The 249,618-nt window shown below is 31.0% G+C and overlaps 3 protein-coding genes across 3 annotated transcripts; all 3 read right to left on the reverse strand.

Moving 5' to 3' along the window:
• Window positions 1-4,215: 4,215 nt before the first annotated feature.
• On the reverse strand, window positions 4,216-11,856 carry LOC6053529. The gene is made up of 2 exons (XM_001869559.2): window positions 10,721-11,856; window positions 4,216-4,905 (listed from the first exon to the last, which is right to left on the reverse strand). Exons 1-2 carry the CDS (start codon window positions 11,843-11,845, stop codon window positions 4,216-4,218), a joined length of 1,815 nt encoding a protein of 604 aa, XP_001869594.2. The 5' UTR covers window positions 11,846-11,856.
• A 21,988-nt stretch (window positions 11,857-33,844) lies between these two features.
• LOC6052346 (frequenin-1) lies at window positions 33,845-204,259 on the reverse strand. The gene is made up of 8 exons (XM_038266745.1): window positions 203,258-204,259; window positions 154,583-154,858; window positions 67,346-67,370; window positions 67,176-67,224; window positions 53,620-53,709; window positions 41,543-41,621; window positions 40,853-40,941; window positions 33,845-35,339 (listed from the first exon to the last, which is right to left on the reverse strand). The coding sequence occupies exons 2-8, from the start codon at window positions 154,644-154,646 to the stop codon at window positions 35,172-35,174; spliced, it is 564 nt and encodes a 187-aa protein (XP_038122673.1). The 5' UTR covers window positions 154,647-154,858; window positions 203,258-204,259; the 3' UTR covers window positions 33,845-35,171.
• On the reverse strand, window positions 199,747-201,457 carry LOC6053751. The gene is made up of 2 exons (XM_038266490.1): window positions 200,527-201,457; window positions 199,747-200,469 (listed from the first exon to the last, which is right to left on the reverse strand). The coding sequence occupies exons 1-2, from the start codon at window positions 201,439-201,441 to the stop codon at window positions 199,747-199,749; spliced, it is 1,638 nt and encodes a 545-aa protein (XP_038122418.1). The 5' UTR covers window positions 201,442-201,457.
• Window positions 204,260-249,618: the final 45,359 nt, after the last annotated feature.

Here is a 249,618-nt window from a genome sequence, read left to right on the forward strand (position 1 = left end):
CACACACACTCTCTTTTTTGATAAAACAAAAACATGCGCGCAAGCTTTAAACATGACAGTGTGTTAAATGCTCTCAAATATGGAATTTGAAATTGTTTGAAACAGGAGAAAAAAAGGCAAATAAACAATTAGAAAAAGCAACAACAATTGAAACAATATGAACAACTGAAGTAATGTAATAAAAAGAAAAACACACAAACAAAAAGAAAACAAAAAAACAAAACAAAACAGAGAAGAAGAGTCAAATAAATAATATTGCCTTCAAGTATTGTAAAAAAATAACTCAACCGTGACTTGTTTGTTTCATGAAAGAAATGCACTTAGAAATTTTAACAGTACGGACGTCAAATTTTATGCAAATGTGGCTGCGGCTGAGGATGCGGAATAGTGGGAATAATTAATTGAGTGGCATGAAAATATTAAAATTGTGAATTGTGTATGAGCAATCATTAAAATTTTAGAAAAAATTACTAAACATTTTTTTTAAAATGAATGTCAATAGTAAAATAAAAATGATTAAATATTTCAAAATCAAGAAATTACACACTAACCTGATGAAAAAAATCTTTGACGGTGCACATTAACCAAAGCTTTCGCAACCAGATTTATGTTACAAACATTTTTTTTGATTTTAAGATTTTTTTTTAAATTAAAAAAAATAATCATTTTAATCTTTAAATTTTATTTTTTAATACTAATTTATTCTTTAAAACAAATTTTATTCTTTTAGGAATTTTTGTTTTTTTTAGATTTTTGATCAATTTTAAATTTATCAAACCATAATTTTTTTTTAAATTTTTGTATGTGTTTAAAATTTTTGATGTCTTGAATTTAAAATGTTTAAAACCTACATTTTTTTAATTTTGGATTTTTTTAGATATCATCAACTTGAACTAATAATTTTTGAAACCTTGATTTTTTTTAATTTTGTGTTTTTTTAGGATTTTTAAGCCCTGATTTTGTTTAAATAATAAAATTTATTTATTTTAATCATGAAATATTTATTTTTTGTGAAGTTTTGAATTTTTGTTTTATTTTTAAAAGTTTAGATTTGTGATATCTTGAAATTTTAATTTTTGAAGAATTGATTATTTTTAATTTTAGATTTTTTCAAGATTTATGATGCCTTGAATTTAAATTTTTGAGCCCAAATAAAAAAATCAAGGTTTTAAATATTTTAAATTCATATGAATTATATGAAATTAAAAAAAAAACATGAAAAAGTTTCTAAAATTTTATTTTTTTTAAAATCATTAATCAAGCCTTGAATTTACATTTTTGAAACCAAGAAATTTATGTTTTTTTTTTGAAAAATTAATGAAATTCATATATTTTTTAAATTTAAAAATTCAATATTTTAATCTTGAACATTTGGTTTTTTTTTTAAATTTTGATATCTTGAATTTAAAACTTTTGAAACAGTGATTTTTTAAATTTTAGATATTTTACAGATTTTTTATGCCTTGAATTTAAATTTTCAAACCGAAAATTAAATTAGTCTTGCAAACAATTTCATTAATTAAAAAAAAATCAAAAAAATCAAGGCATCATAAAACTAAACAAAATATCAAAAAATTGAATGTCTTAAAAATTTTAATTCAAGGCATTTTTAAAATGCTTAAAATTTAGATCTTTTCAAATTCTCGACTTTTCGATAAACTCAAAAAATAGGCATTTCTTATCTAAATAATGATTTCAAACAAAAAACTCTTTATAAAAAAGTTAATATCAACCACCGAAAAAAAATCTAAACAAATTTAAAAAAAAATCACTCTATTCACAATTTTCGTAAAAAGAAACTCAACAACAAACTCCTAAAAAATACTTTTAAATTGATTTAGATTCAGAACAGAAACATAAACACTTAATAGTCTTTGAAACAAATTCCGAGAACTTTAAAATACTTATAATTTCAATGTTAATTTTTAAAACTGGCAAACATATAGTTTTTGATTCTTCATTTCAACTGGAAATGGCAAAACGTTAAAGATAGGTGAATATAACTTTTTTGATTTTTTTAAATTTAAGATCAAAGAGCGCATTAAACATGATTTCAAAAAATTGTATCCAGATGTCAGTATTAAACTGTTTTAATTTTTTTCTATGAAAAATTAAGTTTGATAAGGTTCCATGTTTTACAACTTACTTCATGTGAAATGTTCGATGAGATAAATTCTTTAAACATATTTGCCATAACTTAAATCAAAATTTCTTTCATTTACTTTTTTTATTTTTCAATATTTTTAAATGTTTACAAAACGTAAAAAAGTTTTTCAATTTTTTCATTCAGAACGAACAACGATTGGATTTTATACGAGATTTAGGTTTTCCGAAAACTGAAAATCTAGCCTAATCTATAGTAATTTACCCATACTCATAAAAAAAGTTCAAGATAAACATTTGGAAAAAACTATTTGAAATGACTTAATGAACATTTTCCACCAAAAAAAAAACCATTGCCAAACTCTAGTTGGAATCTTTTTTCAATTATTCAATCAATATTAAAATAAAATCATAACTTTACGCTGGCAATAATCGTTAAAATTAGGTTCTATTTTTTATTTATTAAGTTTGATGCTGTTTTTAGTTATTTATTTTAAATAAATTGATTTTGTTTGATTAACAAAAATTAGTAAAAATCTAATGATTCATAAAAAATATTATGAAAATCTGTGTCAAATGCATTCAATATTTTTTAGGATTTTCAATGTCTTAAATGGCGTTTTAATTCTGAAATAGATTGAAATTGTGAAAGGAACCTTAAACTTTAAGTAAGTTACTGAAGCAAATTGAGTGAATTTAATTTGAAAATTGTGCAAAATATGACAAAATTATTCAAGAGTTAGAAAATAATTTTCAATCAAGTTTGCTTGGAATTCCCGAATTTTTGACAAAAAAAATCACAAATTCCAGACTTTTTCCCGATTTTTTGCGGATTTTGGTGAATTTCGGGGACTTTCCCGATTTCCCGATTTTGAGTGGCCACCCTGCCAATTACGACAGAATGGTACACCTAAGTAAAATGCACCAAAACCTTACAAAAACCGGAAAATTTATGAAGCCAGTGTAGTAGGTTTATGCTTTAGAATGTTCCCTTCAATGTTTTATACTTGGATGATAAAAAAGACGACTTAAAACTATGTTCGAAGCACTTTTTTCCACTAACTTTCCAGGGTGCGAGGCAGAACGATAACCTTTCTAACATAGTGTCCATGAAGTTTGATCACTTTTATAAAAATAGTTAAAATAGTCACTTAACAAAACAAAGATTTTTAAAAATAGTGTAAATATGTCGAAATAAGATATTGTTTTTACAAATAAGCATCAAACATCAAAACAATTAAAAAATCAAGTATTGTTGCATTAAACGTGATTTTGAAGCTACCAGAAGTGAAATAATCCATTTAATTTAAATTTCATAACATTTGATTGTTTTTATAGGGCAACAAAAGGGTGGCCAATTCTGCCCCAAGGGGATTTTTTTAACACTTCCACCCCCAAGCCCCTAAATGATTTGAAGGTTCCGTTGTTGTTTCTTTACCTTGATAATAACTCCTGGTAATCTTCTAACTTTTCAGAAAGCTTAAAATTAGACAACATTTGCGTAGTTTGTCAATAAATTTACATTTTTGCTCAAAATTCGAAAAATACAGTAAATTAAAACATCGCTTTCGGTGTGGTGATGTAATTTGACATCTTTTATAAAACCCCTGCCTTTTAGTTTGTCTAAATCCATTCTAAAGCCTAATTCCAAGGGTGACCCATTCTGCCCCTAATAATGATATTTACACCAAATACCTAATAAGGGCCAATAAGCAGCTCCAAGGGAAAGGGGTCAAGACAGCTTTACAAACAGCACAACAAAGGAGAGGGAGAGATTTCTTGGGGCTTTTCTTCACCCTTTCTGGCTTGCTTACTCTGCTGCTGTTGCCCATTTGATGTTTTCTTGACCGATTCCTTCCGAAGTGCGTATACCGCTTAAAGACAAAGCTCAATCTGCCCTATGTTTGGATTTTTTTTGCTCACCGGAAGAAAACAAGTTTTAATTTTTTGTTTTATTTTATGGTTATTTATTTATTGTTCAGAGTATTTCAATTATTTTGAAAAGAAAATTCTAATTTCAATCTCATTTCATCAAGTATGACGATCTTCTTCATTTTTTCGCGTCCTTTGCGCCTCAAACTTAACTGTAATAGAAACAAATAGAAAGGATAATCAACCCAACATCTGCTCCAGCGCTTCCTTCGAAATGTTGACACAGTCAACCACCTCCACCACCTCCAACTCCTCATAGTAATTCCACAGATATTCCATAAACTGATCCGTCAGCCCGGCGCAACCAACAACGCGAATCTCCTGCAGCTCCCTCACGTACTGACAAATCGCCAGCGTCACTTCATCGTCCACCCCCGCCATGTCCTTCAGGAAGAGCCGCGTCAACCGGGGACACAGCGTAAACAGCATAATCAGCGAATCCTTCGACAGGTCACACCCGGCGAGGCGCAACGTGGCCAGCTGGCCCAGATAGTCCGGGAAGTACTCGCTGCCGGCGTTCCGCACCTTAATCCCAACCAGCGACAGATGCGCGAGCTTCTTGAGCTGCGTTACGAGCGGGACAAACAGGTCGGACCAGCTGTCGACGGTGCAGTCGGTGAGGGCGACCGAGCGCAGGTTCGGGAAGTGCGTGAACCAGTGGCGCTGTTCGACGCCGCGAAGGCTCAGCGATTCCAGGTTCGGGTGTTTGAGGTTGCCGAAGCCGACGGCGGGGAAGGCGCTGCGGAGGGAGAGCGTGCGCAGCTCGGGCATCGACTTGAGGAAGGACAGATCGTCGGGGGAGTCGCTCGAGGAGAGGGTGACGTCCAGGTACTTGAGCTTGCACAGGTTGGCGCCGATGGTGGTGAGGACCTGAATTGGAGATTTTTGTTAAGTACATGGTGTCGATTCAAATCCCAATAGAAAATTCCCTGACTTTCCGTGACCACTCCTGACGAACAATTTTTTTTTCAATATTCAATATTTGAAAAATATGATTGGTATCGTTTTTATACAATGAATATTTATTTAAATTTATAACTATGTATTTATTTTGTCAATCTATTTTGGAGCATAAATAAATTTTCCATCCGCGATTAAAAATGTTGTCATCTCCCAAAAAATATTAGCAATTAAATGAGTTTTTTTTTCAAAAATGGTAATTTCAGATGAACAAATACATAACTTTTTATCCAACTACAATTTGTTAACCTACCACAAATAAAAACAGTAATATTTTTTTAATGATAAAAAAAATTCAAGCCGTGACAAACTTTTCAAATATTGTCCTGAAAAAAAAAAATAAACAGCACTTCTAAAAATATTAGAAATTCTAAAGTTCTGAAACTTAAAAATTCTTCCAGTCTCAAATTTTAAAATCTTTTAGTTATAAAATTCTTGCTGATTGATTTTTAAGTTATTAACTTTCTAAATTCAAAAATCCATCAATTCTAAAAACTTTAAATTCTAAAATTGCTAATTTCATTAATTCAGCAATTCAAAAATCCCTAAATTTTTTTCTCGAATATTGAAATTTTGTTTCCTTTACCTGCCAAATTCATTGTTAGAATATCCAATAACATCTACATGAATTATAGTGTAAACCATAGTTGAAAGGAACTCCAAAACTCTATTAGGTTATAAGAAACACGAAATTGTAAATTGATTATTTACTAATAAACACTAATTGAATTGAATATTGAAATTCTTTTTTATTTTTTTTTGAAAATAAAAAATTTAAAAAATTCTAAAAAAACCCTTAAATTCTAAAATTTGAAAATTTCTTGAAATTCTAAAATTGTAAAATTGTAGAGTTGTAAAATTGGAAATTTGCAAAATTATAAATTGTAAAATTTAAAAATAACAAAATTGTCAAATTTAAAAATTTTAAAGTTCATCAATTCTGAAATTCTTAAACTTCAAAATTCGGAAATTGTTCATTTCTAAAAGCCTAAATACTAAAAAAAGTTTAAATTCTTTCTAATTTTTTTTTAATTATTTTTTTTTTTTGCGGATCGAGGTGGGATAGCCAGGATCAAGTCAGTCCAAGTCCGGTTGTGTAAAGGAACGGTAATGGTCGTGTCAATCACATGCGGATCGCTCGCACTCCATGGGAGCGGGGATTGAGGACATGATTGGGTAGGTTAAAATGAGATTGTGTTTGTGAGAGTATGTAATCGTGTAATGATGTAAATAAGCTAAATCGAAACTTCGTGCTCAATCGCCGCCCCCAATGTTCATTAAAAACCCCGTTCGCACGAGCTTCCCAAAATCAGCGCTATAGGTTTCAACTGTCGAGACTGTTAAACCCCACAGAACAGACTCCAAGGAACCCTAGCGAACGGAGTACACTATCCACGCACAAATGGACCTTTACTAACCGATCATTAAACCATCCCAACAAACGCAAAATTATCAAAATGAATTTATATGTTGAGGTTTACAATCAATCAACGAAAGTAATTAATTCCCAGAAGCAAAGAAAACAAAAGAAAACAATGTTTAACAGCTCGTCTTGTCACGTCCGTCATAAGTCTTGTTTGCTGAAAGTTTAAATGGTTAGTGTTGTAGTTAATCGTATTCAACATGACCATAATAGGCAGGCCTGTAATACGATTACCTTACTGATTTACTTAGCTTTTAAGAGGACGACCCCGCAACCGCCGTCAGATGTCCTAGAACACCTTCGCCAGTAGATGTCGGAATTGGTCAGTAACGAGTTTGACCTGGTCATCCTTTGACCAGCTCCGCTGATGAGGCTGGGTACCTGCAAATATTAAGCAAAGGTGGCGGCAGTATCTTTTTTCTCCTAATTTCTAAGGAACGAAGAACTCATTAGGAAGAAATAAACCCTACAAAATTTGATTTAATCTTCTCTAAATAATAATAAAAATAAAACTGAAGCTCTTGGTCAAAATAAGTGTGCCTAAACCTAAATGCACTTCTAAAATTCTAAATGGTCTAGCTTAATTCCGCTTAACACCTATCATTTCTAAATTGTCTGTTGAACAAGCAAAAGGCTTAGGTAACAACAGAAAGTTTTTTTTAAACCTATTATATAAAGTTATGTGGAGATAACAAACAGATAAATATTGTAATGTTGAAAATAATTATCCTAAATACTCTAAACATTGATTTCAAAATTGTATGGCAAACAGTAATTTAGACCCTACAATGCCTAGAAGAGGCCTCGGTTTCTGTTGTTGTGAGTAGACGCTGGTTTCAGAGTTCATTTTTCAATTTAAAAGGGGTGGGAGACGACTAATTTGCTTCATGAACTCCTAATCGACCCTGAGATCACCTCTTGTGTTTGTCCACTGATCGCTCCTAGCTAGGTGTTACCTAGACACAGTGTTAGAGGCCCGCTTCGCATGGCAAAAATGTTGGCTGGGGGGAGGGTGATATTATCCAATGAATTTTATTTTTAAGCCAACATTGCTAACGGCGTTGAGATCTCTACTCATGCCCAGGGTTTTTTAATTCAAAATTTGAAAGCTTTTTTTTCTAAATTCTGAAATTCCAAAATTGAAAAAAATTCTAAAATTCTAAAATTCTAAGATTCTAAAATTCTAAAATTCAAAAATTCTAAAATTCTAAAATTCTAAAATTCTAAGATTCTAAAATTCTAAAATTCTAAAATTCCAAAATTCTAAAATTCTAAAATTCTAAAATTCTAAAATTTTAAGATTCTAAAATTCTAAAATTCCAAAATTCTAAAATTCTAAAATTCTAAAATTCTAAAATTCTAAAATTCTAAAATTCTAAAATTCTAAAATTCTAAAATTCTAAAATTCTAAAATTCTAAAATTCTAAAATTCTAAAATTCTAAAATTCTAAAATTCTAAAATTCTAAAATTCTAAAATTCTAAAATTGTAAAATTGTAAAACTTAAAATTGTAAAATTGTAAAATTGTAAAATTGTAAAATTGTAAAATTGTAAAATTGTAAAATTGTAAAATTGTAAAATTGTAAAATTGTAAAATTATAAAATTGTAAAATTGTAAAATTGTAAAATTGTAAAATTGTAAAATTGTAAAATTGTAAAATTGTAAAATTGTAAAATTGTAAAATTGTAAAATTGTAAAATTCTAAAGTTCTAAAGTTCTAAAATTCTAAAATTCTAAAATTCTAAAATTCTAAAATTCTAAAATTCTAAAATTCTAAAATTCTAAAATTCTAAAATTCTAAAATTCTAAAATTCTAAAATTCTAAAATTCTAAAATTCTAAAATTTAAAAAATTCAAAAATTCTAAAATTTTAAAATTCTAAAATTCTAAAATTCTAAAATTCTAAAATTCAAAAATTAAAAAATTCTAAAATTCTAAAATTCTAAAATTCTAAAATTCCAAAATTCTAAAATTTTAGAAATTCTGTAAAATTGTAAAATTCTTAAATTTCTAAAGCTCTAAATTTCTAAAATATTTAAATTCTAAAATGAAGATAAAATTAAAAAATTTCCTAAATTCTAAAATAAGTAACTTCCTAATTACCCTTTCCGTTGCATAGAATTATAAAATTCTAAAACTTTTAAATTATAAAATTCTCAACTTCTAAAATTATATAATTTCAAATCCCTAATATTAATATTAATTGTAAAATTATAAACTTCTGAAATTCTTAAATTAAAAAAAAACAATAATTCTAAGAAAAATTAAATTCTTAAATTCTAAAGCTCTAAAATTCTGAAATATAAAAACAAAATTCTTAAGTTTTATGTTTTAAAATACAAAAATTCTTAAATTTGAAAATTTCTTAAATTTTCAAAAATTCAAAAAAAAAAATTTAGAAATTCAAAAATTTCAAAAAACTTTTTAATTCAAAAATTCACAAATTCGAAAATTCTTAAAAATTAAAATTAATGTTTTTTTTTAAGATCCTAAACTCTTAAATTCTTTAATTCTTAAATTCTTGAGTGCCGCCAGAAAATCAGATATTTTTGGACTCATTTTTTGGGTTAAAGTTTTGAGATTATTTTCCTTGATTTTAGAATATTTATTTTTCGATTTTTCAAAATTTAAAAGATATAGAAAAAAAAGAAAACAATCAAAAACTCAAAAATTCAAAAATTTCAAAATTAAAAAATCGAAAAAAAAATCTAAAGTTCTAAAATTCTCAAGTACTTAAATTTTAGTGTTCTAAAAATTTGTTTTTTTTTTAATTTCAAGATTCTCAATTCTAAAATTTTGATGTTTTAAAATTCCAAAAATTAAAAATCAAAAAGATCTGAATTATGAAATTCTTAAATTGTTAAATTCGAGAATTTTAAAATTCTAGAATTTCAATTCTTAAATTCTTCAGTTCTCACTAAATTCTAAAATTCTAAAACAAATATAGAAATTCGAAAATTCAAAAATACTAAAATTCTAAAACAAATATAGAAATTCCAAAATTTAAAAATTCCAGCATTTCGAAATCCAAAATTCGAACTAGGACCTATCAACAAGAAAACTCTAGAATTGCAAAATAAAAAAAAATTAAATTGTTATGTACTCAATTCTAAAATTCTTCAGTTCTAAAATTCCAAAAATAAAAAAATAAAAAAATCTGTATTCAAAAATTCTAAAATTCGAGAATTCTAAAATTTCTAAAATTCAAAAATCCCTAAAATTCAAAAAGTCTTGATTGTAAAATTCCAAATATCAAAAATTCAAAAATTTTAGGATTAAGATTTTAAGAAATTCTAAAATATTCTAAATTTTAAAATTGTTAAATCTTTTAATTGATAAATTATCGAATTATTAAGTTAAAAAAATACTAAAATTCTAGAATTTTTAGATTTTAACATTCTAAAATTGGGAAATTGTAAAATTGGAAATTTGACAAATTATAAATTGTAAAATTTAAAAATAACAAAATTGTAAAAATTAAAAAATTTAAAATTCGCCAATTCTGAAATTCTTAAACTTCAAAATTCTAAAATTCTTAAACTTCAAAACTGTTTAGTTCTTAATTGATAAATTATCGAATTATTAAGTTAGAAACTTGTTCCTTGATTTTTAATGATTTGTACCAATTTATTAGAATTATTGACCGGCAGCAAATATTTGAATATTTAATGTTCTAATTATTTCAAATTTAAACTATATTGTGGGATTAAATCCCAAAACATTTTTTTTCTATAGGGACCATCCATAAACCACGTGGACACTTTTCTGGAAATCTCGAACCCCCATCGTGGACAATTGTCCATACAAAAAACACTTTTTGTATGGAGCGTGGACAATCGCCATACCCCCTAAAATGTCCACGTGGTTTATGGATGGTCCCATATCTTTGGACTCTAGATTGTTTAAATATAGAATTGTTTAGCTTCAATTATTTTATGCTTCATTTTGTGTGTTTAGGTTTCTTTTGTAAAGTTTTTATGTTTTGAATTTTGTTATTTAACTTTTTATTTTTTTTTTGTATATTTGTATCTTTATTTTTTTTTAATTTTTGATTTTTCTTCTGATTTCCCAATTTTAACTAAATTTCTGATTTTTTCTGTTTTAACCCTTTCGGGCCTGATTTTATCCGAAAAAGCTTTGATATTTGGGTCATATATGACCCATCAGGCCTGAAAGGCTTAAAATATGAAGGTTTTCATTTTAATGAACTGACTTTTCCAGGTCAAATAAAATTTCCCGACAATTCCTAGTTTTCCCTGGCTATTCCAAAAATCGATGATAGTAAATCCAACGTGGCTCACCTTATCCGCCACCCGGCTCGTCGGCGTCATCAAACCTTCAACGGTCGGAAAGGTCTCGCACAGCCGGGCGAGGCGCATTTCGTCGAGTGCCCCCGAAACGACCTTCACCCGTCGCAGCTGCATCCCGATGGCCTCGCTGATCCGGTCCCACAGCTCACCCGGTTCGCCGGCCAGCTCCAGCTCCTCGAGCGTGTTCTGGGCGGCCCAGATGAAGCGGATCGCGGCCACCACGAACTCGTCGTTCCGGTTTTCACCGGGCAGTTTGAGCGTCTTCAGCAGGGGACAGATTTGCTTGAAAATGTCCAGGATCTCGACGTGGCGGATGTTGGCCAGGGTCAGATGTTCCAGGTACTGCAGGGTGAAGGTGACCTCCGGGAGGGTGCGGAAGAAGAGGCTTTCGCCGCAGGTCAGCGAGAGCCGTTTGAGGGCCGGAGTGGCCTTGAGCATTTCCAGCAGCATGTCGATTGAGACCTTGCAGTCGATTAGGGTGAGCGTGTGCAGGTTCTGGCCAATCGATGGCCACCAGGTGGCGGCTCCGACGATGGTCAGCTCCCGGAAGGCGGCCCGGGTGTGTCGCAGCTTGGTCGAACTCGTCAGCGTTTGGATCGGAGCGCAGTTGTTGGTCAGTACGGTCCCGCGGGGGAAGGTCAGCACCATCTTGTCCACCAGGGTCGGGCTGTGGCCGATGATCTGGTTCCAGCGGCGACAAACCAGCCGGGCGTTGGCAAGCTGCGTTGCCGTAAGCTTCTGGAAGATGTTGGTCCAAACCTTGGGCGGAAACTTTGCCGGGCCAGCAGCAGCAGCATCCCTGACGACCGAATCGTACGCCGGAGGAGCATTATTCGACTGCTCGTTGCTCGTTCCGGCAAATCCGGCATCGAGCTTCGCCTCCAGCCGTTCCAACCGATCCAGCAGATCCTCCAGCCGGAGCTCGCCGGAAGCGGACGGACCCTGTTCTACCGACCGGCAGATAACGCAGTAGCCAGTATCGTTGAAGTGAGCCACTTTGCGCATGCAGCGCTTGTGGTAACCTCTTCCGCAACCGTCAGCGCAGAATACCTTTAACCCACCACGTCTTCCGCGACGCTCATCCTTGTCACCGCAAACGGTGCACTTAGAGGCCATTTTGGAGAGCTTTAGTTTTTATCACTCTCGAAAAAAAGAAAAACGCGAAAAAGATCGCAACAATCCGGAACAGATACGTAAACACGAGTGCGCTGTCAAACTTGGAATAAACAAACGGATTGCGTCGTCATGGAAACAAGTAAAGAGCAGGAAAAGAGAGGAAGAGACGAGAGAGAGAGAAAAAAAAGACGCGAGAGCAAGCGCAAGAGCAAGTTTGAGAGAGAGCGTACTCGTCTTTGTACGCGAGAGAAGAGATAAAGCGCGCAATATAATATCATGCGGAATCTCGTGCGTAACGCCTGCAGAAACACGTGGTCGTGTTGCACACAGAAAAAAAAAAACTATTTTTGCACGAATCTCGGGCCACAAAACACAGTTGTTTCGGGCTTAGTCTTTGTTTTCAAATCCAGAGTTTTTTTTTGAAAAGGTCCTATAACCTATTGTCTTTCATATGTTTATAGGACCTAATCAAAAAAATGTCGAGAAATTGTCAATACATTTTTATACACTGAAAATAGGACGTTTAGTTGTTGAGTTGAGTTTTTTTGGTGAAACTTATCTAAAATAAATTTTATCGTTTTTTCATATCCAGCCGTTCGAATGGTGAACGCCCGAAATGTCAAAATCACGCAGTGATACCAACATTACGAAAAAAGTGTGCCATGGCATGACAGCCGCATTTTTTTTCTAATGTTGGTGCTACTGCGCGATTTTGACATTTCGGACGTTCAACATTCGAACGCCATCTTCGCTTAAAAACCTGGATTTTAATGGCTGTACGGGCTGTACCAAGGGCTGTACTTTGGCTGTACTTCAGGAATAAATGTGATGTTTTCTAAGTCTCACCCAAACAACCCACCATTTTCTAATGTCGATATCTCATCAACTAATGGTCCGATTTATAAAAAAACGGACCATTAGTAGCTGAGATATCGACATTAGAAAATGGTGGGCTGTTTGGGTGAGACTTAGAAAACATCAATTTTCCTGTTTTTAAACCTTTGCATGGCAATATCTCAGCAACTAGGGTCGTATCAACAAATTTTCAAAAATATTTATTTCAAAGGTGGGCGAACATGGGAACTAATTATAAAAAATGAATAACTGCGACTATTTTGATAAAAGTTACCTAAAAATTACTATAACTTGGAAACGGTGCACTTAATCAAAATTTCACTGAAGTACTTTTTGATTGCCAATTTGATTTTACAATGCGACCAATATTTGGATTTTTTGAAAAAAAATTGTTTTGATTCAAAAAATCATAACTCGGTCAAAGATTTTTTGCCCATTCTGGAAATTTCTGCAAAGTTGGCATTTGATGTCCCCTAAAACATATAAGAAAATAAAAAAATTAAAAATCAAGTTTTTGTGAAAAAAAGTGAAATTAAAAATCACCAAAATTTGCTTTCCGTGTATATTTTTTTGCAGTGTAGTCCATATCCATACCTACAACTTTGCCTTAGTGTCTTGGGCAAAATAAAAAAAAATCCTTCAAAAGATACAGATATTTGAATTTTCATGTATCATTTTTGTATGGACAGCTGCCAAATTTGTATGGAAAATAATATGGATAAACTAATGATGCAAAATGGCTTCTTTGGGCATACCGAAGGCACAAAAAAAGTTTCAGCTGGATTAAAAAGTACAAAAATTAAAATAAAAGATAAAAGACAGATTCCGTAGAGAACTGCTCTATTATAGACACATTTTTTGTTAAGAAATTTGTCTTTTTGACCTGTCATGAGTCATGACCAAGCTTGACCATCTCTTAGTATTTTTTTTCCAAAAAAATAAGAGGATTGGGTTCTAAAATTAAGGGGTTACATACATGTAAATCGACAAAAATGTGAGAAGTTGGATTGGGCACATACATAAACTTTTCTTAAATTATGTTTGAAGTGCATTAAAATACATATTTTCAACCATTATCATAATAAATTTGAAGATATTTGGTTGTATCATTGCCGAGATATAGCCATTTTAAATTAGCAGTTTTAAAAATCGGGTGCCACGATATCTCCACACTGCTTTGACCAAATCGGCTCAAAATTTTGGTGAAGCCTCGTTAAACCAGTCCTGTGTGCATGACGAAGCCCGATTTTCAAAAAGTTTGTTTGAAAAAAAGATAAAAATATTTTTATGTTTTTCATATGAAAAATCGCCAGTTTTAGATTTTTGTATTTTTTAAAAAAGCAAAATTTCAAAATCGGGCTTCGTCATGCACACGGAATATGTCTTGGAAGTCTTCACCCCAAATTTCAGCCAATTTGGTCCATCCCATCTCGAGATATCGTGGCACCCGTAAATCAACTCGGTGTTCAGAGAAAAACTCTCACAAAGTTCGACAGTTCGCTTTGCGCATGGCAAAATTTTGAACGTAAATCGTCTTTTACTCAGTTTAATCATGAAATATCTTCATTAAACTTTCAGGAGTGATTGAAAATCATCTTTTTAGTGGATTTATAAAATTTTCTGAAATATGAAGTTTTTGATTTTCTACAGGTATGTAACCCCTTAAGCATTATTTTTTGATATTATTGTTCACAACGATAAAGCTTATTTTTTAGAGTGCAATGACCTTTCGTACAACCGCAAAGGATATAAAATTGATTTTTAACGGTGCACATCAACCAGAGCTTTTGCACCCAAATTTTTGTTACAGACATTTTAGTATCTTCAAAACTACGAGTACTATCGAAATATTTTTATATTCATCCCCTAAAGTACTGTCCACAAAGTAATTTACAACAAAGTTTGACTAACTTTATAATCCCGTTGTTGCAGGATTGGGTCCGTAAGTTTGACAATTTTGGAATAAGAAGACAACAACTTCCTTCGTTGCTGTGCACCCTTAATTATTTTTTTTTTAAATTAACGTCACGGCCCTTCTTGACAGAAAAGGTTCTACTTGACAGCTCGTTCCAAGGAGACCATAGTTGATTCATCGAAAAAATGTTGTCTTGGTCAATACGAAGAATTTTATGTTAAGTCTGGAAAATCGATTCCCACTGTCGGTTTTTAAAAATTATGACGTTTAAACCACTTGAAAAAAAAAAAACAGTTTTAGTAAATGATTTTTGTATTTTTTTAAAGAGTGGCGTCCTGCATTTTTCGTGAGTATTTTTGTCACATCTGAGACTACTTCCTCAAAAATTTTGAACGAAAAAAATCGTGACATCACCTTTAAGGTTAACTTTTAAACCTAAAAGTTGAAAAATCTCATTGAAGTGGCGTGTATTTTTCTTTCAGTGTATTTTTCGTAAGTTTGTCTTTGGCCACTTTTTGATACGATGCAAAGGCTTCGAGATACAGTAATTTTTAAATTACAAAATACTACAAACATTCAAATAACTTGCACCGTTCTCAAATGTATTTTTTGAGGGCAATTGGCTCCATAAACACACTTAAGGTCAAAGCGGAAAGACTCCCAGAAAGTTTTAGTCAAATAAAAAAAAATACAAAAAATGAAATGTCATCAAATCTGGAGATTTTGTGGAGAATTGCTAAGTTACGGTTTTTTCACAGATTTTTCTTTCTTTTTTTAAAATTCAATTATTTTGATTAAACTTTCTTATAATAATAACATTCTTTTACATATCAAGTGGTCAGTCTTAATGCTCATTTAAAAAAAAAGTAAAAAAAACATTATCCAGATGTTTCAGCATGGAGGGCGTTACGAATAGTAACGGCGTTACGCACGCTTTATCTGTCAAAATCACTCGGTGCTACCAACATTAAAAACAAAGTGTGTTTTATAATGTTGGCACCACTATGCGAGTTTGACATTTCTGGCGTTCGTAACGTCGTCCATGCTTAATAATCTGGATACATTTGTGCTTTACAATCAGAATGTCCATTAGGGTGACAAAAAGAAGAAAATTTTGGAAAACTCAGGCACGGATACTTATGGTACGTTCGTTTGATGGCTAGTTCGGCACTGAGTGCCGCACTCAGAGCTGTCAAAGTGTTTCTTTGAAGAAACTCGCGCTAGTTCCGCACGAGTTTCGCCGCCATCTTGGAACTGAAACTCTAGTGCCGCACTCGATATTTTTTCAGTTTCATGCGAGTTCCATGCACACTGAAAAAGAATGTTCGTTTGAACCAAAACTGGCACCGACGAGTGCGGCACTCAGTGCCACACTGGCTGTTCAAACGAACGTACCATTATTGTTGCCTAAGGAGTGTCCGACAGGGACACTTCTGCGTGCGGTTAAGGTTGAACAAAGCACGTTTACAAAACCTTCAAATTTATAACTTATTCAAACTCTTTATAATCATTTTCGTGTGCGACCCTTGCTGAAAAAAGATGAATGAACGGACGTATATGTCGGGATGAAACCATTTTTTTCTTCAAAATATTAAAAGGGTAACTCAGTGATGAGGCCACGCGTGGTCCACCCCGGTTAGGGGGATCATAAAAGTGAATGAATTGGTCTCTCCTTTACCTGTGTGTGTATGTCCAGGGGCGGAAGAAGGATGGCCCTCAGTGGCAGTGCAATTTCATTACGCGATTCATCTCGCTCGACGTTCGTTTTAGTCTATTTTGGGCCCCAGAGGAACCGGAACCTCGACGGAGCACCAGGTTGGAGTAATAACGTTTTTCATGGCTCTTAAAGTTCTTAATCAGATGGCGCAATTTGGGTTCATTTGAGCGTGATGTGAAGGTGCTTCTTTTAGTGGAGTTTTGCTGTTTGAGAGACAAAATCTTGAAAATAAACGTGTTATTTAATTATTTAATTTAATTATAAAATTTAATTTTGAGTAATTTTATTAGTAACATATAATTTTATGTAAAATTACAAAAAGATGTTACTTTTACCAGTTTTTTGTTTTAATTTGCTCTTTCGAAAATTCGATTCGAAAAAAAAAATGGTTGAATCATAGTTTGGAATGCAACAAAAATTACTTTATTTTTTTATTTTGATAGATCAAATATTTGTCAAAATAAAAATCTTAAATTTTTATATCAAGCCCCTTCAAGAGGCGGAGTTTGAAGGTGGTAAATTTATATTTTTGAACAAAAAGAAGACTCTTTGTACAAAAGAAAATTATATCACATGATTTCATCCCAATTTTTTTGTCTCACGAATACTCCTTTTTTGCTCCAAATTTTCCTTCCCACTAGAACCGAACTAAGAAAAAAAAACGGGTCAAAAGTTGAGTTTCAAGCAAGGGACCAAAAAAAAAAAAAAAAAGACTGAAAATAAATTACGCCAGCAGCACAAAGTAAAGATGTCACGTTCTTATCCCGCCCACACATTTTTCAACCTGGCGCTGCGAACCTCCTGGACCATCATCATCAGCAGGCTGCATCATCACCGGGGTCATCTGGGGCAGAAAGGGTGGGAATGGAAGAATTTTACCAAGGTAGTTGGAGAAAGGTGGGAATAGTTTTTTTTTTGTTAAAAACTCCCTATTTTAATTAAATGATCAACTTAGCAAGAATTAATAACTTGAAAATCAATTTTAAATTATTCCTACCTTTTCCCCTATAACAACCTTGGCCGTATGACAAGGAGGCTGTGACACCTGACCAACTGACCAACCAACGGAGTTTGGATCTCTTCGGGAATGCGATGGGAACACGTGCACCGTACTAAAGCATGACTCTCTAAGGTGGGCGAGGGGATGATTATTTGTTCACTTCCGGGCAAACATTCATTCATTCATTCATTCAGCCATTCGTTCGCTTGGTTTGTGAAAAATAGAGCATGATGACGGCTGATGGTGATGTAAGTCGTTATTTTTGTTTGATTTTACACCGGAAGTATTTCGGACTGAACTTTAAAACTGGGAATGGGGAGAGCTTCAAGAGTTGATTTAAAATTGAGTTTATTTGTTGGTAGTAGGGAAAAGCGTTAAGGCGACACAGTTTATTATGAAGTTATAAACAGTTGACAGAAACAGTAAACCAGTATACTAAAATATCATGCGTCTTCACTGAAATAATGCTGATTTAAGAGATTTGATGGAGACGCATGATACTTGATAGTTGTTCGTTCAGTACTAATTGGAATCGGTTTATATTTTTTTAATAAAACTTGCGCTAGTGTCATTCAAAACAAAGTAATTATGTAATTTTCACATTTTTGAAGCATTCTCAAATAACTGTTCCACAGTTGAAGAAGTGGAAAAGAATGTGAATACAGTGCCATCCCATTTTTAACATTTAATTTCTGCTTGCCAAACAGCAACTTTAATAATTTAACTTTTCATTGTTGTGTAATGTTTTAGATTAGTTCCAATCAACAATTTAGAAGCAAAATGAAGTAAGTCGCATTCATCAGTCATTTTTGACGAGCGGAAATGTGTCAAAAAGTCGTGTTGTTAAAAACGGGGTGGCGTTATAATTTCTAACATTTTAACCTATTTTCAACCACCAATAGTCTATTTTAGTTCCAAAAACTGGTAAAGTCGATTTAAAACTGTTTAAAATACAGTGTATAACGCCTACTTATGTATTTCAAATCGAGTAAATCAAGGAGTGAAGACTTAAAAACCATTTATCGAATTTCGAATTTCGGAACCACAGATCTGTTGAAGACTTTTAAGAAAAAAATGTTCATAATTTGATTGATATTTTGCCTCATTTTGTGATACATTTTGATCAGAAATTTCAAAAATTAGACTTGAAATGTGGCTTTTAATTTTTTTTCTCAGCCTACAATTGGGTCCTAAAATGAAGCTTAGATTGCTGATATTATTGTTTACAGCGATAAAGCTTATTTTTCTAAGTACAATGACCCTTTGTACGTCCACAAAGAGTTTGAAATTGATTTTTAAATCAATTTTGAAAAATTTACCTCGCGGTCCTTTTTGACAGAAAAGCTCCTACTTGACAGCTCGTTCCAAGGGGACCATAGTTGATCCATCGAAAAAATGTTGTCTTGTCAAAAAAATGTTTTTATGAAAATGAAAAAAAGTGATCAGAAATGGTTTTTAATCGTGTTTTTTACCGTTGTACATAAAAATGGACATAGGGCTTTAGTACCCAATTTTCTTCAAAATGAGTTTAGGATCTTCTGGAATCTCTTAAAAATTTCTAAATCTTTCAATCAACAATTTGATGGTTAATTTGAATGCTAGGAAATTCACCACGGCAAATTTGAATTCACCACAGCTCGTTTATACGTGTTTGACAGTTTTAAAATGGAGGATTTTGAAAAATTAGGGTGGTGCCAAAAAAGAGGGGCTGGTCATATTTGGATGAAAATTTGAATTCTTGCTTGTTTTTATGCCATCAACAGCCCCTCGGAATTTCAGCTTGATCAGAAAAAGTTGATTCCATGTACTGATACGGTTGAGGTTAAATGGCCCACATTCATCCAACTAAAGTAAAATTATATCGAACAATTGAGTACTTAAGCTCAATTTTTATGTACAACGGTAAAAAACACAATTAAAAACAATTTCTGATCACTTTTTTCATTTTAATGCAAAAAAAATTGACAAGACAACCTTTTTTCGATGGATCAACTATGGTCCCCTTGGAACGAGCTGTCAAGTAGGACCTTTTCTGACAAGAAGGACCGCGAGTTTATTTTTTCAAAAATGATTTAAAAATCCATTTTAAACTCTTTGTGGTCGTACAAAGGGTCATTGTACTCAGAAAAATAAGTTTTATCGCTGTAAACAATAATATCAGCAATCTAAGCTTCATTTCAGGACCCAATTGGGTCCTAAAATTAATCTTAAATTTGTGATACTATTGTTTACAACTATTAAGCTATTTATTCTGAGTACAATGACCCTTTGAACGACCGCAAAGGATTTACAATGTATTTTTAATTCAATTTAAAAAAATTAACTTCACGGCCCTTCTTGACAGAAAAGGTCTTACTTGACAGCTCGTTCCAAGGGGACCATAGTTGATCCATCGAAAAAAATGTTGTCTTGTCATTTTTTGCATTTAAATGAAAAAAAAGATCAGAAATGGTTTCTAATCGTGTTTTTTACCGTTGTACATAAAAATTGGCATATGGCTTAAGTATTGCAACTTTTCAAAGAAAAAAAAAAACAATGCATTTCGCTGAATGATGAAAAGTAAAATTAAGAACGGTCGTACAAGGTATGATTTGCAACTTGAATTGTGAAGCACTAAGCGTTTCCACAATTTAGGTGAACAGTTGAACAATTTAATGGAGACACATGGTGTTTCAAAATGGTACTGCAGCATTAAATTACCACATGACGGTGGAAATTTCCTTGTCCCGAAACATATTTTGGACCCTTCTTTAAACATTTTGATTTAAAATCTATTGAATCATTGCAAAATTATATTATATACAGTCAAAATAAATATAGAAATACATTACTAAGAGTTTCTTGAATAATTTATCCCGGGCAGACGGTAATAACAAAATTCATGCCATTTCAATAACAATTATTGTTAAAATAACAGAAAGCGATATGGCATCTTCATGAAAAATAATGTTTTTGCATAAGAATTTAATAACAGTTTATGTTATCATAACAAAATTTGTTATTGGTCTGGTATTGGTTGAAAGCCAAAACAACTTTGGAATAACATTTTTTGTTATGGAAGAATACCTCCAACTGTTATTGGGATGATCGGATTAGTTGTTAAAATAACAAAAAATAATAACAAAGATTTGTTCGAAGAATAACTTAAAATGTTATTAGTATGTTATTACAATAACAATCCAATAACAAAAAATCATAACGACGAATAACAAATCTTGTTATAAATAACATAAAATGTTATTGGCCTAGTATTTTCAAATATCAAAAAATGTTATTCTAAAGTTATTTCCGTCTGCTCGGGATTCAATATAAAGTTAACCAAAAAAATGCAAAAATAATCCACCTATTAATCTCAAATGAATGATAACAAATCAACCCCATTGTTTGATGCTTTCTGAGCACTTGGTTTTGTTCTTTTGACAGTTGTCATTTGTTTCCATTAGTGAGTTGGGATTCGCAAATTCGAATGCAGTTACTTTCAAATCAGCAAAATCACTCTGTGCATTTTTATAAAACCGTATTGTCAAACCGATTTCTATAGATCGTAGTAGATTTTCTTGAAATAATTCGATCTGTCAAAAATCCATCAAAGCATTGATTACACAAAAAACTGTGGTAGAAAAGTGTCCACTGCGATTTACCGCGATCAATTTTTGACTGTTCGACGCCAACGAATTATTTCAAGAAGATCTACCGCGGTGGATCAAAATCTGTTTAACAATATTAATTTCATATAACAGAAAATTCACTTTTTTCCCTTTCAAGATGATTTTCAATCACTCCTGAAAGTTTCATGAAGATATTTTGAGACTGAACTGAGTAAGAGACGATTTGAGTTCACAACTTTGCCATGCGCAAAGCGAACTGTCAAACTTTGTGAACGTTTTTCTCTAAACACCGAGTTGATTTACGGGTGCCACGATGTCTCGAGATGGGATGGACCAAATTGGCTGAAATTTGGGGTGAAGACTCCCAAGACGTATCCCGTGTGCACGACGAAGCCCGATTTTAAGATTACGATTTAAAAAAAAAAATACCAAAAATCAAAAACTGACGATTTTTTACATGAAAAACATATTTTTTAAAATTAATCAAGTTTTTGAAAATCGGCCTTCGTCATGCACACAGGACCGGTTTAACGAGTCTTCACCAAAATTTTGAGCCGATTTGGTCAAGGCAGTGTTGAGATATCGTTGCACCCGTTTTTTTAAACTGCTACCTTAAAATAGCTATAGCTCGGCAATCATACAATCAAATGTCCTCAAATTTGTTTTGTTAATAGATGAAAATGTATATTTTAATGCCCTGCAAAAAGATTAAAAACAAGTTTAAAAGTGTACCTATACCAACCTCTGACATTTTCAACGATTTACATGTATGTAACTTAAAGGTTGTTTTCGGAAAAGCAAAAAATGCTGCCAAGGATTTTGCCCTTTGAAAATTAATTTTGTAATTTTGATAAAATGTGATATTAGAAATTGAAAGTTTATGGTACTATTTATGTTTCTATTTCTTTATTCAAATTTGAGTTCAATGACTTCAAATTAGTTAAATTTGAGTGGTTGATTGCCTGTTTCATTAAAAAATACATATTTTCAATAGTTTAGTGCCACCATGTTGGCCGCCATCTTGCATTATGCTTTTGACTTTAATGTTGCATTTTTGGATAGCAATAATTGAGATCAATAGGCACCTCTGAAAAATACAACAAAAAATTGATTCGTTTTTTTTTGCGAGGACTTCGAATAATCGAGTCTAGACTGTTTAAGATTTTGTTAGTTTTATATGGAGATTTGTATGGACAAATAAATGTCACAAAGTACCTAGCTTCTTAATTCACAGCTCTTCCTAAAATTCAAATATATAACCTAAAAAGAAAATTGCTGAATGGTGACTTGCACCCTAACCAGTGAATTACCAAGCATCTCCTCCGTTTAGTTAAACAGTTATTTGATTTTATGGGGACGCATGGTACTTCTATGTTTTAATGCTTACAGCAAACATTCAAATTTTTATCATGTATTTTTTTTTACTTTTCAGCTATGGTTTTCAATAACCTTCCACGACCTCGAATCTAATCAAAGCAGTCCAGCTGAAACTGACAGTAATTATCCGTTCTAACCTACCCGATCAAACACTACTTCGAATTTCCACCCCCCGTCGCTACGTCACACTGACAGTTGGTGTACGCAAGCCGTCGCCGCCACCAAGGCCTACCCCGATGAAGGAAAAAGAAATTATTAATGAGCGAGCCCGTCGTCGCCGTCGTTACTTACTGCGTTACTCAGCGCTGAAAAAGCCTCGACCAAGAACAAAAACGGGGAAATTCATTGAGCGAAAAAATCTAGTTCAAGGTCGCATTTCTTTTTTGCTCTGCTTTGGTTGCGAAAGGCCATAGACAAATGGACGTAAAATTTCTCAAGTTTTTTTGTTTGACAGTTCCAAAACACTGAAACAAATTGAAACGTCATTTTTACGTCAGTTTGTCTACGATTTGAAAACTTCTACTGAAATGAATTTTTTGCTAGAAAGGCAAAAACGAAAAACGCAAAAAAGAGTCAAGCAGTTGCAAGAAAGTTTTAAACAAAAGAGCAAGCGAAACAAGCAGCGGGCAGATTTTCAAAATGTTTGCTTATATTTTTTGTTTTGTTTTGTTAATCTTCGTTAGGCCTCAATAAAAGCAGTTACTTATACTTGTGTGTGTGATGTGTCGTTTCGTGTTGTGTGAGTGTGTCAATTTGTGTATTTGTGTGTTTGTGTTAATGTTAATTCTCTTTCGCTAAAATCTAGAAACAGTGAAAGTTGATTTTTTTTTGTTGGAGGAATATGATTGTAACTATGCAGTAATAATAAGATTTTTTCTGTTAGTAGTAAATAACAAGCGGACCAATGAGTGTGTGTGAAAAATGCTTTTTTAAGCAAGCATTTTTTATTTTAATGTTTTGCGCAAATTTGCAGCAATAATGACCAATATCGAGTGGTAGTAATAACTTTTTTTTATTTGTTTACTTTTTTCTGTAGATTCTTTTTTATTTAATCATGTAACTTGTCACTTGCGTTTGTTTTGCTTTGTTTTCAAATATTTCTTCACTTCATTGTATCACGTTAGCTACTTCAATATATATACTTTTTTTTGGGATTTTTGTTTTGTTTTGTTTAGGGTTGCGTTTTTACTTCACTTTTGTGGATTTTTTTCTTCTTTAAAGAGCTGATGAGAATTTCGAGAGAATTGTTTCGATTGGTTTTGTAATTTTACACACACATAGAGATTTTTTGCTTTGTTTTGTTTTGGTTGAGAACAATTCTGATGTTTAATTAATGTTTTTTTGTTTGCTTCAATAGGGTTCATTATGTTTGTTTTCTTATGCTTTCCTTGCGTAAAAATCAAAGTAGTCTAAATCTGACGACAACAACTTTGTTTTTTTCATGGCCTGCTGAGGGGCGGTGGTTGAAATTGAGCTTTTCTTCTTCTTTTAACTTGTTTTTTCTTCTGCTGGATGGCTGTGGTAAAATGGCGTCGAGGGGTTCGTAAAATTTTCAAGTGCAAAAAAAGCGAAATTTCCGCCGAATAAAAAAACGAAACCGGAAAGGAGTTTTTAATGGGTTTAACTAATGGGTACCCCCTCCTCCCCTCAAGAAAGGTGGCAACGAGGGTGGAAATAATGAAAGAAACTTGTATGAAAAAGGGGAGGGTTAAGGGGAGGGAGTCAACGTGACGGTGCATAATTGCATTTCCCTGTACTTGCTGGGAAGTTGAGCAATTGATTGTGAGTGTAAGTGTACGTGCGGTGAAAGTTCATTAAAAAGGGGGTGCACTTTTATGTTTTATTTATTTTGAGAAGGTGAGCTGAAGTTGCTCTTTTAGAAAAAGTTCAAGGTAGAAAAAATGAGGGAGCAACAAGTTCAAGGACGATTTTTTTGTTGGAATATGTTGGGTTTAATTTTCAATGGAACTCAAACTGAACATTTTTTTTTAATAATAAAAGGTGAAAAGTATAGAATAAACATTGAAAAATGAGGAAATTAACAGGGAGATTCCTCACACTGTTCTTCTTTCTTCGCTCAATTTCGTACTAGAACAGAAATTTTAATTGAAAATTTTGTGTATTTTGTTTTCAGTCAATATTCTAAAAAGGTGCTAAAATTTCGATGTTTCACATTAATTATCAAAGGTTTGCATAATGCTCAAATTTTAATTTTTTTAATGTTCAAATTTTCGTGACGCAGCATTTGGTTCAAAATTGCACTACATTAGAGGTTTAGGAGTAAAATACTAAAAATTTCATTACAATTGAGATTGTGTTAACATTTCACAGAATTTCGTATTTTTTAGAAAATACCCAAATTTTCATAATTTAATTTAAATTCGAACAAAATTCCATTTTTTTAGAAAATGCCTAAATTTTTAAAATGTTATCGTACCGTAAACTGGGGTCAATCGGGACACATGGGGCGAATTGGGACAGCAGTTTTAACCATGTTGGAGCACAATATTTTGATTTTTCTGGTTGGTTTCGGTTAGAACAGAATCAGGCCAACAAAATGTGTACATCCATTTCCAAATTTATAAGCTTCAAGTGCTCTAAAAAGGGCTGTCCCTATTCAGACTGTAGTCCCGATTCACCCCAGATTACGGTATAAAATTTGTACAACATTATAGTTTTAAAAGTAAAATTAAAAAAAATCTAATATTTTTTTTCAAAACACTTAAAAATTTGTAATTTAAAATATGGGTACTAAACGATGCAAAATTTAAATACAAACTTCACTGAAATAGAGTTTTCAGTGTAAATATTAATATTTCTCATAATTCCCAATTTTTTTCAAAACTATTCAATTTATTATAATTTGAAATATGAGTGTCAAACGTTGCTAAATTTGGTTAAAAATTGCACTTCATTCGAGTTTTTAGAGTAAATTACTAAAATTTTCATTTATTTCACTTTTTTCTCTAAAATACTTATTTTTTTTATTGTTTGAAATATGTGTATCAAACGATGCAAAATTTGATTATAAATTGCACTACATTAGATTTCTCAGAGTGAAATTCAATTTTTTTTATAAAATTCTGTATTTTTAGAAAAATTCTTAGATTTTAGTAATTTGGAATAGGGCTATCAAACGATGCAAAATTTGGTTAATAATTGCCCTTCAATGGATTTTTAAGAGTAAAATACAAAAAAAAAAAAAACTCAAAATTGCGTATTTTTATGAAAATACACAAATTTTAATTATTTGAAATCTTGATATCAAACGAAATACTACATTAGATTTTTAAGAGTAAAATATTAAAATTTTCATAAAATTCTATATTAAAAAAATAATTTTAATTTTTTATTTTAAGGATTTGAAATAGGGATATCAAATGATGCAAAATTTGGTTAAAAAATTTAAGAATAAAGTACATAAAATTTCGCTAAAAATCTGTTTTTTAAATACTCAAATTTTAATTATTTAAAATCGTGGTATCAAACGATGCATAATTTGGTTGAAAATTGCACTACATTAGAGTTTTGAGAATAATATACTAAAATATTCACAGAATTCAGCGTTTCTTTAAAATACTAAATTTTTCATAATTTCTTTAATTGAAAGTTGCACTACAATAGCGTTTTAAGAGTAAAATACGTTACATTTTTCTTTTTTACAAAAATCTACATTTTTTGAAAATCTTAAAAATTTTAATGCGATGCAAAATTCGAATAAAAAGCTATCACTGCAATCAGTGTTAAATATTAAAATTTCACAGAATGCCGTATTTTTTCTCAAAAATACTAAAAATGTTGTACGAATGTTCACTAGATTAGAAATTTTCATTGAAAATTCTAAAATTTTGTAAATGTTTCACTAGTTAACAATTTTTCAGTTAATATTTAAAAATGTTTACAAATTTCGATTATTTTTGGCAAAAATTTCACATCATCTAAATTTTTTAAAAGCTCAAATTTTAATTTTAATTACGTTCAAATTTTCGTAATGCAACATTTGGTTCGAAATTGCACTTGATTAGGGGTTTTTGAACAAAACATTAAAAAAATCACTACAACAGAGTTTGTAATACTAAAATCTCACAGAATTCGGTATATAAAAAATACCCAAATTTTTACAATTTAAAATAAATATGAACAGAATTCTGCATTTTTTGAAAAAAAAATTATATAAAGTCATTGTTTACATTTTCAACTACATTAGAGTTGCAAGAGAAAAATAAATAAAAATAACTTTTTTTTTTAAACACTAGAACAATTGTGATTTAAAATATTTGAATAAAAACTTGCAATAGAGTTTTCAGTATAAAATATTAATATTTGTCAGAATTTCTCGATTTCTCTCGAATTTTTCTCGAAAATACTCAAAATTTTATTATAGAAAATATGGGTACAAGAAAAATGCAAAATTTGGTTAACTTCATCCGAGTTTCTAGAATAAAGTACCAACAATTTTCACAAAATTCCGTACTTTCTTTTAAATACTTAAATAACATTATTTAAAATACGGGTACGTATCAAACGATTCAACACATAAGAGTTTTTAGAGAAAAATAGTAAATTGTCATAAAATTCTGAATTTTGATGAAAATCATCAAATTTTATTCATTTGAAATCATGATATCAAACTCAAAATCTAGAGCAGAAAATATAAAAAAAGGCAAAAAATATAAAAAGTGTAAAAACATGAAACTTGCAAATTCAAATTTTAAAAATAAAACAAGAAAAATATAAAACAAGAGAAGTAAAGTTTTTCCTAGAACAAAAGATTCTCAACTAGTGATCGCGGAAAAATATTTTTTTTTCGAAAAATAAATTTGGGCAGTAGAGGGTTGAATAAAAATTCAAAAATCACTTTGCACCAGATGGCTCTGTAAACGAGCCCACCGCACAGGCAAGGTTGTTAACGATAAAATTATCGAAGTTCGATAACGATAACGATAGTTCTATTGTTATCGTCGAGACGATAAAGATAATCTATCGTTATCGTTATTCCGATAATTCTATCGGCGATAATTTTATCGATGATAACAGATTATTTCTAAAATTTACTAAAACCAACCAAATTATGTTGAATTTCAAGTTTCCTCTTAGTAAATATTTTTTTGATTATTTGGTAAATTTCAAAGTAAAAAAACGAAAAAAAAATCACAAAATACCGTATTTTTTGAAAGTACTCAAATTTTTATAATTTGTAATATGGGTATCAAACGATTCAAAATTTTGCATCTATTTCAACTGTTTTAGAGTTTTTTGATTGAAATACTCAAATTTTCACAAAATACCGTATTTTCTCGAAAATACTCAAGTTTTTATAATTCGCAATGTGGGCGTCAAACGATTAGAAACTTATAATGTATTTTAACTGTTTCAGAGATTTTTTTTTATTGAAATACTAAAATTTTCACAAAATACCGTATTTTCTCGAAAATACTAAAATTTTTAGAATTCGCAATATGAGCTGAGCTGAGCTGTGGTAAATTCAGTACGGCCGTGGCGAGTTTCTGATTGTTTAATTTGGCCGTTAATATGTTGGTTGATGAATTTCGAATAAGTTTCACGTCTTTTTGTCTGTGGAATTGTTTTCTAACCTTGGAAATATTGCGTAATATTAAAAAATAATTGAAATTATTACGTCATCCAGAAAATATGACGTGATTCGGAAGAGACGACAAGTTTTGATTCTCCTCTTTTTTGAGAGGACAAGGGAAATTCTCCACGGTATCGCTAAGTATGTTTTGAGGTTTTGTGAAATATTATTTTCGCCCCGTCAATTCCTATTTAAATGTTTCCTGTTTTTGAGCCGCAGTGTTCGCCACACTGTCCAAACTCTTCAGCGGTGGAGGACATAGCGCCACCAGAGTGGGAGCCAAATTGATTGAAAAATATTTATTGCCGCGGCATTACACTTTCCGCCAGCAGTTTTTACTCCTATTCCCGCGAGGGGAAAAGAAGCGCAAAGAAGTTAAACCCCTTTTCTTACAAAAGCGAGCAAAAAAAAGTGCTTGAAAAACAAACCAATTTATCTGGAGCAGAACTCTCGAAGCGTAGCTTCGCCGTTTGCGCCATCGATAAATGAATAAAATTCCTTACCCGGAGTTGCAGTCAGCTTGCTTCAAGATCCATAGAACGAGGTGGAAATAAATTACGAAATTTAATACCAAATCGACTGCCTAGACGACGACTTCGTCGTCGCCGTCGCCTGCTGCGATAAACTGTGTCTCCTTTTAATCCGACGTCATCGACGCCATCACAGACAAACAGTATGGAATTTCGTTTAAATTTAATTAAAAAACAATTTTTAACGGTCAACTTGAAAATTCAGAAACTCACCACGGACCGTTTCGAATTTACCACAGCTTGCTTACTTGCGTTTGACAGTTAAATTTCAACGATTAACGTCTACTTCTCTGTGACGCCATCTTCGTTGCCACCAACTGTCAGTTTTGCGACTGTTTGGGTGCGGAAATGAAAGCCCCAGTTGACTTTGGGATTCAGTGGACGCAGCCATCTTTAACGTGATAAAAGATTCATTTTCTCGTTATCGGTTTTGTTGGTGACGGGAATTTTTAATGCACTTTTCTCGCACCCCTTTCTTTCTAGTTGGTCAAGTTGGCCATGACAGGAGGGAGGGGTAGGACGGTCGTAAAATTTGTGGGCCCTTTTAAATGTTAAAAGGGGGTAATAAAAGCGCTTCCCTTGTGGTGGCGGTGGCAACCCTGGTGTCCGGACACGCATAAGCTCACACACACACAGATTGGCCATAAAAATTTGCATTTGTAATTAACGCCCCCACGTCACCAAAACCCTTAAAAGTGGTGGGGTTGAACTATCAGGTCGTTAAATTTGCACCAGGGGTGGGACACTTAATAAATAACATTTAGAGAAAAATTCATTTAAATTGAAATCAAATTTATTGACAAAAAAAATTAAAGAAAAAAAAAACAAAAAAAATAATTTGAAGTGTCCTACCCCTTTCAAGAGGGGAAGAGGGGTAGGACACTAGAAAAATAAAAGCTCTGTCACAAAAAAATAAACTCTTTGTGGGTTTGCTTTTAATGGTAGGGGGTGCGCGTTTGTTGTTCAAAGTGTGTGCGGTCAGTTTGGTCAACCCTCCCCCTTTCCTTCTTGGGGACACTCTCTTAAATTGAAGAACCGCAAAACGGAGCAGGCCATGGGAATTTTTGTTGTGGTTTCTGTTATGGGTCCAGTTGAGGTTAGGAATGGGTTTTGGAGGGAAAGTGGCGCGTGCAACAGTTTACTTTGATGGTTATTGAGGGCACGATGAGTGGTGATGAGTCGTGAAAAAATTGGGGTCTCCCTGGGTAATTGATCTTGATAACGGGTGTTGAGTTGAGCTGACGAATCGCTTAATACTTGGAAGTTTGACAGGTGGTGACGGGGGGCTGGCAAATGGGTTGGCCATTTCACAGCTTAAAAAAATCTGAATTTTTTTTAATTTTCCAGACTCGATTATCCGAAGGCCTTAGAAAAATTTCACTTCGGGTAATCGAACCAAGAAAAAAAAAATTTTCACTGTCTTATTTTTGATTGTTGAGCTTTGGCATAACCTTTAAACTACTCTAATGGATTAAGAACTTTCAAAATCCAAGATGGCGGTCATGAAATATTGAAAAAATACATTTTTCAATTTAATACGCAACCAACCATTCAAATTTAACTAAAATGGGGTCGCAGAACTCGAATTTGATGTTAAAAGTGAGAAAACAAAAAAATACTTTTATTAAATCAAGACTAACATTTCAAAGGGGCGTAATATTTAATGTTTGGCCCATTTGAAATGTTAGTCTTGATTTGAAAATTTTGGAAATATTGTTTTTGAAAAGATCGGAAAATTTCACGAATGTTTCATATTTTTACATCGGAATATTAGTTGCTGAGATATCGACATTAGAAAATGGTGGATTGTTCGGATGAGACTTAGAAAAATGTGCGCTAATTTAAAAAAAAAAATGAATAACTGCGACTATTTAGAAAAAATGTTACCTTAAAAATGGCTATAACTTTAAAATGGTTTAATTAATCAAAATTTTACGACCAATATTTCGATTTTTTGAAAAAATCAATATTGATTCAAAAAATCATAACACGGTCAAAGATTTTTTTCCCATTCTGGAAATTTTTGAAAATTTGGCATTTGATGTCCTCTAAAACATATCAAAAAATGAAAAAAAAATAAAATAAAAAAAGTGTTTTTTGCAAATCTAGATTTAGTGACTAAAAGTGAAATTAAAAATCACAAAAAAAAAAATTACCTTGTATCATTTTTTTCAGTGTAGTCCATATCCATACCTACAAATTTGCCGAAGACATCAAATCGATTGAAAAATTCCTTCAAAAGATACAGATTTTTGAATTTTCATAAATCATTTTTGTATGGACAGCTGCCAAATTTGTATGGAAAATTATATGAACGAACTAATGACGCAAAATGGCTTCTTTGGACATACCGAAGGCATCAAAAAAGTTTCAGCCGGATTAAAAAATAAAATTAAAAAAAAGATTGATTTCGTAGAGAATTGCTCATTAAAATCATTTTACCGTAGTTTATGGGTCATACTTCAACGATCAAAAAATGAGACAATAAAAACATTTTTTTCGTGATTCGATTATCCGAAGTGAAAATTTCGAAAATTACGGAATTCTGGTAAATTTAAATGTATACTACAATTTCTATATTTTAAAACATAAATGATAAACAATTGATGAAATTTTTAAGGTATTTTTACTTCATTTGAGTTTGTTTTGTGAAAAATATTCAAATATTTACAAAAAACGTATTTTAAAAAAAATAGTGAAATTTTTGAAAATAATAAAAAAATAGTATTTACCAAAAATACGGAATTTTGTGCAATTCTCTAATTTTGTGCAAACTCTAATCTAGTGCAATTTTTAACCAAATTTTGCATCGTTTGATATCCATATTTCAAACCTTAAAAAAATGCAAGTTTTTAAAACAAACGGAATTTTATGAAAATTTTAGTATTTTACTATAAAAATTCTAACGTAGTGATATCCATATTTCATTTTTTTAAAGTATTTTCAAAATAAATTCAGAATTTTGTGCAAACCTTTGTATTTTACTCCAAAAACTCTAATGAAGTGCCATTTTGGACCAAACTTTTAAATAATGAAAAAATGAATAATTTTAGTGTTTGAAGAAAACGGAATTCTTTGAAAATTTCAGCATTTTATTCTTGAAAGGACTTTACTGCCCCTGATCGCATAAATGTCCCATATGCATTTTCATCGTTTTTGAGTTAATGATGCAGTTTGGTTCAACATCGTGTGCTCTTTCAAAAGAGCCTATAACATCCAGTACTTTGTTCTGGAAATCAGGAGGAAATCCAGTTTTTTTGTGAAAAATTAACACGTAGCCTTATGTGTGGGACAAACTTGAATTGCGTTTTTCTCAGCTTGCTGTTTTTGCATATGGGACATTTATGCGAACATGGGCAGTTTATTTAAAAAAAATTGTGAAAATTTTAGTATTTTACTCTTGAAACAAAAATGTTTTGCAACTTTTAAACAATGTCAATATGAAATTTGATTTTTTTTTCAAATATGGAATTATGGGTAGATTTATGTATTTTGCTCTTATAACTCTAATGTAGTTATGTATATGTATTCGAAAAAATACGGAATTCTGTGAAATTTTAATATACAATTTTTATATTTTGAAACATGGGTTGATAACATTTTTAAAACTATTTTTACTACATTAGAGTTTTTTGTGAAGAATACTTAAATATTTAAAAAAAAACGTACTTTTAAACAAAATTTAGTGCAGAATACGCAAATTTAATCAAATTTAATTAAATTTGCCTGCCACGAACACTCAAAGCGTGTTCTAGCGTGTTGCTCGTATTGACTCAGAGCAAGGGTGAGATGTAGGTGTAAGGGCAGTGCGTGTTCGTCGGGAACCTGGTGCATAGGATCGGTCAAGGCCCGTTCTTACACTGAAAATTGCGAATTGCGTATACGCGAATTGCGTATACGCAAAATTGTAAAAATACCAAATGTTGTGAAATGTTTGAGTCTTCTGATACCCATATTGAAAATTACACAAATATGAGTATTTTCCAAAAATTAGGCATTTTGAGAAAATTTAAGGTATTTTACTCTTAAAACTGAATGAAGTACAATTTGAAATCAAAATTTGCATCGTTTGATACCCATTTTTCAAATTATAAAAATCTTAATATTTTTGGAAAAAAATACGGAATATTGTGAAATTTTAATTTTTAACTTTGAAAGCATGCATGAAAAAATATTAAAAATTAAAAATATACTGATTTCAAACGCAAAACGAAAACCAAAATTTGAAATAACCTTAAATCCATCGATACTTGAAAAAGAATTTCAAATAATTGCTTTTCCCCTAAACCACTCTCACCTTCCTCCACCGGTAATGGAAAATAAAATCGAAAAATTCCTTCCCATTGACCACAAGGACCGTGATTTAGTGTTTTGCTGCTGCTCCTCTTTAACAAAGCGGACAAACCAAGTCCCGATTTTTTTTTTCTGCCTCCGTTGACCAAAAGAAGAGCAAGAAGTGAAAGAAAATCTTGATAAGAGGGGAAAAAATAGATTGAATGTTTGCGGCATACTTTTCTTTCCATTCTTTAGTCTGTTTTTTTCCAAGTTTGCCCAAGAGTTATCTATTATATCGTTGATAGTTTGATTTACTCCCCGCGCGGCTCTTCTGCCGGGTCCTGATCAAGAGATGCCATTTGTGTGTGTTTGTGGCAAAAAAGCAGTAGGCCACGATGACAATGAGGTTGAAATTTGAGTGGAAATTGAAAAAAAGTCGGCGGAAATTTCGCTTGCAGTTGGAGGTTTGTTTGAGCGCGCGCTGTCAAAGTGACAGCTGTGTCAGGGTGACGTTTACGCTTTTGTTTACCTTCTCTCCAGACAAGACGGAATCTGAGCTTCTGTTTTTGTTTGTTGTTTTGACTAAATGTTATGTTATTTTCCTCTGTCTATTTCTTCCAGTGTATAAAAATAACCATTTGTGTTTTGCTTTTCAAATTTCCACCACGTGACAGCGCAACAATAACTTTTACTAAACTATGTTTTTTTCGTACTTTTTACTGTTCAATTTCTCTGATGGGTTGGATTACCATGATTGCAGTGTGTCATAACCTTACTTACCGCCTTTCTGCCACTTTTTTTCGTTTAATTAATTTGTTTAATGTTCACTAAACACTGACTTTTTTAAACGTTCTGTTTTTGTTTTGTTTTTTTTTTTTTGGTGTTCGCTTGATACATTCGCCCCTTTCACGCGCTCACAGCTTGCTTGATTTACACGCTAAAACGTCAAACGTTGCTTTTGTTTATGCTATTTGTTATGTTGTTTTCATTATTGCTTCAAGTCGCGCTCAACTGTCACTGTCGGCCGCCTGCTGTGATCGCGCGCGTTTCGTTTGTTTTGATTTTCAGTTTTTTTTTTCGTCTGCCCTTCGCGTTCCCACTTTTTTTTATTAGAACAAGATTTTTTTCATTGTTTAGTAATGTTTTGCTTTAATTTTTTTTTCAATAACAACAATAGAATTAGCGTTAATATCAATATTGTTTGTTGCTCTGCGAGGCACCCGCTTGCGGGTGCGCAGTTCTTGTTAAAATTTGATAACAAATTGCTATTTTTACATGCTGTGCTGTCACTTTGTTTACCTTTTTTTTTGCGCTGCGCTTTCGTCGACGAAATATAAACACTAGTTTTATCTCCTTACTTTGACTTGTTTTTGGCATTTTTTCAAATTTACACACTTACGAATAAACTGGTTTTTGAGTACGAATGCGAATGTTTAAATCTTTTGTTTACCTTTTTGCCGATGTTTTGTTTTGTTTTTTTCCTGGTGGTGGTGGTGTGACTGATCGTTTCCTCTCGTTCCGAGTTGTAAATAGTGTTTGCTTTGTTTCTCTGTAAACGGTAAAGATTAGAGTTTGTTGTTTTTTCCAAGGTGAGAATTTCTTTCAGTGTGTAATTTGACAGTTGCGGATCAAGGTGTGATGGTTGTGGTAGGTGTACGTCATTCCAGCTCGGCGATGTCGTCTTGCTTGGGCAAAACAAGTTGCAAAATCGGTTCTTTTGCTCTTTTTAAAAACATTTTTTTATCTGAGATTTGCGTAAACTTGCATGTGTGTGTTTGTGTGTGTTAGCTTGCTATGTTTGAGTTACAATTGGGGTTTACCTTAAGTATTTGAATATTTTGTTTACTTTATTAGAAGAAGCTGTCGTTCAGTGTGTGTGTTTGTTTTGTTGTTAAATAGATGTATTACTTTAAGTTGATAAATGCTATTCGATTGTTTAGTTCTTTCCGCGCTCCACTTCGCCTCCCATGTTTCCCCTCAAACTTTGTTTTTGTGTGTGTATTTGTGTTCGCATTAAGTCACTTTCACCTTAACTATATAGAAACAGTCAAAAATTGAGGTTAATTTCTCCCGTTTAGCTTAAACCAACAAAACACGATTGTTAAAAAAAGATCACGCGCTCCGATTGTTTTCAGTTTTGTTTGTTTGTTGTTGTTGCTTGTGCAGTTCAATGTTTGTTTGTGCAAAAAGGTGTGTGTCAAAACGTAGCCGTCAAAGCGATTGTCGCATTAAAAAACGTAACGTCGTTGGCGAATCGTCCCTTTTCGAACCGATAACGGAAAAACCGGCAAAAAACAAAGCATGCGTCGACGCCATCTTCGTTCGTTCGAGCTGTCAAAAAAGCGCCCCCTCATCTAGTAGGCGTTGCCCGGGGTCCGCCGGATCTCGATGTTGTGCTGTTCGTCGTACTGGTACGAGCGCTGCGGGGGCGACCCGTCCCGCGGGTCTTCCTGCGGTTAATCGCCCCCTAAACTGAGCGCCTGCACGATGCGGGGGTCGGCCTTGCTGCCCTCGCGGAACTCCTCGAGCGTGAGCCGGTCGTCGTGGTTCTTGTCCATCTGGTCGAAGATCTTGTCGACGCGCTTCTGCGGCGTGTTCTCGTCCTCGGTTTGCGGCTGCTGGCCCTGGTTTTTTGAGGGAGGAGAAGAAAAGACGATTAAATGTCATGGAGGTGGCGTGGCGATTTGTTTCAGTGTTGCACTGAATGCGGACGTCAGATTGACAGCTGTCAGTGCAACACATTTCGACAATAATTGACAACAATTCGAATTGAATTCCGTTTCAGAATTCGAATTGGGTTGACTAGGAAAGAGTGAAGTTAAGTTTACAGAAGCAACGTTACTATTTGTTTCCGTTCATATTTTGACGTTTGGACCACATTTTTATTAATGTTTTTTTTTTTTTTTTAAACAAAGTTGGAGATCCGGGTCGGGTTCCAAATTAAATTCGGAGCCGCTGAATCAGAGCCGGAACTGGAAAACACCGAATCCGAATCGCTTGTTATTATTATTTTGGCGATTTCTTTGAGGGTTTCGCTGATTTTAGACGTCAACTTTGACAGCTGTCAGTTCGACAATGCTTTTCAATGCAGATTCAGGGCAGTTGAGTCAAAAATGAAGCTGGAGTTGGGGGAATCGGATCTTTTTCGAGAGCTGGAGTCGGAGCAAGAAAGCCTTATAGCTCAAAAATGCTAAATTTTCAACAGGCTTATAAAGTTTAAGAAAGGAACGCGACGATTTGTTTCAGTACCTTTTTGACGTTTAATTGTCTACACGGTTATTTATTTAACAATACTTATTTCAAAAATATTCCTTTCGAATTCTCCATATCGAACCTAGACAAAAATGAGTTTTGGGTAAGCTGCGCACAAGCTTGATTTTTTTTTAAATCTGGATTTTAGATGAATTTGGCACAACATTCAATCAAAACTAAGGGAAAAGAAAAGTTGACAACCTCATGTCTGAAATGGTGCGACTTCCCAGTCACAACATTCATCCAAAACTAAGGATAAAGGAACTTAAGTCTGAAATGTAGCAAATCTGGGTAAAATTAATTCTGAACTGATGTGTTTACGATGAACGTGTACAGTAGAGTGTAACAAAAATGACTTTTTGGCGGGCATTCAAGGGTTTGTTCCGGTGGACATACTAATCCCAAATTCAAAATATGAGCTTGATTGGACGTAACAGGAATTTTAAATGTCGGGGCCGATTTTTTGAAAAAAAAGCCAAACTTTGAAGGTCTGTACCGAGCTCCAAGGTGCTCCAAATTTCAATGTTATATATACCAAAAGATGCGCAAGGATCTGGTCTACACGCCAATGATGTTGAAAATAAACGCTTCAGTGGCCAAAATGCCTCAAAAACATCCTAGTGTATAGCTGACATGCTATATTGCCACTATTAAATTGCCTATCAATGTTACTCAATTTAGTTACATGCTGATTTCAAATAAGTCCAGGGTGATCAATCAAATCCCATATTCAAATTCCAGACTTTTTCCTGACTTTTCCATAAACTCTTAAAATATGCATTCCATATCCTAATAATGATTTTAAACAAAAAACTCTTAATAAAAAAAGTTAATATCAACCATCGGAAAAATCCTGACAAATTTAAAAAAATCAAACTATTTACAATTTTCGTAAAAAAGAAACTCAACAACAAACTTCTAAAAATACTTTCAAAATGATAGCACTCATTTTTTTTTATTCAGAGTAAAACATAAACAAATAATAGTCTTTGAAAAACAACCGAAAACTTAAAAATAATTATAATTTCGATGTCAATTTTTTTAAACTGGCAAACGTATAGTTTTTGATACTCCATTTCAACTGAAAATGGCAAAAAGTGAAAGGTAACTGAACATATTATTTTATTCTTATTTTTATTTAAAATCAAAGAGCGCCTAAAATATGATTTCAAGAAATTTTGAAAAATATCTAGGAAACCGCTTCAAAAAAAATTAAGTGCCCTTCTAAATTTTGTAAATATTGATATTGATTTTTTTAATCAATGCTGATGTATCCAGTTGTCAGTATTTAACTGTTTTAATTTTTTTCAATGAAACATTCAGATTGATAAGATTCCATGTTTTACAACTTACTTTATGTGAAATGTTCGAAGAGACAAATTCTTTAAACAGATTTGCAATAACTTAAATCAAAATTTCTTTAATTTACTTTTTCGGTTTTTCAATATTTTTTTCAAGTTTACAAAACGTAAAAACGATTTGATTTTTTTTCAGAACGTACAACGATTGGATTTAATACGATATTTAAGTTTTCCGAAAACTGAAAATCTAGCTCAATCTGTAGTAATTTACCCATACTCACAAAAAAGTTCAAGATAAACATTTGAAATGACTTAATGAATATTTCCACCTAAAAAAACCATTGCCAAACTCTAGTTTGAATCTTTTTTCAAATATTCAATCAATATTAAAAAAAAATACGTTTCGTTGACCATACTCGCTAAAATTTGATTCTATTTTTCTATTAGTATTTTTTTTATTAACATTGTTGTTGTTTTTAACTATTTTTTTTTTGTTTATAAATAGATTTTGTTTGATAAACAAAAATTAGTAATAATCTGTTGATTCTAGGTTGATTCATAAAAAACATGTAATGAAAATCTGTGACAACACAGCAAAAAATCCGATGGTAAAATCGCATGCAAAAGCATGCACATCACCTTCGTCAAAATAAACACTTAATATTACACACTGCATGTACAATTTTTCTACTCACAAAAAAAAGTTGCAACCGACGGGATTCAAACCCAGCACCAACAGTAAGGGCTGGCGCCTTAGCCCGCTCGGCTATCAGACCGATGAAGAATTGAAAGGATAAACGCATATATGAGCTTGACATTTCGGTCAAGTAGGTTTCCCAAACTGATGGGCTGCATATTTCAGGGTGTAATATTATATAGAATTTCATAAAATAATGCAACATTTATTTTACACCCAGGCCTTTTACACGCAGCTGGATTACTACTTTATTTGCTGTGAAATGAATTCAATATTTATCAAGATTTTCAATATCTTAAATGGCCTATTCATTCTGAAATAGATTGAAATTGTGAAAGGAACTTTAAACTTGCCTGAAGAAAAATTGAGTGAATTTAATTTGAAAATTGTACAAAATATGACAAAATTTTTAAAGAGTTAGAAAATAATTTTCAAACAAGTATGCTTGGAATTCCCGACTTTTCCCGACTTTTTGACAAAAAATCACAAATTTCATACTTTTTCACGATTTTTTGTGGATTTTCGCAAATTCCCGACTCTTTCCCGACTTGAGTGGCCACCCTGAATAAGTCGTATCGGTGTTCTTATCATTCAGCTTTCTTCAAACCGAACTTCAATAATTCTGAGTGAAACTCACCCAGAAATGACTGAAAAGAAACCACCTTTTCAAAATTTGAGTGGAAATGCACTCAACCCCCGGCGGTTGATCACTTTTTGGTTTGACACTTTTTTAGTTTGTGCCCTATTGTTGGTCAAAGTTAAACTTAAATGTTTACGAACTGTCACTTTTTACACGGCGCTCACGCCAGGGATGCCACATTTGAAAATTTTCGAGCACAGGCTCAATGCTCAAACGTATTGTTTTGCCATGTTATTCGATGATTTTTAATTAATTAAATTTCTCACGAAAAAGATAACAATGTTTTGCTTCTTTTGCCAAAAACAGATTTGTAAAATATTTGTTTGCCATCAAGTTAAACTCATTTGCGTTTTTGTGATGTGCCCGAAAATCTTCAAAATCTGGCATGCCTGGCTCACGCACACTATCTAACAAACGTTTGGTAGTGTGTGTGAACTCTGTGTAAAAGGGATGTCAAAAGTGAAAAATTTGACCATTTTCCTTACTAATTTACATACCTTACGTCTAGATAGTCGATTGACAGCTCAATTCTTCCCTTCTAATCTAATTATGATCATTTTTCATGATATTCAACCCATTTACTAGGGATGTCACTTAACTGACAGTTAGCCATAGCACGTGGGTTCGTCGCCTACTGTCCGCACAAGTCTATTTTAAACAAATGTTTTGAAATAACACACATGATAAGCATGACCATGGCCAATATGACAAAGAACTTTGCAAAAAATCGCTTAAAAATAAGTCAATTTTATTGATAATGATTCAGATGAAATCAAAAATTAATTGTATTAATTTATTCGTTCAATTAATCTTCAAGTTCCGTACCAAAAACCATAAAGTTTGATATACATATTGCTCAAACTCGCGTGGTTCGGCATTTGTCCACCCATTATAACATTCGTGAGGCAGCGGCCTCTCCGGATTGTGGCCAAGCTTGTCACAATGGCCATTATCATGACCAGTTTCAAAAATCATTACCTTTGATACCCATATTGCCCCAAATCGTATGGTTCGGTAAATACCCACCCGGGAGAAATCAACGTGCGTGTGTTTGTGTGTGTGAGCAATAAAATTCACAAGACGGACCTTTGATAAAAATCTGATGGACACTAAATCCTCCAGAGGCTATCTGTTCGTTTATATAATTGGCACGGAACGTTGCAGCTTCCATGCAACAGAAAACTGTTGCGTTGCAGTCGTCATCTCTGCTAGGGACGTAACATTCGACTACCTAGGATGTCACGTCTAGGGATGGTAACGCTGGTAACCTTTGTCAATAAAGGCCTTTGTCAATATCCTTATAAACCATTCAACATTTTTTGTTTTACAACTTTTTATTATGCACTTTTAGGACCAATTCACTTTATTAACAGTACTTAACAAAATGTCACCTACCGAATAGGTAATGACAACAAGCACCGCAAGTGTTCCCTCCATCTCGACCGCCACCGCCTCGTCCGTTCGCTCCACGACCGCATCCTCCGTTGCGTCGGTTCGACTTTTTTCAAGGCAGCGACGGAGCGTCGGCTACCGGTTTCCGCCAAGTAGTTTTTTTGCTCGGCGCAGACGACGGCTTTTCGCTGTCTTAAATTGAGACCTGTCGGAGCGGCCGGGTTGTTGCCAGGAACGGCTGGGTTGCCACCACCTGCCTGGATATCGCCATCTGCCGGAACGGCCGGGAACGTCCTGGATCTTGCTTGGAACGGCCGGGTTGCCACCACCTGCCGAGATGTCGCCATCTACTGGAACGGCCGGGTTGTCGCCAGGAACGGCCGGGTTTCCGTACCTGCCGAGTTGTCGCCACCTGCTGGAACGTCCTGGTTCTCGCTAGGAACGGCCGAGTTGCCGCCATCCTCGGCAAAAAGAGCTACCGGCACGCGATATTGCGAGTTGTGTCCACTTTATCCGCTGATAGAGCCCTATCGGCATCATTGGTGCCAATCGATCGGCCCCGTTGGAATTCGCATACGGCACCGGAAATGTGCTTCCCAATGAACGCATCAGAAGCCGTTCGTTTGAGTTCATGCCGATTAAATACAGGATCCGAAATGTGACATACACCTGGTAAACTCCATAATAAACACCAAGAAAACGTCTTGTCCCTCCATGTTTCCGCTTCTACTCGCCTACTCGATGCTGTAATCTCCGTGGCAAACAAACAGCTTTCGCCGTAGAGCTGTAAAAATAATTCCATTTCCAGATAGTAGGTCCCCCCCAAACCTCTTTCGTTCTCCAATTGATACTTACCACCATCTGATAGATGGCATCAACGATGTTGTACATTTCGTCTCTCGTTATGAAACCGTCATTGTCAACGTCGTATAATCGGAACGCCCCTGTCGAAGAGATGGGAGAAAGAAAAGAAAACAAACATTCGATAAGTTGAATTGAAATAAGAGGCTAAACGAAAAAATAAATGTTAAAAATAATCCCACCAGCAGTCGGTTTGATTTGATTCCATTTGATTTGATCCCCCTTGAAGGCAAACGGGATCAAGTTCACAGACAAGTTGGTTGAATTTTGAGTTAAAAACAAGTTTTTTTTGGCTAGCTGTCATTTATGCACGCTGAATTAAAGTAACCCAAAAATATCATAACATTTTAAAAAATCATTGAACTCAAGTCTGCGACATAGCATGCGTTACCGCAAACCACACAAACCGCAAAACGAAAATGGCTGACTGTCACTGAATCAGTTCTGGGGAATTCCATTAAAATTCCTCCCCAGCTATGGAAAATCCGTTCGATTCAGAGATCATTCAACTGACGGCGCTGCGCGCCGGGGGTTCACGTCATCAAAAATTGCTGATAAATTATGAAATCGAAAATCCCTCCCGGTGAACGTCGTCTCGTGCTGAAGGTTAGAGGGACACATTTTGACACGGTGCACAGTAAAAAAATTGTTTGACAGAAATCAAAAAGAAATTTTAGTACTTACAGTGTAACTTCTCGTCCAGATTTCCCCTCGAGGTGATCGATAACGCTCTGATGAACTCCTCAAACTCGATTGAGCCGTCCTGTTTTGAAGACAAAATAGTATAAGATTTTTAGTGTGACCTGTCAAATTCAAATTTACAGTTTATTCCAGGAAATCGAAAACTCCAAATTTCAATCTTAAAGTTAATACTCTTGATCCCGGTCCTAATCCCCATCCCAAAACAAAAACAAAATCCCAGCGGATTATTTACGGCCGCAAATAAAACCCAACGACGGTTTCAAGTTTTCCCATTTATCGTGTAAACTAAAAGCAGGTCGTCGTGGTGTTGTCCAGTAGGCCATGTCTACTGCGAAACTGAACAGCCGATGGCCACGCGTCGTTGCACGTGGAAATTCACGGAATTCACGCTTCACTGCTGGTAGGTTCTGATTCCATGGCTTGCTTATCTTTTGCACCTGGGAGGGGTGAGTGGAATTGTTGGATTAAAAGGGCCTAACAAAAAATTAAAAAAAACTAAAATAAAAAAAAAAAAAACTAAAAAACTAAAAAATTGCAAAAATTACAAAAATTACAAAAATTACAAAAATTACAAAAATTACAAAATTACAAAATTACAAAATTACAAAATTACAAAAATTACAAAATTACAAAAATTACAAAATTACAAAATTACAAAATTACAAAATTACAAAATTACAAAAATTACAAAAATTACAAAAATTACAAAAATTACAAAAATTACAAAAATTACAAAAATTACAAAAATTACAAAAATTACAAAAATTACAAAAATTACAAAAATTACAAAAATTACAAAAATTACAACAATTACAAAAATTACAATAAAAAGACTAAAAAGACGAAAAAGAAAAAAAAACACACACACAAAATACACAAAAAAACACGAAAAAACAAAACAAACACGATAAAAGCGCAAAAAAATAAAATTATAAATTTAAAAACACAACAAAGACGCTGAACATATAAAAAACACAAAAAAACATACACACATAAACAAAAAAAACACATTAAAAAAAACACAATTAAAAAAATACAAAAACTCAAAAAACAAATACTTAAAAAAAACAAAAAACCTCAAATAAAAAACCCCAAAATACACAAAAAACGGAAAAAAGCAAAAAAAAAAACACAAAATCACACGAAAAAAGAAACACGAAAAAACACAAAACAACAACAAAATAAAAAAAGACGCTAAAAACACAAAAAAAAATCACAAAAAAAAAACACAAAAAACACACAAAAAAAACCAAAACACGTTTAAAAAACGCACAAAACATTGAAAAAAAAACGAAAAACACAAAAAATGCAAATAAAACCCCAAAAATATAAAAAAACTTAACGACGTGAAAGTTCAGTTTCGAATAAAACTAAAACAATTCAGAAATGAGTCTATTTGGATAGTTGTGTAGATTCTAACAAGTGACAGCTGCTTGTTTACAAATGAAAAACAATGCACGCTTACATAGAAAGACTCAATTTCATGTTGAAGTAAAGATTTCTTTTTTTTCGTTGAATGTGAATCGTATGTAGAAATAACTCAGTTTTGAGTTCAAACTTGTTTTTGCTGCATGGGCTACTCAAATTTTGACAGTTTTAAGTCAAATAGCCCCTTTAGACTAGCTTAAAAAGCACGACTCCATAAGAAAATCACATTTTACTCAACACTAGCCAAGATGTCTAGTGTGGCGTGAAATTTCCCCCTGCCATTTTCCTCTTCCTCCAAGAGGAACATTTCACCAATGGATTCGGCCCATTAGGTTGCTCAGCGCCACGAGTCTCTTTTCCGTTTGCGCAAAAAAAAAAAGTTGATGTTCCTTGATGTCCGCATTTCGCTCCTCAGTCCTCCGGAATCTTTATTTTATTATCTCGCCAACATTTGCCAGTTTCGCCTTCCACGGTCATAAAACTTTATTTGAATAACGCGCCCAAGCACCCACGCGCGCTTCTTTGCATACATTTGGGCTGATGTTGCCATATTTTTTTTTTGCAAGGGGCCAAAGATGTATCTAGGATTGAGTCACAGGTGAGTAGATTTCGAACTTACCCAAAATTGAGTAGGTGCGTCAAATGTCAGATTTTGGGTAACGTCACCCAAATTTTTGATAAATATTTAGTTTTCGATTGATTCTGAGCAAAATTCACCCAAATCTGACAGTTGCCACTTTTACTCATTTTTGGGTAGGTTCGATTTTGATAAAATTAAGCTCAAACTAATCTCTGCTTGTCTGTGACAGTAAATAAAGCTGCGTGGGTGAAAAATTGGTCCCCTAATAAATCTGCGAAAGTACCCACCACCGCTGGGTTCTCCGAGGACCAGGTCTTTTAGTTTTGAGCCAGGAGAAAAAAGAAGCTACGCCAAGCCCGGAAGGTAACCCCGGCAGATAAGCGGGACAGGTGGATGTAAACATTTTAGGGGGATAATTTAGTGGAATGTTGCTCCAGGTGGAACACGATTATTAGCTGGCGTTGGATTTCAAGGCTTTTTTCCCAAGAAATTTTGCTTAACTTCTGTTAAGCGTGCGGTTTGACACTTGAAGTGTCAAACGTACACGAATAAACAAATTCAACAGGAAATCCAATTTAACCCAACAAATAAATTTGAAAGAAAAAGGTCACAAAATTACATCCTGGAACCCAAGAAATCGTAAATTTACACGGCTCACTGCAATTAAGTCCGACCGAGGGGTTCACCCATAAAACATTGACTTTACGTGTCATCGGTGAAGGCACCCACGCGCTTCGTGGTACCATAAAAGTGGGTGCAATTTCCCAGGAAGTTCCATTTGCCACACTTTCACCCCTTTTCTTTTTTCGCTACCCAAAGAAAAGCCTTTTCCATCAACTCGTTCTATTTCCTTGAAGTCCGTTACAAAATGGCGTCCCGCACTGCCGGCCTGCGCGCATATAAATTGTTAATTAGCATAATTACTCATTTTCACACGAAGCTCAGAAAGGGGCAAAAAAAAAAAGAAGTCGAAACACAACCTTCCAGACATCCAAGATGGCGCTGCTGCTGGCTGTGAGGAGAAACAAATGTCACTTGCGAAGCAGGCCGTCCCATTAATTGTGTGCGCGCTCTTGGGGTGTCGGGGAGAGCTGGCCTACTGTGCGATGATGGATGTTCATTGGCTTCGGTTGCCATTATGGTGGCGAAGTGAGAGGGGAGGTTTCTCCGCGCTATAAAAAAGTGACGTGGCATACTTTGTTTGATGGGGAAAACGTCAAAAAAGAAAATGTGACCTTGTTTGGAGGTTAGTTCTGGAATATCTGTACGATATCCTTATTAGAGATCCTAAATAGGGAGACTGGTCGAAGTGAATTTGACGTACCCAAACAGACACGAGTTTGACGTATCCAAACGAGCATTTGCCTTTACGCCCAGCAAAACTTATCAGTGTTGCCAAGCTCAAAACATACGTTGCCAGATCGATTTAGCCAGCTTAGACCAGTCTCCCTATTTAGGGTCTCTAATCCTTATGGTGACATCTAGCGGTCAATGACTGAACACGCACGTTCAAAATCACTCAATTTGCGTCAAGACAGAACCTACTCAAAAATGATTAAATAAGGCAACTGTCAGATCTGAGTAAATTTCACTCAGGATTTAACGGCAATTGGGTCCGAAAATTAAGCATTAATTTTGCCTAACTTATTTTTCTCAGTAAGGTCCTACTTGGCAGCTCGTTCCAAGGTGACCATAGTTGATCCATCGAAAATATGTTGTCTTGTCATTTTTTTTTTGCAATAAAGTAAAAAAAAGTGATCAGATACGGTTGATAATTGTGTTTTAGGATCCTATTTAGTAAAATTCTCTCAAATCTTAGTGAAATTAACCTAAATTTGACAGATTAACATTTACTCATTTCTGACAGATACTGAGTGATAATAAATGAGGGTGTACACGCTCATATAAAATTACTCACCTCTGGGTTACTTTCACTCATAATTCGTCAAAAACAAGCTTTACTAAATTTTACTCAATTTTGAATTAAACTCTTCCAAGCTTGAGTCGTCTCAGATTCAATAGTTTTTAATAAAATTTAGGGTAAAATTCATTAAAATTTCAGTTAAATCTTCAAAAATCATGTTTGTGTTTTTTTTGAGAATTTTTACTCATTTACAGATTTATTTTTCCCAAGTTTATCAATACTAGCTGAATTTAGAAATATTGAATCAATGGAATTAGGAAATTTAAACCTCTACAACCCAACCCCGCCTCTGGACGGGCTTCGATTTAAAAAATCGCCAAAAATCCATTTTTCAACCAATTTTTGATCATCAAAAAGCATTGGAAAAAAGAACTTTTTTTTTTGTGACTTTACCAATGTTTTTAAAAATGTAATTTTTTTAGGGGTCAACTTTGGCTGTGTTTTTTACTAACATTTCCTATATTTTAAGTAAAAAGAAGTATGCAGTATTTTTTCTAGTGCCCCAGACTTATGCCTCTACGCATTTATTTACATTTTAAATGATAATGGTTCCATTTTATAGCAGAAAATGTGAAAAACATGCAAAAAATTGAAAAAGTTACTGTAAAAACATGTAAAAATTAGATAGGCAAAATGTAATGATAGGAGGTGGTAGAGAAGGCCAAATACTACCAAAAACAAACATAAACTAAACAAGATAAATGAAAATTAAAGTACTAAAAATTAAACAAGAAAAACGTAAAACAAGAGAAGTAAAGTTTTTCGTAGAACAAATGTTGCACAAAATGACCTCCTGAACACGGGAAAAATAAAAATTTTCGAAAAAAAAATTTGGGCAGTAGAGGGTTAAAGGCTTGTGTAAGTTGAATCGTTTGAATGAGTGGTTTTTTTTAATTATGTTTAGCTGAGTAATTCTCCACCAAAGCTGGAAACGATTTTAATTATATTTAATTGCTTTGGTTCAAGCTTTGGGCGGTCTTTCCCTATGAGACCATAAAAGCCATTTTTGCATTCGTTGCATACAATTTTGGCAGCTGTGACAGCAAAAATGAACTTTTGAAGAAATTTTCTGATTGATTTTTTGTCTTCAGCAAAGTTGTTGGTATTGATTTTTATTTAGACTATTTAGAAAAAAATACGTACACGGAAAGTTTTTTTTTCGATTTTTATATTAACTTTTTTTACAAAATTTAATTTTTCCAAAATCTGTAAATTTGTCAATCTAAAACATACATACAACATATCATAAAACATCATTATTGTTTTGTGGAAAAAAAATAATTTTCAAAACCGGCAAAACTTTTTTCCATGTACCTATTTTTCTACATGGAGAAAAAAGAGTTCCCAAAATCGTGAACAATACATTTTTTCATGAACGCTTGTTCGCGGTTTTGGGAACTCTTTTTTCTCCGTGTGAATAGTCCTCATAAATACCTACAACTTTGCCAAAGACACCAAATCGATCAGAAAATTTCTTCAAAAGTTTCAGATGTTCGCATATAAAAAATAAAAATGTTCGAAATTGTTCGAATTGAATTTCAATTGAATGTTTAAAAATGTCCTCGGTCATTTTTTGGAAACTTTCTATAATTTATTTTTTTAATTTGAGATGAAATTAATGCTAATAGAAGTTTTGTTTTGACCATTTTTTTAAAGAATTAATTAAAATTTGAAAGAAATTTAACCAACGCAGCAATGAAGTTCTAAACCTATTTTTTGCGCAAATTGTTGAGAATATTCATAAAAAATTAAAAGGATTTCAACTCAAATTCAAGTGATTTTGACCCAGATTTGTAAAGGATTTTTTGAAAACATTTTTTTTATTTTGAAATTTGATGAAATTTTAGAGAGTTGTCTTTCAATCTTCATACTTGAGTTTGGGTTGCTTGCATTGAATTGAATATTAAATATGTTTTTTCCGTGAATTTCTGTCAAAAAACATAGAAATGAGTTGTTATTTTTTTGTTTTTTTTTTTAAATTTATTTTTGAGAAAAGTAATAAAATCATATTCAAAAACAGCGATTCAACGTCAAAACAGCAGGATCCTAATCAAAATTGCTCCGATTAGGCTCAAATTTGGCTTGGGAGTTCCTTGGTCAAGATAATTACACCCATATTGTTTTTTGCTCGGCAATTACGGTGATTCTTTCCGAATTAGGGTGTTCCAAAAATTGAGTTTTTTTGTATTAAAAACAAAAAAGAGCTGTTATTATTATCAAAATTTAAGAACCGGAAGTGAAATTGAGTCAAATAACCATGGAATTTTAGAATCTTCTCAAACATGAGCTTTTAATGTTTAGTCTTCTATATTTTTTTAAAGAAATTCGCTCTTTTTTAATTTTTAATGGACTTGAGAGATTTTAAAATTTGGTTTAAAAAACAATTGAATGAAGTAAAATCTAAAGTTAAGCAAAGTTCATCCAGACTTCAGCAACATTCATCTATCTAAACTCATTTTTGAGTTTGATCGCTTGTTGCAAAAACTAGGTAAAACAACAAAATCTACTCAGAAATGGGTTCTAAGTGTTTTATTTTTATGAATATTTTGAGAATGTTTACTAATATGTAGATAGCTGGAGATTAGTGTAAATTCTTCCAAAACTGATGCCAAGTTTAGAAATTGTCCAAAAAATTAGTGAAAAGAAAACTTCAAGCAGCTATTTCTGAGTAGGTAGAGTTGTCACTTTGAAATGAATAATTTTCAAACATTTGCCATCAAAACAAAATCTAAACCTCATTCGAAATCACTTAGTTTTCGCCAAAACCACTTTCGTCAAACTCAGCAATGAGTAAATGATACAAATGTGAGATTTTGGGTAAATTTCCCTCGGATTCAACGAAAAAAGTGAGTAATTTTTACCCAATTGCGAGTAATTCACCCAAATAAGACAGTTTTCCTACTTAGTAATTCCTAAAAATTTTTGGTTTTGACGTAAACGGAGTGAATTTAAACAACCGCACGTGCCAACCGTCAATAAATCAGCGTCAGCAATTAGCGGCGAGTATGTGTCAAAACAAATTTGTTTACTCGCGCTTGTTTACGTGTGTCATTTTTTGCTCCCCAAAAATTCCAAGCAATGACATGCACACGCGATTTTCTGGCAACACAATGCAAATGGGCCAAAAATGAGGTGTAAACAAAGAGACTATTTTGCTCACGTCAGTTGATGTTTGGACCTTTTGCAATGTTTCGCTAGATTTCCACAAAAAGTGCAGCGCGCACAGAGTGTGCCATGAAAATCGCGTTCGGTCACGCGAATTAAAGAGTTTTGTTTTGTTTTGGCAGTGTTGCGTGCCGAAAGGATTTGACAACTTATTGTTTTCACTTGTTGTTTGGTTAAACAGGTCGTCAAATTTTATTGCCGAATTGATTTCGATTTTTCTCCACATTTTGTTTGCGGCGGACAAATCGAACGAAAGAAAGGTCGTTTCGAACACGCGATCAGGGCGTGATTGAAAATTGAATTATGAGAGTTGTTTGTTTTCATTTAGCAAACACGATAGTCAGGTTTGACAGCTTTAATTGTTATTTTTTAATGTGGGTTAAAATTTACGACATTTTGACATTCGAACTGTCAGCCTACACGATTATGCGGGGTAACTCAAAACGTATTTTTCAGTTACCTTTGTGACATAACGCTGTCATGGCCAACTAACAAGCCAACTTTTAACAAGCTTTGGGCTGGGAATCGAACAACCGAAAAACATCATCAATCGGCTCAGCAAAATTGGCCAATTTTCCAATTTTCTTCCAACGTCGGCGAATCGACTTTTTTTTTCTTTCAGCGCCGTTTTCAGTGAGGAAAACTTCGTGACTGTAAATCAGATTAAGATCTCCCTTATGGTGTGTCGGTTGAACGACGGAGGAAAAAATAAAAAAAGAAAACTGGAGGTCATAAAATCGCGTGCCGCCACGATTTTCTCAAATACCAGCCCACCTTAAGCAACAGGCGGAAATTTCGTGCTCAGAGGATTGGTGGAAACATTTTTGGTGAGAGGAGAGTGGGTTGAAGGGGGTGAAGAACAACCCAAATTGGGGTTGAAAATTGCATTTATGTTTCCATTTTTCAAAGGGAGTGAACCCTTGAGAGTGGAACGATTTTGCCCTTTGATTTATGTCGAAAATATTTGAAATAAAAAAAAACTTCAAGTAATTTAATTTTACCCACAATATTCAAGTTTGGTTGAAAATGTAAAATAAACTGAAAAAATCAAACTTTGTTTCAGACGCCAAATTGAAAACAAGCGGTGGAAATGCCCTAAATGTCTTTTTTGAGAATAGAACTGTCAAACTACACACTTATGTTGGAATATGTATTAAGATATCATTTGAGCTTTAACTTAAGTTCTTCCGTTTACAAATTTACACAATTTTTTACAAAAAAAAAATACTTATTAAGGGCATTTCCACCGGATATCCTAAACATCTTTATTTTCATGTTTTATGTGCCGGTGGAAATGCCCTACACGGAGAAAAAAGAGTTCCCAAAATCGTGAACAAGCGTTCATGAAAATGGGAACCACGAACAAAGTGTTCAAATTCCATGGTACGTTTTTGAAAATCGTACCATGACATTTGAACACTTTGTTCGTGGTTCTCAATTTCATGAACGCTTGTTCACGATTTTGGGAACTCTTTTTTCTCCGTGTAACAAAGTTGTTTTCATTCAATTCTTTACCATCAAATCCGCCATACAAGGGTTATCATCCGATTGCGTGGGGAAAGAAATTGAAAAGCCCCTCTCGAATGCCACCGCGCGCTTCAAAAAAAAATGGGCGAGTGGGTGGAGATGCCCTAAGGCAAGGTTTGTTTTCAATATGCCGCACGAAATGTTGTGGGGAGAGTTTTGTGAAAGTATTTCTGATAAAAAAAAAATGAAAAGAAAAGAAACAACTCGCCAACTCAGCAACTTGTTGTGCCGTGTGTTGCCTATTACCAGGCGAAATTGATTGTCCACCGTTCCCCCGTATGAATAAAGCGACTACTTGCAAGAGGGGCGATTTAGTTTGGTGGGAAATTTCACAGAAGGTTTGTCGCGTTTGAAGAATTGTATGACTGGGATTGGGGCTGGTGGGAGAAACATGGAAGGATTTTCCTTTTGAAAATAAGATTTGTTTAACAAATTGATTTAAATTTGTTTCACTGTAGCTATAAATTAGATTTAAGAAATATATTCTATTTTATGTTGTCCTTTGTCCTTTGTCCTTTGTCCTTTTCCATTTTTCCTTTGTCCTTTGTCCTTTGTCCTTTGTCCTTTGTCCTTTGTCCTTTGTCCTTTGTCCTTTGTCCTTTGTCCTTTGTCCTTTGTCCTTTGTCCTTTGTCCTTTGTCCTTTGTCCTTTGTCCTTTGTCCTTTGTCCTTTGTCCTTTGTCCTTTGTCCTTTGTTCGTTGTTTTTGGTCTTTTGTCCATTGGTTTAGCTACACTTTAATTCCAAAAACCTTACTTTTATTAAGACTTTTTTGTATTTTTGAATTTTTTGTAATTTTTGTAATTTTTGTAATTTTTGTAATTTTTGTAATTTTTGTAATTTTTGTAATTTTTGTAATTTTTGTAATTTTTGTAATTTTTGTAATTTTTGTAATTTTTGTAATTTTTGTAATTTTTGTAATTTTTGTAATTTTGTAATTTTGTAATTTTGTATTTTTGTAATTTTTGTAATTTTGTAATTTTGTAATTTTGTAATTTTGTAATTTTTGTATTTTTGTAATTTTGTAATTTTTGTAATTTTGTAATTTTGTAATTTTGTAATTTTGTAATTTTGTAATTTTTGTAATTTTTGTAATTTTGTAATTTTGTAATTTTGTAATTTTGTAATTTTGTAATTTTGTAATTTTGTAATTTTGTATTTTTATAATTTTGTAATTTTTGTATTTTTGTATTTTTGTAATTTTTGTAATTTTGTAATTTTGTAATTTTGTATTTTTGTAATTTTGTAATTTTGTAATTTTGTAATTTTGTAATTTTTGTAATTTTGTAATTTTGTATTTTTGTAATTTTGTAATTTTGTAATTTTTGTAATTTTTGTATTTTTGTAATTTTGTAATTTTGTAATTTTGTAATTTTGTAATTTTGTAATTTTGTAATTTTGTAATTTTGTAATTTTTGTAATTTTTGTAATTTTTGTAATTTTGTAATTTTGTAATTTTGTAATTTTGTAATTTTTGTAATTTTGTAATTTTGTAATTTTTGTAATTTTTGTAATTTTTGTAATTTTGTAATTTTTGTAATTTTGTAATTTTGTATTTTTGTAATTTTGTAATTTTGTAATTTTTGTATTTTTGTAATTTTGTAATTTTTGTAATTTTGTAATTTTGTAATTTTGTATTTTTTGTATTTTTGTAATTTTGTAATTTTGTAATTTTGTAATTTTTGTAATTTTGTAATTTTGTAATTTTGTAATTTTTGTAATTTTGTAATTTTGTAATTTTGTAATTTTGTATTTTGTATTTTTGTAATTTTGTAATTTTGTAATTTTTGTAATTTTTGTAATTTTGTAATTTTGTAATTTTGTAATTTTTGTAATTTTGTAATTTTGTAATTTTGTAATTTTGTAATTTTTGTAATTTTTGTAATTTTGTAATTTTTGTAATTTTGTAATTTTGTAATTTTGTAATTTTTGTAATTTTGTAATTTTTGTAATTTTGTAATTTTGTAATTTTGTAATTTTGTATTTTTGTAATTTTTGTAATTTTTGTATTTTTGTAATTTTGTAATTTTTGTAATTTTGTAATTTTGTAATTTTTGTAATTTTGTAATTTTGTAATTTTGTAATTTTGTAATTTTGTAATTTTGTAATTTTGTAATTTTGTAATTTTGTAATTTTGTAATTTTTGTATTTTTGTAATTTTGTAATTTTGTATTTTTGTAATTTTGTAATTTTGTAATTTTGTAATTTTGTAATTTTGTAATTTTTGTAATTTTGTGATTTTGTAATTTTTGTAATTTTGTAATTTTGTAATTTTTGTAATTTTGTAATTTTGTAATTTTGTAATTTTTGTAATTTTGTAATTTTGTAATTTTGTAATTTTGTAATTTTTGTAATTTTTGTAATTTTGTAATTTTTGTAATTTTGTAATTTTTGTAATTTTTGTAATTTTGTAATTTTTGTAATTTTGTAATTTTTGTAATTTTGTAATTTTTGTAATTTTTGTAATTTTTGTAATTTTTGTAATTTTGTAAATTTTGTAATTTTGTAATTTTTGTAATTTTTGTAATTTTGTAATTTTTGTAATTTTTGTAATTTTGTAATTTTGTAATTTTTGTAATTTTGTAATTTTGTAATTTTGTAATTTTGTAATTTTGTAATTTTGTAATTTTGTAATTTTGTAATTTTTGTATTTTTGTAATTTTTGTAATTTTATAATTTTGTAATTTTGTAATTTTTGTAATTTTTGTAATTTTGTAATTTTGTAATTTTGTAATTTTGTAATTTTGTAATTTTGTAATTTTGTAATTTTGTAATTTTGTAATTTTGTAATTTTTGTAATTTTGTAATTTTTGTAATTTTGTAATTTTGTATTTTTGTAATTTTGTAATTTTGTATTTTTGTAATTTTGTAATTTTTGTAATTTTTGTAATTTTTGTAATTTTTGTAATTTTTGTAATTTTTGTAATTTTTGTAATTTTTGTAATTTTTGTAATTTTTGTAATTTTTGTAATTTTTGTAATTTTTGTAATTTTTGTAATTTTTGTAATTTTTGTAATTTTTGTTTTTTTTGTCTGTTTAATTTTTTTTGTCAATTTTATATTTTTTGTCAAATTCGTAAAATCAGAAATGTTTGATTTTTTAAATGTTACATATTTTTACAAATTTCAACAAATTTTTAATATTTGTAATTTTTTTTTGTCTTACTTTTGTCCTTTTATATTCTTTTGTCATTTTCGTTAATTTGGACAACTTTTACCTTTGACATGTTTGTCAAATTGGTCAGTTTGGTAAATTTGGACTATTTGGTAAATTTGGTCGATTTTGGAATTATTTTTAATGTCAATTTTGTAAATTCTGCAAATTCTGTAAATATCGTAAACCTGGAAATTGCTCTTCTAGATAGAGATTTGAAGGTTTATTCAAATTGAAGGTCCCATTTCCTGGAATAATCTGCACGCTAAATCCCGCATACTTACATTATTCTCATCAAACACCCGAAACACCAGCGAGGCAAACTTGCTGGGATCACCTTGCGGGAAGAACTGCTTGTAGATTTTGATGAAACCCTGCGAAAGAAATGCAAATTAGTAGAGCAGATTTTTGTTAGGGGGAAATTTCTTTCCATTTCCCGGAGGGAAAATTTCGCCAGTGCTGCCAGTCTACTTGGATTAGGGTGAAAAACAGTGTTGCCAACTATGCGATGAAAAATTCATGAGAAACGTCATGACTTCGCTTCGTCGACCCCGCGGTGCATACACTCTTAATTATTAATCCTAACGAGTTGCCGGCGCGCGTAACTTTTTCATGAGTCGTCACTTTTTGTTGCCCATTTTCGCCGCATGTTGACAAAATGAAATGAGTAGCGCGCCATCTTGGCAGCCACTTTGCTTCGCTATTTTGCACTTGCACTGGCTTCGTCATCTAGTTTGAAACATTTACTCAATCTAATTAACCGTCAAAGTTGCCGCCGTTCATTCTGCCGCTTTAGCTGTCATAAGCGCGCCTAATGACAGCTCTTGTCAGGCGTGGACATAGTAGGCCATTTCCCGGAAAATTTACGGTGGGAAGGCGAAACTTTGTGATTGAAGTTTTTTTTTTGCGAACAACGGGAAAAGTCACTTTGGTGATATTTTTTGAGCGAAAAGAAGAAAAAAACAAAGATGAATGAAGTCAATGAAGGTTGCGGCAAAAAGAGAGAAGAAAAAGTGCTGACACTTTGCAATTCTAAAACTTTTGTATTTTTGGTTCCCTTGATTGAGGGCGATTTCGTGGCCGGACAGTAATCGGCCAAAGTAGGGCTTTGAGTGGAAAAGTTTCGCTTTGGGCCCATAGAATAAGGTTCAAGACGCGACACTTTAGGGGGGGGGAAATTTAAATATTGTCAAAAATATTTAAAATCCAACAAAATTGTCAAAATTGTCAAAATTGTCAAAATTGTCAAAATTGTCAAAATTGTCAAAATTGTCAAAATTGTCAAAATTGTCAAAATTGTCAAAATTGTCAAAATTGTCAAAATTGTCAAAATTGTCAAAATTGTCAAAATTGTCAAAATTGTCAAAATTGTCAAAATTGTCAAAATTGTCAAAATTGTCAAAATTGTCAAAATTGTCAAAATTGTCAAAATTGTCAAAATTGTCAAAATTGTCAAAATTGTCAAAATTGTCAAAATTGTCAAAATTGTCAAAATTGTCAAAATTGTCAAAATTGCCAAAATTGTCAAAATTGTCAAAATTGTCAAAATTGTCAAAATTGTCAAAATTGACAAAATTGTCAAAATTGTCAAAATTGTCAAAATTGTCAAAATTGTCAAAATTGTCAAAATTGTCAAAATTGTCAAAATTGTCAAAATTGTCAAAATTGTCAAAATTGTCAAAATTGTCAAAATTGTCAAAATTGTCAAAATTGTCAAAATTGTCAAAATTGACAAAATTGTCAAAATTGTCAAAATTGTCAAAATTGTCAAAATTGTCAAAATTGTCAAAATTGTCAAAATTGACAAAATTGTCAAAATTGTCAAAATTGTCAAAATTGTCAAAATTGTCAAAATTGTCAAAATTGTCAAAATTGTCAAAATTGTCAAAATTGTCAAAATTGTCAAAATTGTCAAAATTGTCAAAATTGTCAAAATTGTCAAAATTGTCAAAATTGTCAAAATTGTCAAAATTGTCAAAATTGTCAAAATTGTTAAAATTGTCAAAATTGTCAAAATTGACAAAATTGTCAAAATTGTCAAAATTGTCAAAATTGTCAAAATTGTCAAAATTGTCAAAATTGTCAAAATTGTCAAAATTGTCAAAATTGTCAAAATTGACAAAATTGTCAAAATTGTCAAAATTGTCAAAATTGTCAAAATTGTCAAAATTGTCAAAATTGTCAAAATTGTCAAAATTGTCAAAATTGTCAAAATTGTCAAAATTGTCAAAATTGTCAAAATTGTCAAAATTGTCAAAATTGTCAAAATTGTCAAAATTGTCAAAATTGTCAAAATTGTCAAAATTGTCAAAATTGACAAAATTGTCAAAATTGTCAAAATTGTCACAATTGTCAAAATTGTCCTAATTGTCAAAAATGTCCAAATTTTCAATATTGACTAAATTGATAAAATTTACAAATTTTGCCATAATTTGACAAATTGATTAATTTTTATCTGAATTAGGGCATTTCCACTGGGCGACAAAAATCGATCAAAATAGCAACCCAAATAGAAAATCAACAAATTTGTTCCCAAGCAAATCGAGGGTATCAATTTCAGTGGGAATCCCCCCAAAATTTCTAATTTCAGCTGTGGTTTATCGAGTGCCATTTACTCTAGAGCTGTAAAACTATTCGCAAATCACCACCGGAGAGCCGGACCCGTAAGTGGCCCCCTCCACTCGAACCGAAACAAATGATAAATGTCACTCCAAGTGGTCCCTCGTTGAACAAAGAGGCGTTCCGACCCCCGCAGCCAATTCGCAGCCAATTCATCCCATCCGCATCCAAAGCGGAGAGATGACTCCAATAATAGAGCAATCAGGCCGAAATGCGATATTGCGCAAATACCCGAGATATAAATGACGCTCCCCTCGTCGTCGGAACAATGGCCGCCGGACCGGACGCACCGGCACAATGACCGACGATAGGCCCATTTATGAATATAACCGGCGCTGAATGGTCTCAGTAATAATTTATGTAGGACTTCCTGACTGGACCGAAATGAGTTATCACTTTCCTTTCGGTGGACCCCTCGTCGTCGTCGACGACGAGCTGTCAACGCGTCTTTGACATCTAATCCTTCGCTCGCGGTAATTCGATCATAAATATTAAACGCATATTCCACCCTCCACTAGTAAGTGATACGCCCGAAAAAAAAGTCAACAAATCGGCTTACCCCTCGTGACACTTGACGGATCAGAATATATTCCCAGCGCAAGTAGCGAAGTAGGCGGCGGCGACTTCGATGACAATGCAGACTTGGTCGCCGCCATCTTTTTTTCTGTCATCCGCAACAAAGCCTCGGCAAGTTGTTTATTCGGCATAATTCATTCTCATGGGAGGAGCGGCGTTATGTGGACCAAGAATGCAGATTTATGACCCCTTGGCGTTACGTCCAACGGGAGTGGGGGAAAGTTGTTTTGCATTCACTTACCCCTCGGTTCGGCTGTCAAAAGGGGGTGGAGGGCGTAAATCTTTTGCTTGTTTGAACGACGGATTATGGAGATTGTGTCGCGCCAAGGAGCCGCAAAGTACTTTCGCTCTCGAGACCAGGGATTAAATGGTGAAGGCGAAAGTTGTTTAGTGAATGCAGGAGGAAGGAACTGGGCTGGAATGTTGCCAAAAGTGGTTTGATTTAATGCAGGGGGATCGTAGCAGGCGGTGGAATTTTGAGTTGTGAGCAATTTTCCTACTTTTATAACTTTTTATCATAAACTGTTTGTTTTACTTTTTTTTCTGAATTTGAAAATTTTGACAATTTTAAAAATTTGACAATTTTGAAAATTTTGACAATTTTGATAATTTTGACAATTTTGACAATTTTGACAATTTTGACAATTTTGACAATTTTGACAATTTTGACAATTTTGACAATTTTGACAATTTTGTCAATTTTGACAATTTTGACAATTTTGACAATTTTGACAATTTTGACAATTTTGACAATTTTGACAATTTTGACAATTTTGACAATTTTGACAATTTTGACAATTTTGACAATTTTGACAATTTTGACAATTTTGACAATTTTGACAATTTTGACAATTTTGACAATTTTGACAATTTTGACAATTTTGACAATTTTGACAATTTTGACAATTTTGACAATTTTGACAATTTTGACAATTTTGACAAATTTGACAAATTTGACAATTTTGACAATTTTGACAATTTTGACAATTTTGACAATTTTGACAATTTTGACAAATTTGACAAATTTGACAATTTTGACAATTTTGAGGTTTTTACGGTAGACCTTTCTTATGTACGTTTAATTTCTTTTTACGTACCTAAAACGATCTCAATATTGCCTTGCTCGATTTGTTTAAAAATCAAAACAATCAGTTCAAAAATGGCCTCCTGCGTTACTTGTGGCCTGTTCCCAGCTCCGCTGGACACCATCCAGCAAATGGCCACCAAACTCACCTCCATCGAAGACACCCTGCGCAACCTAACCTCAATCTTACTCGCCAACAGTTGGGCCAGCTCCTCGAAAGGTTCATCCTCCGCGACCCTAAAAGCCCCGCGAACCAGTTTCGAGTGGTCACTTTCGTCGGAGGACAGCTCCACCGCGGAACTTCCGGTCAAGCTTTGGGAGCGAATATTCCTCCAACTGAACGCGCGTCAACTGTCAAATGTACGTCAAGCTTGTCGCAGCTGGAAGCGCATCGTCGATGGCAACCCGGCGCTGGTGGAGAAGTTTGAGGTTAGGTTTCCCGAAAACCTGGTGATGGATCGGGAATTTCATCCCGGAGGGTTACTTCCGGTTTGCGGGGCCACCCTGAAGAGGGCACGTATCATTTCGGTGGAAACGTGGTGGACGTCGTTTGGAGTGAATTTGCGGCGGTTGAAGTTGGGCGAATGTGAGGTTTCGCTGGCAACACTGGTCGGGATGCTTGGGGGGACGCCTAGTCTTGAAGTTTTGGAGTTGATTCAGGTGGGGTGTTCCGGGATTTGTAACAGGGTGGAGAACTTCCGGTTGGCGAAGCTGGAACAGCTGACGATTGAGGGGTTAGAGGGTGGAGTTGGATTGCTGAACGTTTTTGGGCAGGTTTGCACGGGGTTGAAGGAGGTTAGGCTGCGTGTGGAGTTGACGGAAGTTCAGAGTGAGCGACGGGTTATCCGGTTTCTGCAATCGGTCCGGAACACGTTGGAGGACGTGGAGGTTTTTGCTACCTCGAAAATACTGTACGAGTTGACAGCCTTGAAGCAAATTCGACTGAAAAGAGCGGCGTTCATCGGCTTTTGGATTGACGAAAAAGAGCTGATGGAATTAAGCCGAAAGCAGGCAACACTGGAGGAGCTGGAAATCCCAGAAGTCGTCACAACCGTTGAGGTAAGTCGAACTAAACAAACTATCAAAAATGTCAACTCTAATCTCAAGCTTTCACTTTTTCAGACCTTAAACGAAATCGGCACCAACCTCCCCTTCCTGAAACGCCTAGCTGTCAAAATTGACAGCGAAAACGCAGTGTTGCCAACCTTCCTCACCAACATGCCCCATCTAACCGACCTTGCCATCAGTGGCGTTTACGCCACTCACCTCAACCTAACCGCGCACGGTTCCGCCAACCTGACGGAGCTGAAGCTGTCAAACGTGCGCGTGACGTGTTGCAGCTTGCAGCGTTTCTGCGCGGCGTCCGCGAACGTTCGCGCGCTGGAACTAAAGTGCTGCGCCTTCGAGAGTTGGTCGGAGATTTTCGGCGCCGTCGCGCCGTGCCGGAAGCTGGAGCGGCTGCAGCTGGACCGGATTCGGGTGAACCGGAGCGATGACTTTTTGGTGACGTATTTTGACAGCTTGCGCTGCCTTGAGTTGAGCGACTGCCAGCTGTCAAAGGAAATGCTGACAGCGCTGTTTGGGCTGTGTCTGCAGCTGGAGGAAGTTTATCTGTGGCGCATGGCCAACTTTGACGACGAAGTGATGCTGAGGATGTGTCAAAAGCTGAAACGGTTGAAGAAACTGACGTTTAACGACTGTTTGTTTGGGGACGACTTTACCGACTGCATCGTCAACCATTGTCAACAGTTGGAGGAGCTGAGCGTTCTGTTCTGTGACAAGCTGTCAAATCGGTCGGAAGCCCTGCTCCGAACCACGAGGAACATTCGCTTGAGGTTGAAATAAATCAAGCTGTCAGCCAAGTGTCAAACGGAAGCGTGTAAGCTCACGCCCAATCAAAATGTATTCAAACACTAGTTTCCTACCCCCTCCCTCGAAATCCGGAGCATTCGCTTGAGGATGAATCGACGAAGACGAAGAGTGGGATTTGTGTCTTTATCATGATTCGACAAGTTTCCCAATTCACTGGTGGTGGCAGCAGCAGGATAAATCAAAGTTTGACTTTCGGCACTTGCTCCTTATCGGGTGCGATTTTGATCGGGGAAATTACCATAAATTTTACATGCAATTGAGAAGTTTGACTTCCAATCGATAAGATTGGTTGAAAGACAATAGCTTTAGGTTGGCAACACTGTTTAGGTTACATGACTTTAAATAAAAAGCTAAATCTAAGTCAACGTGTACCTCATTTACTGTCAAAATCAAGGGGGGTAGGACAGTGAAATCTGTAATTATCGTCTAAATGTCAAACTCATTACACGATTGCCGTTAATTACCGCGCAAACTCTATTTTTAAACTTGAACCGAGGGGGAATAATTATCGCCCAACCACAATCTAAGGTTAGCCAAGGTAAGTAACTCAAGGTGGGAACGTCTAATTGATCAGATAATTACTTCCCGTCTTGGTTGCCTTGAGGCGTGTGGCCACGTTAAATCGTCCTTCCAGGAATCTTCCCGGCTGGCAGGTGCCGATGAGCTGATAAGCGGTGTGACCGGTTGAGCTCCGATGATAAATTGCCTTCCGGGAGATCCCTCCCAGGGAAAGGTGATTGATTTGGTGGACCCTCCGGAGCGCACGGACAAAGGTGATTTGTTATCGGAAGTGTGTTGACACTACAGATTTTTGTTCGGGGTTGTGACGGGCTTTGGCAGCGTTGACAAGGGGTTTGACAGCAAGGATTCGTCGGTTGAAACATAGATTTATTGAGAACAAAAAAAAAAAAATAAAAAAATATTAATTTTTTAAAAATACTTAAAATTCTTAAAATTCTTAAAATTCTTAAAATTCTTAAAATTCTTAAAATTCTTAAAATTCTTAAAATTCTTAAAATTCTTAAAATTCTTAAAATTCTTAAAATTCTTAAAATTCTTAAAATTCTTAAAATTCTTAAAATTCTTAAAATTCTTAAAATTCTTAAAATTCTTAAAATTCTTAAAATTCTTAAAATTCTTAAAATTCTTAAAATTCTTAAAATTCTTAAAATTCTTAAAATTCTTAAAATTCTTAAAATTCTTAAAATTCTTAAAATTCTTAAAATTCTTAAAATTCTTAAAATTCTTAAAATTCTTAAAATTCTTAAAATTCTTAAAATTCTTAAAATTCTTAAAATTCTTAAAATTCTTAAAATTCTTAAAATTCTTAAAATTCTTAAAATTCTTAAAATTCTTAAAATTCTTAAAATTCTTAAAATTCTTAAAATTCTTAAAATTCTTAAAATTCTTAAAATTCTTAAAATTCTTAAAATTCTTAAAATTCTTAAAATTCTTAAAATTCTTAAAATTCTTAAAATTCTTAAAATTCTTAAAATTCTTAAAATTCTTAAAATTCTTAAAATTCTTAAAATTCTTAAAATTCTTAAAATTCTTAAAATTCTTAAAATTCTTAAAATTCTTAAAATTCTTAAAATTCTTAAAATTCTTAAAATTCTTAAAATTCTTAAAATTCTTAAAATTCTTAAAATTCTTAAAATTCTTAAAATTCTTAAAATTCTTAAAATTCTTAAAATTCTTAAAATTCTTAAAATTCTTAAAATTCTTAAAATTCTTAAAATTCTTAAAATTCTTAAAATTCTTAAAATTCTTAAAATTCTTAAAATTCTTAAAATTCTTAAAATTCTTAAAATTCTTAAAATTCTTAAAATTCTTAAAATTCTTAAAATTCTTAAAATTCTTAAAATTCTTAAAATTCTTAAAATTCTTAAAATTCTTAAAATTCTTAAAATTCTTAAAATTCTTAAAATTCTTAAAATTCTTAAAATTCTTAAAATTCTTAAAATTCTTAAAATTCTTAAAATTCTTAAAATTCTTAAAATTCTTAAAATTCTTAAAATTCTTAAAATTCTTAAAATTCTTAAAATTCTTAAAATTCTTAAAATTCTTAAAATTCTTAAAATTCTTAAAATTCTTAAAATTCTTAAAATTCTTAAAATTCTTAAAATTCTTAAAATTCTTAAAATTCTTAAAATTCTTAAAATTCTTAAAATTCTTAAAATTCTTAAAATTCTTAAAATTCTTAAAATTCTTAAAATTCTTAAAATTCTTAAAATTCTTAAAATTCTTAAAATTCTTAAAATTCTTAAAATTCTTAAAATTCTTAAAATTCTTAAAATTCTTAAAATTCTTAAAATTCTTAAAATTCTTAAAATTCTTAAAATTCTTAAAATTCTTAAAATTCTTAAAATTCTTAAAATTCTTAAAATTCTTAAAATTCTTAAAATTCTTAAAATTCTTAAAATTCTTAAAATTCTTAAAATTCTTAAAATTCTTAAAATTCTTAAAATTCTTAAAATTCTTAAAATTCTTAAAATTCTTAAAATTCTTAAAATTCTTAAAATTCTTAAAATTCTTAAAATTCTTAAAATTCTTAAAATTCTTAAAATTCTTAAAATTCTTAAAATTCTTAAAATTCTTAAAATTCTTAAAATTCTTAAAATTCTTAAAATTCTTAAAATTCTTAAAATTCTTAAAATTCTTAAAATTCTTAAAATTCTTAAAATTCTTAAAATTCTTAAAATTCTTAAAATTCTTAAAATTCTTAAAATTCTTAAAATTCTTAAAATTCTTAAAATTCTTAAAATTCTTAAAATTCTTAAAATTCTTAAAATTCTTAAAATTCTTAAAATTCTTAAAATTCTTAAAATTCTTAAAATTCTTAAAATTCTTAAAATTCTTAAAATTCTTAAAATTCTTAAAATTCTTAAAATTCTTAAAATTCTTAAAATTCTTAAAATTCTTAAAATTCTTAAAATTCTTAAAATTCTTAAAATTCTTAAAATTCTTAAAATTCTTAAAATTCTTAAAATTCTTAAAATTCTTAAAATTCTTAAAATTCTTAAAATTCTTAAAATTCTTAAAATTCTTAAAATTCTTAAAATTCTTAAAATTCTTAAAATTCTTAAAATTCTTAAAATTCTTAAAATTCTTAAAATTCTTAAAATTCTTAAAATTCTTAAAATTCTTAAAATTCTTAAAATTCTTAAAATTCTTAAAATTCTTAAAATTCTTAAAATTCTTAAAATTCTTAAAATTCTTAAAATTCTTAAAATTCTTAAAATTCTTAAAATTCTTAAAATTCTTAAAATTCTTAAAATTCTTAAAATTCTTAAAATTCTTAAAATTCTTAAAATTCTTAAAATTCTTAAAATTCTTAAAATTCTTAAAATTCTTAAAATTCTTAAAATTCTTAAAATTCTTAAAATTCTTAAAATTCTTAAAATTCTTAAAATTCTTAAAATTCTTAAAATTCTTAAAATTCTTAAAATTCTTAAAATTCTTAAAATTCTTAAAATTCTTAAAATTCTTAAAATTCTTAAAATTCTTAAAATTCTTAAAATTCTTAAAATTCTTAAAATTCTTAAAATTCTTAAAATTCTTAAAATTCTTAAAATTCTTAAAATTCTTAAAATTCTTAAAATTCTTAAAATTCTTAAAATTCTTAAAATTCTTAAAATTCTTAAAATTCTTAAAATTCTTAAAATTCTTAAAATTCTTAAAATTCTTAAAATTCTTAAAATTCTTAAAATTCTTAAAATTCTTAAAATTCTTAAAATTCTTAAAATTCTTAAAATTCTTAAAATTCTTAAAATTCTTAAAATTCTTAAAATTCTTAAAATTCTTAAAATTCTTAAAATTCTTAAAATTCTTAAAATTCTTAAAATTCTTAAAATTCTTAAAATTCTTAAAATTCTTAAAATTCTTAAAATTCTTAAAATTCTTAAAATTCTTAAAATTCTTAAAATTCTTAAAATTCTTAAAATTCTTAAAATTCTTAAAATTCTTAAAATTCTTAAAATTCTTAAAATTCTTAAAATTCTTAAAATTCTTAAAATTCTTAAAATTCTTAAAATTCTTAAAATTCTTAAAATTCTTAAAATTCTTAAAATTCTTAAAATTCTTAAAATTCTTAAAATTCTTAAAATTCTTAAAATTCTTAAAATTCTTAAAATTCTTAAAATTCTTAAAATTCTTAAAATTCTTAAAATTCTTAAAATTCTTAAAATTCTTAAAATTCTTAAAATTCTTAAAATTCTTAAAATTCTTAAAATTCTTAAAATTCTTAAAATTCTTAAAATTCTTAAAATTCTTAAAATTCTTAAAATTCTTAAAATTCTTAAAATTCTTAAAATTCTTAAAATTCTTAAAATTCTTAAAATTCTTAAAATTCTTAAAATTCTTAAAATTCTTAAAATTCTTAAAATTCTTAAAATTCTTAAAATTCTTAAAATTCTTAAAATTCTTAAAATTCTTAAAATTCTTAAAATTCTTAAAATTCTTAAAATTCTTAAAATTCTTAAAATTCTTAAAATTCTTAAAATTCTTAAAATTCTTAAAATTCTTAAAATTCTTAAAATTCTTAAAATTCTTAAAATTCTTAAAATTCTTAAAATTCTTAAAATTCTTAAAATTCTTAAAATTCTTAAAATTCTTAAAATTCTTAAAATTCTTAAAATTCTTAAAATTCTTAAAATTCTTAAAATTCTTAAAATTCTTAAAATTCTTAAAATTCTTAAAATTCTTAAAATTCTTAAAATTCTTAAAATTCTTAAAATTCTTAAAATTCTTAAAATTCTTAAAATTCTTAAAATTCTTAAAATTCTTAAAATTCTTAAAATTCTTAAAATTCTTAAAATTCTTAAAATTCTTAAAATTCTTAAAATTCTTAAAATTCTTAAAATTCTTAAAATTCTTAAAATTCTTAAAATTCTTAAAATTCTTAAAATTCTTAAAATTCTTAAAATTCTTAAAATTCTTAAAATTCTTAAAATTCTTAAAATTCTTAAAATTCTTAAAATTCTTAAAATTCTTAAAATTCTTAAAATTCTTAAAATTCTTAAAATTCTTAAAATTCTTAAAATTCTTAAAATTCTTAAAATTCTTAAAATTCTTAAAATTCTTAAAATTCTTAAAATTCTTAAAATTCTTAAAATTCTTAAAATTCTTAAAATTCTTAAAATTCTTAAAATTCTTAAAATTCTTAAAATTCTTAAAATTCTTAAAATTCTTAAAATTCTTAAAATTCTTAAAATTCTTAAAATTCTTAAAATTCTTAAAATTCTTAAAATTCTTAAAATTCTTAAAATTCTTAAAATTCTTAAAATTCTTAAAATTCTTAAAATTCTTAAAATTCTTAAAATTCTTAAAATTCTTAAAATTCTTAAAATTCTTAAAATTCTTAAAATTCTTAAAATTCTTAAAATTCTTAAAATTCTTAAAATTCTTAAAATTCTTAAAATTCTTAAAATTCTTAAAATTCTTAAAATTCTTAAAATTCTTAAAATTCTTAAAATTCTTAAAATTCTTAAAATTCTTAAAATTCTTAAAATTCTTAAAATTCTTAAAATTCTTAAAATTCTTAAAATTCTTAAAATTCTTAAAATTCTTAAAATTCTTAAAATTCTTAAAATTCTTAAAATTCTTAAAATTCTTAAAATTCTTAAAATTCTTAAAATTCTTAAAATTCTTAAAATTCTTAAAATTCTTAAAATTCTTAAAATTCTTAAAATTCTTAAAATTCTTAAAATTCTTAAAATTCTTAAAATTCTTAAAATTCTTAAAATTCTTAAAATTCTTAAAATTCTTAAAATTCTTAAAATTCTTAAAATTCTTAAAATTCTTAAAATTCTTAAAATTCTTAAAATTCTTAAAATTCTTAAAATTCTTAAAATTCTTAAAATTCTTAAAATTCTTAAAATTCTTAAAATTCTTAAAATTCTTAAAATTCTTAAAATTCTTAAAATTCTTAAAATTCTTAAAATTCTTAAAATTCTTAAAATTCTTAAAATTCTTAAAATTCTTAAAATTCTTAAAATTCTTAAAATTCTTAAAATTCTTAAAATTCTTAAAATTCTTAAAATTCTTAAAATTCTTAAAATTCTTAAAATTCTTAAAATTCTTAAAATTCTTAAAATTCTTAAAATTCTTAAAATTCTTAAAATTCTTAAAATTCTTAAAATTCTTAAAATTCTTAAAATTCTTAAAATTCTTAAAATTCTTAAAATTCTTAAAATTCTTAAAATTCTTAAAATTCTTAAAATTCTTAAAATTCTTAAAATTCTTAAAATTCTTAAAATTCTTAAAATTCTTAAAATTCTTAAAATTCTTAAAATTCTTAAAATTCTTAAAATTCTTAAAATTCTTAAAATTCTTAAAATTCTTAAAATTCTTAAAATTCTTAAAATTCTTAAAATTCTTAAAATTCTTAAAATTCTTAAAATTCTTAAAATTCTTAAAATTCTTAAAATTCTTAAAATTCTTAAAATTCTTAAAATTCTTAAAATTCTTAAAATTCTTAAAATTCTTAAAATTCTAAAAATTCTTAAAATTCTTAAAATTCTTAAAATTCTTAATATTCTTAAAATTCTTAAAATTCTTAAAATTCTTAAAATTCTTAAAATTCTTAAAATTCTTAAAATTCTTAAAATTCTTAAAATTCTTAAAATTCTTAAAATTCTTAAAATTCTTAAAATTCTTAAAATTCTTAAAATTCTTAAAATTCTTAAAATTCTTAAAATTCTTAAAATTCTTAAAATTCTTAAAATTCTTAAAATTCTTAAAATTCTTAAAATTCTTAAAATTCTTAAAATTCTTAAAATTCTTAAAATTCTTAAAATTCTTAAAATTCTTAAAATTCTTAAAATTCTTAAAATTCTTAAAATTCTTAAAATTCTTAAAATTCTTAAAATTCTTAAAATTCTTAAAATTCTTAAAATTCTTAAAATTCTTAAAATTCTTAAAATTCTTAAAATTCTTAAAATTCTTAAAATTCTTAAAATTCTTAAAATTCTTAAAATTCTTAAAATTCTTAAAATTCTTAAAATTCTTAAAATTCTTAAAATTCTTAAAATTCTTAAAATTCTTAAAATTCTTAAAATTCTTAAAATTCTTAAAATTCTTAAAATTCTTAAAATTCTTAAAATTCTTAAAATTCTTAAAATTCTTAAAATTCTTAAAATTCTTAAAATTCTTAAAATTCTTAAAATTCTTAAAATTCTTAAAATTCTTAAAATTCTTAAAATTCTTAAAATTCTTAAAATTCTTAAAATTCTTAAAATTCTTAAAATTCTTAAAATTCTTAAAATTCTTAAAATTCTTAAAATTCTTAAAATTCTTAAAATTCTTAAAATTCTTAAAATTCTTAAAATTCTTAAAATTCTTAAAATTCTTAAAATTCTTAAAATTCTTAAAATTCTTAAAATTCTTAAAATTCTTAAAATTCTTAAAATTCTTAAAATTCTTAAAATTCTTAAAATTCTTAAAATTCTTAAAATTCTTAAAATTCTTAAAATTCTTAATTTTTTTTTTTGAAATTCTCAAGAATTTTGAAATTCTTAAAATTCTTATTTTGATTTTTCGTTGACACTTTTTCCAGTGAAATTTCTGTAGAACAAAAGTTTTTGTCAAGAAGTGACCGCGTCAAGATCGTTTCGAAAGGGGTGGGACTAATCCAAGCAGACTGGGTCGCTGTCAGAAATAGATTGTTTTGGGCAAAATTAATCCGCTTACCTGCTCTGTCAGCAGCCCGTTGGGACAGTCTTTCAGGAACCCTTTGTGCCTGCCAAGTTGGTGGGTTCAAACCAGCAAGAATAAGATGAAAGTAAAAAGGTGGGAAATTAATCAATTTCGATGTCGGCGTCGCATGACTGAACGCGCCGCCCGGAAACGCTCCTACTTACCATTGTCGAATTTCCTTTTCTGTGACTGAAACGAGAGAGAGAGAGAGGAAACAAAACAAAAAAGTTAGTAATGGTCGCTTCAGGAAGTGAATCGCGAATAAGTTCGAAATTGTTTCCCGAACTGTCAATATACTGGCGCGCTCGGAGAGTGAATTAAATCGCTGACGTAACCATCAAAGCAGGCGTCCGCGGACCTGCGGTCCGCTGGGATCACTCTTTCTAATCAACTTCCGGGACCACGACAGGGAAAATGTTTCGCGATCATCCGGTTGCGAGGGGACGTCCAGAAATGACGTTACGAAATAAAAAAAAGTTGGTTTGACAGCTGTCAAAGTGACATTTAGTCGCGAAAAAAAAGAATTCGTTACGTAATTTCTGAATGCGCCCAAAACGCGCAGCAATCTCCGATTGCAAATATTTTTCGAGGTTAGGAAGAGCAAACCAATATTGCAGCATCCCCGCACGAGTCAATCAAAGTAAGCTTTGACAGGAGGTAGGGGGCGAGGGGTGCGTTATGTGGTACACGGTTCGTTTAGTGCTCCAAAGCCAAAGCAAAAAAAAGATGGCGAACGCAAATTGGATGGTTCTCGTTGAATTGGAAAATGGACCCACGCCAAATGGATTTGTGATGTCAATTTTTGGGGGTTGCGGGTTGTTGGATTTTCCAATAGATTACATTAGCGATGGATTAGTTTTTCCAAAAATTGCGGTTTTGATGACATTACGTCGCGGTTGACAATGGGATCCATGGCCTGCTAGGTTAGGTTATCAACGCAACACAAACAACAACAACAATACACAATCCGGATTTGCATTCCCCCCCCCTGCATGACAATCCGGAAAAGTACTCTGTTGAATGGTGCCATACTTTATTCAAATTGGCAAAGCTTAAGGGAGCACACCCCGACAAACCCTGTTGCCAGCAACTTTTCCGTGCTGCCAGCAGCTGCTGTCGTCCAGAGGGGAGGCAAGTCGTAATAACTGAGTAAACAGAAAGTGTAAACATACTGTAAACACCATAAATAAAAGCCATTCCCGGTGGGATTTGTTTAGCGTGTGCACACGCTAAATCGCAACAGTTTGACAGCTGTTGCTGGAGCGAAAACGAAAAAGCGGTTTTAATTGTTTGGCCAGCTTCGAGCAATCATAAATTTTCCAAAAAACTGGCAAATAAACGGAACCATTTATCAAAGCGCGGACACTAGATTAACTGTTTCTGGCAGCAGTGCTGCCAGCGGGCGAATTTATTATTTATCTAATGAATACCGGCCTTTAAAGGCGAGAGCTTTCAGAAAGCAGCTCTAAATTATTCAACGAATGCCGCAAGACGCATTTGCGTGTACCATTCTTGGAGAGAGAGAGAGGGGCCTTTTGTGTGCGAAAATGGATCACAAGTTTAAGTTTGTTTCCAAAGAAGGAGAGTGGGGTCCGCAAACGCATGAATATTTAATTGCTTTTCACTAAACTTAAATGGATTTCGTGGAAGAAAGCTCCATCGGCAAATCATTTTTGCAGCTGTCAAAGTACCATCAGCATGCCCAGCTGGTCAAGAAAGTTAAGAGGCAGTATTTGTAGATTTTGCTCGGTTTGTTCTAGAGGTCGTATCGAGGTGCTCCGATTTGGATGAAACTTTCAGGGTTTGTTTGTCTATACATGAGATGAACTCATGCCAAATATGAGCCCTCTACGACAAAGGGAAGTGGGGTAAAACGGGCATTGAAGTTTGAGGTCCAAAAAACATGAAAAATCTTAAAATTGCTCGCATTTCCGTAAAACTTCATCAATTCCAACTCTCTTAGATGCATTCGAATGGTCTTTTGAAGCCCTTTAAAATGTGCTATAGACATCCAGGATTGGTTTGACTTTTTCTCATAGCTTTTGCAAATTACTGTTAAAAATGGATTTTTTTAAAACCTTAAAAATGGATTTTTTTAAAACCTTAATAACTTTTTGCAACAGCCTCAAACACCCATACTCCCATAGGTCAAAAGTTAGGGAATTTCATGGACTATAAGCCTACGGTATTAACTTTTTGGCCAATCGCAGTTTTTCTCATAGTTTTACGATTTTTCTATAACAAACATTTTACAACGTTAGTTTTTGTCCTGTAGGCCGTCATAGCGGCACTTTTTGGTCTCAATTTTGTCATATTCGGAATCCTCGGACAATTTCACGTAAGTTTGAAGTATTGAAATTGTTAATTTGATTGGAAAAAATGCCATTTAGAATGAATTAAAATATTTTTTAACATTTTGTCGGATTAGGGGTAAAACAAGTTTTCGCCTACTTGATACAGCATTTGACGTATTGAACACAGGGTATGAAAAATCTAACTTTTTTTTCATAAATGTTTTATTTAATTTTTTTCTTATTCAAATTCATAACTCCAACATCTCAATCTAATGTAAAATTTCCTGAGGATTCCGAATATGACAAAATTGAGACCAAAAAGTGCCGCTATGACGGCCTACAGGACAAAAACTAACGTTGTAAAATGTTTGTTATAGAAAAATCGTAAAACTATGAGAAAAACTGCGATTGGCCAAAAAGTTAATACCGTAGGCTTATAGTCCATGAAATTCCCTAACTTTTGACCTATGGGAGTATGGGTGTTTGAGGCTGTTGCAAAAGTTATTAAGGTTTTAAAAATCCATTTTTAACAGTAATTTGCAAAAGCTATGAGAAAAGTCAAACCAATCCTGGATGTCTATAGCACATTTTAAAGGGCTTCAAAGACCATTCGAATGCATCTAAGAGTTGGAATTGATGAAGTTTTACGGAAATGCGAGCAATTTTAAGATTTTTCATGTTTTTTGGACCTCAAACTTCAATGCCCGTTTTACCCCACTTCCCTTTGTCGTAGAGGGCTCATATTTGGCATGAGTTCATCTCATGTATAGACAAACAAACCCTGAAAGTTTCATCCAAATCGGAGCACCTCGATACGACCTGTTTCACATCGGTGAAAAACTCGCTCTTAAGGAGTTTTAAAAATTACGTCATTTATGGATTGTCCACATGTAGAACAACCCACTGAGAATTTTGGCTCGAGCCTCGACTCGATTCAGGCTCGATCTTGAGCCAGATCGACTCGAGGCTCGAGCCAAAACTCTCAGTGGGAATATTGTGCAGCTTTCTGCAAAGTACTCAATTTTGAGTAGTCATGAGCTGTGGGGGATGAACTGAAAATTTGTTTATCGATTCCATGAGTCCAAATTTCACTTTTTGGTGTAAATTGAGATAATATTACATCAATAGATTTTGTGTCCGAAAAAATGTGAAAACTTACATTTTATATGTGTAATTTTACATATAATTCACAAAACTGAAGGTAAATTTAGGTCATATTCAACCATCAATTTTTTTCTACCTTTCAAATGGTTTTTTTTAAATAGTCTCATTTTTCAATAATAATCTAAATCCTTGGATTTTTTTTTGAGTAACATCACAATATTTTCTCATTTCTTCGTAATTTTCTTATGGTTTTACGCCAATGCTTTGTAATCAATTAAACCAGGAAAGGTAGTAAAAAAAGAATAGGTTGACCTTGTTTCAAAGTCCTTCTTCAAGCTTATTACTTGAAAAAAAAAGCAAACAAAAAAGTGTTTTTACAATTAAAAAATAAATATGTTCAAAAGAGTATATTGATGAGAATTTAGAAAGTTCCTCGAAAAAGAATGAAATTTTTTTTACATTTTTTCAAATTTAATTTTTGTAATTTTTGTAATTTTTGTAATTTTTGTAATTTTTGTAATTTTTGTAATTTTTGTAATTTTTGTAATTTTTGTAATTTTTGTAATTTTTGTAATTTTTGTAATTTTTGTAATTTTTGTAATTTTTGTAATTTTTGTAATTTTTGTAATTTTTGTAATTTTTGTAATTTTTGTAATTTTGTAATTTTGTAATTTTTGTAATTTTTTAATTTTGTAATTTTGTAATTTTGTAATTTTGTAATTTTGTAATTTTTGTATTTTTGTATTTTTGTAATTTTTGTAATTTTGTAATTTTTGTAATTTTGTAATTTTGTAATTTTGTAATTTTTGTAATTTTGTAATTTTGTAATTTTGTAATTTTGTAATTTTGTAATTTTGTAATTTTGTAATTTTTGTAATTTTTGTAATTTTGTAATTTTGTAATTTTGTAATTTTGTAATTTTGTAATTTTTGTAATTTTGTAATTTTTGTAATTTTGTAATTTTGTAATTTTGTAATTTTGTAATTTTGTAATTTTTGTAATTTTGTAATTTTTGTAATTTTGTAATTTTGTAATTTTTGTAATTTTGTAATTTTGTAATTTTTGTAATTTTGTAATTTTGTAATTTTGTAATTTTGTAATTTTGTAATTTTGTAATTTTGTAATTTTGTAATTTTGTAATTTTGTAATTTTTGTAATTTTGTAATTTTTGTAATTTTTGTAATTTTGTAATTTTGTAATTTTTGTAATTTTTGTAATTTTTGTAATTTTGTAATTTTTGTAATTTTGTAATTTTGTAATTTTTGTATTTTTAATTTTTGTAATTTTGTAATTTTGTAATTTTGTAATTTTGTAATTTTTGTAATTTTGTAATTTTTGTAATTTTGTAATTTTGTAATTTTGTAATTTTGTAATTTTGTAATTTTTGTAATTTTGTAATTTTGTAATTTTGTAATTTTATAATTTTTGTGATTTTGTAATTTTGTAATTTTGTAATTTTGTAATTTTGTAATTTTGTAATTTTGTAGTTTTGTAATTTTGTAATTTTTGTAATTTTGTATTTTGTATTTTTGTAATTTTGTAATTTTGTAATTTTTGTAATTTTGTAATTTTGTAATTTTGTAATTTTGTAATTTTGTAATTTTGTAATTTTTGTAATTTTGTATTTTTGTAATTTTGTAATTTTGTATTTTTGTATTTTTTGTAATTTTGTAATTTTGTAATTTTTGTAATTTTGTAATTTTGTAATTTTTGTAATTTTGTAATTTTGTAATTTTGTAATTTTTGTAATTTTGTAATTTTGTAATTTTGTAATTTTGTAATTTTGTAATTTTGTAATTTTGTAATTTTTGTAATTTTGTAATTTTTGTAATTTTGTAATTTTTGTAATTTTGTAATTTTGTAATTTTTGTAATTTTGTAATTTTGTAATTTTTGTAATTTTGTAATTTTGTAATTTTGTAATTTTGTAATTTTGTAATTTTTGTAATTTTGTAATTTTTGTAATTTTGTAATTTTGTAATTTTGTAATTTTGTAATTTTGTAATTTTGTAATTTTGTAATTTTGTAATTTTTGTAATTTTGTAATTTTTGTATTTTTTTAATTTTTGTAATTTTGTAATTTTGTAATTTTGTAATTTTGTAATTTTGTAATTTTTGTAATTTTGTAATTTTGTAATTTTTGTAATTTTGTAATTTTTGTAATTTTGTAATTTTGTAATTTTTGTAATTTTGTAATTTTTGTAATTTTGTAATTTTGTAATTTTGTAATTTTTGTAATTTTGTAATTTTTGTAATTTTTGTAATTTTGTAATTTTGTAATTTTTGTAATTTTGTAATTTTGTAATTTTGTAATTTTTGTAATTTTGTAATTTTGTAATTTTTGTAATTTTTGTAATTTTGTAATTTTGTAATTTTGTAATTTTTGTAATTTTTGTAATTTTGTAATTTTGTAATTTTGTAATTTTTGTAATTTTGTAATTTTTAATTTTTGTAATTTTGTAATTTTGTAATTTTTGTAATTTTTTAATTTTTGTATTTTTTAATTTTTTAATTTTGTAATTTTGTAATTTTTGTAATTTTTGTTATTTTGTAATTTTTGTAATTTTGTAATTTTGTAATTTTGTAATTTTTGTAATTTTTGTAATTTTTGTGTAATTTTGTAATTCTTGTAATTTTGTAATTTTGTAATTTTGTAATTTTGTAATTTTTGTAATTTTGTAATTTTTGTAATTTTGTAATTTTGTAATTTTTGTAATTTTTGTAATTTTGTAATTTTGTAATTTTTGTAATTTTGTAATTTTGTAATTTTGTAATTTTGTAATTTTTGTAATTTTGTCATTTTGTAATTTTTGTAATTTTTGTAATTTTTGTTTTTTGTAATTTTTGTAATTTTTGTAATTTTTGTAATTTTGTAATTTTTGTAATTTTGTAATTTTGTAATTTTTGTAATTTTTGTAATTTTGTAATTTTGTAATTTTTGTAATTTTGTAATTTTTGTAATTTTGTAATTTTGTAATTTTGTAATTTTGTAATTTTGTAATTTTGTAATTTTGTAATTTTTGTAATTTTGTAATTTTGTAATTTTGTAATTTTTGTAATTTTTGTAATTTTTGTAATTTTTGTAATTTTTGTAATTTTTGTAATTTTTGTAATTTTTGTAATTTTTGTAATTTTTGTAATTTTTGTAATTTTTGTAATTTTTGTAATTTTAATAATTTTTGTAATTTATGTAATTTTTGTATTTTTTTTAATTTTTGTAATTTTTGTAATGTTTGGGCTTGTGTTTTTTTTTTTGCTTTTTCAAACTTTATTTCAGAAAATAGATTTTATTTTTATCACAATTTAAGTCGTTATGACAAATTAGAAAATCCTCCATAGTTTTTTTTTATAAAGATAACATTTTTATAAATTTGATAAAAGTAAATCTTCTTGAGGTATTTTTTCTAAAAATTTACAAAAAGGGCTTATAAATTTTTTAACCTTTGTGGAAAGTTCAACGTGATTTGATGGGTTTTTTTAAATTAGAAACAGAAGGACTGATCAACAAAAACCAAAAGAGAAAATTGCAGTTTATTTTGTGATCTATTGTGAAAATTATAAAATTAATCATTCTAGAGTTATCGCCATTCGCAAGGCATTTTTTAAGAAGTTCTATTGGTTGGTTTAAAGCCATGGTAAACAAATGTTATTAAACATAATTTAATTATTTAGAAAAAATAAAAAAATCCTCAGAATCCCCATTTTTGAACATAGATGGACATAATCTTTTAAATTTTAATAGAAATAATTTCTTGATTTGAAAAGGATATTTTTTTTAAAGATATGTAAAATAGTGTCTATTTTTGAGAAAATATTAAAGTGTTTTTAAAAACAACGCTCTTGATTAAAATTTCATAAAAGGGTTTTTGATGACAAATTCAATTTAACATGTCTACATAAATTATTGAAAAAAGTAAAAAAAAGATAATATCAAAAAAATATATATCTAAATAAAAATGCCTTTTAAATTCAACTTGTTTAACTTTACGGAATGAACTTTTTTTCATGAGCGTCCGGAAAAAGTGATCAAAACTGAGCAAATTTCTCGCCGAAGCTGTCAACGTTACACGCTCAACGAAAGTTAAGTAATTAAAAATTATTTCAAGACTTTCCCTGCAATTCCCTTTGAGGCACAGACCAAGCAAACAAGTGGCTTCCCGGATTGCACAACTTCCGTTTCCAACTTTTCCGACTGCATCAATTATTTTTAGTACCACTCCTAACCTGTCGTTACTGCCTTGAAAAGTGTGAAATTCCCACCAAGGCGAGGCGCTCAAAGCAATCCATGACTAACTTTTCCCACCAGGGGAAAAAAAGCAACCTTGGAGTAACATTTCAAAAAGGCTTACTTCAAAGAACCTCGCCGAAAGTAGACTCTGAGCGTCCCTTTCAAATTGTTGTTTACATTCACCGCGCGTCAACCACGGGACGGCAAAGTTTGCAAATCCACCTGGGGGACGGAACTAAGGGGAGGGGGGGGTCCTACCCCTTCCCTCCTCTGCTCGATTAGGAAGCGATTTGCGAGAAAGTGATGTATTAAAAACATGGTCGGCGGCGCGGCGAAGGTGGGATTAAAAAGTTACACTTACTGCTGCTGCTTGCAGCGCAAGGTGGTGCAATAAAGGTGGGATTAAGGGGGAGCTGCCAAAGTTGTTCGCACCTTTTTTGCGCCACCTTGGATGTTGCGCAAACTGCAGTTAATCAAACTTACCCACACAGTAATAATAAAAAAGCAACTTTAAGAGCCCTACAACGTTATCAAGGTTAAGATGGTGGCCAACGCCACCAAAGCAAGAAGCTATTGCTTTGACAGATCATGAAAAATTCATGACTGTCAAGTACACCACAGCGCAGCGGTGGCGTCGTCTACCCGAAATATAAAAAAAACATAAAAAAAGATCACGAAGCGATGCTTTTGCCAACTAAAACAAGAGCCAAGTGCTTGCGCACGTACACGTGTGTGTGTGTGTGTGTGTGTGTGTATGTGACCGCAAGTCAAGGAGCACTAGACTGGAAATGTATGAACAGGAAGACACTCAAGGAAAAGGTTTTCTTCTTTTTTCGTTTTGTTTTTTTTTTGTTAGGAGTAATGTGTCCCCATTTATTTAACGGCATCTCCCTCCCACCGCTCCAGGGCATGTTATATTAATTTAATTTTGCTGGGATGCTCGTTTTTATGCAAATTTGGGTTCGCCCAGATTCCAGGTGTCATATCATGCACGAGCGAGCGAGCGACCCCTCTGGAACATGCACTCGGTTATTGTCAACTTAAGTGGGAAGGGAGAATGTTTAGGGAACTTTAAATTTAGTGCAAAATAAAAATCTCGGAAGGTGGCATAACTTGCTTAGTTTGAGTGTGTAAATTTAGCTCAGTGTGTCTTGTTTTGTTCAGCGCTGTCAGTTGATCAAAACAATGCAAAAGAGCACGCAGATCCGAAATCACTTAGATTTTGTGGAAACTGAATTGTTGTTTTGTTGTTTATTTTACGTGGCTTCAACCTATACATGGTCATTCGTCAACAATGACACCTGCATTGTTTATGTTTTCGTTTTACTGTCACTGTTTTGATTGACACTGATTCAAACACCGTTTAACTTGCAATGCTGGTTCAATATCAATGTAAGCTTCAGTAAAAGTTGGTCTAAGCCCAGTGAAAAAACATTGACCGGTGGTTTCGCGATGTAAACAAAGAGCTGTCAAAATTTGGGCGGAGTTGTTATTACTTATTTTTTGATTGGGTTGTTTTTCACTGAGAATACTGATAAAAATCACCCAAATATGGTGCAACTCACTCACTCACTCAGATATGAATGAATTAAAAACCTTTTAAAACTCATTTCTATGCCGACTAAGTTTTGTGAATTCTGAGTGAATATAACTCTGAAATAAGTTAAATAAAATTAGCGTGTAGAAAGTCTTATCCAGCATAAAATGTGACATTTAGCTCAAACATTGTTTGTAATCCCGTAGCAACTTTTCAAAATGGCATAATCTTGAATGTCCTTGAATCCCACCTGCTCTGAGCTATTCTCAACGAAATCGGATTTTTTGTTTAATTTTTATTTTATTTATTTTTTTAATCCGGCTGAAACTATTTTGGTGCCTTCGGTATGCCCAAAGAAGCCATTTTGCATCATTAGTTTGTCCATGAAATTTTCCATACAAATTTGGCAGCTGTCCATACAAAAATTATATATGAAAATTCAAAAATCTGTATCTTTTGAAGGAATTTTGTGTTTGTTTTGGTGTCTTGGGCAAAGTTGTAGGTATGAATAAGGACTACACTGAAAAAAAATTACACACTGCGAAATTTTTTTGTATGATTTTTATTTTCACTTTTTGTCATTAAAACTTGATTTGAAAAAATGCACTATTTCTATTTTTTTAAATTTTCTGATATGCCATCAAATGCCAACTTTTCAGAAATTTTAAGAATATGCAAAAAAAAAATTGACCAAGTTATGAATTTATAAAAATACAAAAATACAAAAATACAAAAATACAAAAATACAAAAATACAAAAATACAAAAATACAAAAATACAAAAATACAAAAATACAAAAATACAAAAATACAAAAATACAAAAATACAAAAATACAAAAATACAAAAATACAAAATACAAATACAAAAATAAAAAAATACAAAATACAAAATACAAAATACAAAATACAAATACAAAAATGACACAAATACAAAAATACAAAATACAAAAATACAAAATACAAAATACAAAATACAAAAATAAAAAAATACAAAATACAAAATACAAAATACAAAAAATACAAAATACAAAATACAAAAATACAAAATACAAAATACAAAAATAAAAAATACAAAAATACAAATACAAAATGAAAATACAAAAAATACAAAATACAAAAAATACAAAAATACAAAATACAAAATACAAAAATACAAAAATAAAATACAAAATACAAAATACAAAAATACAAAATACAAAATACAAAAAATACAAAAATAAATACAAAAATACAAAAATACAAAAATACAAATGACAAAATACAAAAATACAAAATACAAAAATACAAATATACAAATACAAAAATACAAAAATACAAAAATACAAAAATACAAAATACAAAATACAAAATACAAACAAATACAAAATACAAAATACAAATACAAAAATAAAAATACAAAAATACAAAATGAAATACAAAATACAAAATACATACAAAAATACAAAATACAAATACAAAATACAAAAATACAAAAATAAAAAATGTAAAATACAAAAAATATGAAATACAAAATACAAATACAAAAAAAAAAAATACAAAAATACAAAATACAAAATACAAAAATACAAAAATACAAAAATAAAAATAAAAAATACAAAAATACAAAATACAAGTACAAAAATAAAAAATACAAGTACAAAAATGAAATACAAAAATACAAAAATACAAAAATACAAAATACAAAAATACAAAATACAAAAATACAAAAAAAATGAAAATACAAAATACAAAAAACAAAATACAAAAATACAAAATACAAAAATACAAAAATACAAATACAAATACAAAAATAAAAATACAAAATAAAAACTACAAAAATACAAAATACAAAATACAAACAAAATACAAAATACAAAATACAAAAATACAAAAATACAAAAATACAAATACAAAAAATAAATACATACAAAAAATACAAAATACAATACAAAATACAAAATACAAAATACAAAATACAAAAATACAAACAAAAATACAAATACAAAATACAATACAAAATACAAAATACAAAATGCAAAACAAAAATACAAAGTACAAAAATACAAAAATACAAAATACAAAATACAAAAATAAAATACAAAAATACAAAATACAAAAATACAAAAATACAAAAATACAAAAATACAAAAATACAAAAATACAAAAATACAAAATACAAAAATACAAAAATACAAAAATACAAAATACAAAAATACAAAAATACAAAATACAAAATACAAAAATACAAAAATACAAAAATACAAAAATACAAAAATACAAAAATACAAAAATACAAAAATACAAAAATACAAAAATACAAAAATACAAAAATACAAAAATACAAAAATACAAAAATACAAAAATACAAAAATACAATCTGTATCTTTGGAAGGAATTTTCTGATCGGCTCGGTGTCTTCAGCAAAGTTGTAGGTTTTGATGACTTTTCTGAAAAATAGCTTTGAAAATATTATTTTGAATAAAAATTTCGATTTCATAAATTCATATTTTTTAATGTTTCCCCCTAGATTTTTTTTTAATTGTGGAATCAAGACTAACATTTCATAAAGTTCAAAACTTCAATAATAAGCGATTTTTAAATGTTAGAGTTGCAAACCCAAATCGAATTGCACAGTAAAGTAAAAGTAAATTTTAACAAAAGCAACATTAGCAATAGAAAATATATTTTTTTATTTAAATTTTGATTAAAGTTTTGTTCAAACAGCTTGAGCATTTTAAGGGAAGAAAGTGCAACCTAATACCATAATTACACGCCTTACACAACACTCACCCACGTACCAATCCCCGGAAATGACAGAGTTGCATAATGATTGCCAATATTGAGCCGGAAAACAACCATCATTCCTGGGCTTAATGGCAGAATAGTCTCCCCTTCCTTCCTTCACAACCACTTTCCCCATCTGTCTTTTTCCTCCTACAAGAAACCACAAACCTGTGCCCCTCAATTGCTAAAGACACTTGTCCACAGACAAATGGAACGTGCCAAGCTTGAAATGTTTAAGTTTTACCCAATTTGTTGTCGTTTTTCGTAAGCGTGCAGCGCTGTCAGTTTATTTCAACAGCAATTTTTCGAAAGGGCGTAACTTTCGATTGGAACAAAATTTTAATTCTCAAGCTGGTATTACTCTACGGGAAGCCTTGATTGCAATTTTGCCATTCCACCTGTTTTGACATACACTGTGTTTTGGCAAGTTTGTTTTGAAATGACTGTTAAATTTTTAAATTAAAGTTTCATCGCCACTTGTCCGTGGTACAATCCTACCTTCTTGAAATTGTCAAGAGCCGCACTCCAACACGAGACAACAAACTCCTGTGGTTTTGCGCCAGCACTGTTTGTGACAGTGCGGAAAACGGTGGAGGGATTTATGGAAGAGCCCTCCTGTTCACAGATCTGTGTGTGTGTGGTGACAAAATGTCGTTGTTCGTTTTATCTCTTGTCTTGAGGTGAACCCCTCTAGGTTAGGTTGGTTATCCTAACCTAGGTCCTGGTCAGAACCATCACCAACCAACAAGCCAGAAAGGTGGGTGTCGTGTCCTCTTTAAGCGAGAAGAGAGTGTGCAAGGGGAAAGTGCTTTCGTTACGGTCATAAATTTGAAACGAGCTCATCTTTCTTCCGGCTTTGACGTCTTAAAGGCGAACTCGAGGGGAAGAGGAGGGGCGGAAAGGCATCATCAACAGAAGGTGTGATGAATTTATTTAATTTGCGATTAAAATTATGGTACGGGAAAGGGGCAAAAAGTTGCACAATCTGTGTGTTTCACCCCCCTGGTAGGAATTTATCGCACCATCTAGTGGCGGAAACCGCAACGATAGCTGTCAGAGCAAGCCATCTAAGCAATCGTCTCACGTGTGTCAATCTGGGTAGGTCATGAAACGTGGCTGTAAATTGTGCAGGAGATAAACATTGCGGGACAAGCTTAACTGTTCAACTGTTTGGTCTTCATCAAGGTGGTATTCCACTGCGGGAAGCTTTGTTTACAAAATTATCAACATGTCACTCACTTTTGACAGTTTCCGTAATTGTAAAAAAAAAAGTCTAGTGCAAGCTTTGCTAACAAACTTTCCCACAGTGGAATACCTTCTTCAATGAAACTTTTTCAAAAAGCTTTCTAGTCAGAAATTTACCAACACATTCAAAGTTTGTTTACATGGCAGCTGGACGTTTGTTTGCATCAGATTTCCTATCTCTTTCTAGCAAAAGTTATTTGTCAGGTAACTTCTAGCTTTTTTTGTCTGACCGCCCGAATTGAAATTCAATCTGAAACCAATCAAAAACTAAATCTGTCAATCTCAATCTCAAAATTACCAGAAATTAATATAAACATTAGTACTATTCCTCAAACGTGTATTTTGACAGTAGCCGTCTGATAGCAGTGTTGCCAGTTTTCTTTTTTTAAAGATTATTTTCCCACACTTTCATCTAAATTTACTCAGCGATAAAAATCTATAAATTAAAAAAAAAACTACAAAAATTACAAAAATTACAAAAATTACAAAAATTACAAAAATTACAAAAATTACAAAAATTACAAAAATTACAAAAATTACAAAAATTACAAAATTACAAAAATTACAAAAATTACAAAATTACAAAATTACAAAAATTACAAAAATTACAAAATTACAAAATTACAAAAATTACAAAATTACAAAAATTACAAAATTACAAAATTACAAAATTACAAAATTACAAAATTACAAAATTACAAAATTACAAAATTACAAAATTACAAAATTACAAAATTACAAAAATTACAAAATTACAAAATTACAAAATTACAAAAATTACAAAAATTACAAAATTACAAAAATTACAAAATTACAAAATTACAAAATTACAAAATTACAAAAATTACAAAAATTACAAAAATTACAAAATTACAAAAATTACAAAATTACAAAATTACAAAATTACAAAAATTACAAAATTACAAAATTACAAAATTACAAAATTACAAAATTACAAAAATTACAAAAATTACAAAAATTACAAAATTACAAAATTACAAAAATTACAAAATTACAAAATTACAAAATTACAAAAATTACAAAAATTACAAAAATTACAAAATTACAAAAATTACAAAATTACAAAATTACAAAATTACAAAATTACAAAATTACAAAATTACAAAATTACAAAATTACAAAAATTACAAAAATTACAAAATTACAAAATTACAAAAATTACAAAATTACAAAATTACAAAAATTACAAAAATTACAAAATTACAAAATTACAAAATTACAAAATTACAAAATTACAAAAATTACAAAAATTACAAAAATTACAAAAATTACAAAAATTACAAAAATTACAAAAATTACAAAAATTACAAAAATTACAAAAATTACAAAAATTACAAAAATTACAAAAATTACAAAAATTACAAAAATTACAGAAATTACAAAAATTACAAAAATTACAAAAATTACAAAAATTACAAAAATTACAAAAATATGGGCTTGTGGGGTTAAATTGAGGACTTGGGGGATTGATTTTTGGGCCTGTGGGTTGAATTGTAGGCTTGTGGGTTGATCTGCGGGCTATTGATATTGACTTGAGCGTGTGGGATTGATTTCTGTGTTTGTGGGAATGACTTGCGGACTTGTGGGGTGACTTGTAATCTGATTGTTTACCTACGTTCAAGGTTGGAAAAATAAACATTACACGTTTCATAAGAATTTTACTGCAAATTAATTTAATTAAAACATTTTGACGGAAAAAAATCAATACATACAGTGTTGCCAGTGCTTCAAATTTCCAGCAAAAAAAGGAGATAATCTCTCAGTGCATCTCTGCAGGGCTCCGTCCGGCAAAGAACCCGGAAAACCCAAAATCTCCAACTAGATTATGGTTGAGAAATGTGGAATGTGCACAGTTTACTTTCCTCTTTTTCCCCGGCGAATATTTTTATGTTATTTTTGACCACAAAAATCAACACAGACTTGCACCGAAAAGTAACGTCTGCTCGCCACAGTCAGTGGCCGGGGAACATTCCACCGGCGTGATATTTATGATATATGGCTCGTAGAAAAGTGGATACTTGGAAGCGGTTTCCTCTTTCCAGCTTTTTTGTGTGTGCAAGTTTACCCCTCGGATATAATCCATTCGTTCCGCAAAAAATGCAACTTCCGGCGCTGCCGGGAATTTGCTGGGTTTTGGTCGAAATTCCAGGAAGAAAATACTTTCCAATTAAATTTTAACGTGGTATTTACAGCCGGAAATTACTTGGTTTGGGATTTGGAAACGTCAGATTGCCTTAAAATAGCATTTGGGTAATATTTCTCACAAAATCGGTAGTTGAAAATAAGCGTGTGAACGTCAAACGTCAAATGCTCATCTGGGTTATACGTCAAACGAACACGCTAATCCTAAGTTGACGTTTACCCGCTTATTTCCAGTTACCGACTTCGTGGAAAATATTACCCAAGTGTAATTTTAGCAAAACAATTAAATTTGTCCAATGTCAAAGTGTAAACAAAGAGTGTCCTGCTCGTTCCTAATGTAAACATCACCAGATGTGAGCAAGAGAGATTCGTTGTTTACATTTCGATATTCACCCGTTTACATTGTTTTGCTTGAATTATGACTGTTTGACGTTTACACGCGTATTTTGAGCAACCGAATTTGAGAGAAATATTACCCAAAATTTGAATTGAAGTTCGCCTAGAAGTCGCACTTTTTCTCCCTCAAGATTTGTTTACATTCGATCAGTCAGTGCTGCCAACCGTGCCAAAGCCAAACGCCAAACAGAACCACTTGCACAAAAGCTTATTTTCCTCGCACTTTCACCGACCGGAATCGGAAAATTCAATATCATCAAAATTCTAGCTTCCCGGTGAGCGCGGGAAATTCCTCCAACCGGAATAAAAGGAAAAAAAAGTAAGAGAAAGCCTTCCCTCTTTACGTCATTTGCGGTGTAAATTTTTCTTCTGAAAGTAAAATTTTTTCTGAAGGGAGCGCATTTTGTTTGGATTTCTTTGCCTTTTCATCGCGGTGAAAAGTTTCGCGCGCGGTTTTGCAAAGAGCCGGAACCTTCTTTTCATATTCACACGACGGGTCGGGTCGACGGGGGTTGGTCATTTTTTATTAAACACATTTGTGAAACTACCTTTGGGAGGGATGGTTTGGGTTTATTTGTGGAAAATTGAGGGCTGCTGATTTTTTGCAGAATTTAATTAAATTTTAGACAGACCTCTTGATTTTTTTTTTAATATTGAAAATCTGAAAAATCTGATAATTCTGGCAGCACTGACGTTTTTCAAGTTGAAATTCACGTTTGTTTACAATTTGTCTTTGTCCCATTAAAATTGTTTTTCTTAAATTCGGTACTGTCGTGACTAAGCGGATCGAATTGTTTTCAACCAAGCTGTCAAAAATACACGCTTGCAAAAATTTACCCATTAATGGGTTAAACTTCTTGTTGGACATGCTCAGCCATCGCCTTAATTACCAACCACTTAAGAATTAGTGCCCCAATTTCAATTAAAAGTGCCATTTTAACATCATAAAACAGGTGCTTTCTTCAAGACACTCCCCAATTTCCAAAGAAAATTATCTATTATCATAATCATCGCCATCATCGCCGCGCAGGTATCGCAGCAAGCCACGCCACGTGGAATGGGCACGTAGGGAGCATCTGTCAAAATGAAGTGCCTCTCTTTTACTCCAGCTCTTTTCGAACTCAGGTGTCAGAGTTGGGTAAATTAATTCCAAAGTACCACACCATCGTCGTCTGGCAGCACTGCTGTCATTTAGGCGGCTAACGATAATTGGGTCGTCTACCCTAACCTCACTTCTTCTTTCTGAGCGGTTGAAAGCGGAGAAGTGTGCGATCCAATTTCACTCTGACTGGAGTTCTTTGTTATTGTTTTCTCTCTTTCGTGACACTGTATCGCAGCAAGCCAATCGTGACGTTACTTTTGGCGAGGAGGTGGGCACGGACGTTTGCTGTTTATCGAAGGATGTCATGACGTGAGCGGACTGCACAAACTTGTTGCAGAACTGCCAACTGGTGGGATTTCGAGAGGCAAACAGCATGCTGCGTTAGGGGCGATAACGGAGCAAATTTCGATTTCGTGTTTACTAATCGGCACTGGTCGCACGCTGGGTGGAGCTTGAAGGAAAGATAAGCATACTCGAGCTGTCAAAATTGCGAGTGAAATTGAAGTTGGCACTGAAATGAAATTGAAATTCAATCTGAAACTCAACAAAAAAACTCAATCTGTCAATCTCAATCTCAAAATTACCAGAAATTTATCTAAACATAAGCATTATTCCTCAACCGTGTATTTTGACAGTAGCCATCTGATAGCAGTGTTGCCAGTTTTCTTGAATTTGTTAAATAAGATTATTTTAGATTAGATTACTAAATTTATTCGGAAATAAATATTTATGTTAATGTCAGAATTGCGTACATTTTACTCAAAATTCGTTCTGATTAAAATTCATTTAAAAATCAAATGAACTAAAACCTATTTCTGGGTAATTTGTTCAAAAAAAAATCAAAAAAGCTTACAAAAATTACAAAAATTACAAAAATTACAAAAATTACAAAAATTACAAAAATTACAAAAATTACAAAAATTACAAAAATTACAAAAATTACAAAAATTACAAAAATTACAAAATTACAAAATTACAAAATTACAAAATTACAAAAGTACAAAAATTACAAAATTACAAAAATTACAAAATTACAAAATTACAAAATTACAAAAATTACAAAAATTACAAAAATTACAAAATTACAAAATTACAAAATTACAAAATTACAAAAATTACAAAAATTACAAAAATACAAAAATTACAAAAATTACAAAAATTACAAAATTACAAAATCTACAAAATTACAAAATTACAAAAATTACAAAATTACAAAATTACAAAATTACAAAAATTACAAAATTACAAAATTACAAAAATTACAAAATTACAAAATTACAAAATTACAAAATTACAAAATTACAAAAATTACAAAATTACAAAATTACAAAATTACAAAATTACAAAAATTACAAAAATTACAAAATTACAAAAATTACAAAATTACAAAATTACAAAATTACAAAATTACAAAAATTACAAAATTACAAAAATTACAAAATTACAAAATTACAAAATTACAAAATTACAAAAATTACAAAATTACAAAATTACAAAATTACAAAAATTACAAAAATTACAAAATTACAAAAATTACAAAATTACAAAATTACAAAATTACAAAAATTACAAAATTACAAAAATTACAAAATTACAAAATTACAAAATTACAAAATTACAAAAATACAAAATTACAAAAATTACAAAATTACAAAATTACAAAAATTACAAAATTACAAAATTACAAAAATTACAAAATTACAAAAATTACAAAAATTACAAAAATTACAAAATTATAAAAATTACAAAATTACAAAATTATAAAATTACAAAATTACAAAATTACAAAATTACAAAATTACAAAAATTACAAAATTACAAAAATTACAAAATTACAAAATTACTAAAATTACTAAAATTACTAAAATTACAAAATTACAAAAATTACAAAATTACAAAAATTACAAAAATTACAAAATTACAAAATTACAAAAATTACAAAAATTACAAAATTACAAAAATTACAAAAATTACAAAATTACAAAAATTACAAAATTACAAAATTACAAAAATTACAAAAATTACAAAAATTACAAAATTACAAAAATTACAAAATTACAAAATTACAAAAATTACAAAAATTACAAAAATTACAAAAATTACAAAAATTACAAAAATTACTTAAATTACAAAAAATACTAAAATTACTAAAATTACAAAAATTACAAAAATTACAAGAATTACAAAAATTACAAAAATTACAAAAATTACAAAAATTACAAAAATAAAAAAAATTACAAAAATTACAATAATTACAAAAATTACAAAAATTAGAAAAATTACAAAAATTACAAAAATTACAAAAATTACAAAAATTACAAAAATTACAAAAATTACAAAAATTACAAAAATTACAAAAATTACAAAAATTACAAAAATTACAAAAATTACAAAATTTACAAAATTTACAAAATTTACAAAATTTACAAAATTTACAAAATTTACAAAATTTACAAAATTTACAAAATTTACAAAATTTACAAAATTTACATAATTTGCAAAATTTACAAAATTTACAAAATTTACAAAATTTAAAAAAATTACAAAATTTAAAAAATTTACAAAAATGCAAAAATTATAAAATTACAAAAATTATAAAAATAACACAAAAAGAAGATAAAGAGGATATCGTTATAAACAAAAGATCAAACATGATAAAAATTCAAATTTGGGTAAATTTTACCCAACATTTATTGACCTCAATTTGACACTTCCAAATGAAGACATTTTTGGATACTCAAATTTTTATCAAAATCTAAGTTTGATTATTTTTGAATTAAAATGTATTTTCAAAACGTGAAAACTGAACATACAGCAGTGCTGCCAGTTTAACTGTTTCACTTTAAAAAGTGGTTCTTTTTTCAAACTCAAAACAATAATAAAGCTTTTCCGTAACCGATTACGAAACCGGACCCAGCTGGCAATGTGGAGCAAATCCGACTGTATGTACTTTATCGGCGGAACGTGTGTCCATTACGGTGAGCCGTTAGCGAAGGTGAATTGGGTGCAACATTTGAAGGTAGAATAAAAAAAAAGTCGGTACAGAAATGGACTCACTCTCCGCTTTATTTTTTTTATTTATTCCGGAAAAAAACGATTCAGAAAAAAACACAAATCCACCCCGCCCGAGGTGAATGGAAATCTAGGTAGCCATGGATAGAGCTGTCAAAAGCCCGAGCGAAAAAAAAAATGGCGAAATCTCGCAACATGGCTGCCATTGTGCAAATGGCTTTTGCATTCACACACAACCAAGCAAACCATGATACTGCACGTAACGTAACCCAGCAGCATCAGGTGTACACGGTAAATGGGAATCCCGTATCTCGCTGCGAGTTGTGTATTTATTTCGCATTGCACGAGGAGTTCTCGACGGTCCGCCGGAGACAAAGTTGTTTACCACTAGTGGCTGTCATTTTTTAGTGGGAGAGAGAGATGGGAAACGCTAAATATGACTAGGAAAGTGGGTAGCTTTTCAAAAATTTAAATTTCAATTTCTATACAAACGTGGGAACGCGGGTGCCCATCCAAGTAAGCCAAGTCACGTGGCGCGGCAGGGTTGCCAGATTGCAGCAAATTCCCACAAGGGGAAAGCGATGCAAAATCTGGCAACCCTGCTTCTTCTGCTTGGGTTGCTTTTGGAATTGCAAGAAGGTGCATCATGGCACTACTGCTCCGTCTGATAAGCCATTCATGTCGTGAAATCACATTTGGGGGCACTGCGCTGAAAGGAAACGGAACGCGCTATTGACACCAATTCTGGGCTGGCGGACTTTGAAAGGGACATAACAGTTTGAGTGGGTTAAGAAATTGAAATTGTACGATTTTTTTTTTAACCAACATTAAAGTATTTTTTGGATTTTTTAATTGTAATAAAACTTAAAGTTGGCAACACTGTAATTTTCATTTGCTTCAAAACAAAATTGATTTATTATTATTCAGCTGTCATAATGTTCATGCGCCCTTTTCTAATGTTGCTCTAGAATTAAAGCATGCCTGTAATTAGATCACAAAATTAACTCAAAATTAATTTAAATAGTCCGTGCTGGCAACACTGCTCAAAAATGCCATCCAAAAGAAGATGAATCGCTTTCCGACGATGAAAGGTAAATAAATTTTCCAACTTGGAAAGCATTTTCCAATTTTCCACACCACAAAATTCCTCAACTGACTCAAAATCCCCCTTCTTCATCCAACGAGAAACATTTCAGCTAATTAATTCTCTCAAAGTGACAGTCCCCAACCGTGGCAGACTCAGTGCTTCTTGCCTCAATTCATCATCTTGGGCTGCTTCATTTTGCGTGTAAAAGTCTTACGTTACAATGTTTTAAGTATTGTGCGATTCTTTTGCGTTGCGTCAACCGTAAGGAACAACCGGAAAGACGGCTTCTTTCCGTTTCCGGAGCGAGTTTTTGCCAACCAGGATAATGATAATCGTCATTTTTGTAGTCTTCTTTTGAAGGGGGGGAAAAGTTTAAGCTGGCGAAATTCGAAAGGCTTCTTCTGGATTCAGTTTTAGCGTGTATACACTGTGAGAAAAAGTTGCTCAAAGCAATTTTTTTATTCTTAAAAAAATAGTTTATGGACAGTTCAAAATTACCAACCCAAATTTAGCGTGTAAACTGCGATCAAGAATTCCTCAAGCCTGTCAAGTTTCTGCCTCCCGCAAGCAATGCCGACTTGGATTTCAAAAACATGAAACTCTGGCCAATCTGGCGGGGCTCAAAAACTGTGGGCGAGTTTTTCACTTTTAATTATATTTATTTTTCATCATCCGCAGCAGTCGGCCTCGCGGAAACAAGTAGTTTTTTCAAGCTGGAAGGGTTGCCAGAAGGTTGGAAACAAGACGGAGAAGGGTTGGCAAAATTTACGACTGTAATTTTCCGCGATAATGCCGAAAGGGGAGAGAGAGCTAGGGAGGATGAATGTACTCCGAAGTTTGTGATTAAATTTAATTGGCTGGAAGCCACTGCGCTGATGATTGAGGGCTTGCCAGTGTTGCCAGTTTTTGATATTCCAACATTTGTGCATTGAAAATAATCGATTTTATGTTTTTTGTATTTTTGTATTTTTGTATTTTTGTATTTTTGTATTTTTGTATTTTTGTATTTTTGTATTTTTGTATTTTTGTATTTTTGTATTTTTGTATTTTTGTATTTTTGTATTTTTGTATTTTTGTATTTTTGTATTTTTTATTTTTGTATTTTTGTATTTTTGTATTTTTGTATTTTTGTATTTTTGTATTTTTGTATTTTTGTATTTTTGTATTTTTGTATTTTTGTATTTTTGTATTTTTGTATTTTTGTATTTTTGTATTTTTGTATTTTTGTATTTTTGTATTTTTGTATTTTGTATTTTTGTATTTTTGTATTTTTGTATTTTGTATTTTTGTATTTTTGTATTTTTGTATTTTTGTATTTTTGTATTTTTGTATTTTTGTATTTTTGTATTTTTTTTGTATTTTGTATTTTTGTATTTTTGTATTTTGTATTTTTATTTTTGTATTTTGTATATTTTTGTATTTTGTATTTTTGTATTTTTGTATTTTTGTATTTTGTATTTTGTATTTTGTATTTTGTATTTTGTATTTTTGTATTTTTGTATTTTGTATTTTTGTATTTTTGTATTTTTATTTTGTATTTTTGTATCTTTGTATCTTTGTATCTTTGTATTTTTGTATTTTTGTATTTTTGTATTTTTGTATTTTGTATTTTTGTATTTTTGTATTTTTGTATTTTTTATTTTTGTATTTTTGTATTTTTGTATTTTTGTATTTTTGTATTTTTGTATTTTTGTATTTTTGTATTTTTGTATTTTTGTATTTTTGTATTTTTGTATTTTTGTATTTTTGTATTTTTGTATTTTTGTAGTTTTGTATTTTTGTATTTTTGTATTTTTGTATTTTTGTATTTTTGTATTTTTGTATTTTTGTATTTTTGTATTTTTGTATTTTTGTATTTTTGGATCTTTGTATTTTTTTTTTGTATTTTTGTATATTTGCTAAATCGATTGGTAATTTTTTTGAATAGATTTCTTCTGGATCAATCTTCATTTGTAAGCCTTAAGCAGTGCTGCCAGTTTCCATAATCGTCTTTAATATTCATCGAAAACTATAAAAGCAGCGCAAAAATCTCAATTTAAGCGATTTCCAATCACTATACCAATTTACTCGTCCTTCTTTCAGTGGCTCAGACTTCCTCCATTCCACAACATTGGCCACGTTCCAGCATTCTAGCGGTGTCGACGACGACCAGCTGGCAACAAAACCAACCGTTCCTGGCTGCATTCGACATCAATCGAATTGGGCTCATAAATTTTTCAAGAGCCCTTCTCTTCGCGTCAAAAAAACAACACGACCACTCTCGATATCTGGTCGAGATTTGCCCGCGCGGAAATCGTCGGACTGATTCTGACAGGTTCCGGCAGTGCTGCCAGCGCGGCGGCCGTCCAAAATTAATTATTCATAAACATTTTATAAGACACTCGCGATGATGGTGGTCGTAAAGCACGGTAATGGAAATTGACGCCGATCAAAGCAGCCTTCGGGCAAATTGATTCCGTGCGCCGCCATCTTGGAATTTTAAAAACTTTGTTTGCTATCGCAAACTTTATCGCGAACACGGCTTTTGAGTGGTGCAAACGTGATTTTCTGGGCATTTACCGGCGACGATAAAAATTTAAGTAAGCCTCTTAAGTGAAGTGGCCCCCTTAAAAGTAAGACAAGATGGCCGCTGCACCTTTTCGAAACTGATCGTTATTGCAGCTGTCAAAGTTACACACTTAAATGGGGAACGACGAAGCATCAGCGAATTTTATCCTATCGAATGCTTTCAAATTAAAAAGTTTCCCGTTCGAGGGCTTGTTTTCATGAGCTCCATCAATTAATGTAATTGAGTTGTTTGCTTCGACCCGGTGGCGCGCCCAAAGTGGTGTAAAATCGGGAAGGCGCTTACGTCACACGTACACGCTAAATCAGAGCAGTCTGGGTTGGAACAATTATATATCAACAGGGGTGGAGACGACAAAGTTTTCTAATTTTGCAACATGTTACCCACACCCAAACACACACTCTCACTAGATTTGGCATGTAAGACGTTCACTTGCACCTTAAGTTGTTAAGGGGAAAAGAGTCTTAAGGAATACTTTTGTTTAGGAATGTGAGAGAGAGTGAGAGAAAAGTTTTTTAAGTGGTTGACCACACTTTCGAGACGACAATGTGACAGTTGGACGCTTCGTTTTGGTTTAGCGTGTACAGCAAATTGTTTCTTTGTTGTGACAATGGCATTCCGACGATTGCTTTGATTGTTTTGATGAAAGGGAGGGTCGTAAAATTGTTGCCAACTTTGATGGATTTAAACTTCATTTGCAAGGATTGCTTTGTTTGTTTTTGGATGGAAATTTTTTTTCCTTGATTATTCGGTTACTCACTGTTTGAAAGTTTCAACTGGATTTGGAGTTAACTCACCTGAAAAAGAAAAGAAAATATGACACATTTAGTTGTTTTGTTACAAAAATTACCGTGAAAATTGACAGTTCATGATCACTAAATTGTCAAAATTGTCAAAATTGTCAAAATTGTCAAAATTGTCAAAATTGTCAAAATTGTCAAAATTGTCAAAATTGTCAAAATTGTCAAAATTGTCAAAATTGTCAAAATTGTCAAAATTTGTCAAAATTGTCAAAATTGTCAAAATTGTCAAAATTGTCAAAATTGTCAAAATTGTCAAAATTGTCAAAATTGTCAAAATTGTCAAAATTGTCAAAATTGTCAAAATTGTCAAAATTGTCAAAATTGTCAAAATTGTCAAAATTGTCAAAATTGTCAAAATTGTCAAAATTGTCAAAATTGTCAAAATTGTCAAAATTGTCAAAATTGTCAAAATTGTCAAAATTGTCAAAATTGTCAAAATTGTCAAAATTGTCAAAATTGTCAAAATTGTCAAAATTGTCAAAATTGTCAAAATTGTCAAAATTGTCAAAATTGTCAAAATTGTCAAAATTGTCAAAATTGTCAAAATTGTCAAAATTGTCAAAATTGTCAAAATTGTCAAAATTGTCAAAATTGTCAAAATTGTCAAAATTGTCAAAATTGTCAAAATTGTCAAAATTGTCAAAATTGTCAAAATTGTCAAAATTGTCAAAATTGTCAAAATTGTCAAAATTGTCAAAATTGTAAAAATTGTCAAAATTGTCAAAATTGTCAAAATTGTCAAAATTGTCAAAATTGTCAAAATTGTCAAAATTGTCAAAATTGTCAAAATTGTCAAAATTGTCAAAATTGTCAAAATTGTCAAAATTGTCAAAATTGTCAAAATTGTCAAAATTGTCAAAATTGTCAAAATTGTCAAAATTGTCAAAATTGTCAAAATTGTCAAAATTGTCAAAATTGTCAAAATTGTCAAAATTGTCAAAATTGTCAAAATTGTCAAAATTGTCAAAATTGTCAAAATTGTCAAAATTGTCAAAATTGTCAAAATTGTCAAAATTGTCAAAATTGTCAAAATTGTCAAAATTGTCAAAATTGTCAAAATTGTCAAAATTGTCAAAATTGTCAAAATTGTCAAAATTGTCAAAATTGTCAAAATTGTCAAAATTGTCAAAATTGTCAAAATTGTCAAAATTGTCAAAATTGTCAAAATTGTCAAAATTGTCAAAATTGTCAAAATTGTCAAAATTGTCAAAATTGTCAAAATTGTCAAAATTGTCAAAATTGTCAAAATTGTCAAAATTGTCAAAATTGTCAAAATTGTCAAAATTGTCAAAATTGTCAAAATTGTCAAAATTGTCAAAATTGTCAAAATTGTCAAAATTGTCAAAATTGTCAAAATTGTCAAAATTGTCAAAATTGTCAAAATTGTCAAAATTGTCAAAATTGTCAAAATTGTCAAAATTGTCAAAACAAATATTTTGGACAAACAAATGATATCCGTCAAATCAGTGTGTACACAAAGAATAGAGTTTAGTCAAATTTGTATTTGTTGTAATTTTCACCCTTTTGAAATCAGACAAAGCCCGTGTCCTTTTCCGTCACAATCCGATTCCGACAAGACAAATCAAAGGGGGCTATGATTTAATTACTTCCGCGCCATCGATCAGAGAAAATGAGTTACTCCCACTGATTCCCTCCGTGCCTCTTTTTCCACTTTTCCCTCAGAACGAAAAACAACACATCAATCGCCTACACACTCCTATAATGAATTGGGCAAGTTTCCGGTCTGGAGGCTTTTGTTGAAGGGGGTAGGAAAATCGATTTCCCGACAGAGGGCGCATTTCTGGCTGTTTGTCTGACCATGGTCATTACATTGAAAGCCCCCCAACGAGATAAGAATTGAGGTCGTGTTGGGTTAGAATTACGAGTTTACTGCGGAAGGAGGGGAAAATTATTGTGATTTTATCGATAAATTATGGTGATGAAAGCGATGGTGACGTCGGCTGCTGTCAGATTTGTGACAAATGTGTTGAGTGGTATCATGAAAATTACCGTCATTTTTCTCTCAGTGTCCGCATTAATTTCTTCCATTGAACCGGAAAAGAAGATTTGATCTAATTTGGAACGCTTTGCGTGACCGGTTGGTCACGGTTTGCTCGAGAGAAATTGAGAGACCCCTCGTAACAACAAAAAAACATGCATCAAAACGATTTCAAAGAGGAAAAATCGAAGTGTAAACAAACGTCAGTTGACGTTTACAGTGACGAGTGACAGGTCTTCAATATAACTCTATGGAAGAGTTCTGTCAACAAAAACGGAAACAAAACGAAGTAATCAGCAAGCAAAACAAATGGGGGGAAAAAGTCCACGCCAACTAAGTTTATCCAGTCCGGCGGAAACAAAATGGACAGATATTGGAAAGAAACGGATTTGATTAGGCGGGGCCTACTGCGATTTGGTTCACTGACAGCGCAATTGGACAGTTGATTAGCAAAGTTGGGCGCACTGCCCACCGAATGGAATACTAATCAGTTATTCAAGCTAAACAATTCAAACGGGTCAATGACGAAATGTAAACAAACGCATTCTGCTTACGTCAGTTTTGACAGTTCAAAGCACGGAAAGCACTCAACCACGTAAGCTGCATTCTTAACCTCAATTTCCGTCATAATTGTCGCGTAAAAAACTTTAAGCATAACTTTCGCCACTTCCTTTGTCTTTTCCAACCTCCTCCAACAAGTTCTAGGAACCCATTTTTACGGCAACCCGGCAATTCCAGCTATTTTATGCCAACAGTTGACAGGGACCCGCCGCCGGAAGATTCGTCGTGTTCATGCTGGAAACTTGTATCGTAAAACTCCCGAGCTTGCTAGTTTGCGAAAACAAAGATGGCGCCCGCAATGCACTTTAGTCGTAGTTGGCTGTGACAGCTCGCACAGCGAGTTTTTCTACTTTGTTGAGTTGAAATTCTGCACTAAATTCACGAATTTTAATGGATTATGAAGTCGTGGGAATGCCCTGCGGTAAATTGCTCATCTGTCAAACGAAGGGGGGTCCAACGAAGGCGACGCTCAGTAATGCTTTCGAGATGGTTTCTTTTCAAATGCGAGAATCCCACGCTGCAAAAGATCGGCAAATAAATTCCGCATGTATTATGGATGAGATGTGTACCTTTTTGCCGCTCCTCTTGAGCGCATTGACAACAACAACAACAACAACAAAATCCCACCGCAAAATCCAGCACTGAAAGAGCAATCTTTATCCGGGAAGTACAGCGCCCAACAAACCGTAAATATCGTCATTTGCGAGGATATTGTGTGCAGCCCCCAACCCAGCAACAACAATAACAAAAGGAGGAAAAAACGTAAATAAATCCAGTCAATTGAATTGGATTGAGAGAGCGCCCCTCGGTCGAGCAAACGTCAATACATATTTTATACTGCCATTTTTTCCTTTTTCGATTTTATTTTTTACGACCACATTACGACAACCAAGAGCAAATCAAAGTTGGCGGCGTGGGATGAATCCCTGCGCCTCCTTGGCGCTTCCAAATTGATACGTCAACTTTGACAGGTCGTCGCTGTCAAGTGCCAGGGCGAACAAAACTCGGGTTAACCCGACCACGAGTCCGGAAAGTGGTTCGTTACGGTAATCAAATTATCTCGATTTCACTTTGTGTGTGTGTGGGTGTTTCTGTTTTGACATACGGAACACGTGCCGCCGCTGTCATTGAGATGAGCCCCAACCTTCTTGAACCGTAAACTCAATTAATTAAGCCTTTTTTCCTGAAGTGGGGAAGGATGGGAAGCAACTAAACGCACCGCAAAGTTGAGCCCGAAAGGCACAGATTGAGTTTGGGCCCTTTTTTATTGAGCTCGTTATGGCCGAGATGATGGTTAAGATGGTTTGTTTAGGATTAAGGGAGCTTAAGATTAGGTAATCTTATTTTTTGAGATTTTTCTGCTTTGATACGTTGATAACGCACCGCTTAATAACTGTCAAAATTGCAAACATAACAAAAAAAATTTTAGAAACTTTGTTTGAAACTCTAAAATTCAATTCCCTTTTGAAAATTTTGACAATTTTGACAATTTTGACAATTTTGACAAATTTTACAATTTTGACAATTTTGACAATTTTGACAATTTTGACAATTTTGACAATTTTGACAATTTTGACAATTTTGACAATTTTGACAATTTTGACAATTTTGACAATTTTGACAATTTTGACAATTTTGACAATTTTGTAAATTTTGTAAATTTTGTAAATTTTGTAAATTTTGTAAATTTTGTAAATTTTGTAAATTTTGTAAATTTTGTAAATTTTGTAAATTTTGTAAATTTTGTAAATTTTGTAAATTTTGTAAATTTTGTAAATTTTGTAAATTTTGTAAATTTTGTAAATTTTGTAAATTTTGTAAATTTTGTAAATTTTGTAAATTTTGTAAATTTTGTAAATTTTGTAAATTTTGTAAATTTTGTAAATTTTGTAAATTTTGTAAATTTTGTAAATTTTGTAAATTTTGTAAATTTTGTAAATTTTGTAAATTTTGTAAATTTTGTAAATTTTGTAAATTTTGTAAATTTTGTAAATTTTGTAAATTTTGTAAATTTTGTAAATTTTGTAAATTTTGTAAATTTTGTAAATTTTGTAAATTTTATAAATTTTGTAAATTTTGTAAATTTTGTAAATTTTGTAAATTTTGTAAATTTTGTAAATTTTGTAAATTTTGTAAATTTTGTAAATTTTGTAAATTTTGTAAATTTTGTAAATTTTGTAAATTTTGTAAATTTTGTAAATTTTGTAAATTTTGTAAATTTTGTAAATTTTGTAAATTTTGTAAATTTTGTAAATTTTGTAAATTTTGTAAATTTTGTAAATTTTGTAAATTTTGTAAATTTTGTAAATTTTGTAAATTTTGTAAATTTTGTAAATTTTGTAAATTTTGTAAATTTTGTAAATTTTGTAAATTTTGTAAATTTTGTAAATTTTGTAAATTTTGTAAATTTTGTAAATTTTGTAAATTTTGTAAATTTTGTAAATTTTGTAAATTTTGTAAATTTTGTAAATTTTGTAAATTTTGTAAATTTTGTAAATTTTGTAAATTTTGTAAATTTTGTAAATTTTGTAAATTTTGTAAATTTTGTAAATTTTGTAAATTTTGTAAATTTTGTAAATTTTGTAAATTTTGTAAATTTTGTAAATTTTGTAAATTTTGTAAATTTTGTAAATTTTGTAAATTTTGTAAATTTTGTAAATTTTGTAAATTTTGTAAATTTTGTAAATTTTGTAAATTTTGTAAATTTTGTAAATTTTGTAAATTTTGTAAATTTTGTAAATTTTGTAAATTTTGTAAATTTTGTAAATTTTGTAAATTTTGTAAATTTTGTAAATTTTGTAAATTTTGTAAATTTTGTAAATTTTGTAAATTTTGTAAATTTTGTAAATTTTGTAAATTTTGTAAATTTTGTAAATTTTGTAAATTTTGTAAATTTTGTAAATTTTGTAAATTTTGTAAATTTTGTAAATTTTGTAAATTTTGTAAATTTTGTAAATTTTGTAAATTTTGTAAATTTTGTAAATTTTGTAAATTTTGTAAATTTTATAAATTTTGTAAATTTTGTAAATTTTGTAAATTTTGTAAATTTTGTAAATTTTGTAAATTTTGTAAATTTTGTAAATTTTGTAAATTTTGTAAATTTTGTAAATTTTGTAAATTTTGTAAATTTTGTAAATTTTGTAAATTTTGTAAATTTTGTAAATTTTGTAAATTTTGTAAATTTTGTAAATTTTGTAAATTTTGTAAATTTTGTAAATTTTGTAAATTTTGTAAATTTTGTAAATTTTGTAAATTTTGTAAATTTTGTAAATTTTGTAAATTTTGTAAATTTTGTAAATTTTGTAAATTTTGTAAATTTTGTAAATTTTGTAAATTTTGTAAATTTTGTAAATTTTGTAAATTTTGTAAATTTTGTAAATTTTGTAAATTTTATAAATTTTGTAAATTTTGTAAATTTTGTAAATTTTGTAAATTTTGTAAATTTTGTAAATTTTGTAAATTTTGTAAATTTTGTAAATTTTGTAAATTTTGTAAATTTTGTAAATTTTGTAAATTTTGTAAATTTTGTAAATTTTGTAAATTTTGTAAATTTTGTAAATTTTGTAAATTTTGTAAATTTTGTAAATTTTGTAAATTTTGTAAATTTTGTAAATTTTGTAAATTTTGTAAATTTTGTAAATTTTGTAAATTTTGTAAATTTTGTAAATTTTGTAAATTTTGTAAATTTTGTAAATTTTGTAAATTTTGTAAATTTTGTAAATTTTGTAAATTTTGTAAATTTTGTAAATTTTGTAAATTTTGTAAATTTTGTAAATTTTGTAAATTTTGTAAATTTTGTAAATTTTTTTTTTATCTCCTCAATTCGATGAAAAGCTAGCCACCCCTTCAGCAGTGTTGCCAGTCGCACAAAACATCATCATTCTGCGCTCTGTCATTGGAAGTAAATCTCGTCATCCCGCAGAAAAGCAACCCAAAATTGAAAGCTTCTTCACTTCAGTTTCACACAAAGCCACAAGCGCCATAAATCAATCGATTTGTTTTGGGTAGCGTCATGGCATGCCACGACCTCCAAACAGAGTCCTCCATAGCCAGTAATGGAATGTCAGTTTGTCTTCCGCGGGTCTTTACAAAACACCAAAAAAGTGATTAACGTCAACGCCTACTGCAAAAAAATGAAGATGGCGTCAGCTGTCACCTTGCCGATTTCCACGCGAGCACTCTAAATGGAAATGCCACAGATTTCGCAGTGTGACAGCTGTCAAAAGAGCGTAAGCCGCAAGGTGACAAAAAACACCATGCTTACTGTTGTGACATTTGGAGCACGTACCAAGTTGGAATTGCTTTAATCTTGAGCAGACGCACGTGCGGCACGTACGCGTGAATGTGTCACCAAGTGACACCTACTGGTGCGGGATGTGAGCAGTGCTGGAAGCCGCTCGATAATCGGATGATAATCGGTTTACCGGGGTTGGTTTTTTTTCTGCTGTTGTTGACAGAACAGAGTGGACCGGTTGAGTGTGGTTAATCCGATCGGAAATTGAAAGCTCTTTATTTACACTGATAACATTGTGGCAACACAAAAAAAAACATTTAGGAAAAAAAGCTGAAGTTATTTGTATCGAATGAGCGTGTAAAGTTTGAATTGCTGCCAACCCTGCCACGGCTGACAGCTCACACGCTCACCACGAACCAGCGATCTTCGTTTAAAATTAAGTCATCCAACAAGTTGTCAACGGAATCACTTCCAAGCAATTAATCATCACAAACTGACCGCAGCGAACGCGAGATAAGCTCCGAGACAGTCAACCCTTTTTTCCTCCTGCGCAGTGGTGACGACAAAAGCCCTTCAAATTGAATTGGACATTTCAAGCATAACAATGCAAACGGGCTAAAGACGAAATGTAAACAAAGAATGAAATCTGCTTGTTCCAAATGTAAACATCAACTGACAAATCTTTGTTTACACTTCGCCTTTGGCCCATTTACATTGTTCTGCTTGACCTTTACTCCTCAATGGATAATTCAAGCTGGCAGCCCTGCCGGCGGCCAGCATCAATTGCCACAAATTGGCTTTCTCCGTCAGCTTTTCCCGTTTTCTCCACGCACACCCAAAGAGAGAATTCCGATATTCCTGTCCGAGTTGGTTTAACCGCCCGAAACGGGGCGGACCAATAAGCACAACAATTACGGTGCAATCAATCTTGCGCCAATAAACATATTCTTTAAGGAGAAAACCCGTGGCCAACTGCGATAAGGCGGCGGCCATGACAGTTTCGGTTTGCTGCAATCTGAACTGACAGCGAGTCGTTTTGAGGGAGGAGAAGGAGAAAGAAGAGGATGGGGAACTTGAAGCAATTCTCAATGGAGGGTAACGAGTTGGAACCGGGGAAAATGACAGAAGAGAAAAGCGTGTAACGATCATAAAGTAGGGAAAGTGCATTTTCAACTCTTTTTCCAGAGTTGAAACATTTTTCAGCGAAGGAAGTGGCTTCAAGCGACCCACTTAAATGAATAATTTTGACATATTTTTTCCGAATTTGTAAATTTTTAAATTTTGATATTTTTTACAATTCTGACAATCTTGACATTTTATTAATTTTTTTACAAATTCGTCAATTTTGACTATTTTTTATTTTTTTACATTTTGACAATTTTGACAATGTTGACAATTTTGATACTTTGGACAATTTTGACAATTTTGACACTTTTGACAATTTGGACAATTTTGACAATTTTGACAATTTTGACATTTTTGACATTTTTGACATTTTTGACAATTTTGACAAAATTGACAATTTTGACAATTTTGACAATTTTGTCAATTTTGACAATTTTGACAATTTTGACAATTTTGACATTTTTAACAATTTTGACAATTTTGACAATTTTGACAATTTTGACAATTTTGACAATTTTGACAATTTTGACAATTTTGACAATTTTGACAATTTTGACAATATTGACAATTATGACAATTTTGACAATTTTGACAATTTTGACAATTTTGACAATTTTGACAATTTTGACAATTTTAACAATTTTGACAATTTTGACAATTTTGACAATTTTGACAATTTTGACAATTTTGACAATTTTGACAATTTTGACAATTTTGACAATTTTGACAATTTTGACAATTTAGACAATTTTGACAATTTTGACAATTTTGACAATTTTGACAATTTTGACAATTTTGACAATTTTGACAATTTTGACAATTGAATTTAATTGATTTTTTTTAAGAATTTTAAGAATTTTAAGAATTTTAAGAATTTTAAGAATTTTAAGAATTTTAAGAATTTTAAGAATTTTAAGAATTTTAAGAATTTTAAGAATTTTAAGAATTTTAAGAATTTTAAGAATTTTAAGAATTTTAAAATTTTAAGAATTTTAAAATTTTAAGAATTTTAAGAATTTTAAAATTTTAAAATTTTAAAATTTTAAGAATTTTAAAATTTTAAAATTTTAAAATTTTAAAATTTTAAAATTTTAAGAATTTTAAGAATTTTAAAATTTTAAAATTTTAAAATTTTAAAATTTTAAGAATTTTAAGAATTTTAAAATTTTAAGAATTTTAAAATTTTAGAATTTTAAAATTTTAAAATTTTAAAATTTTAAGAATTTTAAGAATTTTAAGAATTTTAAGAATTTTAAATTTTAAAATTTTAAATTTTAAGAATTTTAAAATTTTAAAATTTTAAAATTTTAAAATTTTAAGAATTTTAAAATTTTAAGAATTTTAAAATTTTAAGAATTTTAAAATTTTAAGAATTTTAAGAATTTTAAAATTTTAAAATTTTAAGAATTTTAAGAATTTTAAAATTTTAAAATTTTAAAATTTTAAAATTTTAAGAATTTTAAGAATTTTAAGAATTTTAAAATTTTAAAATTTTAAAATTTTAAGAATTTTAAAATTTTAAGAATTTTAAGAATTTTAAAATTTTAAAATTTTAAATTTTAAAATTTTAAAATTTTAGAATTTTAAGAATTTTAAAATTTTAAAATTTTAAAATTTTAAAATTTTAAAATTTTAAATTTTAAGAATTTTAAAATTTTAAATTTTAAAATTTTAAATTTTAAGAATTTTAAAATTTTAAAATTTTAGAATTTTAAGAATTTTTAAATTTTAAAATTTTAAATTTTAAAATTTTAAGAATTTTAAAATTTTAAGAATTTTAAGAATTTTAAAATTTTAAAATTTTAAAATTTTAAGAATTTTAAAATTTTAAAATTTTAAGAATTTTAAAATTTTAAGAATTTTAAAATTTTAAGAATTTTAAAATTTTAAAATTTTAAGAATTTTAAAATTTTAAAATTTTAAAATTTTAAAATTTTAAAATTTTAAGAATTTTAAAATTTTAAAATTTTAAGAATTTTAAAATTTTAAGAATTTTAAAATTTTAAAATTTCAAGAATTTTAAAATTTTAAAATTTTAAGAATTTTAAGAATTTTAAAATTTTAAAATTTTAAAAATTTTAAGAATTTTAAAATTTTAAAATTTTAAAATTTTAAGAATTTTAAGAATTTTAAGAATTTTAAAATTTTAAAATTTTAAAATTTTAAAATTTTAAAATTTTAAGAATTTTAAAATTTTAAGAATTTTAAAATTTTAAAATTTTAAATTTTAAGAATTTTAAAATTTTAAAATTTTAAAATTTTAAAATTTTAAAATTTTAAAATTTTAAGAATTTTAAAATTTTAAGAATTTTAAAATTTTAAAATTTTAAAATTTTAAGAATTTTAAGAATTTTAAGAATTTTAAATTTTAAAATTGTAAAATTGTAAAATTTTAAGAATTTTAAAATTTTAAGAATTTTAAGAATTTTAAAATTTTAAGAATTTTAAAATTTTAAGAATTTTAAGAATTTTAAGAATTTTAAAATTTTAAAATTTTAAAATTTTAAAATTTTAAAATTTTAAAATTTTAAGAATTTTAAGAATTTTAAGAATTTTAAGAATTTTAAAATTTTAAGAATTTTAAAATTTTAAGAATTTTAAGAATTTTAAAATTTTAAAATTTTAAGAATTTTAAAATTTTAAAATTTTAAAATTTTAAGAATTTTAAGAATTTTAAGAATTTTAAAATTTTAAGAATTTTAAAATTTTAAAATTTTAAAATTTTAAGAATTTTAAAATTTTAAAATTTTAAAATTTTAAGAATTTTAAGAATTTTAAGAATTTTAAAATTTTAAAATTTTAAGAATTTTAAAATTTTAAAATTTTAAAATTTTAAAAATTTTAAGAATTTTAAATTTTAAAATTTTAAAATTTTAAGAATTTTAAGAATTTTAAGAATTTTAAGAATTTTAAGAATTTTAAAATTTTAAGAATTTTAAGAATTTTAAGAATTTTAAAATTTTAAAATTTTAAGAATTTTAAAATTTTAAATTTTAAGAATTTTAAAATTTTAAATTTTAAAATTTTAAGAATTTTAAGAATTTTAAAATTTTAAAATTTTAAGAATTTTAAAATTTTAAAATTTTAAAATTTTAAGAATTTTAAAATTTTAAGAATTTTAAGAATTTTAAAATTTTAAAATTTTAAGAATTTTAAGAATTTTAAGAATTTTAAAATTTTAAAATTTTAAGAATTTTAAATTTTAAGAATTTTAAGAATTTTAAAATTTTAAGAATTTTAAATTTTAAGAATTTTAAAATTTTAAGAATTTTAAAATTTTAAAATTTTAAAATTTTAAGAATTTTAAGAATTTTAAAATTTTAAAATTTTAAGAATTTTAAAATTTTAAGAATTTTAAAATTTTAAGAATTTTAAAATTTTAAGAATTTTAAGAATTTTAAGAATTTTAAGAATTTTAAGAATTTTAAGAATTTTAAAATTTTAAAATTTTAAGAATTTTAAGAATTTTAAGAATTTTAAAATTTTAAGAATTTTAAGAATTTTAAAATTTTAAAATTTTAAGAATTTTAAAATTTTAAGAATTTTAAAATTTTAAAATTTTAAAATTTTAAAATTTTAAGAATTTTAAGAATTTTAAAATTTTAAGAATTTTAAGAATTTTAAAATTTTAAAATTTTAAAATTTTAAGAATTTTAAAATTTTAAGAATTTTAAAATTTTAAAATTTTAAAATTTTAAAATTTTAAAATTTTAAAATTTTAAAATTTTAAAATTTTAAAATTTTAAAATTTCAAGAATTTTAAAATTTTAAAATTTTAAGAATTTTAAAATTTTAAGAATTTTAAATTTTAAAATTTTAAAATTTTAAAATTTTAAGAATTTTAAAATTTTAAAATTTTAAAATTTTAAGAATTTTAAGAATTTTAAAATTTTAAGAATTTTAAAATTTTAAGAATTTTAAAATTTTAAGAATTTTAAAATTTTAAGAATTTTAAGAATTTTAAGAATTTTAAAATTTTAAAATTTTAAGAATTTTAAAATTTTAAGAATTTTAAAATTTTAAGAATTTTAAGATTTTAAGAATTTTAAGAATTTTAAAATTTTAAAATTTTAAAATTTTAAGAATTTTAAAATTTTAAAATTTTAAAATTTTAAGAATTTTAAGAATTTTAAAATTTTAAGAATTTTAAGAATTTTAAAATTTTAAAATTTTAAAATTTTAAGAATTTTAAAATTTTAAGAATTTTAAGAATTTTAAAATTTTAAAATTTTAAAATTTTAAAATTTTAAGAATTTTAAGAATTTTAAAATTTTAAAATTTTAAAATTTTAAAATTTTAAAATTTTAAAATTTTAAAATTTTAAGAATTTTAAGAATTTTAAGAATTTTAAAATTTTAAAATTTTAAGAATTTTAAGAATTTTAAGAGTTTTAATAATTTTAAGAATTTTAAAATTTTAAGAATTTTAAAATTTTAAGAATTTTAAGAATTTTAAGAATTTTAAGAATTTTAAGAATTTTAAGAATTTTAAGAATTTTAAGAATTTTAAGAATATTAAAAATTTTAAGAATTTTAAGAATTTTAAGAATTTTAAGAATTTTAAGCATTTTAAGCATTTTAAGAATTTTAAGAATTTTAAGAATTTTAAGAATTTTAAGAATTTTAAGAATTTTAAGAATTTTAAGAATTTTAAGAATTTTAAGAATTTTAAGAATTTTAAGAATTTTAAGAATTTTAAGAATTTTAAGAATATTAAAAATTTTAAGAATTTTAAGAATTTTAAGAATTTTAAGCATTTTAAGCATTTTAAGAATTTATAAACAATTTTTGATATCTCTGGACCGCAAAGTGTCCCAACCTCGGTCCCACATCGAACGTATCTTCATCGGTGCTGCAGCCAGTCGTCCGGACTGCCACCGTCCGGAACGAACACCCTGGAGCTGACAGCGAAGACGGCGGCGGAGTGCAACGAAAAAGGAGCTTCGCTTGTTAAAGTATCCCTAACAATGATTTATTTCGGCTGAATTGCAGTTTTACGTCTGCGTTTGTCATGTTTATGATTTCTGCAGTGCTTTTCGGGGTGATGGTGGAGAAGGAAGAGGAAGAACTGCTGCAGCTGACAGTTTATCGTTTTTAAAAGTCACGACCTCTTGAAAGCGAGTTTGTCACACTTGCGCCAACTGTCCAACTTTTTCGGGGGGTGCGCTAGCGCGCAGCGCTGAGAAATGGGTAAAAATTAAGCTGTTCCCACGGTGACGCTTGACAGCTGCGCTGTCGGATCGTTTGTCATCATGGCATGCTGGGTGGACCGGACGAAATCCCACAGGTTATTTAAAAAGTAATCAAAATGGTGAAAATCTCTCGCCGGTCTCGTGTTCGGTTTGGTTGCGGTAGTTTTGCCTGGTCGCCAATTGGCAACTCACGGGACAAAACTTTCCTGGCGCCACTCCGTCCGGTTTGATGGTCGGTCTCTACGTCTCTATGTCATTTTTCACTGGTGGGAGTGTTTTTCCATGGCTGACAGGGTTGGGAGTTCCAGCCGTCAAGTAAAACTGACAACTAAATTTGAGATGATTTACGACATTTATTTTTATTGATGAAAAGATGAAAAAGTTATTTAAAGTTGCTTTTGAGTAATTCCAATTCTCAGTGCATTGTTTACCTGTCATTCGCAACCTACACGGTTAACCTCCTTTAGTCAAGCAGCTTTAAGAATTGGGTAAAAAGCAACGCGTAACATGCTTTACGACTCCAAGTCGCAAGCGAGCAGTCTGACGTTTCGTGTCCATTTGCAAGATTAAATTTGGCCTCCTTCGATCCTCCGTTAACGAGTTATCGCTCATTAGATTCTACTGAAGAGGGTTGATTTCCGTTTACGGCCTACTACATTGGCTCACGGAATCGTTTTACAGCGCCATTTTCTCCTCTATAGGTTATGGACCACTAAAAATCGCTTCCCAAAAACTATTTCTGGTCAGTTTTACGACCCTCCTGAAGCGCTGCTCCTTTGCATAATAATTTGATGACGTCGAAACCTTAGAAGGTGGCAACTGTGGCAGAAATTTTCAAGTACTTCCAGCTTCCAGATTAAATTTTCTGAACTATTACAGTGCAAAAGCGGATTAGAGACCCCGACCCCAAAATGACCAAAGTTTTACAGCTGGCAGCGGTGATAATGACTCTCGGAGCAGATTATCACCGATGGCCGCAAGATGGCTTCCAAATCGAGTCCCTCCCACTCCCACAGCTCGGAAAAGTGGACTCTCAACTAAGCTAAATTTATAGTTTTCCGGCGTGCTCACACGCGAGGAGTAACGTGCCGAAGTTTCACCTCCCTTGGTGATGGGACCGCCGAGATGCGGACATGTGAAAATGCGAGTTGGAGCGCTTTTTTTTGCGTTGAAACGTCAGGAAGTTGCCAATGTTTCAATTTGACGCGAACGAAAAAAAAAAAGCGAGGTAGGCCTTGTGAATTCGTAATAACGCGTAATGGACGGCAATAAAAGTAATAGACACGGTAAAGAGGGGCTGAGATTTTTGGCGGAGTTGGAGACGTGACGCGAAAATAATAAAATACAGAACAAAAAAATAAAGATGGCGGCGGACGTGCTCGAAATGTTGATGATTTTGGCCGAAATAATCAACTTGACGATGACGGGGGCGTTCGTGTGTGATGCCACATTAAGGAATCGAACTGTTTCACGCAATAAAATGGAGGGAATTACTGGGAAAAGGAGCGTTCCTTGGGGTTTGAATGGTCATTGGCCCTTTGCGAAGTTCCGCCATAGAATATTATTCCAGATTGTCAGAAGCTTAACAATTTGGCTTCATTTTTTTAAATTTTGACAATGTTGACAAATTGACAATTTTGACAATTTTGATAATTTTGTCAATCTTGTAAATTTTAACAATTTTGACAATTTTGACAGTTTTGACAATTTTGACACTTTTGACAATTTTGACAATTTTGGCAATTTTGACAATTTTGACAATTTTGACAATTTTGACAATTTTGACAATTTTGACAATTTTGACAATTTTGACAATTTTGACAATTTTGACAATTTTGACAATTTTGACAATTTTGACAATTTTGACAATTTTGACAATTTTGACAATTTTGACAATTTTGACAATTTTGACAATTTTGACAATTTTGACAATTTTGACAATTTTGACAATTTTGACAATTTTGACAATTTTGACAATTTTGACAATTTTTGTCAATTTTGACAATTTTGACAATTTTGACAATTTTGACAATTTTGACAATTTTGACAATTTCGACAATTTTGACAATTTTGACAATTTCGACAATTTTGACAATTTTGACAATTTTGACAATTTTGACAATTTTGACAATTTTGACAATTTTGATAATTTTGACAATTTTGACAATTTTGACAATTTTGTCAATTTTGACAATTTTGACAATTTTGACAATTTTGACAATTTTGACAATTTTGACAATTTTGACAATTTTGACAATTTTGACAATTTTGACAATTTTGACAATTTTGACAATTTTGACAATTTTGACAATTTTGACAATTTTGACAATTTTGACAATTTTGTCAATTTTGTCAATTTTGAAAATTTTGACAATTTTGACAATTTTGTCAATTTTGTCAATTTTGTCAATTTTGACAATTTTGACAATTTGATAATTTTGGCAATTTTGACAATTTTGACAATTTTGACAATTTTGACAATTTTGACAATTTTGACAATTTTGACAATTTTGACAATTTTGACAATTTTGCCAATTTTGCCAATTTTGCCAATTTTGCCAATTTTGCCAATTTTGCCAATTTTGCCAATTTTGCCAATTTTGCCAATTTTGCCAATTTTGCCAATTTTGCCAATTTTGCCAATTTTGACAATTTTGACAATTTTGACAATTTTGACAATTTTGACAATTTTGACAATTTTGACAATTTTGACAATTTTGACAATTTTGACAATTTTGACAATTTTGACAATTTTGACAATTTTGACAATTTTGACAATTTTGACAATTTTGACAATTTTGACAATTTTGACAATTTTGACAATTTTGACAATTTTGACAATTTTGACAATTTTGACAATTTTGACAATTTTGACAATTTTGACAATTTTGACAATTTTGTAAAAAAAAACTTAAGGCGGTTATGTTGAAGACATGACTAATGGGAAAAGCTGCTGTGCTCAGAAAATTAATAACAATTTTCCAAAAAAGCCTTAGGTTTGCCTGTTTTGAACGACCCCCTTAGCATATAGTAAGCAGGTAAAGTAGGTGAAAGTTTTGAAGAATCATTTGAATAGGTAAGACAATCTAGTTGGACTACTTTTGTTGATGCTTTAAAAGTACCAATCGATGCAGATATATTAAAGTGTCATGTTAAGCGATACAAGCAGTATCGAATAACTATATAAAGTGTACATTTGACAAGTGTAAACAACAACAAACAAACCAAGAATGTCGCCAACTTGGATTGACTCCGTTCCACCAATCACTCTCGCGGATCTTCTGAACCAGATAAACGAACTGTCCGCCAAGCTGCAGGACCTTCCGGACCGGCTCAACCGATTAGAGCAACTGGTCGATTCCGGATTCGCAAGCTGTCATGCAAAACTTGCCTCTCTGGAAACTCGTCTCGAAGCAACCGTCAAACCAGCCGTCATTCCGTGTGACAGCGTCGCAACCGTTTCATCCGACGAACCGGTCAGTTCATCGCCTACTGAACCGAAAGCCGTCAAACTCCCGACCAAGATGCTGCAAGCGATCTTCCAGCATCTGACCGCGCCCCAGCTGGCCAACGCCCGAACCGTGTGCCGTCGCTGGAACCGCATCATCGGCACCAGCGCCACGCTGATGGACCACTTTGAGCTGAACCCGCCAACCGGAAGCAAACTCCAGGCCGACTGCGAACCGGTTCAAGCGCTGTCCAGCCGCTTCACGCGAGCCTACTTTGACGGGCTGGTCATCTTCGGTGCTGCCGCCTGGTGGCCGCGGATTGGCGCCAGCTTGCACACGCTTGCTTTGATCGACTGTCACGTGTCGGTTGACATGGTGCTGGGCATGCTGCGGCAGACGCCCGCGTTGAGGTCGTTCGAGTTCCAAGATGGCGACAATTTGTTTTTTAGTGACGTTCCGGAGGTGGACTTTGAGCTGACGGCGCTGGAAACGTTGGACATTGCCATCGTTGAGCGCGTCGAGCTTTTGGACGTGTTCGCCAAGATTTGCCCAAATTTGAAGGATTTCATCGTGATTGTGGACAAAAAGCTGCCGAACGCTGCCGGGAAAATCATAAACTTTGTCGAAAGCGTCCAAAACACCTTGGTGAACTTTCAGTTTGACTATCACCTTGACGTTTGGTACGGTCTTACGAAGTTGAAGAAGTTGAAACTAAAACGCATCGCCAGCCAAAATAAAATTAATGACAATTTTCTGCAAAGTCTGGTTATGAGCCAACCAACAATCGAAGACATCACTCTGCAGTCACCGATCTCGAACCAGGTAAGCAGCGTTTGACAGCTGTCACTTTGACAGCGACAGTGTTGCCAGATTAACTCACAATTACCATTTCCATTCCCCAGTGCCTCCAATTCGTCGGCGCAAACCTGAAGAACCTCACCTCGCTCTCCGTCCCGCTGCAGATCCAGCAGGACGGGTCGGCAAAGCTGTCATTTTTGGACGCCATGCCAAAGCTGGACACCCTAACCGTGACCGGATCGTCGGACGTGCCCGTGCTAAGCTTTGAGGTGGGGAAACACTCCAAACTGGACGCCCTACGGCTGGAGCTGTGGCAGCAGCCCGCAACCGGGTCGAACTGGTTCCGGCGCTTTCCGAACCTCCGGACGCTGGAGCTGGACCAGTGCACGCTCGCCAGTTGGTCCGACTTGTTTGTGCCGGCTACGCAACTCAAGGAGCTTCGGAATTTGAGCCTCGCCTACGTGGATGCGACCAGTTCGAAGGAGTATTTGTCGGATTATCTGGACAGCTTGACGTTTATGAGTCTGCAACAGTGTGAAATGTCAAAAAGTCTACTGACTTCGTTGATTTCTCTTTGTCCGAAATTGGAGGAAATTCATCTTCTCGAAATGGAAATCGTAGACGACGACGTTTTGATGGAAATTTGCCAGAAGCTTACCAAACTGACAACACTGCATGTTACGAAATGTCAAAATGTGACAGATGTCACCGTAAACAGTATCCCGGAGTTTTGTCCAGAAATTCAAAAAGTTTCTTTCGGATGTTGTAAAAATATCTCTGAAGAAGCTGTCGAAAGACTGAAAACTGTGAAAACTATTCAAGTTAGTTATGAAGCATTTGTTGAAGAAAAACCCGAAGAACTCGACAAATCAACACAATGTTAAGATTTTATGAACCTTTTTTTTATATCAAAACAAATACAAATTGGGTAACAATGAAACAAAATAAAAACACAACCTAAAAAATACAATCTTAAAATTCTTAAAACGTGTTTGTGACGTTCGTGACATCTGTCAAAATCGATTCTTCCCCCGCAAACAAAAAGTCGATTAAGTCATTCCGAATCCCGAAAAAAGGGACATGCTTCCGGTGACAAATGATTGACGCTATCCGGAAGACAAAAGAAGAAAAAAACAAGACGTTGTCAAAGAGCAGTTTACCGATGCTTCCGGCTCCGGCTGCCAGCCGGAATTACAACATGCCAACTGGGCAGATGTACCCCGGGACGACCCCCTTTTCTGCGCTCTCGGAAATGCCAACATTCCGTCCTATCACGATTAAGATGTGATCTTCTTGCTTTTTACTGCCGCCTACTCTTTTTGTTTTTTCTCTAGTCAGTTTAGCGATGGAGGGTTCTGGGCGCAGGGTGTCGACTCTACATTTCCATAGGGATAATTTAACTGTCAAAGCATTGCACACACACATTAAGTTAGGCATTTTTGGGTTATCAAACGCAGTTCTATTTTGACTCAGCTGTCAAAACAATGCACTATAACAAAGAGTTACGCATTTTTGGGTTGAAGTTGGTAAAATTTGTTTTCCAAACTCGTTTTTGCTCCTAGTCAATCTAGCTGTCAAAACAATGCACTCACAATTAGAATTGTCGAAATTTTGGTAATTTCTAAAAATAAAACAACATTTCTTTCAGGTTAGATATTCGGCAACTTCAACATTATGTGACAGCTGTCAGTTTTTTAGCACTCTAATCTAATCTTGCTCAAAGTTAATTTGATTTTACCCATTTCTTTTTCGCGATCATTACCCCTGCTGTCAATTTTAGGCCGTGGGCGTCGTCCAACCAGACGGAATTTCACCCGTGTGTTAGCAGCCAGCAAAACTCATTGTGAAAGACCCCCTTTCTCAACCAACATGCGTAAACACATTGTTCCAGGGGCGAACGATTCCGCCTACTGCCGCGCGTCATGTCAAACCGAGTTGTTTGGGATGACTCCATTTCTGACAGAACGGGTAGCCATGACGCTTCCCAGACACGTACTGCCGCTGGTACACTCCATTTAGTGAAATTAATTAATTTCCAGCTCCAGAAAGAGCGACTCTTCGTCTGGTTAATGTAGTTGTTTGGGTCTTTTTTTTGGGAGGGTGGAACCTGACGTGGGTCAGTAAAAACATTTGAAGTATGAGCTGTTATTTGTTTTGCGGGGGTTTTGGGTTATGGTGGTTCGGCAAGTTGGAGAAAAGACAGAAAGTCTTTTGGGAGGGTGAGGTTCTTACTGCCGATGAGTACAACAAGATGTGATGATGTTCTGCGGGAAAAAGGGGGAAAGAACTCGAAACATGTTTCGCGCGTAAATTTTCCACAGCAGTTAGAAGATGTCTCCCAAGTTAATGAGGTTGATGACAGTTGGCATCTTACTGAAGCAATGTATAGTTCTTGTTGATATCAAACTGCTAATTAAGGCAGTTTTTTTTAATTATCTAAAAAGTTATTAAGTCCGCTTGACCGTGCAGCTTGTTTGACGTTTATAAACTGTTAAATAATCTTCACCAAGTGGAAAGTAATTTAACCCAATCAATAAGTTCGAGTGAATGAAACATTTTAAGAATGCTTTCAAACAATAAACGGAGATTTATCCAATTTAAATTATTTTTTTATAGGCAGTGTTGCCAGCTTTCTTTTTAAATATGCCAAAAATAATTAGAGTTTGGTTCACCAATCGTTCAACGTGGAAGTCTGCCCATTTCCAACCTTAAAAAAAGGCCTAAGACAACCAACCGTGTTTGACGCTGGTTTGATGTTTATACACTGTTAAAAAAAGTTCATAAAATGGAAAGTGATTTTAACCCAATTAAGAAATTGGATTTTGAGAAGATTTTGAGGAATGTTTTCCAGTGAAAAATAAAGATTCACTGAAGTTTAAAGAAAAGCATTTTTCAAGGCAGTGTTACCAGTTTTATCACCTCAAAGTGCTTAAAATAAGTTAACAGTGTAGCTTGACTGACGTTTATGCACTGTTTAATAAGACTCGCTAAATGGGGTTTAATTTGAACCCATATCTGCATTTTTTAAACTCTTTTAGGTTCTTTTTGAATTTTGAAATTTAATTGAATATTTCCTAAGTTCAGACGTTTTAAAATTTTTGAGGTTTTTAAACCTTCAAAATTTGTGCCCGATTTGCCAAACATTCCTTTAACCAATGAAAATTTCATGCAGATTGGTGAGGATTTCACGACGTTCCTAACAAAGGGGTATGGCCTGTCGCTGACTGGCTCTTAAAGTTCTTAAAATTCTTAAAATTTTTAAATTCTTAAAATTCTTAAAATTCTTAAAATTCTTAAAATTCTTAAAATTCTTAAAATTCTTAAAATTCTTAAAATTCTTAAAATTCTTAAAATTCTTAAAATTCTTAAAATTCTTAAAATTCTTAAAATTCTTAAAGTTCTTAAAATTCTCAAAATTCTTAAAATTCTTAAAATTCTTAAAATTCTTAAAATTCTTAAAATTCTTAAAATTCTTAAAATTCTTAAAATTCTTAAAATTCTTAAAATTCTTAAAATTCTTAAAATTCTTAAATTTTTTAAAATTCTTAAAATTCTTAAAATTCTTAAAATTCTTAAAATTCTTAAATTCTTAAAATTCTTAAAATTCTTAAAATTCTTAAAATTCTTAAAATTCTTAAATTCTTAAAATTCTTAAAATTCTTAAAATTCTTAAAATTCTTAAAATTCTTAAAATTCTTAAAATTCTTAAAATTCTTAAAATTCTTAAAATTCTTAAAATTCTTAAAATTCTTAAAATTCTTAAAATTCTTAAAATTCTTAAAATTCTTAAAATTCTTAAAATTCTTAAAATTCTTTAAATTCTTTAAATTCTTAAAATTCTTAAAATTCTTAAAATTCTTAAAATTCTTTAAATTCTTTAAATTCTTTAAATTCTTTAAATTCTTTAAATTCTTTAAATTCTTTAAATTCTTAAAATTCTTAAAATTCTTAAAATTCTTAAAATTCTTAAAATTCTTAAAATTCTTAAAATTCTTAAAATTCTTAAAATTCTTAAAATTCTTAAAATTCTTAAAATTCTTCAAATTCTTCAAATTTCTTCAAATTTGAGCAATGATGCATTTTTTTTTGGATTTTCATGCACAACTTAATTTATATTCGATTTATCAATCGTTTATCATTGACGTCGTCTATTCAGTGCCACCTTTACAACTTCCCAGAACAGCCGCCGGGAAACAAATCACCTGCTCCGAATCGATATTCCCTCTCACTTTTCGAAGAAAGAACTTTTCGTTTTCTACCTGCCAGCTCACCTAATAACTGACAGATCGATCTTCTCGTTTACACAAAGATGGCGCCACCCCCTAACCGGCAAGCAAAACATTGCAAACGGACCAAAGGCGAAATGTAAACAAAAGAGTCCATCCTGCTCGTTCCCATTGTAAACAGCAACTGACGTAAACTGGACGGAATTTTTGTTTACAATGTCAATTTGGCCCATTTGCAATGTTCTGCTTGAAATGGCGCAGGTGTGACAGATGGGCGCGACCTTGAGCGCGCTTTCCAAGGAAAAACGGATTAATTCGGTTCAACGCCCCCTCTTCCCTCTTGCGGTGAAATAAAGTACTAAATATATTTTGCGGTCCGCGTGAGAACAAATTATGATCGATCGGGGGTGGGATTTATTAGTGATGGGGCAACAGCTGCTGTCAATTGGGTTCTGAAATGTGAGGTTCAATCATCCGTAAAATGAGCCATTCTTTGTTAGCGTGTAAGGTTTTTTTTGAAATGTAAACAAACAGCTGTCACTTTTAAAATTTGATTAAATTTGTATTTCTTGGAAAATCGAAAGAAATTCAACAAAGTTAGGACCCCATTCCGTCTTTCCAAGCGGCTAATAGAGTGAAACGAGATTGATGAGTTGGCCCCTCGAGGCCTACTACCCAGACTTTCCTGGAACGGCGCCAGTAGGCGACGATGTCAAGTGGTTGCTGCGATTACAATCTGGAGTTTGGCCCCGATGTCGGGCCAAGGTGACGAACGCGACTTGTTGCGTCAAAATGTGAAGTGACAGCTTAATTGACGTGGCGCAGGTTAAAATAGGTAAAAGTTTCGAGGAAATCATTCCAGAAAATGGATGTAAATAGGTAAAAAAAAATTTCAGCAAAATAACTAGCTATATAAAGCAGTACTGAATAACTACTCAAAGCGACATTTGACAAGTGTAAACAATAACAACAACAATGGCGCCCATTTCAATTGACACCGTTTCACTGATCCCCCTTGCGGATCTTCTGACCCAGAAAAACGAGCTGACCGCCAGACTGCAGGACCTTCCTGACCGGCTCAACCGGATGGAGCAGCTGGCCAGTTCCGGTTGCGCGAGCTGTCAAACAAAACTCGCCTCGTTGGATAGCCTTCCAGCACGCTTGGATCGACTCGGAGCAAACGTCACACGTGTCCTGTCAATCTATCAAACTGACGTTCGGCAGCAATCGGTACGGAACAAGATCGAGCGGTTGGTGGAGGAGCTGACGCGGACACGCCTGAGCCTGGTGGTGGAGCAGGACCTGGTCTGAAGGAAGAGTTCATGGTGCTGTTAGCGGGGAAAATCAATTTCGAGGAGCTTGCGTTACTAGAGGAAGACGACCTGGACCACAACCTGTTGGATCTGACCCGGTTTGTGGTCTAGGATAGCCTGAAAATATCGGGCACTGGTCAGCCGCAAAGCTGAGAAGCTCGGGTTGGGTTGTCAATTTAGTAATATTTCGCAATAAATAATCAACAAAACTTTATTTTACAAATTTTGTTTTTCATTTGCTTTTGGGGCGGCCTTATTGAGGTCAAAAAATAGCTACACCACCCTATCTGTCAAAAAATGTAAATACAGTCGACTCTCTGGCTGTCGATCTTCTCGATATCAATATTGCTCCATCTATCGATGAATTCTTCAGTCCCTTCAAACTGCATACTTCGATTGGCTTTATTCCTCGATATTTTCTCTTGCTTGAAGGATCTCTTCCTCGACGGTCCCTTGGATTCTGTTTGCTTTAAAAATCTCTTCCGGTTGTCAATATTGTCATTATCTCATGGCTTGCATAGACATTTTTCTTTGCGAAACGAAGCTTTGAAGGGTGTTTGACATTAGTTTGTTTTTGTTTGCTGGACGTTGCCATGATTCTCTCCCATAGCTGGGTACCAAGAAAAACATATTTTCAATCGAGTCTTCATTTTCCATCGTTCTGTAAACTGATGATTCCCTTCCTCGACGGTCCCTTGGATATTGACAACCAGAGAGTCGACTGTATTATGACCGGATTACAAGACTTGCTGCCACACTCAACAAACGTCAACTCAGGGAAAAATACTTGCTGCCTGATCTCATCCGGAAAAGATTCAGCAGCGAACTTGCATGGTTTGACGTTTGCTGAGAGTACCTTTTAAAAGGTAAACAAATCAACTTCGAATGTCCGCAAAGCACTCGAACGTCAAAATCAGTTGACAAACGGAAGATGACAACCCAATTGCTCGACGATTACAAACCACGTGTAATTGACAGCTGTCAGTCGTCCTAATTAGCGAGATCGGATCGCTAGTGTTTGTTTACACTTCGTCTTTGGCCCATTTTCATTGTTTTGCTTGATTTGTTGAATCTGACAAGTGTCAAAAGTACACTTTTATTTACAGTAATCTAAATTTAAACGTGAAAACTTTTTACTTTTGACAGATATATTCAAAGCAGCGTTGCCAACAAATTCACCGAAACAAAACAAATGCAGTGTGAATCTTATCTGGAATCCTAATCTATGCGAGAAACAAACGTCAAAGTTGCCCGCAGGGCAACAACCGCAGTCGCGTTGCTTTTTTGGCGTAATTGATATTCAAAGGAAGTTTTCGTCGGACCGGAAATAGAACCAGAGAAAAAAAAGACTGCCACATAAAATCTAACGAGCGAGGAGCATCAGGAGGAGGAGGATAATTCTGGAGCAACATTTGAAAGGGGCGGTACGACATTGCTCTTACGGCCTTTGGTTACACGCGTTTAAATGGGACGAAAGGCCGTAAGAGCAATGTCGTACCGCCCCTTTCAAATGTTGCTCCAGAATTTCAATTTGGCGATCGGTGACTACGTGAGCATTTCTCGCTTCTGACAGGCGGTAATTGTTATGGAAATTTTCAATCAAAGCAATCGATTTGTTGCGCGGCGCTGTCAGCTTCAATTTAACGTGCACATCTGTCAACCACAACAGTGTGAATGGGCCAAGGACGAAAATTTGACAAACAATATACTCTTTTCACGTTTTTTTGATGATGAAACAAGCAAGATGGACTCTTTGTTTACACCTCGTCGTTGGTCAATTTGCTATGTTTTGCTTGACTTTCTCGTAATGCTAAGCCGGCAACTTTTCCAGCTTTTCCAGCAATATAATAACGTTTGCTGTAAGTACGGGGATTGTTCCGGAAAGGAGAAAGTTTCCCGATTTCCGTCAGCGCCGCCCCCCTCGGACTGCCACCTTTTTTTATTGTTTACTTTTGCAAAGTGGTGGGCCACAACACGTGATGGCAGCGTTGCATTGTTGTGAGAAATTTTGCGGTGAAGAAAATTGTGTTGGCGGTTTTGCTGGCCCCGGGAGGTACAGGTGAGTGGAAATGGTGTCACCGGATGTGGGCGGGAGCCATGAGTTTGTTTATTTAATAAATGTTTTGAGAGTAAACACGGGAAATGGGATTTAATTGACGGAAATTGGAATGATTAGAGTGGTGTTTAAAAGCAATATGATTTATTGTATTTAATTCAGTTTTTAGTTACCAATTCTGGCATAAAAGATTAAACAAAGATAGGCAGAATATATGTTCAAAATGTGTTATCTGCAAGGGAATCTCATTACAAAAAAAATTGTCTAAAAAAATACTAGAATCCAGAATTGCCGAAATTTAAGAGAAAAAATAACTATAAAAAAAATCCTATTTCTATTCTTATTTTAAAGCCATGGTTTTCTTTAGAATATTCAGGATTTTAGGAATTTATTTTTTTAAGAATTATGAGAATTTTAGGAATTTTAAGAATTTTAAGAATTTTAAAGATTTTAAGAATTTTAGGAATTTTAAGAATTTTAAGAATTTTAAGAATTTTAAGAATTTTAAACATTTTAAGAATTTTAAGAATTTTAAGAATTTTAAGAATTTTAAGAATTTTAAGAATTTTAAGAATTTTAAGAATTTTAAGAATTTTAAGAATTTTAAGAATTTTAAGAATTTTAAGAATTTTAAAAATTTTAAGAATTTTAAGAATTTTAAGAATTTTAAGAATTTTAAGAATTTTAAGAATTTTAAGAATTTTAAGAATTTTAAGAATTTTAAGAATTTTAAGAATTTTAAGAATTTTAAGAATTTTAAGTATTTTAAGAATTTTAAGAATTTTAAGAATTTTAAGAATTTTAAGAATTTTAAGAATTTTAAGAATTTTAAGAATTTTAAGAATTTTAAGAATTTTAAGAATTTTAAGAATTTTAAGAATTTTAAGAATTTTAAGAATTTTAAGAATTTTAAGAATTTTAAGAATTTTAAGAATTTTAAGAATTTTAAGAATTTTAAGAATTTTAAGAATTTTAAGAATTTTAAAATTTTAAGAATTTTAAGAATTTTAAGAATTTTAAGAATTTTAAGAATTTTAAGAATTTTAAGAATTTTAAGAATTTTAAGAATTTTAAGAATTTTAAGAATTTTAAGAATTTTAAGAATTTTAAGAATTTTAAGAATTTTAAGAATTTTAAGAATTTTCAATGTTTACAGAGTTTAGTGAAGAACTTTATGTGTTTTTGGGTTAAACTCAAACTAAAATTTTTTAATCTCAGTAAGCTTCGCAAATTACAAAAAAAAAAAAACTCGCATCACACAGGCTTTTCACGGGAATCCCATTAATCGGAGGAGAGCAAAAAAACGCGTGTCACGCACGTTGCGGGCGCGTCGTCGTCACACCGGTTGATAACAAGCTTTTTTTTTCGTGGGGAATTTGCGGTCCCCTTTTGATTGGAATCCCAAAACAATGGAACAACAAAATTGGAGAGGAGGCCATTTTGAAAAAAAAAACAACAAAAAATGTGGATACCCTTAACTGTCACTTTGTTCGCGACGGGGTAAACAAATTGGCGAATATTGTTTTCGTTTATTTTTTTTGTGGCGAAAAGAGGAAATGGATAAGGGGGATGCCAATTTCTAATTTTGGTTTGTCTTTTGGGTTATTTTTTGTTTCAATTTTTCCCATCGCATTTATTATGGTTTGGAGGAGGAGGAGAAGGACGTTACACGGCGGCAATATTGGTTTTATATTTACATTTTATTCACATTTCTGGCGAGCCCGATTTCACAGCAAGACCAAAGTGTCGAAGGGTCCAACTTTTTTTTTGTCCAAATGGCGTATTTTTGAATCGTTGAATATGTTTGGCAAATGATGATTGCTTCCTTTTTGCGGGGTCAAATTAAGACACCAAGTCGTTTAAGCTGTCTTTTGCGAGAAAGAGCTTAACAAGCAAATGAATTAAATTTAAAATTGCTGTTTTCAACAAGCGTGTATTTTCAAGCTGTCACCATGACGTCCGAGGGGCAAGACAATTTAAAAAACACAGTTAATCATGGCAGCTTGAATTATTTACTGGCAAATGCCATTTGGCAATGCCACTTGTCAGAATGAAAAAGTATCCGCAATGGAGCCGACTCCCTCACCCAAAGAATGCTTGAATTGTTCGTTTTATTACACGCAATTTATGCAAACCTGCGTCCAGCCGAAATCCGGCCCACAAAAAAATCCCGCGTAATCAATCATAAAAGTAAACAACACCGAACGCCATTTTGTTACGGTTCGTTTAAACCCAAAACGTCTTAGTCTCCGTTCAGCGTGCAGCAAAAAAACGAAGCCGTGATAATAAATAAAATAAAGCACATACATCATCAATTTTAATTTTTTTTTGCTCGCAACACCTCCATAAAAACGGATGAAATCCTATTTTCGCGATCCCATAAAACAGATAACACAGCGCCATCTAGACGCGATAATATTTCGCCTTTTTTTCAGACTAAAAGAAAGTGGCGCTCATAAATCAGATTTTCACAATAAAATCAGCCGGTGGACCCCTCGCGGGGACCCCCCGGACTGTCAAAAGTGATAAAGAATCTGGGGCGAAAATAGAACCAAGAATCCCGGCAGCCCCCATCAATTGAAGTAGGCTGGAAGACACGAAAACACAAAAATCTGGAGTGAGTGCCGTCGTAGGCTGCTTTGATGGTGGTGGAACAAAAACAAAGCCAGCCAGAAAAAAAAACAAAGAAGAAAAATGGCGCTGTCAATGCAGAAAGAGCGATAAAACCCGGCTCGGAATGAGAGCTGAAGGTCCTTGATTATGCAGGTTGGCCCCGAACGGGGTTGGGCCAAAACGGCATGTATGCGATAAGTGTTCTGCTTACTACATGAGAAAGAGCGAACGCCTCGAAATTCCATTTTGCTGATTACCTCAATCCAGGCAAGTTCTGCGGCAAGCCTGCGGGACGCGAGCTCTTTTCTGTGAGAAAATTGAGTTGAAAACGACTAAAGAGAGTATATCTAAATAATCGTGTAGGACATCAAGTGTCAAAATTTGGCAGAGTTGCCAGTTTTTAGGAGTCAATAACAAATCTTCAGTACGTTTTAAAAAGGTCCTATGCACGAAAAGTTAACAAGCTGAGCTTTTTATTAACCTTCATTCTGCATATATAATACACTTCTGAGGTTTTTTCAAAGGTCCTATAGGTTATATAAATTATAGAACCTAGGCAAAAAAACTCTAGAGTTTTATTTTTTTTGAAAATATTTGAAATTTTCATAATTTGCAACTAAGATCGTAACTCAAACAGGAGAAAAATACTACAATTTTTCATCAAACGTCATGTTTTTGTAAAAGAAGCACACAAATTTAATAAAAATCCTCAATTTTTATCAAATAATCAAATCAATTTCCTCCAGATTACAAAATTTTAAGCAAAAAATTCTCAAATTTTCTCAAAGTACCGCTGTACACATTTTTACTAGATAAGAGTTTTTTTTTGTAAATTACTCAACTTTTACCAAACGATGCTATTTTTTTAAATCAATCACTTTGGCTCTTTTCAAATACTTTTTTTCATTATTTGCAAGATGGGAATCAAATAATGAAAAAAAAAAGTTTTTGAAATTAAAAATACTATTTTTTACAACAAACGGTTTTTTCAAACCTCAATTTTATCAAACGACGCATAATGTTTGTATTAGTTTTCACAAGATATGAATTTTTGGTATGAAATTCTCAAATTTACACCAAATGAAGTTTTTTTTTTTTGAAAATAGTAAGATTTTCATGACTTACATTATGGGTGTTGAACGACGTAAAACTTTGACAAAATTATTGTTTGAAAAAAATACAAAATACCGTTTTTTGCATTTTTTTTAATTTTTTTTTATAACTAGCAATATGGGATCAATCAAATTATTTATACTGACTTTTTTTTAGCAAAATTTCACAAATTTGCACAAAATACTGTTATTTCTTGAAAATACTCAATTTTATAAATTTTCACTGGTTTTTAATTTATTGAATAAAATTCTATTTTTGTTTTCTGCAAAATTCCTTTTTTTTTGAAAATACTTAAATGTTCATAATTTGCAATAGGTGTCTCAAATGAGGCAAAATTTTGTATTTATTTATTAGGACAAAATACAAAAATCACAAAATACCGTTTTAAAAAAATCTCAAATTTTATCATACGACGTAAAATGTTGTATACATTTTCACCAGTTTAGATTTTTTTTCAACTTAAAATTCTATTTATTTAAAATATCGTGTTATTTTTTGTAAATACTCAAATACCGTATTTTGTATAAATTACTGAAATTTTATCAAACGTTTTTAAAGATTTTAACCAGATTGTAGTTGTAACAAATAATTAAAAACTAAAAAATTACAAAATAACGTATTTTTGGTATTTTCTCAAATTTGCAAATGCGGTTTATATTTTTTTTGCAAACGATTCTTAAATTTTCACAATTTGCGTTATTTATTAAAAATACTCAATTTTATCAATTTTTACTGGTTTAGAATTTTTAACATATCAATTTATTTTCTGTAGGATATCGATTTGAAAAAAAATACTAACATGTTCATAATATTTTTGACTGATTTTTGCTTTAGAATACAAAAAAAGCAAAATAAAGTTTTTTAAATACTCAAATTTTATAAAACGACGGAAAATATAGCATTAATTCACACTTATTTTAATTTTGAAACATAAAATTATATTTACTCTCTTTCAAAATACCGTGTTTTTTTTAAAATACTCAAATACCGTATTTTTTCTAGAAAGTACTAAAATTTTATCAAACGTAGCAAACATTTACGGGTATAAAATAAAAAAAATCGCAATACTGTATTTCATTTTAAATAATACTTGAACTTTCATGCTGAGCGACGATTTTTTTTAAGATTTATGCCAGATTATAGTTGTTACCATTGAATACTTAAAAATTACAAAATAACGTATTTTCTCAAATTTGCAATATAGGCATTAAACGGCTGAAATGCTGTATACATTTATTTAGCAAACGATTCTAAAATTTTCACAAATTGCGTTATTTATTGAAAATACTCAATTTAATAAATATATGCTGGTTTTCAATTTTTAACATAACAATTTATTTTCTGCAGGACAACGATTTTTTTTAAATACTCATATGTTTATAATATTTTACTGGTTTTTGCTATAAAATACAAAAAATAACAAAATAAAGTTTTTTAAATACTGAAATTTTATCAAACGACGGAAAATATTGTATCAATTCTCACTATTGTTTTTTTTTTTTTTTGGGAGGGTGATCCAGCCGCACATCGTTGATGTCGAAACCTCTAAACTGGGCCCTCGTCCTGTCACGTCCGTCAGTAGTCTTGTCGTACATTACAACTAGAATCAGATCTGCCAATGAATTAGTACACTTCGACCAAATAAACACTGACGCTGTATGGATCTGACTCTAGAATAAATGCACAGTTGTGTGTTATTCATAAGTCCAAAATGTTCAATTATTCATATAAGTCCAAATATTCATTTGCGGATAACTACCTAACTTGAATTAAATACAAGATTTAAAGCAACCTATCCGAAAGCTACTCTTATCTCAAATTCCCGACATTTTAATTATTAACCAAAAAAACGTTTCTTTTAAAACCTGTCTGGCTTCTTTTAAAAAAACAAAAAAAAAACAAAAAAATTACAGTTGATATTTTACAAGTCGTGAATTGAAAAAGAGACGACCATTTGTTCGTCAGAATTCCAGTAGATCCTCGATTCGCAACAGTGGTCGATACAATCATAGTCCGACAACCGTTAGTTCAACAGATCAACGAATTTAGTCCGATATCATTTCACTATTGATTGATCGAGACTCTATGGAAATTTTGACAAATCAGAATGGTTTTGAATGAAAATCACCGATTCTGATAGAATTACTAAATTCACTGTTACTAATTTTGTCCCTAAATAACTAAAGGCAAAGTATAAAAAGTTGATATTTATAGTTAAAATCCTAAATTCTACAAACACTATTTTTTTAAACCCGCATCCTAACCTGACACCCACATTAAGATAGGGAAAAATCACATATGTAGCGGTTCATTGTACAAATGTGACATTTCCACTATCAGAGAACCTCCTTGTCTCGATGACAGCTTACCGGCCATCGATTAAGCCCTGAGACTACGCCAAAGTGGGTTCTCGCAGCATGAAGTGGTGTCCATGTGTAAAAATGGAAGTTTCAGCAATATACTGAACACTTCGATTTTAATTCCACATCGAATCAAATCATACTCTTTGCCAAACAAGCATCAAACCTATGACACTCATTATGACAAAGCCCAGGGTGTATCAATTCTCACTAATTTTGATTAGTTAAACATAAAATTCTATTTATTCTTTTTCAAATTTCCTTGTTTTTGCAAAATACTCAAATTATACGTACTTTTTAAAGAAAATACATAAATTTTATCAAACGTAGCAAACATTTATGAGTATGAAATTGTTGCCTTTCTTACTAAAGAAAGGTATAGGTTTTACTTTAAGCCAGGACGTCATTTCCATCTTCGTAAATATGTCGATTCAGCATGAATTTTAATCGGAAAAATCGTCAAAAAATCACACTGCATCGATTTTTGACGCTTCGTCGCCAAGTGGACAAGTTGTCAAGTTGAGCTTCGAATACTGGCGCGAGAATGCTGGCGCATATATTTGCTGGCTCGACTTATACTCGTTTGTAGTAGCTTGTCTACCGATGTTTCCTACAACATGTAAGATATCGTAGCTTTTCGGTTTCTTTTGCCCTGTTTGTTTTTGCATAACTGTCCAATGTTTATTTAAAAACTTTTGTGACATAGGATATTCATCCGGCTACAATCTATTTGTTTTCCGTGTGCTCCGAAAATCGCCTAAAAGTAGACTTAATTTTTTCGTGATTTCGTAAGTTTATTTAACAGGGTTCATTGGATTCCAATAGGAGCTTTCTAAGCTTTTCATCGTTTATATCGTTTTCAAAGTTTTCAATGCTGGCGACGCCAATGGCTTTCTACCTAAGGTACAGTCATCCCACATATTCGGAACGTTTTACAGATCGGCCAATGCTCAACAAATCATAGCAATTCGACAATTTAACTTAATGATTCGCTTTTACCTTCATTTGAAAGCTTTTCTTACGATCAATCGAATGCTGTATAGAACCACTGCAAATTTTAACTTTTATATCAAGTTTTTGAAGAAAAACTTTGACCCTTGAAATCCACAAATTCGGAACACTTTTTTCTTACGGATGTAAACAAACTTTGGTTCTCTCCATGAGTACATATTTTTTACAAAATAAAGACTTCACGCACTGAAACCAACGAAATTCAAGCTTAGTTATGTTTTATGAATGGTCTGATAACTTTTTTTGTGAACATATCAGTTAAATTCAGGTGTTCCACAATTGTGGGAGGCACAATAACATCCCACAATTATGGAACATGCAATTTGAAGGCAGTGTTTTGCTGCTCTGAATGAAACAGTCTTGAGATGCAGGTTTTTGTTTTAAAAGTACTACTTTTACTAGTGAAATAGCAAGAGAATGTCTAAATAAAGGTCCTAAAAATAATAGGGTCGACAGAAAAGATGCATTTGGCATGCTATTGACAAATCATCACAAAAGTGTTCCGAATTTGTGGGTGTTCCGAATATGTGGGATGACTGTACTCGTGATTGAGTGTGTAGTGGTGCGGTTGTAAAAATAGCTATCTCTGACTCTGTCACATTCTTAGAAGCTGAATGGCTATCTTCCCTGCACCGTGCGGCACACGCGGTTCACTTATAGAGTTATCTAAGCCCGAGCTCACGCACACTAGCGTCCCATTTGTTTTGCTGGCGGGTACAAAATTTAACCTCAATCTTTTTCGTGTACGGACACGCAATACATGCGCACGTAGATAACTCTATACCTCGGTTTTTCATCATAAGACTTTCTTCTTCTTCTAAACAAAGTCAATGTTATGAATTGATAGAAGTTCTACCATCGTTATATTCTTTAGTAAGAAAGGCTCTATCTCACCCCAGGTGGGATTAAATCGGGTTTTTTTTTCACAATTTTGTATTTTATTTTAAACACTCAAATTATCATAATTTACAATATGGGTATCAAACGACCCAACATTTTATAGAGATTTTTACTAAATAAAGTTATTAGTAAACACTACTAAAATTTTTACAAAATACTCCTTTTTTGGAATACTCAAATTTTATTAAACCACCCGAAATGTTGTATCAGTTAAATTTTAAGTAAAAGAAAATCCTAAAATTGCACAAAATGTTTTTATTCATTAATGATTATTTTTCATAATTAAAATATCATCAAACCACTAAAAGTGTTGTACAAATTTCCAAACGTGTTGGGGCCAAATCTCCCAACTAGATCTTCGGGTGGACTGTATAAGGGATTTTCTCCGGGTGATCAAAAACACTTTTGGAATTCACTTTTCCTACCAAAAAACTTTGTATTTCTGATCACTATTTACATAAGCACGTCTGTACTTGAACGCGTCGCGAACTGGAGTGAAAATCTCCACTTCTCTCCTTCTCTTTCTCTCCTTCTTCTGCTCGTTTGCGCGCGCTTCGGTTGCGCGCCAATTCCCACCTTCTCGATCGTTCCTTGCGTCGTCGCAGGCGGCGACGAGGGGTGTCGCGTTGGGGTGTCGATCGCAGCAACCAGTGTTGCCGATCGAGCTGGTTTTTTCACTTGACATTAGAATTTTGCGGAGTACGGAAGCGTAGCTGACATTCTCCCCCGCGGCTGCATTCCAGCTAATCTGAAGCACCGAAGCGCTCCAGAAGCCGGTCGTTGTCCACGGTCGGCAAGGGTGCCAGTTTAGAAACCGACCGCTTGAAGACTGCTCCAGAACCGGTCTTCACGTCCACGACACGCACCAGCGCGTCCATTCCGGGGTAAGTCTCCACGATGATGCCGACCTTCCAGGTCTGCGACGGAAGGTTGTCCTCGACTAGGAGGACCAGCATTCCGGGCTGCAGGTTGTGCGATTTCTTGGTCCACTTCGCACGGTTCTGCAGACTTGTCAGGTACTCTCTGGACCAGCGGCCCCAGAAGTCCTCACGAAGCTTGTCCAGGTACTCCCAGCGGTTCAGACGGTTGTCCGCGACACCGCTGCGGGAGGGCTTGGCGACAGGACGCAGCGGCCTGCCGAGTTGAAGATGCGCCGGAGTTATCGGAAGAGGATCTCCGGGGCTGTCCGATAAGCTGAAGAGCGGCCGAGAGTTCAAGACCGCTTCAACGTGCGTCAAGATGGTAGCAAACTCTTCGAAGGTAAGCACCGCGTTCTGCAGTGTTCGTTTCAGGTGTGTCTTGACGCTCTTCACGCCCGCCTCCCACAATCCGCCGAAGTTGGGAGCCCTGGGCGGGATGAAGCTCCACTCGATGGCCTTGGGCACGAGCAAATCCTGGATTCCGCGCTTCAGAAGGTCCTGCTTGAAGAGCTCGTGCATTTCGCGCAAAGATCGTGACGCCCCGACGAAATTCGTCGCGTTGTCGGAAAAGATCTTGCGCACCATGCCTCGTCGGTTGACGAAGCGATCCAGGGCGGCCAAGAAGGCCTCGGTTGTCAAGTCTGACACCAATTCCAGGTGGATGTTCTTGGTAACCAGACATACGAACACGGCGATGTAGGCTTTGGTAAGTTTGGGTCTGTACTTGCCTTGTTTCACCGTCACAGGTCCAGCGTAGTCCACGCCGGTGTACTCGAAGGGGGCGGCAACGTTCACTCGTTCCGCCGGAAGCTGTCCCATGAACTGTTCAATCCTGCGGGGGTTGGCCTTGAAGCACTGCAGGCACTTGCGGGTCACGTCGCGCACTACGTTGCGCGCTTTCAGCGGCCAGTACTGCTGTCGAACGATGGCCAGGAGTCCGGAGGGGCCGACATGCAGGTTCTCCACATGCAGCGCTCGGACCAGCAACGTAGTCACGTGATGACGGGGCAGGATCACGGGATGCTTGGCCTCGTACGGAAGGCTCGAATGTTCCAGACGTCCGCCGACTCTCAGCAGACCGTCCTCGTCGACGATTGGTGCCAGGCTCGCGAGCTGGCTGGATGTTTGTTCGGTCTTCGCTAGATAAAACTCATCTGGTAAGGCTGCCATTTGAATCGACCAGATGATGGACTTTAACGCCGCTCTTGTTTCAGGAACTGTCACGTAGACGCACGTTGTCCTTGGTTGTCCAGACTTCTTGTTCCTGCAGTTCTGGACGAATCTGCGCACGTAGCAGATCACGCGCTGGAGTTTCCGGAACTCGCCGAACCGTTTGAACACCGGCATCTCCTCGACGACGGTGACTTTGTAGACGATGGCTACCAGCCCTGGCAGCTCGTCGTCCTCGAGTTCGGGGGGTTCTTCAGGAACGTAGGCAGCGCTCGTCAGCGGTAGAAGCCCCTTCCACCACTTCGGACACCGACTCAAGAGTGTGGGTCTCATCCCACGAGAGACGATGTCTGCCGGATTATCGGCTGACCTCACGTAATTCCATCGGAACTTACCTGTGAGGTTAAGGATCTGGATGACGCGGTTGCGCACGAAGGTTTCCAGGAGATTCGGATCCTTCTTCAGCCATGCGAGCACAATCTGGCTGTCCGAGTACAGCTCGATAGCGGACAGCTCCAGATCCAGCGTTTCGATGACCTTCACGACGAGCCGCGCAAGCAACAGCGCTGCACACAGCTCCAGGTTCGGCACGGACAGCTTCTTCAGCGGAGCCACTCGGGATTTCGCGCACAACAGGTTGGCCTCGGCCGACCCATTCCCGCGGACGCACCGCAGGTAGACGTTGGCCCCGTAGGCAACGGTCGACGCGTCAGCGAACCCGTGCAGCTCGTGCAGAACCGTGTTGGGCACCACGACGCATCGCGGCACACGAATATCGTTCAGCGCTGTTAGGGACTCTCGAATCTCGAACCACTCACACAAAAGCTCTTCGTTTAGTTCGGTAGCCCAGTCCATCTTGCTGGCCCACAACTTCTGCATGAACACTTTGGCCAGCACGATGACTGGGGCTACGAAGCCCAGTGGGTCAAACACTTTAAGGATGTCCGAAAACACTTTCGTCTTCGAGACTGGTTTGTCGTCGCACTCTTCCAAACAGTTCACAAAACGAAACTCATCCTCGCGTGGGTCCCACAGGACACCCAGAGCCTTGATGGCTTCGTTTGCACTGTACTCTTCGATCGGTTTCGGCTTCTCCCGATCTTCTTCTGGTACACACTTCAACACTTGCTCTGAGTTAGAGCACCACTTTTTCACTGGGAATCCTCCCTCTTCAAGAATCTTTTTCACCTCCAGCACAAGTTTCACTGCTTCCCTCTCGTTGCTGGCGCCGGACAGCATGTCGTCGACATACATGTCCTCGATCACGATCTTGGCGGCTGCTGGGAACCGGCCTTTCGCCGACTCCGCCTGCTCCACCAGACACCGCGTCGCGAGGAACGGGGCGCTCGCCGTTCCGTAGGTCACGGTGTTCAACTCAAGCACTCGCAAGCGCTCGTTCGGGTTCTTCCTCCAGAAGATTCGCTGGTACGGAGTATCGCTCGGATGCACCCGCACCTGCCGATACATCTTCACCACGTCGGCGGTGAATGCGACCGGATGGCGACGGAACCGGAGAACGATGGAGAACAGGTCGTTCTGGACGGTCGGTCCCACCTTCAGCACATCGTTCAGGGAGTACTTGCCGGCCTTGGCGCTGGCGTCGAAAACCACCCGCAGCTTCGTGGACGAACTGGACGGTTTGAGCACAGCGTGGTGCGGCAGGTAGTACTTACGCACTTCTGGTGGATCTTGTCGCTCATCAATCTCCTTGCAGTGACCCAGCGCCTCGTACTCCTCGACGAACGCCGTGTACTGCTCTCGGAGTTCCGGGTTGCGCAACAGACGGCGCTCCAGTAGGTTGAATCTCCTCAACGCCTGGACTCGGTTGTCGCCCAGCTCAAGAACCGTGTCCTTGAACGGCAACTGGACGACGAAGCGGCCACTTTCGTCACGGCCGTGGGTGCCGCGAAAGTGCTCTTCCACTTCTTGCTCTTCGTTGGTTTGCAGTTGCTTGTCTGCAAGTTCTTCGACCAGCCAGAACTTCTCGATGGCGTTGTTCAGCTGATCCTTCAGCGTGATGTTCGAGTGGACGACTTGGCAACTCAGCTGCTGGAACGGGTCGTACACGCCGGTCACAATCCAGCCCAGATCGGTTTCAAGCAGAGTCACGGTGCCGTTCGCCAGTTTCACTCGATCCGTTCGCAGCAAGTCCCACACGTAGTTCGACGCCATGACCAGGTCGATCTCGTGCGGCTCGCTGAACTTCGGGTCTGCCAGGAACACGTCGCTCGGGATGTGCCAAGCAGCTGTATCGATTCTTGCCGACGGGATCCGTCCCGTGGGCTTGTCCGAAATCAGGCACGAGATGTTGTCTTGGAACTGACAGTACCTCGACGAGAAGGTAAGGTTGACTCCCTTCTTTGCTTGCGTCTTCACTGCGTTTGCTCCAATGACCGTCACGCTGCATTTTTCGAAGGTTAGGCCAAGGGTTCGAGCCATCGCCTCCGACAAAATGTGCGCCTGGGAACCAGAATCCAACAACGTGCGGCACGGATGGAATCTGCCGGCCTTGTCCGCCACGTTGATGATCGCTGTCTGCAGTAGGACCTGCTGGGGCGACTTCAGCGCTCCGCTGCTGAAGCACGACGTTGCCTGCTGCTCGTTCTCGTCGCTCACTTCCGGCGCACTCGTGCCACTAGGACCAGCCTTCACGCTGGCGGCCGACGGCGCCTTCGCTGATACCGGAGCCGCTTCTGGCTTCGGCTTGGTTTGCTGCTGGTTCTTCTCCTGGTGCAACAAGCTGTGGTGCTTCTCGCCGCACTTGCAGGATCGGTCCGACGGACACTGTCCCACCCGGTGACCCTTGCGCAAGCAGTTGTAGCACAGCCTCGCGTCACGCACCTTCGACCATCTCTCCGCAACACTCATGCCGCGGAACGAGCCACACTTGTAGTTCGCGTGAGACCCGTCACACAGATCGCACTCCGTCTCGTTGGATGTCGCGGCTGCCGAGGTGATCTTCGCCGATGCCTTCGAGGACTGCACCGCCTTGGGAACTGCCGACCGGGCAGCAGACGACGCAGGGGCAGCTAGCTCGCACCGTTCCAGGATGGCGCACCGCTGCTTCAGGAATTCGATCGTCTGCGCATACTTCGGGAGTTCACCCTTCTTGACGGTAGCTTCCCACTGCTCACGAGTCTCACGATCCAAGCAAGACGACAGAATGTTGACGACGAACAACTCCGATACACCCAGCAGCTCCTGCTTGTGGTACCGTAAGTTCTCAACGTGTCTCGAACACTCCTCGTACAGCTCTCGCAGCTCCTTTGACGACTTCTTCGCCATCCTTTTTAGCTGCAAGATTCCGTTGATGTGGATGTCGATGATCAGGCGTTGGTTCTCGTATCGGTCCTCGAGGATCTCCCACGCGTGCGCATAGTTGTTGTCCTGAAGCGTCTTCGTGTCGATCATGCCCGTCGCCGCACCCACAAGAGACTTGTCCAAGTAGTGCAGCTTGATGGCGTCCGAGTCTGGCGAGTTCTTCATCAGCTCCAGGAACATCGACTTGAACTTCGGCCAGTTCTCGTACTGGCCGTCAAACGTTGGAATCGGTGCTCGCAACGGCGTTTGCTGGACAATCACCTGCTGACCAGCCTGTCCGGCAGGGACGACCGCTTGGACACGATTCGGTGGTGCTGTGAGCTCAACGATCTTCTCAAGCACCTCGTCGTAGAGCTGCTCGAAGTCCAAGAACCGTGCTGTGTTCTCGTCCTTCTGCTCTTCCGACAACTTTGCGTCCATAATATCGTTATTAAGGCTGTTGTACTCACCGTAGTACTTTTCAGCGTTCGCCTTGCAGACTTGGATCCGCGATGCTGGGATTCCAGGCTGGCCGAGGACAGTCCTGACCCGCGTCAGCTTGCCCTTGACATGTCCGCGCCTGTTCAGCAACGCCTGCACTTCCTCGTCCGCCATTTTCCGCTTACTCTCCGCGTGCCGTTGCTTCGGAGTCAGCGGAAGTTGATGCACCACGGGCTTACGGTCTTCCGGTTCCGGTTTCTTCTGAACACTGGCTTCCTGCTCAGATTCCTCGCCTTCTTCCGGTTCTACTTTCGGCTCGGTGTTCAACCCCAGAAAACTACGCCACATCCGCCGGGATGCAGCTTCTCACTTCACTTTTTCAGGTTCCAAGATTGGCAGAATTGGCGGCGCACGCTCTCTTCTCGCCGAACACTCTCTTGCTGGCGTTTTCAAGATGGCGGCCACGCTCTTTTCACCGAACACTTTTTTTACTTTGCTCGGGTGGTCTTTTCGAACCACCTTCCACGCACTTTTCTGCTCGAGTAGCAACGCTACCGTCCACGCAATGTTCTGCTTCGGTGGCCAATCACGACCACTGTCCACACTTCGCACTACCGGCGGCCAATCCGACCTCTTCCGGTGCACTGTCTCGCGCGTTGCTGGAACCTCCACACAACCGCGTCACTTTCACGCTGTTTGGGCCACGTGAAACGCCCTCCGGGATTAGCGACTTCCGGACACTTCACTCCTCGCGACACTCCGGAATTCTCCGATTCCGACGAACTTACCGATAGGCACTGTCTATCCGGCTCGAAGGACCAAATGTTGGGGCCAAATCTCCCAACTAGATCTTCGGGTGGACTGTATAAGGGATTTTCTCCGGGTGATCAAAAACACTTTTGGAATTCACTTTTCCTACCAAAAAACTTTGTATTTCTGATCACTATTTACATAAGCACGTCTGTACTTGAACGCGTCGCGAACTGGAGTGAAAATCTCCACTTCTCTCCTTCTCTTTCTCTCCTTCTTCTGCTCGTTTGCGCGCGCTTCGGTTGCGCGCCAATTCCCACCTTCTCGATCGTTCCTTGCGTCGTCGCAGGCGGCGACGAGGGGTGTCGCGTTGGGGTGTCGATCGCAGCAACCAGTGTTGCCGATCGAGCTGGTTTTTTCACTTGACATTAGAATTTTGCGGAGTACGGAAGCGTAGCTGACAAAACGTTTTGAGTTGTTTAGCAAAGTAACACATTTTTTTTTAATTTTATAAAACGATGCAAAATCTTTTCTTCAATGTTTAACATATGGGTCATTCCATCTCAACTGTGCACGAAAAAGTGCAAATTTGAAAATTACCCTCTCCGATCCTGCTCAAATTTGGCAGGGCTGTTGATACTATCAAAACATGCAAAAATCCCGAATTTCATCCAAATCGGACCACCCCCTCCATTTTTGTACCTCCCCAAAAAATCGACTTTTTGGCGATTTATGACCAAACCTCCTAGTTTCAAACGACGATAGCTCAGGAACCACAAATCTTAGAGGGTCGGTCTTAGACTCGATTTTGAAGGAAATTGGACGTAGAATCCATTTCCGTGATCAAAATGTTGATTAATTTATTTTTTCTACCTGTATTGCGCAATTGAAAACTTCAAACGGCCGTATCTCAAAACACCCCAACTTATTTTTTGAATTTGACCTCACCATCGTGTTCCCCGGCCAATTTTACATAAGAATCACTTATCGACAAAAATGAATATGTTTCGTTCCAGAGATATCGAATTTTAAAGTTTTGTGTATTCGAGATTACCTACAACAGCTTCATTCGCCGCATCTGCTAGAAGCACACAGGCGGGCTGATCAATAACTGCTACCTGGTGTTTTGGGAGATGATTAATTTTATTTATATTTTTATAATTTTACGCAAATATTTATTCAAATGGCTAATAGGGGAAATTCTCGTATGTTTGGCAGGTTTCGTCCAATTTGCTCATTTTCACTATTTAAACAACAAATTTTGCAAAACTTTTGATAGAAACTTGCTAGATCACTTCTTATTGAGCTATTTATCACTCGATTTCAGTTGAAAACGCTTTTAATCAGCTGTAATTGAATGCCAAAGCGCTGATATGCAACATTAGAGGAACGCTGGAATTAGATGCTGTTCCCCTACCTTGATCAATCTATTTTTGTGAAAGGAATATTTATTGGGTTATTTTGAATGCACCGTATTTTTACGTGTTGCTAACCGTTTTAGAGGACCTCCGAGGCCATGACTAGGGCCTTTATCATGGGCGGTAGCAAAATAGTGAGGACAGCAACCGTATTGTGTTCCAAGAATCCAAGAATGACAGAAGAAGAAAAAACACTGTTGTTCGGACGGTGTCTAAAGCATCGCAACTAAATTTGGGGAATTAGCCGCTTTGCAGCAGATCAAACTTTGTGATTTTCTTACATTTTTCAGTTTCTTCCAGAAATCCTTTTTTTACTCCTTGTGATCGTCAGCCTACTCCGGTGGAATCGCTGGCGGCGGTTGGACTCGCAATCCAAAAGTCGTCAGTTCAAACACTGGGGTGGAAGGTTCCTTGGAGTAGAAAAAGGTTTGGGTGCTCTGCTCATTCAAGCCTTCGGACTCCTAGGTTCGAGCAGAAACTTGCAATAGAGACCACAAAAGACCCGGGAGTCGTTAATGTGGATGGTTTGATTCTTGATCGTCCTTCACTAGAGTACAACGTATCAACAAATTTTATTCATTTTAATTCATATTTTTACTCAATAATGCATCGTGCACTTTTTGTTCAGTGTTACTAACAAGATTAATTGCATTTTCCTGCTCGCTCCGTCGGAATCCAATTCTGCCCTTTACTGTGTGTCGTTATTGCTCTGCCCTGTGGGTTAGCACAGAAATTCACTTTATTCATTTTTTGAGCAGATAAACATTCGCGATTAAACTCCAGTTTCCTACAGTGTTATACAGTTAATTTTTGCCCAATTTAATAAAGATTATTCAATATTAAATCTTTTTCCAATAAATGACCAGGTAGCAGTTATTGATCAGCCCGCCTGTGTGCTTCTAGCAGATGCGGCGAATGAAGCTGTTGTAGGTAATCTTGAATACACAAAACTTTAAAATTCGATATCTCTGGAACGAAACATATTCATTTTTGTCGATAAGTGATTCTTATGTAAAATTGGCCGGGGAACACGATGGTGAGGTCAAATTCAAAAAATAAGTTGGGGTGTTTTGAGATACGGCCGTTTGAAGTTTTCAATTGCGCAATACAGGTAGAAAAAATAAATTAATCAACATTTTGATCACGGAAATGGATTCTACGTCCAATTTCCTTCAAAATTGAGTCTAAGACCGACCCTCTTAGATTTGTGGTTCCTGAGTTATCGTCGTTTGAAACTAGGAGGTTTGCTCAAAAATCGCCAAAAAGTCGATTTTTTGGGGAGGTACAAAAATGGAGGGGGTGGTCCGATTTGGATGAAATTCGGGATTTTTGCATGTTTTGATAGTATCAACAGTCCTGCCAAATTTGAGCAGGATCGGAGAGGGTAATTTTCAAATGCTGTTCCGCTTCAGATGGAATGACCCATATTACTATTTTTTTTAGCTTAAAATATTAAATTTTAAAAAATCACAGTTTTTTTTATAAAAAAGCTCAAACACCAAAATACCATACATTTCGATATTTTTCATTTTTTGTATAGTTTCATTCCTCAGAAATCTTAATTCAAAATGGACCGTTCCACAGAAATCCATTCGCCATTTCAAAAAGAAGTTTATTGTTGTTACTCAAAGGGTTAATTTGTACTAGAATTATGAATTTCAAAGCTATTTGCCCGGTTTTTGTTAAATAAAATTAGTAGATCTGAATATTTAAAGATTTGAAGATTTCATTATATCAGAAATAAGGGTAAATTTTATGAATTGGAAGAAAAAAAGGGTAAATCTCTTTAAATTTTATTAATTTTTATAAAAATTATCCTTCTTTGGTAAATGCTGGGTATAAAATTATGGGGAATGAATTTCTGAGGAATCTTTTTAAAGAAATGAGAAATAATCCACAAAACATCGTATTTTCGAAATTACACAAATTAACAAAAAAATATGGGTATCAATCTCCAATCTTTGGTCCTAACCTAACATTCAAAGTTTGTAAAAAGCTTAAAAGCATTTATTTCATTCTTGCCGAACGATAAAATTATCGACGATAACCTTATCGCGAACAGAAAAATGTGGTATTTTTTAATCAAGATTTAAATTTAACTTATTGACATGTGCAATGTCAGGCGAATTCGTCCTATGTGGATATTTTGTCCTAATAAAATGTCCTTTGACAAAACAGTGAGGTATTTGCACGCAAAATACGCCAAAATTAAAAAGTCTGCTAGAAACGTTGTTTTGATTGTATTCAGTTGAGCGTGCAAAGTGACGGCTGTCGATTTCGACAGTGCTGCCAAAATTGTTCAACCATCCTCAAGATAATTCGGAGGCAGGTTGCTAAGCGTGAAACTAGGTCATTGACGAAATTAGGTCACCGCCATCTTTGACCTACCGGACAAAAACAGGAATCGGGAAATCACAATAAAAAAAGTCAATTTGCTCCCCTTCTCAGTCAAATTGAAGTAACCGTTGCTGCCGCAAGAGGAAAAAAACCTCAAATTGCCACAATTATGTTTTAATGCTGGTCAAGTGTGCCCATTTGCCCGTCGGGGGTTCCAACGAGGTTAATCCTCTACCGTTGCCAGGAAGTTAGGTTAGGTTAGGTTAGTGGGGGTTGAGGCCATTAATCAAATCTAGTGAGGGGGGGTCTCTGATGAAAATTTGATGGGAGCTAAAGCTGGTGGTGGAGCAAAAGTTGGCGTTCCCTTGAAGCCAAGTTGTGGCATTTTTTCGGGTCAGTGAATTTTGCGCAAGGGGTGCGATATTGAGTAGGGGGAGCCATCTTGTGAACTTAATTGGAGGGAAAAGAGAGATTTATCTTGTCACTGGGAGTCATTAATTTGAAATTTTAAACTCTGATGACTTTTTTTGCCTTTATTTTTAGTTGGCAAGTTGGCAACACTGTAGGAATCAAGTCTTTTTTGACAGCTGAAAAAGTGTAACTAATTCTGCACTCAATTTTGGGTTGCTTTGTTTACGGTTTTGATGTTTCGTAAAAGGATGAAAGACAACTCTGTCAAAATAAAGCACACCACACGTTAATCAATTTCCCCCTACTTTCATCCCATAAAAAAACCCACAAAAAAAGGGTCGACTTCCGCAAGACAAACGACTCTCCATAAACAAACAGAACCCATTAGAGTCGTGTCATGTCGTCACCCGGAAGCAGCGCGCGAGAGTGTGTGTGCCAGTCACGTCCGGAACTTCCCGAAGCCTAGTTTTGCAGCAACAACAACAAAAAATGTAGTGCCGGAAGATCGGCCAGAAATTAATGAACCCCATAAATCGCGACGCAGTAGTCTGTGACGCACACTAACGCGCAACAGGGTGCCACCTCGCACTACGTGACAGTTCGAAGGTAAACGTCACGCAGTGACGTTCGCTCCTGTCACAATTAATAATCGTTACCGGAATCGTTCAATTTTACGACGCACGCAGCTTTCGGTGGTCGTAAAAACATTGGTGGACCCCTCGGCAAAAGGGGGCAAGATTTATGACTTGTTGAATCCTGCTAGTGCCGCCAGGCGGCAGTGTTGCCGGAAGAGTTGCCAAGGAGCTAATCATTTGTTCGGTCATTTCCATGGATAGAGAAAAAAGGAAGTCGATGAGAAAGAATGTAGCTTGCTGAGATTAGCCGCTAGGTGGAGTGACCAACCGGGATGGGGAGTGGCGTAACGTAATTTATGGCTAGCCATTCATCGTGGACCGGAGATTGTTCGTTGGTCTTGACCACTCTCCACGCAGGAATGCAGTCCAATAAATTTGTCTTGCCGCTTCCGGAACCGGTAGAGCATTCTTTCGGAACCGGAATTTGCAGATTTAGATAAAAGATGGCGCTGCTTTGTTTACATCTTCAAACTGACGTCTTCCGTAAATGTAAACAAAACAATGAAGTTATTCTTTCAACATCATAGATGGCGACGCCGAGCGCCGCTCCAACTGTCAAAATTCAATTTGTTTGTCGCCAACTTGAACCGCGGAAGTTACTTTGCGCGACAAATTTGGGACCATTTTTCAGCGCCGAAATCGCCCTCTTTTCATATTTCATCGCAGCAGGCGACATCGCCATTGGGAAAGTTTTTCCTCCAACAATGACGGCGCAAGAGTTTGCGTTTTTTTCACACGAGCTTTCGTCGAGGGTCAACTATTTCCAACCATTTTCAGACAAAGGTCGAAATTGGATCACACTTGCAAAAGTTTTCCTCCTCCACAAAGAAAACACGCCATCCGTGGACCCCTCGTCGTTCGTCTAAGCAACCTGTTTGGACACAAAAAAAAGAAAAAAAGACATTTTTTCAGTCCCGGTGACAGCTGGGCGAAAGTTTGCCATAAATTCCCGTTGCGTGCGGAGATGTGACTTGGCGCCATCTTCTTTTTTTCGTCGTCGCTGACGTTTATTCACTCGCCACGGCGGCCAACTTGATTTGCACCACACGAAATAAGATGAAAGCAACTTGATGGCATTAACTGTCACTGGGAGCTGGGAGTTTCGCCTTTTTTTCGTTCGGGCTAACTTTGCGTTTCAAGTGTTGGCGCTAGCTGATTTCGTGACAACGCGAACGTGCCCGGAATGTGCGCTGGCTGGCCCCCCTTAAAAGTTTCCGGGACGAGGTGTCAACTCCGGTGGTGACAGATGGGAATTGTCCCGGGCGGTCACGGCGTTGAAAGGAGCTTGCGAGGGATGGAGAGTTTGTTAATTTGGTAAATTTAAAGAAATAAGTCCGAATTAGTTAGAACTTACTCAAAATTGGGTAACATGCGCAAACATTAAAAAAACATTTCTATCTGCGACTTCATTTGACAGTTTGCGAGTAAAAATTTGCGTTACCTTATTGTTAACATACCTTGAATAGCGTTGATTCAAGGTCAATCAGAAATGAGGTGACGTTAATTCATCTGCGTGAACTGTCAAAACAAAAAAAAAGCATCCCGCTTATTATTTAACGCAGTGTTGCCAATTTATTCAAACGAGCAAATGCCAAAAAAATATCACCAGAGTTTTAAAATTTCAAATTAATGACTTCCAGTGACAAGATAAATCTCTCTTTTCCCTCCAGTTAAGTTCACAACTCGGTTCCCCCTACTCAATCGCACCCCTTGCACAAAATGTGCTTTGTTTGACAGAGATGCTTTTTATCTTTTTACGTAAGATCAAAACCATAAATAAAACGACCCAAAAATAAGTACAGATTTGATAAAAATATATTTGCAAACATTTTTTGTATTTTATGTAATTTTTGTAATTTTTGTAATTTTTGTAATTTTTGTAGTTTTTGTTATTTTTGTAATTTTTGTAATTTTTGTAATTTTTGTAATTTTTGTAATTTTTGTAATTTATGTAATTTTTGTAGTTTTTGTAATTTTTGTAACTTTTTATTTTTTGTAATTTTTGTAATTTTTGTAATTTTTGAAATTTTTGTGATTTTTGTAATTTTTGTAATTTTTGTAATTTTTGTATTTTTTGTATTTTTTGTAATTTTTGTATTTTTTGTAATTTTTGTATTTTTTGTAATTTTTGTAAATTTTGTAATTTTAAATTTTTGTAATTTTGTAATTTTGTAATTTTTGTAATTTTGTAATTTTGTAATTTTGTAATTTTGTAATTTTGTAATTTTTGTAATTTTGTAATTTTGTAATTTTGTAATTTTGTAATTTTGTAATTTTGTAATTTTGTAATTTTGTAATTTTGTAATTTTGTAATTTTGTAATTTTTGTAATTTTTGTAATTTTGTAATTTTTGTAATTTTGTAATTTTGTAATTTTGTAATTTTTGTAATTTTGTAATTTTTGTAATTTTGTAATTTTTGTAATTTTGTAATTTTAGTATTTTTTAATTTTGTAATTTTTGTATTTTTGTAATTTTTGTAAATTTTGTAATTTTTGTAATTTTTGTAATTTTGTAATTTTGTAATTTTGTAATTTTTGTAATTTTTGTAATTTTTGTAATTTTGTAATTTTGTAATTTTGTAATTTTTGTAATTTTTGTAATTTTGTAATTTTTGTAATTTTTGTAATTTTTGTATTTTTGTAATTTTTGTAATTTTGTAAATTTTGTAATTTTTGTATTTTACGTAATTTTGTAATTTTGTAATTTGTGTAATTTTTGTAATTTTTGTAATTTTGTAATTTTGTAATTTTGTAATTTTGTAATTTTGTAATTTTATAATTTTTGTAATTTTTGTAATTTTGTAATTTTGTAATTTTTTAATTTTGTAATTTCTGTAATTTTGTAATTTTTGTAATTTTTGTAATTTTGTAATTTTGTAATTTTGTAATTTTTGTAATTTTTGTAATTTCTGTAATTTCTGTAATTTTGTAATTTTGTAATTTTGTATTTTTAATTTTTGTAATTTTTGTAATTTTATAATTTTTGTAATTTTGTAATTTTGTAATTTTTGTAATTTTGTAATTTTGTAATTTTTAAATTTTTGTAATTTTGTAATTTTGTAATTTTTGTAATTTTTGTAATTTTGTAATTTTGTAATTTTGTAATTTTGTAATTTTTGTAATTTTTGTAATTTTGTAATTTTTGTAATTTTGTAATTTTGTAATTTTTGTAATTTTGTAATTTTTGTATTTTTGTATTTTTGTAATTTTGTAATTTCTGTAATTTTGCAATTTCTGTAATTTCTGTAATTTCTGTAATTTTGTAATTTTGTAATTTTGTAATTTTTGTAATTTTGTAATTTTTGTAATTTTGTAATTTTGTAATTTTTGTAATTTTTGTAATTTTGTAATTTTTGTAATTTTGTAATTTTGTAATTTTTGTAATTTTTAATTTTGTAATTTTTGTAATTTTTGTAATTTTTGTAATTTTGTAATTTTTGTAATTTTGTAATTTTGTAATTTTTGTAATTTTGTAATTTTGTAATTTTGTAATTTTGTAATTTTGTAATTTTGTAATTTTGTAATTTTTGTATTTTTGTAATTTTGTAATTTTTGTAATTTTGTAATTTTGTAATTTCTGTAATTTCTGTAATTTTGTAATTTTTGTAATTTTTATATTTTTGTAATTTTGTAATTTTTATAATTTTTGTAATTTTGTAATTTTTGTAATTTTGTAATTTTGTAATTTTTGTAATTTTTGTAATTTTTAAATTTTTGTAATTTTGTAATTTTTGTAATTTTGTAATTTTGTAATTTTGTAATTTTGTAATTTTGTAATTTTTGTAATTTTTGTAATTTTTGTAATTTTTGTAATTTTTGTAATTTTTGTAATTTTTGTAATTTTTGTAATTTTTGTAATTTTTGTAATTTTTGTAATTTTTGTAATTTTTGTATTTTTTGTATTTTTTGTAATTTTTGTAATTTCTGTAATTTTTGCAATTTCTGTAATTTCTGTAATTTTTGTAATTTTTGTAATTTTTGTAATTTTTGTAATTTTTGTAATTTTTGTAATTTTTGTAATTTTTGTAATTTTGTAATTTTGTAATTTTGTAATTTTTGTAATTTTGTAATTTTGTAATTTTGTAATTTTGTAATTTTTGTAATTTTTGAAATTTTTGTAATTTTTGTAATTTTGTAATTTTGTAATTTTGTAATTTTGTAATTTTTGGTAATTTTGTAATTTTTGTAATTTTGTAATTTTGTAATGTTTGTAATTTTGGTAATTTTTGTAATTTTGTAATTTTTGTAATTTTTGTAATTTTTGTAATTTTTGTAATTTTTGTAATTTTTGTAATTTTTGTAATTTTTGTAATTTTTGTAATTTTTGTAATTTTTGTAATTTTTGTAATTTTTGTAATTTTTGTAATTTTTGTAATTTTTGGTAATTTTTGTAATTTTTGTAATTTTTGTAATTTTTGTAATTTTTGTAATTTTTGTAATTTTTGTAATTTTTGTAATTTTTGTAATTTTTGTAATTTTTGTAATTTTTGTATTTTTGTATTTTTTGTAATTTTTGTAATTTCTGTAATTTTTGCAATTTCTGTAATTTCTGTAATTTTTGTAATTTTTGTAATTTTTGTAATTTTTGTAATTTTTGTAATTTTTGTAATTTTTGTAATTTTTGTAATTTTTGTAATTTTTGTAATTTTTGTAATTTTTGTAATTTTTGTAATTTTTGTAATTTTTGTAATTTTTGTAATTTTTGTATTTTTTGTATTTTTTGTAATTTTTGTAATTTCTGTAATTTTTGCAATTTCTGTAATTTCTGTAATTTTTGTAATTTTTGTAATTTTTGTAATTTTTGTAATTTTTGTAATTTTTGTAATTTTTGTAATTTTTGTAATTTTTGTAATTTTGTAATTTTTGTAATTTTGTAATTTTTGTAATTTTTGTAATTTTTGTAATTTTTGTAATTTTTGTAATTTTTGTAATTTTTGTAATTTTTGTAATTTTTGTAATTTTTGTAATTTTTGTAATTTTTGTAATTTTTGTAATTTTTGTAATTTTTGTAATTTTTGTAATTTTAGTAATTTTTGTAATTTTTGTAATTTTTGTAATTTTTGTAATTTTTGCAATTTTTGTAATTTTTGTAATTTTTGTAATTTTTGTAATTTTTGTAATTTTTGTAATTTTTGTAATTTTTGTAATTTTTGTAATTTTGTAATTTTTGTAATTTTGTAATTTTGTAATTTTTGTAATTTTTGTAATTTTGTAATTTTGTAATTTTGTAATTTTTGTAATTTTGTAATTTTTGTAATTTTGTAATTTTTGTAATTTTGTAATTTTGTAATTTTTGTAATTTTTGTAATTTTTGTAATTTTTGTAATTTTTGTAATTTTTGTAATTTTTGTAATTTTTGTAATTTTTGTAATTTTTGTAATTTTTGTAATTTTTGTAATTTTTGTAATTTTTGTAATTTTTGTAATTTTTGTAATTTTTAATTTTGTAATTTTGTAATTTTTGTAATTTTTGTAATTTTTGTAATTTTTGTAATTTTTGTAATTTTTGTAATTTTTGACAATTTTGATAATTTTGACAATTTTGACAATTTTGACAATTTTGACAATTTTGACAATTTTGACAATTTTGACAATTTTGACAATTTTGACAATTTTGACAATTTTGACAATTTTGACAATTTTGACAATTTTGACAATTTTGACAATTTTGACAATTTTGACAATTTTGACAATTTTGACAATTTTGACAATTTTGACAATTTTGACAATTTTGACAATTTTGACAATTTTGACAATTTTGACAATTTTGACAATTTTGACAATTTTGACAATTTTGACAATTTTGACAATTTTGACAATTTGACTATTTATGATCTTTTATGATGAAATCAACACAAATGGTCAACTACTCAAAATTGAGTACAAAAAGTGTTTGTTTTCATTCCGATTGCAGTGTTGTTATTCGTTATCGCCGTTTGAAAGTTGCATTTTTTTTTCGCTCGATTCCAGCGAACCCCGCGATGCCTTCCGGGGGGTTTGGGAATCCCAAACATAACCTGACGAACCCGATTTCCGGGAACCATCTGGCCCGGGTTGACTGAACAACGGTACACAAAAGGCTAATCCGTTTTGCAGTCCGCACCGTATCGGCCAGCTGGTGTCGTTCTTTCCTCCATTCTTTCTCGAGAAGAAAGAGAGCGGCGACGAGGGATAAGTCACTGGCTTTGTTTGTCGAAGCTTGACCTCCCCCCTCGCCTTTTCTGATTTTGCTGCTGAGCTGTCAAACGCGCACAATGGAAATGTTCTATTTTTCGACAGTTTAGGTGGAATTGAAGGTTAGGGTTGGTAGAAGGGAGGGGGTACAAATTGGTTTAGTAATTGTCTCTGAATTATTCAGTGGAGCATGGAACCGATCCGGAATGTTGTTCAGAAGTAGGCCATGACCTGAGTTTGAGCGATTCCAGAATAGAATTCGTCAACAATGACGGAAAAGCAAATTTTATCTCTTACTCAATTTTGAGTACGATCGGTTTTGACGAAATTTGAGAATTTTGACAGTTGTTTTTCGAAACAAGTGTTGCCAAAGCTTCTCAACGTCATAACTTCAGCAACCTGTTCTCACCTCAGGAAATATTTACTCAACGCCTGCTTCGCCGTTATTTCGCACGTGAAAACACGTGGGGGGTGGGCCGCCGCCTGTTGACGTAACAAATGGCAAAACTTGTACGCAGATAACGGGGTTTTATCGGTGAACAAAAAGCAGAGGGAGTTTGAGGTTATGTCTTCACCTTTTTCCAGATGCGTGGAGGACCGTTATCTTCTGTGTCAAAAAGGAGGAGAAGACGGGGTATTGAAAAATGACTTCTTGCTCCAACTCGCCTCGTTATTTTTGAGCGTGTAGCGCACATTAAGGTGATGGAAATTTATAGTTTTGACGTTTTGAGGGTGGTGGGAACGAGAAGGTGCCGGTTTGTTGGTTTGCGATGATACACCTTTCTGGTTGGAAGAACCCTCGTAAAACGAAGTCATTATTTTTCGGTATTTCGACAAATGGAGGAGAATAACTTGGGCGATATTACAGTTTAAAGTACAATAAAGAGTTATTTAGGGTTTTATTGGAAAGGTTTTGCGAAGTGGAGAACGTTTTACGCATATCTATTTGGTTTGAAAAGAATTAAATAAGACCAAAATAATAAAAAAATACAGTTAAGCTAAAAAAATGCAAATTGACGGAAGAAGGTAAGTAAACAAATAGTGCAACCAGCTCACGTGAGCTTCAAATTGAGCTTAAGAGGGATGAACTATTCAAATCATCTTTGTTCCTTTTACATTGTTTTGCTCGCAGTCATCTGTCAAATTCGAGGGGTAAGACACTCATGGCCCTTCATTGTTTTCAGATGTTTCGTCAATTATTAAAAACAACGATTTGTTGGATTTTATTCTTCCTTTCTTTAATCATTTCCCTGGCAACACTGCCCCATCACTCTGAGGGGTTCGCCACTGTGAAAATGATCCCAGAAACGGTCCCAATCCAATTTCGATCACTCCCCGTGAAATAATCGAAGCCGGCGGCATCCATCATAACGGAATTACTCTAACCGGAGCGGAATCTAATTGGACCCTCGCTCGAGACTCCCTGGCGTCGATTACGGAGGGAAATAAAAACGAAACAAAAAAATAAAACAGATAAAACCGGTCCAAACCCTCACATATTGGCCCCACCTTTTGCGCCCCCAAAATAGATCCGAATTTCTTAGCCGTTTTTCCTTGGAACCCCTTCGGCGGTTCAGGGTTACTGACGAAGGTCTAATTCCGTATTGGGAAATAAATAAAATTTGTGTGTGCTCACCTTGGAGGATCATCGCGCGGGTTAAGCTGATTTTATTGAAAAATTGACCCGAGGGAATTTGTGCCTTTTTTGGACCCATTTTTTTTTGTTTCGATTCCTTTTGGGACCATTTATGACAGCTTATTAACGCGTTGACAGCTGGGCGCGCGAGCGCCATCTTTGATTGAAATTCGTGTCGCGCCGTTGATTGACCGGCCAATTTGGACAACTTCCGGGCGGAACGTCTTGTCATGGCGCGCAGACGTTTCCGGGTGGGGACCGTCCTTTTTTTGGGGTGGGTGCGAAGGCGAGATGTTTATTGAAACGATAACTTTTCGAGGGGGAAGTCCCTTTTTTGAGAGGGTTTTACTTGAAGTTGGTGAAAAGTAAGGTTTGAGACTTTTTTTTCCTTTGTGGGACGGTGAAGGCAACTTTGTATTAGTCCCTAATGGTTTAACAAGCTTCTCCGGGCTTTTTTGTGGAACCCTTTTTGTTCCCTGATGAACTTTTTCTCATGTTGAATATTTGTTTTTCTTTGAATGAAATAATTCCATGATGATTGGATATCTTTCGTGTAAACTCCTTTTAAATTCAAAAAATTCTTAAAATTATTAAAAATTTAAAAAAATATAAAATTCCAAAAATTTTAAAAATTTTCATTTTCATAAAATTCTTAAAATTCTTAAAAATTTTAAAGTTCTTAAAATTTTTAAAATTCTTAAAATTCTTAAAATTCTTAAAATTCTTAAAATTCTTAAAATTCTTAAAATTCTTAAAATTCTTAAAATTCTTAAAAATTTTAAAGTTCTTAAAATTTTTAAAATTCTTAAAATTCTTAAAATTCTTAAAATTCTTAAAATTCTTAAAATTCTTAAAATTCTTAAAATTCTTCAAATTCTTCAAATTCTTAAAATTCTTAAAATTCTTAAAATTCTTAAAATTCTTAAAATTCTTAAAATTCTTAAAATTCTTAAAATTCTTAAAATTCTTAAAATTCTTAAAATTCTTAAAATTCTTAAAATTCTTAAAATTCTTAAAATTCTTAAAATTCTTAAAATTCTTAAAATTCTTAAAATTCTTAAAATTCTTAAAATTCTTAAAATTCTTAAAATTCTTAAAATTCTTAAAATTCTTAAAATTCTTAAAATTCTTAAAATTCTTAAAACTCTTAAAATTCTTAAAATTCTTAAAATTCTTAAAATTCTTAAAATTCTTAAAATTCTTAAAATTCTTAAAATTCTTAAAATTCTTAAAATTCTTAAAATTCTTAAAATTCTTAAAATTCTTAAAATTCTTAAAATTCTAAAATTCTTAAAATTCTTAAAATTCTTAAAATTCTTAAAATTCTTAAAATTCTTAAAATTCTTAAAATTCTTAAAATTCTTAAAATTCTTAAAATTCTTAAAATTCTTAAAATTCTTAAAATTCACAAAATTCATAAAATTCATAAAATTCATAAAATTCTTAAAACTCTTAAAATTCTTAAAATTCTTAAAATTCTTAAAATTTTTAAAATTCTTATAATTCTTAAAATTCTTAAAATTTTTAAAATTCTTAAAATTTTTAAAATTCTTAAAATTCTTAAAATTCTTAAAATTTTTAAAATTCTTAAAATTCTTAAAATTCTTAAAATTTTAAAATTCTTGAAATTCTTAAAATTCTTAAAATTCTTAAAATTCTTAAAATTCTTAAAATTCTTAAAATTCTTAAAATTCTTAAAATTCTTAAAATTCTTAAAATTCTTAAAATTCTTAAAATTCTTAAAATTCTTAAAATTCTTAAAATTCTTAAAATTCTTAAAATTCTTAAAATTCTTAAAATTCTTAAAATTCTTAAAATTCTTAAAATTCTTAAAATTCTTAAAATTCTTAAAATTCTTAAAATTCTTAAAATTCTTAAAATTCTTAAAATTCTTAAAATTCTTAAAATTCTTAAAATTCTTAAAATTCTTAAAATTCTTAAAATTCTTAAAATTCTTAAAATTCTTAAAATTCTTAAAATTTTAAAATTCTTAAAATTCTTAAAATTCTTAAAATTCTTAAAATTCTTAAAATTCTTAAAATTCTTAAAATTCTTAAAATTCTTAAAATTCTTAAAATTCTTAAAATTCTTAAAATTCTTAAAATTCTTAAAATTCTTAAAATTTTAAAATTCTTAAAATTCTTAAAATTCTTAAAATTCTTAAAATTCTAAAATTCTTAAAATTCTTAAAATTCTTAAAATTCTTAAAATTCTTAAAATTCTTAAAATTCTTAAAATTCTTAAAATTCTTAAAATTCTTAAAATTCTAAAATTCTTAAAATTCTTAAAATTCTTAAAATTTTAAAATTCTTAAAATTCTTAAAATTCTTAAAATTCTTAAAATTCTTAAAATTCTTAAAATTCTTAAAATTCTTAAAATTCTTAAAATTCTTAAAATTCTTAAAATTCTTAAAATTCTTAAAATTCTTAAAATTCTTAAAATTCTTAAAATTCTTAAAATTCTTAAAATTCTTAAAATTCTTAAAATTCTTAAAATTCTAAAATTCTTAAAATTCTTAAAATTCTTAAAATTCTTAAAATTCTTAAAATTCTTAAAATTCTTAAAATTCTTAAAATTCTTAAAATTCTTAAAATTCTTAAAATTCTTAAAATTCTTAAAATTCTTAAAATTCTTAAAATTCTTAAAATTCTTAAAATTCTTAAAATTCTTAAAATTCTTAAATTTCTTAAAATTCTTAAAATTCTTAAAATTCTTAAAATTCTTAAAATTCTTAAAATTCTTAAAATTCTTAAAATTCTTAAAATTCTAAAAAATTCTTAAAATTCTTAAAATTCTAAAATTCTTAAAATTAAAATTAAAATTCTTAAAATTCTTAAAATTCTTAAAATTCTTAAAATTCTTAAAATTCTTAAAATTCTTAAAATTCTTAAAATTCTTAAAATTCTTAAAATTTTAAAATTCTTAAAATTCTTAAAATTCTTAAAATTCTTAAAATTCTAAAATTCTTAAAATTCTTAAAATTCTAAAAATTCTTAAAATTTTAAAATTCTTAAAATTCTTAAAATTCTTAAAATTCTTAAAATTCTTAAAATTCTTAAAATTCTTAAAATTCTTAAAATTCTTAAAATTCTTAAAATTCTAAAATTCTTAAAATTCTTAAAATTCTTAAAATTCTTAAAATTCTTAAAATTCTTAAAATTCTTAAAATTCTTAAAATTCTTAAAATTCTTAAAATTCTTAAAATTCTTAAAATTTTAAAATTCTTAAAATTTTAAAATTCTTAAATTTCTTAAAATTCTTAAAATTCTTAAAATTCTAAAATTCTTAAAATTCTTAAAATTCTAAAAATTCTTAAAATTCTTAAAATTCTAAAAATTCTTAAAATTCTTAAAATTCTTAAAATTCTTAAAATTCTTAAAATTCTTAAAATTCTTAAAATTCTTAAAATTCTTAAAATTCTTAAAATTCTTAAAATTCTTAAAATTCTTAAAATTCTTAAAATTCTTAAAATTCTTAAAATTCTTAAAATTCTTAAAATTCTTAAATTTTAAAATTCTTAAAATTCTTAAAATTCTTAAAATTCTTAAAATTCTTAAAATTCTTAAAATTCTAAAAATTCTTAAAATTCTTAAAATTCTTAAAATTCTTAAAATTCTTAAAATTCTTAAAATTCTTAAAATTCTTAAAATTCTTAAAATTCTTAAAATTCTTAAAATTCTTAAAATTCTTAAAATTTTAAAATTTTTAAAATTCTTAAAATTCTTAAAATTCTTAAATTTCTTAAAATTCTTAAAATTCTTAAAATTCTAAAATTCTTAAAATTCTAAAAATTCTTAAAATTCTTAAAATTCTAAAATTCTTAAAATTCTTAAAATTCTTAAAATTCTTAAAATTCTTAAAATTCTTAAAATTCTTAAAATTCTTAAAATTCTTAAAATTCTTAAATTCTTAAAATTCTTAAAATTCTTAAAATTCTTAAAATTCTTAAAATTCTTAAAATTCTTAAAATTCTTAAAATTCTTAAAATTCTTAAAATTCTTAAAATTCTTAAAATTCTTAAAATTCTTAAAATTCTTAAAATTCTTAAAATTCTTAAAATTCTTAAAATTCTTAAAATTTTAAAATTCTTAAAATTCTTAAAATTCTTAAAATTCTTAAAATTCTTAAAATTCTTAAAATTCTTAAAATTCTTAAAATTCTTAAAATTCTTAAAATTCTTAAAATTCTTAAAATTCTTAAAATTCTTAAAATTCTTAAAATTCTTAAAATTCTTAAAATTCTTAAAATTCTTAAAATTCTTAAAATTCTTAAAATTCTTAAAATTCTTAAAATTCTTAAAATTCTTAAAATTCTTAAAATTCTTAAAATTCTTAAAATTTTAAAATTCTTAAAATTCTTAAAATTCTTAAAATTCTTAAAATTCTTAAAATTCTTAAAATTCTTAAAATTCTTAAAATTCTTAAAATTCTTAAAATTCTTAAAATTCTTAAAATTCTTAAAATCTTAAAATTCTTAAAATTCTTAAAATTCTTAAAATTCTTAAAATTCTTAAAATTCTTAAAATTCTTAAAATTCTTAAAATTCTTAAAATTCTTAAAATTCTTAAAATTCTTAAAATTCTTAAAATTCTTAAAATTTTTAAAATTCTTAAAATTCTTAAAATTCTTAAAATTCTTAAAATTCTTAAAATTCTTAAAATTCTTAAAATTCTTAAAATTCTTAAAATTCTTAAAATTCTTAAAATTCTTAAAATTCTTAAAATTCTTAAAATTCTTAAAATTCTTAAAATTCTTAAAATTCTTAAAATTCTTAAAATTTTAAAATTCTTAAAATTCTTAAAATTCTTAAAATTCTTAAAATTCTTAAAATTCTTAAAATTCTTAAAATTCTTAAAATTCTTAAAATTCTTAAAATTCTTAAAATTCTTAAAATTCTTAAAATTCTTAAAATTCTTAAAATTCTTAAAATTCTTAAAATTCTAAAATTCTTAAAATTCTTAAAATTCTTAAAATTCTTAAAATTCTTAAAATTCTTAAAATTCTTAAAATTCTTAAAATTTTTAAAATTCTTAAAATTCTTAAAATTCTTAAAATTTTAAAATTCTTAAAATTTTAAAATTTTAAAATTCTTAAAATTCTTAAAATTTTAAAATTCTTAAAATTCTTAAAATTCTTAAAATTCTTAAAATTCTTAAAATCTTAAAATTCTTAAAATTCTTAAAATTCTTAAAATTCTTAAAATTCTTAAAATTCTTAAAATTCTTAAAATTCTTAAAATTCTTAAAATTCTTAAAATTCTTAAAATTCTTAAAATTCTTAAAATTCTTAAAATTCTTAAAATTCTTAAAATTCTTAAAATTCTTAAAATTCTTAAAATTCTTAAAATTCTTAAAATTCTTAAAATTCTTAAAATTCTTAAAATTCTTAAAATTCTTAAAATTCTTAAAATTCTTAAAATTCTTAAAATTCTTAAAATTCTTAAAATTCTTAAAATTCTTAAAATTCTTAAAATTCTTAAAATTCTTAAAATTCTTAAAATTCTTAAAATTCTTAAAATTCTTAAAATTCTTAAAATTCTTAAAATTCTTAAAATTCTAAAATTCTTAAAATTCTTAAAATTCTTAAAATTCTTAAAATTCTTAAAATTCTTAAAATTCTTAAAATTCTTAAAATTCTTAAAATTCTTAAAATTCTTAAAATTCTTAAAATTCTTAAAATTCTTAAAATTCTTAAAATTCTTAAAATTCTTAAAATTCTTAAAATTCTTAAAATTTTAAAATTTTAAAATTCTTAAAATTCTTAAAATTCTTAAAATTCTTAAAATTCTTAAAATTCTTAAAATTCTTAAAATTCTTAAAATTCTTAAAATTCTTAAAATTCTTAAAATTCTTAAAATTCTTAAAATTCTTAAAATTCTTAAAATTCTTAAAATTCTTAAAATTCTTAAAATTCTTAAAATTCTTAAAATTCTTAAAATTCTTAAAATTCTTAAAATTCTTAAAATTCTTAAAATTCTTAAAATTCTTAAAATTCTTAAAATTCTTAAAATTCTTAAAATTCTTAAAATTCTTAAAATTTAAAAATTCTTAAAATTCTTAAAATTCTTAAAATTCCTAAAATTCTTAAAATTCTTAAAATTCTTAAAATTCTTAAAATTCTTAAAATTCTTAAAATTCTTAAAATTCTTAAAATTCTTAAAATTCTTAAAATTCTTAAAATTCTTAAAATTCTTAAAATTCTTAAAATTCTTAAAATTCTTAAAATTCTTAAAATTCTTAAAATTTTAAAATTCTTAAAATTCTTAAAATTCTTAAAATTCTTAAAATTTTTAAAATTTTAAAATTCTTAAAATTCTTAAATTCTTAAAATTCTTAAAATTCTTAAAATTCTTAAAATTCTTAAAATTCTTAAAATTCTAAAAATTCTTAAAATTCTTAAAATTCTTAAAATTTTAAAATTCTTAAAATTCTTAAAATTCTTAAAATTCTTAAAATTCTTAAAATTCTTAAAATTCTTAAAATTCTTAAAATTCTTAAAATTCTTAAAATTCTTAAAATTCTTAAAATTCTTAAAATTCTTAAAATTCTTAAAATTCTTAAAATTCTTAAAATTCTTAAAATTCTTAAATTCTTAAAATTCTTAAAATTCTTAAAATTCTTAAAATTCTTAAAATTCTTAAAATTCTTAAAATTCTTAAAATTCTTAAAATTCTTAAAATTCTAAAATTCTTAAAATTCTTAAAATTCTAAAAATTCTTAAAATTTAAAATTTTAAAATTCTTAAAATTCTTAAAATTCTTAAAATTCTTAAAATTCTTAAAATTCTTAAAATTCTTAAAATTCTTAAAATTCTTAAAATTCTTAAAATTCTTAAAATTCTTAAAATTCTTAAAATTCTTAAAATTCTTAAAATTCTTAAAATTCTTAAAATTCTTAAAATTCTTAAAATTCTTAAAATTTTAAAATTCTTAAAATTCTTAAAATTCTTAAAATTCTTAAATTTCTTAAAATTCTTAAAATTCTTAAAATTCTTAAAATTCTTAAAATTCTTAAAATTCTAAAAATTCTTAAAATTCTTAAAATTCTAAAATTCTTAAAATTCTTAAAATTCTTAAAATTCTTAAAATTCTTAAAATTTAAAATTCTTAAAATTCTTAAAATTCTTAAAATTCTTAAAATTCTTAAAATTCTTAAAATTCTTAAAATTCTTAAAATTCTTAAAATTCTTAAATTCTTAAAATTCTTAAAATTCTTAAAATTCTTAAAATTCTTAAAATTCTTAAAATTCTTAAAATTCTTAAAATTCTTAAAATTCTTAAAATTCTTAAAATTCTTAAAATTTTAAAATTCTTAAAATTCTTAAAATTCTTAAAATTCTTAAAATTCTTAAAATTCTTAAAATTCTTAAAATTCTTAAAATTCTTAAAATTCTTAAAATTCTTAAAATTCTTAAAATTCTTAAAATTCTTAAAATTCTTAAAATTCTTAAAATTCTTAAAATTCTTAAAATTCTTAAAATTCTTAAAATTCTTAAAATTCTTAAAATTCTTAAAATTCTTAAAATTCTTAAAATTCTTAAAATTCTTAAAATTCTTAAAATTCTTAAAATTCTTAAAATTCTTAAAATTCTTAAAATTCTTAAAATTCTTAAAATTCTTAAAATTTTAAAATTCTTAAAATTCTTAAAATTTTAAAATTCTTAAAATTCTTAAAATTTTAAAATTCTTAAAATTCTTAAAATTCTTAAAATTCTTAAAATTCTTAAAATTCTTAAAATTCTTAAAATTTTAAAATTCTTAAAATTCTTAAAATTCTTAAAATTCTTAAAATTCTTAAAATTCTTAAAATTCTTAAAATTCTTAAAATTCTTAAAATTCTTAAAATTTAAAAATTCTTAAAATTTAAAATTCTTAAAATTCTTAAAATTCTTAAAATTCTTAAAATTCTTAAAATTCTTAAAATTCTTAAAATTCTTAAAATTCTTAAAATTTTAAAATTTTAAAATTCTTAAAATTCTTAAAATTCTTAAAATTCTTAAAATTCTTAAAATTCTTAAAATTCTTAAAATTTAAAATTCTTAAAATTCTTAAAATTCTTAAAATTCTTAAAATTTTAAATTCTTAAAATTCTTAAAATTTTAAAATTTTAAAATTCTTAAAATTCTTAAAATTTTAAAATTCTTAAAATTCTTAAAATTCTTAAAATTCTTAAAATTCTTAAAATTCTTAAAATTCTTAAAATTTTAAAATTTAAAATTCTTAAAATTCTTAAAATTCTTAAAATTTTAAAATTTTAAAATTCTTAAAATTCTTAAAATTCTTAAAATTTTAAAATTCTTAAAATTCTTAAAATTCTTAAAATTTAAAATTCTTAAAATTTTAAAATTCTTAAAATTCTTAAAATTCTTAAATTCTTAAAATTCTTAAAATTCTTAAAATTCTTAAAATTCTTAAAATTCTTAAAATTTTAAAATTCTTAAAATTCTTAAAATTTTAAAATTCTTAAAATTCTTAAAATTCTTAAAATTTTAAAATTCTTAAAATTCTTAAAATTTTAAAATTCTTAAAATTTAAAATTCTTAAAATTCTTAAAATTCTTAAAATTCTTAAAATTCTTAAAATTCTTAAAATTTTAAAATTCTTAAAATTCTTAAAATTCTTAAAATTCTTAAAATTTTAAAATTTTAAAATTCTTAAAATTCTTAAAATTCTTAAAATTCTTAAAATTTTAAAATTCTTAAAATTCTTAAAATTCTTAAAATTCTAAAATTCTTAAAATTCTTAAAATTCTAAAAATTCTTAAAATTCTTAAAATTCTTAAAATTCTTAAAATTCTTAAAATTTTAAAATTCTTAAAATTCTTAAAATTTTAAAATTCTTAAAATTCTTAAAATTCTTAAAATTCTTAAAATTCTTAAAATTCTTAAAATTTTAAAATTCTTAAAATTCTTAAAATTTTAAAATTCTTAAAATTCTTAAAATTCTTAAAATTTTAAAATTCTTAAAATTCTTAAAATTTTAAAATTCTTAAAATTTTAAAATTCTTAAAATTCTTAAAATTCTTAAAATTTTAAAATTCTTAAAATTCTTAAAATTCTTAAAATTTTAAAATTCTTAAAATTCTTAAAATTTTAAAATTTTAAAATTTTAAAATTTTAAAATTTTAAAATTCTTAAAATTCTTAAAATTCTTAAAATTCTTAAAATTCTTAAAATTCTTAAAATTCTTAAAATTCTTAAAATTTTAAAATTCTTAAAATTCTTAAAATTCTTAAAATTCTTAAAATTCTTAAAATTCTTAAAATTCTTAAAATTCTTAAAATTCTTAAAATTTAAAATTCTTAAAATTTTAAAATTTTAAAATTCTTAAAATTCTTAAAATTCTTAAAATTTTAAAATTCTTAAAATTCTTAAAATTCTTAAAATTCTTAAAATTCTTAAAATTCTTAAAATTTTAAAATTCTTAAAATTCTTAAAATTCTTAAAATTCTTAAAATTCTTAAAATTCTTAAAATTCTTAAAATTTTAAAATTCTTAAAATTTTTAAAATTCTTAAAATTCTTAAAATTTTAAAATTCTTAAAATTCTTAAAATTCTTAAAATTCTTAAAATTCTTAAAATTCTTAAAATTCTTAAAATTCTTAAAATTCTTAAAATTCTTAAAATTCTTAAAATTCTTAAAATTCTTAAAATTTTAAAATTCTTAAAATTCTTAAAATTCTTAAAATTTTAAAATTCTTAAAATTTTAAAATTCTTAAAATTTTAAAATTCTTAAAATTTTAAAATTCTTAAAATTCTTAAAATTTTAAAATTCTTAAAATTTTAAAATTCTTAAAATTCTTAAAATTTTAAATTTTAAAATTCTTAAAATTCTTAAAATTCTTAAAATTTTAAAATTCTTAAAATTCTTAAAATTTTAAAATTCTTAAAATTTTAAAATTTTAAAATTCTTAAAATTTTAAAATTTTAAAATTTTAAAATTTTAAAATTTTAAAATTTTAAAATTCTTAAAATTCTTAAAATTCTTAAAATTTTAAAATTCTTAAAATTTTAAAATTTTAAAATTCTTAAAATTTTAAAATTTTAAAATTTTAAAATTCTTAAAATTTTAAAATTTTAAAATTTTAAAATTCTTAAAATTTTAAAATTCTTAAAATTTTAAAATTCTTAAAATTCTTAAAATTCTTAAAATTTAAAATTTTAAAATTTTAAAATTTTAAAATTCTTAAAATTCTTAAAATTCTTAAAATTCTTAAAATTCTTAAAATTTTAAAATTCTTAAAATTTTAAAATTCTTAAAATTTTAAAATTCTTAAAATTTTAAAATTTTAAAATTTTAAAATTTTAAAATTCTTAAAATTCTTAAAATTCTTAAAATTTAAAAATTCTTAAAATTTTAAAATTTAAAATTCTTAAAATTCTTAAAATTTAAAATTCTTAAAATTTTAAAATTTTAAAATTCTTAAAATTTTAAAATTTTAAAATTCTTAAAATTTTAAAATTCTTAAAATTCTTAAAATTCTTAAAATTCTTAAAATTCTTAAAATTCTTAAAATTTTAAAATTCTTAAAATTCTTAAAATTCTTAAAATTCTTAAAATTCTTAAAATTCTTAAAATTCTTAAAATTCTTAAAATTGTTTAAATTTAGAACAAATATTCCAAGAGTGTTTTACCCCTCCCATTTGACAGTTATCGCCCAGCCTGCTGCTAACCACAGTGAAAGTGACTTTCCATGTCGAACTGTCACGATCCTTCTTCTCCTCGTCCGGGGTAATTCCTCGGTACATTAAAGCTTAAGGTCAACCCCCCTCCCCTTTTCAAAAACAAAATTAACTCCCAATTCCAAACTTCCTTCTGTGGTTTTCCCACCCAAAATAACCACAAAGCCCGGATTAATTACCCGGCAATTAGCCTTGACCCATCGCCGCCACAAGTCCCTGTTGAATATTCACGGCGGCCTACTTCGATTAGAATAACAATAACAACAAGCACAAATACTCACAGTATGTCGCCGTCGTCAGCCGATCGATGGTGTCCTGCTTTAGTTTGGAGTTCTTTTTGCCCATGGTTTCCGGTGATTGCTGCCGCTGTCGCCGCCTGCCGCGCTGTCACTAACCTGTCACCACTCGCTCACACGCTAAACCGGGGAAGGGGTTAAAATTGGCTCTAACTACACTCGCTTTAACTTTTGCAACTGTCAAATTGTTGTGGCTTTTTTCTTCCTTTTTGCAGGTTAGGTTAGCGATTCATGTCTCGTCTCGACGATTTCAATTCATTTCTGCGGAGAAGAACAAAGAGAAAACCAAAAATTAAATTTACACTACATTAAACATGGCGGCCGTGACCGCGCACAGGAAAATGGCCGAAAATCGGCGAGTATAAATGACAATTAAACTGTTTGAGCTCGATAAAAAGCTCGAAATTGCACGTTGCGGACAATTAAGCCCGATAATTGACGGTAAATCGACAATAACGCACGTGGAAAACTCAATTTCAGCGCAAAAACGTCAAATTGCAGTGTTGCCAGTACGCTCAAGTGCACCGAAAATTGAATTTCAAGATCGACCTCGAGGGGCTCATAGCGACCTGTCGACGGGAACGGAGCGGACTAAAACCAACATTATTGCCAACTCGGACGACGCGTCCGACGGTCCCGGGACGGTCGTTTAGTGTTTACATTCCAAAGTTCGAGTGCCTGGGACCGGATTCGGTGGTTTTGTATGGCTCTTTTGGTGAGGTTTCGGCAAGGATGAAGGACAGTGGAAAGTGCATTTGATTCCTGACTTACATTATCAATGTTTTTCGTCTATTTTTGTACGATTCCGAAATATTAAATAAAACTAATTTTAACAAACAAAATAAGTACAAAAAAAAAATTCACATCAAATGTTCTTTCTAATTTTACTTCACTGTGTAAACAAAGTCGTGACGTTTTGCACAGTCATAGAAAATTTATTTAAAAAAAAACACTTTAACACAAAACACAAAACACACAAAATTGTCAACATTTTTAAAATTTACAAAACTGTCAAAATTATCGAAATTGTCAAAATTGTCAAAATTGTCAAAATTGTCAAAATTGTCAAAATTGTCAAAATTGTCAAAATTGTCCAAATTGTCCAAATTGTCAAAATTGTCAAAATTGTCAAAATTGTCAAAATTGTCAAAATTGTCAAAATTGTCAAAATTGTCAAAATTGTCAAAATTGTCAAAATTGTCAAAATTGTCAAAATTGTCAAAATTGTCAAAATTGTCAAAATTGTCAAAATTATCAAAATTGTCAAAATGTCAAAATTGACAAAATTGTCAAAATTGTCAAAATTGACAAAATTGTCAAAATTGTCAAAATTGTCAAAATTGTCAAAATTGTCAAAATTGTCAAAATTGTCAAAATTGTCAAAATTGTCAAAACGTTAAAATTGTCAAAATTGTCAAAATTTGTCAAAATTGTCAAAATTGTCAAAATTGTCAAAATTGTCAAAATTGTCAAAATTGTCAAAATTGTCAAAATTGTCAAAATTGTCAAAATTGTCAAAATTGTCAAAATTGTCAAAATTGTCAAAATTGTCAAAATTGTCAAAATTTGTCAAAATTGTCAAAATTTGTCAAAATTGTCAAAATTTGTCAAAATTGTCAAAATTGACAAAATTGTCAAAATTGTCAAAATTGTCAAAATTGTCAAAATTGTCAAAATTGTCAAAATTGTCAAAATTGTCAAAATTGTCAAAATTGTCAAAATTGTCAAAATTGTCAAAATTGTCAAAATTGTCAAAATTTTCAAAATTGTCAAAATTGTCAAAATTGTCAAAATTGTTAAAATTGTCAAAATTGTTAAAATTCCAAAAATTACAAAAATTACAAAAAATTACAAAAATTACAAAAATTACAAAAATTACAAAAATTACAAAAATTACAAAAATTACAAAAATTACAAAAATTACAAAAATTACAAAAAATACAAAAATTACAAAATACAAAAATACAAAAATTACAAAAATTACAAAATTACAAAAATACAAAAATACAAAATTACAAAATTACAAAAATTACAAAATTACAAAAATTACAAAAATTACAAAAATTACAAAAATTACAAAAATTACAAAAATTACAAAAATTACAAAAATTACAAAAATTACAAAAATTACAAAAATTACAAAAATTACAAAAATTACAAAAATTACAAAAATTACAAAAATTACAAAAATTACAAAAATTACAAAAATACAAAAATTACAAAAATTCCTAAAATTACAAAAATTACAAAAATACAAAAATTACAAAATTACAAAAATTACAAAATTACAAAAATTACAAAAATACAAAAATTACAAAAATTACAAAAATTACAAAAATTACAAAAATTACAAAAATTACAAAAATTACAAATATTATAAAAATTACAAAAAATACAAAAATTGCAAAAATTACAAAAATTGCAAACATTACAAAAATTACAAAAATTACAAAAATTACAATGATTACAAAAATTACAAAAATTACAAAAATTACAAAAATTACAAAAAATACAAAAATTACAAAAATTACAAAAATTACATAAATTACAAAAATTACAAAAATTACAAAAATTACAAATATTACAAAAATTACAAAAACAATAATTACAATCAACGGATTAATGAATGTAAAGTTTATTTATATTATTTTAAATTTAAAAAAAATCATGTTTTGAAAAAAATTTCACATCAAATCATCAATATTTAATTTTTATTCTAAACTTTTGGTCAGATTTCTCAGTTTTGAATATTAGAATTAATTTATTTAGGAAACATACACTCAAAAATCTAAATTTCAACAATTCTTTTAAACTGTTCTCATTCTCATCCAACCCTCACAATTTAATCCCTGCAAAATTGCACTCCCTCTCGAGGACACACCCTCCAACGTCAAAATTGAAAACTCGACCACATCCGTTCCGTTCCGACCACCGAAAAGATTGATTTCGTTTGCATTTTGTTTGCTTTACTCGAGGGGCTGGTCACCGCTCTCGAGTGGTTGTCGAAAATTTATGCAACGCATCGCTTTGCTGCGAGTCAGCAGTGTTGCCAGTTTTGCACATTTTCTCTTTGTAATCAAATCTGACAGTTTCGAGCGAAAATTTGTCGACAAGCTCCGCTAGATGGTGCAGCGAGCGCGCAAAAAAGAACCTAGTTGGTGTCACACATAACCTCAATTATAGGTTTTTTTTCAGCAAAAAAAAAGAGGGAAAGCACTTTGAGTTTCCGCTCGGTTAATCCCAGCACTTTCGAAAAGGGCTGAAGAGGGAAAGTCCCCGAAGGGGTCTGGAAAATCGCAAAATGTGTAAATAAAAATCACAACTCCGTGTCAGTGGGGAAAGAGAAAGTTTTGGTGGAGCTCCGGTCACCGAACAGTGTTGCCAGCGACTCACCCTCCCGTATGGAGGATAGTTTTTGCCGTTTTAACCCGCAACGAAAGCCACTTTTCACACACTCTGCTGTTCTGTTGTTGTTGTATTTATCTCGGACGCTTGCCGGAAATGTAAAATCCGAGGGGGCAGCCACTCTCCTCGTCGTCGCCACACTTTGCGGAAAAATGTTGGGCAAAAGTTGGTGAAATGACTTTTTTTTTAGATAGCTCTCTCTCCATTTCATGAACCGGCGGCCCTCTGGTGTAAAATAGCACAACTTTTAAGAGAAACGAGGGGTTGACTTTTCAACTTTTCCGAATCAATTATTCTCTGCATGTGGTCACACAAATTCCGAAACTATTCCAAAAGTGCCCCCATCACATTTGCAAACTTCACAACAGTGTCCTGTATTGTTTTTAGCAATCCGAGCAAGTCATGTATCTGGCGGCGACCAGCCGTACCGTCATGGCCTGCTGTCATTTACGCCCTTGCCCACTGGGTTGATTCAGAGATTTAAGGTTATCACTTCATTTCGCATGGCTTGCTGCGAATCGGACGATGAACTGGCCAGGTATACGGGTCATCAACATTGGTGAGGAATGCGTTCAAATATTACGTAACGCTTTAATTTCGAATTTTTTGACTCATTTCCTCCACAACTAAAAAAAATCTGTCAAAAAGCGTAAAAGCGTTACGTTACATCTGAATGTGCCCCCCTTTTACAGTTTGACCCATCGTCATCCAGCTGACCGACTCAAAAGGTGATGCGAGAATGATGATGCCGTGATGATGAGGACATCATGTCTGTCGGCTCTCGGAAGTGCATATCGGCATGATGTATGTGAGCAATTTTGAGAGGTTAGGAATTTTAGTTGCAAGAGATACGACGGTCTTTTGGACAGGATAAATTCGCAAAAGGTGTGTGTGTGTCATTGTCTCCTCTTCAGGGTTGATAATTGTCGAATGTGAAGGCTTTTGTGTATGGTTCGGGGAAGAATTAGACTTTTCAGGATAGCTGAACATAGAATGGTAATAGGTAATTTTGATTGAAAAAGTCGTCAAAATACGTGGTTAATTAAGTTTATAAAGGGCGTTTTTTTGTATTATACTACAAAAATAACATTTATTTCTTAAATATCTCAGCAAAATTTTGAAGTTTTGTGGAAATTTTGCTAAATTATTCAAAAAAACAATTGTTTAAATATTGTTAAGGCCGTTGCAAATATTTTTTGAAGTTTTTGTCCCTCGATTCTGACCAAAGTCGAGGGGGGCGGCATAAAAATAAAAAAGTATAAAAAATTAAATTACGAGCCACGGTTTCAACATTTTAATGAAAAAAGTGGTGTAAAATGCAATTATACGCCTGTCCAGTCGTTTTGCCATCATTAGTTTCCAAAATATCGAATTTCCATGAAAATAGTATTCTAATCAACTGAAAACAATCTAAAATGCATTTTTCTGCATTGATAATCATATTTAGCATGTTTGGCTTGTTTAAAAATGCTTTGAATTTTTATGAAATCCCAATGTCCAGCACCGCAAAAATTTTATTCAAGATATTTTTAAATATTTGTATTTTATTTAAGGGACCATCCATAAACCACGTGGACACTTTTTTGGGAATCTGTTACCCCCCCCCCCCCCTCGTGGACAATTGTCCATACAAAAATAAACTTTTTGTAAGGATCGTGGACAATCGCCAACCCCCTAAAGTGTCCACGTGGTTTGTGGATGGTCCCTAAACACTGTTAAAACCTTCCTTACTTTTTCAAAAGGCCCTATGCACATAGGAAACACATGAGCAATTCTCTACGAAATCGGTCTTTTTTCTTCAATTTTAATTTTTGTATTTTTTAATCCGGCTAAAACTTTCTTGGTGCCTTCGGTATGCCCAAAGAAGCCATTTTGCATCATTAGTTTGTCCATATAATTTTCCATACAAATTTCGCAGCTGTCCATACAAAAATGATGTATGAAAATTCAAAAATCTGTATCTTTTGAAGGAATTTTTTGATCGATTTGGTGTCTTCGGCAATGTTGTAGGTATGGATACGGACTACACTGGAAAAAAATGATACACGGTAAAAAAATTTGGTGATTTTTTTATTTAACTTTTTATCACTAAAATTTGATTTGCAAAAACACACTATTTTTAATTTGTTTATTTTTTATATGTTTTAGAGGACATAAAATGCCAACTTTTCAGAAATTTCCAGGTTGTACAAAAAAATATTGACGGAGTTATGCATTTTTTATCAATACTGATTTTTTCAAAAAATCGAAATATTGGGCGTAATATTGAATGTTTGGCCCTTTTGAAATGTTAGTTTTGATTTGAAAATTTTGAAAATAATCTTTTCGAAAAGATCGGAAAATTTCACAAATGTTTCGTATATTAACATTGAAAATCGGACCATAAGTTGCTGCGATATCGACATTAAAAAATGGTGGGCTGTTTGGGAGAGACTTAGAAAACATAAATTTTCCTGTTTTTAAACCTTTGCATTGCAATATCTCAGCAACTAAAGGTCGTATCAACAAAGTCTGAAGAAGCAAAATATAGAGAATTTTCTCAGCTTTTCAAAAATATTTTTGCCAAAAGTGTGCAAACATGCGCACTAATTTAAAAAAAATGAAAAACTGCGACTATTTAAAAAAATGGATTTCACTTGAAAACGGTGCACTTTATCAAAATATTACTAAAGTACTTTTTGATTGCAAATTTGATTTTACATCGAAAAATGAAGTTGAAAAAATTTTGCGACCAATATTTCGATTTTTTGTAAAAATCAGTATTGATTTAAAAATTCATAACTCGGTCAATGATTTTTTGCACAACCTCGAAATTTCAGAAAAAATGGCATTTTATGTCCTCTAAAACATATCAAAAAATAAAAAAAAATAAAAATAGTAGTTTTTTGCAAATCAAATTTTAGTGATAAAAAGTTAAATAAAAAAAATCACCAAATTTTTTTTACCGTGTACCATTTTTTTCCAGTGTAGTCCGTATCCATACCTACAACTTTGCCCAAGACACCAAATCGATCAAAAAATTCCTTCAAAAGATACAGATTTTTGAATTTTCATACATCATTTTTTTGTGGACAGCTGCGAAATTTGTTTGGAAAATTATATGGACAAACTAATGATGCAAAATGGCTTCTTTGGGCATACCGAAGGCACCAAAAAAGTTTCAGTCGGATTAAAAAATACAAAAAAAAATCGAATGACCGAAATCCTAGAGAACTGCTCACATGGTGCATTGGTGGTTTTGAAAAAGTAATTTAGAATTTTTTTTTTTAAATTATTAAATATTGACACAAATAGAATATAAAATATATTGTATGTATGTATGTATGTATGATCCCCATACCCGCAGGCAACTTGGTCCTGGAACACATGTGAGCGCTAGGTGAACAATTCGATCATCTTTTACTCCGTAATCTGTACACCCACGTGCATAAGTTTTTTGCACGAATTTTAATGCTACAAATACCGGCGCATAGATCAAAATGGTTTCCCTTTCCTCCCCAAGCGCCGAAAATTTGTAGCGGGTGTAGGACACTTTGCATAGACGCCCTTGCTCCCATCACGTCACTGAGGGTATGGAGCGACGAGAAATTAATAAGCATGCCCCCCTAGTCGAACCTTCATTAGAGAAGCAGGCAATCCACAACTCACAGCGAACGACCAAGGGAACACCCTACCGCGTATATAGTAAGATTGGCGTGGTTGGTCTTTAATGAGTTGTAAATATGTTAGAATATATGAAGAGTTGCCTGTATTAAAATGGAAAGCTCTCACCAAGTGAAATAGTCTTCATGTTTTGCTGAACATCGAATCTTGCTAAAACTTAGTGCACCGAAAAAACATCTGCAAACTTGTTTTCTTGAGTTGCTAAAATGGATAGAAAACAGCATCAAAAACAACAAAAATAAAAAAAAGAAGCAGGAAGGCATAGTTTTGCACATAATAGAGAATGAACATTTTGAGGAAATCAACATTTGGTACAAAAAAAATATATAAAAATATAACAGCATACTTAATTCCTAAGTAGAATAGACTGAAATACTCAAGTATCATCATCAAAATTAATAAAATAATAAGATACAAAAAGGATATAATAATTTAAGCAAAATGAAGATTTTTTTAGTCGTTCATTAGTACAAAGATGGATAGGAAAAGAAATTATTTACAAAAAGGAATCGCAGAAGTTTTCAAAGTTTTATAATCAGAAACTTTGAACAGATTTGTTATTAAAACCATAAAAATCATCAAACATAAAACACATTTACAATACCTCAATTAATTCTTAAATATTTGATGAATTCATCAAGCAGCATACAGTTTCTGAATTAATTACTCGGTGCATTTTTAATATTTATTTTAATATAAAAAAAAAACCAAATCGAAGTAATCATGTTTTTTTTCTACTGTCACTAATATTCTTAAATCTATATTGATTGTGTAAATGTCATTTTTCAATTTAGAAAATCTATGAAATTAAAAAAAGGCATATTTTTCTTTGAAAGGGTGTAGCAGCACTGAATTAAGTGTGGGCTCTGTCATTTTAGAGAGAACTTAAGCTATTTCTTGCACAAATTAGATTTAGGAACGTAAAAAATCACTGAAAAGTGAAATTATTATTTCAATGAATAACAAGGTAGCCATGAGTTTCGGGAAAAAGTACGTTGCCATGACATTGCCAGCAGCAACTTCAGATATTTTTTTTCTGTTATGTAATTAATACATGAACACTAAATAAGGACCCAAAATGGAAAGAGCTCACCGGGATAGGACAACACGACCCAAAACAACCGCTCTACCGCTCCAGAATTTCCACCAACAGCTTCTAAAGGCTCTGCTTCTTAGTAGAGGTCATTTTCTTCTGTTTTCCTTGCGTTGAGGCAAAGCTTCATCAAATAACTATAATTCACAAAATCACAATTTCCACTTTTATGGAACCTAGATGTGTTCCAGCACAAAAACCCTGAGCCCCAGAAACACTCCGAGCCGAAAACCGAAGATGTGCCCAAAGCTGCCACCGTAATTCCAACGCCAAAGACGACGCTCATCAGTCGGAAACTACACTTTTCTCCACCACCAATTTGATATTCCGTAGCTCTTCAATCCAGCATTCAAAACCCGACTCTCAGCTTCCCGGATTATTCACATTTTTAACTAAAATTTCACTAAAAATACTAAAAATATTAAAATGAGAAAGGAAAAATCCGCGGAGCAAAATTTCAAAACGTCACGACGCGCGCGCGGCTTGCTTCGATCTTCCAAATAGAATATAAAATATATTGTTCAAATATTATTACATATTGCTGAAATATTGAAAAAAAATTTGTTGGAATAATTTTTAAATATCGTTGAAAATATTTATAAAATAATTGTTTACAATATTGCTCATATATATATTTTGTAATTATTGGTTTATACTTTTTTTGAAATACTGTAAAAAAAATTAAAAGTATTGTCGAAAATATTTTTAAATCATTATTCAAAACCAGGAAATATTTGTTTAAATTTAGTTAATCATTGTTCAAAAAAGTGTTGAAATATTTTTGAAAAATCATCAAAATTAATATTGTATAAAATTTATATTGTTTTTTTTTGGAATATTATAATGTTAAATATTTTTTAATATTATGATTGTTAGGGTATCGATTAAAATTATTACTAAAATATGTTAATTTTTTTAAATACTGAGGATTGCTTTGAAAATACTGTACTGTAAAAATATTGATAAAGCAATGTCCAAAACATTAAAAAAATTATTTAGAAAAATCTGTTTAAATTTAGTTTAATATTGCTTGAAAAATAGCGTTCAAATATTTCAGAAAACATTGTAAAAATATATTAAAAATGTTAAAGCATTGTTGAACTATTGGTAAAAAAAATGCTCTACAATATTGTATAAAGTGCTAGAATAAAAAAAATAAAAAAAAATGTTATATAAACTATTTTTGGATTGTTGTTCAATAGTATAGTGATAAAAACAATGTAAAAATATTTTTTAAATAATGTAAAAATATTATAAAAAATAGTGATTGAGTATGTTCAAAGATTATAAGGGTATCGTTAAAACTATTACTTAAACATGTTTAAAATTATTGTATAAAATATTGATGTTTTTATTAATTCTGAACTGTAGAAAGACTGTGAAAAATCGGTGTAAATAAAGTTCAATATTGCTTTAAAAATAATGTTAAAATATTTTTTAAAGCATCGTTAAAATATTTTCAAAATGTTAAAGTATTGTTAGACTATTGACTACTTATTTTTCCTGTCATTTTTGAACGACGAAATAGCCTACTTTTCTGTACCAAAAATAACAGAATTGAATAGCAACACTTTTCAGCACTTGTTTCGAAAAATAACACTTTTCAACATTTTTTGATTTAAACGATTTATAGATAAAATACAAGAAAATTTTACATAAAATTTCACTCAGTGTTTGTTTTTAGGAATTGCAAAAAATGTTGTATGGAACTCGTTGCAAAACTTGATTTTTTCAGCATTCTTCGTATTTATCCAACTCGGTGAACCTCGTTGAATAAATGTACGACTCGTGCTGAAAAAATCCAATTTTTGCAACTTGTTGCATAAACTACTATTATGCAACAAGTTGCAAAAATAGGATTTTTTCAGCACGATTTTTATCCAACGAGGTTCACCGAGTTGGATAAATACGAAGAGTGCTGAAAAAATCAAGTTTTGCAACGAGTTCCATACAACATTTTTTGCAATTCCAAAAAACACACACTGAGTGAAATTTTATGTAAAATTTTCATGTATTTTGTCAATAAATCGTTTAAATCAAAAAAATGTTGAAAAGTGTTACTTTTCGAAACAAGTGCTGAAAAGTTCAACTTTTCAGCACCCATTTGAGTGCTGAAAAGTAGAACTTTTCAGCACTTATTTTGAAAAGTGTTGCTATTCGATTCTGTTATTTTTGGTACAGAATAGTAGGCTACTTCGTCGCTCAAGAATGACAGGAAAAGTTAGTAGTTTCACGACGGAATTGCAAAAAACATTTTTTGCAATTCCGAAAAACACCCATTGAGTGAAATTTTAGGTAAAATTGTCATGTATTTTGTCAATAAATCTTGAAATCTAAAAAATGATGAAAAGTGTTGCTTTTCGAAACAAGTGCTGAAAAGTTCAACTTTTCAGCACCCATTTAGGAAAGCGTTGAAATATTGCTAAAATATTATTGAAATTATTTAAAAAAAAATGATTTTTTTTTCAAATTCAGTTAAAAAAACTTTTTTAAAAACTGTTTAACTATAGTTAAACTTTGTAGAAGTATCCTTTCTCCAATGTTTTAAAAATATTATTAAAATATTGCAGACATTTATGAATGTTTAATTTTATAGTTATATTGTTCAAATAAAATTATAGTAACTTTTTTAAAATATCATTTAAATATTATTAAAATTTTATTTAAAATACAGCCAATTACTTAAAAAATGTCACAGCTCAAAAAATTCTAAAAATGCTTGATTTTTTTTTGTTTCCACAGCATATAGATGCTTCGAAACAAAAAAACGTTTTAATTCATGAAAAAAAAGTTTTTGACAGTGTTCCCAGAATGTCAGAGGATATTCCAGCTCGTCATCAAAGTTTTGCAGGTTTTTTTAATTTGTCAAGGAGGCAGGATTGAAAATAGGAATTATTATAATGGTTGGATGATTTTAGAATTACTTTTGATTGAAATTTATGGAATCTGGCATCGAAAAATTATGTGAAATAAAATGAAATTCATGTAGGGTTGTATTACAGTGAATTTTGGATGCAAATTACTAAAGTATTTTGGCTTTTAAAATATTATTGACAATATTTTATTTATTTTGTTGGAACTCATTTTAAAAATTAGTGTTTAAACTTCCCAAAATTTCAAAAAAAATAAAAATAGCTTTTAAAAATCGAGAGTTATGTCATTTTATAGGAAATTTTATGTACTTTCGTATGCAATAACCCGATCCTTTTCTCATTTAACACATAAATTATTTTTTCTTTTGAGAGTGTTACCAATATTGTACAAAGTTGTAGAGTAGACAAAAACCAATTATTTGATGAGTAAACATAAAGGATTTGCATATATTCTTGATGAGTATCGCGATTTTACGAAAAAGTTTATTGTAAATGTGATATTTGACCAGCTTTTTAATGTTTAAACTTTTGAAAGATTTTTTTTCGGAAAGCAAATTTTGCCTAACCCTTTGGAATTTTGTTGTGGCTCGTGCATAGCTAGGAAAAGGGGATTTTTCTTAAATAAAGAATCAAACCAGATATCATCTTAATAAATGATTTTCCTCAAAATTATAGGATTTTCCCTTTTATTTTTTTTTAATTAAGTTTTTTTAGTACAATAAAATTTAGCTCAGAACTGGAATTAAGATAAGTTTTTTGCAAAATTTGACAGCAACAACTCAAAGTTTGAAAATGTATCTATTTTAATTGCCTTTAATCCCAAATATAACTGGAATCATAAAAGCACCACAAAACCATAATTTTGAATTTCAGGTTATCCTCTCCTCCAAACCCAGCATTCATTTCAATAATTTACAACACAAACATTTCCGGCGACGCAATTCCATTAACCTCAAACTTTCATGACATTCCACATAAACTGTAACATCACATCTCAACCACCGCTCGCTGCTGCCCAAACGTCAAACAATTCACACATTATTCCTCGTCCCTCTCTCTCCAACAATAATATCCCATTACCGCGAGCGCGACATAAATTTCCGATCCGTTTTATTGTTCTTTCTCCCCTTTCTCCGTCCCCTAAAATTATGCAACAGTTGCAGCGCCACGCTGCGCGAATTAATTTAATGAACCAATTCGCCTAGCGCGTATAAATTGCTCGTTTGGAAATCAACAACTTGGAAGGGATTAGAGCTCAACTCAGGCGGCAAAGTTTGTGTGGTTTTGGGTGAGCGTGTAGAAGTTTGACGTTTTGACGCAACGTCATTCATTCTGTCGAAAATTATTCATTCTGTCAAAAGTCAAAATATTTTCATCATAGAAAGAGTAAAAATTAACCCAAAACTACTCGTGAAACTCAAAGTTGAGTAGCTGAAGATTTGACAGTTAGATTCCTTCGAGTCCTTTTAAAATGTTAAACCAGATCTGCGCTTTGTTTACCAACTTCTACCGCATGACAAAGCGCTTGCAACTTGCATTCATGAAAGCGAATCGATTTAACGAACATCAGCGTGATGTAATTTGTGAATGCGCCCAGGGGAGGACCCCCACTGGGTGAACTGAACTAGTTTATTGTAATTAAACAATGACCAAATGCTAACGTTGGGCCCAGATTTGCCTGATTTCGGTCGCTGAATTTTAATTGGCAATCCCACCTGCGTGCGCGCAGGGATAACAGCTGTCACGTTGACATTTGGGTTGAGCAAACCGAGGCCAACTTTGTTTAAACTTTGTCCTTGGTTGTAATTTCGACCAAAAGTCCCCAAAACAAAGATCGCCACCGATTCCTGTCACGTCGCCGGCCACTGCCGACCGAATGTGACCGAATTAGCAAAGTAGCCATTGCCGTGCAGAGTTTTGCGGGAAACAACAACGGAATCTAATTTCGACCCACCCGTTTCCCGCAAAACCCACTTCCACATTCTATTCAAATCGTATAAATTACCCTTTCGGCTTCTATTTTGGGCCCGCACAGGTGCCGATTGTTATCCCGCCGCGAGATGGCGCATTTTCCGGCGCGGAAATGTAAATTATTAAATTTGCGTGTGTGAAATTCCCTCGCGAACTCCATGAATAATTCCATTTTTGGGAAGGTGAATCGATTGGTTTCACCCTACCCACAAGTGCGTGAAAAAACACGGAAAATTTGTTCTAAGAATTTAAAGAATTTTAGGAATTTTGAAATTTTTAAAAATTTAAGAATTTTGAGAATTTGAAGAATTTTAAGAATTTTAAGAATTTTAAGAATTTTAAGAATTTTAAGAATTTTAAGAATTTTAAGAATTTTAAGAATTTTAAGAAATTTAGGAATTTTAAGAATTTTAAGAATTTTAAGACTTTCAAGAATTTCAAGAATTTCAAGAATTTCAAGAAATTTTAGAATTTTAAGAATTTTAAGAATTTTAAGAATTTTAAGAATTTTAAGAATTTTAAGAATTTTAAGAATTTTAAGAATTTTAAGAATTTTAAGAATTTTAAGAATTTTAAGAATTTTAAGAATTTTAAGAATTTTAAGAATTTTAAGAATTTTAAGAATTTTAAGAATTTTAAGAATTTTAAGAATTTTAAGAATTTTAAGAATTTTAAGAATTTTAAGAATTTTAAGAATTTTAAGAATTTTAAGAATTTTAAGAATTTTAAGAATTTTAAGAATTTTAAGGATTTTAAGAATTTGAGGAATTTTAAGAATTTTAAGAATTTTAAGAATTTTAAGAATTTTAAGAATTTTAAGAATTTTAAAAATTTTAAGAATTTTAAGAATTTAAAAAATTTTAAGAATTTTAAAAATTTTAAGAATTTTAAAAATTTTAAAATTTTTAAAAATTTTAAGAATTTTAAGAATTTTAAGAATTTTAAGAATTTTAAGAATTTTAAGAATTTTAAGAATTTTAAGAATTTTAAGAATTTTAAGAATTTTAAGAATTTTAAGAATTTTAAGAATTTTAAGAATTTTAAGAATTTTAAGAATTTTAAGAATTTTAAGAATTTTAAGAATTTTAAGAATTTTATGAATTTTAAGAATTTTAAGAATTTTAAGAATTTTAAGAATTTTAAGAATTTTAAGAATTTTAAGAATTTTAAGAATTTTAAGAATTTTAAGAATTTTAAGAATTTTAAGAATTTTATGAATTTTAAGAATTTTAAGAATTTTTAGAATTTTCAGAATTTTTAGAATTTTTAGAATTTTTAGAATTTTTAGGATTTTTAGAATTTTAAGAATTTTAAGAATTTTAAGAACTTTAAGAATTTTTAGGATTTTTAGAATTTTAAGAATTTTAAGAATTTTAAGAACTTTAAGAATTTTAAGAATTTTAAGAATTTTAAGAATTTTAAGAATTTTAAGAATTTTAAGAATTTTAAGAATTTTAAGAATTTTAAGAATTTTAAGAATTTTAAGAATTTTAAGAATTTTAAGAATTTTAAGAATTTTAAAATTTTAAGAATTTTAAGAATTTTAAGAATTTTAAAAATTTTAAGAATTTTAAGAATTTTAAGAATTTTAAGAATTTTAAGAATTTTAAGAATTTTAAGAATTTTAAGAATTTTAAGAATTTTAAGAATTTTAAGAATTTTAAGAATTTTAAGAATTTTAAAATTTTAAAATTTTAAGAATTTTAAGAATTTTAAGAATTTTAAGAATTTGAAGAATTTTAAGAATTTTAAAATTTTAAGAATTTTAAGAATTTTGAGAATTTTAAGAATTTTAAAATTTTAAGAATTTTAAGAATTTTAAGAATTTTAAGAATTTTAAGAATTTTAAGAATTTTAAGAATTTTAAGAATTTTAAGAATTTTAAGAATTTTAAGAATTTTAAGAATTTTAAAATTTTAAGAATTTTAAGAATTTTAAGAATTTTAAGAATTTTAAGAATTTTAAGAACTTTAAGAATTTTAAGAATTTTAAGAATTTTAAGAATTTTAAGAATTTTAAGAATTTTAAAATTTTAAGAATTTTAAAATTTTAAGAATTTTAAGAATTTTAAGAATTTTAAGAATTTTAAGAATTTTAAAATTTTAAAATTTTAAGAATTTTAAGAATTTTAAGAATTTTAAGAATTTTAAGAATTTTAAGAATTTTAAGAATTTTAAGAATTTTAAGAATTTTAAGAATTTTAAGAATTTTAAGAATTTTAAGAATTTTAAGAATTTTAAGAATTTTAAGAATTTTAAGAATTTTAAGAATTTTAAGAATTTTAAGAATTTTAAGAATTTTAAGAATTTTAAGAATTTTAAGAATTTTAAAATTTTAAGAATTTTAAGAATTTTAAAATTTTAAGAATTTTAAGAATTTTAAGAATTTTAAAATTTTAAGAATTTTAAGAATTTTAAGAATTTTAAGAATTTTAAGAATTTTAAGAATTTTAAGAATTTTAAGAATTTTAAGAATTTTAAGAATTTTAAGAATTTTAAGAATTTTAAGAATTTTAAGAATTTTAAGAATTTTAAGAATTTTATGAATTTTAAGAATTTTAAGAATTTTATGAATTTTAAGAATTTTAAGAATTTTAAGAATTTTTAGAATTTTCAGAATTTTTAGAATTTTCAGAATTTTTAGAATTTTCAGAATTTTTAGAATTTTTAGAATTTTTAGAATTTTAAGAATTTTAAGAATTTTAAGAATTTTAAGAATTTCAAGAATTTCAAGAATTTTAAGAACTTTAAGAATTTTAAGAATTTTAAGAATTTTAAGAATTTTAAGAATTTTAAGAATTTTAAGAATTTTAAGAATTTTAAGAATTTTAAGAATTTTAAGAATTTTAAGAATTTTAAGAATTTTAAGAATTTTAAGAATTTTAAGAATTTTAAGAATTTTAAGAATTTTAAAAATTTTAAGAATTTTAAGAATTTAAAGAATTTTAAGAATTTTAAGAATTTTAAGAATTTTAAGAATTTTAAGAATTTTGAGAATTTTAAGAATTTTAAGAATTTTAAGAAATTTAAGAATTTTAAGAATTTTAAGAATTTTAAGAATTTTAAGAATTTTAAGAATTTTAAGAATTTTAAGAATTTTAAGAATTTTAAGAATTTTAAGAATTTTAAGAATTTTAAGAATTTTAAGAATTTTAAGAATTTTAAGAATTTTAAGAATTTTAAGAATTTTAAGAATTTTAAGAATTTTAAGAATTTTAAAATTTTAAGAATTTTAAGAATTTTAAGAATTTTAAGAATTTTAAGAATTTTAAGAATTTTAAGAATTTTAAGAATTTTAAGAATTTTAAAATTTTAAGAATTTTAAGAATTTTAAGAATTTTAAGAATTTTAAGAATTTTAAGAATTTTAAGAATTTTAAAATTTTAAGAATTTTGAGAATTTTAAAATTTTAAGAATTTTATGAATTTTAAGAATTTTAAAATTTTAAGAATTTTAAGAATTTTAAGAATTTTAAAATTTTAAGAATTTTAAGAATTTTAAGAATTTTAAAATTTTAAGAATTTTAAGAATTTTAAGATTTTAAGAATTTTAAAATTTTAAGAATTTTAAAATTTTAAAATTTTAAGAATTTTAAGAATTTTACGAATTTTAAGAATTTTAAGAATTTTAAGAATTTTAAGAATTTTAAGAATTTTAAGAATTTTAAGAATTTTAAGAATTTTAAGAATTTTAAGAATTTTAAGAATTTTAAAATTTTTAAGAATTTTAAGAATTTTAAGAATTTTAAGAATTTTAAGAATTTTAAGAATTTTAGAAATTTTAAGAATTTTAAGAATTTTAATAATTTTGAGAATTTTAAGAAGTTTAAGAATTTTAAGAATTTTAAGAATTTTAAGAATTTTAAGAATTTTAAAAATTTTAAGAATTCTTTTTTCTTGAAATGTTACATACATTTTTCTTTCCGTGAACTGTCAAAAGTGAAAAAATCTCACCTATTTGCTGAACCGTGTGGTTTGACAGCTCCGCGAAAGGGATTCAACGAACAAATGGCATCGCCATCTAGGATTCCAACACAAATTCACCCATATATCACACAAGCCTTTTCAAATTCAATCCAGTGCAGTGGATCCGAGAGTCTGAGTTCATTGTCAGAGGCAGAGATCCTTTGTGTTTGGCTTTAGGGAGGGTCCCCGCCTCCTTTAACATGACATTCCGGACACGGTCGTTTTCTTGGCAACTCTGAGCTGAAGCTGTGTGTGTTTACTTTCGTCTTTATGCAAATGTTCGAACTTGTCCGTGTGTGACCTTCTCGTCGTCGTCGTGTGGGATTTTGGGCAAATTCTTGGCAAACGATTCCCGTGTAAAGATATTTGCATTGGGGATTCTCTTTTTTCCATTGTTGCCTAACCGACTGTGTAGAACCATTCTGTTCTCACTTTTGTTGACTTACTGGTTTTGTGCGCAAAGTGTTTGCCTCGAATGGAATTTCTAATGACCTTGGGTTTGCGGTGGGAATCGATTTGCTTTAGAACTGTCAAATTTGACAGTAATGGATTGGGGTACGCGCTCGACTTTATTTCACCTATCCCAACTTAAATTTCTAAACGCCTACTACGATTTGACGTTCAAGCACTCCATTCAGCCTACTCAGAGCTTGACGTTGCTAACCGAGAGCCGATTAATTCCAATTTACAATTCCGAGTGAGTGGTTTGAGCTGAATAGAAGAGCCGCCCCTTTCCACCTACCTCACTGACATAACCTAACCTAACTCTTCCCACCGCACCGCGAGGTGACATTTGCGCCCACACGCATCGAACATGTTTATTAATTGAGGAGCAAATTGCTTCGCAAACGGATCTAATGACTCATGTTCACCACTTGCAAATTGGAAATGGCGCTAATCAAGTTTGGAACTCACCAGAGAGTGACGCGCCCCTCGCACGCGCTCTGTCAATTTGACAGCCGAGGGGTCCATCACTGCGCGTTGACCTAGAAATGCTAAAAATAGACGCATTTTTTTTTCTTTTCTGTGGAAATCGACAATTTCCAGCCAGATTACCGTGAAAAATGGCAACAAAAGACCGCGCAAATTTGACAGAAGGAGGAGGAGGAGGAGGAGCCCGGAATCTTGCTCATCGTTGACGTCGACGATGATGATTGCCCGTTTTGTTCGATGGAAAAACCATTTTCCCGTCCGCCTCCTCCTCCTCCTTGCGGCAAAAGGATTTCCGCCCAAATTACACCGTGCACGAACAATGGCGGAATTTTTTCCGCCGGTCCTCGCCGTGCCTCGTTCATCTCAAGTGAATGGAATTATGACGGCGGAATACTGATGAGAATCGACGACGTCGACGGGCGTTCCTCCCGCGTTCATTGAGGAGGAAAAAGTGGCCCCGGGAAAGGCTGATTGTTTTCCAATGCCGAAGAACGAAAGGGGGTTTCAAGCGATTTTGCCGATGAAAATCACGTGGTACTTTTTTCCCAGTGTGGCTGATTGTTAAGTAGGCCACGACAATGGCGGAATCCCTCGGTCTTCCACGCGAAGAAGTGGCTCCGGCGTACGTGACGGATTTTGCGCTGGAACAGATATCCAAGTAGGCAGTTACCGGGGAAATGAGCAGAGTTACTCACTTAAGCGGCCATTTGTAGCGTTTATGGTCGTTGTAACTCGTCGTTTGACAGTTCATTGAGTTTGGTAAACAAAGTGACGATTAGTTGAATTACCTGTAGGGAAGAAAAGATTGAAAAAAACGTGGTTAGTCAAGAAGTTAGCACTGTCAAGAATCTGTCAAATGTCAAATCTGTCAACGAAGAAACCTTGCGTCTCGAAGAAATCCCGCACGTTGTTTTGCTAAATCTGTCTTCTGTCAAAAATCTGTCAACAAAGAGACCCTTCATTTTCGAAAAGGGTCAAACTCATTTTCCCAAAAACAAATTACAAAGATTTGTTACGCGGAAAGCCCCTTGGGAGAATCATAATTCACGCGCTGTCACTTTTGTCATTTCACAGCCTGCTTGGGCCACGTTGGAAAAAGGAGGCGGGTGTTAATTTCGGAAGGAGGCCAAATATTTGTTTGCCTTTATGAAGTTGGGAAAACATTCGCAAACATACATGCGGACGCTTTTTAATTGCCCATTTTGGTTGGGCAAAGTTTTGTCCGGGGACTCGGAACGGGAAATTAATGTTTACTTTCGCAACATTTGTGAATGAGTGTGAGTAAGGTTGATAGTTTTGGGACATGGAGACGTTTTAGCGAACAAAAATGGAAGAAAATTCAAACATTGTCTTAAAAAAAATCATAAAATTCTTAAATTCTTAAAATTCTTAAAATTCTTAAAATTCTTAAAATTCTTAAAATTCTTAAAATTCTTAAAATTCTTAAAATTCTTAAAATTCTTAAAATTCTTAAAATTCTTAAAATTCTTAAAATTCTTAAAATTCTTAAAATTCTTAAAATTCTTAAAATTCTTAAAATTCTTAAAATTCTTAAAATTTTTAAAATTCTTAAAATTCTTAAAATTCTTAAAATTCTTAAAATTCTTAAAATTCTTAAAATTCTTAAAATTCTTAAAATTCTTAAAATTCTTAAAATTCTTAAAATTCTTAAAATTCTTAAAATTCTTAAAATTCTTAAAATTCTTAAAATTCTTAAAATTCTTAAAATTCTTAAAATTCTTAAAATTCTTAAAATTCTTAAAATTCTAAAAATTCTTAAAATTCTTAAAATTCTTAAAATTCTTAAAATTCTTAAAATTCTTAAAATTCTTAAAATTCTTAAAATTCTTAAAATTCTTAAAATTCTTAAAATTCTTAAAATTCTTAAAATTCTTAAAATTCTTAAAATTCTTAAAATTCTTAAAATTCTTAAAATTCTTAAAATTCTTAAAATTCTTAAAATTCTTAAAATTCTTAAAATTCTTAAAATTCTTAAAATTCTTAAAATTCTTAAAATTCTAAAATTCTTAAAATTCTAAAAATTATTAAAATTCTTAAAATTATTAAAATTCTTAAAATTCTTAAAATTCTTAAAATTCTTCAAATTCTTAAAATTCTTAAAATTCTTAAAATTCTTAAAGTTCTTAAAATTCTTAAAATTCTTAAAATTCTTAAAATTCTTAAAATTCTTAAAATTCTTAAAATTCTTAAAATTCTTAAAATTCTTAAAATTCTTAAAATTCTTAAAATTCTTAAAATTCTTAAAATTCTTAAAATTCTTAAAATTCTTAAAATTCTTAAATATCTTAAAATTCTGAAAGTTCTTAAAATTCTTAAAATTCTTAAAATTCTTAAAATTCTTAAAATTCTTAAAATTCTTAAAATTCTTAAAATTCTTAAAATTCTTAAAATTCTTAAAATTCTTAAAATTTTTAAAATTCTTAAAATTCTTAAAATTCTTAAAATTCTTAAAATTCTTAAAATTCTTAAAATTCTTAAAATTCTTAAAATTCTTAAAATTCTTAAAATTCTTAAAATTCTTAAAATTCTTAAAATTCTTAAAATTCTTAAAATTCTTAAAATTCTTAAAATTCTTAAAATTCTTAAAATTCTTAAAATTCTAAAATTCTTAAAATTCTTAAAATTCTTAAAATTCTTAAAATTCTTAAAATTCTTAAAATTCTTAAAATTCTTAAAATTCTTAAAATTCTTAAAATTCTTAAAATTCTTAAAATTCTTAAAATTCTTAAAATTCTTAAAATTCTTAAAATTCTTAAAATTCTTAAAATTCTTAAAATTCTTAAAATTCTTAAAATTCTTAAAATTCTTAAAATTCTTAAAATTCTTAAAATTCTTAAAATTCTTAAAATTCTTAAAATTCTTAAAATTCTTAAAATTCTTAAAATTCTTAAAATTCTTAAAATTCTTAAAATTCTAAAAATTATTAAAATTCTTAAAATTATTAAAATTCTTAAAATTCTTAAAATTCTTAAAATTCTTAAAATTCTTAAAATTCTTAAAATTCTTAAAATTCTTAAAATTCTTAAAATTCTTAAATATCTTAAAATTCTGAAAGTTCTTAAAATTCTTAAAATTCTTAAAATTCTTAAAATTCTTAAAATTCTTAAAATTCTTAAAATTCTTAAAATTCTTAAAATTCTTAAATATCTTAAAATTCTGAAAGTTCTTAAAATTCTTAAAATTCTTAAAATTCTTAAAATTCTTAAAATTCTTAAAATTCTTAAAATTCTTAAAATTCTTAAAATTCTAAAAATTATTAAAATTCTTAAAATTATTAAAATTCTTAAAATTCTTAAAATTCTTAAAATTCTTCAAATTCTTAAAATTCTTAAAATTCTTAAAATTCTTAAAGTTCTTAAAATTCTTAAAATTCTTAAAATTCTTAAAATTCTTAAAATTCTTAAAATTCTTAAAATTCTTAAAATTCTTAAAATTCTTAAAATTCTTAAAATTCTTAAAATTCTTAAAATTCTTAAAATTCTTAAAATTCTTAAAATTCTTAAAATTCTTAAAATTCTTAAAATTCTTAAAATTCTTAAAATTCTTAAAATTCTTAAAATTCTTAAAATTCTTAAAATTCTTAAAATTCTAAAAATTATTAAAATTCTTAAAATTATTAAAATTCTTAAAATTCTTAAAATTCTTAAAATTCTTCAAATTCTTAAAATTCTTAAAATTCTTAAAATTCTTAAAGTTCTTAAAATTCTTAAAATTCTTAAAATTCTTAAAATTCTTAAAATTCTTAAAATTCTTAAAATTCTTAAAATTCTTAAAATTTTTAAAATTCTTAAAATTCTTAAAATTCTTAAAATTCTTCAAATTCTTAAAATTCTTAAAATTCTTAAAATTCTTCAAATTCTTAAAATTCTTAAAATTCTTAAAATTCTTAAAGTTCTTAAAATTCTTAAAATTCTTAAAATTCTTAAAATTCTTAAAATTCTTAAAATTCTTAAAATTCTTAAAATTCTTAAAATTTTTAAATTCTTAAAATTCTTAAAATTCTTAAAATTCTTAAAATTCTTAAAATTCTTAAAATTCTTAAAATTCTTAAAATTCTTAAAATTCTTAAAATTCTTAAAATTCTTAAAATTCTTAAAATTCTTAAAATTCTTAAAATTCTTAAAATTCTTAAAATTCTTAAAATTCTTAAAATTCTAAAATTCTTAAAATTCTTAAAATTCTTAAAATTCTTAAAATTCTTAAAATTCTTAAAATTCTTAAAATTCTTAAAATTCTTAAAATTCTTAAAATTCTTAAAATTCTTAAAATTCTTAAAATTCTTAAAATTCTTAAAATTCTTAAAATTCTTAAAATTCTTAAAATTCTTAAAATTCTTGAAATTCTTAAAATTCTTAAAATTCTTAAAATTCTTAAAATTCTTAAAATTCTTAAAATTCTTAAAATTCTTAAAATTCTTAAAATTCTTAAAATTCTTAAAATTCTTAAAATTCTTAAAATTCTTGAAATTCTTGAAATTCTTGAAATTCTTAAAATTCTTAAAATTCTTAAAATTCTTAAAATTCTTAAAATTCTTAAAATTCTTAAAATTCTTAAAATTCTTAAAATTCTTAAATTTTTTAAAATTTCATAAAATTCTAAGTGAATTTTTGTGAAATCGGGCAATTGTCCTTTTTTACATTTTTGAGTAGGATTGATGAAAAAACGAATTGATTCGAAACGTGAGTGTGGAGAACTAGCTGCCAAAACTACACCGAACTCAATTTTGAGTAAAACTCAACTCAACCCCTTTTGCCTGGTCCACGTCGAAACGCAACAATCCGTTTCTGTCCTTAAAGTTGTACCGTTTGAAGCCAGACTCGATCATAAATTTTAAATTTACCAGAAAAGCCACAATCCTTTTGAAACCGGCCACTTTTATTCACTTCCCACAGACCCCGCCAACCAACGCCGACGACGTATCATTTTGCGGAAACCTCGGAGCCAAATCTTCATTAATAATTCATGGAAATATTATTTATCGGAAACGATTAACGGTCGGCGCTTTGTTTTCTTTTTATCCAGACAGAACTGGGCTGTTTTTTTCAAGAACCTACCCTACAATCGGTCTGTCAACATTGGCCATTTTCCGTGTTTTTCTGTTCGCCCTTTCGCCATTGTTTTAAAGGGAAGAACAATGGAAACTCTTCTCTTTTTGAGTGGAAAATGACTGCGGCGCGGCTTCCATTTGAGGTTAGGGCAAATTATTTTGACGTTTCGATTACTGTGACTTTTGTGATTACGCTCGTTTTGCGAATTTCGCTTTCCTGGTTCAGCAATTTTAAGCGGAAATGATACTGTCACTTTTGGGTAGGGGTTCGACCACAAAGTTACAGCACCGACATTTTCGGCTCCAATCCGGTTGCGGTGACGTGTGTGTCCGCTGTCACTTATCGGTTTATCATTATATCGCAATAGTAGGCCTTGGTGGCGAAACAAAGCAATCCAGCTGCCCTGTCTGTTCAAATTATCATACACACGCATTGCGGAGGGGCGGTCTGACGAACGATAATGATCGACGCACACTTTGATGAGCACCGGCTGTCATCGTGAATACGGTTGTTTTTTTTAGGTTAGGCAATGTGGGACAAGTGTCACGACCTCTCTAACCTCAAACACTCGCCGGATGTCGGTCGTCTGTGATCAACTTGGAGTATGGTTGATCAAAATTTTTGACGTTTTCGGTTTTGGCAGCGCTGAGTTTAGCATTTTTAATGTACCCAGTTTAGGGCAAAACAAAAATCAAAGTGACAATTGTCAAAATTTGACTTTTTGACATCCCAACAAATTCAATGAGGGAAAACGATCCCATTTGTTTGTGTGTGAACACACAGACATTCGACGGTAAACAAGGCTCATTTCAAGCGCCCTGGTGATGTAGTAGGCGTTGCGTTATTACTAATAGTGTCGTTCTGGTTGATGGTGATGATGCCCTTCTGACAGTCTGTGTTTATCTTTTGGGGGTTCGCTGTTTGGTTTTGTTTTGGGGGAGGGCAAAGAGGGAAGCTTTGCATTGTGCAATATACGGCACTACTGTGACAATCACCACGCAAGTGTCATAACATGGAAGTGTTTGTGAATATTTGATGAGATTTGCCGTAACAATCTAATCGGGGCACGCGGTTAGCGATGTTTACAAATGCTATTAAACGTTTTTTCTCCTGTTTGTTTACATCGGGAAGGCCAATAAAAACAATCTGAATTATTCATGGGTTCTGGCAACACTGTCACTGTAGTATCATTTGCTTTTAAACGTTTTGTTAGATTACCGGAAGAGAATGAGCTTATACAAAACGTTATGCATTAATCATTAGGTCAAGCAAAGTAATTTAAATGGGCTAATATGGCTTTAGTAAACAAACCGCGAAAGCAGAATGACGTTTGACAACACAGCCAGTGTCAGCGTAATTGAGATCAAATGTACTTCAATCGAAGCAAATTAAGAGGCTCTACGTGACCTACTACGACGGCCTTAAATTTGACACCTCAGCAAAAGTCCATCTGTCACTTTCTCAACCACTCACTCGAAAACTTTCAATTGGATTTCCTCTCCGAGCTCCCTTTTTAACGTGCACGCGTGAGCTGTCATTTTCAATCACGCGTTTGAGACGCGCACGCCTACTAAACAAAAAAAAAAGAAGAAGAAGAAAAAGCTGAAAACGAATCAAATAAAAGTCCTCCACCCCGAAATGGGTTGATTTATTTTAGAGTGAGCTTCGGACTTTTTTATTTTTATTTATTTTGCGAGTTCGAGTTCGACATCAAAGCGGGATTTCGGCCCGGGTAGTCAAAATAGAAGTGCCCGGCGCGCGGCCATTCGGAACGGGGGCGGATTACGAGCCTCGAATTTCAAAGGAAGAGGTCTGCCTTGAATTTTGATGACACCGGCGGAAAAGAGTCCTGACAGTTCAAAGGGGGACTCTTTGAACAGTGTGTGTCATAAAAATGCGAAAAGCTTGTGAAGTGGGAAGAAATAAATTTTGTAATGAAATTTAAAGTGTTTTATTACTTTTTGACAGTTCACTTCGTTTTTGACCCATTTACATTGTTTTGCTTGAATTCATCCCGCTCAACGAGCAAACGTCAGCTGGATATTATTGTTTTGTTTACATTCAAAACTGTACTTGAAATGTCATTGTTGACGTTGAAAACTGAATTGTTTGTTTACATTTTAACAATACTTCGTCAACAAACCCAATCCCTTTGACCAAAGGGGGGGCTTCGAAAGTTCGGCAATTGTCATTCCGTTTGGCTCCCAGCCCAAAATTTGACAGTTCAGCTCGCTTCGTTAAACTTGGCCGGCCTAAATTGATTGCCAAAGGCTTCCCATGGTAATTAATGGGTGCATTCTTCTAGCTTGGGCAAAAACTTCTCCCAGCAAAACCCCTTCTTTTTTTTTGTTGTTGCTAGAAGGTCGCAAAAGTTTTTCCCAAATCCCCAAATCATGAACTTTTTCCAGCTTCGGAATCGTGCTGTTTGCGCCTTTCGCCGACAACAACAACAACAAACTGAATGAAATACTTTTCTTTTTTGCGCTCAGACTCGAAACGAGCAATAAATTTGTTCCCCTTTTCCAGTCGAGAGAGCAGCTCTTTAGGAAGCGAAAAACCTAACTTCTAACCGTAATAAAAGCTAGAGAAGAGGAAAAACCCCGTCTCCCGAAAATAGCATCAACAACAACAACAACAAACCACTAAACCTGCGCCTCTAGGTTGTGCATAAAAGCGAGTTCAATTGCATGGAATTGTTTTGAAGATCAAACAACTGTCAAAACTGACAGTTTGTTGCACGCTGCTAAAAGTTTGGTCAGATTTCAGTTAAATCGCGCTGCGTCTTCAGCAATCGTCTATGATTCGAGTCGAGTCGTCCTTGACTGGCGAAACGTTTCTCTGTCAGTGTGTTACGCAGTCACTACTCGATAAAATTTATTTGGAGATTCATGTTTTCGCTGCACAAACAATACGGAGCTCCGCGTGTTGTTTTGGGTCGTAAAAAGTTCGCGCACTCGGTATGGATCCAAGGAGCCTCTGGCGGAGGCTGTGACTGTCATTAGGGGAAAAAGCTTGTCATTTTACGAGCGAGTTCGACCTTGTTAGTGTATTCATACAATCAAACCAAATTTCAAATATTTTTGCTCATTTTAAAGAAAATTGCGCATTAAAAAAAATAAAAAAAAATTGTATTGCAATTTACAAATAAAAAATAATAATTTAGTAAATTTGACAACTTTGAATGGAAGTGTTTTCAGAATGCCATGAAATTTGAACAGTTAGAGATATTCGATGAATCTTGTTTTATTCGATGCTTTGTAAACTTTCATTACTTTGTGAACAAGAATGAAGATTGCTTTTTTGCTTCCAAACGCCTACTTCGACCGCACAAACCCTCTTCCCAACATGACAAAAAGTCATCACCACGCTCGTCGCCGCTGTCAATCGATCGAAATGTTTTACAACGCTCGGAACCGCGTTTTCCGATAAGTAAACGTCATGTTCCCCCCTCCCCACTTTTTATGTCAGACAGTCAGTCTGGCCAGGACAAAGTAATGTCGTGTAAATGCGAAACCACCAGCTCCCCAACTGGTGCTCTCCCGGTTGCCTACCATGCAGGCGTGACGCGCGACTGCGGTGGCGACATGCGGAAATTGATACCCGGGAATTTGTAGCCGGCGCGTTTACTTTGCACTGGGTTATTTATGGGGAGTCGTCGGGAAAGTTGAGTGGACCAATTTTGAAAAGGGGGGGAAACACGGGGGATGTTCCGGGAATTCTTGTTGGGGGTTTAGGAACGGGTAAACAATTGGGTGGAGGTAAAAGATTAGTTGGATCATTGTTAATTTACTTGTTTTAAGTTTCAGCAATCTTGAAAAGGTCAGTGCTGCCAATTGTGTTGACAAACGTTAATGATTTAAAACTTAAAAAAACTTAATCTAACTATTTTCATGTCAGCGTGTACGCGTTTGGTCAGATCAAAACAAAGAGCTGTCACTTTTTAAATCACTTTTCAGCGCGGAAACCCGAAATGAATCACAAATCAACGGGAACTAGAAGGTTAGGGAAACTTAAACTGCATGGCTTAAATTAAATCACCAGACCATGACCAAACTTGTGTACCTACTAAATTCCACCTTGACAGTTGTTATCAAAGTAGGCTAGCAGTTTTGTCTCAAGGTAGTATTTGTATTTGGTTTTAGCAAATTTACGTTCGTTGAGTTTTATAGTTCACTGCATGGGCCAAAAGTTTGTTCTGCTCTTAAAAAAATCAAAGGAGCCTATTTATTTTCGTTGCTTTACACACCAATCCTGAACCACTAAAATTTTCCCGAAACGGATCCTTCTGAGCAATGAGAAAGCGAAACAAGTGTCAGATTTCAGTCAAAATTTGAACTAAACTGAGTGAAATTCTCCCGAATTCGTCATTTACACCTAGGTTATTATAAGCGGTCGTAAATTCATATTTGGATAAACAAAATTAAACTGCTACGAAAATATGCAAGCTAGAAAAATCAAATTTCAAAATTGCGAAAAAAAAACTGTTTTCCAGTACTGTGCATCAAATTTGCACCGATATCCGACATATTTTTTAACCAGCCCAACCATATTTTAGAAAGTTTATCAACGCATGATTTTTTTTTGTTGTTGTCGAAAATTGGAGATAATCTATTGTTATTTTAATAATTCTATCGGTGTAATCTTATCGTCGATAATGGACGATAACTAATTTTTTAAATCTTTCTAAAATCGACTTGATTCAACCATATCATGTTAAATTTTCAATGCTTTCGCTAAGATTTTTTTGTTTGAAAATCAAATAAGTTACAAAGTAATAAATGTACTCAAAATTATTTTCAAAATTCCGTATTTTTTAGAAAGTACTAAAATTTTCATAATTTGCAAGATGGGTATCAAATGAAGTGAAATTTTTTGTTCAATACTAAAATTTTCACAAAATACCTAACTTTTCGAAAATACTCACATTTTCAAAATATGCAATATGGGTATCAAACAAAGCAAAATTTTGTTTGCTTTTTCAATTTATTAGATTTTTTTAAATACTGTTATTTTCACAAAAAAACGTATTTTTTCTAAAATACTAAAATATTCTAAATATGCCATATGGGTACCAAACGAAGCGAAATTTTGTTTGGTTTTTCATTTTATTAGTTTTTTTTTGGTAAAATACTAATATTTTCACAAAATACCGTATTTTTCGAAAATACACAAATTTTCTAAATATGCCATATGGGAATCAAACGAATTGGATTTTCGTATGCTTTTTCAATTTATTTGAGTTTTTTTTTTTTTGTAAAATCCTAAAATTTTCACAAAATACCGTATTTTTCCGAAAATACTCAAATTTTCTAAATATGCCATATGGGTATCAAACGAAGCGAAATTTTGTTTGCTTTTTCACTTTATTAGATTTTTGTGAAAAATACTAAAATTTTCACAAAACACCGTATTTTTTTAAATTATGTTTGCTTTTTCACTTTATTAGTTTTTTTTTGTGAAATAATAAAATTTTCTCAAAATACCGTATTTTTCGAAAATACACAAATTTTCTCAAAATACCATATGGGTATCAAACGAAGCCAAATTTTGTTTGCTTTTTCACTTTATTAGATTTTTTTTGAAAAATGCTGAAATTTTCACAAAATACCGTATTTTTTGAAAATACTCAAATTTCTTAAATGCGTAGCACGCATATCAAACAAAGCGAAATTAAGTTTGCTTTTTCACCTTAAATTTTTTTTTTGTGAAGTAATAAAATTTTATCTACTGTATTTTTCGAAAAAACACAAATTTTCGAAATATGGGTATCAAACGAAGTGAAATTTAAGAGTTTTTTTTGCAAATTTTCACAAGATACCGCATTTTTCGAAAAAAAACTCTTATTTTCAAAATATGCAAAATGGGTATGAAACAAAACGAAATTTGGTTTCCTATTTTACTTTATTTGATTTTTTTGGGAAATACTAAAATTTTCACAAAATACAGTATTTTTTCGAAAATATTAAATTTTCAAAACATGCAATATGGATATCAAACAAAGCAAAATTATGCTTGCTTATTCACTCTATTAGATTGTATTGTAAAATACTAAAATTTTCACAAAATACCGTATTTTTTTCAAAATATGCAAATTTTCAAAATATGCAATATTAACATCAAACAAAGCTTTTGCCAACTTAGTTTGATACCCATATTTCAATTCTGAAAATCTGAAAAAAATTAAATTTGTAATTGGTTGAAATTTAAGTATTTGCCAAAAAACTCTAATAAATTTATAAAGCATACGAAATTTCAATTCGCTGCAAAATTTTAAAATTATAGTATTTCCGAAAAAAAACTTTATTTTGTGAAAATTTTAATATTTTCAAAAAAAAATGACAAAGTAAAAAAGAATGCAAAATTTTCCCTTCGTTTGATTGATTTTATTGCATCTTTAGAAAATTTGCGTTTTTTTTAAATACGATAATTTGTGAAAATTTGAGTTTTTAAAAAAGCTCTTATGAATTTGAAAAGCAAACAAAATTTCATTTCGATTGATACCCATATTGCAAAATTTTAAAATTTGAGTATTTTCGAAAAAATACGTATTTTTGTGATAATTTTTGTATTTTCAAAAAAACACTGATAAAGTGAAAAGCATACAACAATTCGCGCTTGATACCCAACCCATTTTTCAATTTTGAAAATCTGAGTTTGTTTCGAAAAATCCGAAAATTTGTGAAAATTTTAGTATTTTCAAAAAAAGCTTTAATAAATTTAAGAAGATTTGACTGAATTTTACTCAAAGTTTAATGGAATTGGAGTGGAATTCTTTTTAACTTGTGAGTTCATTTTGAAAGATTCATTTTGTTTTGGAAACGGAAAACGTAAAATCGAGGCAAAAAATGTCCAAAACTCGGATTTTACCAAATCAAGACGAACTCAAGAAAGAGATTTCATAAATTTCGTCAGGTACTCGGTAAGTGGATTGCTGGAATACGATTGCATTAGGAAGAAGCAGGATAGGCTCTTTGTTTACCCTTCGTCTAAGGCAAACTTGCATTGTTTTGCTTGATATGTCAGTTGCCATTGGAGCCCATGTGGTGAATTCCGAACACTTCGAATGGATAAGTCTGGTTTCAACAGCATTTTCTACTTTTGGTTGAATTACTTAAAGATTCTAAAGGTTTGAAAAATTGTTTTGAGTTGATATTTCCACATATTTTCTCGTTTTTATATGTTCAACCCTTGTGGCACATTTCGAACCCACATTTTCCTAGACCATTATCAAGCAGGGTCACACCGCGCGTAACATCGCAAAATACCTCCGAATCCCATCCACCTTTCCCGGTAGTCCCCATTACGGTGCAGGTACTCATTATACGTCCGTGGTTCAGTCCCAGCCCTCAAAAGCCAGTCCAAGCCAGAGCACCGTCCTTTTCAGCCAACCTGCCACCTGGGTCTATTACACCGTCATTAGGAGCAAAATACAGGCTTCTCGTCGTCGTCGTCGTCGTCGCAGTCGTTAGTCCTCGGTGGAGAAGGAAGCGCAGATTATCACCGCAACCTCCACGACGACCGACGAGGGCTAATGGCCCTAACCTCCAACCCTGACTGTTGCACACACAGTACTCTCTGAAACACATTCATATGAGTAGGATGCGAACGTGAAAATCCTTTTATTCTCGGTGTTCTGACCTGGAGGCTTGGAAGTCGAGTCTCAAGAGTCCGGAGCCGGAGAAACTTTCATTTGGCTGCCTTTGTACAACTGTTGAATAGGGGGGGGGGGGCTTACTTTTGCAGAAATCCAAGATGGCGGCGCCGTAAGCCTTGTTTTGCAGTTTTCACCATAGCTGTTATGTTTACAAACGCTTGTTGGCAGTTTTCCTGCGTGCTCACTCGGGAGGAACCGCTAGTTAAAGTCTGCAACTGGAAACCGCAACCGGCGCAAAGTTTAAGCAGTCTGAAAATGCGAGTTGAACCGCAACTCGGCAAAATGGCGGAAAGTTAACAAAAGTGAATGTTTTTCTACGAAAGTTTGCAGTTTTTCGCTGCGCTCACTCGAGTACAAGTGGTTGTTAAAATTGCAACGCCGAAAAGTCGAGCAAATCAAAAGTTTAAGCGTTTTCAAAGGGGTTGCTGGCAACCCTGCCGGTGGAGTACGAAAATAATTGCTACACTCTTATGAATAATTGATCAACATCAGGCGAAACGATACGCTTGCGTTCGGGAAACACGCCGAGGAATAAATGTCACTAAAGACAGGCCTGGATCGATAAAAAAAAGTGCTCCTGACAATCTAGTCGTCACTGGTTTTTCAAATTTTGACTCCACACAGTCGTCGTAGCAGCTGTCGCCGCCGCCGGCCATGGCCAACTTGGGAAGTATTAAGGTACTTGTGCACGTGGAGCACCTCCACTTTTCGGTCCCCCTCTCCAGTGTAGGAGTGTGTGTGTTTGAAAACAGTAGAGGGAGTGAATAATGGCCCCCCGGAGGAAAAAGGGGGAGGTGGATCTATTCATACACATGAATTTTCATTACAGCATTGTGTGAAAATAGCATCGTTCGGTCTCTAGCTTCGGTCTTCGTGTTTTTCATGCAACATCAGTAACTATTATAGATGGCACAGCAGAATTCGACTGAGGATGGCATTTTGTTCAAAAGGATTCTGACTAAGACATTTTGGACAACATCTTTAAGAAATCAAAATTGTGGAACCTGGTTTTAAACTTTAAAAGGTATTTAAATTTTGAGAAAAATAATATTTGAATTTGCGTTCAAGCAATTTTGAAAATTTTGAAAATTTTGTCAATTTTGCAAATTTTGACAATTTTGACAATTTTGACAATTTGACAATTTTGACAATTTTGACAATTTTGAAAATTTGAAAAATTTGACAATTTTGACAATTTTGACAATTTTGACAATTTTGACAATTTTGACAATTTTGACAATTTTGACAATTTTGACAATTTTGACAATTTTGACAATTTTGACAATTTTGACAATTTTGACAATTTTGACAATTTTGACAATTTTGACAATTTTGACAATTTTGACAATTTTGACAATTTTGACAATTTTGACAATTTTGACAATTTTGACAATTTTGACAATTTTGAATATTTAGATAATTTAGATAATTTTGACAATTTTGACAATTTTGACAATTTTAACAATTTTGACAATTTTGACAATTTTTACAATTTGGACAATTTTGACAATTTTGACAATTTTGATAATTTAGATAATTTTGACAATTTTGACAATTTTGACAATTTTGACAATTTTGACAATTTTGACAATTTTGACAATTTTGACAATTTTGACAATTTTGACAATTTTGACAATTTTAACAATTTCAACAATTTTGACAATTTTGACAATTTTAACAATTTTGACAATTTTGACAATTTTGACAATTTTGACAATTTTGACAATTTGGACAATTTTGACAATTTTGACAATTTTGACAATTTTGACAATTTTGACATTTTTGACAATTTTGACAATTTTGACAATTTTGACAATTTTGACAATTTTGACAATTTTGACAATTCAGACAATTTTGTCAATTTTGACAATTTTGACAATTTTGACAATTTTGACAATTTTGACAATTTTGACAATTTTAACAATTTTGACAATTTTGACAATTTTGTCAATTTTGACAATTTTGACAATTTTGACAATTTTGACAATTTTGACAATTTTGACAATTTTGACAATTTTGACAATTTTGACAATTTTGACAATTTTGACAATTTTGACAATTTTGACAATTTTGAATATTTAGATAATTTAGATAATTTTGACAATTTTGACAATTTTGCCAATTTTGACAATTTTAACAATTTTGACAATTTTGACAATTTTTACAATTTGGACAATTTTGACAATTTTGACAATTTTGATAATTTAGATAATTTTGACAATTTTGACAATTTCAACAATTTCAACAATTTCAACAATTTCAACAATTTCAACAATTTTGACAATTTTGACAATTTTGACAATTTTGACAATTTTGACAATTTTGACAATTTTGTAAATTTTGAATATTTAGATAATTCAGACAATTTTGACAATTTTGACAATTTTGACAATTTTGACAATTTTGACAATTTTGACAATTTTGACAATTTTGACAATTTTGACAATTTTGACAATTTTAACAATTTTAACAATTTTGACAATTTTAACAATTTTGACAATTTTGACAATTTTGACAATTAAATCAATTTTGACAATTTGGACAATTTGGACAATTTGGACAATTTGGACAATTTTGACAATTTTGACAATTTTGACAATTTTGACAATTTTGACAATTTTGACAATTTTGACAATTTTGACAATTTTGACAATTTTGACAATTTTGACAATTTTGACAATTTTGACAATTTTAACAATTTTAACAATTTTGACAATTTTAACAATTTTGACAATTTTGACAATTTTGACAATTTTGACAATTTTGACAATTAAATCAATTTTGACAATTTGGACAATTTGGACAATTTGGACAATTTGGACAATTTTGACAATTTTGACAATTTTGACAATTAAATCAATTTTGACAATTTGGACAATTTGGACAATTTGGACAATTTGGACAATTTTGACAATTTTGACAATTTTGACAATTTTGACAATTTTGACAATTTTGACAATTTTGACAATTTTGACAATTTTAACAATTTCAACAATTTTGAAAATTTTGACAATTTTAACAATTTTGACAATTTTGACAATTTTGACAATTTTGACAATTTTGACAATTTGGACAATTTTGACAATTTTGACAATTTTGACAATTTTGACAATTTTGACATTTTTGACAATTTTGACAATTTTGACAATTTTGACAATTTTGACAATTTTGACAATTTTGACAATTCAGACAATTTTGTCAATTTTGACAATTTTGACAATTTTGACAATTTTGACAATTTTGACAATTTTAACAATTTTGACAATTTTGACAATTTTGACAATTTTGACAATTTTGACAATTTTGACAATTTTGACAATTTTGACAATTTTGACAATTTTGACAATTTTGACAATTTTGACAATTTTGACAATTTTGACAATTTTGACAATTTTGACAATTTTGACAATTTTGAATATTTAGATAATTTAGATAATTTTGACAATTTTGACAATTTTGCCAATTTTGACAATTTTAACAATTTTGACAATTTTTACAATTTGGACAATTTTGACAATTTTGACAATTTTGATAATTTAGATAATTTTGACAATTTGACAATTTCAACAATTTCAACAATTTCAACAATTTCAACAATTTCAACAATTTTGACAATTTTGACAATTTTGACAATTTTGACAATTTTGACAATTTTGACAATTTTGACAATTTTGACAATTTTGACAATTTTGTAAATTTTGAATATTTAGATAATTCAGACAATTTTGACAATTTTGACAATTTTGACAATTTTGACAATTTTGACAATTTTGACAATTTTGACAATTTTGACAATTTTGACATTTTTGACAATTTTGACAATTTTGACAATTTTGACAATTTTGACAATTTTGACAATTTTGACAATTCAGACAATTTTGTCAATTTTGACAATTTTGACAATTTTGACAATTTTGACAATTTTGACAATTTTAACAATTTTGACAATTTTGACAATTTTGACAATTTTGACAATTTTGACAATTTTGACAATTTTGACAATTTTGACAATTTTGACAATTTTGACAATTTTGACAATTTTGACAATTTTGACAATTTTGACAATTTTGAATATTTAGATAATTTAGATAATTTTGACAATTTTGACAATTTTGCCAATTTTGACAATTTTAACAATTTTGACAATTTTGACAATTTTTACAATTTGGACAATTTTGACAATTTTGACAATTTTGATAATTTAGATAATTTTGACAATTTTGACAATTTCAACAATTTCAACAATTTCAACAATTTCAACAATTTCAACAATTTTGACAATTTTGACAATTTTGACAATTTTGACAATTTTGACAATTTTGACAATTTTGTAAATTTTGAATATTTAGATAATTCAGACAATTTTGACAATTTTGACAATTTTGACAATTTTGACAATTTTGACAATTTTGACAATTTTGACAATTTTGACAATTTTGACAATTTTGACAATTTTGACAATTTTAACAATTTTAACAATTTTGACAATTTTAACAATTTTGACAATTTTGACAATTTTGACAATTAAATCAATTTTGACAATTTGGACAATTTGGACAATTTGGACAATTTGGACAATTTTGACAATTTTGACAATTTTGACAATTTTGACAATTTTGACAATTTTGACAATTTTGACAATTTTGACAATTTTGACAATTTTGACAATTTTGACAATTTTGACAATTTTAACAATTTTAACAATTTTGACAATTTTAACAATTTTGACAATTTTGACAATTTTGACAATTTTGACAATTTTGACAATTTTGACAATTTTGACAATTAAATCAATTTTGACAATTTGGACAATTTGGACAATTTGGACAATTTGGACAATTTTGACAATTTTGACAATTTTGACAATTAAATCAATTTTGACAATTTGGACAATTTGGACAATTTGGACAATTTGGACAATTTTGACAATTTTGACAATTTTGACAATTTTGACAATTTTGACAATTTTGACAATTTTGACAATTTTGACAATTTTGACAATTTTGACAATTTTAACAATTTCAACAATTTTGACAATTTTGACAATTTTAACAATTTTGACAATTTTGACAATTTTGACAATTTTGACAATTTTGACAATTTTGACAATTTGGACAATTTTGACAATTTTGACAATTTTGACAATTTTGACATTTTTGACAATTTTGACAATTTTGACAATTTTGACAATTTTGACAATTTTGACAATTTTGACAATTCAGACAATTTTGTCAATTTTGACAATTTTGACAATTTTGACAATTTTGACAATTTTGACAATTTTGACAATTTTAACAATTTTGACAATTTTGACAATTTTGACAATTTTGACAATTTTGACAATTTTGACAATTTTGACAATTTTGACAATTTTGACAATTTTGACAATTTTGACAATTTTGACAATTTTGACAATTTTGACAATTTTGACAATTTTGACAATTTTGAATATTTAGATAATTTAGATAATTTTGACAATTTTGACAATTTTGCCAATTTTGACAATTTTAACAATTTTGACAATTTTTACAATTTGGACAATTTTGACAATTTTGACAATTTTGATAATTTAGATAATTTTGACAATTTTGACAATTTCAACAATTTCAACAATTTCAACAATTTTGACAATTTTGACAATTTTGACAATTTTGACAATTTTGACAATTTTGACAATTTTGACAATTTTGACAATTTTGTAAATTTTGAATATTTAGATAATTCAGACAATTTTGACAATTTTGACAATTTTGACAATTTTGACAATTTTGACAATTTTGACAATTTTGACAATTTTGACAATTTTGACAATTTTGACAATTTTGACAATTTTGACAATTTTGACAATTTTGACAATTTTGACAATTTTGACAATTTCAACAATTTCAACAATTTCAACAATTTCAACAATTTCAACAATTTTGACAATTTTGACAATTTTGACAATTTTGACAATTTTGACAATTTTGTAAATTTTGAATATTTAGATAATTCAGACAATTTTGACAATTTTGACAATTTTGACAATTTTGACAATTTTGACAATTTTGACAATTTTGACAATTTTGACAATTTTGACAATTTTGACAATTTTGACAATTTTAACAACTTTAACAATTTTGACAATTTTAACAATTTTGACAATTTTGACAATTTTGACAATTAAATCAATTTTGACAATTTGGACAATTTGGACAATTTGGACAATTTGGACAATTTTGACAATTTTGACAATTTTGACAATTTTGACAATTTTGACAATTTTGACAATTTTGACAATTTTGACAATTTTGACAATTTTGACAATTTTGACAATTTTGACAATTTTAACAATTTTAACAATTTTGACAATTTTAACAATTTTGACAATTTTGACAATTTTGACAATTAAATCAATTTTGACAATTTGGACAATTTGGACAATTTGGACAATTTGGACAATTTTGACAATTTTGACAATTAAATCAATTTTGACAATTTGGACAATTTGGACAATTTGGACAATTTGGACAATTTTGACAATTTTGACAATTTTGACAATTTTGACAATTTTGACAATTTTGACAATTTTGACAATTTTGACAATTTTGACAATTTTAACAATTTCAACAATTTTGACAATTTTAACAATTTTGACAATTTTGACAATTTTGACAATTTTGACAATTTGGACAATTTTGACAATTTTGACAATTTTGACAATTTTGACATTTTTGACAATTTTGACAATTTTGACAATTTTGACAATTTTGACAATTTTGACAATTTTGACAATTCAGACAATTTTGTCAATTTTGACAATTTTGACAATTTTGACAATTTTGACAATTTTGACAATTTTGACAATTTTAACAATTTTGACAATTTTGACAATTTTGACAATTTTGACAATTTTGACAATTTTGACAATTTTGACAATTTTGACAATTTTGACAATTTTGACAATTTTGACAATTTTGACAATTTTGACAATTTTGACAATTTTGACAATTTTGACAATTTTGAATATTTAGATAATTTAGATAATTTTGACAATTTTGACAATTTTGCCAATTTTGACAATTTTAACAATTTTGACAATTTTTACAATTTGGACAATTTTGACAATTTTGATAATTTAGATAATTTTGACAATTTTGACAATTTCAACAATTTCAACAATTTCAACAATTTCAACAATTTTGACAATTTTGACAATTTTGACAATTTTGACAATTTTGACAATTTTGACAATTTTGACAATTTTGACAATTTTGACAATTTTGTAAATTTTGAATATTTAGATAATTCAGACAATTTTGACAATTTTGACAATTTTGACAATTTTGACAATTTTGACAATTTTGACAATTTTGACAATTTTGACAATTTTGACAATTTTGACAATTTTGACAATTTAAACAATTTTAACAATTTTGACAATTTTAACAATTTTGACAATTTTGACAATTTTGACAATTAAATCAATTTTGACAATTTGGACAATTTGGACAATTTGGACAATTTGGACAATTTTGACAATTTTGACAATTTTGACAATTTTGACAATTTTGACAATTTTGACAATTTTGACAATTTTGACAATTTTGACAATTTTGACAATTTTGACAATTTTGACAATTTTGACAATTTTGAATATTTAGATAATTTAGATAATTATGACAATTTTGACAATTTTGACAATTTTGCCAATTTTGACAATTTTAACAATTTTGACAATTTTGACAATTTTGACAATTTGGACAATTTTGACAATTTTGACAATTTTGATAATTTAGATAATTTTGACAATTTCGACAATTTTGACAATTTTGAGAATTTTGACAATTTTGACAATTTTGACAATTTTGACAACTCAGACAATTTTGTCAATTTTGACAATTTTGACAATTTTGACAATTTTAACAATTTCAACAATTTCAACAATTTCAACAATTTCAACAATTTCAACAATTTTGACAATTTTGACAATTTTGACAATTTTGACAATTTTGACAATTTTGACAATTTTGACAATTTTGACAATTTTGACAATTTTGACAATTTTGTAAATTTTGAATAGTTAGATAATTTAGATAATTTTGACAATTTTGACAATTTTGACAATTTTGTCAATTTTGACAATTTTGACAATTTTGACAATTTTGACAATTTTGACAATTTTGACAATTTTAACAATTTTAACAATTTTGACAATTTTAACAATTTTGACAATTTTGACAATTTTGACAATTAAGTCAATTTTGACAATTTGGACAATTTGGACAATTTGGACAATTTGGACAATTTGGACAATTTTGACAATTTTGACAATTTTGACAATTTTGACAATTTTGACAATTTTGACAATTTTGACAATTTTGACAATTTTGACAATTTTGACAATTTTGACAATTTTGACAATTTTGACAATTTTGACAATTTTGACAATTTTGACAATTTTGACAATTTTGACAATTTTGAAAAATTTGACAATTTTGACAATATTGACAGTTTTGACAATTTTGACAATTTTGAAAATTTTGACTATGTTGACATTTTTTTTTTAGTTTTGTAACTTCAGCATAAATTCTAAAATCAATCGTAATTAACAGTGTTGCCATGAAATTACCATGTCTAGAAATATAAAACCTCAAACAAAACAAGTTTACAACATAAAATCAATAAAACCGGCTGGTGTTGATGAAGAACCCCCTCAACTTAAAAGAAAAACTTTCCAATTATAGCAAGTACAAGTTCATCATAAAGTAATTTTCTCAGCTCAGTTGGGGCTCCAACTTTTCACAAAGGATATTTCTCCTCCGCCCCTTACCTCATAATTTAATAACTTCGCGTCCAAACTTTTTCTTCGCTCGCGAAAAGAGAGAAAAAAGAAATCAAGCTCTGTTCATCACTCAATAAAAAAAGCTAAAAAAAAACGACTGGCAACACTGGCATGCGCCATACATCGTAACCAAATCGTTGCCCAGGATGAGCTGCAAAGTGCAGCATCGCGCCGATATTCCTCGAGTCCGCAAAAAAAATGAAACGAAAGAAGTTCGAAGCAGCTGCCTTAATTGAGAGCAATACACAAAAATTTCTGTCGAACAGCGAAAAAAAAACGAAACATTCAAATCAGTTTCCCGACGACGACGTCGTCTTCGGTTGCGCCATCTAGGTAAGCCATGATCGGATTATTCGCCTTCTCTGTTTTACTCACTTTTGAGTAGCCAAAAACCCTACTTGGATGCGGTTTCGGGCGCGGTCCCAGAACGGGGGAGGTTGTTGATTTCATTAGCTTTTTCTAATACTAATTAAAAATTAATTTGATTTTTGCCGAGCGTAACAGAAAGTGAAAACAAATTGGATGAGCTTAGCACGAACGAATCTTGTTATCTGTGTGGTGGTGTGTTTGCTAACGAACTGCTCGTTTCAATTGGATTGTGTTTGTTTGCAGTTTATTGAAATTTAACAAACAGCTGCTGAAAGTTGTTTCAATTTGCTGCAATTTATTTCGTAGAAACTGGCAACACTGCTACGAAATCGTTTGACATTAGCAAACGGTGACAGTTAAGACATTAAACGCTAATCAAATTTGACTTAATTTGACATTTCTTATCAAAATTTGTAAATTTTGGCAACACTGCTGTCAAAATTGTTACAAAAACAACCCGCAGTAACCTTGACAATTAGCATACCCGATTTTTTCATGTCATAGCCTACTTAGAACAACCATTAAACTTATCAGAGTGTTTTATTGTCTGGTCTACCTTAATGGTGTCACCAATCACTGAACAATCGCATCGTAAAGCACTCGAGAAAGGTAAAAATCGAGCAGTTTTAATGCATTGACGGTGGCGCCGCCATGCGGCGCCAATTTGCATTCTTTTTCCCAAAGAAAGCGCTAATGACATTAAGTGAGCGCGCTTTTTGCTGTCGGCGTCAACAACGGTGCCAACTTTGTTGTGCGCTATCTCGAATAAAAGGGAATGACAATCTGCGAAGCATGCCATGACGAAGAGGACACCGGCTCATATCTGTTGCACAGCAACACTTGTCGTGGCAACACTTCTTCACCCTCCCCCTTAAGGGGTGCTTTTTTTTTTCTCGCGAAAGTGCAACACAAGTAGAAGGTAAACAACACTAATAATTACTCTTTTTCTGGGAAATGGTGGGTTTGTAACAGGAGGGGAGCGTTCCAGGCATACGAAACCCTAATATTTGTAGACTCTTGCAGCAAAAGATACGATTTGAACTCAAATTTAATTCTTTTTCGACGAGCGTGCAACGTTTGAATTGACAGATCGACCACGGAAACGTCAAGATTTTCAAATTTTGGCACTTCGCGTAATTTGGGAACGTTCCCTCAGAGTAAACTGGCAACAGCTGCCGTAACTTTGAGTGCCCCAAGCTTCCACCAGTTGAATAAATGTTCGCGTGCTCACAGCTGCTTCCGGCTTCCGGAGAAGTCCGGAGCGGTCGGAAAGTCATCGGAGCGTAAAATTGTTGGGAGGAGGAAGGATCCAAGCAACACTTGGCATTACTTGCGGAATTTGCGCCGTCAAAGTTGTTGTCAAAGTTGTTTAAATAATTGAAAAAGCACGTTCGACCCATGCAGCAAAAGTTATAGTAGACTCAAATTTTGATTAGCATTGGTTCAGCGTGTAAACAAGCAGCAATCAGTTTGTTTACGTTTTCCTATTTACAGTAAAACTGGAAATCAAAGTTTGACAGAACCTTCCGAACAAAATATCAACATTCTCAAACAAGAAGATAATTATATCACGTTTCAATGCTCAACTTGATCCCTAATTAGAACTTTTGCAAAAATCCCGCAACCGGATTGCTGTCTGTCAACTGGAACGACAAATTCAATCAACGAAAATTTACGGCAGGATGTTCTCGCGAAAAGGGGAAGGTTTGAAAGCCCCATTCCAACAAGCAATCACGTCACGCACTACAAAGTGCCGGTAATTAGCTTTAAAACCGATCTGTTTCCACCGTGGAAACTTCTTGGAAAACAGAAAGAACAAGAGAATCGCGTTACAGGTTGCCACCAAATCAAGCTGTCAAAGCGCGCTACACGCTTGTAAAAACATACTCAATTTTGACTTCAAACCTGTTTACTCGCTTCGCGAGCTGTCACTCCTTCGTCCTAACCTCAAATTCCACCATCTTGGTCTCCCCCTTCCGGAAGAAATTGCGCCCTTACCGCACACTAATTAGCTCTTGTTTACACCCTCTCCGAAGTGGCTCCTCTTGGCGTCAAGGGCGTAAGTAGCGCGCGCGTCAAACGTCAAACCTGGCCTGGCTCTCCACCATAATGGCGGCCTCATTTTGTAAACCAAAGTGCGGGTTGAAATCAAGTAGGCTGTGTGTGTTTGAGTGTGAGTTGGGTTCCACGTGGCCTACCGGGTTTCTTGAACCACGGCACACTTGAAGAAAATGATTGATTACCTTGGTTAGAGGGGTGTTTTCTTTTTCTCGCCGGATGACAGCCAGGAAGTGGGCGCTGACTTTCGGGGATTCGATTCTCGAGAGGGGCATTTTCCGATGTTTTGTATGGGGAAATCGCGGTCACTGATTTTTCTCAGTATTTTTTTTGTTGAAGATCTTCTTTTTAAGCCCACTCTGCACCTACACAGTCAAGCGGGATAACACAAAAGTGACATGAGCTTTATAACTTTTTTTCATCCCTTGGCTGCGGATGAGTGATGGGAAGCGATTCAATGTGTGTGTGTGTGTGTTTGTGAGAGTTAGAAAAAGTTTTACTCACCCGCATAAACACACACACACTCATACTCATATATAATTTTGGACGAGAGCTTGAAAGAAGCCGGAAGGATGAGCGAAAAGTTTCGCTTTCTTGTGCGGAAAAGTTTTCCCCTTTATTTGATGATGAAATGCTTTTATTGTGCGTCAAAATTTTATCAGCAGCAGCCGCTCAAACTTGGATCTTCGGGAAATGCCTGGGTTCGTGATCTAAACTTCTTTCTTTTTGTTTTTTTTTTTTTTTTTTCTAATCAAACTTTCCAATTTACACAACTTGAGTGGTTTTCCCGAAGAGCGTGTAAACAGGATTTTTTGACAGAAGTGTACACTGTCATTCGAAATTATCAATTTCATTTAAAATTCACACACATGAAACAATTTTCAGGTTTTGTCTGAACAATATAAAAAATCATTTACAAAATTTACAAAATTTACAAACTTCACAAAATTTACAAAATTTACAAAATTTACAAAATTTACAAAATTTACAAAATTTACAAAATTTACAAAATTTGCAAAATTTGCAAAATTTACAAAAAATTTCAGAAGTTTTAAAATTGACAGAATTGACAAAATTTTCAAAATTGAAAAATTTGTCAAAATTATCAAAATTGTCAAAAATGTCAAAAATGACAAAAATGTCAAAATTGACAAAATTCTGAAAATTGTGAAAATGTCAAAATTGACAAAATTGGCAAAATTGACAAAATTGTCAAATTTGACAAAATTTACAAAATTTACAAAATTTACAAAATTTACAAAATTTACAAAATTTACAAAATTTACAAAATTTACAAAATTTACAAAATTTAAAAGATTTACAAAATTTACAAAATTTAAAAAATTAACAAAATTTACAAAATTTACAAGATTTACAAAATTTACAAAATTGACAGAATTGACAAAATTTTCAAAATTGTCAAAAATGTCAAAAATGACAAAAATGTAAAAAATGTCAAAACTGTCCAAAAAGTCAAAGTAGTCAAAATTGACAAAATTGTGAAAATTGTGAAATTTGTGAAAATGTCAAAATTGACAAAATTGACAAAATTGACAAAATTGACAAAATTGTCAAAATTGACAAAATTTACAAAATTGACAAAATTTACAAAATTCCCAAAATTTACAAAATTTGCAAAATTTACAAAATTTACAAAATTTACAAAATTTGCAACATTTACAAAATTTACAAAATTTACAAACTTTACAAAATTTACAAAATTTACAAAATTCCCAAAATTTACAAAATTTGCAAAATTTACAAAATTTACAAAATTTGCAAAATTTACAAAATTTACAAATATTTCAAACTTTACAAAATTTACAAAATTGAAAAAAAATTAATTGTCAAAATTGTTAAAAAAAATAAAAATATTAAAAATTGTAAAAATTGTAAAAATTGTAAAAATTGTAAAAATTGTAAAAATTGTAAAAATTGTGAAAATTGTGAAAATTGTGAAAATTGTCAAAATTGTCAAAATTGTGAAAATTGTCAAAATTATCGAAATTGTCGAAATTGTCATAATTGTCATAATTGTCAAAATTGTCATAATTGTCAACATTGTCAAAATTGTCAAAATTGTCAAAATTGTCAAAATTAGCGAAATTGACAAAATTGACAAAATTGACAAAATTGACAAAATTGACAAAATTGACAAAATTGACAAAATTGACAAAATTGACAAAATTGTCAAAATTGTAAAATTTGTTAAAATTGTCGAAATCGTAAAAAAATTCAAAATTGACAAAATTGTCAAAATTGTCCAAATTGTCCAAATTGTCAAAATTGTCCAAATTGTCCAAATTGTCAAAATTGTCAAAATTGTCAAAATTTTCAAAATTTTCAAAATTTTCAAAATTTTCAAAATATTCAATTTTTTTAAAATTTTCAAAATTTTTAAAAATTTCAATATTGTCAAAATTGTCAAAATTGTCAAAATTGGTCAAAATTGTCAAAATTGTCAAAATTGACAGAATTTCTCGACAGTCGAGAACAGAACACTGATGAAGTCTGCAAGTAGTAGACGAAATACGTATCTGTCAAGATATTAAAAATATATAGCGGAATTAAAAGGAACAATCCTCGGGTGAGTTTTCAAAAAGCCGTAAGAGCCACCGTGACCTCTAACACTAATTTTCGTTTTTCTCTAAAATTAAACAAAATTTAATTCATTTTAAGTTTGGGGCATTTGAAGGACGTCTAGATGAACAATCTCGAGCATTTTTGATGTTGGTTTTTCGTAAGAAAGTCGAAACCCGATGCAAAAAGGACTTTGTTTGCCAATGGCTCTTACGGCTTTTTGAAAACTAATCCGAGAATCGTCTATTTGTTTTCTAAATTAATTGTTTTCTAAATTATCTTATCGTGATACGGATCCCGTAAATTTTCTAAGTGCCGGAACGATTTTTGTAGGGGGTATATCAATAATTATTAAAAACCAACTTTCGAATTTCAAAATTTCAATGAAGAAGTTTTGTTAGGGACATTATTTTAGGAACAAACTGATGTTTTTGTAAAAATCGGACAAAAATTTCCTGGTCAAAATTGTCAAATTTGTTAAATTGTCAAAATTGTAAAAAATTTCAAAATTGACAAAATTGTCAATATTGTCAATATTGTCAAAATTGTCAAAATTGAAAAAAATGACAAAATTGTCAGAATTGTCTAAATTGTCATAATGACAAAATTGTCAAAGTTTTAAAGTTGTCAAAATTGTCAAAGTCTGTCAAAGTTTTCAAAATTGACCAAATTTACTCCTTTTCACCTTTTCCTTCACAGTACCTTGTAAATGTTAGTCCTCCTCAGCGCTTCAACTTCCTCCCTTGTAACGTTCTGACATTCCTCGAACGAAACCTTGTCCAACTGTGGACGGTACTTTGCAATGGTGTTGACAGATTCGTGAGTAACGTTTGTTAAGCCACAAAAATTTAAGGTTTTCAAATGTTTGGAACTATTGCAAAGTGCTCGAACCGTGTCGTCATCTACGATTTGCATATTTTCCAAGTGAATATTCTCTAGTTTTGGACACGAAGAAATTAGTGATGCCAGAAAAGCATTGGAAACGTCACAGCAAATGACGTTTAGATCTTTTAGGTTGGTAACAATCGGCGAATCTTCAAGCTCCTTATGCTGGTCGGCTTTGACACACTTGAGTTTGACACTTTTCAGAGCTTTTAGAAGCGCGATTGCTGCGTAAAAGTCCGGCCAGCTTGGAATTTCAGCGTTTTGCAGCTTCAACGTACGAAGATTCGGGAAGTGTTCAATCCAGGTCAAGGTGTGCTTCCCGTTCAGGAGGGTCAAACTGGTCAGCTGGTGATGCTTTAGGGTGGGGAATTTTAAGCCACATTCACGTTGTTTAATCCATTGAGAGGCTATTTGGAGACTCTTAAGCTTCGGCATAAAGGAAAGGAATCGAACGATTGCTGATTGATTTTCGAAAAATCCACACGAAAGCTTCTTCAGGTTTGGTAGAGATTTGCCAATGTTGCAGAGTACCTGGAAAATGTGATTTTGATAAAACAACAATGTTTTCAAAAAAGCTTGTTTCTATACCTCATCCGAACAAATGTTTACGCGAAGTTCCTCAACTGAAAGTTGCTCCTTGCCCGGTTCCGAAAGAATTTCTCTGTCACAACACGCCAAAGAGACTCGTTTCAGGCGCAATCCTTCAAAGTCGAGCAGTTCCTCCAGCAAGTTGTCTTCGGTACCCCTAACGCTAACGCTTTCCAGCGAGTTTCGCACAGTCCGGATGAAATCGAGCACTTCCCGTAACACTGATTCGGGCTCGAGTCCAACAATTGGTACAATATTCAGCGAAAATTTCTTCAGTCGTGGACACATCTGAGCGAGCATGCACAATAAATCATCCGGACAGTCCGTTTCCAGTTCCAAAACCTCCAACGAGGCAAGTTCGAAGTCGATTTGCGGGATCATTTCCTCTTCCGCGCTGTATTTCGAGCAAACCTTCAAAACCTTCAGCTTTGGCGTCCCTCTCAGCAGTTCGAGCAGATCGGCGATGTCAATCACCCGGTTCCGCATCTCCAGCACTTTCAAGTTCCGTCCAATCCGGGGCCACCACGCCCCGGCATCGATGAACGTTTTTCCATGGAGTAAAACTCGCGAAAATCGGATCGTCGACGAAGCTAGCAGATCTTTGATCCGATCACTTTCCGGGTGGAGCGTTTTTTCGAGCAGTTTCAGCTCGAATTTGCCCGGCAGCGAAGGGCTCCCGACGACGAGCTGGTTCCAGCGGCGACAGGTCAATCTTGCCCGGGACAGGTCGGCGGAGCTCAAGTGCTCGAAGATAAGGGTCCAAACTTCGGGTGGAATTTGCGGCGCTGAATCGCTCGCACGATCGGCGGTGATCATTTCTTTGCTGAAACTGCAACCACAGACAAACAGATCCAATACCGCCTCAGTCTGACCACGAGTCGCAGTAGGCTGCAATCGTATAACTTCGACTGGCATTGTTGACAGTTTCTAACACGCTCACTTCGAACGGCCCAAATTTGAGTTCAACATGTCAATCTGTGCAGGCTGCTTTCAAACTCTCTTATTCTCTCGTGAGATCACGATTTCAAGGTTGCTTTGGTGCGACGCGTCGATGACGCATCCGTTTGACCGACCGCTTGACTCAGCTGATTAATTGCTGACTGTTTACACTCACTGCTTGCGTCAGTGAATGTTTACATTAGAAACGAGCAGGACAGACTCTTTGTTTACACTTCGGCTTTGGCTCATTTACATTGTTTCGCTTGAATTTTCTACGAAATCGGTCTTTTTTTTAATTTTAATTTTTCTAAGGTTATTACTAGAGTTTTTTTTAAAGGAGCTATGAGCTACAGTCTTTCATATGATTATAGGACCTCTAAAAAAATCTAGGTTTTAAAATGGGTCGGGCTGAAGAAAACATTTGCAAAAACTCATTAAAATTTATAAATTGTGTTTTTTTATTGCAAAAAGGAATGTTTCTCCTTTTTAGGATGAATTTTAAAAATGTGTGTCCCCTTCCCCCTTTCAAATACGATCCGAAAATCAGGGGGCAAAAAAATATTTTTCAAAATGTTTCAACTAATTTTTAGTGCAATCAGCTAAAAACAATTTAAAATGCTTTCCCCTGCGTTTATAATAACTTTTCACTTGTTTAAGTTTGATTGCAAATATTTTCAGCTTTATTCAATTTTCGGTGTTCGGACACTACAAAAACGCAAGAAAATAAAAATTATCGTTATATTATTTTTATATTATTATTTTTTTTGCATCGACCTTATAATTTTTTAATGTTATTTTTTTCTGTCAGAATTTTAAAAATTAAATAAAGGTCACCAAATAGCTTATCAGACCTTAAAAAAAACTCTAGATTAAACTCTAGTAAACAAACTAATTAAACTTTTGAAATTGTATTAAAAATATATTTATGATAGCAATAAATTCTTATATATTTAATGATTTTAAATTCAAAGAACAAGTTCTATTTTTTTTTGCTTTTTGGGTGCGTTTTTTTGTTTTCTTAGCTAAAAAATACATTTTCAATATGAATTGCGAATCACTACAAAATATTATTATAAATCTTAATTAATACTATTTTTGCGATGAAAAAAATTTTTGCAAGGTAATCCCAATAATGTTTATAACAAGAGTTTTTTTTTTAAAAGAGGTCCTTTAAAAATATGACAAATCAAATTCCGTTGTGAAACTGATTATAGCTTCTGTCATTCTCGGTCTATTTTTCTCTACCAGAAATAAAAGAATCGAAAAGTGATCTCTTTGCAAGAATTAGGTTGGAATTACTTTTAATCGCTTTCATTCGTGAACGTAATTCTAACTTCGCAAAATTGCGAATATTTGTGATTAAGAAATTTTGTGATTTTCAAACTTTCGTTATTTAGCATAGCATAGCATTGCATAATGGGTCTGTACCACGCTGTAGAAGGTGCCACAATGGTCTATTAAATATTCTTAGACAATTTGATTGCTACCCGGTACAACCAAAAATATCTAAGAACGTAAATTTCCACTTCAAACTTTGTTTTTTTTATTATAACTGGAAGTGATTGAAATCTTATTCTTTCAAGGGCTTGTCCCACTATTGGAACCCTGTTTTGACAGCTAATTCAGTAAATTCGGAATAAATTTAAAGAATGTTAAGTCAGAAAATAGAACAAAAATCAAGATAAAATATTGATGAAATTGTTTCAATTGACTTTCCCCAGGGTTCATTCTTCTCCAAAATAACCTGTCCCAATTCCGTCTCATTACGTAAAGAAATTTCTCTTCAACTGACCTTCACTGCCTCGTCTATCCTGTCTCCTTGTCACAACCGCTCTTCCGGATATTTCGCCGTCAGTCTCGCCGCGATAAAAATCCTTCACAAAACTCTTAAATTTCTGCCCGTTTGTTTGCTCCTTTTTCTTTCTCTTTTTTCCGTTGAAGGAAAAAGTTGCTTTCCTTCTTTAAAATCCGCACAAGTTACACAAGAATCTGTGTTATGTACTGCCAACTCTTACTTCCTTTCTTCTCTTCCGTTACCACCTGAATCTTTGAGGTTAGTTTCACCTTGCGTTGCTCTATATCTCGCCCGATCCACCGTCGTCGTTACATAACGAACTCTTCCCGAAGGCTTTTCACGCTGCTCTATCTCTACCCCTCGTCGTCACACTTTTTCCTCCTTCTCCTTCTCCACCTCCTTCTCTATTTCCTTTTTCCCCCCACGCCGCCGGATGCACTTTGGATGGAATCGATTACAACCACTGTGCGCTGTCAGTCGCCAACTGTCGGCGGCGATCCGAAAGGATTAAAGCAAAACAAGGTTATTCACTTTGCCGCCCAAGGCCTGCCGCGATTCGGCTCGACAAGCGCGAACTTTAAGAAAGTTCACGGTCCCCCTCTCCGCGTTGACAGCTGCAACAACAACAATGGCGCCACTTGTGTGCGCCTCGCTATTGTTCTCACTCACCCTTTCACTTCTTCGCACAAAAGGTTGCTTATCACACACACACACACACCCCGCAAAGTAGGCTGTGTGACGCCGGCAATCAACAAAGCACACCTTGACAAATCGGCTGCAGAAATCCGTGAGAGCCACGCGACGCCAACTGTTGACAGTTGGCCAGCAACGCCAACAATTCACAAAGTCACGGCGGCCCGTGAAACAATCGCGTTGTGTAATTACACACCTCAAGTAACGATGTGTAACTGTGTGCGTGCGTGTGTAGACCCCGTCAACCGTCACGCGTAAACAAAACCGCGTGTCACCGCCTGCTCTGACAGCTCGTAGCCAACTGAAGAAGCCACCGCCACCGGAACTGGCCGTGGCGTGCCCGACGGGGTCCGGAGAAAATTTTGAGCTACAGCTCGAAAGTGAGTTACCGAATCGAAGGTTCGGTGAGTGACCGAACTGGAGTCACGTGGAAATGGGCGCGAGCTTGCGCCGTCAAAGCGTTTGCTTTGACGGCGGTTGGTTTTGTTTTGGGAAGGTTCTGGTTCCGTGTGTCTGTCCTTGTGGAGTAGGCCATGAAGAATTTGGCCGTCACCGCGCCGTACGGAAGAGGAGCAGAGCCTGCCTAGATCGGCAGGGGAGTCGCGCGAGCTTACGCAATGTGAGAACCTGGGTTTTTGGTGAGGAGGAGGCAGTGATGGGAAACAACTTTTTTTCATTTTTGTTTTTAAGACACACACTTCTCGGAGAATTTTAAAAAAATTAAAAATTTAAGAATTTGAATGTTTTTAAGAATTTTAAATTTTTTTAGAATTTTAAGACTTAAGGAATTTTAAGAATTTTAAGAATTTTAAGAATTTTAAGAATTTTAAGAATTTTAAGAATTTTAAGAATTTTAAGAATTTTAAGAATTTTAAGAATTTTAAGAATTTTAAGAATTTTAAGAATTTTAAGAATTTTAAGAATTTTAAGAATTTTAAGAATTTTAAGAATTTTAAGAATTTTAAGAATTTTAAGAATTTTAAGAATTTTAAGAATTTTAAGAATTTTAAGAATTTTAAGAATTTTAAGAATTTTAAGAATTTTAAGAATTTTAAGAATTTTAAGAATTTTAAGAATTTTAAGAATTTTAAGAATTTTAAGAATTTTAAGAATTTTAAGAATTTTAAGAATTTTAAGAATTTTAAGAATTTTAAGAATTTTAAGAATTTTAAGAATTTTAAGAATTTTAAGAATTTTAAGAATTTTAAAAATTTTAAGAATTTTAAGAATTTTAAGAATTTTAAGAATTTTAGGAATTTTAAGAATTTTAAGAATTTTAAGAATTTTAAGAATTTTAAGAATTTTAAGAATTTTAAGAATTTTAAGAATTTTAAGAATTTTAAGAATTTTAAGAATTTTAAGAATTTTAAGAATTTTAAGAATTTTAAGAATTTTAAGAATTTTAAGAATTTTCAGAAATTTTAGAAATTTAAGAATTTTAAGAATTTTAAGAATTTTGAGAATTTTAAGAATTTTAAGAATTTTAAGAATTTTAAGAATTTTAAGAATTTTAAGAATTTTAAGAATTTTAAGAATTTTAAGAATTTTAAGAATTTTAAGAATTTTAAGAATTTTAAGAATTTTAAGAATTTTAAGAATTTTAAGAATTTTAAGAATTTTAAGAATTTTAAGAATTTTAAGAATTTTAAGAATTTTAAGAATTTTAAGAATTTTAAGAATTTTAAGAATTTTAAGAATTTTAAGAATTTTAAGAATTTTAAGAATTTTAAGAATTTTAAGAATTTTAAGAATTTTAAGAATTTTAAGAATTTTAAGAATTTTAAGAATTTTAAGAATTTTAAGAATTTTAAGAATTTTAAGAATTTTAAGAATTTTAAGAATTTTAAGAATTTTAAGAATTTTAGGAATTTTAGGAATTTTAAGAATTTTAAGAATTTTAGAATTTTAAGAATTTTAAGAATTTTAAGAATTTTAAGAATTTTAAGAATTTTAAGAATTTTAAGAATTTTAAGAATTTTAAGAATTTTAAGAATTTTAAGAATTTTAAGAATTTTAAGAATTTTAAGAATTTTAAGAATTTTAAGAATTTTAAGAATTTTCAGAAATTTTAGAAATTTAAGAATTTTAAGAATTTTAAGAATTTTAAGAATTTTAAGAATTTTAAGAATTTTAAGAATTTTAAGAATTTTAAGAATTTTAAGAATTTTAAGAATTTTAAGAATTTTAAGAATTTTAAGAATTTTAAAATTTTAAGAATTTTAAGAATTTTAAGAATTTTAAGAATTTTAAGAATTTTAAGAATTTTAAGAATTTTAAGAATTTTAAGAATTTTAAGAATTTTAAGAATTTTAAGAATTTTAAGAATTTTAAGAATTTTAAGAATTTTAAGAATTTTAAGAATTTTAAGAATTTTAAGAATTTTAAGAATTTTAAGAATTTTAAGAATTTTAAGAATTTTAAGAATTTTAAGAATTTTAAGAATTTTAAGAATTTTAAGAATTTTAAGAATTTTAAGAATTTTAAGAATTTTAAGAATTTTAAGAATTTTAAGAATTTTAAGAATTTTAAGAATTTTAAGAATTTTAAGAATTTTAAGAATTTTAAGAATTTTAAGAATTTTAAGAATTTTAAGAATTTTAAGAATTTTAAGAATTTTAAGAATTTTAAGAATTTTAAGAATTTTAAGAATTTTAAGAATTTTAAGAATTTTAAGAATTTTAAGAATTTTAAGAATTTTAAGAATTTTAAGAATTTTAAGAATTTTAAGAATTTTAAGAATTTTAAAAATTTTAAGAATTGTAAGAACTTTAAGAATTATAAGATTTTTTTAAAATTTTAAGATTTTTTTAAAATTTTAAGAATTTTAAGAATTTTAAAAATGTTAAATTTTTTAAGAAATTTAAAAATGCTAAGATTTTTAAGAATTTTAAGAATTTTATTAATTTTGTGAAGTTTTGAATACAAATTGTTAACAGTAAATGTACCGAACGTAGATTTTTCTGCTTTTTACACCCGCTAAAAGATTTTTCCTGTTGATTGTTTCCAAAACGGACCATGAATAAGTAACTGGCAGAACTGTTCTCTTTGAACTTCAACCTGTAAAAACAACTTTCATCGGCTCGTTCAACGGAGATCTTTCATCAAAACACAACAACCCCTCCAAGAAGTAAATCCATTTCAATTTGCATCATTACTTCCTCCAGGGAGGAAGGGAGTGGGGAAAAGAAAGGAAGAAGCATTCGCTAGTGAGCTTGCAATATTTATTCTTACCGGATTGAAACCGTTTTTTTTTCTGTGAAATTTCAAACCCATAGACTGTTATTCCAGACAGATTACGAACTAACTTGTAGGCGGTTTGAGTTTCATTTGAGAAATCGTCAAACTGGCATCACTGGAATTTATGTGATAACTGTCCAATTTTGCGCCCGTTTCTTGTTCACAATAACAATCTATGATCCGCGCCTTTGGCGCTTCAATTGAGCACGTTACATAACTTTACAACTCGCTTCCCTTCCCTGATTCCTCAAAGTAGCTTTCCAATTTCTCACGGAATTAAGGCATGAGAGACGTAATTTCGTCCTAGGCCGAAAATAGTGCCCAAAATGGGTCGAAAATAGGCTCCACAGCCCTCTTTCATCATATCGCGGTCTAGTCGATGATGGGCTGGCAGCAAATGCAATCACGTAGTAGGCCACGCCGATTTGCTATCTAATCGGAGGAATGGGTGGTGTGGTGTGATCGCTGGCAACCCTGCCTCGGACTTCTTTGATGGGTTCGTGCGGTTTTGCGTGCGTGCCTCTCTGTTGGTATTTGTACCGGCTAGCTACAAAGTAGGCTGTGCTGAGTATGCACGAAGCCACCCGGATTGGGTTTAATCAGCATAAAACGCAGCAGGGTTTTCCCGGTGCGGCTTGATTGAGAGGTTAGGGCGTAATCCAGCGGGAAACGATGCAAGTTTAAGGACGCGGTGTAATCAGGAATGAAGTTTTCGGGTTGAGCTGCGATATCTTGTTGGGGAAATTCAATCGAAACGTCAACTCTGCACGGTAAATTACACCTTCATTTTGGGTAACTCAGTTTTTGTCAATAATACTTAGAAAAGGGTAAATTGGACAATGTCAGATTTGGGTTGAAATTGGACAAATGTCAGATTTGGGTTGATTAATCTTGATTTCTTAAATTGAATATGCGTGTAAATTTAAGGTAATATTTACGTCAAAAACTTTTTGAAAGCTCTTCGAATTCAAACAACGTGAAAAGTTACCCAAATTTAACCACATCAACAGAACCCAAACTTTGCGAAAGTTAAATTTGACAGCTGCATGGTTAGGTCGCAAAAGGTAAACAATAACTCATATCTCATCCCTTCTCGCGAGCACATGTGGCACCAAAGTGGAAAAGTTTTGTTTACCAACAAGAAGCGGCAGCAGTTGCTCTCAAACTCCCTAACAAAGGTAAACAAATTGAACGAAAATTCGATTGATTTACGCGAAAACAGAAACCACACGCGCCATCTGCCGGCAAAGGGGGTGAAACTTTTGTCATCGTTTTGCGCATCAGCTTTCGAGCAAAACAGCAGGCGTTGATCGTTGATGGGACCGCGAAATTTTGCCTGTGGCGTTTGCTTCTGTGTTTGGGTTGTACGGAAAGTTAAAAGTACGCAGTTTTGAGGTCGAAATTGTATTTTGTGGGTTATTTAGCATTACTTTTGCAACGGGAACAACAACAATAAAATTTGATAATTTTGGAATAATTTACAATTATTTGCAATTTTAATTTTTTTTTTGAAATTTTAGAAATTTTAACAATTTTTGAAATTTTAAAGGTTTTAGTAATTTTAGCAATTTTGGCAATTTAAAAAAATAGCAATTTTAGTAATGTTGGCAATTTCAGCAATTCTAACAATTTCGGAAATTTCAACAATTTTAACAATTTTAGAAATTTTAAAAATTTTAGAAATTTCTTCAATTTTAGCAATTTTAGCAATTTCATCAATTTCAGCAATTTTCCAATTTTAGCAAATTTTGCAATTTCAGCAATTTTTGCTTTTTTGAAATTTTCAGCAATTTTTGCAATTTTTACATTTTTAGCAATTTCAACAATTTTAAATATTTTAATAATTTAAACAACTTTAGATATTTAAAAAAAAATTAGCAATTTTAGCGATTTGTGGAATTTAGGCTAGTTTAGCAATTTTAGGAATTTCAGCAATTTTAGCAATTTTAACAATTTTAGCAATTTTAGCAAATTTAGCAATTTTAGCAATTTTAGCAATTTTAGCAATTTTAATAATTTCAGCAATTTTAATAATTTCAGCAATTTTAAGCAATTTTAGAAATTTTAATAATTTTAGCAATTTCAACAAAATTAGCAATTTTATCAATTTTAACAATTTTAGCAATTTCTGAAATTTTATCAATTTTATCAATTTTAACAATTTTTGCAATTTTTGAAATTTTAGAAATTTTATCAATTTTAACATTTTCAGCAATTGTTGCAATTTTATCAATTTCAACAATTTTAAATTTTTTCGATATTTTAGAAATTTCATCAATTTTAAAAAATTTAGATATTTTAGAAATTATAGCAATTTTATCAATTTTTGCAATTTTATCAATTCTAGCAATTTCAGCAATTTTTGCCATTTTTATCAATTTTAGCAATTTGAACAATTTTAGCAATTTTAACAATTTCAGCATTTTTTGCCGATTTATCCATTTGGCATTTTTAGCAATTTAAGCAATTTTAGCAAATTCAGTAATATTAGCAATTTTAGAAATGTTAGAAATTTTAGCAATCAAACAATTTAAGCAATTTGAGCAACTTTAGAGATTTTAGAAATTTTAGCAATTGTAGCAATTTCTGGATTTCAGGCTAGTTTAGCAATTGCAATTTTAGTAATTTCAACAATTTCAGCAATTTTAGCAATTACAGCAATTTTAGCAATTTTAATAATTTCAGCAATTTTAGCAATTTTAGATATTTAAAAAAATTTTGGCAATTTTAGCAATTTCAGCAATTTTAGCAAATTTAGCAATTTTATCAATTTTAACAATTTTAGAAATTTTTGAAATTTTAGAAATTTTAGAAATTTAAGATATTTTAGAAATTTTAGAAATTTTATCAATTTTAACAATTTTAGCAATTTTAGCAATTTTATAAATTTTAGCAATTTCATATTTTTTTGCAATTTTATCAATTCTAGCAATTTCAGCAATTTTTGCCATTTTAGAAATTTTATCAATTTTAGAAATTTTATCAATTTTAGCAATTTAAACAATTTTAGCAATTTTTACAATTTCAGCAATTTTTGCCGATTTGTCCATTTGGCATTTTTAGCAATTTTAGCAAATTCAGTAATATTAGCAATTATGGCAATTTTAGAAATGTTAGAAATTTCAGCAATTAAACAATTTAAGCAATTTGAGCTACTTGAGCAATTTTAGTGATTTTAGCCATTTTACCAATTTAAGTAATTTTAGAAATATTAGAAATTTTAGCAATTTCAGCAATTTTAGCAATTTCAGCAATTGTAGCAATTTTGATAATTTTAGAAGAGTGACAGTTCTAAATGCACGCTGAAAAACCTCAAATTAATGGATTTCTCGAAAAAAAAAACGAAAAGTGTTTCCGGCATATCAAATGATGAAATTGAGTGGAAATTGTGCTGCCAGCCTCCTTAAATACTGAAGCTCGTCCTTTGGGAAACAATTAAGCGAGTCGAGGCTTTCGCCCGGTTGTAGATCCCAGGCCCATCCAATTTTCATCCAATTAATCCCCGGCGAGCTTAATCCGTTATTAATTTGCACCGCGCATTACAGATAACGGGCACACAGAGAAAAAAGTGCACAATCCTGTGTCGGCCACAAAGTCGCAAGTGTAATCCCTTGAAAGTCAGAGATTTGGGGTTAGGAAACTGTCAAAAAAATATATTTTGTTGAAAATTTGACGTGTAAACGTCAAATTGGTCCCAAAACTCACCGCCAGATGTCACCAAAACAATTCTGGCAACATTCTTCGTCCGAATATCTGTGATGAGAGCCCCCGCCAGCAGCGCCATCTGCAAAGCGATGCTCATTAGTTGATGGCGGTGTGCGATGATGATGAAGGAGGGCGCCTTAAAATATTATGGGCGGCTTTCGGCATGATCTCAGCAAGCCAAGACCACGCCGCGGGCGCTATGATGACGTTGGACGCCATAGACAAGCAGACGAAAGTCGCTGAACAAAAAGCTGTCAATCGTGGTGTGGTGAATTTCTGATCTGTTTGTCTGTGGTTAAGCCCTGGCTGCTCATTATACATTTTTAGATGAAAATGATACGGTTTGCCGTTTTCGCTGTGCGGTCTTCCCGTTGGTCAAAGGTTACTGCGATGGACCCCTCAGCGGAGCGCCGAAGGGCGCGTCAAGGAATTCAATTACGCAGCTTTTAACCGCCGCCGCGGGAAGTAATTTTCTCCAACCCGGCTAGTTATTGTTGTTGATGTTTGGCGTTTGGGGTCGCGGTAAAGATCGTCTTGTTTACATTTCGACACGCAGGCTAATTGGATTTCTGGGGAAAGTTGGGTTGCTTTTTTTTTGTTGTGAAGTTGGTAATTAATTTTAAACGCTGAGGGTGGAAAGTTTCGCGAAGACTTTGATGTTTTGGATTGAACAGCTGGCAGCACTGGTAGACTAGAAACAGCTGTCAAAACTGCACGCTTATTGGAACTCGCGGCTTTACCCAGAACAACAGCTGTCAACGCTACACGCTTCCTAAAACCTAACCAAAACCCAGTCATGACCTCCTTGTGCTGCCGTTGATTGCGTTGCCATCCATCGCGCTCGAACTGCTCGATAACATATCTCCATTTGTGATTCCGATTAAATTTTAATCGATTTTCCATTTTGCACCACGCTTTAATCCCACTCCTAACCCCTCCTCTGGGTACGAGGGGTGATAACAGCATCGTCATCCACTTGTTTCCCCTCGTTTGGAGCTGGAGATGGATCATCGTTGCGGGATTCCCGCGTGCACGGCACGTACCGGGCTTCTCTGGTTTGTCCGCTCCGTGTTCTGTTTTAGCGCCGGGAATACAAAACCCGCGCTGCTCCTCCTCCTCCTCCAAGTTCTCCTTTTCGCGAAACCTAAGCTCACAATTTGCACTGTTGTTGTTGTTGTTGTTGTTGTTGTTGACGGTGCACTGTTGTGTGTGTTACACAATGCCCCGGTATGACAGATCAGCTAGAGTTTCTGTGTGTGGGTGGGAGGTGTTTGTAAGTGTGCATAATGCAGTATGTGACCTCCCACTCCTCTTCGCCGTTTTATCCCGGAAGCGGCATCAGCTTTACGACCGTCATTGCCATCATCCACTGGAACATCGAGTCCGGGTTCTGGAATTAGGGGAGCGAAGGTGATGGTTGGTTTTAACCCAAAGTTGGGTCAACTTTTGTCTGCGTGCATTGTTTACATTTGAACTAATTGGCATGTTTATGGGTGTTGTGTTTACTGTGTTTACGTGTATGTTTGACAGCAGTGAAAGCAAGCTTAGACTTCATAAAAAGTGATTCTACCCAAAAATGAGTTATAAGAAGTATGATTTATTTGATTTTCGACAATTTTGAAATTTGGCCATTTCTGCCAATTTAGACAATTTTGACAATTTTGATTTTTTTTTACAATTTTGACATTTTTGACACTTTTGACAATTTTTTCAATTTTGACAATTTTGGCAATTTTGGCAATTTTGTCAATTTTGACAATTTTGACAATTTTGACAATTTTGACAATTTTGACAATTTTGACAATTTTGACAATTTTGACAATTTTGTCAATTTTGACAATTTTGACAATTTTGACAATTTTGACAATTTTGACAATTTTGTCAATTTTGACAATTTTGACAATTTCGACAATTTTGACAATTTTGACAATTTTGACAATTTTGACAATTTTGACAATTTTGACAATTTTGACAATTTTGACAATTTTGACAATTTTGACAATTTTGACAATTTTGACAATTTTGACAATTTTGACAATTTTGACAATTTTGACAATTTTGACAATTTTGACAATTTTGACAATTTTGACAATTTTGACAATTTTGACAATTTTGACAATTTTGACAATTTTGACAATTTTGACAATTTTGACAATTTTGACAATTTTGACAATTTTGACAATTTTGACAATTTTGACAATTTTGACAATTTTGACAATTTTGACAATATTGACAATTTTGACAATTTTGACAATTTTGACAATATTGACAATTTTGACAATTTTGACAATTTTGACAATATTGACAATTTTGACAATTTTGACAATTTTGACAATTTTGACAATTTTGACAATTTTGACAATTTTGACAATTTTGACAATTTTGACAATTTTGACAATTTTGACAATTTTGACAATTTTGACAATTTTGACAATTTTGACAATTTTGACAATTTTGACAATTTTGACAATTTTGACAATTTTGACAATTTTGACAATTTTGACAATTTTGACAATTTTGACAATTTTGACAATTTTGACAATTTTGACAATTTTGACAATTTTGACAATATTGACAATTTTGACAATTTTGACAATTTTGACAATTTTGACAATTTTGATAATTTTGTCAATTTTGACAATTTTGTTAATTTTGACAATTTTGACAATTTTGACAATTTTGACAATTTTGACAATTTTGACAATTTTGACAATTTTGACAATTTTGACAATTTTGACAATTTTGACAATTTTGACAATTTTGACAATTTTGACAATTTTGACAATTTTGACAATTTTGACAATTTTGACAATTTTGACAATTTTGACAATTTTGACAATTTTGACAATTTTGACAATTTTGACAATTTTGACAATTTTGACAATTTTGACAATTTTGAAAATTTTGACAATTTTGACAATTTTGACAATTTTGACAATTTTGACAATTTTGACAATTTTGACAATTTTGACAATTTTGACAATTTTGACAATTTTGACAATTTTGACAATTTTGACAATTTTGACAATTTTGACAATTTTGACAATTTTACAATTTTGACAATTTTGACAATTTTGACAATTTTGACAATTTTGACAATTTTGACAATTTTGACAATTTTGACAATTTTGACAATTTTGACAATTTTGACAATTTTGACAATTTTGACAATTTTGACAATTTTGACAATTTTGACAATTTTGACAATTTTGACAATTTTGACAATTTTGACAATTTTGTCAATTTTGACATTTTTGATAATTTTGACAATTTTGACAATTTTGTCAATTTTGTCAATTTTGACAATTTTGACAATTTTGTCAATTTTGACAATTTTGACAATTTTGACAATTTTGACAATTTTGACAATTTTGACAATTTTGACAATTTTGACAATTTTGACAATTTTGACAATTTTGACAATTTTGACAATTTTGACAATTTTGACAATTTTGACAATTTTGACAATTTTGACAATTTTGACAATTTTGACAATTTTGACAATTTTGAAAATTTTGACAATTTTGACAATTTTGACAATTTTGACAATTTTGACAATTTTGACAATTTTGACAATTTTGACAATATTGACAATTTTGACAATTTTGACAATTTTTACAATTTTGACAATTTTGACAATTTTGACAATTTTGACAATTTCGACAATTTTGACAATTTTGACAATTTTGACAATTTTGACAATTTGGACAATTTTGACAATTTTGACAATTTTGTCAATTTTGACATTTTTGATAATTTTGACAATTTTGTCAATTTTGACAATTTTACAATTTTGACAATTTTGACAATTTTGACAATTTTGACAATTTTGACAATTTTGACAATTTTGACAATTTTGACAATTTTGACAATTTTGACAATTTTGACAATTTTGACAATTTTGACAATTTTGACAATTTTGACAATTTTGACAATTTTGACAATTTTGACAATTTTGACAATTTTGACAATTTTGACAATTTTGACAATTTTGACAATTTTGACAATTTTGACAATTTTGACAATTTTGACAATTTTGACAATTTTGACAATTTTGACAATTTTGACAATTTTGAAAATTTTGACAATTTTGACAATTTTGTCGACTTCCCCCTATCTCAAGACTTTCCTCAAACCTTCTTCCTGCCAGACTCCAAGTCCAAGTCCGCATGGCCTGCTGCTGCTGCTATCTGAAAGATGGGAAGCAACGGGGGGAGAAGGTTCAAGCCGGAGGGTGACTTCAATATCTCATTTCATTTGCTGCCACTCGGAGCTAATATGTTGTGCATGCGGGGGTTGTCGAGCGAGTTTTTCCTGGGAAAAAAGCTTGCCGGGCAGGGGGAGGTTAGGGAACGACGACTGCTTTGGCTTTGACCAGAGCAGCATCACGGCATGGATTACATCATGTTCCTCTGCGGCTGCTGCTCCGGAACACGGACGGAGCGGGGTATGGTAATCGTGCAGCTTGCTGGCTTTCGGGTTCTTGATTGGATTCTTTTGGTCGTGTACTTTTTTCAGTTGTGGGGGGTTGACTCGTGTAAGACCAAAACTTGTAACGAAATGTCAAATCGGGCAGTGTTGCCAGAAAAAATTCTGGTATTTAAAAAAAATGTTTTGAGGCAGGGTTGCCAAATAAATACATGAAAGATTTTGTTAAATCCGTCAAAAAAATTAAGCAGTGTTGCCAACTTTTCAGTTACGCCAAAAATAATCATAGTAAGAGGATTTGCTCTAGTGCCTCACTTCCAGCTCTAAGTCGAACCGATTAGCTTGCAAGTTTCTGGTTCCTGAATTTTATTTTATTTTTATCTTTATTGCTGCTTTTATTTCCAACCATTATTCTAACCTCGCAACCTGACACACATTTCTCTACAGAAAAAAAACATGCAAAAACTACAGCCTCGCAAAAAAAATGCAAAGAGAGTAAATAAGCCAGTGCATCCAGCGGGATGTTCCGTAATGTGATTGCCCTTTTCCCATGTGTGAGTTGTTCTTTCATCTTGGGGCACGTGAAAGCTACGCAAAACAGCAACATATTTTGGCATAAAAATATCATCTTTGTTTTCCTCTTCCAGGCAGGAAAGTGGAGCAAAAAGCTCGTTTTCTAGCTGACTGAACCGCGCTGCTGATCGTGTTGACTTTTGTGCGTTGTCAAAATTTTCGAAAGGTTCGCAGGAAACTGTTCTCACGAACTCTAAAAAGAAAATAAAAAAAGGAGAAAGGATTAAGTTTTAATCCAGCACTCGGTAAGGTTACTCTAGGATTAAATCCTTTTTGGTGAGGACTTATTTACGGACTAGCACGCACAGGTTATTTTGGAAAACTGGCAGCACTGCTCCTTTGTCAAAAAATATAAAAACCGAATACTAATATTGTCAAAATTTTTCAAAATTTTCAAAATTTTCAAAATTGTCAAAATTGTCAAAATTGTCAAAATTGTCAAAATTGTCAAAATTGTCAAAATTGTCAAAATTGTCAAAATTGTCAAAATTGTCAAAATTGTCAAAATTGTCAAAATTGTCAAAATTGTCAAAATTGTCAAAATTGGCAAAATTGTCAAAATTGTCAAAATTGTCAAAATTGTCAAAATTGTCAAAATTGTCAAAATTGTCAAAATTGTCAAAATTGTCAAAATTGTCAAAATTGTCAAAATTGTAAAATTGTCAAAATTGTCAAAATTGTCAAAATTGTCAAAATTGTCAAAATTGTCAAAATTGTCAAAATTGTCAAAATTGTCAAAATTGTCAAAATTGTCAAAATTGTCAAAATTGTCAAAATTGTCAAAATTGTCAAAATTGTCAACATTGTCAAAATTGTCAAAATTGTCAAAATTGTCAAAATTGTCAAAATTGTCAAAATTGTCAAAATTGTCAAAATTGTCAAAATTGTCAAAATTGTCAAAATTGTCAAAATTGTCAAAATTGTCACAATTTTCAAAATTGTCAAAATTGTCAAAATTGTCAAAATTGTCAAAATTGTCAACATTGTCAAAATTGTCAAAATTGTCAAAATTGTCAACATTGTCAAAATTGTCAAAATTGTCAAAATTGTCAAAATTGTCAAAATTTTCAAAATTTTCAAAATTGTCAAAATTGTCAAAATTGTCAAAATTGTCACAATTTTCAAAATTGTCAAAATTGTCAAAATTGTCAAAATTGTCAAAATTGTCAAAATTGTCAAAATTGTCAAAATTGTCAAAATTGTCAAAATTGTCAAAATTGTCAAAATTGTCAAAATTGTCAAAATTGTCAAAATTGTCAAAATTGTCAAAATTGTCAAAAAAGCAAAAATTGCATAAATTGTCAAAATTGTCAAAAATGTAAATTTTTTAAAAATTGTCAAAATTGTCAAAATTGTCAAAATTGTCAAAATTGTCAAAATTGTCAAAATTGTCAAAATTGTCAACGTTGTCAAAATTGTCAAAATTGTCAAAATTGTCAAAATTGTCAAAATTGTCAACATTGTCAACATTGTCAAAATTGTCAAAATTGTCAACATTGTCAACATTGTCAAAATTGTCAAAATTGTCAAAATTGTCAAAATTGTCAAAATTGTCAAAATTGTCAAAATTGTCAAAATTGTCAAAATTGTCAAAATTGTCAAAATTGTCAAAATTGTCAAAATTGTCAAAATTGTCAAAATTGTCAAAATTGTCAAAATTGTCAAAATTGTCAAAATTGTCAAAATTGTCAAAATTGTCAAAATTGTCAAAATTGTCAAAATTGTCAAAATTGTCAAAATTGTCAAAATTGTCAAAATTGTCAAAATTGTCAAAATTGTCAAAATTGTCAAAATTGTCAAAATTGTCAAAATTGTCAAAATTGTCAAAATTGTCAAAATTGTCAAAATTGTCAAAATTGTCAAAATTGTCAAAATTGTCAAAATTGTCAAAATTGTCAAAATTGTCAAAATTGTCAAAATTGTCAAAATTGTCAAAATTGTCAAAATTGTCAAAATTGTCAAAATTGTCAAAATTGTCAAAATTGTCAAAATTGTCAAAATTGTCAAAATTGTCAAAATTGTCAAAATTGTTAAAATTGTCAAAATTGTCAAAATTTGTTAAAATTGTCAAAATTGTCAAAATTGTCAAAATTGTCCAAATTGTCAAAATTGTCAAAATTGTCAAAATTGTCAAAATTGTCAAAATTGTAAAAAAATTCAAAATTGTCAACATTGTCAACATTGTCAAAATTGTCAAAATTGTCAAAATTGTCAAAATTGTCAAAATTGTCAAAATTGTCAAAATTGTCAAAATTGTCAAAATTGTCAAAATTGTCAAAATTGTCAAAATTGTCAAAATTGTCAAAATTGTCAAAATTGTCAAAATTGTCAAAATTGTCAAAATTGTCAAAATTGTCAAAATTGTCAAAATTGTCAAAATTGTCAAAATTGTCAAAATTGTCAAAATTGTCAAAATTGTCAAAGTTGTAAAAATTGTCAAAATTGACAAAATTTTCAAAATTTTCAAAATTTTCAAAATTGTCAAAATTGTCAAAATTGTCAAAATTGTCAACATTGTCAAAATTGTCAAAATTGTCAAAATTGTCAAAACTGTCTTAACTGTCAAATTTACTTTAATTTTAAAATTCTAAAACTTTAAATCCATCCAAAATCGATGACGAACTCATTCCTGAATGGTTCAAAAAAAATTACAGCAAAAATTAAACATTTGTAGTAATGTTTGCCCCCTCTTTCACCTCTAAAATATGCCCCTCACGATAGCAATCGACGGAAGACCTACTCGCGCTCGCGAGTTTGCAAATTTATGACAGCTATGATCCAAGCAATCCACGGCGTCTCGTCCGTTCTAACGCTTAAAACCGTTCCGCACGAATCCACCGCCACACGCTAAATCCAAATCCCCAAAATGAAAGTCATCCAGCGGAGTAGGCCACGGAATACTAATAAACAGCCCCCACTTCGAGGATCCACTCGAGGAGTTAGGTGGGAGGGGGTCTCCCGACGATGACGAAACAAAAGATTTAAAATTCAAACGAGAGCGCTCGTTCGCGCTCACCGGAAATGAACGTTTCGGCTTCCGGAGGGGGCGTTGGAATGGCTGAAATTGGCCTCGTGGTCCGCGCCAAGTTAAGTTCCTTTTTGTGGAAATTTACTTTTGAAACAAGATTTAAACAAGTTTGAAAACTGAGTTAAATTAACCGAAATCAAACAATAGTTGTGCGCTGCTATGCAGCTTACCCAGTTTTGGGTAGAACTAGTTTTACCTTTTTTTTGACAGCACGGTTGGTTAATAAAGATTTTTTCTTGAAGTTTCGAAGAAATAAACCAAATTCACCCAAATTTTGACAGCTCTTTTGCTAGACATTCGTACTTTAACGTCAGGACTTTGTCCAAAGAATTATTTGCGATAAACACTGGGCAAGCACTCCCGGGAGGGTGTGAAATTTGTGGCCCTCCCTTTTCCGGAAGGCAGTTACGGCTCAGGCGGAAGTAATTTAGACGATTTAACTGCCATTATTATTCATGACGGTAAAGTTGGACAATTCTAAGCACCTTTGCACGCTGTCATGAATTTAGCCAGAAATTGAGTTTAAGGCACATTTGCTGCATGGGCTGCCTAAACCAAACATCAAAAGGGTCTATTTTTGAATGTCAAATCCTCTAGAAAGGGCAAAGTTTCTCCATCCATAAAGCGGAATCTCTAAAAGGGGAACCTATTAAAAACTCAAACATTATATTTACTGCACACGTGCACACACGCCAACAAAGTGCACTCCCCAGAAAATGCATCTTTCGCGCGCATATGTAACGTCAAGTCATGTGGTGTGCGGCGTCCCGGGGTATCAGAAAATGGGATCTTAAAAGCTCCCGAACGGCACCAGTCACGTACCCTCAACGCGGCAAAGTTCTTTCCTCTTTCGCGATATTGTACTTAAACACTCAAATCTTGGCCTGCCGGTGGTTTGAAAAGGGTCTAACATCACTTTTTTCATCAACAATCTCTCAAAAGGACCCCACATGAGTCGACCACTTTGGCGCCATCTTGGAAAATATCAAAATTTTGACAGCTCCCCGTTTTAGACCTTCTGCAAAGTGCAACCCAAGAAGTAGTTATTCGAGTGGCAAGTGGAAAGCCACCAACCACAATCCCACTGGCGGCGGTGGCATTCTGTAACTAACACAAAATCCACCGCCTCAGAATCCGGGCCGCCACCGCTTCCGGACGTCAGTGGTGTAAAAGTTGCTTCGAAAATTACTCAGTTTTCGGGAAAATTTAATCTACTCAAAATTGAGTTGGTGGCCAAATGTCAGATTCCACTGAGAATTAAGAACAAATGAAATTCTGTCATTTGCACTATTTAATATTTTTTGCAAAAGTTTACAATTTTGACAATTTTGTCAATTTTGTCAATTTTACAATTTTGACAATTTTGACAATTTTGACAATTTTGACAATTTTGACAATTTTGACAATTTTGACAATTTTGACAATTTTGTCAATTTTGACAATTTTGACAATTTTGACAATTTTGACAATTTTGACAATTTTGACAATTTTGACAATTTTGACAATTTTGACAATTTTGACAATTTTGACAATTTGACAATTTTGACAATTTTGACAATTTTGACAATTTTGACAATTTTGACAATTTTGACAATTTTGACAATTTTGACAATTTTGACAATTTTGACAATTTTGACAATTTTGACAATTTTGACAATTTTGACAATTTTGACAATTTTGACAATTTTGACAATTTTGACAATTTTGACAATTTTGACAATTTTGACAATTTTGACAATTTTGACAATTTTGACAATTTTGACAATTTTGACAATTTTGACAATTTTGACAATTTTGACAATTTTGACAATTTTGACAATTTTGACAATTTTGACAATTTTGACAATTTTGACAATTTTGACAATTTTGACAATTTTGACAATTTTGACAATTTTGACAATTTTGACAATTTTGACAATTTTGACAATTTTGACAATTTTGACAATTTTGACAATTTTGACAATTTTGACAATTTTGACAATTTTGACAATTTTGACAATTTTGACAATTTTGACAATTTTGACAATTTTGACAATTTTGACAATTTTGACAATTTTGACAATTTTGACAATTTTGACAATTTTGACAATTTTGACAATTTTGACAATTTTGACAATTTTGACAATTTTGACAATTTTGACAATTTTGACAATTTTGACAATTTTGACAATTTTGACAATTTTGACAATTTTGACAATTTTGACAATTTTGACAATTTTGACAATTTTGACAATTTTGACAATTTTGACAATTTTGACAATTTTGACAATTTTGACAATTTTGACAATTTTGACAATTTTGACAATTTTGACAATTTTGACAATTTTGACAATTTTGACAATTTTGACAATTTTGACAATTTTGACAATTTTGACAATTTTGACAATTTTGACAATTTTGACAATTTTGACAATTTTGACAATTTTGACAATTTTGACAATTTTGACAATTTTGACAATTGTGACAATTTTGACAATTTTGACAATTTTGACAATTTTGACAATTTTGACAATTTTGATAATTTTGACAATTTTGACAATTTTGACAATTTTGACAATTTTGACAATTTTGACAATTTGACAATTTTGACAATTTTGAGAATTTTGACAAATTTGACAATTTTGACAATTTTGACAATTTTGACAATTTTGACAATTTTGACAATTTTGACAATTTTGACAATTTTGACAATTTTGACAATTTTGACAATTTTGACAATTTTGACAATTTTGACAATTTTGACAATTTTGACAATTTTGACAATTTTGACAATTTTGACAATTTTGACAATTTTGACAATTTTGACAATTTTGACAATTTTGACAATTTTGACAATTTTGACAATTTTGACAATTTTGACAATTTTGACAATTTTGACAATTTTGACAATTTTGACAATTTTGACAATTTTGACAATTTTGACAATTTTGACAATTTTGACAATTTTGACAATTTTGACAATTTTGACAATTTTGACAATTTTGACAATTTTGACAATTTTGACAATTTTGACAATTTTGACAATTTTGACAATTTTGACAATTTTGACAATTTTGACAATTTTGACAATTTTGACAATTTTGACAATTTTGACAATTTTGACAATTTTGACAATTTTGACAATTTTGACAATTTTGACAATTTTGACAATTTTGACAATTTTGACAATTTTGACAATTATGACAATTTTGACAATTTTGACAATTATGACAATTTTGACAATTATGACAATTTTGACAATTTTGACAATTTTGACAATTTTGACAATTTTGACAATTTTGACAATTGGGTACTAAAGCCCTGTGTCAATTTTTATGTACAACGGTTAAAAACACGATTAAAAACCATTTCTGATCATTTTTTTTTTCATTTCAACTAAAAAAAAAAATTGACAAGACAACATTTTTTTGATGGATCAACTATGGTCCCCTTGGAACGAGCTGTCAAGTAGGAGCTTTTCTGTCAAGAAGGACCGCGAGGTTAATTTTTCAAAATTGATTTAAAAATCCATTTTAAACTCTTTGTGGTCGTACAAAGGGTCATTGTACTCAGAAAAATAAGCTTTATCGCCGTAAACAAAAATATCAGCAATCTAAGCTTCATTTTAGGACCCAATTTTGACAATTTTGACAATTTTGTCAATTTTGACAATTTTGACAATTTTGACAATTTTGACAATTTTGACAATTTCGACAATTTCGACAATTTCGACAATTTTGATAATTTTGACAATTTTGACAATTGACAATTTTGTCAATTTTGACAATTTTGACAATTTTGACAATTTTGACAATTTTGACAATTTTGACAATTTTGACAATTTTGACAATTTTGACAATTTTACAATTTTGACAATTTTGACAATTTTGACAATTTTGACAATTTTGACAATTTTGACAATTTTGACAATTTTGACAATTTTGACAATTTTGACAATTTTGACAATTTTGACAATTTTGACAATTTTGACAATTTTGACAATTTTGACAATTTTGACAATTTTGACAATTTTGACAATTTTGACAATTTTGACAATTTTGACAATTTTGGCAAATTTTGACAATTTTGACAATTTTGAGAATTTTGACAATTTTGACAATTTTGACAATTTTGACAATTTTGACAATTTTGACAATTTTGACAATTTTGACAATTTTGACAATTTTGACAATTTTGACAATTTTGACAATTTTGACAATTTTGGCAAATTTTGACAATTTTGGCAAATTTTGACAATTTTGACAATTTTGAGAATTTTGACAATTTTGACAATTTTGACAATTTTGACAATTTTGACAATTTTGACAATTTTGACAATTTTGGCAATTTTGATAATTTTGACAATTTTGACAATTTTGACAATTTTGACAATTTTGACAATTTTGACAATTTTGACAATTTTGGCAATTTTGACAATTTTGACAATTTTGACAATTTTGACAATTTTGACAATTTTGACAATTTTGACAATTTTGACAATTTTGACAATTTTGACAATTTTGACAATTTTGACAATTTTTGACAATTTTTTTTCAATTTTTATTCAATTTTGACAATTTTGATTTTTTTTTATTTTTGACAATTTTAACAATTTAGACTTTTTTTTTACAATTTTGACAATTGTGGCAATTTGGACAATTGTGGCAATTTTAACAATTGTGGCAATTTTGACAATTGTGGCAATTTTGACAATTGTGGCAATTTTGACAAACTTAGCAGACCAACACCGTCAGAGCTCATTTCCCACCGGAATCCGAATTCCGCAACTCGTGGCCAAGTTTGCGGCGGTGGATAAGTGGAAAATCGTGGCCAGGACGGGAATGACACTCTCAAACGGTACCCCCCTCTTTCCACACAGGACTTGCACAGAAATAACAAATTGCAGTCGCGGCAGCAGCAGGGGACAAAAAAGTCTTCCGTCTTTGTTTTGCGTGGGATTTTTTCCCACCCTTTAAAGGTGGTGGAGAATTTGTGGAGGAGGAGGAATAATATAAAAATAAATGGAAGTGCTCGATTTTCGCACGATTTAAAAAGTCACGTCGGATTGTCGCAACTTTGCGGGCGGAGTGTGACTTTAACCTGTTTTCTTGAATTGGTTTGGAGGTAGCTTTGAAACGAGTTGAATTTTCTCATGTTTTGCAAAAATCTTTCCGCATGTAAAGTTTGAAAACAACTAAAGCAACCATGAATACTGACACCTGTCATAGAGGAAACAATCGTGACGTCAGAAATGAACTCAAATCACTCAAAGTTCATTTTGTGAGTGACTTTAACATTTTGGCCTAGTTTGACAGCTACCTCGTTCCCAGGTTTTCTGTGGGAGAGAAAAGGAGGCGAATACTTTATGAAAATCATACCTGTCAAAATTCCTAGCCTCAAAATTCTGTCGCGAGTTGCTTTTCTCCTCTATTAAAACAACAAAAACAATAAAAAATATTTTTACGAATTGTCACTAAATTCAGCTCAACACAATTTTGACTGCTATACAATCTGAGAACAGCAAAAGCAAGATTATTTGAAAAAGATGGGAACAATAAAAATTATCGTTGCTAAAAATTCAATCAAATTGTCACCACATTATTAACATTGCAGTATTGCAGCAATCACTTTTTTCTCCCAATAATTCCCACCTTTTATCATTCTATCTTGGTAACAAATGAAGAAATTTAACGAAAGGGGTCCATTTTGAGACAATATTTGACAAATTCGCTTCAAGGTCAAACTTTTAATCAACTTTCTCGTAAGCGTGTAACTTTGTGGTGCCAGATTTAATTTTAGATTTGACCCAACCTATTTCTGCTAGTACTCAATGCCGAGGACCTCGCCCAAGGGCAAAACTAGGCGCATTTCACGGACGTTCTGGAGGCAGGGGGCCAAGGTTACCAAGATTTAATCGTGCCAAAGTGGAAGCCAGCCGACGAGACGTGCTCATGTTTATGCAGCAAACGCAAATGACGCCCTCTTTCTCGGCTCAACGTCACCAGCGTCACATCCTAGGTCACATCCCGTTACAAAGTGTTTGGGGGGAGGGTGGGAAGATGGTTATTCTGGTATCAGTTTTTCATTTCTCTTTTTGAGGAAAACAAAAAAACATGTAAATGGGTACTAATTAGGGGAGCCAGTCTGTCTCGCGAATTGCGGCACGTCATTCGGGGTTTGGTTGTGAGCCATCGAAGCAGCTCCGGAAAGTGTCATGTGTCATGAGAACAACACCGAGAACAAGATGGCTTGAGGAAGGTGGGAAACACATCGTTTCTTTAAAAGCATATCAAAACGTCAATGTTTTGCACCAAATTTGAAATTGCACTTTTTGGTCAGCCGTTACTTTTTTCCACAGGAATTCCCATCTTTTATCGAATTATCTCGGTAGGGAATTAAGTAATTACACAGAAGCCTTCTTTCGATTGCTACACTTCTTTCGTGTTTGGTTGTGAGCAATCAAAGCAACCCTGAAAAGTGTCATGTGCCAGGAAAACAACGGCAAGAAAAAGATTGGTTGAAAAAGGTGGGAACAATACAAATAATCATTTCTTAAAAGCAACGAAAATGTGAAAACCTTTCACTTAATTTGACGCAAAAATTTGTTGGCAGCTGTTACTTTTCCCATAACAATTCCCACCTTTTATTGCGCCATCTTAGCACGAAAAAAGTAAATGCACAGGAGAACAAGATTGCTTGAAAATGTGGGAATAAAAAACAAATCCTCCTAAAAAAATACGAAAATTCGCCGAATTTTACGCCACCCTATTTTATCAGAATTTGATTTTCCTAGCAGAATTCCCACCTTTTATCGCATCATCTTGGCTAGAAGCGAGAAATTACACAGAAGCCTACATCGAGTGCAACACGGCATTCGTTTTGGGTTGAGAGCCCAAAAAGTATCACGTGTCATGAGACAACAAGAACAAGATTGGTTGAAAAAGGTGGGCACTATAAAGGCTATCCTCACAAAACAAACAAACGAAAATGTAACGATCTGCTTCAAAAATTAGGACATCATAATTTTACCAGCTGTCATTCTCCAAACAAATTCCCACCTTGTACCATCTTGGCATGGAATGGGGTATTACACTGAAGCGTTTATTGTTTTTGCTTGAAAAGTGGCATGTGTTAGGAGAACAACAACAAGAACCAGATTACATGAAAAAGGTGGAAAAATATCCGAACTTAAAATATAACAAAAATGTAAAAAAATGCGTCAAAATTGGACGGAATACAATTTTGATAGCTGTCAATTTTCAAAGCAGAATTCCAACCTTTTGTCGCACACTCTTAGCTTGGAGTTAGAAATTACATAGAAGTCTACTTCGTTTGCAACATGTCAATCGTTTTTGTTTTTAATTTATTTCTCACAAACCAAAATGATGAAAATGCATGCGTCAGGAACAGCAAGAACAGATTTCTTGAAAAGGAGCAAAACTTGGTGCAAAAACAGCGTACTTTAAAATCATACGAAAACATCTAAACCTTACGCTTTATTTGCCGCAAAACTATTTCGACAACTGTCACTTTTCTCCGAAGAATTCCCACCATTTATTGAGCCACCTTGGCATGCAATAAATAATTTCACCAGAGCCTACTCCGATTACAACACACCATTTATTATTCGTCATGGCCTATCGAATCAGCGCTGAAAATTTCCATGTTTCATGAACTATAGTAAGAAAACGATTTCTGAAAAAGGTGGAATTTTTTTTAAAAGTAACGAATATTCCGAAAAACTGCATCATCAACGCTAAAAAGTGTCATGTGCCATGAGGACAAATGCAAGAATAAGATTGCTTGAAAAAGGTGGGAACAATAAAAATCATCTCAATTGTAAAGAGTTGCAAAAATGCCAAATTTGCGTCAAAATGTGATGCAACAAAATTCTGACAGTTGTCACTTCCCTCCACGCAAATTCCCACCTCTTATCGCACCATCTTGGCACGAAATGAAGCAATTACACAGAGCGCCTACTTGGCCGCGCGCTCGTCATTAAACAAAAGGGGTTCAATTTGAGATTTTATCGGCCCTGGGTCGTAACTCATCGGCGAGGGCGCGAAAAACGAAAAACTGTCCACCCTTTCCGCCACCAGCAAGTATAATTGGCAATTTCGGTGGCCATTTTTATTAACGGACGCCATGTCCCTTAATGAAGTGTGTGGGTGGGTTTCGTTTTCGAAAATAAAAACAACAACAAAGGGAGGGAAAATAAAAATATTAATAACGATTTTCGGGCTCGTATCGTGCGCGGTCCAACCGTTTGATTTATTGGACTGTAATTGGAATTTTAATGAATGGACGCAAACGTTTTTGTGGCTGGCGCTCGAAAATAACTCGAATGACAGGTTGTCATTTGCGCGGAAATGACACTTGGTTGGTCATTTCCGATTGGTGACAGGTTACAGGATGGCGACAATTTGACAATTTTGACAATTTTGACAATTTTGACAATTTTGACAATTTTGACAATTTTGACAATTTTGACAATTTTGACAATTTTGACAATTTTGACAATTTTGACAATTTTGACAATTTTGACAATTTTGACAATTTTGACAATTTTGACAATTTTGACAATTTTGACAATTTTGACAATTTTGACAATTTTGACAATTTTGACAATTTTGACAATTTTGACAATTTTGACAATTTTGACAATTTTGACAATTTTGACAATTTTGACAATTTTGACAATTTTGACAATTTTGACAGTTTTGACAATTTTGACAATTTTGACAATTTTGACAATTTTGACAATTTTGACAATTTTGACAATTTTGACAATTTTGACAATTTTGACAATTTTGACAATTTTGACAATTTTGACAATTTTGACAATTTTGACAATTTTGACAATTTTGACAATATTGACAATTTTGACAATTTTGACAATTTTGACAATTTTGACAATTTTGACAATTTTGACAATTTTGACAATTTTGACAATTTTGACAATTTTGACAATTTTGACAATTTTGACAATTTTGAAAATTTTGACAATTTTGACAGTTTTGACAATTTTGACAATTTTGTATTTTTGATAATTTTGAAAACTCGAAATAAAACTTGGTTGGTCAATTTCCGTTCGGCGACAGTTTACAGGATGGCAGCACTGCCAAAGGCAAAGATTATCGTGAAATCTGAAGTTTCTCAGTAGGCTCTTAAACCTTTTTTTCTCCATCGATTTACAACGCCTACTCCGAGGCTGTTTTCTTTCACCGGCGTCGTAAAGATAAGGGAAGAAAAAGCTGCCAAAAACAAACCTAACCTCGACTATCTTGCCACCCGGATCTGTCTCCGGCAGGGTTTTCCGTGGAGGAGTTTATTTACTGTTTGTGGCCAGACTTTTGATACAACAAACGAAGGTTTCTGCGAGTTTTGACCCTTGGTTGTTAAACAATTTAAATTTATTTTTGGGAGATTCATCAATTTTTGTTAGGCGTGTAACTGTCAAATTGCAGTTAGTGTCAGTTTTGACTCAAGGTGGTTTGCAAAGAGGTGGCAACTATAGAGTTATCTACGTGCGCATGTATTGCGTGTACGTACACGAAAAAGATTGAGGTTAAATTTTGTACTCGCCAGCAAAACAAATGGGCTGCTAGTGTGCGTGAGCTCGGGCTTAGATAACTCTATTGACGTATGGCGTACACGTTAAACTAGTTTCACTTACTTTTACATGAAAACTTTATTTTTTGAATGTTTGTTTACAAAATATAAGGGTTAGGCCCACAATCGGAGTCTATTTGTCCGCTTTTCCCTGGGAATTTTCGCCCAAAACCAGTCGGGGCAGCATTGTCACCCAATCAAACCAGTGTTGTCACTAAACTTGAAAGCAGCATGTGTATTAAAGTTCTGAACCTTGTGACCTGCAAAACCCAGAACCAGAATTTACGTCATTGCATTTGCAACAAAAAAAAAGAAAAGAAGATCTATCGGGGGATCCTGCTACGATTTATGGTGGCCGACTGTTTGCGGTTTGCAGGGAATCAGGAATGCTGATTAAATGGGAATTTATGTCCATCGATGAGATTGGAAATATTCCCCCCGGAGCGGAACCTGCATCAACTCGGTAGATTAACATGTCTGCGGACGGGGTCTGGATTAATCTTTCAACGCAAAAAAAGGAGAAATTTATTCGTTTGGTTGAGAGTCGGGAAAGTGCTGGTAAAATTTTCCCGGAAAATGGTCAAATTTTCACTTTTCTGAAAATCTCCATATAAAATCCGGGTTTCGTGCTAACTAACTATTTTGACAGCTAGAAATCCTTGAAATTCAACAACATTATGATGGAAACTATTTTCATCAACTTTTTATGGGCATTGATGTTGCTATTGGTGTTGGAATCGAAAACTTGGCATTTTTTTTTTTTTTTTTTAATGAAAATTTGAATTGGGTACTGAAGCCCTATGTCAATTTTTATGTACAACGGTAAAAAACACGATTAAAAACCATTTCTGATCACTTTTTTTCATTTTAATGCTAAAAAAAAATTGACAAGACAACATTTTTTCGATGCATCAACTATGGTCCCCTTGGAACAAGCTGTCAAGTAGGATCTTTTCTGTCAAGAAGGACCGCGAGGGTAATTTTTCAAAATTGATTTAAAAATCCATTTTAAACTCTTTGTGGTCGTTCAAAGGGTCATTGTACTCAGAAAAATAAGCTTTATCGTTGTAAACAATAATATCAGCAATCTCAGCTTCATTTTAGGACCCAATTTCAAACAATAAATAAATAATATGTTATTCCTCCTCTCCGATTTTTGGGGAATTTTTGGATGAGGAAGTTACAAGAACCTTGAAAAAAATAAATGCAAAGGCCCAATTAAAAAATCAGAATAAAAAAATCTTAATTTCAATATTAAAAAAAAACTGAATTGACTTATGGCTAGAATTAAAATAAAATAAACAAAAACAAAAAGGTTCGAAATTCAGCTATTTCTTACCCCGAAAAAGTGGAAAAAGTCCAAAAGTCGGAACGCGTTTACTTCAAAAATTTTAAAGCTTAAAAATTCCAAAATTTATTGACAAAAATTCTTAAAACTATTTTTTTAAACATGTTTGAAAAATAAAAATAACTCTAGAAAACATAAATTCAAAAAATAAAAAATACATTATGAAATATTGATTTAGAAAATGAACTAAACTGACAATTCTTTGATTCTACAATTACAAAAACTTCATTAAAAATTTATTTTTTATCTTTTTTATGTTTATTTTTCAGTATTACGCTGTTGCAAGTATCATTTAAAGTTTTTGTATTTTTAACATAAATGTTTTTTTTATTTGCAATTTTGAAAATTTTCATTTGTTTGCTATTCTATTTTCTTTAATTTCTGATTTTGATTGATTTTCTGGAATTATTGATTTTTTCAATGTTAATGTATTCGTTTTTGTAGTGTTTTATGTTTCAATTTCAAACAGATTTTTTTTAATTTATAGAAATTTTGTACATTTCTTACAAAAAATAAAATTTCAAAATTCTATAATGCTTAAATCAAAAATCAAAAAAATCGGATGATTCATTTATTATAAATTAAACATTCAATATTCAAAATTCTTCTTGAAAAAATAATAATACTATATTAATTTAATTTAAAATTAAAACAATCTAAATATATTAATTCATTCAAAATTTGGGATTTGCTTGTTTTGTACCTAAAATATGCTTAATTTTTTTTATTTTTAGGTTTTTGCAAAAATATTCAAATACAAAGATATTGAAATTTTGAGAATTTGTCAACTTAATTTGCAAACAAACAAAATTGCTCAATTTTAAATGTTAATAAAAAATCAAATACCCAGGATTTAAAAAATAAATCTTCAATTTTTGAATAAAGCTTTTTCAAATAACATTCAAAGTTTTAGTTCTTTCAAACAATCATGTTATTTCTCATTTTTTAAAAATTTTGGTCTATTTGCTAATGTAATTTATTAAATTTATTTCACATCTTGATTTTTTTGATTTTGTTCAAATTTTATGAAATTCTTTTTGTTTTATTATAATTTCCAAAACATGATTTTTCGCATTTTTTATATTTAAAGTTCCAAATTTTGTAATTTCCAAATGGTCAAAAATTCCAAAATTTAGAAATTTCAGAAATTTTTCAATTTAAAATGAAAACAATTTCTTTAATATTAAATTAAAAAAATATTGCTGAATTTTAAATGGATTTCAAAAATGAAATCTTAAATTCCTAAATAACAATCAATCAATCATTCGATTTTTAAGATTTTAAAATAATAGAATTGTTTGATATTTAATCTGTTTATTTTTGATTTTTTTGTGTTTTTTGCATTTTCAACAATAATGTTTTTTTTCAATTTTTTTTTTTCATTTTTTGGTTTGCTTGCTATTGTTAACTTTTTTTTATTTCAAGTCTTGATTTTTTTCAAGTATTTTTTTATGTTTTAAGTGGCTTGATTTTTTTTTAAGTTCATGAAATTTTCTTTGTTTTTTGTCTAGTATTTTTTGTAATTTCCAAAACATTCAATTCAATTCAATTCAATTCGGTTTTATTTGTGAATAATCCAAGTTACAATGAGTTCATTTAGGTATATAACAGAGTTTTGGTGTTCCTTTCAGCTGTGTTTTACATCGTAATTCAATCGAAAAATTATTACTTATAACTATGGAATTGACAAGAGTAAGAAAAAGTTTTCAAAAACTTACAGAAAGTGCAATGGGAAAAGGATAGATAAAGAGAAAGCTTAAAACTAGATCACAGACAAAAATAATCAATTATAGATGTGCTTGATCATCAGCTCCCCGAGGGCCAGAAATTGCTCCGCCTTGTTACGGCAGCTCCGAAACCGCGTCATCATCTCCCCCGCGAGAGCAAAGAACTCCGGCAGGGTAAAGAGATCTTCCCCGGTGACTCCTTGCTGGGCCGCATCGCCGCTACCGGTAGCGACCACGCTGGCAAACGAACGCCCCCATCCAGGAGGGATCGCTGGGTTGTCCGCTGGAACCGTAGGCTGTCCAGCTGCAGGAACGGCTGCGCTCGTACTTCGCTGAGGAGGGTGGGCTTTCTTCTTCCTCTTTTCCTGCTCCTCGAGGTAGGCCTTGCGCGCGACGCATCCGCGGTAATTGCCGGTATGGTTGCCGTCACAGTTCGCGCACTTTACGCGCGGCTTGGTTTGTTCTGCCTTGTCCCCAAGTCCGCCTTTCGTGGCAGTGCGCACGCCTCGGAGAGGTGTGATTCACCGCACTTCACGCAGCGGGGCCGGAGGTTGCAGTTCCGCGAGCCGTGGCCGAATTTCTGGCAACGGTGGCATTGCGCTACGTCCGTCGGGTTTTTGGAGTAAAACCGCCAGTTTACCCAAAAACCGTCCAACGTCTTAGTCCGCCGCAGGTCTTGGATCTTGACGGTGCCGCGGTCGAAGTACAACAGGTACAGAGTGTGCACACCCGTGACCGTTGTCTTGCGCGAGAGCACTTTAATCTCCCGCGGTTTTATTCCGGCGTTCGAGAGGTGTCGCTTCAGGTCGGCGATCGGACGGTCTTGGTAACCCTGCAAGACGACCTTAACAGGGGCTTCTCTGGGTCGTATGTGTAGAAGTTGAAGTTGCTACGCTTCAGTTCTTCAAGCACCAGGTCGAAATCTTTTTTGCTCAGTGTAATCACTTGCACTGCCGACTTACCGATTTTCAGACAATATCCGAGGCCTTCCAGCAACTCGTCAACATCGTCCGCCAACGTGTCCAAAACAAAAATTGGAGGTGGTCTACGTTCCGCTGGAGAGTTGTTCTTTTTTGACGTCGGCACTTTTTTCCGTGCACGACCATCATCGTCGTCGTCGTCGTCGGTAGTGCTGCTACCGTCGGTGTTGTTGTTGTTGTTTTCTTCATCGTCGCTCAGCATCTGGAACTCGTTCCTGATGGGGATGTTGGCGGATGTTGATGTGCCACTGGTCGTGGCACCGGAAGTACCGGAACGGGTTCGCACTGGTGATCTCGGAACATATCCGGGATGTAGTAACTTTTTGTCGATGCCTTTTGCGCTCACTCTCCCCGCGATGGCGGTCGACACGGCGTTGGTTTGTTTACCTTTTTGCACACGGCCGGTAGACGAACTTCGCGGGTTTTTCGAGGCCGCACTCGAACTGCCACGGCCACGGCCGGCCCTTGGCATGCTGCTGGAGCAAACTCGCGGCTAATCACGGTAAATTACGGCGAAAAATTTCGAAAAAACGATGGAGCACTGAGCACTTGACTGCTGCTTGCACTCGTGCGTACACGGAGGTGATTTCCAAAACATGATTTTCTGCATTTTTTTAATTTTTTAATTTGTTTTAATCTTTCAAATGCTCAAAAATTCAAAGTTTTTAGAATTTTCAAATTTAAAAGTAAACAATTTCGTTATTATTGAATATACAAATTATTCCTCATTTATTTAATGCTTTTAAAAAAAAATCAAATATCCAGTAATTTAAAAATAAAATCTGAAATTCTTGAATAAAAATAAATAAATTATTTTAATTTTAAGATTTAAAATGTACTTAAATTGTTTGATCTTCAATGTATATATTTTTGAAATTTTTATTTTTTTTTTTTGTATTTAAAATAAATAGTTTGAAAATCATGAATCAAAAAACATTTTGACCAAATCTAAGTGAGTTCATTTTAAATTCTTACACGTTTATTAAAAATTACTAAATTCTCGTCAATACCGAACCAACTCGGAAATTAGTAAACTAAGGCATCTGATAGAATGTGTGAACTGGGTGAAATTCAATCAAATCTAAGTGAAATTTACCCAAATATGAGAGATGCTCTAATGACTAATGTTTGATTAGTTTTGATTTCGACGAAAATCAGGCGATTTTAAATAAGGAAGTTGAAACAACATGTTTTGCTCTAAACAAAACAAAATAGACTGAAACAAACCCATTTCCCTTCCGTAGAAACTACCAAAATTCACAAAAAGGTTCCTCCTCCACGAAAAAAATGGTAATTTCCTTCCAAAACTGCCCCGTCCAACGACCTTGCGCCCAGTTAATTAAAACCCGTCGCGTCAAAAAATAGCGACAGAGGGAGAATGTATTTTTGTTTCCTTTTTTGCCGCACCCGGCGACGTTCCGGCGACTTCCGGCGCGGGAGTGAAACTTTGGGCGGAAAACGGATTTGTCGAAAATGAGTGTAACGCCAGCTGTCGTGCCAGAAAGAGAATGTTTTTGTTTCGCTGGTTACTTTAAAAAGATCAATTGATCAGAAATCGATTTCTTCCTAGTTCCAAGAGGAAAGTGAGGTTAGGAAACGAACAACCTGGCAAATAATTGTTTTAAGCAATTTTAATGCGTTCCACTTTAACGTGTGTCCCAACATAACCTCTTAAGCGCACCTTTTGAAGTTTCGCCGCAAAACCAAGCAACCTGCGGCGAACCAGATGAAGGTACACGGCCTGCTGTGACCGTGCGTGCGTCGTCCCTATTTATAGAGTTCACGTGGTCTGACCACATCCGCGTCACATCCGCAGAAGAGGACGACGACCAGCACCGCCAGCACTATCTAATCCAGGCCTACTGTGACAGGATCATAAAGTGGGCTCAAAAGGAGATGTTTTGCGGCATGTTTACGCCGTTTTCAGTTTCCAGGTGTGGACATCCGGAAGGCTCTGTTTGGGGGCGTAAACAGTGGTGACGATGAGGGCTTGCTAAACAAAGATTTTAGCTGTCATCATGATGAAATAATCACCTGAAGAATTCGGCAGTGTTGGCAGTGAAACTTTAATTTGACAGCAGTGTTGCCAGATCGGCAACTTTTAACAAGATCCATCGCAGTTTCCCCATCAAACCAAAGCAAACCCATTAACTTGCAGCCAATCCAAGTTGGCCAGCTGCCCGGAACCCCGACAGTCATGGCCAACTTTTCCCCGCTCCCTGCCTTTAGCAAACAGACAAAATTGGCCGTGTGAGTGTGTGTGTGAGGGTCGTTCTAGGTGCCCCCAGGTGCATCCAATTGGACACGTACCGGAATCACAGCAGAAATTTACAAATGGGATTTTGATACCACTACGGAGTGGGCAGTTCGGAGAATCGGACCGGTGTTTGCACCCTCGACATGGACACTCTTGGCTTTAACACGGTCGGTGTGCGGTTCCAAGCTATGAGGATAACTGACAATCGATGGTGCAGATTATCGTTATTACCGTGGCCGTACCGTTTGGTTTACTTCTGGGAACCCTTTTTTGTGTCGAGTGTTTGAAAAAGATAACACTCGATTTTCATTAAATTTGCCTTCAATTGGATGACAAATGGTTGAAAATTAGTGCGTTTTGTTGGGTTTCCTTGACCGTGTAAATGCAATCTGACATTAAATTAAATTAAAATTTTCTGAGTGATTCGTTGTTTATCCATAATGCATTCATCGATCAGATTTTGTGACATCTGACAACTAATTTCCCTCAACACTTAAATTTACTAACGCAGTCAAAGTTCTGTTTGTGTTAGTGAATCAACTCACTTCCCCATAAATAAATCGCACAGATTTTAGTTATCGGATCGACAGCGGCCAAAACTCAGCCTGACATTGAGTCAACAGAAGGTTAAAAAATTAACTGGGTGTTTTGGAAGTGACAGCTGTTTGTTTTCCACACACGCACGTTCAAAATCACTCAGTTTTCGTCAAAACCGAACCTACTCAGATGTGGGTAAAGGAGGCTTCTGTCAGATTTGAGTGAATTGCACTCAGAATTCCACGAAAACTGAGTGATTTTGACCCAGACCCAGAGTGATATCAACTCAGTGTTCGCGGAATGTGAAATTCACTCAATTCTGACAGATGCCCCCTTTACTCATTTCTGAGAAGGTTCGGTTTTGACGAAAACTGAGTGATTTTGAACGTGCGTGCATAACACGGTACCTCTAGTCAGAAATTGACCAACACATTCAAAGTTTGTTTACTTGGCAGCTGCAAGTTTGTTTACATGAAATTTGCTATCTCTTCTAGCGAATGTTTTTTGTCATGCGTCTTCAAGCTGTTTTTTTTTTTTGACTGACCGCTCGATATTTCAGCGACCATATTTCGCAGAGACTTTGACAGCTCGAGCTCGATTATTGTTTGCATCAGGACACTGTGACGAGAAAATCATCATTTTTGGGTTAAAAAAAATACTATGCATATTTAAGTGGGATTTTGCATTTTTGAGTAGTTTTAGATGCACAACGCTCATAATTACTTCAAAATTGCACTTTTTTAGCTCTATAATGATTTTTGAGACCAAATCAAGCACACCGAAAATTATAATGATTGATTAATAATAATAATTGTGGTCAAATAAAATTACAATCACAATTTTGGTTTTGAAAAAAAAAATACAATTTGGAAAGGTTTGAGTAAAAATTTTAAATTCAGCAGTGAGTTTTGATGCCCGCGTAAAAAAATCAACCAGATTAAGCTTGAAAAAAAGTTTAAAATAAATTGATCACAATATTCAACGAAAGTGACTTAAATAAAATCAACTCAGATTTCCTTTAAACAGATTCCGGAGCATTTTACTCTAAATGAATTGAATTTATGTAAATTTGAGTAAAATTTTGCATTTTTAGTGATCGTTCAATGTTAAGTTAGGGAAATTTCGAAATTTTGCTCAGATTTCGCCAAAATAATTCTTACCCAGAAATCAGTCGTGGGGCAATTAGCAGAGTTGGGTGATGTTGCAATAAAAAACAAGTGCAACCTCGAGTGAAACGAGTTTGAGTGAGTGAAAAGAGTTTTCAACTCTGGAGTTTTTTTGAAAAGGTCCAAAAAACCAAATTTCCAGTTTTTGCTTTTTGGGTGTTTTTGAAACCGTCTTGAGTCAGGGGTATTAAAAAACACCCAAAAAGCAAAAACTGAAAATTTGGTTTATTGGACCTTTTCAAAAAAAACTCCAGAACTGAACTCGAGTGATAAATAGCTCAAAAGGAAGTGAGTAAGCAAGTTTCCATCAAAAGTGTAACAAAATAAGTTTTTTAAATAGTGAAATTCAGCAAATTGGTGCGAGTGCTTAACCTGGCTTTTTAGACCAAGCGACAAAAATTTACCCAAAAATGACGAATCTCTCCACACAGTGTCCTGACGCAAACAATGATCGAGCTCGAGCTGTCGCAATCCCTGCGGAATATATTGACTGTAACATCGGACGGTAAGTCAATAAAAACCAGCTGGAATTCGCATGACACAAAACCTTTGCTCGAAAGAGATCTGATGCAAACAAACCCCCAGCTGCAACCCAGTCACGAAATATTCTAGCAGAGCTGGTTCTGTCAGAATCCTGCTAGAACGGTAGAACATTTCTGCTAGAATGCTCTAAGAATATCCAGCTCTCTAAGAATTCTGCTAGAATCCTACTAGAACGTCGAGACTGGGAAGCCCAGCTGCCATGTAAACATTCTTTGAAGCTGTTGGTAAATTTCTGACTAGAAAGATCAAATTAAAATGCATAAAATTTATTCAAATTTGAGATGAAATAATATTTTACACTTCTTCTAAAGTTACTCAAATTTTCTCAAAACCATTCTTACCCAAAATTGAGTTGTCGAGTGGGTAAAAAGTAGTTCGCGTTTGACACTTGGCTCCAAATTAAAGTAAAATGGAGGCGATTCGGGACTACAATTTTAAAAGTACTGAATAACTTTTGAAATTTGAAATCGATGTGCTAATTTTGTTGCTATTATCTGTCCCGATTCGCCCCAGATAACGGCACTAGAAAACATCGGCTCAGAAAAATTCTGAGTGCAAAATGTATGCCAGCAATGAATAGCTCATAAGGCTCCATTCATTTCTGTCAAGCTCATTTTTCGCTTCAAAACAAGCTTATTTCCATCCATTGTTCCCCGATGCTTCCAGCTGTCACATGTAGACGCCCGGTGACATTTGGCAGGCACGTACACTAGGGTGGTCCAAATCCGGACTTTTTTGGGGCTACCCCCTGAAATCAAAGATTGACCCATCACTAGGCTAAATTCCAAATTTGAGCTCATTCTGACCACGGGAACCCCTCCCTCCAATCGCTTAAAGTTTGTATGGGAAAAATCGTCAAAATGTATGGAGAAAAGCAACTGTTTTACTTTTTTACCTGTGGAAGGCACCATAATTATCCGATTCTTACCATTTCTCAAATGTAGAACCTTCATTAAATTTTGAACAACTTTCCCGAAGACACAATATTTTTAGGATTTTTTCCCGCGAAGTTATTAGCGCCCAAAACCGGCCGTTTTTGCGCGGCTAGCTGTAAGGGGCTACCTAACAACGATGTTTATTTCCAATTCGTACACGCACGTGCTCTCTCTCAGGTTCAAACTCTCTCACGAGCTTGCTCGCTTGCCTGCCTGCCTGTTTACCTACAAGCGCGCGCTGTTTCTCTGCTTGGACTTTTGTCGTCGTCGTCGTTTTCGTTTGCTATCCGCTGCGCTGCGTTTCTGACATGTTTATTATAATTTTCAACTAAAATAGCAGGATTGTTTTGAGATATATTTAGAATATAATTTCTTAAATTATGTCAAAAATAAAAAAACTGCGCTGAAAAAAATAGTTTAAAGAAAAGACAGCTTAGGCTCAATTAAAAAAATACAGCAAATGTCATGAGAACAGGGTTTGTTTGTTTTTTTTTTTTCAAGCACTACACGCAGTTTTTCGTATATGCTAAAGAAACATAATAATAATTCAATTATTTGAAAAAAAAAACTTCAGGTAATACAAATGTTGTTCCTTTAGGTAGTTTGCTTTAACAAAAATATACTTTAGTACAAATCAGAACAAATCAAGGCAATTTTACAAATTTTCATTCATACTCTCTAATTTTTTTTTATTCTTTCTGGAAATTTCTTTCTGTGTTCCTAGACCACCTGCAACAAATATTGCAACTGTTTATCATTTTTTGTCAGTTTACCTGTAAATTTTTCGTTTCAGGAAACATCTCTTTCTGCACAATCGTTAACAACCTTCAGATCTTGCAGTTGCGGCCTTCCTTTAAGATACTCTTTTGGATTCAGTTTTTAAAAAAAAATCTAAAGAAAATTCCTTCCTTTAAAAAAAAATATCATGGTATTTCTTGTAAAAAAAGCAAAGCAATCCACTTTAACGACCCCCTGGTCTTTTGTGGGCTCTATTGCAAGTTTCTGCTCATTTCTAGGCGTCCGAAGGATTTGTGTGGTGAGTCACCCAAATCCTCTTTTACGCAAATGGACCGACGTTTTACTTCCCCATCCGATAGAAGGCATGGTATTTCTTGTAACAAAAGCAGATAAATTAAAATCCAAAACGTTTGCAATTAGCTTTGGATCAGAACAGATGACGATTCATGGATGAACTAATTCATCAAATTTGTATTCTCTCTCACACGCTCCTATAATATAATATCTATTGTTGTGTTTTTTTTTCGTTTTGTTGTTCACATATTACATTTGATTTTATATCTCAATACAAACCGACTATTTTTGTTGAAAATTATAATTAACATGCCAGGAACGCAGCGTAGCGGATATTAAACGAAAACGACGACGACGAAAAAAGTCCAAGCAGAGAAACAGCGCGCGCTTGTAGGTAAACAGGCAGGCAGGCAGGCGAGCAAGCTCGTGAGAGAGTTTGAACCTGAGAGAGAGCACGTGCGTGTACGAATTGGAAATAAACATCGTTGTTAGGTAGCCCCTTACAGCTAGCCGCGCAAAAACGGCCGGTTTTGGGCGCTAATAACTTCGCGGGAAAAAATCCTAAAAATATTGTGTCTTCGGGAAAGTTGTTCAAAATTTAATGAAGGTTCTACATTTGAGAAATGGTAAGAATCGGATAATTATGGTGCCTTCCACAGGTAAAAAGTAAAACAGTTGCTTTTCTCCATACATTTTGACGATTTTTCCCATACAAACTTTAAGCGATTGGAGGAGGGGTTCCCGTGGTCAGAATGAGCTCAAATTTGGAATTTAGCCTAGTGATGGGTCAATCTTTGATTTCAGGGGGTAGCCCCAAAAAAGTCCGGATTTGGACCACCCTAACGTACACACTGAAACAAAAGCGACTCTCAAAAAGAGCAGCAGCACGATCAGCCATGAATAATTTTTCATGATGCAGCTGGAGAAGAAGAAAAAACATATGGAACAATGGATACATTCTTTTTTGTTGTTGTTTTGTTCGCAACTGAGAAAAAATGAACCAAGAAAATCATGAAGAAGAAGGGTAGATGCCGAGGGGGGAGGTCGCTCTGCGATGATGAGAGTGCAAGTAGGTGAAATTGTATTGAAATTTATATGCAAGCGCAGCTTGCACGAGAAAGACACGGAAAAAATTAAGTGGTGAATTTTGTGAGAAAATTTGTTTCAGTGTGGAAAACACTGACAGCTGTCAATCAAAATTATTTTTTTTAAAGAAAATAAGCAATATTTTTTCAGTGTTCAGCGGTGCACAGGTGTTGTTCCCCACGTAGAACTAACCGTCATAAATTTAACCTCAATGAATTTAGTGCACGCAAAACGCTTTCCCTTCTCTTTTTATTCCAGTGTTGCGCCTTTTTTTAGTTGGCAACCTGTCAAACTTTCGCAAGTTCAACGGCAATGTCAACTGTCACTGCTACTAGCGCCACCGGCGACGCTGTGAGTAACTAAAATCAATTTCGATTCGATTTTTTCTTCTCACTTTTTTTGTGTCTCAGAGAAGTAGAGCAAAAAAACGCAACTTCAACATTTTCAAACTCGAAATGGAAATTTAGTAGACACCGATAAATTCTCGTCGCACGGGCAGATGCTGGTAGAAACTCGGATTTCTGGGGAGGGGAACCAGCAGTCAGCAGAATATAAATATCCGTCGGTGAAAACCTGATTTATCGGTGCAGTTCGAACAGTGCTGCGTTCTTCGTCCCCGATGGCGATGAAATTGGTGATGGTGATTTTTTTCAGAGCACGACGATCGATTTGTTTCAAAAAAGGGGTAGATTTGAAATTTTTCGGAGGGGTAGGGGAATGTAGTAATGAAAAGCCATCAATTGATGGAAAAAAGGGGAAAAAGAGAGTTTATTTAAAAAAGATACTTCCAGGAATCGCACTTCATCGCGTGCAGGCTCCATTTAATCAATTGACAGATAGTTTCGCGCTTCGCCGCGTGCGGCGCTGCACTAAATTATTCATTGTCTACCGTAATCTGAAGTTAAACAATTAATTTTAAATGTGGAAAGGCATAACTTTAAAATTTAAAGTGTTCAAATTTCATTCAACGCAAAATTATGTTAAGCTTAGAGTTCAGCCCTGCCCACTAATGAACACCTCTGCCAAACAGAGGGGGAAGCTCTACGGTTTGCCTGCATTCAGGAGTGTGTGGTTCGGTACGAAATCGGTTTGCCGAATGCCAAACCTCAATGTGTAATGTAAATGTGTGGGTTGTGTGTAGCGTTGAAGCAATCATAACCAGATTTGTGTTAATTCAGCGTATGATTACAACGTCACCTGAACTGTGACTGAAAACGGGTGGGGTTGTCATTTAAATTACATTTAATTTTTAACCATTGTTCCTTTTTTAATTACTCAATTGTTCAAAATATTTCAATTCAATTCGATTCCAGTTTAGAGTGCATTTGACATTTCATCACAAAAATGACAGCTCACCACAATAAGGCTTTCTAGGCCCAGTGAAAAAATATAATTTAACTCAAAAATGACGAACTCCTCGTCACAGTGTCCTGATGCAAACAATGATCGAGCTGTAGCTGTCACAGCCCTGCGAAGTATGTTGGCTGACATATCGGGTAGTCAGTCAAATAAACCAGCTAGAAGTCGTTTGACAAAAAAAATTTGCTAGAAAGAGATAGGAAACCTGATGCAAACAAACGTCCAGCTGTCATGTAAACATACTTTGAATGTGTTGGTAAATTTCTGACTAGAAAGCCTTATAGAGTTATCTAAGCCCGCTTTCACGCACACTAGCACACCATTTGTTTTGCTGGCTGGTACAAAATTTAACCTCAATCTTTTCGTGTACGTACACGCAATACATGCGCACGTAGATAACTCTATGTTGACCTTTTCCTCCACCCAACTGTCAAACCCTTCATCAGCTGTCACGTGCCATCCATCAATTACGTCACGCAATGCTCCTCAACCTCACATGCGTTAAAAACGCTACAAACGTCAAAACCCTGGACCAAAACAAGCCATATTTATGTTTTCAATTCGAGCGCCTCCATAAATTACGTGCCACTCTCCTTTCTCGCAAAATTTCACCTCGCAAATTTCGGTTCAGTGGCCACCACACACCGGGAAGGTTTGCATAACACCGACGCTCCACATTATTGAGCTTTTCCACCACCTTTTGCTGTTCTTCAAAAAACGGGGCTTTATTTCCGTTTCTTCACTGCTGGAGTGAAAACCTCGACATTGAACGGTATATAGGGTAGGGGGGGGGCGTCCTTGAACTTTGAACCTGCGAAAAATACTCTTTTTCTGTCTAGTGGGTTAGGCTTTGAGGTTATTTTATTAGTAGGCCACGTGTGTGAAATGTTGGAATCGATGAGAAAAGTGACAGTTGGTAGCAGGCTTTGATTGTTAAACTTTTTCGAAACACAACTAATGGTGTACTTTTGACAGCTCTTCCAACAGCAAAGCCTGCCAACCTCAAACTTCAAATTTATTCCACCGATTATCAACAGCTTATTTCACGCACTAAATTCTGCGGAAACACCCGATAAGTCCGTCCTGGTGACCTTCAAGGAACTCAACCGGACCCAGCTGGCTATCGAGGCCGGTAGTAAATAACCTTAAGGAGATAACGCCCCCCTCCCTCCCTCCCTCACTTTTGTTATGGATTCCACGCGCCTAATTCATTGCGGCACCTTTTCCCCGGTTTCGGTTTGATTTAATGCGCCCCTTTGACCCGGCCCACCTTTTCGATAAATTCTCCTTGGTTGTAGAAGCGGCTCGTGGCGTGGCCTGCTGCAGTTTGACACATCGTGAAGGCGCGCACGTTGCTAAGTGGATCACACGGATGGGGCAGTGTTGCCAGGTTTCGAAAAAGTAAATTCTTCTTCTCGATGTCAATATTGTTCCATTTGTTATTTAATTTTTCAGTTCCTGTCAAAAGCATGCTTCGATTTCTTCGTTCTACAATTTGATACCTGCCGCTCTCGATGGTCTCTACAACATCGACACAGAGGGAGTCCACTGTATTAAGGAAAGAATGATTTAAGGCAATTGAGTCCTAAAATTTAGCTTATTTTTTATATAATTGTTTACAACGATAAAGTTTATTTTTCTGAGTACAATGGCCCTTTAAACGACCGCAAAAGATTTAAAATGGATTCAGTTTTAAAAATTAGCTTCGTAGCTCTTCTTGACAGAAATTTTCATACTTGACAGCTCGTTCCAAGGGGACCATAGTTGATCCATTGAAAAAATGTTGTCTTGTCAATTAATTTGTTTGTATTGAATTGTAAAAAAGGGATCAGAAATGGTCAGATACGGACATAACGATGTCAAAACTTCTCCCCCTCTCACTTCGTCTCACCATCCAGCTAAAGCTTTGTTGACAAACAAACGGAGCACGCGGTCGCCTGATGGCGGCATCGAGCCAGAATTGTGTACTAAAGCCCTATGTCAATTTTTATGTACAACGGTAAAAAACACGATTAAAACTATTTCTGATCACTTTTTTTTATTTTAATGCAATTTTATGACAAGACAACATTTTTTCGATGGATCAACTATGCTCCCCTTGGAACGAACTGTCAAGTAAAAGCTTTTCTGTCAAGAAGGCCCGCGAGGTCAATTTTTCAAAATTGATTTAAATTCCACTTTAAACTCTTTGTGGTCGTACAAAAGGTTGTTGTACTCAGAAAAATAAGCTTCATCGCTGTAAACAATAATATCAGCAATCAAAGCTTCATTTTAGGACCCAATTGGGTACTAAAGCCCTACCGTAATCTGGGGTGAATCGGGACTACAGTCTGAATAGGGACAGCAGTTTTTAGAGCACTCAAAGCTTTTAAATTTGGAAATTGATGTACACATTTTGTTGGCCTGAGTCTGTTCTAACCGAAACCAACCAGAAAAATCAAAATATTGTCCTCCAACATGGTTTTAAACTGCTGTCCCAATTCGCCCCATGTGTCCCGATTGACCCCAGTTTACGGTACGTCAATTTATATGTACAACGGTTAAAAACACTATTAAAAACCATTTCTGGCCACTTTTTTTTCATTTTAAGGCAAAAAAAATTGACAATACACAATTTTTTTGATGGGTCCCCTTGGAACGAGCTGTCAAGTAGGACCTATTCTGTCAAACAAGGCCGCGAAGTTATTTTTTTTTTCAAATTGATTTAAAAATCCATTTTTCACTCTTTGTGGTCGTACAAAGGATAGTGTACTCAGAAAAAAAGCTTTATCGCTGTAAACAATAATATCAGGAATCTAAGCTTCATTTTAGGACCCACTCAGGGGTGATCATGAAACTTTTTTCAAGAAAAATAATATTTTTCCGACTGAATACAAAATTTGCGAGCATGTTCAAACAATTGTTCCTGATGTCGGGACTAAAAATCAAAATTTTAATCCAGAATTTTTCTTTTTTTCTAACCTATCCTAAACTACTCAAAAATCTGTCAGATTTGAGTTAATTTAACTCAGAATTTTACGAAAATGGAGTAAAACTCACCCTGATTTGAGTGAAAATCACTTGAATCTGACAGATGTAGGTAGGTTTTTGACGAACACATTTTTTTTTTTCTTAACGTTAACTGAATTTACTCCAGAAAAAATGATTAGGCCCTTTGCTAATTTGGCTAGGTTCTGTTAAATCTAAATTAAAATGTCACCAAGTGTTGACACGAATTACTTAGAAAAATTGTTTAAAGCTAATTTAAAATTTGAACAAAGCTAAGGAGTCTGGGCCTTGTTTTTCTTTAAATTAAGTTTATCTAAACTAAATATACTCTTAACTTAGAAAATTGACAAAGAATGTCAATTGTTAATTTTAACTCAAATTTGAGTAAATAAGACTTACTTATGAGGCAATTCCCAAATATGTTTAATTTACCTTAATTTACTCAAAATAAGAGTTTGCCTCAAAACTTTAGGAATGGGTAAAAAAATCCTTAAATCTGAGTAAATTTCGAAAAGTTTTTTTTTTAATTTATCTAAGAATAAGTTTTAAAGTGAAATTCTAATTTTTATAAGAATTATGCTTAAATTTGTGTCAATATAACTCAAATTAGGCAAGATTGAGGGTTGAGACAAATGTTAGATTCGAAAGATATCACCACTTATCCGAGTAGCTTTCAAGTAATATTTCTTTATTTATTCAAAAATAACTTAAAGTGTCACAAATTAGTGATTTTATTTAATTTGGACCTTTCAATGCAAATTCAAAACAAATCTCAAAAGATTTCTTTCTTTTTTGACAAAAATCACTCAGTTTTTGCGTCAAGTATCAGATTTGGGTATGGTCTGCTCAATTCAAAGTAAATTTCACTTAGTTTCTATAAAAAAAAGCCAAAATTGTATATATTTTAGAGTGAGTCTAGATAGAATAACTAATATTAGGGTAAGGTTTTGTTGAAATTTAAGTAAATTCAACCATTTTTTTTTTTCAAAACTTACCCACCAGGTCATACCTTACCAGATTTCACATAGTTAAAAATGTGTAAATTCTGAAGGTTGAATATTATCTCTTTTATGGTGTAATTTTAGCTCAATTTAGACTTAAAAGTGACATTAGCACAGGTATAATATTACCATGATATTTTTGCTGTGTACTTTATAGTACATTTGACATCACAAAACTGACAGCTGACCACCATTTTGACTTTCTTGCTATTTAACTGTTCAAACCTTCGATGGGTTTTCACGTGTCATCCATTAATTACGTCACGCAATGATTTCGAACTCCACATGTGTTACCCCGATAAAAAAAAAACAACTTTTTTTATTTAATCAAGTTTTTATCAAAATCGCCGAAGCTGAATGCAGCTTGAAATGTTTTACGAGGAATGTGCTAGAATTGTGCGAAAATGTCGATGCTATTTTAGCAATATTTAGTACAAAGTCAATTTTTCATGTTTTGAGTGAATTTAATTGAAATCTAAGTAAATTTCTATTTTTTATCTTTTTAAAAATAATGTTTTTGTTTTCATAAATTATATAATAATTAAATTTGGGTAAGGTCTGCTTGGTCAAATCCTTATTTTTACTAGGGAATAAGATTTAAGACAACTGTCAAATTTAACCTAGTAATCAGCGTTCATCGGCTCATATGAATTTATTGTATTAATTAATTTAAAAACTGTTTTTTTTTCGCAGAATATTACAATTTATTGTGGATACACTCAATTTCAAATAATATTAATATGGATATCAAAAGACGCAATTTTTTTTAGAGATTTTGACTGTATTGCAGTTTTTGAAGTAAAATACTAAAATTTTCATTTAAAAAATCCGTTTTAGCTAGACTCAAATTTAAAAAATATCGTATGTGCCAAATTTTATGAACATTTTCACTGTATTACAATTTTTAACATAAAACACTCAAATGTTCATAAAATACAGTTTTTTTTAAATCAAATAATCATAATTTGCAATACTAATTTCAAACGACAAAAGAATTAAAAATACTCAAATTTTAGCAAAAAATCATAATACATCAAAAACAAAACAAAGTAATAAAAAAAACATAAATATTAAAATAACAAGCCTAACAAAGCACAGAAAAGGCATCACCGTCATCTGGGGGGAATGTATAACAAAAGGTCGAATAGACAAATGGTCGAATGAACAAAAGCTGGAATGTGAACAAAAGGTCGAATGAACAAATCTGGAGTTTTTTTTTTTTTTTTGAAAAGGTCCTATAAACCAAATTTTCATTTTTTGCTTTTTGGGTGTTTTTGAATACCCCTGACTCAAGGCGGTTCTAAAAACACCCAAAAAGCAAAAATTTAAAATTTGGTTTATAGGTCCATTAAAAAAAAACTCCAGAAATCGTCAATAGGACAAAGGGTCGAATATTTTAAATATTTTTTTTACAAAAACTTTTGATGCGATAGATGCAGCTATATTTTTGTAGTAGGTTTTTTTTTTAAATAACCCAATGTGACTATGAAGAATAGATTGAAAAAGGATAGCAAACTTACAATTAAGAAGCAAGATTTTTATCATTTTTCGGAATTATTTATTTTTGAAAGATTGAAAATGTCACTAAAATATTACAATCATTATATTTTTGTTAGTTTATTTTTGAAAGTTTTCATTTAATTTATGAAAAAAATGGTTTGAATAATTTAGTGACTTTTAAAAAAGTATTACTGAAAAGAACCGCTCATATTTAAAACATTGAATTGTTTTGAAAACATAAAAAATATTTTTTTAAACTTTTTTCAAATAGCTGCTCATGTTTGAAAGAATGGAAAAACTGACAATTTCTCTGAAAAATCAAGAATATAATGTTTTTAAAATAAAAAATAGATTCCAAAAGTATTTTAAAAGTCGAACTTTTTTTTAAAGAATTGCTAATGCTTTTTTTAAAAAAAACTGACATAAATATTATGGCAATAAAGAATAGGTTGTTTTAAAAAATAAAAATAAACTTCCAAAATATTTTAGAAGTCGAACTTTTTTTCAAAGTTTTTTGTTTGAAAGAATGGAAAAAAAACTCCCAAAAATATTTCGACAATCAAGAAACGGTTATTTTTGGAAAAAAATATTTGAGAAGTCGCCTTTTTTAAGAACTGCTAATGTTTGAAAGAGTTATTATTACAAAAACTATTGTTTTTTTAAGGAATGCAAAATTTCTCAAAAATGCTTTGGAAATTATTCTGTTTGTTAAAAAAAAATCATTGCTAAAAGAATGGAAAAATCTGATTTTTTTTTGTGAGATATAATTATTTTTATTTGTTTAATTTTTTTCACATTCAACCTTTTGTCCTTTCGACATTTTGTCCACTTTCAACTTTATGTCTTTCGACCTTTTGGCATTCGACCTCTTGCTTTTCGACCTTTTATAGCACATCTTTCGAATAGTACAGACACAGAACAACAAAAATAGTGCATCGTTTTCAAAATTTCAAGCTTTTAAGTGCTCTAAAAATTGCTGTTCCTATTTAGAGTGTAGTTTCTTGAAAACTCAACTTGATTTTGAATGAATTCAAACATGTTTAAAAATATAATCGCAGATTATGATTGCACTTAAAATTACAATTATATTTTGATTTCTTTAAAAAAAAAAAATTTGTTTCCTCCTGATTTTTTGGACCGTATTTTTCCAAAACTTTGAAAAATATTTGCAACAGCCTTAACAAATTTGAGTAAATTGGACTTAGTTTCTGACACTTGTCTGGAAACTCAATTCTGGGCCCACTTTAATTGACTCGAAGTCCAAGTCGACAACACTGTTCTCCCCCAGGATAAAAATACTCGGATCGTAAAAGTTAAACAAGCTCATTCAGAGTGGAATTCCACATTAAAGAGCTCTAATGAAAAGCTCTTTTCCCTATGAGATGCCAACACGTGTGGCGTCCCTTTTGCTCGGGCAACATGTCACAGCACAGTTTTCCCTCCTTCTTTTTTTGTTCGTGTATGTGTGTGTTGTTTTTTTTTCTAGGTTAGGAAAGGCCAAGAAGCGTTCCGGAAGTGTGTCTATTTTTCGATGATGTCTCTCGGGATTGCCCAAAACCCCGGGCCGATATCTCGCAACATCGGCTAGATATTGAAATTATAGTGGGGAAAAAAACGACTAAACAGGCACATAACCTCAAAAAATGTGGCAAACGTGACGCAAACGAGGGGAAGATTTTCCTTGAGGTTAGGGTTGAACAGATGTTGGTTGAGGGAAAACTAATCGTTCAAAGATTTGCTTAAAGTTGACAGCTTAAGCAACTGAAACTCGAATCTTTTTATTATCATGATTCATTTTATTTTTAAGTTTTCGAAACAAACAAAATTGTTGATGGTTTCCAGTAGGTAACTGTGCATTTGACAACTTTATCAATCTGTCAAATATACACACTAAAGAATGGTTAGCCAATTATTACTTTTACCTAAGCTTTTCAACATTATCACCCAAAATCAGTTTAATATTCAAACGAAACAGCAAACAAGTAAACACAACCCTCCCACGCTGTCGCTCCCAAATTACATAACCTCAAAAAACGCATCCCAAACTCCCTCGAAAAGCAATTCGTGATGACGCATCATGAATTGCGAAAGGAGTGAGGCTTCTCCACCGTCACGCAGCAGGCCATGAGTCCCCCCAACAAGTCCCGCTGCCAAACGGCGACTGCCGTCCTCCCGGTATACCTGTCAGTCCGGTTTGGTGAGGTTAGATTGTTGCTCTTCGTTCGTGCCCTGTTCGGACCATGCTCACGTGATCCGTCGTGAGCGCTTCGGAGCTTTTTGGGCTACTGCGATGAGTTCCCGTGGGTGACCGACGCTGTAAACGGTTCGGAGAGTGGGAAAAACCGGGAAAACCTGGTTGGTCGACCGAGCTTTTCATTCACGCGAGTTACATAACCTCTTACTCGTGGCTTGCTGGGGGATATTGTCGATTCCGGAGCGTGTTCAAACACATTCCTCCGAATGAGTGAGTCATGTGAGGGAGCGGGGGTAAGCCTGCTTGGATGAGGGATTTCTTCTGTTTTTACCCACCCGAACTGTTTTGTTTTTTTTTTTATGACAGATGAAAATGAGGCAAAGGAATGTTTATGAGAGGGGAGGGGGCGTAATCCGACTGGTTCCGGAGGTTCTGTAGGACGAAAACAAG

The sequence above is a fragment of the Culex quinquefasciatus genome, chromosome 1, assembly GCF_015732765.1.
Source record: "Culex quinquefasciatus strain JHB chromosome 1, VPISU_Cqui_1.0_pri_paternal, whole genome shotgun sequence".
Taxonomy (NCBI): Eukaryota; Metazoa; Arthropoda; class Insecta; order Diptera; family Culicidae; genus Culex; species Culex quinquefasciatus.

Bases quoted from the DNA above. Each gene is read 5' to 3' on its own strand.
- LOC6053529 (XM_001869559.2), bottom strand. From the start codon at position 11,845: ATGGCCTCTAAGTGCACCGTTTGCGGTGACAAGGATGAGCGTCGCGGA. The intron at 4,906-10,720 runs GTGAGCCACGTT...TCTCCAATTCAG, and splicing joins CGAGCCGGGTGGCGGATAAG to GTCCTCACCACCATCGGCGC.
- LOC6052346 (XM_038266745.1), bottom strand. From the start codon at position 154,646: ATGGGCAAAAAGAACTCCAAACTAAAGCAGGACACCATCGATCGGCTG. The intron at 67,225-67,345 runs GTAAGTAGGAGC...CCAACTTGGCAG, and splicing joins GAAAAGGAAATTCGACAATG to GCACAAAGGGTTCCTGAAAG. The intron at 41,622-53,619 runs GTAAGTATGCGG...TCTTCAAAACAG, and splicing joins GGGTGTTTGATGAGAATAAT to GACGGCTCAATCGAGTTTGA.
- LOC6053751 (XM_038266490.1), bottom strand. From the start codon at position 201,441: ATGCCAGTCGAAGTTATACGATTGCAGCCTACTGCGACTCGTGGTCAG. The intron at 200,470-200,526 runs GTATAGAAACAA...CACATTTTCCAG, and splicing joins TAAACATTTGTTCGGATGAG to GTACTCTGCAACATTGGCAA.